General features: G+C 52.1%; 11 protein-coding genes across 30 annotated transcripts; 4 read left to right on the top strand and 7 right to left on the bottom strand.

The window, feature by feature from the left end:
• Positions 1-49654: 49654 nt before the first annotated feature.
• CFAP157 (cilia and flagella associated protein 157) lies at positions 49655-58404 on the top strand. Of its 2 annotated transcripts, XM_012524121.4 has the most exons (9): positions 49655-49860; positions 52020-52291; positions 52969-53122; positions 53600-53867; positions 54627-54757; positions 55017-55167; positions 55479-55648; positions 55804-55990; positions 56281-58404. In XM_012524121.4, exons 1-9 carry the CDS (start codon positions 49691-49693, stop codon positions 56350-56352), a joined length of 1575 nt encoding a protein of 524 aa, XP_012379575.1. In that variant the 5' UTR covers positions 49655-49690; the 3' UTR covers positions 56353-58404. The 2 variants fall into 2 exon arrangements, with proteins under 2 accessions (XP_012379575.1, XP_012379574.1); XM_012524120.4 differs by lacking the exon at positions 56281-58404 and having other exon boundaries at positions 55804-56068.
• On the bottom strand, positions 53359-58066 carry PTRH1 (peptidyl-tRNA hydrolase 1 homolog). The gene is made up of 5 exons (XM_004455625.4): positions 57951-58066; positions 57338-57557; positions 57011-57110; positions 56821-56866; positions 53359-56729 (listed from the first exon to the last, which is right to left on the bottom strand). Exons 1-5 carry the CDS (start codon positions 58044-58046, stop codon positions 56547-56549), a joined length of 645 nt encoding a protein of 214 aa, XP_004455682.1. The 5' UTR covers positions 58047-58066; the 3' UTR covers positions 53359-56546.
• A 166-nt stretch (positions 58405-58570) lies between the features above and the next one.
• Positions 58571-73679, top strand: TTC16 (tetratricopeptide repeat domain 16). The gene is made up of 14 exons (XM_058301351.2): positions 58571-58588; positions 59323-59495; positions 59742-59832; positions 60012-60155; positions 61934-62034; positions 62123-62252; positions 64545-64759; positions 65406-65650; positions 66986-67127; positions 68449-68614; positions 69104-69246; positions 69396-69561; positions 71005-71092; positions 72065-73679. Exons 1-14 carry the CDS (start codon positions 58571-58573, stop codon positions 73489-73491), a joined length of 3249 nt encoding a protein of 1082 aa, XP_058157334.1. The 3' UTR covers positions 73492-73679.
• TOR2A (torsin family 2 member A) lies at positions 73617-77564 on the bottom strand. 2 transcript variants are annotated; one of them, XM_058302873.2, is made up of 5 exons: positions 77317-77564; positions 76440-76705; positions 75517-75692; positions 74723-74850; positions 73617-74419 (listed from the first exon to the last, which is right to left on the bottom strand). In XM_058302873.2, the coding sequence occupies exons 1-5, from the start codon at positions 77465-77467 to the stop codon at positions 74175-74177; spliced, it is 966 nt and encodes a 321-aa protein (XP_058158856.1). In that variant the 5' UTR covers positions 77468-77564; the 3' UTR covers positions 73617-74174. The 2 variants fall into 2 exon arrangements, with proteins under 2 accessions (XP_058158856.1, XP_023443752.1); XM_023587984.3 differs by lacking the exon at positions 77317-77564 and adding an exon at positions 77188-77310.
• A 4142-nt stretch (positions 77565-81706) lies between these two features.
• SH2D3C (SH2 domain containing 3C) lies at positions 81707-111209 on the bottom strand. Of its 3 annotated transcripts, XM_004455618.5 has the most exons (12): positions 111064-111209; positions 108601-109075; positions 98437-98476; positions 91848-91976; positions 90212-90666; positions 88369-88493; positions 86506-87041; positions 85396-85511; positions 84709-84880; positions 83866-83977; positions 83312-83518; positions 81707-82336 (listed from the first exon to the last, which is right to left on the bottom strand). In XM_004455618.5, exons 1-12 carry the CDS (start codon positions 111098-111100, stop codon positions 82161-82163), a joined length of 2580 nt encoding a protein of 859 aa, XP_004455675.1. In that variant the 5' UTR covers positions 111101-111209; the 3' UTR covers positions 81707-82160. The 3 variants fall into 3 exon arrangements, with proteins under 3 accessions (XP_004455675.1, XP_004455676.1, XP_058158855.1); XM_004455619.4 differs by lacking the exons at positions 108601-109075; positions 111064-111209 and adding an exon at positions 106791-106945; XM_058302872.1 differs by lacking the exons at positions 98437-98476; positions 108601-109075; positions 111064-111209 and adding an exon at positions 95349-95639.
• Positions 111210-116956: 5747 nt separating this feature from the next.
• Positions 116957-122719, top strand: CDK9 (cyclin dependent kinase 9). Its single transcript, XM_004455617.5, has 7 exons — positions 116957-117600; positions 118065-118146; positions 118869-118959; positions 119330-119496; positions 119610-119781; positions 119939-120087; positions 120601-122719. Exons 1-7 carry the CDS (start codon positions 117164-117166, stop codon positions 120964-120966), a joined length of 1464 nt encoding a protein of 487 aa, XP_004455674.2. The 5' UTR covers positions 116957-117163; the 3' UTR covers positions 120967-122719.
• A 4370-nt stretch (positions 122720-127089) lies between these two features.
• Positions 127090-145139, top strand: FPGS (folylpolyglutamate synthase). Of its 6 annotated transcripts, none has more exons than XM_004455612.5 (15): positions 127090-127171; positions 137750-137878; positions 137991-138044; positions 138127-138191; positions 139550-139664; positions 139816-139893; positions 140027-140088; positions 140193-140295; positions 140578-140655; positions 140890-141037; positions 141144-141233; positions 142026-142176; positions 142333-142408; positions 143286-143352; positions 144237-145139. In XM_004455612.5, exons 1-15 carry the CDS (start codon positions 127151-127153, stop codon positions 144644-144646), a joined length of 1647 nt encoding a protein of 548 aa, XP_004455669.1. In that variant the 5' UTR covers positions 127090-127150; the 3' UTR covers positions 144647-145139. The 6 variants fall into 6 exon arrangements, with proteins under 6 accessions (XP_004455669.1, XP_004455667.1, XP_012379570.1 ...); XM_004455610.4 differs by lacking the exon at positions 127090-127171 and adding an exon at positions 127243-127469; XM_004455609.5 differs by lacking the exon at positions 127090-127171 and adding an exon at positions 127495-136624.
• Positions 145140-145722: 583 nt separating this feature from the next.
• Positions 145723-177639, bottom strand: ENG (endoglin). Its single transcript, XM_058302870.1, has 16 exons — positions 177239-177639; positions 169423-169574; positions 158632-158772; positions 156004-156169; positions 155466-155510; positions 155171-155336; positions 154830-154956; positions 153836-154010; positions 153449-153591; positions 150490-150627; positions 150219-150257; positions 149523-149639; positions 148950-149198; positions 147884-147938; positions 146683-146784; positions 145723-146556 (listed from the first exon to the last, which is right to left on the bottom strand). Exons 1-16 carry the CDS (start codon positions 177303-177305, stop codon positions 146432-146434), a joined length of 2007 nt encoding a protein of 668 aa, XP_058158853.1. The 5' UTR covers positions 177306-177639; the 3' UTR covers positions 145723-146431.
• Positions 177640-188569: 10930 nt separating this feature from the next.
• On the bottom strand, positions 188570-197396 carry AK1 (adenylate kinase 1). Of its 4 annotated transcripts, none has more exons than XM_004453052.5 (7): positions 197273-197396; positions 194674-194712; positions 193038-193073; positions 192737-192900; positions 191907-192023; positions 189116-189307; positions 188570-188812 (listed from the first exon to the last, which is right to left on the bottom strand). In XM_004453052.5, the coding sequence occupies exons 2-7, from the start codon at positions 194678-194680 to the stop codon at positions 188744-188746; spliced, it is 585 nt and encodes a 194-aa protein (XP_004453109.1). In that variant the 5' UTR covers positions 194681-194712; positions 197273-197396; the 3' UTR covers positions 188570-188743. The 4 variants fall into 4 exon arrangements, with proteins under 4 accessions (XP_004453109.1, XP_004453112.1, XP_004453111.1 ...); XM_004453055.5 differs by lacking the exon at positions 197273-197396 and adding an exon at positions 196098-196119; XM_004453054.5 differs by lacking the exon at positions 197273-197396 and adding an exon at positions 196083-196104.
• Positions 197397-201724: 4328 nt separating this feature from the next.
• On the bottom strand, positions 201725-215024 carry ST6GALNAC6 (ST6 N-acetylgalactosaminide alpha-2,6-sialyltransferase 6). 6 transcript variants are annotated; one of them, XM_058302864.2, is made up of 7 exons: positions 214899-215024; positions 213766-213820; positions 212081-212171; positions 210058-210237; positions 207782-208188; positions 203838-203945; positions 201725-203212 (listed from the first exon to the last, which is right to left on the bottom strand). In XM_058302864.2, the coding sequence occupies exons 2-7, from the start codon at positions 213789-213791 to the stop codon at positions 203023-203025; spliced, it is 1002 nt and encodes a 333-aa protein (XP_058158847.1). In that variant the 5' UTR covers positions 213792-213820; positions 214899-215024; the 3' UTR covers positions 201725-203022. The 6 variants fall into 6 exon arrangements, with proteins under 6 accessions (XP_058158847.1, XP_071073077.1, XP_058158848.1 ...); XM_071216976.1 differs by having other exon boundaries at positions 213636-213820; positions 214899-214999; XM_058302862.2 differs by having other exon boundaries at positions 202793-203208.
• A 922-nt stretch (positions 215025-215946) lies between these two features.
• ST6GALNAC4 (ST6 N-acetylgalactosaminide alpha-2,6-sialyltransferase 4) lies at positions 215947-238182 on the bottom strand. 3 transcript variants are annotated; one of them, XM_058302866.1, is made up of 7 exons: positions 238005-238182; positions 237510-237599; positions 236402-236569; positions 235580-235765; positions 223970-224382; positions 222185-222292; positions 215947-220664 (listed from the first exon to the last, which is right to left on the bottom strand). In XM_058302866.1, the coding sequence occupies exons 2-7, from the start codon at positions 237519-237521 to the stop codon at positions 220475-220477; spliced, it is 1077 nt and encodes a 358-aa protein (XP_058158849.1). In that variant the 5' UTR covers positions 237522-237599; positions 238005-238182; the 3' UTR covers positions 215947-220474. The 3 variants fall into 3 exon arrangements, with proteins under 3 accessions (XP_058158849.1, XP_058158852.1, XP_058158851.1); XM_058302869.1 differs by lacking the exon at positions 236402-236569; XM_058302868.2 differs by lacking the exon at positions 236402-236569 and having other exon boundaries at positions 237510-237668; positions 238005-238132.
• Between the last annotated feature and the right edge of the window lie 24246 nt (positions 238183-262428).

Genomic DNA, 262428 nt, shown 5'->3' with positions numbered 1-262428 from the left:
AAAGTATTGTTTCCCATTGACTGGGCATTTGGTACCCTCATCAAAAATCAATTAGGAGGAAATGGATTTGGCTCAAAGGATAGAGCGTCCACCTACCACATGGGAGGTCCAGGGTTCAAACCCAGAGCCTCCTGACCCAGGTGATGAGTTGGCCCACACGCAGTGCTGATGCACGCAAGGAGTTCTGTGCCACGCGGGGGTGTCCCCTGCGTAGGGGAGCCCCACGCACAAGGAATGCACTGCATAAGGAGAGCCACCCAGCACGAAAAAAGTGTGCAGCCTGCCCAGGAGTGGCGCCGCACATACAGAGAGCTGATGCAGCAAGATGACACAACAAAAAGAGACACAGATTCCCGGTGCTGCTTACAAGAATTCAAGTGGACACAGAACAACACACAGCAAATGGACACAGAGCAGACAACTGAGGGGGTGGGGGGGAAGGGAGAGAAATAAATAAAAAATAAATCTTTAAAAAAAATCAATTAGGGAGACTTACAGGAGGATGGCAGACTAGAAAGACACGGACTCTATTCTCCACCAGAAAAATAGCTAGAGGACAGGCTGAAACGACCTGGAAAAAAATCTTCTAGGATTTAGGAAACCAGGGGAAGGCTGGACTGCCCAGGAGAGAGAGGTACAAAGGAAAAGAATTGCGATGTCAAAATTGGAGTTAAAATGACAGCTACTACTGCAGACATTCTCCTCCACATTAAAGACACTTTTGAATTCTCAGGCCTCTGGGTCAGTGGCTACAGACAAAGGGGGCCCCAGGGACTCACCTCCCCAGGAAAGGGGAGAGAGAGGGACACAGCCTAAGGCTGACTCAGCTTTCCTTTTCTTTTTTTTAATAAATTGATGTATATTTATATTTTATATAAATGGAATCATACAATATGTTACACAATATATTTAGTCATAGTAGCACAATCATACTGACTCAGACTTTGACCACGAATTTGGTCTGCTGTGTCCCACGAGCCCTTCCAGGCCGAGTGGGACTGCACTACAAGAACCAGCTCAGGACTAAAGAGAGGGGAGACTAAGGGATCCAGCCCTCTCAATCTCCCTCTCTACTAACTAGGCCTGATTGTTGAGGATGCAGAGGGAGTGGAATTATTTCCTACCTGGGAAAAGGGAGGAGGCTGCCAGCAAGGTTTGGAGAACTTTCTCTAAGAAAGTTTGACTTAAGAAGGCTCTTAACCTCCAGGCAGGAACCTATATCATATTGATACAGCCTGTGTCTAGTAAATGCCCGCCAACCAGGCATTGAACTGGAAGGGCTGCCAAAGTGCACCATCTGCTGGCAGACCAAGGAAGTGCATGTGAGGAAATTAAAAGTAAATAAAGTGCCTTCCAGCTGATGGTCAACTAGGAAGACACAGGACTCTTCTCCTCCAGAAAAAGAGTTAGAGGACAGGCTGAAACAGCCCAGAAAGAGATCTTCTAGGATTTTGGACACCAGGTGAAGACTGGACACCACCCAGAGGAGAGAGGGAAAAAGGAGGGTAATCACGGAGGAGGATGACAGAACAGTGACTTGAAACCAGCAGCTGCTGCTGGCACCCTCCCTCACACTGAAGATACTAGAATGCTCAGTCCTCTGGGCCTGCGACTACAGACAAAGGGGGTTCCAATGATCCACCGCCCCAGGAAAGGGAAGAAAGAGGGACACAGCCTAAGGCTGACTCAGCTTCTGACCCACAGATTTGGTCTGCTGTGTCCCATGAGCCCATCTGGGCCAGGTGGGCTGAACCATTATTCACCTTGGGAGCCTGCAAGGGGCTAAAGATATATGTCGTCGTTGTCCCCCCCCCCCCCCCCCCAATCTTCTTCTCTACTAAATGGGACTGATTGTTGAGGACTCAAAGGGGAGTGGAATTCTTTCCTACCTGGAAAAGGGAGGGGGCTGCCAGAGAGGGCTGGAGAACTGTCCCTGAGAAAGTTTGAATTACAAGGCTCTTAGCCCTCAGGCAAGAAGCTCTATCACACTGATCCCTTCTGCACTGCAACAAACACATGCCCACCAGGGAGTGAACAGAGAGGACTGCCAAAGTGTGCCATCTGCTGCCAACCAAGGAAGTGCATGTGAGAAAATTAAAAATAAGTAAGAAGGGCTTTTTCCAGCCTCTATAGCCTCCTCCCCAAGGCCCTAGGAAGCAGGTCTGCAACCCATTACTGGGTCCAGGGCCCAGTTTTGAACAACTAGCAGGGGCAATCCTAATGATCCAGGTTGAATGAACCAAGAATCAAAGAACAATGGTAACACATAGCCTCCTGCTACTAAATCCCTACAAAAAAGAAGGAAATTGAATATCTGAGTATACTACATCCTAATCAAATGCCTAGATATCAGCAAAAAATTACAAGCCATAAGAAAATGGATGGCATGGCCCAAGAAAAGGAATGTATCAAAGCCCCAAAAGAGATGGAGGATTTGAGAGAATTAGTGAGATGCACACAAATTTCCAAAATCAAATGAAGGAGTTGAAAGACAATATGACTAAAGGGATAAGCAATATCAAGAAGATATTGCATGAGCACAAAAAGAATTTGAAATCCTGAACAGAAAAGTAAAAGAACTTATGGGAATTAAAGACACAATAGGTGAAATCAAAAGCATATTAGAAAAAAAAACACATTAGAGGCAAACAACAACAGACTTGAAATGAAAGAAGAAAGAACAAGTGATACCAAAGAGAAAACAGCTGAAATTGAAGAGAGAAAAGAAAAGAGAAAGAAAAGAATGGAAAAAAAGAGCAGGGGCTTGAGAGTTGAATGACAACATGAAACACAACTGCATAGGTGTCATGGGAGTTCCAGAAGGAGAAGAGAAGGGAAAAGGTGCAGAAAGTGAGGGCAAGCATGCAAAAGTTTGGTTCTCAGAACTGGCCGCCTCTGAGGTCTGAGGCACGAAATACGCCTCCCTTGGTTGGCCCCTCGGGACGAGGTATGCACCTACGCCTCCCCGAAGAGGAAACTCACGCAAGCCCCTTCACACCGCCTCCGTCTGGGCCTATCTCAGGGCCTCCTACCTCGTAAAGACACGCCTGCTCTCTTCCACCTGTCAGCGAGCTATCCAGCTCAGCCCTCTCAAATTTAAGCTCTCCCTAGTAACTACTGACCAGCCTAGTAGACGAGTTCTGCTTCTATGCCCTTATAAGGTAACAACAGCTAATCTAGCCTATCAGAACCCAATCACCCTCCACCAATCCCCTCTCTTCATACTCTATAAAACTGCTTGTACTTCCTCAATAAAGTAGACCTGCGCCATCCGCCTCATCTCTGCAGTTGTCCTTCGAGTCACTGTGCGTCCTCTCACGCCTGTGCCTCCCCACCCCGAGCCCCCTGTCTAGAGAAGCGGGGGCTCCTCACCTCAGAAAGAATATTTGAGGAAATAATAGCAGAAAATTTCCCAACTCTCATGGGATTTCTTCATGGAAGAAATGAACTTACATGTCCAAGAAGCACACCATACCCCAATTAGAATAAATCTGAATAAACCTACCCAAGACACCTACTACTCAGAATGTCAAATGTCAAAGATTAAGAGAAATTCTCAGCAGCAATGTACAAGCAAATCACCATCTACAAGGGGCACCCAGTAAGACTTAGTGTGGATTTCTCATCAGAAACCATGGAGGTGAGAAACAGTGGTATGATACAATTAGGATACTGAGAGATAAAAACTGCCAGCTGAGAATTCTTTATCCAGCAAAATTGTACTTCAAATATGAAGGTGAGTATAAAATATTCACAAACAGAAACTAAGAGAGTTCATAAAAAAGAATCCATCTTTGCAGGAAATATTAAAGGAAGTCTTAGAACCTGAAATAAAAAGATAGGAGGCCTGGAGGAGAGTATAGAAGAAAGAGTAGCAAAAGGGATAACCAAAAGAGTAAAAAGACAGACAAAAATAAATTTTGACATCTGAAAACCAAAGAATAAAATGGTGGAAGTAAATAAGGTATTTACAATAATATCATTGAATGTGAATGGCTTAAACTCCCCAATCAAAAGATACAGGCTGGGGGTGGGATGGGGGACTTCTTACATTTTTTTAATGTAACATTAAAAAAATAATAAGTAAAATTAAAATTAAAAAAGATACAGGTTGACAGAATGGATAAAAAACACGAGATATCCATAAGCTGCTTACAAGAAACTCACCTTAGACCCAATGGTACAAACCATCTATAAGGAAAGGTTGGAAAAAGATATTCCATACAGAAGTTACCAAAAAAGAGCAGGCATAGCTATACTAATATCAGACAAAACAGACTTTAAGTGAAAAAAGAGTTATAAGAGACACAGAAGGCCATTATATATTAATAAAAGGGGCAATCTACCAGGAAGATATAACAGTCATAAATATCTATGAACCGGGAAGCAGATTTAGCTCAACAGATAGTGTCTGCCTACCACATGGGAGATCCAGGGTTCAAACCCAGGGCCTCCTGACCCATGTGGTGAGTTGGCCCATGTGTAGTGCTGATGCGTGCAATGAGTGACGTGCCACACAGGGGTGTCCCCTGCATAGGGGAGCCCCATGTGCAAGGAGTGCACCCTATAAGGAGAGCCCCTGTGCGAAAAAAGTGCAGCCTGCCCAGGAGTGATGCCGCACACTTGGAGAGCTGATGCAGCAAGATGAAGCAACAAAAAGAGACACAGATTCCCGGTGCCACTGACAAGAATACAGGTGGACACAGAAGAACACATAGTGAATGGACACAGAGAGCAGAAAACTAGGAGGGCAGGGGGAGAGAAATTTTTTTTAAATCTTAAAAAAAAAATTTGTGCACCTAACCAGGGTGCCCCAAAATACATGAGACAAACTCTGGCAAAGCTGAAGGGAAAAATGGACATCTCTACAATAATTGTTGTAGACAACACCCCACCCACATCATTAGTTAGAACTAGACAGATCAACAAGGTAACAGAGAACTTGAACAATATGATAAAATGAGTTAGATCTAAAAGACATCTACAGAGTGCTGCATCCAAACTTAGCGGGTTATACATTCTTCTCAAGTGTCCATGGCTCTTTCTCCAGGATAGACCACATGCTATGGCACAATGAAGCTCTCAATAAATATAAAAAGATTTAAATTACCCAAAGCACCTTCTCAGATCATAGTGGAATGAAATTGGAAATAAATAATAGACAGGAAAAAAGTAAAATAGCAAAAAGTGTGGAGGCTAAACAACACACTTCTAAATAATCAGTGGGTCAAAGAAGAAATTGCAAGTGAAATCAGTAAATATATTGAGACAAATGAAAATGAGAACACATGGGATACAGTTAAGGCAGTCTTGAAAGGGAAATTTATAACCCTAAATACCTGTATTAAAATAGAAGAAAGAGCTAAACTCAAAGATTTAAGTGAACAACTAAAGAAACTAGAAAAAGAACAGAAAACCAATCCCAAAGCAAGAAGAAGGAAAAATATAATAAAGATTAGAGCAGAAATAAATGAAATTGAGAACAAACAAACAAACAAAAAACAATAGAGAAAATCAACAAAACCAAAAACTGGCTCTTTGAGAAGATCAATAAAATTGATAAACCCCTAGCTAGACTAACAAAGAAAAAAAGAGAGAAGATATAAAGAAATACAATCAGAAATGAAATAGGGAAGTTATGACTGACCCCACAGAAATAAAAAGGATCATAAGGGAATATTATGAGAAATTGTATGCCAACAAAATAGACAACCTAGATAAAATGACAAATTCCTAGAAATACACAAACAACCTACACTGATGCTACAAGAAATACAAGTATTTAACAAATCAATCACATTTAAATTGATTTAATCCATCCTCAAAAATCTCCCAACAAAGATTTGGGTAGTCTAGGGATATAAATTTCAATAGAAAGAAAGCCAGAAAAGAATCTAGGGACTGAAAAACAGTAACCCTAGAGGTGGATGAGAATTGCAGTTGGTGGGACAGATGCAAGAGTGTCCTTCTGTGAGCTAGAGCGGATGTACATTACTATTGCAGGGTGGTAGGAATGTGGAGAAGACCTGTGGACTGTGGTTAACAGCAATACTGTAATATTCTTGCATCAATGCCAAAGATGTACTGTCTTGTTAATGGGGGATATGGAAAAAGTGTGCCAAATGTACACAGTGGATGATGGCTGGTGGTAATAGTCTAATGATATTATCTCATAATCTGCAACAAATATTCCATCATGTGTGGTGTCTTGGTGAAGTGTATTGTATGGGAATTCTACACATGTGCAGGATTGTTTTGCAAGTTCACAAACTTTGTAATAAAAATATATTTAAAATATATTTTTAAAATAATAGGGGAAAGCAGATGTGGCTCATCAGATAGTGTCTGCCTACTGTATAGGAAGTCCAAGGGTTCAATACCCAGGGCCTCCTGGCTCATGTAGTGAGCTGGCTTATGCACAGTGCTGCTGTGCACAAGGAGGCACAAGGAGTGCCTGCCCCACCCCCCATGCAAGGAGTGGCCTCTGTGCAAGGAGAGCTGCCCTGTGCCAAACCACAGCCCGCCCAGGAGTGGTGCCGCACACAGAGAGCTGATGCAGCAAAATGATGCAACAAAAAGAGACACAGAACCCCAGTGCTCCCTGATGAGAATACAAGTGGACACAAAAGAACTCACAGCAAATGGACACAGAGAGCAGACAACGGGGCTGTGGGGTGGGGGAAGGAAGGGGAGAGAAATAAATAAATAAATCTTAAAAAAAAATAATAGGATGGTTTGGGTGAAAATACACCAAATGTAAGATATGGACCATAGTTAATAGTAATACTTTGATATATTTCTGTGTATTTTATAACAAATGTTTCAGAACAATGCAAGGTGGTGGTGAGGTGATGTGCAGTACCCCTGTATGACATTATGCATGTTTATTTTGTAAGTTCACAACTTTTGCTATACACTTACTTTTTTTTCTTTTAAGATTTATTTTATTTACTTATTTGCCCCCACCCTCTCATTGTTTGCACTTGCTGTGTCTGTTCATCTTCCCTGTTTCCTTAGGAGGCACCAGGCACCAAACCTGGGAACTCCAATGCCAGAAAAGGCATTCAACAAATCCAACATCCTTTCTTGATAAAAACAATTCAAAAGATAGGAATAGAAGGAAAATTCCTCAATATGATAAAGGGCATATATGAAAAACCCACAGTCAACATCATACTCAGTGGGGAAAGGTTGAAAGCTTTCCCACTAAGATTAGGAACAAGACAAGGATGCCCACTGTTATCTTTGTTATTCAAAATTGTACTAGAAGTTCTAGCTAGAGCAATCAGACAAGAAAAAAGATTAAAAGCATCCAAATAGGAAAAGAGGAAGTAAAACTCTCACTATTTGCAGATGACATGATCCTACATTAAGAAAATTCTGAAGCATCAATGACAAAGCTACTTGAGGTAATAAATGAGTTCATCAAAGTGGTTGGATATAAGATCAACGTGAAAAAATCAGTAAAGTTTTTTTATACACTAGTATAGAACAATCTGAGATGGAAATCAGGGGGAAAATTCCATTTACAATAGCAGCAAAAAGTCTCAATTACCTCAGAATCAATTTAACCAAAGAAGTATAGGACCTATATGCAGAAAACTACAAAACAATGCAAAATGAATCAGTGAAGACCTAAACAAATGGAAAGGCATTCCATGTTCATGGATTGGAAGACTAAATATCATGAAGATGTCAATCCTACTCAAACTAATTTATAGATTCAATACAATACCAATAAAAATTCCAACAGCCTACTTTACAGAAATATAAAAGGCAATTACCAAATTCATTTGGAAGGGAAAATGCACCCAAATAGCCAAAAAGCATTCTAAAAAGGAAAACTGACATGGGAGGAATTTCACTGCTTGACTTTGAAACATATTACAAAGCTACAATGGTGAAAACAGCATGGTACTGGCATGAAGATAGACATATTGATCAGTGGAATAGTACTGAGAGACCAGAAATAAACCCTCATCTCTACAACCAACTGGTTTTTGACAAATGTACCAAATCCATGTTAACTGGATAAAATGATCTCTTCAACAAATGGTGGGAAGTGGACTTGGCCCAATGGGTGGGGCATCTGCCTACCACATGGGAGGTCTGCAGGTCAAACCCTGGGCCTCCTTGACCCAGGGTGTGGAGCTGGCCCATGCGCAGTGCTGATGCACACAAGGAGTGCCCTGCCACACAGGGGTGTCCCCCGCGTAGGGGAGTCTCACCTGCAAAGAGTGCGCTCTGTAAGGAAAGCCGTCCAGCCTGAAAGAAAGTGCAGCCTGCTCAAGAATGGCTCTGCACACATGGAGAGCTGACACAACAAGATGACCCACAGAAAGAAACACAGATTCCCATTGCCACTGATAAGGATAGAAATGGTCACAGAAGAACACACAGTGAATGGACACAGAGAGCAGACAACTGGTGGGGGGAAGGGGAGAGAAATAAATAAAAAATAAATCTTAAAAAAATACAAAAACAAGAACAAAAACAAATGGTGCAATCACCGATCACTTGAGCCACCTCCACCCCCTGCTTTGCTGCATCCCTAATCATGTTTTTTTCCTTGAGTCATCTTGTTGTATCCTTTTTTTTAAAATTTTGGTTCTTTATTTTTATTTTTTTGTATTTTTGTTTGTTGTTGCATCATCTTGTTGCATCATCCCACCATGCCAGCTCACTGTCTTCATCAGGAGGCACCAGGAACCAAACTAGGGACCTCCCATGTGGTAGGTGGGAGCCCAATCACTTGAGCCATATCCATTTCCCCACTTACTGTTTATGTATGTTCATGTATGAATGATATACTTCAATTTTTAAAAAATAGGAAAAAAATGAGAAAAAAAATTTTTTTAAATACTCCCAACAGAGAAAAATCCAGGACCAGATGGCTTCACAGGTGAATTCTACCAAGCACTTTGAAAATAATTAGCACCGGTCCTGTTTAAACTGTTTCAAAAAATTGAAGAGGAAAAATTACCCAACACATTTTATGAAGCCAATGTCACCCTAATACCAAAGCCAGATAAAGACACTGTAAGAAAAACTTACAGACCAATCTCTGTAATGAATGAAGGTGCAAAAATTCTCAAAAAAGTACTTGCAAATTGAGACCAACAGAATATCAAAAGATGTATACATCACAATCAAGTGGGATTTATTTCTGATATGTAAGGCTCGGTGAACTGATATACCAAAAGAATGAAAGAGGGCCCCTATCTCACTCCCTATACAAGAACCAACTCAAAATTGATCAAAGACCTAAATATAAAAGCCAGAACTGTTGTGGGAAACTGGCTTACCTGTTCCTTATTGTAAATGTTACACCTGTTCTATTGTAGATGTTGCAGTTGTTCCCTATTAGAGATGATGTTGCAGTTCTGATAGCAAACAGCTGTTTGGTAGTTTCCAATAAATATGAGGTGGAAACTATGGTTGAGGCTCTCAGTTCCAGAAGCTGTGAGTTCCTGGTCCCATCTTTATCTCCTCTCTCGTGTCTCTCTCTCTGTCCCTTTATTTTATAAAGTTTTGCATTGCCTTCTCTTCGAGCCAGCCTATTGTGAGCTGATTGCAGCAACTGGTGCCCAACGCGGGGCTTGAAAGGAAGAAGGCTCACAGCAACTGGCACCCAAAAAGGGACTCTAAGGGAAGATGGATCTCCTCGAGTGAAATTAAAGTGGATGTAACAGACAGAGCCCCGAGTGGTTTGGAAAGACTTCCAAGTCCTCGAGGGTTTGCTTATATTTCCCCAGGAGACAGAGAATGTCCTTTGTGGGTACCAGCTCTTCTGATAAAGCCATACCATGAATGCCAAGAGAGGATGAAAGTTCCTGTGGAACCCAGAACTTCCAATCATGCAGACGGAGAGACAGATGCTGGAAACTGCATGGCTGGGTCTCATTCTGAAGACTAGAATGACTTTACATCAAAGTATCTAAACTACAGAACTTGTTCAAGCATGGCATCATAAAGCAAGTATGACTTGGGGACAGAAAGAGATTAAGAAGGAAACTGAGAGGAGGAAAAGAGGAAAAGAAATGTTAAATTATAAAAGGAAGCAATGAAGAAATTCTATTTATTTTCTTTTAAATGTTACATTAAAAAAATATGAAGTCCCCATATAACCCCCACCCCACCCACGCCACCCCTCCCACATCAACAAACTCTTCCATCATTGTGGCACACCCACTGCACCCGACGAATACATTCTGGAGAACCACTGCAGCACATGGACCGTGGTCCACATTGTAGTCCCCACTCTTCCCCAGTCCAGCCAGTGGGTCAGGACAGAACACACAACATCCAGCATCCATCCCTGCAACACCACCTAGGACAATTCCAAATCCTGAAAATGCCCCCACACCATATCTCTTCTTCCCTTTCCTGACTATCAGCAGACACTGTGACCACCCTCTCCACATCACTACAACAATTTCTTCCCTTACTAATCACAATAGTTCCCCAGCAGAACACCAATAAGTCCACTCTAATCCATACTCTATTCCTCCATCTTGTGGACCTGGGATGTCTATGTCCAGTCCCCCTCTACATCAAGAGGGGGTTTAGATTCCACATAGGTGATGGATGCAATTCTCCTGCTTGCAGCTATAGGCACTCTTGGCTTCCTGGTGTGGTGGTTGACCCTCTTCACCTCCCTGTCAGCTGACCAGGGTAAGTCCAAGAAACCCGAGGGTGGGAGCTGCAAGTCTACTGAGGGCCAGGGCCTGACTGTCACATGGACAATTCAGAGATTCAGGTCTCCTGAGCATACACCAACCCAAACGCCAACCACAGGTCTGGTAAAAGTAACAGAAGAGGCATGTGTAGAAAGGTTATATCTGAGTCCAATTCCATCACACTCAGGAACACCAAAGTAGGGCCAACTGACATGGCCCTGAACTCCAGAGCCATCTGCCTTGACCATAGAACCTGTGGGTCACTGCAGCCCTCAGGAGAACCAGCACCTGGGTTTCCATCTACCTTGGCTGTCTCTGGTACCCTGATGAGGCATGCATAAGCATCACCCCCTGATGACCTCCCAACTCTTTTTTGGAGACTCATTGTCATATAAACTCATTTGTCCTTTCCATTTCCCCCTTTTATTGAAGGCCAAAATGCAGTTTTTAACACCTGATATCACAAGTAGGCTAAGATATTCTGCTGATCTGAGTTGACCTCTTTGTTCATGGTCTTTTTGTAGTTACATCATCAGCTGGTGCTTGGTAATAATCCCTCAGTGCCAGGGAGGCTAATCCCCGGGAGTCATGTCCCATGCTGAGGGAAAGATAATGCATCTACCTGCTGAGTTTGGCTTAGAGCGTGGCCACATTTGAGCAACATGGAGGCTCTCAGGAGATAACTCTTAGGCACCCACAGCTATAGGCCTAGTTCATATTTCAGGCACACAGGCTCATAATCAGAGCCATCAATATCAAGGGCTCATCATTGGACCATCCATCTTTATTGGTTTTTGCCATTGCATTTGGGGGATTGTTGTTGTTCCATTGGGGAATGTGATAGAGCTCCCCTGGTCAGGAATTCAGCACTCTCTCATATGTCATTTCCAACTGAAACCACTATGAAAATATCCAAACCTTTCTATGTACCCTGTATACGTAGGGTATATGTATACAGGGTACATAGCCTCAACAATGCAAGTTGTTGGTGGAGGGTATGAGACCCCTGTATAATGTTATGCATGTTTTCTTCTACTGTACACTTATTGTTTATGTATGTTCATATATAAATGATATAAAAATATATCCCTGGCCTCTCCCTTATTTTTGAAAAACAGTCTCACAAGATACAAAATTCTTGATTGGCAATTGTTTGCTTTCGGCACTTTAAATATTTATTCCCAATACCTTCTTGCCTCCACGGTTTCTGATGAGAAATCAGCATTTAATCTTTTTTTTTTAAAGAATTATTTATTTATTCTATCCCCCTCCCCCATCCGCCATTGTCACCTCTCTGTATCCATTTGCTGTGTGTTCTTCTGTGTCTGTTTGTCTTCTCTTTCCAGGGCACCGAGAGGCGTTCAATCTCTTGCACCACTTTAGCATCCTGGTCTGCTGTGTCTCTAATTGTCTCTCCTATATATCTCTTTTTTTTTCATTCATTTTTTGGCGGGTTTTTATTGAGAATTGTATACAGCAGCTGCTAAAAAGAATGCAAAAGAAGTATTTCAATTCAATTATAAACTCCAGAGGTGTGAGATGGTATTTTATATGACATATCCATACAGATCACTTAAAAAACAGTGAAAACAATACAATACAATATACTCTGGACTCAGAAGAGTGGAAAATACACAGGAGCTAGAATAATCAGAGGTGTGTGTTTTTCATTTTTTAAATAGGGATGATTCAGATAGAGAAGAATGGAAAAGCATGTCTGTTGGGGAAAGAGCATGTGTAGTATAGGTGTGTGTAGTGTGGAGGGTTTATGTGTAGTCTATTTATTTTTCAAATTTACTGAAGTATATCACTCACACACATAAACATACATAAACAATAAGTGTATAGGAATAGTTGTGAACTTACAAAACAAACATACATAGCATCATACAGGACTCTCATAACTCACACTACCACCAATACCTTGCATTGTTGTTAAACATTTTAAACTAATGATTAAAGAGCATTGCCAAAATATTACTACTAACCAAAGTATTTTCCCCCAACCCACCCTATTATTATTTTTATGCCATTTATATATGAACATACATAAACAATAAGTGTACAGTAAAAAAAAACATGCATAACATTATACAGGGGTCCCATACCCTCCACCAACAACTTGCATTGTCATGAAATACTTGTTATAGATTATGAAGGAAAATTGTCAAAATCTTACTACTAATTATAGTCCCTATCTTACATCTGGTGTATTTTTTCCCCCAATCCACCCTATTATTATTATTTAAATATATTTTTTTATGGCAGAAGTTGTAAACTTATAAATCAATCATGCACATGTGCAGAATTCCCAAACAACATTCAGCTATCAACACACCACACTGTGATGGAACATTTGCTACAGATAAGATAATATCATCTGATCGTTACCATGTCCATAGTATGCATTTGGCACACATTTTCCATACTGCCCCATTATCAACAGTGTACATCTTTGGCATTGATGCAAGCATATTACATTAGTACTGCTAACCACAGCGCATAGATCACTCCAGTTGTATTTTTCCCATGCTTCCCCACATTCCCACCACCCTGCAGTAGTGATGTACATTTGCTCTAGCTCACAAAGGACACTCTTGCATCTGTACCATCAACCACAATTCTCATCCACCTCTTGGTTTACTGTGCTATTTAGTTCCTAGATTATTCTCTAGCATTCTGTCAATTGGCATTTACATACCTAGACTGCCATTTTCAGCCACATCCCCATTTATAAACTAGCTGTTACTCACTATTTGTTACCATCCATCCACTCTATACATTTCCACACTTTTACATTAAAGCTAATTAAAACTTCTACATGTATTAAACATCAGCAGTCCATCTCAGTCCTCCTCATCTCCTTTAAGAATCCACTGCCTATCACCAGGCTTGAAGATATTTTCCTACAATTTCTTCTAGAAGTTTTATGGTTCTTGCTTTTATATTTAGGTTTTTGATCCATTTTGAGTTAATTTTCTTATAAGGTGTGAGATAGGGGTCCTCTTTTCTTCTTTGGGCTATGGATATCCAGTTCTTTCAACATCATTTGTTGAAAGGACTGTTCTGCCCAAGCTGTGTGGGTTTGACAGGCTAGTCAAAGGTCACTTGACCATACATGTGAGGGTCTGTTTCTGACCATAAATTTGGTGCCATTGGTCTATGTATCTGTCTTTATGCCAGTACCATGCTGTTTTTACCACTATAGCTAGGTAATATAATTTAAAGTATAAGATGAGAGTTCACTTTTCCTTTTTAAGATGATTCTGGCTATTCAAGACCCCTTACCCTTTCAAATAAATTTGATAATTGTGTTTTCAATTTTTTAAAAGAAATGCTAGTGGAATTTTTATTGGGATTGCATTGAATCTGTATATCAATTTGAGTAGAATTGACATCTTTATGATATTTAGTCTTCCAATCCATGAGCGTGGAATGTTCTTCCAATTACTTAGGTCTTTTTAAAACTTCTTTTAACATTGAGTTGCAGTTTTCTGAATACAAGTGCTTTATATTGTTGGTTAAATTGATTCCTATTTGAGTTTTATCTGTTATATTTTATTTTCCCCACTTTTTTGATATTTTTGGTTATTTCTATTGATAAAATCTTCATTTCTAGACTCTCTTCCAGGCCTTTCTCTCCTGTCCTTTCTTTTCAGGCTCTAGCCCACCCTTTAGCATTTCCTGAAAATCTGGTCTCTTGCTTAGAAATTCTCTCAGTTTCTGTTTATCTGTGAATATTCTAATCTTGGCATCATTTTTGAAAGACAATCATGCCAGATATAAGATTCTTGGCTGGAAGTTTTTCTCTTTAGTATGTTAAATAATCAGACCAATGTTTTCTTGCCTCCATGGTTTCTGGTGAGAAATCAGCACTTAATCTTATTGGGTATCCCTTATATGTTATGCATTGCTTTTCGCTTGCTATTCTCAGAATTCTCTCTTCATCTTTGGCATTTGACATTCTGATTAGTATGTGTTTCAGAGTTGATCTATTCAGATTTTTTTCAGTGGGAGTAAGTTGTGCTTCTTGGACATGGATATCTATGTCCTTCAATAGGGTTGGGAAATTTTCTACCATTTTCTTCAAATATTCCTTCTGCCCCTTTTCCCTTCTCTTCTCCTTCTGGGACACCCCTGACACATATGTTTGCATGTCTTTTGCTGTCTTTAAGTTCACTAAGATCTTGTTCAATTTTTTCCATTCTTTTTTTCATCTGTTCTTTTGTATGTTCACTTTCGGAGGCCATTTCTTCAAGCTCACCAATCCTTTCTTCTGCCTCCTCAAGTCTGCCATTATATGATTCCAATGTTTTTTAAATTTCATTTATTGCACCTTTCATTCCCATAAGAGCTGCTATTTTTCTATGTAGGCTTTCAAATTCTTTGTGCTCATCCAATGTCTTCTTTTTTAAAAATTTTTTTTATTCATTTTTTAAAAATATTACCCTAAAAAAACATGAGGTCACATTCAACCCCACCACTCCACCCACAGCAACACTCTCTCCCATCATCATGACATATCCATTGCATTTGGTAAGTATATCTCTGGGCATCACTGCACCTCATGGTCAATGGTCCACATCATAGCCCATACTCTCCCATGTTCCATCCAGTGGGCCCTGGGAGGATCTACAATGTCCGGGAATTGTCCCTGAAGCACCACCCAGGACAACTCCAAGTCCCGAAAACACCTCCACATCTCATCTCTTCCTCCCATTCCCCGCATCCAGCAGCCACCATGGCCACTTTTCCCACACCAATGCCACATTTTTTCTGTGGACCTTGGATTGGTTGTGTCCATTGCACATCTATGTCAAGAGGAGGCTTAGATTCCACATGGATACTGGATGCAATCCTCCTGCTTTCAGTTGTAGGCACTCTAGGCTCCATGGTGTGGTGGTTGACATTCTTCAAATCCATGTTAGCTGAGTGGGGTAAGTCCAATAAATCAGAGTGTAGGAGTTGAAGTCTGTTGAGGCTCAGGGCCTGGTTATCATATTGTCAGTTCAGAGATTCAAATCCCCTAAATATATCTTAAACCCCAGCACCAACTACAATTCCAGTAAAGTAACATGAAAGTCTTGTGAAAAGAGATCCCATCTGTGTCCAGCTCCATCACGCAGAAACACCAGCTCCAAAGAAGGGCCAACTGACATGGCAGTGAACCACATCTGCCATGACCATAGAACCTGTGGGTCTCTTTAGCCCTCAAAAGAACCAATACCTGGGGTTGTATCTACTTTATCTGTCTCTGAGACTCTGCTCAGGTGTGCATAAGGGCAATCCTTCTGACATCCTCCAGACTCTTTTTTAGAGACTCATAGCCATATAAACTCATTTCTCCTTTCCATTTCCCCCTTACATTAGGTCAAACAGCATTTTAAACTCCTGTTATTATATGTAGACAGGGATATTCTGCTGGTCCATGTTGAACCTTTAATTCAAGGTCATTTTCTAGTTGCATCATCAGCTGGTACTTGGTAGTGATTCCTCGGTGCCAGGGAGGCTCATCCCTGGGTGTCATGTCCCACGCTGGGGGGAATGCATTGCATTTACGTGCTGAGTTTGGCTTCGAGACTGGCCACATTTTAGTAACATAAAGGCTGTCAGGAGGAAACTCCTAGGCACAGTGCTGCTCTAGGCCTTGTTCTTATTTCGGGTGTATAGGCTCAAAAGCATAGTCATTAGTATCAGGGGCTCACTATTGGACACTCATTCCTTCCTGGTCCTTACTGTTGCACCTGGGGGACTGCCGCTACTCCCCTAGGGACCACGACAGAGCACCCCCAGCCAATGTCTTCTTAATATCCTTAATCTCTTTAGCCATCTCATTGAATTTATTAGGCAGATTTGTTAGAACATCTATGATTAGTTGTCTCAACTTCTTTATGTCATCTGGAGGCTTATCTTGTTCCTTTAACTGGGCCATAGCTTCCTGTTTCTTGGTGTGGATTGTAATATTTTGTTGATGTCTTGGCATCTGGCTTACTAGAGTATTTATTCTGGGTGCAATTTTTCTCTTTAATTTAGGACTTCCTGCCCTTTCTCCCTTGCTAGTTGTGCAGTAAGAGCCATGGATGTAGTTGGTGCTATAAACTGTGGAGGCTCAAGCTGCCCTCATTGCCTCAGAGACCAATGAAGCTTCTCCCAACTTTCTCTTTTGCCAGGGGTAGGACAGAGTCACAACTATGTGGAATAATCCAAGTTGTGCAGGCCTAGACTGTAGTTGCCCAGAGAGACTAATTAGGCTACAGCCCTTTCTCCCCTGCCTGGGGCAGGGATGGAGCTGCAGGTATGGGCAGCAATCTGTGCAGTGAGGGTCCAAGATGATGGCAGTTTCCCCAGTAGACGTCTGATTATTCAGTCTGTGCCAGCCAAAGGTACCTGCAGTTACCTGGATAGGCTGTTGCAGGGCTCACCAGCCTCCTGCAGAGGTGGGACTGAAGCCTAGGCTAGGGCTGTAGGTCAATCTCTGTGAAAGAAACCAGTTTCTACTGTCACTGTGATTTTTGGTCCTGGCTTCCCCTCAAGCTGGGGATGGAGTAAAAATGGCAGCTCCTGGCCTCTTTCTGACTTGGACAGATTCACACCCTAGCTGTTCCTAGGGTTATACCTTAGCCAGCCAAGTCTACTAATCAGTAGCCAAAATCAGTGGCCAACCATCTCCTCCTCCCCTGTTTTTGGGAAATGGAACTTCCAATTCCAGCATAGAATAGCTCCTGGGGCAGCTTGCACTGCCAAAGTAGGACAATCACTGGCCTCTACAGCTTGGTGGTAATTTCCTGGCACAGGTCTCCCCAGTTTCCTTCCTCCCAGGAGTGGGGCTGGGGCTTAGGCTAGACCCATAATCTGATCTGGATGGAAAGAAACCAGTCCCTACCAGCACTGTGATTTTCAGTCCACCCCACTTACCCTCATGCCAGGTGTGGAGTTAAGATGGTGGCTATTGGCCTCTTTCTAATTCGGACAGGCTCAAACTTTAGCTGTTCTCAGCATTATATTTTAGCCCGCTGAATTTACTCATCAGTAACTGAAGTTGGTGCCCTACTGTCTCTTCCTCCCCCATTTTTGGGAAGTGGAGCTTTCAATTCCAGCTGTGGAACAGCTCCTGAGTCATCTTATGCCTCCAGTGGAGGAAGGGCACTGGCCTCTGTGGCGTGAACCACTTTACTTATGAATCTTCTCTGCAGATGGGTAGTCTCCTCCTACCAGTCCTTTAAGGATTGGCAGGATGCTCTTCTGGTCTCCTGGAGCCCCCAACCAAGTGCTTCAGCTAGGTCCAGATAGCTCTGGGTGTTTACTAACTGCCCTGAAGTAGAAGCTGGATCTAGGAGCTCCTTATTCCACTGCCATTTTGCTGGTTGTTCTCTGTGTCTCTTTTTGTTACATCATCTTGCTGCATCAGCTCTCCACTCAGGCCAGCTTGCCACGCAGGCCAGCACTCTAGGTGGGCCAGCTCTCCATGTTAGCCAGCTCACTGCGTGGGCCAGCTTTCCTTCACCAGGAGACCCCAGAAATCGAACTCTGGACTTCCCATATGGTAGAAGGGAGCCCAATTGCTTGAGCTACATCAGCTTGGGATTCCCTTGTGCATGACATGTTGCTTTTCTCTTGCAGCTTTCATAATTTTCTCCTTGTCACTTGCCATTTGGCTATCATATCACATGTCTTGGTATGTTTCTCTTGGAGTTTACCCTTGTTGGTGTTTGTTGAGATTCTTGAATATGCATATTCATGTCTTCTGTTAAATTTGGGAACTTGTGTGCCATTATATCTGAACATTGCTTCTGCCCCCTTCTCTTTTTCTTCTTCTGGTACTCCATAATGTGTATATTGGTATGCTTGATGGTATCCCATAGGTCTCTTAAGCTCTTTTCACTTTTTAAAACTTTTTTCTTTCCACTTCTCAGCCTGAAATTTTTCAGTTATCTTGTCTTCAAGTTCATTTATTCCATTTTCTACCAGCTGCAATCTGCTATTGGAAGCATCAGGGGAATTTTCTCATTTTAGTTATTGTGGTTTTCAACTCTAGTGTTTCTGTTTGGTTCCTCTTCATAATTTCTATCTTTTTGTTGAGATTCTCATCTTATACATTCATTGTTTTCCTGATATGGTTTTCTTTATCTCCTTGAGCATAATGAGGATCATTTTTTTAGTCTTTGTCTGTTATTTCCAAGGACTGGTCTTCTTCATTAATAGTTTCTGTATTTTTATCTTGTTCCTTTGGATGAAGCATCATTTCCCTTTCTTTGTCTTGCATTCTTTTGTTTTTTCACCATGCATTTTAATATTTTAAAGCATTAACTCTGGTATTTAGTTCCTGAACTATGTTTGTATCCACCTGGTGATATGATAGAGATTTCCTTAAGTGCCAGGAGGTAATAACAAACAAACAAACAAACAAATGCAAGAAATACTTTTCATAGTCTTTTCAAATTGACCTTGCATTAGCCGTCCTATCAAGAAGACCAACCTGAGGTGAATGTGAAGTGCAGGGTCCTCTCTGTCTTTTCTGAGCCTGTATCTTGTCCTGGGCTTTTGCTTTCCTCCATTTATAGGAATTTGAATGCTTCCTCTACTCCCCATGAAATATATTTTCTCCCCTTCCCTGGTGCTCTGTTTTATGACTTAGAACAGATAATCCTTTGCTCCAAGCCACTTTTACTTAATTGTGTCTTACACCATTTTATCCATCCACAAGCTGCTTCTGCCTGCAGGGAGGGGCAGTTCTGGGAGGGCAAGTCAGAGACAAGTTTCTTGGTTCAGTCCTTCAGGCTGCCACCTGATAGACTGGCAGGGACATAGATGCACCCCAGTATGTGCACAGGCGACACTCTACACCCTCTGAAACAGGACCCACAATGGGAGCACCTGTTGGCTCCCCACTGCATTGAGAAGGGGTTAGGGAAGCATCCATCAAGTGTGCCATGAGTTTCTCCTACTGTTTCATTTTCTTTTTAAAAATTTATTGAAGTATATCACTTATACATAAACATACATTTAAACTAAGTGTATAGTAGTAGTTGTGAACATATAAAGCAAATATACTTAACATTAAATGGGCTGTCACACCTCACCCTACCACCAATACCTTACATTGTTGTGAAACATTTTTAACTAATGATTAAAGAGCATCCTCAAAATATTACTACTAACCAAAGTATCTCACATTTGGTGTATTTTCCCCCCAGTCCCTCTATTATTTTTTATATCATTTATACATGAAGATACATAAACAATAAGTGTATAGTAAAAGTTGTGAATTTACAAAGCAAGCATGCATAACATCATACAGGGGTCCCATATATCACCCCACCACCAACATATTGCATTGTCATGAGACATTTGTTACAAATCATATAAGAATATCATGAAAATCTTACTACTAACTATAGTTCTTATCTTACATTTGGTGTACTTTTCCCCAAACTATCCTATTATTTTTTAAATATACTTTTATTACAAAGTTTTTGAACTTACAAAACAATTGTGCAAATGTACAGAATTCCTATACAACAACCCTCTATCAACACACCATACCATGGTGGAACATTTGTTACAGGTTTTCAGATAATATCATCAGACTATTACCAGGTCCATAGTGTACATCTGGGACACTTTTTCCATATTCCTTGTATTAGTCAGCCAAAGGGGTGCTGATGCAAAATACCAGAAATTGGTTGTTTTTTATAAAGGGTATTTATTTGGGGTAGGAGTTTACAGTTACCAGGCCATAAAGCATAAGTTACTTCCCTCACCAAAGTCTACTTCCAGTGTTGGAGCAAGATGGGCTGCCAATGTCTGTGAGGGTTCAGGCTTCCTGGGTTCCTCTGGGTTCAGCTCCTCTTCAGAAGTTCAGCTCTGGACTATGAGCCTCTCTAGACTTTGCCTCTCTCCACAAGGTTAGCTGTAGACTATCAGGTGAACAGCTCCGCCTCTCTCCCTGGGGTTTCTGCCATGTCTAAGGAACCGTCTCTTCCTCTGTGTTCTTCTCCTGGCTCAGGTCCTCTCTTCCTGGGGCTTGCTTCTCTTTCCTCTGTGTGCTTCCTTCCTGGGGCTCCAGCTTAAGACTTCAGCATCAAACTCCAACACCAAAACCCTCCACTCATCCAAACCTCCAACCTCAACATCAAAAGCCCTCAACTCTGTCCTTTGTCATGTCTTTTATCTGTGAGTCCCCACTCACCAAGGTGTGGGGATTCAATGCCCTAAAGACATGGCCCAATCAAAACCCTAATTATAACTTAATCATGCCAAGGTACAGACCAGATTACAAACATAATCCAATATCTATTTTTGGAATTCATAACCATACCAAACTGCTACACCCCTCCATTATCAACACAGTACATCTTTGGCACAGATACATAAATATTACATTACTGTTAACCACAGTCCATAAGTTGTATTTTCCCCATGCTTCTCCACCACCACCCAGCAATAGTGACATACATCTGCTCCAGCTCACAAAGGACATGCTTGAATCTGTACCATCAATCACAATTCTCATCAACCTCTGGGTTTACTGTTATTCAGGTCCTAGATTATTCTCTAGCTGTCTTTCTTCAATTGGCATTTACATCCCTAGACTACCTTTTCCAGCCACATTCCCATTTATGGGAATTTACTCATTATGATGTGTTACCATCAACTCTATACATTTTCACACTTTTGCAGTAAAGTTAATTAAAACTTTTACAAACATTAAACATCAGTAGTCCATCTCAGTCCTCCTCTTATCTCCTTTAAAAATTCACCACCTACCACAGGTCTTGAAGATGTTTTCCTACATTTTCTTCTAGAATCTTTATGTTTCTTGCTTTTATATATAGGTTTTTGATCCCTTTTAAGTTAATTTTCTTATAAGGTGGGAGATATGGGTCCTCTTTCTTTCTTTTGGCTACGTATATCCAGTTCTCCCAGCATTACTTGTTGAATGGACTGTTCTGCCTGAACTGGGGGAGAGGGGGTTGACAGGCTTCTCAAAATCACTTGTCCATAACTGTGAGGGTCTATTTCTAAATCATCAATTTGGTTCCATTGATATATATGTCTGTCTTTATTCCAGTACCATGCTGCTTTTACCAATGTAGCTAGGTAATATGATTTTTTTTTTAAGATTTATTTATTTATTTAATTTCCCCCCCTCCCCTGGTTGTCTGTTCTTGGTGTCTATTTGCTGCGTCTTGTTTCTTTGTCCGCTTCTGTTGTCGTCAGCGGCACGGGAAGTGTGGGCGGCGCCATTCCTGGGCAGGCTGCACTTTCTTTTCAAGCTGGGCGGCTTTCCTCAAGGGCGCACTCCTTGCGCGTGGGGCTCCCCCACGCGGGGGACACCCTTGCGTGGCACGGCACTCCTTGCGTGCATCAGCACTGCACATGGCCAGCTCCACACGGGTCAAGGAGGCCCGGGGCTTGAACCACGGACCTCCCATGTGGTAGACAGACGCCCTAACCACTGGGCCAAAGTCCGTTTCCCGGTAATATGATTTAAAGTCTGGAAGAGTCCTCCAACTTTGCTTTTCCTTTTTAAGATGTTTCTGGCTATTCAGGACCACTAACCCCTCAAAATAAATTTGATAATTGTGTTTTCCATTTATTTTTTTAAATGCTGGTGGAATTTTTATTGGGATTGTCTTGAATCTGTGTATCAATTTGGGTAGGGTTGACATATTAATGATATTTAGTCTTCCAATCCATGAGCATGGAATGCTCTTCCAATTATTTAGGTCTTTTAAAATTTCTTTTAACAATGAGTTGTAGTTTTCTGAATACAAGTGCTTTACATCATTGGTTAAGTTTATTCTTAAATATTTGATTCTTTAAGTTGCTATTGTAAATGGAATTTTCCCCCTGACTTCCTCCTCAGATTGTGCATTACCACCATCTTTTAAAACCTATTTCATCTGATATAATTATAGCTACTCTTCTGGCTTTTTTTTTTTTTTTTTTTACTGCATGCATGGAATGTCTTTTTCCAGCCTTTCACTTTCAATCTGTTGGTATCCTTGGGTCTAAGATGAGTCTCTTGCAGACAGCATATAGGTGGCTCATATTTTCATATCAATTCTGCCAGTCTCTGCCTTTTCATTGGGGAGTTTAATCCATTAATATTCAATGTTATAATTGTAAAGGCAGTTATTTCACCCATTTTTATTTTTGGGTTTTATCTGTCATGTTTTCTTTTCACCACTCTTTTGAGACTTTTAGTTACTTTTACTGATGAAATCTTCATTTCTAGACTCTCTTCCAAGCCTCTCTCTCCTATCTTTTCATTTTAGATTGTAGCACACTCTTTAGTATTTCCTGCAAAGCTTGTCTCTTGGTTACAAAGTCTCTCAGTTTCTATTTATCTGTGAGTATTCTAAATTCACCCTCATTTTTGAAAGTCAATCTTGCTGGACATAAGATTCTTGGCTGGAAATTTTTCTTTTGTAGTATCTTAAATACATCATACCACCATCTTCTTGCCTCCATTGTTTTTGATGAGAAATCAGCACTTAATCTTATTGGGTATCCCTTATATGTTATGTATTGCTTTTCTCTTACTGCTCTCAGAAGTCTCTCTTTGTCTTTGGCATTTGTCATTCTGAATAGTATGTGTCTCAGTGTTGGTCTATTTGGATTTATTCAGATGGGAGTATATTGTGCTTCTTGGACAGGGATACCTATGTCCTTCAATAGGGTTGGGAAATTTTCTACCATTATTTCTTCAAATATTCAAATATTCTTTCTGCCCCTTTTCCCTTCTCTTCTCCTTCTGGGACACCCATAACACGTATGTTGCACATCTCTTGCTGTTGTTTAGTTCCCTGAGAACTTGTTCAATTTTTTCCATTCTTTTCTTCATCTGTTCTTTTGTATGTTTGCTTTTGTAGGCCATTTCTTCAGACACCAGTCATTTCTTCTACCTCCTCAAATCTGCTGTTATATGATTCTGGTGTATTTTTTTTAAAGATTTATTTATTTCTCCCCCACCCCGTTGTCTGCTCTCTGTGTCCATTCACTGTGTGTTCTTCTGTGTCTGCTTGTATTCTCATTAGACAGTTCCAGGAACTGATCCTGGGACTTCTGGAGTGGGAGAGAGGTGATTACTCTCTTGTGCCAGCTCAGCTCCCTGTTCTGCTATGTCTTCTTTTTTTTCTCCTCTGTGTCTCTTGTTGCATCATCTTGCTGCGTCTCCACGTCAGCAGGCACTCCTGCATGGGGTGGCATTCCTGCGTGGGGCGGCATTCCCACATGGGGCGGCACCATATGTGGGACAGCTAGCTGCACGGGCCAGCTTGTCCTCACCAGGAAGCCCTGGGCATCGAACTCTGGACCTCCTATATGGTAGATGGGAGCCCAACTTGTACAGCCACATCCGTTTCCTGAGTGTATTTTTAATTTCATTTGTTGCACCTTTCATTTTGGTAAGATCTACTATTTTTCTATGTATGTGTTCAAATTCTTCTTTGTGCTCATCCAATGTCTCTCTTTTTTTTTTTTTTTAACATTTTCCTCTCCCCCTGCACCATGCTATTTTTGCTATCTGTGTCCATTTGCTGCATAATCCTCTGTATCTATTTCTCTTTTTGTCTTTTCTTCTTCTCTAGGATTCCCAGGGTTCAATCCTGGGGACCTCTGATGTGGAGAGAGTTTCCCTGTCACCTACACCCCTCAGTTCCTGGTCTCTGCTGCACTTCACCTTGACTCTCCCCTTCATCTCTCTTTTGTTGCATCTTCATCTTGCTGCATGGTTCACTTGCACGGGCACTGGCTCACTGTGTGAGCACTCAGCTTGCCATGCTGGTACTTGCACAGGCACTTGGTTCACCACACAGGCACTCTCATAGACACTCGGCTCACCATGTGGGCACTTGGCTCACCATATGGGCACTAGCTTGCCATGCAGGAATGCTTTCTCTTCTTCTTTTTCACCAGGAGTCCCCAGGGATTAAACCTGGGACCTCCCATATGGTAGAAAGCAGCTGTATCACTTGAGCCACATCTACTTCCCCCAATGTCTTCTGAATATCCTTTATCTCTTTAGCCATCTGTGGAAGTTTGATATGATTCATGAATTCCAAAAATAGATGTTGGATTATGTTTGTAAACTAGCCTGTACCTGGGCATGATTAAATTATGATTAGGGCTTTGATTGGGCCATATCAGTAGGGTGTTGAGTCCCTGCCCCTTGGTGTGTGGGGACTCACAGATAAAAGACATGGGAAAGGACAGAGTTGGAGTTTTGATGTTGGAGTTTTGAGCTGGAGCCAGGGAAATAAGCACACAGAATTGCAGAACAGCTGAGCCCTGAAAGAATCAAGCCCTGGGGAGAAACACAGAGCCAGTCACCTGATAGTCTACAGTTGACCTTGTAGAGAAAACAGAGAAGCTGAGCCTGGAGAGAAATGGAGCCCCAGTAAGAGAGGAACCCAGGAAGCCTGAACCCTGGCAGACATGGGCAGCCATCTTGCTCCAACATGTGGCAATAGATTGGGTGAAGGAAGTAACTTTTACCTTATAGCCTAGTGACTGTAAGCTTCTATGCCAAATAACTACCCTTTATAAAAGCCAACAGATTTCTGGTATTTTTGCATTAGCACCCCTTTGGCTGACTAATACACCATCTCATTGAATTTTTTAAGGAGATTTGTTTGAACATCTATGATTAGTTGTCTCAACTCCTTTATGTCATCTGGAGACTCGTGTTTTTCCTTTAACTGGGCCATAGCTTCCTATTTCTTGGTGTGGATTGTAATTTTTTGTTGGTGTCTTGGCATCTGGCTTGCTAGAATATTTATTCTGGGTGCAGTCTCTCTTTAGCTTAGGGCTTTCTTGCCCTTTTTCCCTTGCTGGTTGTGTAGTAGGAGCCAAGGATGTAGTTGATATTGTAAGCTGTGGAGGCTCAAGCTGCCCTCATTGTCCCAGAGACTGATGAAGCTTCTCTCCTTTGCCAGGGATAGGGACAGAGCCACAGCCATGTGTAATAATCCAAATCATGCAGGCCTAGACCGTAGTTGCCCAGAGAGATTGATGAAGCTTCATGCCCCTTTCTCCCTTGCCTGGGGCAGGGATGGAGCTGCAGGTGTGGGCAGCAATCTATGCCGTGCAGGTCCAAAATGACCACAATTGCCCCAGTAGTCTTCTGACTATTCCGTTTGTACTGGCTGAATATATCTGCAGTTACCTGGAGAGGCTGGTGCAGGGCCCACCAGTTTCCTCCCTGCTGGAGTTTGGGCTGAAGCCTAGGCTAGAGCTGCAGGCCAGCATGAGTGAAAGAAGCCAGTCCCTACCTTCACTGTGATTTTCAGTCAGCCTGGCTTCCCTTCATGCCCAGTGCAGAGTCAAAATGGTGGCTACTGGTCTCTTTTCAAATTGGACAGGTTCAAACTTTAGCTGTCCTTAGTGAAGCAGGCTAGTAAAATACAGAGTCAATAGATGGATCTAGAACCTGGCAAAAGTCCATGTGGACATCAGTAACCCACAAGATTCTGCTATCCAGAACAAAGACTGCTTCTGGGAGCAAGGAAAAACCCCGGATATTCCCCAAGGACTTTATCACTGGGTCCCCACAGGGGGATTGATTGGTGGGGTGATCAATCAAAACAGCAAACAGCTGGAACTCCTCCCCTGCCATTAGCAAAGGGGTGGAATAATTAATAGTTTATAAAGCAAACTGCGAGGACTGAGCACGCGTGCACTGTACTCTCTTGCCTCTGGACCTATTCCTGCCCTCTGTGTGCTGCTCTTGCCATTTTTCCTCTACCATGTGGCCACACATGTAAACCCAGGGGTTCATAACCTATAATGGGGAATTGTAATCTGTAAATCAGCCCTCTTTATCCTTTTCAGCTCCTTCTTCTCTACCTGGGACCCCTGCTCTGTTGTTTTCTCCGATTTCTCTTCCTTCCCTACCTGAATAAATTACTGACCTAACTCACCAGATGTGCTCTTGAAATTCATTTTTCCAGCATAGTCAAAGAACCTAAAAGAAATACAGTAATATATTTGGCGAGCCAGCCAGGAGTTTATTGGTGAGTGAAACTACGACCTGTAGCTTGTTTAATGCCTTCCTTTGGTTCTGTATTTTAAATGGGTTCACCTACGAACTCCTAAAGGTCATAATCCCAGGAAAGAAGGGGCCAGAGTTTGGGAATTATCTGTGTCCATGCAGCATGCTCAGGCTTATGAAATCTGACCCCAGCCAGGATGGCTGGGTCATAGGGCAATGGCTTAAATCATGGCCCTGCCGAGAGAGAGGTCCCCCAGGAGAGCACTGGGCCCTGCAAAGCTTTTTCAAGTGATTTTAGCAGCCAGAGTCTTTGTCCTTGGTCCTTTCTGCCATTGCCTTCTCCAGCCCTCTTCCGTCAGAGGCAGTATGGCAATGGCAGAAAGCACTGGGGACTTACCCCTCCCACTTGGTCCACGACTTTGCAAGCAGCTTTCCTGTCTGAACACACCCAGCTACCTGGGGAATTAAGTAGGAAGGCAGTGGGCAGAGCCAAGATGGATGCCCTGGGAGTTCCCTTCCCCAGGGGTGTCACGGGCCAGGATAACCTTGCAATTTCTAACCTTTACCCATGTTTTACCATCCCTACTTCTTGAATTTCTCTTTACAGGCTTGTGTTAGAATGCCTTGGTCTGTTTTGAAAACTGTGAAAATGAAAAGTGCCTTTGTCTAGCAAGGAAGCTATTATCCCAGGGCCCCAAAGCTATTAGCTAGAGCAATTGATCATTAATCACTTAATGGCCTTTTAATGACTGGTTTAACTGGGAAACTGAGACAGTAAAGTCATAGAACTAAGACTGCATCTAAAATTTCTGGAAGGATAGGAAAAAGAAGAACCATTCAGCTTTACAGCTTCAGGTTGAAATCTAGTCAGCCAGTTTCCCAAATCCAGGAGTGCCCCAGGAATGCCCGGTGGCAGGGGCTCTATGATTCCCTGGGGTGGCAGGAATCAGAGAGCAGCCAAACATTTCCTGAGATTTAACTCAGAAACTTCTGTTTGGGTCAGTTGGTCTCGGACCCTGGAAAGTAGGGGTGCTGAGAACCAGAGCAGGACACTGAATGGCTCCCATTCCTTGGGCCTATCCATTCAGAAAGCAGCCAAATATCTCCTGGGACAGACATCTCAGGTGCTTTGATTTGGGGCCACTGCTCAGGCCTCCCACAAAGTTGGCTCGGGCTTGTTAATCTGATATCCAGAATCAGATACCCCCAAGACCTACCCACAAGGGTGCTTATGGGCCAGTTAAGCCCTGAAAATAGAAATTCTCAGGATGCTGAGACAGGTCTTCAGCTCCAAATTATGTGGAATGGTGAACTTTAGTCAGACTAGGACTCTGGGACACCAGAACGGTCAACTAAAGAGTGTTTCTTTATTCTTCCTAGAATAATGGGCTCCGTCTCTAGCCTACCAGCAAACTCCCCATAGGAGACTCTTAGGAATCAGGAAATTCTGCCTATTGCTGGTCCACATGCCACAGTATAGCCAAGAGCAGCCTCTGTATAGAACCCGGAATTCCAGTTAAACCAGTGTAAGAAAAAAGAACAGATAAATCTGAGGCTCAGAAACCTCATGTCATGTCTCCTTAAAGAAATGAGGAAATAAACCTCAAGCTTCTCAGTTTAAACTCAATTGTGCCTATAAAAGGTGTGAATAGTGATCAAGATAAAAAAAACCTCATATGCCATCAATTAAGATCAAAGAGTTTCTTGAAATGCTAAAGGTATAAAATTCTCTCTTCTGTTTTTTTTTTTTAAGATTTATATTTATTTATTTAATTCCCCTCCCCTCCCCCAGTTGTCTGTTTTCTGTGTCTTTTTGCTGCGTCTTGTTTCTTTGTCCGCTTCTGTTATCAGCAGCACAGGAAGTGTGGGCGGGGAAGTGCGGGCGGCGCCATTCTTCGGCAGGCTGCTCCCTCCTTTGCGCTGGGCGGCTCTCCTTAGGGGTGCACTCCTTGCACGTGGGGCTCCCCTACGTGGGGGACACCCCTGTGTGGCAGGGCACTCCTTGTGCGCATCAGCACTGCGCATGGGCCAGCTCCACATGGGTCAAGGAGGCCCAGGGCTTGAACCGCGGGCCTCCCATGTGGTAGACGGACGCCCTAACCACTGGGCCAAAGTCCGTTTCCCTCTCTTCTGTTTTAATTTGAGCATAACCATGTGTTCAACTTTAAAATCTATCTAACTTTGTCAGTTTGCCTGTGCCTAGGAAATCAGATTTAGGGTTCACCTGTTAAAATTGGATAACGGTGAAAGGTAATCTGAAAATGAGTCTTTGAGGGTCAATACTGTCTTGCTAGTGGATTTAATGTATAAATCACAAGTGGAATGTATTTAATTGCTAGAAAAGCAAAGAAACTTCACAAAATTGTTACTAATAAAATTCTTGTGGCTTAGTTAATAAAGGTACCCAATTCACCTTAAGGTAAAAACTTACTAGAAACTGTAACTCAAAGGTAAGATTATTTATAAATACCTTCATATTATAAAACAGCAAAAGAATAAAATTGATTATAACTGGGTGGATTTTGCCTGAACCTACTATTGTAAGTGTAATTTCTAAACTGACCTTACCTTCATTTATGGTCACTTCAAGCCTAGCCTCACCCCTTGCCTTTATGGTCATTTCATAACAGCTTCTGTCCCTATAGCTCAGGGGAAAGCAAACTTGAGACATCCCTGTCTCCTGTCCTACTAGTATTAGGAACCCTGCTTTCCCTTATGGTTCCAAGTGTGAACTAAATTGCTGCCTGGTGGAATTCTTCACCCTTGGGGTTGAATGTCCACTCTTCCAGTCCGGCGGCTGCTGGAGTTCTTTTATTTCCGAGGACTGGGAAGTGAAGGAGGCCTCCTGCCTTGACTGTCTGGGTTCCTAAAAGTTCCTAAAAGTGGCAATTCATGAGGGAAACCAGTTTCCCTGAGGCTTCACTGAATATACATAGAATTAGTCTTGCTCATCCAAAGTCTTCTAAAGTCAAAGTAAAATATAAAGTTCTGAAGCAAAGGAAAATTGCATTAAAGCATTGGGGACATTTTGGTTATAAGCCATTAGTTAAGAAACAAAATTCTTGTGCAAAACTGCACAGTCATAGTGCAAATTAAAGAAAAAGGCTCCCAGGAGATCTTTCAAATGTTGTTTTACAGTTAAACTTGTTTTGTAAAAAAATGAAAGTTTTAAGTAACTAAGTTGTGTTTCCTTGTCAAACTATTCATGTGTGCCAATTTGCTTAATATATATCTTCATATTTCGGGATGATAATATCAAATTAACAAATAATTCTTAAAAGAGCTCTATACAAATTGTTAAAAATTAAATATGTAGCTTCATATGTGAAGAATATTCCTAGAGCCCAAATTAGGCTAAAACAGTTTATTTAGCTTTGGTGTTATCTCTTTGGTTTATAAAGTACCAAGTTAATAAATTAACATTATATGTATTAAATATTTAAAATGATGAAAATTCTAGGTTCATATCTAATGAAATTAAGCTAAAGAAATGTAGGGCTGCCCTCTCTTAAATGCATAAAGTAAATTCCATTGGTTGCTAATTTAATCTAAGATAAGTTAACCAGTCTGTGTGATTGTGGTCAATTATAAAGAGTTTGTGAAAGCATCTTCCAAACTGAAACATTTAAATGGCTCTAGTTCTAGGAAGCCATTATTCACTAGAAACCTAGATATTGATATTAATGGCAAAAAGTAATTTCATAGCAATGAAACCTGTCTGAAAGTCACCTCAATGTGCATATTCAAGAGTTGATAATGAAAGCTACCTTGATTCCATTGGGAATCTTCAGTTTTCATTTTAAAAATGGAAAAGGTAGTTTTTCCTCTACTGCTAAAGTAAAATACTTGCTAATTAACATCTTCATGGTAAAAGTGTAAAAGTAAAAAGCAAAGTACTAAAAAGGTAAGTTCATTTGATATGTAACACATTGCATTGGAAATGCTTAAAAAGGTATATAAATATACACTTAAACAATCATTATATCATACAATAAATTACAGGAGAAATCAGTAAATATCAAGAAAATATCAAGAGACAAATGAAAATGAGAACATAACTTATCAAAACCTATGGAATGCAGTGAAGGCAGTTCTAAGGGGGAAATTAATAGCAATAAATGCCTACAGTAAAAAAGGCAGAAAGAATTAAAATAAAGGACTAACCGCACACCTGGAAGAACTAGACTGAGAAAAGCAAAGCACACCCAAAGCATACTGATGGAAGAACAGCCAGAATTAGCAGCTAAGTAGAACAGGGGAACAGAGATTGAGAGGAGAGGAATTTCCTTGTTTTTCTGCTTTTTGTTTATTATTATTGAAATAATGAAAAATGTTGTAATAATGAATGAAGGGATGAAAGTACATCTATGTGATTATACCGAATATCATTGATTTGTACATTTTGGATAAATTGATTATTTTATTAATATAAAAAAATATATTTTTCATTTTTTAAATCAAAAAAAAAAAAAAAGTATATAAAAACCAAGAAATAGACTTCAGCATTGTCAAACTCTCTTGTGCATTCAAACCAAGCTTTCATACATTGCAGGTTGCCTCTCCATATGAGTTATTGGCTAGGTTGGTCACTGACCCCTAAAATAATAAATTGTATCTACTACATCTCTGGTTGTGCTCCTGATGTTGATGGAAACTACGTTGCAATTTCAAACTCCTGCAGTAGCCAACGATGGCTCAATGGCTCAGTACAGCCAATGTACAATGAATATCACCTCCAAACTGGCACTGTTTCATAATGCCAAAGAGTGCTATGCACCAGGCCAGTGAAATACTGGAAACTACTTTCCTGTCTCTCCCTAGGGTCAATGGTACTGTGACTTACATACCAAGTGGAGCCATGATCCCCAGAGCACATGAGTAGAACTTAAACACAATTGGCATTATGGCCTGTTCCCATGGAGAGATAACATGTAAAGTAATGCAAACCTGAAACTTAAACCTATTAATTACAGCTCAAAGAGAAACTGATGCATTCAGTAGCACATTAATTAGTAATAAGTGCTGTACCTATATCCTATTCTAAATATATGCTTGATAATTATAGTGATATCTTTTCCAGATCATATGCAAAAGAACATTGAATATGTTAAAAGTTCTGGTAAACTTCATTCTCTAAGTAGTTAATAAATGTGTTTAACCCAGGTCTCCCTCCTAGCCCTTATTCCAGAACCCGTCCCACCCATACCCTGGAAAGGACTAGCAGATCCGCATGCCATCTGTATTAGTCAGCCAAAGGGGTGCTGATGCAAAATACCAGAAGTTGGTTGGTTTTTATGAAGGGTATTTGTTTGGGGTAGGAGCTTACAGATACCAGGCCAAAGTCTATTTGGAGCAAGATGGCTGCCGATGTCTACAGGGGTTCAGGCTTCCTGGGTGCCTATGTTCCTGAGGCTTGCTTTACTCTGGCTTCAAGGTTCCTTCCTTCCTGGGACTGGTTTCTCTTCCCTCTGTGTGCTGACTCCCCAGGGCTCCAGTTTAAGTCTTCAGCATCAAACTCCAAAATCAAAACAACAACATTAAATGGCCTCAACTCTGTTCTCCACCATGCCTTTTATCCGTGAGTCCCCACCCCTAATCATAACTCAATCATGCCCAGGTTCAGATCACATTACAAGCACCATCCAATATTTCTTTTTGGAATTCATCAATTATATTAAACTGCTACACCATCCTGTCAGGGCTAAGTGTTTTCCCACGAGAAGGGAAACAGCAAACAAGGTGGCTAGGACCCATTTCAACTTAGCCCCTTTGAAATGGTCCATGGACAGTCTTTCCTTACCCAGGACCTGAAAATCAAGTTCTGTTCAAAGCTTGGCAAGAAAACAAGCCTCACCAAAATGTAAGGAACTTCACTCTGTAGTTCTGATCATTCCCACAGCTATTAAAGTAAAAAAATGTCCAGCTTGCTGCATTTGTCCCAAGTGAAGCCAGCTGCCCAAGAAAATGCCAGCTCACCAAAATCACCTGATGGAATGTACAAATGCCAGTCATTGGATGGCCTCAAAAACCCCTACAAGAGAAAAAGCTAAGCAGCATCTTTGTCAAAGTCAACTGTCCCCTCTAACTACCCAAATGCCTATTGCTAGGGAAAGGGCAAACCAGACATCCCTTTAAAAAACCTTGTCTGTTTTCATCTCCTGTACCTTAACTAAAAAGGGCAATGTTTCTTCCCATAAAAATATTCATTCCCACCAACTTTGGGAAAATGCAGCCTTTGCAGGCACCTGGCCTCTTCTACTTCTGTGGTCCAGTGTCCTCTTAATGGGACCATATATTCTCAAAATTCTAATTAAATTTATTTCTTCCAGGATCAACATCTTGTTAGCCATATGGGTACTTCATCCAGCTACATACAGGATGCCAGATCCATCTTCCTCCAATCGAGATAGAATAACAGCGTTTTACACCTTGTCAGGTAGGGCCTACAGGCCCTAACCAGCAGGAAGTAGCTACAGAAGAAAGATCATCTCCCTTCAGCACCCCTTTCAGATTAAAGGTGTAAAACTCTCTGAGGGGGGAATGAAGCAGGCTAGTAAGATAAGGAATCAATACATGGATCTGGAACCTGGCAAAAAGTCCATGCGGACATCAGTAACCCCCAAGATGGCTGCTGGAAGATCCCCTCCCCCAAGATTCTGTTATCCAGAACAAAGACTTCCTCTGGGAGCCAGGAGAAGCCCGGATATTCCCCAAGGACTTTATTATTGGGTCCTCACCAGGGAATTGATAGGTGGGGTGATCAATCAAAACAGCAAACAGCTGAAACTCCTCCCCTGCCTTTAGCAGAGGGGTGGAATAATTAATAGTTTATAAAGCATGGAGCATGCGCGTGGTCTATTCTCTTGCCTCTGGATCTGTTCCCGCCCTCTGTGTGCCGCTCTCACTATTTTCCCTCTGCTTTGTGGCCACACAAGTAAACCTGGGGATTTGTAACCTATAATGGGGAATTGTAGTCTGTAAATCAGCCCCCTTTATCCCTTTTCAGCTCCTTCCTCTCTGCTTGGGACCCCTGCTCTGTTATTTTCTCCCATTTCTCTTCCCTCCCTACCTGAATAAATTACTGGCCTAACTCACCCAACGTGCTCTTCAAATTCATTTCTCCAGCATAGTCAAAGAACCTAAATGAAATCCGGTAACATTAGGGTTATACTTTAGCCAGCCAAATTGACTAATCAGTAGCTAAAGTTGTTGCCCAACCATCTCTTCCTTCCTTGTGTTTGGGAAATGGAGCTTCCAATTCCAGCCACAGAATAGCTCCAGAGGTGGCTGGCGCTGTCAGAGAAGGATGAGCACCAGCCTCTGTGGCATGGCCTGTATGTTCCCGGAGATGCTGACACAGCATCCTCCCTGCCCAAGGTGGGGCTGGGGCTTAGGCTAGAGCTGCGATCAGAACTGGATGGAAAGAAGCCAGTCTCTATGAGCACTGTGATTTTCAGTCCTGCCTGCTTCCCCTTGTGTCAGGGGCAGAGTTAAAATTGTGGCTACTGGCTCCTTTCTGACTTGGACAGGTTCAAATTTTAGCTATTCTTAGGATTATACTTTAGCCCGCTGAATTTACTCATCAGTAGCTGAAGTTGGTGCCCAACCATCTCTTCCTCCCCTAATTTTGAGAAGTTGAGCTTCCAATTCCAGTCGTAGAATAGCCCCTGAGGCAGTTTATGCCTCCAGTAGAGGATGGGCACTGACCTCCGTGGCATGGAGCGCTCTACTTATGAATCTTCCCTACAGATGGGTAGTCTCCTCCTTCCATCCCTTCAAGGATGTTGCAGGATGCTCTTCTGGTCTCCTGGAGCCCCCAAACAGGTGCTTTAGATAGCTCTGGGTAATTACTACCTGCCCTGCAGCACAAGCTGACTCCAGGAGCTCTTTACTCTGCCATCCTCTTGCTGGTTGTCTTCTCCTACTGTTTTTAAAGCTGTGTTTCCTTGATTTGGCCCTCACCCAGTTACTGTAACCCTTGAACTGTTTCCTGGAGTTTTGAGAGAGATGGCTGTGACAGTTTGAAGTTTTTGTGAACCCCAGAAAAGATTATGTTCTTGGAACTAACCCACTCCTGTGGGTTAGATTCATTTAAGAGACATTTTTTTTTAAAGATTTATTTATTTATTTCTCTCCCCTTCTCCGCCCTCCCCACCGCCCCGGTTGTCTGTTCTCTGTGTCTATTTGCTGCGTCTTCTTTGTCCGCTTCTGTTGTTGTCAGTGGCACAGGAATCTGTGTTTCTTTTCGTTGCGTCATCTTGTTGTGTCAGCTCTCCATGTGTGCAGCACTATTCCTGGGCAGGCTGCACTTTATTTCGCGCTAGGCGGCTCTCCTTACGGGCGCGTGGGGCTCCCCTACGCGGGGGACACCCTGGGGGGCACGGCACTCCTAGCACGCATCAGCACTGCGCCTGGGCCAGCTCCACACGAGTCAAGGAGGCCCGGGGTTTGAACCGCAGACCTCCCATATGATAGACAGATGCCCTATCCACTGGGCCAAGTCCACTTCCCATTTAAGGGCCATTTTGATAAGATCACTTTTCATTAGGGTCTTTGATTGGACTACATCAGTGAGGCATGACCCAGGTTGGGTCTCAGTCCTCTTGCTGGAGTCTTATATAAATGGAGAACTGAAAACAGAAACACATGGAGAAAGCGAGCTTCCATTTTTCACCCTGCCATGTGAGAGAGGACTCCAGGATAGTCTACAGCCTCAGAAAGAGAGAGAAACCCTGACAGGCTGAAAGAAACGCTAGAGGGTAGAATCAGCTAAGCACAGAGACACAGAAAGAGGCCCGTGAGAGGCTCAAAGAGACAAGCCACCAGAAGGAGAGGGGAAAGGGGAACCATGTGCCTGATTGCCCACAGCTGAGCTCGGGGAGAAAGGAAACCACAGGTGGAGCAGCCAGAGGCTGACATGACTAGACCGGAAGGAGATGTGAATGTCTCCGTGTGCCTTGCCACATGGAAGAAGCCCATGGCATCTTCGCTGAGGCCTTGAGTTGGACATTTTTGTGGCCTCAGAACTGTAAGCTTTTACCCTAATAAATTCTAATTGTAAAAGTCAACCTATCTCTAGTATTTTGCTCCCAGCAGCTTTAGCAAATTAAAACAGCTTTGCCAGTTTTTGCTGGTTCTTCCAAGATTCCTCAGGGAAAAGGGACCCTGGAGCATCTTATGCTGCCTTCTTGGGAGACTGGAGCCTCAATCTATTTTTTTTTTAAGATTTATTTTTATTTATTTCTTTCCCCTTCCCCCTCCCCCAGTTGTCTGCCTTCTGTGTTCATTCACTGTGTGTTCTTCTGTGTCCACTTGTATTCTTGTCAGTGGCACAGGAATCTGTCTCTTTTTTGTTGCATCATCTTGCTGTGTCAGTTCTCCGTGTGTGCGGCGCCATTCCTGGGCAGGCTGGACTTTCTTTCATGCTGGGCAGCTCTCCTTATGGGGCGCACCCCTTGTGCGTGGGGCTCCCCTACACCAGGAACACCCCTGAGGGGCATGGCACTCTTTGAGCGCATCAGCACTGCGCGTGGGCCAGTTCATCACACGGGTCAAGGAAGTCCTGGGTTTGAACTCTGAACCTCCCATTTGGTAGGCAGACACTCTATCCATTGGGCCAAGTCCGCTTCCCCAATGGTTTCTGATGAGAAATTGGCACTTACTCTTATTGAGTCTCCCTTATATGAGACATATTGCTTCTCTCTCTCTCTCTTTTTTTTTTTTTAATATTGCTTCTCTCTTGATGGCCTTCAGGATTCTCTCTTTATCTTTGGAATTTGACAGTTGATTATAAAGTGCCATAGTATGGGTCTATTTCAGTTTATCTTGTTCTGAATTTGTTGAGAATCTTGAATGTGTATATTCAAATCTTTTGTTAAATTTGGGAAGTTTTCAGCCATTATTTCTTTGAATATCTTCACTGCCTCTTTTGCTCTTTCTTTTCCTTCCAGAACTCCCACATGCATACATCTGAAGGCTTGATGGTGTAAAAAGAAATATAACAAAATAGGCTTACTATGGCCAAGAGATTTAAAATAGAGTCAGGAGATATTTTTAGGCAAATATCAGTCAGATATCACAAACTGCCAAAATATGCAAAATCTTAAGCAACAATGTTCCTCAAAACCCCAAGGACGCCATACCTTTATGGAATATGGGTGTGTTCGTGTTGTCATAGGGTGTTTCCTCAGTGGATGGAGACCCATGCAATAACCAACAAAATATTAAACTCCCATCCCAGGGAGTCCTGCTACTTTCTCAAACAGAGTGGCAAAAATCTCTGGAGTATATAGGTAGTACCTATTAAAAGAAAACAAAAGAAAACAGACAAATATGCCAAGCTTTCGATAAAAATGCTTGTATTTATGAACCTCATTCCTATAAAAATTGAAACTTGGCCTAATAATAGTTAATGCCTAAGAGTTACCTCCTGAAATCCTCCTTGGTATACAAATGTGGTCTCTCTCTAAGCCAAACTCAGCAAGTAAATTCTCTACCTTACCCCCGACGTGGGACTTGACCCCTGGGGATGATCCCTCTCTGGCACCAAGGGATTATTACCAAACACCAACCAGCGATGGATTTGGAAAAAGACTTTGACCAAAAGGGGGAACATTAAATGCAAAAGGGTTTTTATGACTAAGAGATTTCAAAGTGAGTTGGAAGTTCATATGGGAGGTTACACTTCCGCCTGTTTCAGGCAGATCTCACTGACAGTAAACAAAGCCTCCAAAAGGGGTGCTCCTGAGGGGTCTAGAGACATCTGGACACTATAGCAAGGAACACAACCCCACGTAATCAGCACCCTATCAGTGGACCTTATCTTGGACTATATGATCATCTATTTCCCAAATATAATAGAATTAGACTTATTTATAATTCCCCTACCCAAGATTCTGCTACCCCATTTATTTGAACTTACAATTAGCATTATACCTATTAAATATACGTACAAGAGACTTAAATCTTCTGTCTGTTCATAGAAGTCCTGAATCTCAGCAGAGCTGTCCCCAGCACCTACCCTCCAGTTCATTGCATTCTCCCAGGACAACTAACAAAATGATGATGAGGGATAACCCCATCCCTAAAAAAAGTATCTACAACTGCAAGCAAAACAGTTCCTCCTATCTGCCCCATAATATCTAAACCCTCTCTCAGTCTGAAGTGGAGCAGACATCATCACTCCAAATTCTTCAAGATTGAAGACTAAACAAACATAAGGAGGGCATGCATCCCAGTGGGGACATTGAAACCCTAAATTCTGCTGAGACTTTACCAGATAAACCTGGAATGGTCTACTCTGAGGAGACAGCCACCAGCCTCCTCCTTGCCCTGAGGAGAAGATCACCCATTGTCAAGCCTGCCATCACCCAACCTCCAGCCTGCCCGAAAGATTCCCCACCACCACCCAGTCCTGAGGAGACAATCACCCGACCTCCACCCTGCCCTGAGGGTTCTGCCTTCCAGCCCCCACCAGAAGAGATTACCCATCTGAAGAGATTAATCCTGTCTCACCAGGTGAAACTGCAAGGAAATGCCCTGAAGTAATTGGCTTATAAGTCATATCTAGTGCTTCTCCTTACCCATCCCCACACCCCCTTCTCTTCCAGACCTTTACCTATATTAAAGGCACAAGGACCCCCCAAAGGTGAAGTACAAGTGTGATCCATGAGGAAGTGCACTATACTCCAAACAAACTACATGAGTTTTCAAATTTATATAGACAGAAATCTGGGGAATAAGTGTGGGAATGGATACTAAGGGTATGGGGTAATGGAGGAAGGAATATAAAGTTGAATCGGACTGAATTTATTGATATGGGCCCACTAAGCAGAGATTCTGGGTTCAGAACACCTTGGAGTTCGAGGAGTTGGAAAGGGCTCTAACAGTTTGTTGGGGTGGCTGACTGAAACATGGACTAAAAGATGGCCTGCGATGCCTGACGTCAAAATGCCAGATTTACCTTGGTATGCTGTAGATGAGGGGGTCCAAAGGCTTAGAGAGGTGGGAATGCTAGAGAAGTTTCACCATTTAAGACCTGCCTTCCCACCCCAGGAATGTCCAGAGGACATAACTTTCACCACGACTGTGAAGAATAAATTTGTGAGACTAACTCCCTCTTCCCTGAAGAGCTCTGGGATTGTTCTTCTCTGTAGTTCAGATATTACTGTGGGAACTGCTGTCACAGAACTAGGATCCTTTAAACACTATGGGGATGATCAGACCCGGGCTGGCAAAAGCCAAGCAGCAACACTTAATCGCCAAAGTCAAGGTGGGTGCAGCTACCAGTGAAAGGCAGACTCAAAACAGCAATCAAAGGAGTCTGAATCACATATACCAATGGTGTAGGCTAATAGATCATGGAGTACCTAGAAGTAAAATAATGGACAGTCTACTAAACTCCTGCTTGATCTGCATAAGCAGACGAGTTCTAGGTCAAGTGACCAAAACCCTAACTTGAATTACAGAAACAGTCACAGCCTCTTAATCAGTTCCCAGACTTGAGACAGTTTACAGACCCAGAGTCCCTTGAACTAGGGGAAGACCAGGTCCCCATGGAGAAGAATCCTGTTACATTGCCAAAAATTTATACTGTTAATCTTCCCCCCAACTTTCTCCAAAGAGACCTAAGGCCTTTTATCAGGGTAATTGTACATTGGGGAGAAAGGAAATTATCAGACATTTTGCAGATTTTAGAACTGACTCAGAAGTGACATTAATTCCAGGCAACCCAAAACATCAAGTGGTCCACCAGCCAAAGAAGGGGGTCATAGAAGTCAAGTGATCAATGGAGTTTTAGCTCAGGTCCATCTCAGTGGGTCCAGTGGGTCTCTGGAACCGTTCTGTGGTTATTTCCCCAGTTCCAGAACACATAGTTGGAGTAGACATACTCAGCAACTGGCAGAATTCCCACATTGGTTCCTTGACTTATGGAGTGAGGGCTATTATGGTAGGAAAGGCCAAGTGGAAGCCACTAGAACTGCCCTACCTAGCAAAATAGTAAATCAAAAGCAATACTGGGGGAAATGGATGTGGTTCAACCAATTGGGCTCCCATTTACCATATAGGAGGTCCAGGGTTCGATGTCCAGGGCCTCCTGGTGAGGGCAAGCTGGCCCACGCAGTGAGCTGGCCCACACGGAGTGCCAGCCCACACAGGAATGCGGCCCACACAGGAGTACCACTTTGCATGGGAATGCTGCCCCTGAGGGAAAGTCATCTGGCACAGTAGTGCCAGCTGATGCAGAGAGCTGGCACAGCAAGATGATGCAACAAGAGACACAGAGGAGAGAAAAAAGAAGACGTAGGGAAACAGACTTTGGCCCAGTGGTTAGGGCGTCCGTCTACCACATGGGAGGTCCACGGTTCAAGCCCCGGGCCTCCTTGACCCATGTGGAGCTGGCCCATGTGCAGTGCTGATGTGTGCAAGGAGTACCCTGCCACGTAGGGGAGCCCCACGCGCAAGGAGTGCACCCATAAGGAGAGCCACCCAGCGCGAAGGAGGGAGCAGCCTGCCGAGGAATGGCGCTGCCCACACTTCCCGTGCCGCTGACGACAACAGAAGCGGACAAAGAAACAAGACGCAACAAAGAGACACAGAGAACAGACAACCAGGGGAGGGGAGGGGAATTAAATAAATAAAAATAAATCTTTAAAAAAAAAAAAAAAAGAAGAAGACGTAGCAGAACAGGGACCTGAGGTGGCACAAGAGGGTAATTACCTCTCCCACTTCGGAATGTCCCAGGATCAGTTCCTGGAGCTGCCTAATGAGAATACAAGCAGACACAGAACACAGTGAATGGACACAGAGAACAGACAATGGAGGTGGGGGGAATAAATAAATAAATAAAATAAATCTTTAAAAAAAAAAGCAATACTGTGTGAAGCAGGTGTAGCTCAGAGGTTGAGCAAGCACACATGCAGGAGGTCCAAGGTTCAAACCCCAGTACCTTCTTAGGAAAAAAAAAAGAAAAAAGGCTAAGCAATATCAGATTCCTGGATGGATTGCAGAGATCAGTGCCACCATCAAGGTTTTGAAGGATGCAGGGGTGCTGATTCCCACCACATCCCCATTCAACTCTCTGGCCTGCGCAGAAAACAGATAGGTCTAGGAGGATGACAGTGGATTATCATAAATTTAACCCAGTGGTGACTCCAATTGCAGCTGCTGTTCCAGATGTGATATCATTGCTTGAGCAAATCGAACATTCCCTAGTGCCTGGTATGCAGCTATTGATCTGGAAAATGTTTTTTTTTCTCTCTCAATTGCCATTAGTATGGACCACTAGAAACAGTTTGCTTTCAGCTGGCAAGGCCAGCAATTATACCTTCACTGTCCTGCCTCAGGAGTATATCAACTCTCCCACCCTATGTCATAATATTGTCTGCCAAAGGGATCTTGATTGTCTCCCTCTCCCACAAGACAACACACTGGTTCATTATATTGATAATGTCATGCTGATTGGATCTAGTGATCAAGAAGAAGCAACTACTCTAGACTTATTTGGAAGGTATTTGCATGAAAGAGGATGGGAGATAGATCCAACAAAAATACAGGAGACTTCCACCTTGGTGAAATTTTTAGGTGTCCAGTGGTGTGGGGCATGTTGAGATATCCCTTCTAAAGTGAAGGATAAGCTGTTGTACCTGGCCCTTCCTATGACCAAAAGAGAGACATAACATTTAGTTAGGGGAAACAGTCTTGGCCCAGTGGTTAGGGTGTCAGTCTACCACATGGGAGGTCCGCGGTTCAAACCCCGGGGGTCTCCTTGACGCGTGTGGAGCTGGCCCATGCGCAGTGCTGATGCACGCAAGGAGTGCCCCCCCCACACAGGAGTGCCCCCCACACACAGGGGTGTCCCCCGCGTAGGGGAGCCCCACGCGCAAGGAGTGCGCCGTAAGGAGAGCCGCCCAGCGCGAAAGAAAGTGTAGACTGCCCAGGAATGGCGCTGCCCACACTTCCCGTGCCGCTGACGACAACAGAAGCGGACAAAGAAACAAGACGCAGCAAACAGACACAGAGAACAGACAACTGGGGGCGGGGGGTGGGAATTAAAATAAATAAATAAATATTTTTTAAAAAATTAAAAAATAAAAAAATAATAATAGTATTAAAAAAAAAAACATTTAGTTAGCCTCTTCAGATTTTGGAGACAACGCATTTCTCATTTGGTTGTGCTACTCTGGCCCATTTACCAAGTGACCAGAAAACCTGCTAGTTTTGAGTGGAACAGGAAGAGGCTTTACAACATGTCCAGTCTGCTGTGCAAGCTGCACTACCATGTGGGCCATACGATTCAGCAGATCCAATGGTACTGGAAGCTGCAAGTGTCAAATGAGACACTGTCTGGAGGCTTTGCAGATCCCTATAGGAGAATCACAATGCAGACCCTTAGGATTTTGGAGCAAAGCCCTGCCAATGTCTGCAGATAACTACTCTCCTTTTGAGAAACAGCTGTTGGCCCACTACTAGGCCTTAGTAGAGACTGAATGCTTAACCATGCTTAACCATGGTAACCAAGTTACCATGAAACCTGAGTGGCCTATCATGAGCCAGTTGTTGTCTGACCCACCAAATCATAAAGATGGGTGTGAACAGAAGCACTCCATTATAAAGCAGAAGTGGTATATACAAGATAAGGCTCAAGCAGGTCCTGAGGGCACAAGCAAGTTACATGGGGAAGTGGCCTAAATGCCCATGGTCACCACCCCTGCCATGGCACCTTTCAGCCCACAGCTATGGCCTCTTGGGGGGGGCTTACAATCAGTTGACTGAGAAGGAGAAAACTCAGGCCTGGTTTACAGATGGTTTTGCATGATATGAAGGTACCACCTGAAAGTGGACATCATCAACATTGCAGCCCCTTTCTGGAATGTCTCTGAAGGACAGTAGTGAGGGGAAATCCTCCCAGGTGCAGAATTTTGAGCACTGCACCTGGCTGTTCATTTTGTTTGAAAGGAGAAATGCCTAAAGGTATGTTTGTATACTGGTTCATGGGCTGTGGCAATGGTTTGGCTGGATGGTCAGGGACTTGGAAGGAACATGATTGGAAAAATTGGTGACAAAGAGGTCTAAGGAAGAGGTATGTGGATACACATTTCTGAGATGGAAAAAACATGAAAATATTTGTGTACCACATGAATGCTTACCAGAGGGTGACTTCAACAGAAGAAGATTTTAATAACCAAGTGGATAAGATGACCCACTCTGTGGATAGTAGTCAGCCTCTTTCTCCAGCTATTCTTGTCATTGCCTAATGGGCTCATAAACAAAGTGACCATGGTGGTAGAAATGGAGGTTATGCATGGGCTCAGCAGCATGGACTTCCCCTCACCAAGGCCAGTCTGACTACAGCCACTGCTGAGAGCCTAATCTGCTAGGAGTGATCCACACTCAGCCCCTGATTAGGCTCCATTCCCCGAGGTGATCAGCCTGCTACCTGGTGGCAGGTTGATAACATGGGACCACTTCCATCATGGAAGGGGTAGTAATTTCTTTTAACTGGAATAGACAGATACTTCAGATATGGGTTTAACTTCCCTGCACACCATGCTTTTTCCAAAACTACCATCCATGGACTTACTGAAAGTCTTTTCTACCACCAGAGTATTCCACACAGCATTGTCTCTGATCAAGGAATCCTCTTCACAGCAAACGATGTGTGGGAATGTACATGTGCTTATGGAACTCACTGGTCTTACCATATTTCCTATAATCCTGAAGCAGGTGGATTGATAGAATGGTGGAATGGGTCTTTTGAAGACTCAATTATGGTGCCAACTAGGTGGCAATACTGTGCAGGGCTGGGACAATGTTCTCCAGGAGACTGTGTATGCTCTAAGTCAGCATCCAGTCTATGGTGCTGTTTCTCTCATAGCCAGGATAAATGGGTCCAGGAATCAAGGGGTAGAAATGGGAAGTGGAACTACTCACTACTACCCCTAGTGATCCATCAGGAAAAATTTTGCTTCCTGTCCCTGCAAGTTTAGGCTCTACTGGTCTACAGGTCTTGGTTCCAAAAGGAGGAGTGTTTCCACCAAGGAACACAACAATGACTCCATTAAACTTGAAGTTAAGATGGCTACCTGGCCACTTTGGGCTCCTCATGCCTCTGAAATCAACAGGCAAAGAAGAGAGTTACTGTACTGGCTACAGTGACTGGTCCTGACTATCAAGGGGAAATAGGACTGTATCTATACAGTGGAGGTAGAAAAGAGTTTGCCTGAAATACAGGGGCTCCCCTAGGGCTTCTCTTAGTACTACCATGCCCTGTGATTAAAATCAATGGAAAATTGTAGCAACTAAATCCAGGCAAGACTAACCATGGCCCAGAATCTTTAGGAGTGAAGGTTTGGGTCATCCTACCAGGCAAAGAACCACCGCCAGCTGAGGTGCTTGCTAAGGGTAAAGGGAACATGGAATGGTAGTGGAAGAAGGTAGTGATAAATATGAATTTTGACCATGTGACCAGGACTGTAGCCGGCATGAACATTTCTTCCTTGTTTTGTTATGAGTATATTTGTATATGTACATAAAATGAATATCTGTTTTCTTCCTTATTCTTTCCCTTTACCATTTGACATAAGTTGTATTAGTTTCATGTCATAGAATTTAAGGATGTCAACTTTAAGAGTGAATATTACCCACTCTACTCTAGGGGACTTACTGCATTTTTGGTTGTACATAGGACAGTTGAATATTGTAGGCAGAAAAATAAATACATATGCCTGTTATTATTTTTTTTTTGTTTTTGTTTTTGTTTTGTTTTTAGGAGGTCCCAGGGATTGAACTCAGGACCTCATATATGGAAAGCTGACACTCAACCACTTGAGCTACATCTTCTCCCCTATTATTGTTTTTATTTAGAGACTAAGTATGGTCTAAGATGATGTGGATAACTGCCAGGTTGGCAAAAGGTGGACTGGGAAGGTTAGGTTAATGAGTCAACGCAGTCAGGTAATGGTGCCCTGTAGTTTGGTCAAGCAAGTCCCAGGTTAATTGAAATACAAAGGCATTTCATGGACTTTAATCATCTGTGAATTGAGATGGCTTAAATGGCTGGTTACATCTGCAATCAACTGGGGAGACTGCCATCAGCAATAAGTGATCCAATCAGCTGAAAGCCTTAAAAGGAGAAGTGATTTCAGCATTTAGAGAGAGAATTCCCATCTCTATTTCAGATAGCAGCATCTCCTGGGGAATTCAACAAGGACCTTCATAGGAGTCCCTGGAATTTGGACTTGTGCATCCCCATGGTCATATGAGACAATTTCATAAAATCTCATGCTATTACAGGTATCGCCTGTCTGTTTGGTTTCCCTAGAGAACCTGGACTAATACACAGGTCCAATCTGCTATTGAACCCCTCTAGGGAATTTAAGATTGCTGTTTCTGTGGTCTTCAGCTTTGTTGGGTTCCTTTTCATAATTTCTGTTTCTCTATTGATATTCTCTTTGTGTTCATCTATCATTTTTTAATTTCCTTTAGTGTTTTGTCCGTGTTTTCCTTTAGCTCTCTGAACATATTTAGAAACTTTAAAAAATACATATTTATGTGGTAGGTCCCAGGTCTGGTCCCCATTGTTGATGGTTCTATAAGGAAAGGGTTAAGTTTAGCTTTCACATGAAGGAGATGTGGAATCGTGGAAAACAGAAACTAAAATCAGCCTCATGGTTTATTACATCAGTTATCTACATCCTAATAGGGGAACTAGCTAAAACCAGCCCTGAAGTTAACAGAAGAAGGGGGAAAGGCTCTAATGGCTCTAGCACCAAATTTGAAAGTGGCATCAAGTTTGAAAGGCGCCAGATGTCACAGGAGGAAACAGTAGGTGACACATCATTACATGACAGAACCAGATTGACTGCCAGCAAGCTGCCTCCAGAACACTACAGACTTCAGAGCAAGTATGACCTGCTGATATCTTTTGCTTCCCAAATTATGAGATTTCTAGCCTCCCAAACTATGAGACAATAAGCCAACCAGTTTGTGGCACTGTGTTACATTATAGAAGCCCTGGAAAACTAAAACAGTTTTTAATACTGGAAAGTGGGGTGCTGCTATAACAAATACCTAAAAATGTAAAAGTGATTTTAGAATTGGATAATGGCTAAAGGCTGGAAGAATTTTATGGTGCTTGATAGAAAAAGCCTAAATTGTTTTGAAGAGACTGTTGATAGAGATATGGACATTAAAGGGCTCAGAAAAGAAAAAAATGAGGAAAGGTGTTGAGAAAGTTTCTATCATCTTAGAGAAACATGTATCATCATGAACAGAATGTTGTTTGAAATGTGGTCATTAAAGGTGCTTCCAGTGAAGTCTTAGAAGGGAATGGTGAACAGTGTTACTGGAAACTGGAAGAAAAGCAATACTTTTATAAAGTGGCAGAGAAATTGCTGAAATAGTGTTGATGTTGAATGGAAGAATCAACTTGCGAAGGATGAACTTGCAAAGGATGAACTTGGATATTTAGCTGAGGAGATTTCCAAGCAAAATGTGGAACATATAGTCTGATTTATCCTTGCTGCTTATAATTAATGTGAGAGGAAAAAGGTAAATTAATGACTGAACTATTAAGCAAAAAAGAACCAGCACTTGATAATTTGGAAAACTCTCAGCCTTTCCATATAGTGTACTCTAAGACTAGGGCCAAAGGTGGCCTTAACAGGGTTCTCCACGAGTTCCTGGGAGGTGAGTATACAGAAAACAGGGTGCCATGCAAGAGTGTGGTTGAACGACTTTACTAAAGAGATTAGGCATATAACTCATGGATCCATTCAATCAGCCATCTCAGAGTAAGTCAGAAATGGAAATGCAGTTATCCAGAAAGGATCTGTAAATCCTTTTGTCTGTTGGTTTGGACTCCCTTCCCTTAAATTACATGGAATACTGACAAGGTTTTTTTGAATTCTATATGAGCAGAAACACTGCTAGCTTGGACTGAAAAGGATGGAAATATTATGAAATGAAGAAAGAATGACAGCAACAGCAATACCATAGAAGTAGAGGTCTGAGACAAAGAGATCTTCTTGGGCTAAGCGATAGGAGCTGCCACCCTTGCATTCAGAAAGAGCATGGACACCACCCTGCTGATTGGAGAGGGTGGGACCAAATTTCCAGTGTTTGGGGAGAGCATGGCTAACTTGGAAAAGATGGGGAAGCTTTTCCAGCAAGCCTGGAGGACAAAGCATGAAACAACAGACAACTTTCAGACCTTGGCATCTAATGGAGTTCACCCTGCTCGGTTTTCACTTTCTTGCAACACTTGACCCCTGTTTTCCTTCCAACGCCTTCCCTCTGGAATGGAAATGTCTGTCCTACCATTGCATTTTGGAAGCAAATAACTTGCTTTCTCGGTTTCACAGGTTTCACAGAGGGAGAAGGATTTTGCCCCAGGACAGACCATGCCTATAACTGATTTTGATGAAATTTTGGACTTAGCACTGTTAACTGAAATGGCTTAAGGCTTTTTGAGGATGTTGGGATGGGGTGAATGCATTTTGCATGAGAGAAGAAAATGTCTTTTTGGGGTCCAGAGGGTGGAATGTTGGGGACTGAATCATGTCCCCCACAAGATATGTTCAAGCCCTAACTCCTGGTCCTGGGGTATGAACTCATTGGTAAATAGGATGATCTCTGACAATCCTAATAAGATGAAGATAAGTGAATTAAATTGCATCTTATTGAAAAAAAAAAAGTTTGAAAGGCGGCACCAACTCCTTACATGGGTAAAAATCCAGGGGGGAGAGACTCACGTGGGTTAGTAAGATCTCTCAGATAGGCTGTACCCTCTGGAGTACCCAGCCAATGGGGAAACAGGGGAGGGATCTGCCTACCAGGCTCAGGGAATAAATTCTGCAGCATCCTGCCCTGTGGCGCGCCAGCCATTTTACTCAGGTTGCAGCCCGTTCTTGCAAGATCATGAATAAATTCTTTTCTTCTTCACAATTGGGTGAGCATTTATTCTCTTACAGGTACAGCTTTCTTTCTAACAGTTCCTAATGCTTTAATCTCCTTTGCCTGGGCCTTTGCTTCCTGCTTCTTTGTATGTTTTGTAAACTTTTGTTGCAACCTGGACATTTTGATATTTTAATGTGTTATCACTGGAATTTAGACTCCCAAGTGTCTGTTCCTCAAGTTTTATCCAGCTAGGGTTATGAAAGGATAGAGTTTTCCTCAAATGTCAGGAGCAAACAAAACAAAAAAAGGAAAAGAAAACATCTTGCAGATTGACTTGTGCAAATGCTCTCCTTTAGTGCATAGCCATACAACGGGTTGCATGAGAAAAATTCCAGGCCAAAGCTTAGGGTCCTCTCTGCCCTTTTCTCAGCATGTGTTTTGAGTGGGGCAAGGGCTTGTGGCCCTAGAAATCCCCCCATTTACAGTACTCTGTTACAAATGTCTCATTTTCCCTAGGGAACAGTTTCCTCATTGTCCCAGGGACTGTACAGTTTGTCCTACAGCCAGTAATCCGTTGCCCCAGGCTCTCCCACAACATGCTATAGGAGAGTTCTGGGAGCTGCCTTCCACAAACCCGCAAATTCTGGGATAGTGAGCCACTCAGGCCACCACCAGACAGACCGGGCCAGACATCCATGCCCCCAGCATGTGCACGACAGCCATTCTGTTCACTCTAGAGTCAGGACCAGGGATTCACCCTGGAAGGTGGGTGGGTTCCTCCCCAAACCGAGGAGATGGGGGGAGGGGCCAACCAGAGTCCCATGAAATCCCATAGCTTTTAAAAAGCCTTTTTTTTTTTTTAAATAATAATTCAGCACATGCCCTGTAACTGCAGATCTGTTTTCTAGAGTCCTGAGAAAGATGTCTGCCAGTTCTTTCAGGTTGTTTGAAGTTTCTGTGGGGGTATGGAGGCTTGAAGTATCTCACTCAGCCATCTTGATGGGGTCTTGAGTCCACTTTTAACTACTGCCCCAATTGTGATTCCAGCCCCTTGCCATCCCCCAAAGTCTCTTCATGCCCCTTCCCCAAAGATCCTATGGTTCACAAGATCTAGCCCCTTAAACTAACCACATCTGTTGAGATAAAAACGAGCTTCCCCTTATCTAGTCATCAGACTTTCAGGGCAGAGTCATAGCCATCTATTGCTACGTGCCAATACTGGGACAAGAGAGGTGAAGAGGACCTGGCTGCTGTCCCGGGGGGCACCTGGGCTGGTGGCAGACACAGCAGGCACCGTCGTGGCCAGCAATGAGATTGGGGCTGGGAGACAGGAGCATAGAGGAGCCAGAGCCTGGTTGGGGCACATGCTGACAGCCAGGGCATCTGCCCCTGGACAGCTCCCCGTCCCCCACCTGCTGCCATCCTAGCCCAAAGCTACCCAGCAGGCCTTCGTTTACCCATAGTCAGTGTTAAGCAGTTGGACCACTTCACCAACATTTGGGAAAAACAGAACCAGTCTCCGGACAGGGATTGCTGGGTCTTGGGACCCCAACATGGGAGTCTCTGATATAAACTATCTGCTTCTTACCAGAGCACTCCCCGTACCTGCTTTGGGTAAAGCTGAGAGAATGATTTTCTAAGTGGCTGCATTACCAAAAGTTAACAAGATGGCCTCAGAGGCCTTGGGGAGGGCTCCTTGGCCTGGGGGACCAGGTGGCTCTCTTCTTCTGGTCTGAATGGCTATGGGGAAGTCCCCCTTCCTCTCTGAGCCTCCATCTTCTGATCTGCACAAAAGGGCTAGACAATAATTGCTAGCATCCTGACCAGCTGTAATAGTCCAGCTCTCTCATTTCCACTTTGGGGGAAGGAAAGATCTCCCCAGACCTGAAAAAACTGCCCCAAGAGCCAAGCATCCTAGAGAATCCCTGGTCATGGACACCTGGCGTAGGGGCTCTAGGATGCTGTCTGCCCTGGAGAGGGAGGCTGGCCAGGAGTAGGTTAGTGTCGCTTTAAAGCCAGCCTCACTTCCTCAGTTTGTTGCTGTGTATGGAATCAACTTCCTTAGCAACCACCTGACCTCTTAAAGGGGCCCCATGAGCAGTGTTTGGCACCAGCCATGGCTCCCAAAAAGAAGGCTGGCAAGGGGGTCAAGGAGCCTGAAGTCAAGAAGAAGAAAGGCGGGAAGAAAGATCCCAACTTAGCCAAGTCCATGGAAGTACTTATCGATGAAGAGACGCGGGAGTTCTACCACATCCAGATCCGAGACCTGGAGGACAGGCTGGCCCGGTGGGTGGGTGGCGGGAGGGCAGAGAGGCTGGTGCTGCCTTGGCAGTGCCAGGAGCTGATGGGGTCAGGGGTTCCACTCAGAGGTGACCGCTGTGCAGGCTTGGCTCTGCCAGGCTTCCCTAGGTCTGTTTTCTGGCTTCCCATGTCAGGTCCAGTCCCCCCTCCCAGCCTCAGTTTCCCCAAAGGCAACTTTGGGAGACTCTGAGTTTTTGAGGGAAAATTAATTCCCCAGACAAGTTCCCCTCTCCCCCTGCCTCGCTCCCGCCGTGTAGGAGCATGCACTTGATAAATCGGAAGAGTTTAACCAGTGAGATGAATTGGAAATGGGCATCCTGGCACAGGTGTAAACTCTGTCTTCCTCCTTCCACACTCTGGATCCCCTTACTACCCCGGGGATTCACACATTGCCAGTGGCGGCACGTTGTGCTGGCTTACCCAGTTGCTGAGCTCCGTTGTTTCTCCACTCTCAGCCTCAGTATCCCCAAATGTAAGTGAGGAAAGTTGATCCTCCTTCGTGACCTGTGACTTTTTGTCCTAGATCAGGTTTTGTGTGCAGTATGGGTGGTGGGGTGGAATCTTCTCCTTAACTCTTCATTCAGAGACATGTTCACTTGCCTATCGTTTATCTTCCTTCTTTTATTTTTTTATTTTAATTTTTTAATTTATTTTTTTTATTATTGATTCTGTAAAAATATTACATTAAAAAAATATATGAGGACCCATTCAACCCCACCACCCCCAACGAGGTTCCTCCTGGTGCTGACGTACTAGCACCAGCCCCTTTGGTGATGCGTAGACAGCAGTTCTTCCCCAGATGCTGCTGCAGATAACCACAGCTAATTTGGCTGAACATTTTGTGTGTGCCAGGCGAGCGCCATGCGAGCGCTCATGCATCCTCATGATGATCCCACGAGAGAGGTCCTGAAACCATCCCCATTACCAAGACAGGGACTGGGGCTCGGATAGAAGTCACCCCCAGGAAGAGGAGGCACCAGGCTTAGGCCCTGGCCTCCCTGGCTCCCCTATGCCAGCTGCCTCCTCAATGAACTGCAGGCTCATCACACAGCATCAGGCCATTTCCTTGCTCCGAAGCAGGGCCATTCATCTCCATCCCCCTACAGCACACTCGGATGCAGTAGCCACTTAAACAGATGTTGGATGAGTAAATTATGAAATAAAACATCTTTCCAAATTACTTCTAGCAATTATTCCATTGAAAATCAGTACACTGACTATGTGATGGTCTTAACAATTCACAAACTTCCTTTGAACTGAGACACAAGATGGAATGTATTTGGGAAATATGCATTTGCCAGTTATTGCCGAGCCCTTTGCCAGCCCTGAGACTACAGAAGTGCAGGCAGTAAGGTGTCTGCCAGGTGGAGGAACCATCATGTCATGGGGTCTCAAATGTTCAATGGGTCAAGGGCCATCCTAGAGGAGGGCACCAAAGAGAGGGCCACAGTGGCTCAGGGCAACACTAGGGTTCACTCAATGGACAAGAGTAAGGAAGACAGATATGCAGGCAGAAGGGACCACAGGTGCTAAGGTTTGAGGTTGGGAAGCGCCAAAAGTGTTGGAGGAGGAGGGCTGAAGAGCTGGCGATCATGGCAGTAGACATGGTGGTTTGCCTTGGCTTTGGGGTAAGATTGACTTGGGTTCAAGTTGTGATTTTGCCACTTACTAACTAGGGTTCCTTCACCTCTCTGAACCTCAGTTTCCTCATCTGTAAAATAGGCATGATCATCATTGTACCTGCTTTCTTATGGGTAGTTGTGAGGATTCAGTAAGTATACACTGAGCCCCTCCTACATACCAGACACTGTTCTAGGTGTTGGGGATGCAGCTGTGACCATAATAGATGGAGGTTCTGCCCTCATCGAGCTTACATTCTAGTGATGTAATGAATGTAAAGCACAGAGCACAGCACCTGGCACGCAGTAAGGGCACAATTAAGTGTTAGGTCTAGCCATGGCTGCTGTGTCAAGGGGCATGGTGGGAGATGAGGCTGCATTCAGGTCACAAGGAAACTTTGTGCCCTTTATGGAGAATCCAGGAGAGTGGGTTCAGCTGCACCCGGGGCCTGGCTTGCCTGGCCCCTCACCAGGGGCCACCGCCTCTACCTTGACCCCTGGACTTCTGCCCCCCCGCCGACCCAGGTACCAGCGGAAGTGGGATGAGCTGGTCGTTCAGGAGAAGTTGTTCCGCCAGGAGTTTGACCAGCTAGCCAACAACAAGAAAGAGATTGTGGCCTTCCTCAAACGCACCCTCAACCAGCGGGCGGATGAGATCGCTGACCTCAATGAGCAGCTCCAGAGCCTGCAGCTGGCCAAGGAAATGGAGAAGGATGCCTTTGAGGCACAGCTAGCCCAGGTGCGCCACGAGTTCCAGGAGACCAAGGACCAGCTCACCACGGAGAACATCATCCTTGGTGAGGGGGGTTGGCAGGGTGCGCCCGCAGGCACAAGCCACCAGGCAGGGAATCCAGGCCTCAACTCCCAGCCCTACCGCTGACTATCTCTGTGGCCTTGGGCGAGCACTTCTCTTTGACCCTGGCTTTTCTCACCTGAGAAGTGGGACTATTATGTCTACGTTGAGTAACAGCAGCTTACATGCTGCTTGGCACACATTATCTCCCTTAACTGGGCCAGCAATTCTATGAGGCAGGAAATCTTATCACCTCCATCTACAAGATGAGGAAGTACCTCAAAAAAGGTGAAGGGTCTTGCTCAAGGTCACCCAGCTGGCAAGGTTTGTTGTGAGACTCAAATGACACTGTGAGTGCCTGGCTGGGAGAAAGTGTTCAATTCAGTGGCAGCTGTCGCTCATTTTAATGAGAAGAGAGTAGGGGAGTGTGAGACCGCCTGGTAGGAGGAGGTGGAGCCTGAAGGGGGCGTCGTAAGGTTACTGGAACGGAGGGAGGACACCCCAGACCAAGGCAATACAGGTGGGAAAGGCGTGGGGACAGGCTTCCCTGGCTCAGGCAGCGTAGGGAGGACAAGAGGACTTGGAGGAAAGGGCAGGATCCGAAGGCCCTGGGCCGCCCCCACCGGGGCCTCCCCCTTCCGTTGCTACCCCTCACCAGGCCTTGTACCCTGCGGTGGGCAGGGGGGAAGCTGGCAGCCCTGGAGGAGTTCCGGCTGCAGAAAGAGGAGCTCACGGACAAGTTCATGACGCTGGAGGACCAGCTGCGAAAGCAGGAGAGCGACTATAAGGACTACGTGTACAACCTGGAGAAGAAGTCGGTGCTGGACAAGGACAGGTAGCCGGGGCGTCCTCGGCGGGCAGGGCAGGCCTGGGGCTGGGCTGACGCCCTGCTGGGGCCTTCGGAAGCCCCTCACCGGGTCCAAGTGCATCCCAGCCTTGACTCTAATGGGATGAGACTAGACCACCGGCTCCACCAAATCCCGCTTTATGGAGGCAGTGGGAAAAAATTAGGGTCCCCAGGTCCAGTCCTCACAGTGGCATTGGAGGACCTCTGGACTTCCACTTGTCATGTTTGTGATTTAAATTATATTTCTTTAATAAGTAACAACACATTGATTCGGTTCAAAATTCAAAAGGTACCAAAGGACTTGGTGAAAAACTCTCCTGTCCGTCGCCCCACCCTCTCCCGCGGGGAGCGCTGTTTCGCGGCTCGGCCAGCTGACTACTCTGGGGCCCCATGCGGAGATGGGAGAGCCCAGGATCTGCACCCACCCTGCCCGCTCCCTTTCTCCCTCCTGCCCATCCCGAATAGACTGAGGAAAGAGATCATCCAGCGCGTAAACATGGTGGCCAACGAGTTCCGCAAGATGGCCACGAACCAGATGTGGGATACGACAAAGCGGGCCATCCAGGAGAACCACAGCGTGACCCTGCAGCTGGCCAAGGTGTCCCGGCAAAGCATGGCGCTGCTGCAGGAGAACGAGCAGCTCAAGGGCACCCAGGACACGCTGTGCAGACAGCTGGAGCTGCTGGAGAACACCCACAAGGTCATGGCCAGGCACAGCAGAGGCCACCGGAAGGTGCGCCAGAGCCCTGCCCTCGGCCCTGCCCTCGGGCGCTGCGCGCACAGTCTGGCAGGGTGGGGCTGGGCTGGAGCCTAGTAATGGCGCAGGCAGCGGTGGGGGGAGGGGCCTCCTGGTGGGGTTCCGGCAGGCTGGGCCCAGCTATTCCTTCCTTCCTTCTTTCCTCCCCTTCCTCCCTTCCCTCCCTCTCTCCCTCTCCCCCTGCCCCTGCCCCATTGTCTGCTCTGAGCCCATTCACTGTGTGTTCTTCTGTGTCCACTTGGATTCTTGTCAGCGACACTGGGATGTGTCTCTTTGGGCAGGCTGTGCTTTCTTCGCGCAGGGCGGCTCTCCTTACAGGATGCACTCCTGGTGCATGGGGCTCCCCTACACAGGGGCACCCCTGCGTGGCAGGGCACTCCTTGCGTGCATCGGCACTGCGCATGGGCCAGCTCATCACACGGGTCAGGAGGCCCTGGGTTTGAACCCTGGACCTCCCATGTGGTAGGCGGACGCCCTATCCATTCAGCCAAATCCGCCTCCCTCTCTACTTGCTTTAAAGCTCCCAGGTTGAGGTTGAGCCCACCCCCAGGGAGCTTGGGCCTTTGCCCAGCTGCTGTCCCAAGGTAGTGCTGGTTCCCCCAGTGGGTTATTTCCTCTCGCAGGGCTTCAGCTGGCATCTGGGCACAGGGGCAAGGAGCCCAGCTGGGCTGGGGGAGCAGGGCCGGCTGAAGGCCAGTGGTGGCCCCACGGCTTGGCCACCTGCCATACCCGCAGGTCATCCTCATGCTGACCGAGAAGTGCCGTGAGCAGCAGCAAGACACAGTGGAGACTGAGCAGCTGCGCCTTCTGCTAAGCCACCTGGAGCAGCGCTTCCTGCAGCTGCAGACGGACAACCAGACACTGAGGTGGGCACAGAGGGGACGAGCCGCGGAAGCAGGCAGGGGCCAAGCACGAACCCAGTCCCTTGTTTGCCACATGAAATGGGTCGGTGACTTCCTCTGTCTAGAGGGGCCTCGAGGCTGTGCCTGTCAAACAGCCTGAGGCCTGGGGTTGGATGAGGGCCCCTGTGGGCTGGAGGGAAATGGTAGGGCTCATGTCCCAAGTGACATCGGCCTCAGCCTGGGGAGGGGGGAAGGCAGCTGACTCATCCCATCCTGGGCCCAGGGACCAGAAAGAACAGCTGGACCTGCAGCTGGAGCAGCAGCACACCAAGGTGCAGCAGCTGCAGCAGGAGCTGACCAAAGAACACAAGGTTCAGGCTGCCCTGGTGACAGCCGTGACCCAGGCCTCCTCCTTCCTACAGGACATCCTGCAGGTAAGCAGGAAGTGGGTAACAGGCGGGCCAAGAAGCTGCTGAGAGAATAGCCTGGGAGCTCTTGGAAGAGGCTGGGCTGGTGCCAGGGTCAGGGGGCCCCTGTCCCCTGAGATTCCTAGCAAATCCACCCTTTTCTGCTTCTGGACATCAAAGATCCCTTCGAGGTCTCAAAGGAGCTGGGTTCCCTCTCCGAGTCCCTGGAAGGCCTTGGGACTGGAGAACGTGTGTCCCACCACAGCCAGGGAACACTCTGGGAACGTGGGCACTGGGGCTGAGGGTGCCTGCGGGCCCACGCCTGCCCCTCCTGGCAGATGCAACCAGATGAACAGGAGGACGACGGCCTCGATGTGGTGTTCCAGCTGCAGCACAAGGAAATGCTGCAGCAACTGCTGGCCATGCTCAGCTCAGCCATCGTTCTGAGCCCCCCGGTGGCTGTGTGTCCCCACCAGGAGACCCAGTTCTACAGAGCCCCCAAGGACAGGTGAGCAAGTGGCCTCACAGGGGGCAGCTGTGGGAGGCAGGGTGGAGGTGCTGTCTCCGGCCAATCCTGGGCCAGAAGCCTGGCTCCCCAAAGCCTCACTGAGCCTCAGCCTCATCTGTGAAATGGAGGTGACGACACCAGCCCCTTCCCCACAGCCAACCCATCATCCAACAGCCCAAGATGGGGACTCTGCTGCAACAGCTGTCAGGCATCGCACCCTACCAGCTGGGGGACCTGGGCCTGGTGCCACGCCGGGCTCACATCCCGCCCAACCCGCAGGACCTCAGGCTGCTCTCACACTCTACCCGCATGGGAACCCTCCAGGCACACAGCAGTACTAAGGTGAGGATGTCAGGGGCGCCGGGGCCAGCAAGGTGGCAGCTGGCCCTGGTGCAAATCAGGGCCACACTGCAGCTGTGAGGCCTCTGGGATAAGGCTGGACCTCTCTGAGCCTCCATTTCCCCATCTGTAAAATGGGCTGAAGAGAAGTGTGGCGAGGCCTCAGTGGGGAAAGGGATGCCCACTGCCCCGGGAGGGGGCTCGCTGGATGCTTTCCCCTCCCCACAAGAAGCAGAAGAGTGGGATCCCCTGAGGAGGCCTCCCTTTCCAAGCCTGCATCTTTCATCTTACAGATCCATGCCTCCAGGTCTCCAAAAAGGCTCAAAAAGTTCAGTCTTCCTGAAGTTGTCCTGCATCCCAAGTAGGACAAAGAGGAATCCCCTGCTCCAGAAATGGATCGTTGTGGCCACAGTCCCCCTTTTATTCCAGAGGCAGCCTGGGGCAGCCCAGAGGAAAAGAGTTGTATAAAGAGTACATTCCACGGGCTGGCGTGGGGACTCTTTGGACGCGGCTGGGCACGTGGGCACTGCAGTCGGGCTGGCGGCAGCGTCCACTGGCATCATGGGACCAATATGGGCCTCTGGCTTCGTGCACGGATGTGGTCCAGCAGCAGGTCAGTGGCACGCTCCAGTAACGGAGGCAGCAGCTCCTTCTCAGCGGGGGAGAAGCAGCCCAGCACGTGAGCCTCTACCATGCCACGGTGTGTCGGGCGCCCGATGCCCACCCGCAGCCGTGGCATTGCCTGTGGGGGAGACAGAAGGGCCAAGGGAGCTTTGCGTGGTGGGGCCCGTGCTGGCCCGCCCACCCCAGCGCAGGATGCGGGGCAGACTTACATCCGAGTTGAGGCAGGTAATGCAGGAACGGACTCCATTGTGACCCCTTCAAAGGATATGAGAGGGACGGTTAGTACCTCCCTAGGGCAACGCCCTTCCCCCTCTCTCCCTGGCCAGCACTCCCACCCCCACCCCTACTCTTACACCAAGTGGGAGGCCGGCTTCCTATCCCCCACCCCAAGGGCCTCACCTGGCACTGCCCCCCAGCTTCAGAGCCAGTTTCCCCAAGGGCTTGTCCAGCTCATCGTGCACCAGGTAGACCTCCTCAGCAGTCAGCCCGAACAGCTCGGCTTGGCACAGGGAAACAGTGGCCCTGGTTACTACTGGATCTGCCCAGTAGGGGCCGTGCCAGGAACCACAGACTCTCAGGTTCCTGAAGGAAGGGTGGAAACTAACCCCACTTGCCATAGAAAGAACTGCGGCTCTCTAAGCACCCAACTAAGCGGCACGGGGAGGTCGAAAGGCAGGTCTGCCCCTTTCTGGCCCCAACGCCCCAACCCCCGGTGCCCTCACTCACCGGCCTGGGCCACGCTGCGCCCGTTGACGTTCATGAGCCGCCGCGGCCGGAGCAGGATCACTTGATCATCTCCGAGAGGGGCCAGGGCAAGGTCGGCGGCGCAGCGCGGGTCGCGCGCCCAGCTCTCCGCCACCCCCAGCCGCCGCGCCAGCTGCCCCAGCACCGCCATGCCCACGCTGTGCCGCGTGCCGGGCAGTCCGGGGTTCCCCAGGCCGGCCACCTGCGGGCGGTAGCGGGGAAACTGAGGCAGCACAGCTCTCGCCACCACTGATCTCACAGCGCCTCCTGGGGTCCAAGGCCGGGGGAGAACCGAGAGCAAGGGCCGGAGAGGGGAAGGGGTCTAAGTAAGATCACGGCACAGAACCTCCCTGGGACTCAAAAAGGCCGAGTGGAAACAGGCAGCTCTCGCGTGGGGCGAGGAAGTGCCTGGCGCAGGAGCGGAATCGCAGGAAGTTTGGAGCCGGTCGTGGTTTTGGACCCATTTTCCAGAGAGGAAAACGGAGACAAGGAACGTGGGGGCTTGCTTTGCCCGGAGACAACGGCAGACTTGGAGCTAGGCCCAGGAGCTCCCACGCGGCCGCCCGGCCCCTCCCCACGCATGGACCCCACTCACCAGCCACCGCCTCCCCGCGGCCCGAGGCCCCGAAGGGCACCGGCTCATGGCGCGACTCAGGCCCAGCCCGGCCCGCAGGAGGCCGCGCGGCCGCATGCTGCTCCAGCCCGGCCCGGGCCCCGCCCCCCGACGTCACCCGGGCCGCGGCCAATCGCGACCGCCCTCTCTGCAGGGGCGGCCGCCAGCGTCCAATCCCACGCCGGCCATGCCTTTGAAGGGCGGAAGCGGCCGGGCGGGGGCCTCGCGGGGAGTCCCCGCACATTCCGGGGTGCGGCGTCACCTCGGCCCCATGGAGCTTGTTGTGGAGCTGGCGGAGCCCTTGCTTAACTTCCCGCTTGGGGCGGGGGCCTTGTCGCCGCCGCTATGGCCTTGTCAGTTTGCCCGCGGAAACCGGGCAAGTCCTTTCTTTTATTTAGGCCTCAGCCTTGCAGTCTAATAAAAGTTTTCTAAACTCTTTCCGACTCGGCCTCCGGATTCCGGGGGCGGGGCCGGGGCCGGAGGGGCGGAGCCTGTGGGCGTCCTGGAGATGGTGCCTAGCAACGGCGGAGGGGCGGGCCGCGAGGGGAAGGGGGCCGTGAGGGAGTCCGCCCAGCCCCTGAGGTCCCCTTGAACGGGGCATCATGACTGACTCCAGCGAGGTGCGGGCTGGGGAGAAAGCTAAAGCAAAGGCCAGGGTGGAAGAGACCTAGACTGGGTTCGCAGGAAAGATTTTAAGTACAGGAGAGGCAGGGTCGCTTGTGCATTTCAGGACAGAAAGTGACTGTACTGAAAACAGAGGGCCCTGGCCATGAGGCAAGAAGGCGGGTTGGGCCGGGGCAGGCGTACAGGCAGAGGTGGCATTGGCCTGAGGGGAGGACGAGAGAAGGGAGAGCTGAGAAGTTTTTAGGAAGTGGGACTGGCAGGACTTGAGGACTGATGGGACATAGTTTCCTGGGGTGGCTGGCAGGGAAGCTATCTTCACTGAAGTGGGAGAGCTGGGAGCAGGAGTCAGGTGAGGTAGTCAATTTGAGTGCGCAGGTCCCACAGGATGTCCAAGGGGCTGCTTGGGGCGGGGCCTGAGCTGGAGACAGGGAGCTTTGGGTGTTGGCAGATGACAGAACTGAGTAGGACTAGGAGAGCAGAGGGCGCTGTGAGCCTGGGGGCCCTGCAGGAAGATGGAGAGAGGGAGGCTTGCCCCAAGCGTGAGAAGAGAGTGGAGGTTGCAGCATCCCTAAGAATAGGGCCAGAGTGCCCCAGACCCTCGATCCCGACCCCTACCAGGCCTCAATTCACCCTTCTTCACCCCATAAAACTCTTGGCGAGAGTGTGTGAGTCAGGTGGGGGCCCAGCCATCCCTGAAGCCTGCTCCAGCCTTGCTGTCGCTTGGCTCCAGGATCCTCTGAAACAAGACCAGGCCTGCTCACAGCACATCTCAAAGCCACGGGTGATCCCAGTCCCAAAGGGAACCCTGCAGCGCATCTTTGGGACCAGCCAGGTGTTCCAGGGCTTCGAAGAACCCCAACAAAAGCCCAAGGAGTTAACAGTGCCCCTCAAAGTCAGGGAGTAGTGAGTGACTACCTTGCCCCAGAACCCCAGGTCCCTGCCCTGCCCAAGCAGTGATGTGCTGTGTAAGCCCTGGGGCAGTGAACTCATCCCAGCCGATAAGGGGCTGCTGGCCTGGGCGGGCCTCAGGAATGCCAACCTGCCCTCCCTGGGTCACTGCCTGCCCCTCCTGCTTCTCCACCCAACCTCCCCTGGGCTTGGTCCAAAGTCAGGACCAGCCTCTCTACCTGGACTCCTCACCCCCCATAGCTACTTCCAAGGCCAGAAGAGCTTGGAGAGACAGGACTGGGAGATGGCTGTGCTGTTCTTCTCCCGCGCACTCCACCTGGACCCCAACCTGGTGAGGGGAGGGCCTGGGCGGGCACGGGCAGTTGCTGGCACATGCGCCCCTTGCGTCCACATGCCCGGCCTCCCCTCTCAGAGTCCCCATGTCCCTGCTGGTAACTGGGATGCAGAGGGGCATGCCCCGGAGGGGCAGACTGTGGGGCAGGGACAGCAGGCCGGGTCCCTCCCCCTCAGGTAGACTTCTATGCCTTGCGGGCCGAGGCCTACATCCAGCTCTGTGACTTCTCCTCAGCTGCCCAGAACCTGCGAAGGGCCCACTCCTTCCAGCCGGAAAACACCAAGTACCTGGAGCGGCTCACCTTGGTGCTTTACCTACAGGTGCCCGGAGCGGCAGGTCCCCTCCCTGCCCCCCCCACCCCCCCACCTCTCAGCTAGGCCCCGCTGGCTCTCTCCCTCCAGCTGTGGGGTGTTGGTCTTGCTCCTGGGACCAGCTCTGTCTCCATGGAACCTCCTCATCCTGTGTCTGTGTCCTACCAGCCGACACTCCCAGGACCTCTCCCACTTCCTGAGGTGGTTAATTGGCAGGGCTGGGTAAAGTTTTACTATCTTGTCCAACAGGCTATGGGAAATGACCTACTCTGCACTGCCCAGTATGGGAACCATTGGCCACATGTACCACTGAGCCCTTGAAATGTGAACGATTGACTGAGGAACAGAATTTTTTTCATTTCATTGAATTCTTTTTTTAGGGACCAGGGCCAGGGATTGAATCCAGCGCCTCATGTGTGGGAAGCCAGTGCTCAACCACTGAGTCACATCGGCTTCCCTGAGTTGGTCTTTTCGGTTGTTTTGCTTGTGGTTTGTTTTTCGTTTTTTCAGGAGTCACTGGAAACCAAACCCAGGACCTCCCATGTGGGAGGCAGGTACTCAGCTGCTTGAGCCACATCCACTCCCCTCATTGAATCTTTTTTTTAAAAAGGTTTATTTATTTATCCCCCCCTTCCCCTCCTCCTTTCCTACGTTTTTGTTGTCTATGTTGTCTTCTCTTCTCATTTTCTCTCCTCTGGGATTCATCGGGATTTGATCCTGGAGACCTCTGAGGGGGAGAGAGGTTCCCTATCAATTGTGCCACCTCAGTTTCTGGTTTCTGTTGTGCTTCATCTTGACTGGCCCCTTGTCTCTCTAAATGATGCATCCTCATTTTGTTGCATGACTCACTTGCACAGGGCACTGGCTAACCATGCGGACCCTGGCACGGGCACTGGCTAGCCACAGGGGCATGCTTTCTCTTCTTTTTCACCAGGAGGCCCCAGGGACGAAGCCAGGTCCTCCCACATGGTAGGCAGAAGCTCTATCCCTTGAGCCACATCCGCTTCCCCTCACTGAATCTTAATTCAGTGCAATTTAAAATTATTAGCCACATGAAGCTGGTAGCTATCGCATGGGACAGCCTGCCTCTACGGTCTAGAGGCTGTAAATGCTAAAGAGGTCAGAGTGCACCCCATTTGTAATCCAAAATAAAAACAGTATTAAATCATAAAGCACCAACAAAGGCCCAATTTTTTTTGTTGTGACAAATTTGATGTCTTTTTAAAAAATGTCCCTTATCCAGTTCTTAGTCTTTTGTGGCTCTGAGTCCCGCACTGCTGCCTCCTGTGTGCCCTTGGGGAAGTTCCTTCATTTAAAAGGGGGATGATAGATAGTGCCCAACACAGCTCCAGCCAGGCTGGAGTCTGTCATTTCTAGCTCTGCTGTCCTCATCTCATCTCCTGTTTTTCCTCCCTCTCTGTTTCCGTGTCTCTGCGATGGTACCTCTCACCTTTGGTGCATTTCTCACTGTCTCTCCCCGTCTCTCCTCAGTTCTTCCTCACACTCCACCTGTCGCTGTCCTTCTGACTCTGTGTCTCCTGTCACCTCTGCCCAGCTCTCTCTCTCTCTCCCCTATCTCTCTCTGTCGATGTCTTGCCATCTCTCCCCACATCAAAAGATTTTCTCCTGGTCATTTGTCCTTCTCCCCTTCCTCCTCAATGCTGCCCCCAACTGGTGGGCATGGCTGGGCCAGGCTGAGCCCAACAGAAGTGATGGCCACACTGTTTTTTATAAATTAAAAAATAAATCTTAAAAAAAAATAAAAGTGACAGCCGCCTGTGCCCCAGGGCCAGTGCCTGTTGGAGCAGTGCGCCTACGTGGATGCCCTGCACGTCTTCTCGCAAGCCTCCAAACTTCAACCCAAGAAATCCTGCTTCCAGTACCGGTGGTGAGTGCCTGGCCCACGGCCTCGCCCACCCTTCCCACCCCGCCTCGCTCTCCGGGGACGACAGCGCACCCTCTGCCCCCTCCCTCAGCATGGCTTGCCTCCTGGCCCTCGAACGCTACCACGACTGCCTCTTGCTCATCGCTAAGGAGCTGAAGCAGGGCACGAGCAATGCCGATATCTACATCCTCCAGGCCAGGCTCCACAACTTCCTAGAGAAGGTAGAAGGGGGTGGGCAGGGCAGGCGCATGGCCCTCGCCTCTGCCTGTGAGCCCCGAGCGTGCCCCGGGGCGGCAGGAGGCTGCTGGGCTGCCAGCTGGCCCAGAGGGCACATCCCCACGGTGTGAGGGGACCCTGTCCTCCCTGGACAGTGGACAGTGGCCCCCGGCCGGCTCTGACCACCCAGTCAGGCTGTTGCTCAGCCCTGGCTCTGGGCCAAGCTGAGCCCTGAGAAACGACAAGGTAAGAGGCAAACGCCATCCCTGCCATCATGGAGCTCACAGGCCAGGGGAAAAGGCCCTGAGCAGGCAATGACACAGGGGACCCCCAAGGAGCCCTGGATAAGGGCAGACACAGGAGCCCTCCTCCTGCCTTCCTTGCCTCCTTCTTTTCTTCCTCATCGGCCACAGTAAGCATTTGCTAAGCACCCTCCACTGGCCAGGCCTGGGCTGGGCATGGAGACGGTACAGGGGATCCTTGGAGGTGAGGGAGACTCGGGGTCCTGGAGGGGGGGTGAGGTGGGAACCGCAGTTGTGCCCGGGCATCCAGTCACCTGAAAGGCTGACAGGACTGCAGGTCACACGGGGACTTGGAACCCAGGTGCACCCTGCCTTCTTCCTGAGGCGGCCAGAGCCTCAAAGGGCAGTGGGCTTCCAAAAGAGCCCCCGGCTGCCACTGACAGTGAATGGATGGGGCAATACTGGGCCCCGGGAGCCACCCCGCGGAAGAGAAGGGGGTGGGGAGGGCAGAATGCTTTGAGGGTGTTGAGCAGGGGACAAGCACCACAGTCCTTTAGAAGTCAGGGTCAGAGACTGACTGCGTGTGGGATAAGAGAGGGGTTCGAGAGCAATGGTTTTCTGGGTTGGCCGGGGTGGATGGGAGCCAAGACACTCAGCTGAGGGGGAGCAGCAGATGTGGGCCCGATGGGGTGCGGTTGACCTCAGTTCACCAGGTGGGGGCGTCCTGGGGCTGGCTGGAAAGGTGAGCCTGCCTTTCAGGAGGGAGCCGCCCCAAGGTGGAGGGCCTCTGCTGAGGGCGGGGTTTCTGCGTCCCACAGGTGAGTCAACCCAAGAGCCTCTGCCGAAGGTTTGAGACTAGTCATTATACAAGAATTCCTGGTGGTCACTCGTTTAGCTGCTGGGCCTCCTGGGCCCTGGCTGCGAGTAGAGTAGGCCCTTTGCTAAGCACTTTACCCAAGTTCATCTTTTTTTTTTTTTAAAGATTTATTTTTATTTATTTAATTCCCCTCCCCTCCCCCGGTTGTCTGTTTTCTGTGTCTTTTTGCTGCTTCTTGTTTCTTTGTCCGCTTCTGTTGTCGTCAGAGGCACGGGAAGTGTGGGCGGCGCCATTCCTGGGCAGGCTGCTCCCTCCTTCACGCTGGGCGGCTTTCCTTACGGGTGCACTCCTTGCGCGTGGGGCTCCCCTATGCGGGGGACACCCCTGCATGGCAGGGCACTCCTGGCGCGCATCAGCACTGCGCATGGGCCAGCTCCACACGGGTCAAGGAGGCCCGGGGTTTGAACCGCGGACCTCCCATGTGGTAGACGGACGCCCTAACCACTGGGCCAAAGTCCGTTTCCCCCAAGTTCATCTTTAGGACTCGCATAACCCTTTGAAGGAAATCCTACCCCTGTCCTCTTTTCACCGTAAACCAACTCGGGAAGTGGGAGAGGCCCGCAGGGCTTGGGTGACTTGCCCGGGGACACAGTCAGTTCTCGGTGGTGCTGGCCCTGGACCCATGGCTGCCACAGAAGCCCTGCTCCAAGGTTTTGCCTTCTTTCCCCTTCCGCTCACACCGGGTACCACGCTGTTTTCTTCACTCACCCTTCAACCAGTTCCCCTGCAGCGCCCAGGGCGGTTGCTGAAACTGTCGGGTGACTGACTGGCTTGCACACCCAGTGGAGGTATTTGCCTGGGGATGTTTTCTCATCATACCTAGGCTAAACCTTGGTCAGAGCTGTCTTGGGTTTAAGTGAGGAGGGTGTACAGGAGAGGACAGTGAGGACATGGCAGTCCCCAAGGAGGTGGCATCTGCAGTCCCAATCTGGCAGAAATCACCAAGGCTGAGCAGGGACCTGGCTTGCCCAAGGACACACCTGAAAGGTGCCAGCAGGCATAAGGCCTGGGTGGGATTTTCCCACAATGCTCCCCTGCATTGAGTCTGAAAAGGGTCAACAGAGATGTGGGGGCACTGAGGAGGGGTGGGGAGCTGACCTGCCTGAGAGCCGGCAGGGCAGAGTTCAGCTGGGCCTGCCTCCCCCATGCCATCTCCACCCCCCACATCCCCGCCATAGCCCAGCCTCTGCTACCGGGACCTGCACAGCGCTTTGCTGCTGGAGCCAAAGCACCCACAGGCCAGGGTGCTGCTCAAGACGATGGTGAACCAGGCCCAGAAGGTGCGCCAAGATGCCGGGGTCCTGGCTGTGCAGGGCCACCTGCAGCAGGCGCTGCAGTGCATCAACTGCGCCATCGAGAACAACCCTCTGGACCCCAGCCTCTTCCTCTTCCGGTACTGGGTAGAGAGGGGCTGGTCTTGGGCTCCAGGCCCTGCCCTGCCATGAACGTGCTGTGTGCTCTCAGAAGAGCCCAAGGCCTTCCTGGGCTCAGTTTCCCCATCTGGTCTCTAATAATCTTGCCCTACTTCTCTTTGGGGTCAAGACATCATGGGAGGTGATCTCTGCTACTGCCCTGCAGGAGAGGCAGCCATCAGCTTCCCAGATAACCCGGGAATCCTAGAACCCCTGGTCAGCTGAGAAGTTCACTCCCAGAGGCTCAGCCCAACTCACTGGACAAAGTTGGGGTTTGAATTCCAGCCCTTCCAGGATCTTCCTGTGTGATTCAGGGCAATCTGACCTCTCTGAGCCTGGGTTTTCCCATCTAAACAATGTACGAAAACAATGCACGGTGTATATAAAGCAGTTAGCATAATGACCAGCACACACCTGGCTCCCAAAAAGAAGGAGGCTATTTTTGAGAAAAGTTTATTTGCCAGTGATTAGCAAGTTACGTGAGCGTTTGCTCTAGGGTCAGCCCACAGGCCAAACCACCTCCAGGAGTCAGGAGGCCCAGAGCGGGCCGTAGCTTGCCAGGCCACTTGCCGGCTGGCGGAGGTGCTCGGGCCCTCATGTCCCCCGCCTGCCGTCCCCTCCCCGCAGGGGCACCATGTACCGACGGCTCCGGGAGTTTGCTGGAGCCATGGAAGACCTCTTGAAGGCGCTGGACATGGCCCCCGAGAGCCAGGAGGACATGGTGCTGCAGGCACAGCGCCAGCTGCTGCTGGCCTACAACGACTTCGCTGTGCACTGCTACATGCAGGGCGCCTACCAGGAGAGCGTGCTGCTGCTCAACAAGGCCCTCAAGGACGAGCAGCAGGAGAAAGGCCTCTACATCAACCGCGGCGGTGAGCGGGGGCCGGGGCAGGCGAGCCCCTTGGCAGGTTAAGGCCAGTCTTGGCACCGGAGGTCCTTGGGGCTCTCGCTATTTCTCAGGCCTGATACCCAGCTGCTCCCTTTCACGAGCTTGCAAAATCCAGGCCGTTGCATCCCCTGCAGCTTTGCCAAGGCTGTGCCTCTCTTTGGAATAGCCTGTCTTCCAGCCCAGCCCAGCCCCTCTGATGGCAGGACCAGGTCCCAGGTAGCTTGGGCCTGCCAGAGGCCTCAGCACAGCACACAGCCAGCGCTTAGAAAACCTTCTGGTCCTAGCTCTGCCATTGCCTCAAGTTTGACCTTGGACAAGTCCTTTGCCCTCTGCAGTCCTGTTTTCCCTTTCTTAAAATGGGCTTAACAGTATATATTCATTCAGAGACATTCATTTACTGACTGCCTTAGTATCTTACTGTGATACTAAGCAGCAGTGCTAATGGCTAACACTGATGGCAAGTTTTCACCAGAGACACTGCGCCACCTCAAGGAAATGACTTTACACTGGAATGTAAGGGGTGGCATAGGGGTCTCCCAAACTCTCGAGCTCAGCAGATCAGCTTTACCTAAAGCCTTCCAGGGGTGCAGGCCCAAGGGCCTCTAAGCCCTGCCACCCTCAACAACCTCTTCCCATTCCCCGCTGCCTCTTCCTCTCCGCTCTCCAGCCATGCAGACACCTCGCCTGTGTCCTGCCTTCCTGCCTCAGCCCTTCGCACACTCAGTTATTTCTGCTCAGGAAGGCCCCTTTACCATCACCCCATACCTGGCTCACCCCTACTCACCATTCAGGGTCCAAATGAAAAGCCACTTCCTTGGGGAAGCCCTCCCTGCTGTGTATCCTGCCCCCTAACCCAAATCCCACTCCTTATCCTCTTCCTTTGGTGCAGTTATGCTTGTTGTAATTATGGGGTTTTGGGTGATTATTGCTTAGTTATTTCTCTCGCCCACTAGATGGTGAGATCCTTGCAGTAGGGCTTAGGTGTCTCTAGCTCCCAGTTGTGCCCCCAGCACGCTCATTTAGTTAAAAGATGGATGGTGGATGGGAGAGAGGGCGGGGAAGGAAGCAGAAGAAATGAATGACTGTGTCCCAGGATGCTCTTTGGGAAATGGTGCCTTTCACAAATGGACCAGTCTCTTCAAAATGCTCAGAATCAGGCAGCGGGACAAGATCCCTGCAAAACCTCTTGAGGAGGCCATGACACCCAGCTGTATTATCAGCCAGCAGTCTCTGGCCTGGCCCTTGGGGAAGCAGGTAGGGCTAGGGCTCCTGGGCACTGGGGGTTGAGGGCCCACCCGGCCCCACCCCTGGGCCCCAGATTGCTTCTTCCAGCTGGGCAACCTTGCATTTGCTGAGGCGGACTACCAGCAGGCGCTGGCGCTGAGCCCGCGGGACCAGGGCGCCAACTTCCGCATGGGCCTCCTGCAGGAGAAGATGGGCCTCTGCGAGCAGAGGCGCAGGTGTGGCCTGGCCTTCCACAACTCCAGTGGGTGCGGTGAGGCAGGGTGGGGCGAGGCGGGGGAGGGGACCTGAGGGCTTGGGCCTGGCCTGAAGACACCTGCTGGGATCCCAGCTGAAGCATCTCCCAATTATGTCTCCTACACATAGATTTTATTTCCCAAGGTTTCACTAAAAATATTTTACTTTTTTCCCAGTTATTATAGTAATATACGCTTCTTATTAAAGATATATAACTCAGAACATGAAAGTTCTTTCTACCTATTTCCAAATCCCCTGCCTGCCAAGATAAGTTTGGTAAAGATCCCTGAAGACTTTTTCCTCTGCATATATTAACAATAATCATTTTACAAAAGTGGGAGCATGCTAAACTAGTCTTTGGATTTTTTAAAAAAAAACTTTATATGGTATTATACCTAGGCCTGCCTCCTCTTTTACTATTTGTCTAGCATTCCATTCTATGGATGTACAATTGATTTCTTTAGACAGTTCTCTACTGATGAATATTCGGACTGTTTGCAGGTTTTTTTTTTATTATTAGTAATGCTGTAACGATCATCTAGGGCTTACATTTTCATGTATCCATATTAATAATGCTGAGGTTAGATTGCTGGAAATAAAATTGTTGGGTTAAAGAGTGTGAACACTTGACATTTTTTTGGATATATTTTTCCCTTAGAGGAGTTGTGTACATTTAACATTTTAATAGGTAATATTAAATGTTTTCTGTAAACAACAAACCCCCAAGAAAAGCAAAGCCTGGATTTCCCCAAACCTCTCTTTCAGAGTATTAATGACCTCTTCGACTCTGCTAACCTAATAGGCAAGAAATGTACTCGCGGTTGATTTAATTTGCATGCTTAAATTGTTAGTGCAGCCCAGTATCATTTACGTATTTACTGACCATGTGGCCTGCCTAAGTCTTTACCCACGTAAAAAAAATGGTTATGAGTCCTTTTAGGCCAGGAAAATCTATCTATTGTTTGCCACAGGTGTCAATGTCATTTCCCATTTATTGCTTTTCTTTGTGGTGCTTTTGCTACTCAACTCGAATTTGACTGTAGTCAGAGTAGTCAGTTTTTCATTTTTAGTTGCTGGGTATATGACATTCTCAGAAAGGCCTTCTCTGCTCCAAGATCATAAAAATACTCCCATGTCATGGTTTCATAGTAGCCTTTCCTCTTGGGTCCATCAAGAGCTTAGCTGGTGGAAGGAGAGCAGGGACCTGCCTGGGACCTAAACCCCTCCCTGGGACCCAGAAGACTGCCATTCCCCCCCAGGTGGCCCAGTTCACAGTAGCCTGGGGACTGCTTTGTCCTGCAGGCAGTTCCAGAAGGCAGAGAACCACTTCTCGGTGGCCATCCAGCACGACCCCCAGAAGGCCCAGTACTACTTGCACAGGGCCAAGAGCCGGCAGATGCTGCAGAACTTTTTTGGGGCCCGCCAGGATGTCGCCACTGTCCTGCTTCTGGATCCCAAGCAATCAAAGGTGGGTTCCTGCTGGACCAGGAGGGTGGGTTCCAGAATAAATACCCCTGGCCACATAAAGATACTTCCTATTCTAAAAGAAAATAGTTTGATAATAAAAGCAGGAGCTATTAATAATAATAGGGGCTATTGTTTGAGCACCACCTTTCAAGACAGGTAATATTACCACTCCCAATCTACGGATGAGGAAAGTAAGACTCAGAGAAGGCACTTTCCTTGTCCCAGGTCACACAGTTTAGAGGTCCAACTCTTGTTCGGCTCTAGAACAAGCAGTGGGATTCACAGGCTACTTCCTGAAGCAGTTGCTTTCTTATGGTCTCCTGCTAGTTTTGGGGCAAAGGGTCTAGCTCTTTGCAAATAGCAATTTGCAGCTCCCCTCCCCCTTCAGGCCTGAGAAGGGCCAAGATGGAGTCTGTGAGGACAGGGTGGCAGCACCCCAGCTGCCCCTGCTCTGACCCTCCATGGCTCTGCTCCCCTCCTTTCCTGGCAGCTGCTCCCACTGATGAGCAATCTCTTCCCGGGCATGTCAGTGGAGGACGTGCTCGACAGCCAGGTGGCCCACCTGGCCAAGCTGCAGCTGGAGCGGGTGGTGGAGAGCATCCGGCAGTCCAGCATCCCACAAGGCATGCTGAGGTGAGCTCCCCAAGCAGGGCCCACAGGCCAGGGGTGGGGTGTGACTGGGAATGGCTGGGGCTCAAGTCTCCGCAGACCGCTGTGGAGTCCCTGGAGATGGCAGGGTGAGTAAGGGAAACTGACGGGCAGCTGGGGCCATGGCTTGGCAGGCTGCTCAGGGAGCAGGAATTACACCGCCAGAAGGAGCACACGTGGAAGCTGGAGAAACCTTGGTTTGAGACCACCGAGGAGCTAGAGGCCACACCCCACGCCCTACAGCCTGTGCAGGAAAGACCAGAGGAAGAGGCTGAGGCCCCTGAGGAAGAGAAGGGACAGGTGAGTGGGAGTGGGCCACAGAGGCTGAGAGCCTCAGGGTCCAGGCCGAGGGGACAGGCCGCGGAGAGGCTGGCTTCCAGGCCTGGCCCTGTCACCTCTCAGCTGTGAGATGGGGCTGGTAACAGCAAGGGGGCCCCTGGGGAAGGGAGCATGAGGGCATGGGCCCCCCCCGAGAGAGGACTTCGCGCACCTGGCCCACCAGTCACCTTCACAGCTCTGCTGGGCGCCCAGACACTTGTGCCAGAATTCTTAAGTTCATTTCTAAACACTTTAGACACAATGAATTCTCACAAACTGGACATATCAAGACACCATTCTCCAGATCAAGAAAGGGACTTCCCCAGAAGGCGTCCCCGGGCCCCACGCCACCCTGTAAGGCTGACCACTGTCCTGATGCCTAATGGAAGGGGCGAGATTTGCCTGTTCTTCCTATAAATGGACAAATACAGTCTACCTTTTTGTCCCTGGCACCTTTCATTAGACACGTTTGTGAGATTCATCCAAGTTGTTGCATGAGCGACATTCCCCATCCCCATGGCTCCAGAGGATTCCGTGGTGTGGAAACCCCACAGCTTATGTATCGTTTCCCTGCTGAGAGACAGCAAGTACATCTAGACTAGAAGGAAACTTCACATCACTGAAGCCAGTGGAATACCAGCATCCCTTGCCACAAATGGAAAATGCTAGCCACACATTTTTCTAGCTCACAAAGACATACAACTTTTATCTGTGTAGCCTCAGAATCATCGTGAGCTCCCGGGCTCAGGGTGAGCTTGAGCTGACGCCTACAGAGTACAATCAGAGCTGGCACAAGTGTGTGTTAGTGCCCTGTAGTCACCGTGCAGCCCTCAGTGCCTGCAGGAGAGAACGCTGGCAGAGGCGACAGCAGCCAAGAGCCTGGCTGAGGAGTCCAGCAGACCTGGATTCCAACTCCAGCTTCTCTATTTCTTAGCTGAGTGGCCCTGGGCAAGTGGCTTGAGTGCTCAGAGCCTTGGTTTCCTCGTCTGTGGAATGGCAATGGTAGTTGCTCCTGCCTAAGTACGGTAGGAGGATGGAATGGAATAAGACATCTAAAGCACGTAGACACACCTCAGTTCCTCCCTAACCACCACGGCAAAGCACTTTACAGTTTACAGAAGCCTGCCCCATCCTGGGTATGAGTAGGAAATCGAATTTTCATTTTGCAGATGGGGAAACTGAGGCCCAAGCAGCCCCTTGAGCCCTGCATTTCTCACAGTACCATGCCCATCTTGCCTGGCCACTCTCCCTTCCTGTCCAGTCTTAGCCCTAACCTTGCCTCGGAGGAGCTCCAACCTCCTCGGAACAACTCTGGAAAGTCCCAGGGCCTTCTGCTTTCCAGAGCTGGGGCTGCCGGGGCTGCCGGGGCTGCCGGCCCAGGGACCTCCCAGGGCCTGCAACTGCCCAACCTGTCTCCTGCTACAGGAGCAGAAACCGGAGCCCATCCCTGCCAAGGTGACGTCCCTGTCCGATAGCTATGTCGACCAGGCCTCCTCAGGCTCCACCTTGGACTGTAAGTCCCCAGTGCCCTTGCCCCGGAGTGGACCAAAGCAGCCTAAGGGGGAGAGCTCAGAGATCAGACTGACTTGGGTGTGACCTTGGGCAAGTGACTATAACATGGAGCAATAATTCCCAGTTTTGGGGGTCGTGGTGAGGACTCAGTGAGATGCCACCCAGCAGAGCCTGGGATGCTGAGTCTCACCACGAAGTTTTGCAGAGTGGCTGCCAGGTCCACCCTCATTCCCCTCTCAGGCCTGTTCCCTTTTCTCTCTGCCCTGCTGGCCCGTCCCTGAAATAAGCACACAGTCCAGTGCTTGTCCAAGGGGCTTTTATCCCCTACTCTGCCAGGCACACCAGAAGGGACAAAGTAAAAAAAGCATGTATGTGGTTCCAAATGAAGTCCCAAACACTGAAGTGAGCAGTTCACGGCAGGGCTGGGAGTATGACTACTCCACTCCTTCCTTCCAGGCACTGCAATGCAACAAGCGCCCTGAGGCCCCCAGCCAGGCCTGAGCCAAGCACTGGTCACAGGGACTCCTTGCCCAGGAGTTCCTTGATGTACAGTGAGAGGAGAAGTCCAGAGGGCTAGGAGGGCTTTGAATCCCCTCTGGGTGGAGTCACGGAGGGCTTCCAGGACCTGAAGGAAGAGTGGGGCTTAGCCAGATGTGGGAAGGGTTGGACAAGGGGAGACCCATAGGTAGATGGTTAGAGCTGGAGAACAGAGGGCAAGGGGCAGCCAGCAGAGGAGGGGCCGGAGGCTGGGCAGATAGGGCCTGGGGTCCTTGTAGCCACTACAGGCTCAGGCTGCAAGCGGGGGGTCAGCTGGAGTGCTCGGGCAGGCCTTCCTTTGGTCAGGCAAAGCTGCAGCAGTCTAGGGCAAGATGAGGCCTGGAAGCCCCCTTTTTCTCAAGCTGTACAGGGAAAGCAGGGCAGGCCTTGACCTCTGGAAGGAGGCCTGATAGGTGCTCTTGGCACACCCTTCCAGTCAGGGTCACATCCATCTCAGAGACGGAGTCATCCACTATCTGCCAGGAATACAGGAGCACCTCAGCCAGTGCGGTGACGCTCTCCACCTCCTCACTGCTGAAGACGCTCTCCTCAGACTCTGAAATCAATGGCCCAAGCCAGGGGCAGATCCGCACCAAGACAGAGGCTGCTGGGGACCAGAGTCAGGGCTCCAGCAAGACCAAGGCTGCTCAGGGCCCACGACAGCGACTCAGGGCCAAGTCTACCAGGAGCCAGAGACAGGGGCCCAGAAAAGCTACCTACACCCAGGGCTGGAGCTCGGGACTGAACCGAAGTTCAAGTAAGACCAAGGTTTTCTGTGACTTAAGGCAGAGTTCTAGCAAAGCTGAGACTGCCCAGGGCTTGGGCCAGAGGCCTGGCAAGACTGAGACTCCCCAGGACCAGAGCCAGAGGCCCAGTAAGGCCAAGGCTGTCCAAAGCAGGAACAACAGGCCCAGCAAGGACGAGGCTACCCAGGGCCGGAGCAGGAGACTGAGCCGAAGTCTCAGTAAGGCCAAGGTTTTTTGTGACTCAGGTCAGAGCTCTAGCAAAGCTGAGACTGCCCAGGGCTTGGGCCAGAGGCCCAGCAAGCCTGAGACTGCCCTGGGCTTAGGCCAGAGGCCCAGCAAGCCTGAGACTGCTCAGGGCTTAGGCCAGAGGCCCAGCAAGCCTGAGACTGCCCAGGGCTTGGACCAGAGGCCCAGCAAGCCTGAGACTGCCCAGGGCTTGGACCAGAGGCCCAGCAAGCCTGAGACTGCCCCGGACCAGAGCCAAGAGTCCAGGAAGGCCAAGGTTGATCAGAGCAGGAACCACAAGCCCAGCAAGGATGAGGCTTCCCAGGGCCAGAGCAGGAGACAGAGCCGAAGTTTCAGCAAGGTCAAAGTTTCCTATGATGCAAGTCAGAGCTCCAGCAAGATGGAGGCTACCCAGGGCCCAAGCCATAGGCCCAGCAAGGCCAAGTTTTCCCTGGACCAGAGCCAGAGGTCCAGTGTGGCTGAAGCTGCCCTTGGAAGGAGCCAGAGGCCTAGCAAGTCTGATAATGCCCAAGGCTGGAGCTGGGAACAAAGCCAAAGTTCCAGCAAGACCAAAGCTACCCAAGTCTCCACCTGGAGGCCCAGTAAGACAGAGGCTTTTTGTGACCCAAGCCAGAGGTCCAATAAGATCAAGGACACTGAGAGCCCAAGCCAGAGCCAGAGCCAGGGCCAGAGCCAGAGCCAAAGACCCAACAAGATCGAGGCCACCTGGGGCCTAAGGCAGAATTCCCGAAGGACTGAGTCTACTAGGAACTTGAGTTTGAGCCCCAGCAAGCCTGAAGCTGACCAGAGCTGGAGCCAGAGCACAAGCCAAAGTCCCGGCAAAACCGAGGCCATGCATGGCCACCGCCCCAGCAGGTCTGATGCTCTCTAAAGGGGCGACTGAGCCCCTCAATACCTGCAGAGGGAGAGATTTGACACACACACATGCTGGCACCCCCGCCACCCAGTAAAGCTGCCTCCTCCTAGAGCAATCAGAAACCTCAGCCAACATTCCTCTGGTCCCATGGCTAAGTTTATTTCGCTTGTTCTCTTCTTTTACAAAATTAAAAACTTTTAAAACCAAATCCAAATACCAGCCTGAGACCCTTCATCCGTGGGGACTGAGAAGTCCCAGCCTGGTTCCGTGATACTGAAACACAGGGATTGTGCTGGAGGGTTGGGGAGTATGGCATCAGAGAAGAGGTCTAGGGAAAATCGACCCAGGAAGGAAAGAATCCTTCTGTGTGGCCATGAGCCACAGTCCCTGAGTTGCAATTCATATTTTGAGAAGGCTCCAGCTAGAGGGGTGATCAAAGCTTGATGAGGCTCTGGGTGACCTGGGGTTTCCCTGGGGAGGGCAGCAGAGGCCAGGATGCCCTCAAACCAGTTAAGTGGCCAGGGCCTGTTCTGGCCTCCGTCCTGTGGCCTGGACAACACCTGTCCTCTTCTTTACTCTCGGTGCTCTGGGTCCTGTTCTCCGGGAGGTGTAGGACAAGGGCCCCTCTGCCAGAGGCCCCAAAGCTTTCCTAGATGGCCTGGCCAGGTGGGGGAGGGCAAGGATGTCACCCAGGAGAGTCAGAGGAAGAAGGTGATTCGGGAGGCCACGGTCTTGCAGCCATTGGAGGAAAAGAGCCGCTCATCCTCAGGAAAGAAGGTGGTGCTGTCCAGCACAGCCTGGATGACCTCATCCCGTGGCTCCAGGCCCAGCTGGGCCAGCTCGTTGAGCACGCAGTGCCGCACATGGTGACGCTGAAGTGGGAGGAAGGGCACCACGACATCCAGGAGGCGTTCCTCCATGATGCCCGAGCGCCAGAAGCCATCTGTAGGAAGGGGTGGATGAGGAGAAGGTCCTGTGCCTCAGAGCCAGGGAGAAGCCCAGACTCCCCACCCTCCAGAGGGCAGTGGAGGTATGATGCCGTCCTCAATCCTTTCAGTCACCTTCTAAGGGTATGGCTCAGAGAAGGTTGTAAGACTTGCCCAAGGCCAAAGAGCCAGGAGCACCAAAGCCTGGGCTCTGAACTCCTAGACCACAGGGCAGAGCATCAGATGTCTGGAGATGCCTGGCCCACCCCGGGCAGTCCCACCCGGTGGGTCTGGGTATGAAGCCCCAGGGCCAAACTCACGGTGCGGGTTGTCCAGCACAGCCCGGGAGATGGCCGGCTCGAGCTCCTGCAGACGGATCTCTTCGCGGTCCCGGCGGCTGCGCCATGCCTCCAGCACCACCTGATTGATCTGCTCACCACCAGTATTGCTAAAATCACGGGGACCCAGGTAAGAATCACACAGGACTAGCGGGGGCCAGAATTTGGTTCTCACTACCCTGGGGCCACCTGAACATGAACTGAGCCTGGCGGCCCTGCTCAGTGCTAGCAGGCGCGCATTCCACAGGACCCACTTCCCCTCTCCAGATCTTGTATCCGCAGCCATGATCCCTGTAATTCACCTACATGTACCTTGCACCTTACAGTTTACAACCCACTTTTCTGTCCCGTAACTGACTTCCCCTCACCCAACCTCTAGGAGGACAGCAGGGCAATAATATTGGCCCTGTTGTTCAGAGAGGTGAAGTAATTTGCCTGAGGAAACACAGCTCAGACCCTTGAAGCTGGGATTAGCACAGTATCCTGCTTTTGCCAGGCCTGTATCCTCCCAGCTACAAAAGAGGGGAAACTCTGACCCAATAGGGCTTCCTCACCAAGAAGTGGCAAGGACCAAAGACTGAGCCCAGAATGTGCTTTAAGAACACCAAAGGGGAAGTCAGCACCATGAATGACTGTTACTAGCAAGAGTGGGAGGGTACTTGGGGAGGCCCAGCTGGTCCCATGGGTAATCTGCTGTGGGACCACAGGCCAAAACTGAATGCTGGGACCTCTGAGAAGTGTCCCCCCATTGCGCCCACGGCAAAGCCCGGGCCCACCTGATGAAGATGAAGATAGCTTTGCGATAATTGGTCCCGTATACAACCCAGGAGGAGCCCAGGAAAGGCTGCAGGACCTCCATCAGGCCTGGGGGCAGCTTGTCCATCTCATCGAAGAGGAAGAGGGAGCGGCCGCAGGCAGTGAGGTTCCCCTGCACCCAACTCTTAAGATCTTTCTGCCAGGGAAAGGTAGGAGTTCAAGTTCAAGGGGAGCTTCTCCCCTAACCACAGGACTTCACCCCAAGCCAAGAATGATCTCCTTCCCAAAAAGCTGTGGTCTCCCAGGGAGCACCAACCCCTTGATGGGACTGATGGCAAAGCTGTGGACCAGATCGAGGCAAGGACTTGCTCACGTTGACACAGAGAGCCAGCAGGAGAACAGGACTCAAACCAGGCCCCCCACCATCCTATCCAGGGCTCCCCTGATACCCACTGCTTCCATAAAAAGAGGAGGCTCCTTTCTGCTCCCTGACCCTTCCCAACAAGGTTAACAGCTGAAACAGATCAGCCTGGGAATAACACTGCAACCACAGCCACAATAGTAGTAGCAAGAGGTAATATTCACTGAGTTCTTACTCCAGTCATGAACTGAGGTTAAGTGCTTGACAGGGAGAGAAAATGCAGACTGTCTAGCAAACTAAGTGCTCAAAAAATGATACCTGCAATTATATAATCACGTGTCTCTCACAACAACCCTGGCAGGGAGGCACCATTTTAGCCCACCAGGAATCAAAAGGGAGAACTCCCTGCAAGGTAAAATGGCACCTTCCCAAGTCCTGTTCAGAATGAGTCCTGAGGGCCAAGGCTCCAACTGCTTGTGTGGCATGGGGTCAGTGGTTCCCTTCCTTGGGTTCAGGACTCACTCCCTAGGGCTGTCACCCCACGGTGGGGGAAAACGGTGGTCTAAGACGTTCCCAGCGTACCTTGTAGCGCTCAGTGTGGCTGGGGTGGGGGAAGTGGATGGTGGGGGAAAAGTGGTGCACATGGGGGCTGCGGAGACCACCCCGGAAGAGGTAGTGTGCCAGCAGGGAGCTGACATAGGACTTGCCGGTGCCTGTCCAGCCATGCAGGGAGAGGACCAGGGGCTTGGTCGGGTTGGGATCCTCGATGAAGGCCTTCAGTGCTTTCACCACCAGCACCCTGGCCAGATGCTGGCCTGCCAGGTGCTGGGCCAGGTCACACTCCAGACCTAGGGCCACAGAAGCACAGTGTCAGAGCTGGGGAACACAATCCCTACCAAGGAGGTTCAAAGGGGGAAGATGTGCCTGGAATCTGGTCTAGGGATCCCTGTGTTCTGGGATTTCTACAAGTGGCCTGTGGAAAGGCACTGGGGCCCTTGAGGCCTCTGACTGCAGGAACTACCCTCAGGTTGACTCAACTCGGCAGCGCCCCACCCCCAGGTGGTCTTCCAGATTACACTCAGCCCTGAATGAGGGCAAGCTGTCGCCAGGATCTACCCCAGATTCCTGCCATCCCCAAGACAGGCTTCTCCCTTGACCGCCAGTTCATTGTGTGGAGGCCTCAAACCTCTCCCTAAGGACTCTGCTGTCAAAGGCTCTATTTCAGCAGGGCCCTATTTGGGGTCCAACAGGCACCCCCAAACCCTCGCCCCAAACCCCGTGGCCCAGGCTGTCACGCTCCCGCAACGCCGGGCCCACTTCCGGCTCTGACCATCCGGGGCCCGGGGGTTCCACCCCTCGGTTCTTCCCTTCAGGTCCACGGCTTCCCGAACCCAACTCCGGGATCCGACAGCTCCCGCGTCAGCCTGCCACTCCGCTTCAGGGTCCCGCGACTCCTCACCCTGGAAGTCCGGCCGGAAGTCGCACTCGCAGAAGATGCCGAAGTTGCAGTGAAGCGAAGCCAGATCCCAGGCGGCGGTGGCGGCCGAGACCAGCCCGAGCAGCCCGAGAAGCGAGCCCCAAGGCTGGCGGCTGCACTTTGCAGCCGCCATCCCAATGAGGCCCGGGCTAGTGCGAGACCACCAACCGCCTCTCCCGCGAACTACAACCTCCAGCGTGCACCGCGCTGTGGCACACTCGCCTGCTGCCTACAACTCCCGGCTCACCGTTCGCCCACTTATCCCGCTTCCGGACTGGAAGACGGCCTCCAGGGGGAGCCCGCGAGCGGTCCAATCAGGGGCAGCGGGCCTCGTTTCCATGGCCACAGTAGCTAGGTGACCGGCCTAGTAGCTCAAAAAGAGTAAATAAAGGATTATGACCACAGGAGTGACTGTAACAATAATAGCAAAAACTTGTGAGGCACTTTACACTTTGCAAAGCGCCTTTTCTTTTTTTTTTTAATCGTTTTTTTAATTTATTTTTTAATTGTTTTTTTTTTTTGGAAGATACAAAGATCACAAAAAATGTACATTAAAAAATATAACCCCCAGATATTGGTTCCTTTGAGGGCTAAAGAGACCCATGGGAGTTATGGTCATGGCCGATGGGGTTAACTACCAGGTCAGATGGCCCCTCTTTGGAAATGGTGTTTATGTGTGATGAATCTGGACTCAGATGGGATCTTCCTTCATAAGACTTTCATGCTAATGTGCTGGAGGTGCAGTTAATGTTGGGGTTTAAGATATATTTAGGGGATTTGAATCTCTGGACTGGCAAGGTGATAGCCAGGTCCTGAGCCTCAACAGACTCCAGCACCTACAATCTGATTTATTGGACTTACCACACTCAGCTAAGATGGAGTTGAAGAAGGACAACCACCACACCATGGAGCCTAGAGTGATTACAACTGAAAGTGGGAGGATTGCATCCAGCATCCAGGTGGAATCTGAGCCTCCTCTTGACATAGAGGTGCAATGGACACAACCAATCCAATGTCCACATAGAAGAGGTGGCATTGGATTGGGAAAAGTGGACATGGTGGCTGATGGGTATGGGGAAAGGCAGGAAGAGATGAGAGGTGGAGGCGTCTTTGGGACATGGAGCTGCCCTGGATGGTGCTTCAGAGGCAATCACCGGACATTTTAAATCCTCACAGGGCCCACTGGATGGAATGGAGGAGAGTATGGGCCATGATGTGGACGATTGACTATGAGGTGCAGAGGTGCCCAAAGGTGTACCTACCAAATCCAATGGATGTGTCATGATGATGGGAACGAGTGTTGCTGGGGGGGGGAGAGGTGGGGTGGGGGGGGTGGGGTTGAATGGGACCTCACATATATATTTTTAATGTAATATTATTATAAAGTCAATAAAAAAAATTAAAAAAAAAAAAAGAAAAAAAAAGAAAATGACCCTGAATAAAAGGTTCAACTCGGACCAGCAAAAATATATATATATATATAAGAGGGAAACGGATGTGGCTCAACAGATAGAGCGTTGGTCTACCATATGGAAGGTCCAGGGTTTGATCCCCAGGGCCTCCTGACCCATGTGGTAAGCTGGCCCACGGGCAGTGCTGCGGCTGGCAAGGAGTGCGGTGCCATGCAGGGGCGCCCCCGTGTAGGGGTGCCCCACGTGCAAGGAGTGTGCCCGTTAAGAAGAGCCATCCCGTGTGAAAAATATATATATTAGAGGTTCCCATATACCCCACACCCACCCCACCCCACTCCTCCCACATCAACAACCTCTTTCATCTTGTACATCAACAACCTCTTTCATCTTGTGGCACAGTCATTGCATTTGGTGAATACATTTTGGAGCACTGCTGCACCTCATGGATAATAGTTTACATAATAGTTTACACTCTCCCCCAGTCCATTCAGTGGATTATGGCAGGATAAATAATGTCCAGCACCTGTCCCTGCAATATCATTTAGGACAACTCCAAGTCCCGAAAATGCCCCCACATCACATCTCTTTTTCCCTCTCTCTGCCCTCAGCAACTACCATGGACACTTTCTCCACATCAATGCTACAATTTCTTCCGTTACTAGTCACAATAGTTCTATAGTAGAATACCAGTAAGTCCACTCTAATCCATCCTGTAGACCCTGGGATGGTGATGTCCACTCCACCTCTAAATTGAGAGGGGGCTTAGATCCCACATGGATGTGATTCTCCTGCTTGCAGTTGTAGGCACTCTTGGCTCCCTGGTGTGGTGGTTGACCATCTTTACCTCCCTCTTAGCTGACCTGAGTAAGACCAACGAACCAGAGAGTAGGAGTTGTAATTCTGCTAAGGCTCAGGGCCCAGCTGGCACATGGACAGTCCAGAGATTCAAGTCTCCTGAGTATACGTCAACCCCAGTGCCAACCACAGGTTCAGTATAAGTAACAGAAGAGGCATGTGTAGCAAGGTCACAACTGAGTCCAACTCCAACACACTCAGGAACACAAATTCCAAAGAAGGGCCCACTGACAAGGCACTGAACTCCAGAGCCATCTGCCCTGACCGTAGAACCTGTGTGTCTCTGTAGCCCTCAGGAGCACCAATACCTGGGGTTGTATCTACTTTGGCTGTCTCTGGGACCCTGCTGAGGCGTGCATAAGTGTGACCCCTCTGATGACCTCCTGACTCTTCTTTTTTTTTTTAAAGATTGATTTATTTCTCTCTCCTTACCCCCTTCCCTGCCCCCCCCCCCACTGTCTGCTGTTGTGTCCATTTGCTGTGTGCTCTTCTGTGTCCACTTGTATTCTCATCAGGCAGCACTGGGGATCTGTGTCTTTTTGTTGTGTCATCTTACTGTGTCAGCTCTCCATGTGAGTGGCACCACTCCTGGGTGGGCTGCAGTTCCACACAGGGGGGCTCTCCTTGCATGGGGGTCACTCCTTGCATGGGGGCACCCTTAGACGGGGGCATCCCTGCATGGGCCGGCACTCCTTGAGCACAGCAGCACTGCACGTGGGCCAGCTCACCACAAGAGCCAGGAGGCCCTGGGTATCAAACCATTGGACCTCCTATATGGTAGGCAGATGCTCTATCTGTTGAGCCACATCTGCTTCCCCCAACTCTTTTTTGAAGACTCTTAGCCATATAAACTCATTTGTCTTTACCATTTCCCCCTTTTATACAAGGTATTTTTCTAGTTGCATCACCAGTTAGTGGTTGGTACTAATCCCTTGGTGCCAGGGAGGCTCATCCCCAGGGGTCAGGTCCAACACTGGGGCGGGGGGGGGGGGGGGAGGTAATGCATTTACATGCTGAATTTCGCTTAGAGAGTGTGCAAAGTGCCTTTTCCATGCTACTTTTTCTTTTTCATGATGAGTGCTGATAGCTTTTGGTGAGCACATACCATGCGCCATTACTGTCAGGTGCCTTATATATCTTAAAATATGATAATAGTACCTGCCATGTAGAGAAATAGTGCTATTTTAATGAGATACATGCACAAAAAGCAATCTGGTTTAGAATTAATCAATAAATGATCAGGTATGAAACATGATTGTCCCTTGCCTAGCAGCTACTGTACACTAAGTGTTTTAACATCAATCCTAGGAGATAGGTTGTCATGGTTCCTCACTTTACTGAGGACATTGAACCTCTTATCAAAGATTACCCAGTGGCAGAACGAAACCCAAGCCTGGCTGCCACCAAAGATCAAACGTACTGTTATCCGACCTCTCTTGGTCAAAGAATTCAGAAGGCAAAGGACCTCAGACATTTCAGATTCAGTGAACCGGCTCTCCAGTCCTTCAGTTTGACACAGAATTGCATTGGTCCATGTTGCCTATCTCCTGTACCCATCAGAGTGAGGCAGCCAATACAGCTGCCTTCCTGGTGCCTCAGAGATCTCCCTCCCCGCACGACCCCACGAAGACTTCTGAGGCCACAGTTCAAAGACTGGAAAGACATTAGGGATTCTCCTACTGAAAAGAGCAAAGGAAAGGACTCCAGTAGCACTCCCAAGCCTTCCCTGCTCTGCGAGCCTTCTCCCTCCAGTCCTTGTTCTTCCAGAGGGGACTTGGACTCCTGGATTCCAGTGAACCCTTCCACTCCAGATGTCTCAGGTCCTTGGTGATGTGTTTGCAGAAACTATTGAGAGGCGGGGAATGAAGGGGGCAGGGCAGGCCAACATCTCTCCCACTGGCTTGGAATGAGCCATTTTTCTCTTTCACTGGTTTGTAAGCTCCTAGAGGGCAGGGACTGGGTGTTAGTACTAGCTGTACCCCTGGGTCCTGGCATAATCTGGAATGTCCCGGGAGCTAAATAAATATTTGTTGAATGGATTTTTCCACCATTTGTTTAAGAAAACTCCTTCCTTCCACCCCCGGGTGACCCCTGAGAGACAGAAGAAAGAGTCATAAAAGTTTATTATACGAAAGAATGTGGCTTCTGTACATCTATTTACAGAACAGACAAACTTATTTACAGCAAGACGGAGGCCTTGGTGGCGGTGGTGGGAGGAGTGAGGCTGGAGATGAGTCTCACAGCATTGCAGGAGAGTGAGGAGGCGTGAAGAGCCTCCCATGGCCCAAAGACAAGGAACCTTAGCAGGAAGGGAGAAGCAGAAACTGGTATGAGGAACAGGGGTTCCGGTTCTTTCCAAAGGGAGCCTCGGTGAGCGTGTAACAGGTGGACTGGAGCCCACAGTCCATGCAGGACCCTGGAGGTGCAAGGGAGATCCTGGAGTTGAACCCAGAACATTCTTGGGCTGATCACAGTGTCCCTGGGGTGCTCTGGGGAAAGGTCTGGGCCCCTCTGCCCCCGATACTGTCCGTAGCTGCAGAGGGGAGAGATCCCTGCAGGTCACAGCTCACTGGAGCGGATGGCAGGTTCCAGTTTGTGGGACAGGGCAGTGAGGACCTTGTCGAATGTCTCGTAGCGCCGGGCCTGGCTGCTGCTGGCGCCCTGGCTGCCCCAGAGAAGGCGCATCTGGAACTCGGTGCTGAATACCTCCAGGAGCTCTGGCCGGGCCTGGAACCCTGTGGCGGGCGGGGCACAGGGGTCAGGGGATCGCCCACAGGCTGGGGAGGCCGAAGCGCCCACCTTGAGCCACCACATCCCTCAGGGCCCCACCTGGGATCCAAGAAGGTTTGTTGAATGAACAAACATCACCATACAGTTTAGTAAGTAGTCTTTGTCCTACTATTTACAACATATAAGTTTAAAATGACTGAAAGATTAAATACCATGCTAATTTTTTTTTGAGATCTTGGGTGATTTTGTTTGTTTTATTTTTGTATGAGTTCCATTTTTATTTTCTCTAGGAAACATAAATATATTTTGTAAGTAAATGTAAATTTGTTTTTCCTTCCTGGAAAAGGAAAGGGCAGGAAGTACATATACCAGAATGTTCTCAACATTTACCCCTGGATAATTAGACTGTGGGTGATTTTTAAAATCATGTTTTTGCTCAGTTCTACAGTGAACTTTCATGACATAAATAAAATAATGCCTAAAACAATACAAGTTAGACTATCTGAAGCCACGTGGTCTCTCTACGGTCCTTTCAAGAGGGGGAGTTGTACTTTTCCACTAGGCTGTGATCTACTTGAAGGCAGGGATGTCTGTCTTGGCCTCAGGCCCCAGGCCAAGGGCCTTGCAGACAACCTTACAAGGTAGGCTTGTTCAGATGCCCATTTCATAGACAAGGAAAGTGAGGCTTAGAGAAGCTGAGCCACCAGCTTAGGTGCTCTTTGAATCATTTGTGTCCCTCTACACCCACGCTTGGCGGGTATTAACAGCCGCTCATTGAACTAATCAGTGAGTGAAGAGAAAGGATGAGAAAAAGCAGATGGGGAGACAGGGCAGGAAAGAGAGGGATGGTGAAATGTGGGTGGACACTCAGAGAACCAGGGAGCAGCAAGGGAGGTGGAGAGAGGCCCGGCCCAAAAGGACCAGGGATTGTCTTCCCCTGCCCCCTCCTAGCCCCTGCCAGATGCTGTCCAGTCACTCACCCTGCAACTTGACCTCGGCATTCGTGTGGTACAGGCCTCCGTGGTGTGCCACCGTGCGGGCAGCCTCCAGGTGGGCCAGCACCACCTCCACGCCATGCTCCGTGCTGCCCCAGGGCTCGGGGCCCTCGGCGGGGGCGGAGTCACACTCCAGCAGCGTGATGAGCGGCAGTACATGAGGAAAGGTAGTGTTGCTCAGTGGTGGGCCTTCTGCGGGGGTGGGGGAGGGATAGCAGGCGCTTAAAGACCCTCGATGGGGAAGGAGGCACCAGGGCTTCAACAACTCCTGGGACAAACTCATCCCTACAAATTCCCAAACCCAAATACAAATTCCAACTGAACCCACAGCCCCGGCAGGTCACAGCAGCCTTAGCCCAACCCCGAGGGCTCAACCTGGACCCCAATTTCTGTAAATATTTGCCAGGTGAAGGAAGTGAGCTCAGGGAGATTAGCTTGCACAGGTCTCAGGCAAGTCCTCATCCCAATTGGAAGGGCCTTTGCTGACCCAGAGAGAGCTGGAACCTGCTCAAGTTCACACAGCAAGTTAGGGAAGGTACCTTTGCCCTCATTGAGGCTCTTGAGAAACGGCTTGAGCTTTTTCTCGTACAGGATGGCACCTTCTGTGTGTCGCTGCCGCAGGGTCACCCATGTCTGCTCCAGCCGGGCAATCTGGGGGAAACCAGTTTGTGAGCCAGGGAAGAGGCCTGCAGGGGCCACCGCCACAGGCAACCCTGCTGGGGGAAACCCAGCAGTGCTCACCATTCCTGCACAGTGCTGGCTGCTTTGCACATCTCTCTTGTAAAGCTCTTGCAACAACCCATTTTAAAGAAAGAGACTAATGCTCAGATTAAACAAGTGGCAGAGCTGGGAGCTGAACCTGGGCACCGCCTCTGGGACCCTGTTGTTACTATGTTAGGCAGAGGAGCAGCAGTGTAGGGTAGGTAAGGCTCTGGCTCTGAAATCAGACAGACCTGCTTGGAATCTTACTTTCAGCCTCTGACAGTGAGACCTTCGGCAATTATTGCTCTGTCTCAATTTCTTGGTATGTAAAACAGGGGACAATAAAGACATCTACCTCATAAGGTTGCTTGGAGGAATCAGGGCTCGTAAATTGCTTAGCATAGCAGCTGGCACTAAATGACAGCCATTTTATTTTTATTAGTCAAACCCTTATAATGCTCCTCACTCTTTTTACAAGGGGAGGAACAGGTCCCGAGAAGGGAAAGAGCTTGGTCATCATCTCGGAGCAGGTCAGCGGTTGGAGAACTTAGGTCTCCCTGTTACCCTTTCACCACGGCTGCCTAGAACATCACAGAGTTCTTTCTTATTCGATAAACGGCCATCCCGAAGGAAGGTACCCCAGAGCTGTTCGAAACCGTCCACCGCGGGCCCCTCGGTACCTGGGCCATGTCCAGGGCGCCCATGACCGCCGCGAAGCTGAACATGTTGCCCATGGTCCCCCGCAGCTCGGCCGCCAGCTGGATGGTCTTGTGCAGCAGCGCCGCCCGCTCCTCGGCGGAGCCCGTGCAGCCCAGGATGTCCACCGCCAGCATGATGGACATGGTGTGGAACCTGTCGGGGGCGGCCGAGTCAGCGGGGAGGCAGGCGAGGGCTGAGCGCCTGCCTCTGCGGGTCCTGAGGCGCCCGAGGGCGGAGCGCAGAACCACAGCGGGAGGCGGGGGTGGGGGCGGGGCCGGGAGGCGGGGCTTTTGATTGGTCAGTAGGAGTCGGGGGCGGGGCCAGAGCCCCTGGGCGCCAGGCTGAGGGGAGGATGGGCGGCGCTCAGCAGGCGGAGCCGTTTAGAGAATGAACCCAGAGCCGCTAGAACTGCGGGCGGGGTCAAGGCTGGTGGTCTGGTCAAGGGGATGCAAACAGTGAATCGAGAGAAAAAAGCTTTCATCCTTGGGAAACCGGGGTTGTTTGGAGCTGGCTATTGAGAAATTGTGATTGGTCGGTGGGGTTTGGGGGCGTGGCCCAACCCCTGGGAGCCTGGCTGAGACTCCGTGATTGGCCGCCCGGCCACAGCAGAAGGCGTGAGGTAGCCCCGAGGGTGGCAGGCGGCTCCCGGGAGCTGAGGCTTGCCTCACCTTTCCAACAGGTCTAGTCGTAGCTGCCGGCCGTGGGGAAGGGTGAGCAGCTCCATGCCCCAGCGGACTCCCATCAGGGTCTGCATCTCCTTGGTAACGCCCAGTATCCTAGCAACCTGCAAGGACGCCCAGAGGGCTGATTAATTTCCTGTCAGGGTTGGCTCAAGCCATCTGGGAGTCGGAGAGCTTTATTCCGGAGGGCAGCCTGGCTGGGGGGACGGGTTTGAATCCTAGCCTCTGACACGAAGCAAGTGATTTTACTTCTCTGAGTGAGTCTCAGTCTCCCCATCTGTGAAGTGGGGGTGGAGGTTGAAGGTAGTGAAGACGGGCTGGTTGACTCAATGGGAAAATACCCAGAGATGCTTGGCCCTTTAAATATTCAATTAAGGTCAAGGATAGGAAACCCTTATTCCAGAGGGCAAATCTGAGACTTGGGGAAGGAAAGGGCTTGTCCAAGGCCACACTGGGCATAGAGCCCAGGGTTCCTCCCTTCCCGCCCAGCACTCTTTATGGAGCAATAACTCTGCCCTGTGTCTTTTCTTGCTTCCTGGGCTCTGGGACCAGTGCAACCAGGTGATCAGTGCCCCTACAGTACAAAGGGAGAAATTGAGGCACAGAGAGTTGAGGTCCTTGGATGATTTAAGATTCACACAAAGCAAGGGCCCAGTAATCGGCAATTTAGTGCCAAGGTAATGATTTTTGCTTATTTTTCCACTAGGGGGCGTGCGACAGAGGGTCAGGGCCTTTCATAGTCCGTGGACCAGCCTTGCCACTTTCACCAGGCTCACTCTGCCACACAAGGCAAGAGCCCCAAAGTACCTGGGGAAGGCGGACACCACTGAGTTTCAGGACTGTCCAGTTCCAGTGCCAAAGTGACATCTGGAGGAAGCAAGAAAATCGTATTTGCTTTACAAAGGAGAAAACAGAGATTCAGAGAGAAAACAAATAGCCCAGAGTCACATAGCAGATGAAGGACAGCCATGAAACTAGAATCCAGGCCCATTCTTCATACTCAGGGAATCTAGAGGCCAGACCCTCCCCACCCTGACCCTTATCTCAAGGCCAGACGACAGAGGTGCTGCCCCTGCTCCAGCATGCCTCAGCACCTACCAGGCAGTCAACCTTGGTGACGTGTCGGGCCAGAGTCCGGGCATCCACGTCTGCCAGGAGTTCCTTGACCTTGCGCAGGAGGCCCACCTCCAGCGGCCGGTTGTCCTTGGGGATCAGCAGTGACTGGAAGGTGGCTGGATTGAAGGAAGAGGTGGCTTCCACAATGGGGACAGTGAAGGTCCTGCCCCAGTCCCCCTCAATGGCCCCATTTTCTGACAGTTCCTTTAGCCTCTCCCCATAGCTCCTAGCCTGCCGGCTGGAGGCCTCAGCTGCTGCCCACTCACGGCTGCCACGGATGGGAGGCTGGAGCTGGCAGTAATGACCAGAGTCTGGGTCACTGTAGCTGCTAAGTGATGGTGATGGGGAGGCCTTGCAGAGGCTGTGGGAGGGGCTGACGTGAGAGCCCTTGTCCGAATCCCCAGAGTGCTTTGGGGTATTTCCGGGGCAGAGTTGGGGCTCGCTGGAGCGGCGGGTGACAGGGGAGGCAGGCAGTGCCGTGGCAGAGGGAGCTCCAGGGACGGCATGGACGCGGGTTACTGCAGAGAGACAGAAGGACAGGACTGGTTACCATGGTTCCTCACCCAGAGATGTTGCCCCCAGCGCCCTCCCAAAGGACAGGCTCCACCCCACAAGGGTCATGCTCTACCTCTCCACCCTGCATAGAGGCAAGGCCCAGTAGATCCTGGCAAACAGCCCAGCCTTCAGTGATACTCTCAAATTATCTGGACTCCAAGAGTTTGTATGCTCCAGTTCTAAGGTTGCTGCAGCCCTGGGGAGCCACAACTGCCTAGAGAAGCTTCCAGTGATTCAGAAAAACTAAGCATTTGCTGAAGTTCAGTGGGCCATATGGAATTATTTTTCAATGGATTAATAATACCGATTTCCTGAATACACATTATATTCCAGGAGCTGGCTACATGCTAGAGATACATTGATCAACAAAAGCAAAACCATCACGAAAAACTAGAGATGACATTTATTGTGCTCTTACTGCCTGCAAGATACTGCTTTGCACATGAGTCCCTTTGATTGTCTCAACATCCCTGTGAAATAAGTAATTTTATGATCCTCATTCTATACATGAGAACACCAAGGCTCAGAGAGGTGAACTGACCTATCCAAGGTTACACAGGAGCAAGTGGTGGAGCTGGGATTTAAAATCAAGTTCCAAGTCCCGACCTCTGGGCTTCTTTACCAACCTGGCACTTCCCGAGGCAAAGGTTCCTCCTGGGGCTGCCCCTTTCTCACAGCCCTTGGCCCACCATGTGACCAGTATGGTCAGTTGAAGAATTTCCCCCCAGAAAAGAACTAGTGGCATAAATGAACTAGTTTCTACAATAGAAATGTTCTCTGTGTTTTAAAAAAGCCTGACATAAACAAACAAACAAACAAACAAACAAATAAATAAATAAAAATTAAAAAGCCTGACTAGCCTGGTTTGAGATGGCCATTTGGAACCAGGGATGCACTACGTCACCCCAGCCCAGCCCATGGCAGGGCCACCCAGCACAGAACCCTGCCTAAGCTTGGCCAATGGGGCCAAGTATGTTTGCATGAGCGCACTTCACCAGGTCCAGCAATACACTGGGCCCCTACCAGATTTTGCTGCATTCTAGAGTTGCACAGGAAACCCACTTCATGCACAGTGTCTAGCACCTGATAGGGCACCTGGTAGTAGAATTACTGACATTGGTAAGAGTCCCCTAGCAGGCTTTTAGTGTAAATTCTTGTAGGCATTGCTCTATGGCAGAACACAAATAATCACACGTGGGTTACCAGAAGTCATCAAAGACAGATGGACAGCACACACCCGCACACACAGTCATCCCACCTGAACCCTCCTCCCCCTTCCCTGGGCCATACCGGTGCTGTAGGCGGGGGAGCTGGGGCTCTCAGAGATGGGGGACATGGGCGAGTGCAGGTCTGGGATCTGGTCCATGCTGAGGGCACAGTTGCGGATGGATTCCCGGGGGTGGGGCAGCGATGCGCTGTGGAGAAGACACCTTCATGAGCAGGGGGCCTTGAGACCAGGTCCTCGGTCAGCCTCGGGGGCCCCCACCTCTGTCCCTACCCTAGATCCCCTGAACTTTAGAGCCAGAAAGGCCTGGGGGATTATTTCAATCTCCCATTTGAAAAACAAAAAACAAAAACAACTGAGGCCCAAAAGAGGAAGGGTTTCACAAAGCACAGCAGAAGCAGAGCTGGGACCCAGACCCCTGACATCCCAGCAGGACTTGTGCTAGCACATCAGTCTCTGCTTTCACTCACCTGGTTTCTGTTAAGTAGCCCCCACGTTACCCTGCTCTCTTTCTCCACCCCTTTCCAGGATTCCTCTCCCACCACACTAAGACCAGCCCAAGAGGACCAGGCCTGAGAGTGCCTGGCTGAGCCTGGGCTCCTAAGGCTCCCCTGTGCCTGCTGCCCCCAAAAGGAGTAGGGCCTGGGAAGAGGGTGTAGACCAGAACCCCGACTAGCCCACACGGTGCCTTTGTGCAAGTTAGTAAAGGGCAGCCGCCCCCAGGGCAGACATGGGCCCTCACTAGTGCCCGCAGCTTGGTGAGCAGAGGGTGGGCTGGTTTTCAGCTCCCATCTGCTCCCAGGGCCAGGAGCCCTAATGCAGCCCACAGCCTCCAGAGCTGTTCCTGTTCCCTTCCCTAGGAACCTTCTCCAACTTGGAGAACTGTCTGGGGAGAGGGACCAGCAGGAAGGGAAGCCCAAGGGAGCCAGCTTGGCTGGCCTGGCACCTCCTTGCTCCCACATCATGCTCGGGATGCCTCGGGCACACCTGGCTTTTGGTTCCCGGCACCATCACAGCTGCTGGTTCCAAAACAGGGAGCCCAAGTGGCGGCTGCCTGCAGAGTGCCAATCCAGCAAGCCCAGGGAGATGGGGCCATGTGGGCCTATCCAAGTGCTGGTGGCACAGGTTACTGGGTCTCTGTGCAAACAGGTGAGGAGGCCACAGCAATTAGGGGCACAGACTTTGGAGTCCATGGACCTGGGTTTGAACTTTGACCCTACCACTCAAGCAAGTGTCTTCTCCCCTTTAAGCCTGTTTCCTCGTCTATAAAGTGGGGGTTTGGCCAGGACTCACCTCTCAGGGGGAAGTGGAAGTAGATGAGATCACTTGTGGAGAGTGCTCAGCTTGGGACCAGGTACACAGTAGGGCCTTGGTAATGTTTTCTGAGCTGTGGCTTTACCTGGGTCTGGCGCTTGGTCTCACCAAGCCCAGAGGCAACCGGGCATCCTTAAAATGTTGTTGAGAACATTCCATTCTCTACGTTTCTAAATACTGCTTTGATGCCCACCCTGGCCTGGATGGATGATGTGGGGAGGGGCAATAGGGCCTAGACCCCCTCCTCAGGACAGAGCAGCACCCAGGGTTTCCCCGAGGCCAGAGAGGACTGCTTGAACGAGGGCTCTTAGGAACAGGAGGTCGGGGGGAGGAGAGGTGGTGGCAGGGCCAAGGCACACAGCTAGCTGGTGGCAGAGCTGGGCCTGCGACCTGGGTCTGACTCCCTACAAACCCTGCACTCCTTCTGGACTTCCACAAAGCTCTACCTGACCTTCCTCCTGCTCTTCCCTCCGAGAGGATAATTTCACCCCAGTTCAGTGTGGACTGGGCCTCCCCTTTCTTACCAGCCCTCTCATTACCGGCAGCCTCACGGACAAACAGAGGGAAGGGGGCCTCATTTGGGCTCTGGCTCACCTGGTGGGGCAGCCATCGCTGCGGGTGACCTTGTCGGCAGTGAGCCCATCAGTCATGGTGACACTACGCCGTTTCATGTGGCTGCCCTTGGGGCCTGAGGGGCTGGCTGGGCTGGCGGCTTTGCCACTGCCCTGGCCCAGGCCATAGGTGGCCTCGAGGTAGCGCAGCGGGAAGGTGCGGTTGACCGGGCAGTAGATGATGGCGCCGCTCTGCTCCGACACCGCCTTGCGGCTCCCCACATGGTAGCGCACGAGGGCGGGCACATGGTCGAAGCTCTCCTGCTCGAACAGGTACTGGATATGCGTGTAGCTCTCGCCCGCCTTCACCACCACCTTGTTGATCTTGAAGTGCAGGGCCTGGTTGCGCCAGCGGCATGTGAGCACATAGTCACCAAGGCTGGTGAGTGAGTCCCGGATGAGGAAGTCGCCATTGCGCTGTACCAGGGTCTCTGAGACCTGCAGGAGGCACCATCAGGCTGGAGGAGGATGGGGGCAGGGGAGGACCAGAATCCCAGAGTCTGGAGGACATGGTGACAGGATTGGGGGGCACTAAGGCCAGGCCCAGAGTACAGTGGGCACAGCAAACAGAGCCCCCTGAATCTTGGGGGGTGGACACAATGGCTTAGACTCAGAAGGGGCACCTCAGTTAGGGGTCCAGGATCTCGGGCACAGAGGTTCAGGAACAGGAAGACATTAATAGGCTGGAGTGGAGGACCTGGGCCTGGGTCTAGGGGCTCAGGGGGGTCTGGGTGATCAAAGACTCAAACCTCAGACCTATCCCTTCTCAGAGTTCCTCTTGGGCAGAATGAATTCCAAATCCTCATTTCTCCAAACACCCAAAGCTCCAGCACATCCCTGGACCTTTTCACCCGCTCTCTGCCTAGAGCACCCATCCCATCCTGCCCACCTGGTGAGCTCCTGTCCATCACCCAAAGACCTCCCTCCCCTGTGCTGCCTTCCCCAAGTCCCTCCAGGAGACCAAGGTGCTCTCTCTGCCCGGGGTCCCCCCTCGGGGCCCACCACATTGCTGCTGGGCACTCCTTTCCTGTTCTTCTCACACTGGGCTCTGACTCCCTGCTTGTCAGCCCCCACCCTGCACCACCAGCCTTCAAAGGAAGCTACCACGTCTTTCATTGCTGTGTCCTGGTACCCCAGCCTGGCACAGAGTTGGCACTTGACAAAGATTTATAGCATGAACGAAAGAGGAAGTGGGTGACTCATCAGCCATGTTTGTGCCTTGTGAAGTCATCTCAGCCCAGAAACTCAACTTTGCCAAATCTGAGTAGGCCAAGGACTGATACTAACCAAACACATGAGTGGCTGTTGTATAGACCAGTAACAATAACAATAACAAAGTCCAACATTCATTGAGCTACTGGGTGTCAGACATGACGTTTTTATTTCATTTACTTCTCACAACAACCCCTGGAGGTAGATACTATTATTATCATCCCCATTTTATAGATGAGAAAACTGAGGCTCAGAGGTGGAGTGACTTGCTCACATAGTTAGTAAATGGCAGAACTAGATTTCATGCCAGTCTGCTCTAATTGGACCCACTAAGCAACAGGCTAGAGCCTCTCTGGTGGCCAGGGCCAGTGGGTAGAAGGGTCTAGGCCAGCTTGAGGCCTGCTCACCTCTCGGGGGATGCGGCCATGGTACCAGGCATGGCTGCGGAGATCTGTGCTGCTGAGTTTGAGCTCCTCCTCCAACTCCTTGTGCAGTTTCTCTGGGGATGAGTCCAAGATGTACTTCTCCTTGGAGAACTGGGCAGGAGATAGCAAGAGTTGGCACCCAGTCAAAAGCTCCATTCCTCTTACCTTCCCGACCTCCTCACCCACCCATCCAGGTGAACTCCTTAAATACTGGGACTCTGGGAACACTGAGGCACAGAAAAGCCCTCACCTACTTGGGAGCTCGCCAGGACCCTGCACTCCTGGGTTCATATTCCCATTGCAGTAAATAAACCTCAATTAATTCCACCAAACAGGGTACACCACATACAAGGCCCCATGATATGTGCCAGAGGTAGATTCAGCAATAAATAAATCTAGGCCCTGTCTTCAAGGAAGCCCCCAGTGTAAGCTGGGGGTGGGGTGGGGGGAAGAAGCGATGTCAGCATCTGAGCAGACTACGGTCAGCACCACAGTGCTGGACAGCGGCAGAGAAGGGCTGGCTTGCTTTAGAGCATTGCTTTTAAGCCTAGATGAGGTGGAGGGGTCAGGAAAGGGTTCATGGAGGAGGTATCAACAACAAAACACTATGCACCAGGGCCACCGAGGTGGAAGCTGATCTTGAATGTGAGGGGTGGGCGGGGGGGGGGGAAGATTTCTACAGTTGGATCTGGGGTGCAAGGCAACAGGTATCCCAGGCAAAGTCGTGAGCCCCAAAGATGGCTCAGCCTGGGCCAATCCCCCCACCCTGGATGACCTCAGGACAGATAAAGATGGCCAGAAGGCAGAACAGAACTAAAGGGCCTGGTTTCAGCCCAGATAACAGTCTCTCTTGGACCCGCTGTTTCCCCAAGTCTGAGGGTCCTCTGGTCCACTCCATGTCCTCATACCTTTCACAGAGTTCAGATCCTAATGCTGCAGTTCCATTCTCCACCCTTCTGCTCCCACACTGCCTCAGTTTATTCCAATCTACACTGCTCCCCAGGCACCATGATTCTCAGTTTCAGAGATATCCAGAATCTCTGACTCTATTCATTCAACAACATTTACTAAGCCTCCACTTGGGACCAGGTTCTGTGCCAGGGGCCAGAACCCAGAGGACAAGTGGTCCCTGCCCTGGGTGAACCCATGTGCAGGAGCAGGACAGACACTGACAAACAATTTCAGGTTTGTAGTGTTCAAAGATGCACAGAGAGCTCTGGAAACAGATGAGAGCCCCCTGCCTCAAACACCCACACCTGGTCAGGGGCAGAGTGAGGGAGGGTTTCCACTGGGTCCTGAAGGAAAATTGGATGAATCAAGCAAAAGGACCAGGATGGGGAGGGCAAGCAGGCAGGGGGACAGGGAAAAGTTTGTGGGATGAGAATGGCAAAGTCAGGGCCCCGTGGCTAGAGCCAAGAATGGGCTGGGCGGGGGGGGGGGGAGGAGAAAGAGTGAGAAGACTCAAAGAGGCTGGGGGGTGGCAGGGGCAGGTGTGGCAGGGCTCTGTGGCTGCCTTGGGGAGCTGGAGTTTACCCAGAGGGTCAAAGTAGAGCCACAGGAGATTATTTTAAGTGTTGGTACAGGATTCGATCTGCTGCATGGAGAGTGGCCTAGTGTTTTCCAGGCAATGGCAGGGTAGGGCAGGAGGATAGGGAATGGGGGGAGGGGTTTTAGAGGGAGGTTGATGGGATGTGGAGGAAGAGGGAGGAGGAGTTCAAGAGGACTCCCAGGTTGAGATCCTGGAAGGACAATGGGACAAGCTTGGCAGTGGGCATGTGAAAATTTGGGCTATCAAGGGCCGGCAGGGCTCTGGGGACAGATGAAGGGTGGGGGTGTACAGGTGCTCAGGGAGAGGCAGGGCCTGGGATTCTGCTCATCCTTGGCCCGTGGTGGAAACTGATACCCAAGAGGACAGGGAGGCCCAGGGCTGCGCTGAGGTTTGGGCCTTCTCAGATAGCTACACTTCTCCTATTTTGGGAGTCCCTGGCCTCCCAAACCCCTCACCTCTCACCCATTCCTCCTCGCACCCACACCAAGCCTGTGGGAAGGAAGAGTGGGGGTCACACGGAAGAGAGGAGCCAGTATCCCAGGTTTGGGGGGTTCTTCTTGACAAAGAGCATACAGTTGAAACCGCCACCCCCTTCCCTCCCCCCTCCCCCCAGTTCCATGACTAGGGGCTAGAGGGATATGAGGCAGAGAAGAGGATATGAGGAAGAACCCAGCTCCAAGACTGCCCTGGGCGACCTTGATCCAGTCACTTTCCCTCTCTGCGCCTGGTAGCTACCTCTGTAAAAGGGGATGGGGGAGAGACGGGTGCCTCTTCTCCAGTACTAACCTACAGTCAGTGAGGATTTGGTCCCCAAGCTGGTCCTCCCACTCCACCCTCCAGCCTCCAGTGCGCATTTGTCAGAGCAGGTCTCGGAGGGGAGAGAATCCTAAGGGTCCTGTGCCCTCCTCACCCTCGGTCAGGGGTCCCCAGCTCCCACGAGTGGAGCTCGGGAAGGGGGTGGGGGACGAGTGGGCTGGGGCGCGAATGCAGCATCCCTGCGCTCGGAGAGCTGCAATTGGCCAGAGATGATCTCACCGCCTCCCGGCCTGCGCGCGCCTGATTGGCCGGCGCCGGGATGCTGCGCTCCGCCGGCGGGGCCGTCATTCAGGCGGGCTCGGAGCGTGTGCGTGTGTGTGAGCTTGCGGGAGCTCAGAGGTGACGCGCCCGGCGTCCTCCGGGGGGCTCGGGAAGCCAAAGCGCAGAGACCCCCGGTCAGGGTCTTAACCCCGTTCCACCGGCCGGCGCCCAGCAACCCGCTTCTAATCCTCCTCAGCATCCCAACCCCAAGCAAAGCCGTCCCCAGAGGGTACTCCGCAGAGAGGCGGGGTCCGGGTCCTCCCCTCCACCCCCTTCCTTTTAACCCTTTCACCGCCACGGTGCCGTCCCGCACTGCCCGGCCAGCTGGCCTGGGAGACCCGCGCCTCAGGCGTGGCCCAAGCCACCTGGAGGGCAGAAGGTTGGCGGGCGCTCTATCCCCAGCTCTGGCCCCCGCAGCATCCGCTCAGCTTCCTGCGCCTCGTTCAGCCTTCAGACCCCAGCCCAGCACCCCCGGTACAATGGGGAGCAGGGTGCCCCGGTCAGCCGCAGGGGCCGAAGTGCTCGCTGGAGGACCGGCAGGGCGCCGGGGACCCCCTTTCCCTGCACCCAAGCCTCAGCTCAGCTCCCTCCTGCGGAGCAGGCAGGACCGGAGCAGCATCCCCAGCGTCCCCGCGTCCCGGGAGTGCCAGCTGGACCCTCACCCCGCGGAGCGCCGGGGCGGCCAGAGGTGAGACGGGGACGACCCCGCCCCCTCCCCAGCCCTCGGCCCGCCGCCCCTGCCTGGCGGGACCCTGCGGGACCCCGCGGGGCTGCGGCTGCCCGGCTGGCGGGTCCCGGGCGGAGCGGTCGGGGGTCCCAGCCCGGAGCGCCCGGCGGGGGCCGAGCCGCCCCCTCACCTGCACCTGCACGAAGGAGCCGCGGTAGAAGCAGCAGGCGGCGGCCGACAGGGCGCTCCACAGGCTGCAACGCTCTGTCATGGTGGGGCCGGGCGGCCGGGACGGCGCGGGGGTCGGGCGGACGGCGGGGCAGGGGTGCGGGAGCAAGCCGGCTGGGCACCGGCTGCGCGTGCCTCTCGGCGGCGCGATTACCTCATCGCCTTGTCGGGGGAGGAGCGGGGAGGCGGGGCGGGGAGACCCCACCCTCCAGCCGGCCAGGGGAGGGGAGGGGGCCATTGTTCCTCCCTCTGCCCGCCCCCCGCTCCCCGCCCCTCGCCCCCAGCGCTCCAGCCCCGCGCGTCCGGGCTGCCCCGTGGCGGCGCGGTGCGGTGGGGAGGCGCTGCCGAGGGGGGCGTATGGGGGGCTGCGGGACGGGGTGGGGTGGGGGTCCCTGGGCCGGCGTGTGTTCTTGCCTCTTGCGCTCGCCAATCTCCTCACTTACCCGGGAGCGGGCAGAGACTTTGAATTATATCATATCCAAAGCTGGAAAAAATCCCTGTGTTTGATCAAATCCTTTGTGGCCTCAGGAAGTCCCCCAGTGCCTAGTTTTTCTCATGCCTGATTTGGAATCAAGGACTCTCTGCTGGAAATCTCGGGACCATCCTCTGAGACTGGGGGGACAGAGCCCACGCAGCTCAATGGGTTAAGGCCCACCAGGGGTCCACTCGCGGCTTCTCCCAGTGCAGAGGGTAGTGCCCTACCCTCACCCCAGCAGCCACTTTCTTGGATCCTCTATTTACCTATCTGGAAAACGCTAATACCTGCACTGATCTCACAGAACCCTTGGGAGTATGGACGTGTAAGTTGCCAGGTAGGAAGTAAGCGCTCAATAAATGCACGCTATTATTTTCGGGCTTAGTGTCTTTGAATCTGGACTTTTGGTTCTAGAATCATAGGCTCTGGCCCCGGCTCTGCATTAGTCAGACCTGGGTTCAACTCTTTCCAACAGGCTGTGTGACTTCAGGCAGGTGCATCCACTTCTCTGGGCCTCAGTCTTTTTTTATTGATTGGTTTGTTTTCTGTAAATGCATCTGAAGTTCTGAGCATAGAGCTGGGATTTTATGGTCTTGGAATTTCAGAATCCTTGCCTTAGAATCAAAGCCTTCACATGACAGTCTGAGAACACTAGAGTTCTGGATGCTGACTCTTCAAAGATGAGCACCTCAGGGCAGGAATGGACTCTTGGAAATTGGCAGTTGATTTCAACCCCTTCCTCCCCGCTCCCGGGTCTGGGGCTTGAAGCTAAAACTAACATCCCTTTGACTTCATCCATTGAGGGATTATTTGAATCAGTTCCAGTTAGCAGGAGTTGTTTCTTTTATATTCAAATAAAAACTACATTTTAAAACCCAATGAATGAAAGAAAAAACTGCAATGCTAACAATCCTCACAGGAATCTCACTAGCATCAGTGATGGGGAGCTCACTACCTTACCAGGCAGCTGGGGTTAGTGGTGCTTGAAATACGGCCCCTGCGCCTTCTACCACCGGCTTTGATGCTGGTTCTCCCCGAGGTCTCCTTCCCCCAACAGTGTAAGGACTCTGCACAAGGAGCCAGGGCCTGCCAACTCTCTGCAGCTGCACGGGCCCACCCAGCTTGCTTTCTGTCTTTGCCCACACCCCTGCCTCTGCCTGGAGCACCCTCCTGTCCATCTTTGCTTATCCTCGTCTCCTTTCCAGCTCTTCACCCAGGGATTTTTGTGATTGTTCCTGGTCAGTTGCAATGGCTGGGTTTCAATGCCCCCTCCTCCAGAAAGCCTTCCCTGATCTTCTCCTTTCCAGCTCCTCAACTTAAAGTCATCCCCTTCCTCTAGAGCTTCCACAGCTTCTTACCTGTGCCTTTTGTAAAGCGGGGAGGTGGGTGGATAGGGAGGGATTTGAACACCTCTTACCCTGCCTCATTACTAGTCATACGTAGTTTTAAGGCAGCATCTCAGGGTGATGGAATGAAGCGAGGGTAGGAGGCAGGCCAGCATGACCTGTGTCAGGCGCCCCTCATCTTCTGGGCACAGGCTGACCTGGCCCACCTGACTCTGAGTCTGAGGTACCACTATTAGCTCTGCTTCATAAAGGCAAAAATTCAGGCTCAAAGAGGTGACACACACACCCAGACTCACACCACACCTAAATGGCTGATAGATCTGAGGGGGAAATTTTGTTCTGTTGGATTGCAAAACACAAGCCCAAACCACTGGGTGGTATTTTTCCTGGTCCCTGCACAGAGGGGGAGCCTTTTGAATGTAGGGCCTAGTGCTCCTTGCCCTCTGCAGTATGCTCAATGCTCAGCATGAGGCCTGGCTCAGATTGGGTGCTCCTGGTGGTAGAAGGCCAAAGATTTTGTCCATGGTCTTGGCATCAGGTAAATTGAATTGCAATCCCAGCTCTGCCCTGTAGTAGCCGTCTGACTTTGGATAAGTCACTTCTCTGAGCCTCAAACTTCCCATCCGAAAAAAGGCAATGCCCAGTGGTAATGGCGGAGAAGTCAATGTCATCACTCACATGGCAAGCTCAAGATTGTCTTTCCTCCAGTATTCAGGAGCCAGAGCAGGTAGGCACTCAAAATGTGATTTAGTACTATTGTTACCAATATTTCCAAACTGCATTTTCAACATTTCCAGTGCCCAGGACAAATCCTGGTTTGATAAATGTGAACTGCATTCTTTATCTATTGATGAAAACTAAGACATACCTTCCTGCTCCCAGCTCCCAGCTCCCAGCATATCGTTGTTGCTTAAAGACTAAGTGGGCTTTGAGGACCCACCTGTGGGCACTCTTGGCACCCTGTCCATTTGGAAGGTAGGTGGCGTCTGGTGGTAATAAACATTGGGATGCCTTGAGTTGGGGGCTAGGAGAAAATGATCACAGGAGTGGGGAGAAGGCACTGAGGATGGAACTAGACCTCGAATGCTTCTCTCTCCTCCCGGGAACAGACATTGAGGTCTAGTCCTAAATAAAGCCCAGAAAAGGGAGCGCCCTGCCCTTCGTGGAGCAGGCTCTCAGCCCTCCAGAGCCCCCCGACCACCTCCTACCCCCAGCCCAGCTCCTCCTACCTTAACATAGTCCCCACCGGCCTCCAGCTCTCCAGCAGCCCTGGAAGGAAAGAAGAGATTTGATTATTTCTGGCCCTCCCTGCTCCCCAGCTGCCAGCCTCTGCCCACCTGCCCAGGGCCAGCCCCTGGTCCTCAGGGCCCCAGAGGGCTCATCCCAAAGGCACTGCAGCTGACAGCGCGCGCTCATTGGAGTCTGCTGGTGTGGGGGTGGTCTCAGGCTTCTCCACCCTCCAGCTATGCAACTCTGGACAAGTCACAGCCTGGAAATCAGGATAAATGACAGCCTCTGCCTCATCGGGTTGCTGAAGGGCTCAAGGAGCCAAGGAATGTTACACTCTGAACATGGTGCCTGCTTCCTGAACCACTTTCTTCGCCCAGCTTCAGGACACTCCCTGGTTCTCTCCCTCCCTTCGTGGCTCCTCCTCCTCCCCCTAACTCTAATGCGGAGGGCCCCAGCCTCCTCTCCTCCTGCCCAGCACAAAGTGACCCCCTCAAGCGGCACCCAGCACATGGCAGAGCCACCACTGGCTGGACTTGGGGTGACTGGGATGGGCCTGGCGTGGCCAAGGGCCATGTTTTCCCAGGGTGCAGAACAAATACCATCTGTCTCCACATGGGCTTCTCTGAACCACCTCACCAAGTCCATGATCTTACATGCCATCCCTACTCTGATGACACTGATTTCTATCTGCAGCCTGGACCTGGCCCTTCAGCATCAGACTCATAAATCAACTGCCTCCTTGGCAGTTGTCCCCTTGGATGTCTGTAGGTATCTAGGATGTATCATATCCAAAGCAGAAATATTGTCCTCTCTATCTTGTGCCCCAACTACACATGCTGTCTTCCCCAACTCAGTTGATGTCAGCTTCATCCTTCCGGTTGCTCTGGCCAAAACCTTGCCGTCATCCGAGCCTGCTCTCTTTCCCTCACACTCCACACCCAATCCACCAGGAAATCCTGCTTCTCTACTTTCAAAATAGATCCTGATCACTTCTCTCTGTGCATTAAGCCTGCCCCATTGGACGACCCTCATCTCTCCCATGGAGCACACAGCAGCCTTCTGGCCAGCCTTCCAGGGTCTGCTTTCACACCCACTGTCAGCTGCCACTCTGTGGCTAGATGGCACCTAAGCAGAGAGGAGCAGATGTAGCTCAAGTGATTGAATGCCTGCTTCCCATGTACAAGGTCCCAGGTTCAATCCTGGTACCTTCTGGAAAAAAAACAAAAACAAACCTAAAAGCTAAGCAGATCATGGCACACCCTCCAGGGGCTTCCATCTCTCTAAACAATATCTAAACCACTCTCCTTTGCCTGTGAATGGCTGACCATGGAATTTATCACCCAAACAAGAATTTTATTCCCCTGTTACAGTAAAGAGGATGCCATTATTATGCCAAAACCAAAGGCATAAACCGGGTGATATGTTCCCTGACCTGTGAGGCCCTGTGTGGCCTAGTCCTCAACTGCCTGCCTCTCCAATAGCCCAGCCTGTCTCCTTCCACACTGGCCTTTTTGCCAAGCTCATTCCTGCCACAGGGCCTTTGCATTCGCTGTGTCCTCTGCCTGGAATGCTCTTCCTTCAGATCTCACCCCCTCCCCTCATTTTATTCAGGGCTCTGCTTCAGTGTCACCTCCTCAGAGACTCCTTCCCTGACTGCCCTACTTAAAATAGCCCCGTCCCCCTTCATTCCTGTCTCCAAACCCTGCTTTCTTTTCCTTATAGCACCTATCCCTGCCTGAAATGACCATTTCGCACATATTTGATTACTGTTAACTACCTGAAGACTCTGTGCGGGCATTGAACCCTTAGCACAGTGCCTTGCATATAGTTAGGAGCTCAACAAATATTGCTTAAACAAATGCATTATAGCAAACACTCAATATTAACTACTAACGTTATTATTAATTCTGTCCAGGATGGCCCCCCGTTCTCTGGCCAAATCAGGCCACAGTCTTCCCATTTGCAACATGGAGGTGGGGAGGTCGAATATTGGAGAACTACTTTTTCAAATACAGATGTCCAATATTTAAAACAAAAGAAAGCTGAGCTTAAAAAAATAAAGGTATTTGTGGTGGGATGATGTATGGGAGCCCTGCATGAGTTATGCACATTTATTTTCTAAGTTTACAACTTTTACTATATACTTATTGTTTATGATGTTCATATATGAACGATATACTTCAATAAATTGTTTTTAAAATGAAAAGCGAAACAAAACAAAAAAGGTGGGTAGGTATGTGCTCCAGGGCCGAATCCACGCTGGGTTCTGCCTAGCTCCTGAGCTGGGGTTCCTCCTCAAGGAGCTCCTCTGTCCTGACAGTCTCGGTTTTTTGCTGCTAACCTTGCCTCCTGGAAAGCCCTTCCGGACTTGCAGCCACAGTGCAGTGCCTCGAGCAGCCGCCCGGCTCTAGTAGGCTGTCATTTGGGTTCTCCGTAGCCAGCAGCAGGCTGGGGGCTCTCTCCCCTACCCCTCCACCCACCCTTCCCGGGTGGTGTCCCATCCCAGTGTTTCCGGCCATTCAGGCCCGGAAATCCTCCCACTGCTGGGAACAAATTGGCCGGGACACTGGGATCGCCCCAGAGCTTCCTCCTGCTTCCTGTCTACTTCCCCTTGGGCTCTGGGGCAGTAGCGGAGCCTTGGGGGGGGGCCACACCAGGGACTCGCCGGGGCGAAGTGGCCAGAGCTCAGAAGGCCCACGCCCGGGAGGCTAAGGGCCTTGGGTCTCACTCGAGTTCCACTGCTTCACCCTGCCATCCCACAACCCTGTGAGGTTTCCAAGATATAACACAGCCATGTCTGCTTACAAGCTACAGCCATCCCTCTCCCGGACTAGTGTCACCACTTGTCACTGGCCTCCCTATCTCCATCTGTGTCGCCTGCAACCTGTATTTCCCCCCTGAATCCACAGCAGCCTTGTTAAAATAAAAGTCAGATCACAACTTTCTACTCAAAACCTACTGCAGTGGCCGCCAATTCCACAGAGTGTAAGAACCAACGTTGTCATAACAGCCCTGCCCTCACTACCTCTTTACTCCACATCCGACTACGCTCCCCCTCCCACTGCTCCAGCCAAGCCTGGCGACTTGCTCTACTTCCCCCCACCACAGGCTCTTTGTACTTTCTGTTCCCTCAGCCTGGAATACTATTCCTCCAGACATCTGCTGGGTTCCTTCCCCTCCTTCCTGGCCGCCCCATCTGACAGTGCGACCTGAACACTCCCCATCTCCCTTCCCCGCCTTAGTGCTTCACCTGACATACCATGGACTTTATCTCACGATGACTATCTCCTTCCCTGGAACATCAGTTCCACAAGGGCAGGGATGTATGTCTGTGCCCAGAAGGGTGACCGGGCACACAAGAGGCACCCAGTAAATATCTTTTGGATGAATGAATGAACGAATGCCACAGGGATCCCCTGCAGCCCTGAGGACCGCCTAGCCCTCCTGGCTCAGCCGTCCCTCCCTTCTCCCCTTGCTCTTGCACTCTAAGCTTGCACTTTCTCCAAAGAGCTCCGCTCCCTCAAGCCCCAGGGCCTTTGCACACACTGTTGCCTCTGCTGGGACCTTTCTCCCTTTGACTAGGGTAATCCCTGCTCAGCGTCTAGATCTCAGTTTGCTCGGAGATTTTTAGAATACTTCCCTCCCACTGTCATGATCAAATCCAGGAATTAAAACATTCATTTCTGAAAACTCAGCTCCTCCATTAATCAATTTATTCATGCCTTACTTTCTGGACTTAGAAGGCACTCCCCCTCCAATATTAACAGTAAAATCAATTAATAAGAAATAGTTATGATTGAGCTAAATCAGACCCATTCATCAGCTGCATTAATTATTTAAATAACCAAACTCTCTAATTGTCTATAGTAACTGATTTGTTCTGATAACTGATACCACTTATTGCAAACATTAGCTTAATTAATTGGATTAATGAGCAGTAATTAGAACCTATTATCCTTCCTTTCCCCACTGCCTGTTTACATCTGAACTTCACTTTCAGGGCCCCCATCCTGGCCCTGAAGGAAGGCCAGGCTTGCCCCAGGAATCCTGGAGAGAGTATGGAGGCAGGCTGCCCTCCTCTTCCTCCGTGGCACTCCCTCACGAGATCTAGCCTCGTCTTGTGCTGAGACCTGCTACCTGGCTGCCCGCTCTCTGCTTCCCAGTTTGCTCCCCTGGCCCTCGGAGCCTGGTCATACAGTCTTGTGGGGAGACTTCCCCAACTAGGGGCAGCAGAGTACTAAAAAGCCCTGCTCCCTGCTTCTCAGCTCTCCCCCTCCTTCTGTCCCCTCCCTGCTTCCCACATCGGAGGCTCACTTCCTTATCTGTCAAGTGGGCACATTGTAACTCTGTCCCTAGAGGGCTGTAAGGAGCTTACGAGAAGGAGGGGTGCAAGATTCCCTAGGCAAAGTGCCCTGGTCCTTGTGGGGCTCTGCTCGCTGCCCTCATCCCTAAGCATGGACATTTCCCATCCTGCCCTCCGGAGGCTTAAGTTTCGTTCCCTCCACTCAGACCTACAGCGGAAAAGCAGCAGGCTTCTACTCTGTGCTCCTTAGTCCTTAAAGGCCCTGGGCAAGGCAAGTTGGGGAGTCCTGTGTCTCTTGAACAACCAGCCATGGGGCTTGTGAGATTCCCTGCGGGAAGGCTCTTGACCTTAGCCCCTGCCCTCTCCCAAGCCCTCTAAGATGAGCCGTCATTGTCCTGGAGACAGCCCTGCTCCTTCTCCAACATTCTGCGCCCTTGGTCTTCCTGACTGGGTGAGCTGTCCAGCAGGAGCTCCAGAAATGGCATCAGCCCTGTGAGAAGGCAGGTGGGAGCCATTCTTCCTAGGGCAGACTGAGACTCAGAACTTGCTGAAGAAAAGCAAAAGGGGACGAGCATTTATTGAGGCCGACTGAAGGCCTGTGGTCTCGAAGCCTCACTTTACAGGAAGAAAACAGCTGCTCAGGCTAGAACCAGGTTCACCTGATGTAAAATCTCCACACTCTCTTCCTTGCACAGAGCAGCCTCTCCTGGAAAATGCAGACCACTCCTGGACAGAGATGGGGAGAAGCTGTGGAGGGGAGGGTGAAGAAAAATGATATTTCAACCAGACCAGGAGCCCAGAACCAATGTCAGGAAGAGGCAACGGGGGGTGGATAGAGAAAAGATCCTCTGCAGCTCTGGAGAGGGCCCTTGCTGGGAGCAGGAAATTGTGAGCCTCTGGACAAGTGCCCCTCGCTAGACTTCAGCTCCCTCTTCTGTAATATCAACATGGCAAAAATAGTGTGAGCAGCTCTGCCTACTGGGACTTCCTTGCACCAAGCCCAGGATGCATGCTCCAGCTACATCTTATCCCGTCCTCACAGCGACCCTGTGAAGAAGGTGCTATCCTTCTTTATTTTCAGCTGGGGAAACAGATTCAGAGAAGGGAAGGGACTTGCTTGAGGTTGTACAGTCAGTCAGTCGGCCCCTAAGATGCAGCCGTATCTGACCCCTGTGCCCTGTCCCACTCAGCCCTCACCCTTAATCCCGCAAACAGGGCCCCCTGAGGGTCTGGGGGTGGGGGTGACTCCAGCTGAGGGGGAGGGGGACATCCCATCCTTTCCAAGCCAGCCCAGTTCCCACAGCCAGAGGCGTCCAGGGGTCTCGAGGACTGTGAGAAAATCTCCGCAGGAAATGAGAGCCAGCAGCAGCTGGGCCCCTTCGGAAGACAAGGACCAGCCGCCCCGAGCCTGAGGAGGCTGAACAGGCTGGGCCCACCACAGCCCCCACCCCCCGTGGGTAATCACTACCAGATGCCCAGCAGCTGACGTCACCTACGGGGCCGAGAGGGTCGTGGGACTCTGGGGAGAGCTGGGAATTCTTGGACCAGAACCAACATTCCAAAAGGAAATGGAGAGGTGGGGGGAGCCTCTTGGCCTGTTCTCCATGTCTGGCACCAGGGCCGGGGCAGAGGCAACACAGGGCGCCCCTTCTCCAAGTCGCAGAGAGTCTCTTGGGGGTGGGAGGCCTGGGTCTCTGAGCAGGAGGCAAAGGACACTCGGGTGAGATGCCTTGGAGTGAAACAGAACAGCGTCCAGATCCTTCTACAAGGAGAGATCCTCGTCACACTGAAGTCAGAGAAGGGCCCTCCTCTGTTCAAGGCCAGCAAGGGTTCCCGCCTCACTGGGTCAAAGCCAGCCCCGTGCTGACCTTCCAGGCCCTACCTTATCCCAACCCATTTCCTCTCTGGCCTCAACTGCCACCAACCCTGCCCTTCACTCCAGCTATCTCTGCTATTCCTCAGACATGCCCGGGATGCCTCCGCCTCAGGGCCTTTGCATATGCTCTTCCCTTGGCCTGGCACACTCTTCCTCAGATAGCAAGAGAGTTTTTTCCTCATGTCCTTTGTTCAAACATCACTTTCTCACTCAGAATTTTTTCCTGGCTACACCTTCCTAAATTGCCACCACCAGTTGTCCCCAGACGCACACACCACACAACCAATTCCCCCACTTAATTCTGATTTTTCCCCGTGGCCCTTTTCCCTTCTAATTGATTCTACAACTCGTATCTTGCTTCTCAGGGACTGGGAGCTCCATGAAGGCAGAGGTTTTGTCTGCTTTGCTCACTGCTTTCTCCCCAGAGCCCACAACAGTGCCTGAACACAGTCGCATCTCGGCATATGTTAAAATGAATAAAATCCTAACTCACTAACTTTCTGATCTGGGGCAAGTTGTTAACCTTGCAAAGCCTCCATGTCTTCATCTCTAAAACTGGGTTCCTATTACTTCCTTTCCAGGGGCTTGCAGGGAGTCATTTGAAATAACAAGAAAAGCATGAGGTGTTTACATGCTGGAGGGGAAATGTAGCCTAGTGGTTAAGGGCTTAGGCTTGGGAGTTGGTCAGGTCTGGGATCAAATCTGAGCTCTGCCACTTAATTGCTCTGCGATAACAGCAAAATCCCTTTGCCTCTCTGAGCCTCAGTTTTCTCAGTGGTAAAATGGAGAGAATAGAGGCTCCTACCTCACAGGTGCTGACAGGGACCGAGTGGTACGCAGTGCTAACAGGTGCTGCAGATCACAATCACCCCTGGGGCAGCCCCTGGCCTGCTGATTCCTATAAGGACACTTGAGGGCCTCCCTTCCCCTTCTGGGCCTTGGTTTTCTCTGTAATGCGGACTGAAGGGAGAGGGCGTCAGGGGCTCTCTGAGACCCACCATTACCCTGGAGAAGGCTGAGGGACTGCGGATGCTTGGGGATGGGCTCGGGGGTGGGGCTAGGCTGGAGCCCTCCTTTTTGGGAGCTAAAGGCCCTCCATCCTCTATGCTGGTCACCCCCCCCCCTTCCTCTTCCTCCTCATCCCCCATGACCTCCGCAGGGAGCAGGGCACCAGGAAACTCCTGCAGCCTCACATCTTCCTCTTCCTTCCTCCTGCTCCAGGTGCATTGGCCTCTAGGGAGGGGGGAGGGGCAGGGCAGCACCCCCAGCTTGGGCAGTTCTCTAAGCAGCTACTAGGCCGATACTTTGGGACCCTCAGGAAAGGGGCGCCCAGGCTTTCTCAGAAGCTTTTCTTCAAATGCCCTCTTCCCCAAACTGGATGGATCCTCAGAGACCATCTCGGGCCTGTCCAGGCTGCTGGGGAGACTGAGGCCCAGGGTGGGACAGGGCTAGCCTGAGTTAACATAGCTGAGGCAGGTCTCCTGGCCTCAGGATTGAGGTTCAGGGCCTCTTGGAAGTAATGCTGAGCAGTCCCTGGTCCCCTCTCTGGCCTGGCGGACAAGCAGGACCCTGGGTCCTGGGCTCAGGGCCCTGAGCGCCAGGAGGGAGCTCAGTCTGGTCTGCTAACCCCACCACCCTCAGGACCCCTGGACACTCAGGGCGATGGGGCCGGTAGAGTATCTCCATTTCCCGGGTGAGCTCAGATCAGGCCTGAAGCTGGAGGGAATGCCAGGATCGCCGAGGGCCTCTGCTCCGTGGGGAGGAAGACTTAGGCAGGGTCCTAAGCCTGGCATTCTCAAGGTTTCTCAAGACCACCCTTCTCAGAGGCCCTGCCTCTGCTGGCGGGCAGGGTTGTCGAAGGTTAAGAGCACGGGCCAGGAGGTCCGAACTAGACCCTGGCTCTGACTTTTACTAGCTGTGTCAAACCCGGCAAGCCAGCCCCCTGTTCCTCCTGTGTAAAACGAGGATGATGTTGAGTCAATGAGCGGATGCCCGATGTGAGCCGGCGCAGGGTGGGGAGGCGGACAGAGTTACACTCCAGGAAAAGCTGGCTTGGAAAAGTCTCTGATGTTAAACTCGCACCCGGTTTGGTTAGCGGCCCCAGGTTTCGCAGAACTGCCCCTCCGACCTGCCCTGCCCCCGCCGCGCACCCCAGGTCCGGCCTGGTCACTCACCCTCGGGGTCCCACCGCGGGGCACCTCCGGCCCACTGTAGTCATGGTTCCCTCGCGGTCGCAGCGTGCAGCCCGGCCAGCTCGTCAGGCCGGCGACTCCGCCTTTCTCTGGCCACAGGGCCGCGGAGAGCCGGGCAGGGCTCCGGGGCGGGGCCTGCCTTGAGGACACGCCCCCGAGGCCCGCCCCCGCGCCCTCTGCCCAATCCTGCCCCATCTCCCGCCCCCACCCCGCCTGGGAGGGCCACGCCCAGGAACGCCCCCCACCGCCCGCCTGGCTCCGCCCGCTCTTCCAGAAGTCGGCGCCGGGAGCCGGAAGGCCACGCCCCAGGACCCGCCCCTGGCCTCGCCCCGCCCCGCTCCGACGCCGGGTTCCCCAAAGTCCGCGGGGCGGGCGCGGAAAGGCCACGCCCCGGCACGCCGCCCCGCCCCGCTCCCGCGAGCAGGCGGCGTCCCCCGGTGGGAAGAGGTCAGACCTCGGGGTCCTTCAGGGCCTCCCCTCCCGCGTCGGGAACCAGCAGGTCCTATCCCTGGGACTTGCTGCTCCACGCCCAGATGAGGCCACACTTAGGAGGGGATGGCAGGAGAAGCGAGCCTGGGGCAGCCAGGGATGGTGGAAAAGGATTCGTTTTCTTAATCATAATCGTAAGCTGTCCCATTTATTGAGCATTTTCGGTGTGCCAGGAACTGTTTGCACGCACGTTATCCTTGCATCCCCGCCGCACCTCTATGCGGTAGGTACTGTTGTGCTCATTTTTCAAATGAGGAAACAGAGACTCAGAGGGGAGCAGACTTGTCCAAGGTCACATGGTCGGTAAGAGGCAGAGTCGACTGGATTCACTCTCCAGCTTTACAGGGTTCTCCTCCCCACCGAGCGGGGATGTAGCCTCGATGAAAGCCCAGCACACAGAACCATGGTGTCCAGGGAAAGGCCACTCAAGAAAGGTTCCAGAACTGGCCCTACAGTTTTGCTTAGCTGTTCGTGTTTTCTTCCTCTTTATTTCAAAAGGCACATCTGACAAGTGGGGTTTAAACAAAGGGTCTGTGGATTGAGAAGCTAGGAACTCCTTTGGTTAGGGGAGGGGGTCTCCCAAGGGCATGGGCTAAACAACCCTAGGGCTTAGAAGGTGACAGGTGCAGTGTGGGAGATGAGCATGGGGCCACTGGAGGCAGGCAGACTGCTCAGATCCCAGCTCTGACCTTGGCTGAGGCTCAGGGTCCCCATCCATAAGGTGATAGTAGAATCTTCTAGAGGGTTTTTAGTGAGATAACATCTACTCTGACTCCCAGTGAAAATGCTCAATACGTGGAAGCTATTGTCATATCACCTCTATTGGTATTTTTTGCATGAACTCACTCACCCTATAACCAAGCTAAGTTGACAAATGGTTTTCTAGACCAGGCAGGGCGGTGTTGTCTAGTAGATCTAAAGGTGTTGACTCAGATATGGGGACCCAGGGCAGGGATGCACTGTCCTGGGTCAGGGCCCAACCTGTGCTGGAGGCCTCCTAGGCCTTTGCAGTGAGGTGGACCTCAGTTCAAATGCTAGGTGTGCAGCCTGGGACAAATGACTCCCCTCCCTGAGTCTCAGTTTCCTCCTCCAGCCTGTGGAGATCACAACAGTATTGCCTCACTGAGGTTTTGAGGATTAATTACAAGTGAAAGACTTAGCACAGTACCTGGTCCGTGGTAGGCGCTGGGTTAATGTGTAGGGTAGCCTGGGAGATGGGGTCCACCCTGGGGCTAAACTGGCAGGAGGGGGGAGACCCTGTTTCAGCAGGTCCTGTGCTCACGCGCCCCTGGTGGACACCTACCTTTCTGGGGGCACATCCCTGGGACTGGTCTCCTTCGCCAAGTCTGCCCTGGGGACGTCAGGCTTTCTCATGGGGTCCAGCTCCACAGCTGAAGGGTTGGGCCCCACTGCTGGGCTGTCCTCCAGGGGGGCGTTGGCCTCCCCCACCTCCTTGGCTGCTTGCGAGCCTGGGGGGTCAGGCAGGTCTCGGGACGCCAGGTGGGTGTCAGGGCCCACCTCCTGCGTCCCCTGGCTGTCCTGTCGGCCCCGCGCCCTCTTGCTGTTGGGGCGGGGCATGGTGCCCATGTGGCTGTACATGTCGCTGGAGCGCGCATAAGCTGGGGGGCTCTTGGGGACCGTCACCATGTCATCCTGCGTGGCCTCGAAGGTGTCAGGTTCCAGATGGGGCCTGATGCTGACGGGGGCTGAGGATCTTCGCAGAGTGAAAGTCCGAGGGAGGTTGGAGAGACTCCCCAGGCCCTTGAACTTGAAGAACTCTGGTGGAGGGGTGGGGAATGGCGTGAATGACAATGCCAGCAGCAATTACAATAACAGTAGAAAAGACCTGCAGTTCCACTCACTGAGGGCCCAAGGAGGGTGGGGCTTCATGACACCTCTCTAATTGCTATCACTCCCAGAACGTGGTGTAACTCCACGGCTTTGTAGTCACAGGGCCCCAGGCTGGAGTCCCTGGGACTCTTCCACATCCTTGCTGTGTGCTCCTAGGCAAGCCACTTGATCTCTCTGAGCCCCATTCTCCACCACAGTAAAACAGGAATTATACTACTTACCTCCTATGGGCAGTGGGAGGATTGAAGAAAAGTATGTAAATAATATGCTTAGCAGGGTGCTTGGCACACAGAATATCCTCAATAAGGAGTAGCAAAGATAATTATGATGATGACGATGGTGCTAATTATTACAGTGACTGCCTCTACATTTCTCACGTATGCTGTGTGCTTTACCTCACTGAATTCTCAGCACAACTCAGTGAACACAAGTTCAGTTCCCTATTTTCCAGATGAGGAAAATGAGATTCAGAGCAGTGAAATTAACTGCCCAAGATCATGCAGCTAATACGGGGCAGGGGTGGGGGCGCAGGACCCTCTGCGCACCTGGGGTGGGGATGAACCGAGAAGGGGGTGTCGGGAGCCTGAGGGTCTCGCCTGTGGTTTTCTCCTTCCTGTCAGCTGAGCCCACATTCCTGACTCAGGCAGCAGTGCTCGGGTGATACCATCTCCTCACTTCCGCAGGGGTGTGAGTTCCTTCCTCCCTGCCCCCAGACATGGGACTGTCCCCCCTGGCGGCCACCACCATCCGACTACCCTACCTCCCCAAGGTGAGCAAGGGGGGAAAACCCTGGCATTTTGCACTTCCTCAGCCTCCTCTGCCTCCCCTGGTCCTCACAACCACGTTGGGATATAGGTAGACTGCCCCCATTTGACAGGGGAAGGAAAAAACGAGGCCCAGAGAGGGAAGGGGCTTGTCCAGGGTCACACAGCAAGGTAATGGCTGAGCCTAGACGAGGGGCCAGGGCTCTGGACTCCTGGGCTAGTGCTCTGTGGCTTCCCTCCTCCCTGCTCGCTGCCGCCGGGCCTTAGCCTCTGCCTCTTGAGAAATGCTATCAGAAAATGCTGATGCTGTGCACTCAGGCAGGGGCGCCGAGGGGCAGACATTGTGCCAATGGCCAGAGGGAGGACCGAAAACTGCCTCCTCCTCCAGCACTTGTTTTGTCTCTTGGCCACCAGAGGTCTGAAGACAATAGTGGGGGTAGGGAGGGAAACCAAGGCCCAGAGCCCAGGGTGCTGGATCCAGCCTGCTCTGTGGCCCACTATGATCTCAGGCCCTCTCTGGGCCTCACTGTTCCCATCTGTGGAATGGAGCCATAATCCTGGCCCTGTGCACCACTTCCTCACCTCCCACCCCATGCTCTCAGATCAAAGGAATCAGAGGATCGTGGATGCTCAATGGGCCCAGGAGGAAGGACCAGCCCCGGAAGCAGGGGGAAGAGTGGGTGTGGCCCCTCACCCAAGAGGTGGGCTCTTTCCCCACCGAGGTGCTGGGTCCTAGCCTCGTGGCTGGTGGAGCATGGGACAGCATCCCACGGTGCACCCCTCCCAGTAACCCCTAACCTGGGATCCTGAATGGACCCAGAACTAGGGGAGAGGCACGGGGTCTTCCCCTGCCCACTCTGAGGTCAGAGCCAGAGTCAGACCGAGAGGCAGGGTGAGGCAAGGCAGGGAAACAGAGGCGGGCAAAGGGAGAAGCACAGAGAGGGAGAGCCAAACTGGTACTGGAGTGATGGTGATGTGGGGACTTGGAAGCAGTGACCTCCAGAGAGACAGAGATGGACAGAAAGAGAAACAAAAGCAAGGGGAAGTGATTAAAAAACAAAACCCCCAAAAAAAAACCTGATGCAAAGAGAGAGAGGCCGCGACGGGCAGATAAAGGGTGCATGGCGGCAGAGGGGCAGCCCCACACTCACTGAACTTTCTGCTGGCTTTCCTGGGCGCCTCCGTCATCGTGGTGAACTGTGCAGAGTCCCCCGCCAGCTGGCAAGTGACTGCTCCCCGCTCTGGACATCAAGACTGAAGTGCCTCCCCACCTCCCCTTCCCCTTTCTCGAGCCCTCTCACTCGCTTCCTCTGTGTATTTTTAAACCAGTGAAACTCCCACAGCCCCACCCTCCTCACCCTCTCCGCGGGGGGCGGGAGCTGGGGCCTCCCCCAGCCCTGGCCCCTGTGGGCCGCCTCTTGGCCTCCGCAGCAGGGGCAGGGGGGAGACTGCAAGCCCGTGGGACCTGGAAGGTCTGGGGAACAAACCACAGGCTCTGGGAACAGAGCCCAGTGGACTCAGGGCTGCGGGGGGGTGGGGCTGCCAACAGCTGTCAGGGGTCTGGCCAGCAGGATGGGAGGTGCGGGAGTCAGGCGTGTGTGCCTGCCTCGGGCCTGCAGGGATGGGCTACCCAGTGGGCAGGAGGTGCTGTGGTTAGGCCTGTGAGCTCTGGGGCCACCCACACACCCAAGTTCAACTCTTGGCTGGCCACTTGGTCACTCTGTGGTCTTGGGCTGGGAATTTACCTCCTGGAGCCTCAGTTTCCTCCCTGTGAGCAGGGGGCACCTCAGTGCTTGGGGGCAGAGCCTGGCATAGAATTGATGCCCAACAAGGCATATTATTATTTTTACTTATTTTCAAGCTAGCAGGGACTGGTGAATATTTATTCACCACACCGATTGTACAGAGATGGGGGGAACTGAGGCACAGACAGGCAGAGGGATTGCCCAGGTCACACTGTGGGTTGGTGGCACACAAGGTCAAGAGCTTCAAAGCTCAGCTTTCTGTGCTGCTGACAAGTTTCTTTAGCCTCTGAAGCCTCAGTCACTGAATATCTAGAATGGGGACAAGTGCAAGGCATGCAGTCCACCCACGGAGGTGCTGGTCTTGTTTTACGCTTGGCAGCTGGGGCTGTGAGAGGAGTCCCAGGTCAGAGGGCACTGATTCCCTCATCCTCCACAGAAATAATGACTGATCGTATAGTGAGTGAATAAAACTGCTTTTAAAAATGCCACATGCCAAAAAATAGTAAGTAATGATGATGACTAGTATCTCTGATCACTTACTATATTCCAGCCATAGGGCTCCGGTCTTCTGCCCTAAGAGGTATATGATATTGCTGTCGTCCCCATTCTACAGATGTGGAAACAGGCTCCAAAAGATCATGTCCCCTGTCCAAAGCCCCATAGCCTGAGCTGAAGCTGACAGCCCCCACCTGCCATGTCCACGGCCTCCCCTCGCCCCTGGCAGCTGGGCGATGGGCCTGGTTGCGGGAAGGGCAGAACCTTCTTGATGGTGGGGGGGGAACCTGAGGCCCCAAGAGGACAGGAGCCGCAGCAAAGGCTAAGGCAGCTGGCTTCGCTCAGCTGGATGGGACCAGCTATCAGCTCACCTGAAAGGACAGGGTGTCAGGGCCATGGATTTGGGAGATGGGGGTGACTGCCCCAGCTGCTTCCCCCCAGTGCTGATAATGTGCCAGGCCCAAGGCTGGAAGCCTCCACAGTCACCCAGTTAAATCTGTTCCACAGGCTGCTGAGGCAGATCCTGCTATCTGCCCCCTGGTACAGATACTCAGTTGTCCTAATTCCCAGGCCAGTGCCCCTCCCCATCTCTGAGTTGTCAGAAGAGGGAGAGGGGCCCACAGCCTGACAGGAGCTTCAAGGAAGGCAGAGGGTAAATCCCTTGGCTCCTCTTCCCAGGGGCAGCTGCAGCATAACTTGGGCTCACTGCCGGGGCTGTACTATCAACCAGTGCTGGCTTCCCGGCCCAGCTCTGATCCCATCTTGCTGTGTGAGCCTACACAAGAGACTTGACCTCTCTGGGCCTCAGTTTCCTCATCTGTGAAATGGGGTCCCAACAGCCCCCATCACCTGGGGTTGTTAGGAGGACTAAAGGCTGGCCCGCGGCGGGCCTTGGCAAGCACTGGCCGTTGTTGCTGAGGGATGCGGGAATTCAGGCAATGGGCCGGCTGGCGTGGGCCGGGAAAACCCTGGCGGACAGAAGGCATGACGTGAGACCCAGGAGTCCCGGCCACAGCGTGGACGTGGGGCTGGCTGGGGCCCGCGGCCGCGGCAGAGGCGCCTTGTCAGCGCGGAGCCCGGCCCTGCCGTTGGCCTGGGCGCCAAGACAGTTGCCGACAACCCTGGGAGAATGAATGGGGCTCAGTGTGGCGGCTCTGCTGAGCTCAGAGCCCCCTTTGTGCGGCCTTGAGTAGCCGTTGGGAGCTCAGCTGGGGACCTGCTGGAGGGTGGCTGTCCCACAGGCCCTTCTCCAGCCTGCACTGGAGACCAGCCCGGCCCAGCCGGCGCTCCGCAGCCCTCCACACTAGTGCTTTCCTGCCTGCAGGCCTTTGCCTAGGCTGGAGCCACGCCTGAATGCCGCTGTAGCTGCCATTGGCTCAGTCTTTCGCATCCGTCCAGCCCCCTGAATGCCCCCAATAACCTGGCTCTGATTCCTGTCCCCCACTCTTGGCCCCTCTTCCCCTGTCTATGACCCAAGTGCCGGCAGCTTGGCCAGGTGCAATCAGGGATTCGAGGCCTTAAATATCATAGTCAAAGTCATCAGGCTCAGGCAAACCTGAGTTCAGTGCCCACCTGCGTGACCTTGGGCAAGTTACATCACCATTCTGAGCCTCCTTTTCCCATCAGTAAGATGGAGCAAATACAACATCTCTCACATGATCTCATGACAGTGGAATAAAAAACATTTACACCAAGATTATCATTCTTATTACATTCACTTTTGTCTTATTTGCATGTTCCAAACAGACCTTAAGCTTCCTGGGAGAGGGATGGGCCTTGCCTATGCCTGCTCTTTCGTAGGTGCTCAATAGATGCTTTTTCCTGGGTTGACCCCATTGACTGGTAATGGGGGACATGTAGGATGATGGTTAATAATCCTGGGCTTTGAGAGAAGACACCTGGTTTGGATTCCAACTCCATTGCTTTTCTGGCTGTGTGGCCTTGGGCAGGCTGCTTCACCTCTCTGAGCCTATTTTCTCATCTATAACCTGGGCCCTATTATCACACCTCTTAAGAGGGGTATTATAAAGTTTCAGGAGGTGGATGGATGCCTGTCAACACAGGGCCAGGCACAGAGTTAGTGCCAACCAGAGTAGGCAGAATGTCCAAGGTGTGACAGGGCTGTGGGCACCACATGGCTATTTTCTCCCCTGTATCCCCCTACCTGATGACCCCCTGTCTCTAGATGCGCCAGCTGCCAAGAGCAGCCTCCCTAGGAGCCTGTTTTCTCCTTCCCCTCCATACCACCCCTACCCTGTTCCTGCTCAAGGGTGGGACCCAGGGCCCAGGCCAAGGTCCAACAGCTAACCAGCGGCTCCCTTTCCTGCTCCGCGGGCCAGTGTCCCTGATAAACGGGTAGCAGGACCACAGCTGCCAGGGCCTGGTCAGACGGGCACTCCGCAGACATTTCCTGAGTACCAGCCACATGCCCGACCAGGCCAGCTGAGTGGATTCAGGCAAAGCAGGAAACATTTCCCTCGAGCCAGCCAAACAGAAGTCCAAGTCTAGAAATTGTTCCTGCCTGGGACCCAATTTCTTCTCGCCTCCACCTGGGTTTTGCCAGCCCTGGTGATGTCGGGCCCCAAACCTGGGCAGCTTTCTCAAGGGCCCCCCATGGCCCCTGCCTGCCTTCCTCCTCCAGGCAGGACCCGAGGCCCTGAAGGGAAGTGATTGGTGGATGTTCGCGTTCAGGCCACAGGTGGCGGGTTAGAAGTGACAACACCACCGGAACCTCTACCGAAGCCTCTGCCCACAGGAAGTGACTTAGGGGAGGGCTCGTGGGAAACAGGCAGCCGGCGCCGGCCTGAGGGTCTGACAGTGGAAGCCGCCAGACCCAAGACAGATCCCCTGATGCTACTCTGCCCTCCCGCACCTCCCATTGGGCATCCAGGCCCCGTCCTGTGCCCTAGCTCTGCTCCCAGCCCAGGTGGGAAGAGCCCTGACATAGGTGAAGGCTTGCCTTTATGCCAGACAGACCGGGCTCTAATGCCAGCCTGGCCACTGACCAGCTATTGGACCCTGGCCAGGTGATGTCACTTCCGAGACTCAGTGCCCTTATTTTTACACTGGACTTGACAACAGTACCCACCTCGTAAGATTCAGTGAGGATTGAGATAATAGGTATAGGATTTGGTCCATTTTCCCTCAATAAATGGTAATTACTATAATTATTCTCTTCCTCTCTGCACCCCCTTCCCACAATTTAGCCTGCTTTCTAATAGTGTGCCCAAGAAGCTGACCCCAGTACACTCTTCGGCACATCACTTGACTGCTGAAAATTCTCCCTAGCTCCACACTGCCCTCAGGACGGGGCAGCCTGCTCCTCAGCCTGGAACAGGGTCTCTAGGGACACCAGGAACTCCAAACCCATTGCTGCTTTCTCTTATGAGGGGGCCTCAAGGCCAGGTAGTGGAATAAGAGCTGGGAAGCCACCCGAAGGCTTCCTGCAGGCAGAGAAGGTACAGTGGGGAGTGGGGAGGGGAGATCAGGGAGCATGGCCCTGAAGGCAGGAAGGCTTGGGGAATTCATAAGAGACCCACGAGGCCACAGACTGGGGGAGGGGGCTAAGCTAGATAGAGCCTTAAATGGCACATGCAGGATTTTCCAGAAGACAGTTGGAGGGCTTGAGGAAGGCAGGAAATATATGCAGACTTCACTTCAGAATAATCTGGTGGGGTTTTGAGAGGGGAACAGAAGAAGAGTGTGGCGTGGCAAGGACTCCAGATCCCTCAGCAGAGGGCTGGGAAGATGGGGCAGATTGAAGAGGTGCGGAGGAGGTAGAAAGAAACAGCTTTGCTGGGGGCTGGTTCTTGGGCAGAGCTGGAGGAAGAATCGGGGGACTCCTAGAGCCAGAAAGAGACCAGGGAAATGCTGAAGGCATAGGTGGGATTGGAAATGGGGGAGGGGACGTAGGACCCCGGAAGGAGAGGTAAGTGAATGGGGGGCTTGGCGCCTGGCAGACTGTAAACAGTGTGAGTCACAAGGATCCTCTTCAGGTTCAGAAAGACCCCAGCTTTGCCACTGTGTGACCTTTGGCAAATGACCTCACCTCTTTGAGCCTAAATGGCCTCTGAAAAATGGTTCCGTGATCCTGAATATGTGCTGTTGTCAAGATTCAGTGGAGCACCCGGTACTTCCTGAGCGCTCAGGTATGCTCAGTCATGTTAGCTATTTTTGTGAACACCGTCCCGTGCTCAATTGGCTTTGGCGCAGCACGGCGGGGTGGGAGTTGCTGGGGACTCATCCCTGTCTCCCAGAGAGCTGGGGGAGGGGGGGTGCTGTCCAGATAGGAAGGCCCGGCTGTTGCTCGCTCACCGCCTCCGGTGTCACCACGCCCCCTAGCGGCCATCGGTTGCCATGTCAACGGCGGGTGGAGGGGGCCTGGGGAGGCGGCAGAGGGGGTTGTTCTCTTTCCCAAGGCCGGAGACCGCTCCCTTGGCGCCTCCCGCCTTCGCCTCTAGGGGGGCACTCAGAGCCGGGGAGGAAAGGGCTCCCCGAGGCAGCCGGCAGGAGGTGGGGGGTAAACTGAGGCACGCGGAGGGGCGTTCCACGGCCAGGTGTTGCGCGCGGGGCCCCACCTCCGAAGACGGGGGAGGGGCCGCAGGCGGTGACGCGCCGAGGGCGGCCGGCAGACAGCGGGCGGGCGGGCGGCGACAGCGGCGGCAGCGGCAGGTGCGGCCGCGGAAGGTGGGAGGGAGGAGGGAGGGGGCGGGAGGAGGGGGAAGGGAGGGCGAGGCCCCGGGCACCTCCCCCTTTATAACGCGCCCCTTCCCGGGCTCTCGGGCCGCCTCCTCGTCGGCTCTTCCCGTCTCGTCCCCTCGCCCGGCCGCCCCGGGCCCGGGCCCGGCCAGGGAGACCCCAGGCCGCGGCTCGGGGGCCGCTCCCCCGCCCGCCGCCCCGCGCAGCCCGGCGGAGGCGGCGCCGGCGGAGGAGGAGGAGCAGGGCACTGCGGCTGGCCCCGGATCGGGCGCCAGAGAGACAGCGGCTTCGGCAGCAGCGGCGACCCGAGCCGATGCAGCGGGACGCACCGCCCCGAGCTCCAGCCTCGGCGCCCCGGCTCCCCGCGCCCCCGATCGGAGCCGCCGCGGGCACTGGCGGCGGCGGAGGCGGGGGCAGCGGCGGCGGCGGCGGCGGCGCCTCTGCAGCTCCGGCTCCCCCTGGCCTCCCGGGAACTACAAGTCCCAGGGGGCCTGGCGGCGGGCGGCGGGCGGAAGAGGCGGGGTCGGCGCCGCGAGGCCGGAAGTGGCCGTGGAGGCGGAAGTGGCGCGGCCGCGGAGGAGCTTGGAGCGCGGCAGCGGGACCTGGGGCGGGAGTGGCGGCGGCTACTGGAGGCGGCGGCGGCGCGCTGGAGGCGGCGATGGCAAAGCACTACGACTCAGTGGAGTGCCCCTTTTGTGATGAGGTGACCAAATATGAGAAGCTCGCCAAGATCGGTCAAGGCACTTTTGGGTAAGATGGGCCCCGAGGGGTCAAGGGCCCCGGGCCTGCAACCTTCGGGGCCGAGTCGGGGCCGGAATCCAGGCCCCAGGTGGTTGGGAAGCCGCCGAGCCCCGGACTTGTCCTCCAGTCTCCCAAGACCGTACCGCAGTCCGCCGGGACTTGACTGAGCCGGCTAGCAGGGAGGAGCCTGAGGCCTCTGGTGGGGGACGGGGAGGGATTGCAGAGAGGGGCCCCTGAGGGAAACGGGATCTCTCCGACCGTCGACGCCTAGTGAGGAGGAGGGGCCGAAGGAAGGAAGCCGAGAGGCTTAGAGAAAGACTATAGAAACTGGGTGGTGGAGTGGCCAGGTGCTCCATGTCCTGGGCCCTGCCTGGGGGTACCTCTTACTCTTCTCGCTTTACTCGAGTGGGGGACGGGCGGGCCCTGCGGAAATCGCCTGATGAGCCCTCTTGGGTCTCCCTCTCGGCCTGCAGGGAAGTGTTTAAGGCCAAGCATCGCAAGACCGGCAAGAAGGTGGCCCTGAAGAAGGTGCTGATGGAGAACGAGAAGGAGGGGGTGAGTACAGGTTAGGTGGGCAGGCCTGCCCGCTCCACTCTGCACCGGGTTGGTTTTCCATCCCGCTTTTTATGGGACTCTAGTGTTGAAATTCAGTTTACGTGCAGAAATTTGGAAATTGCCACATTCCAGGGAACTTGGCCTCCAAATTAAATATTTTAATTCAATGTTGTGAAACTTGACGTTTTATTGCTGCTTAAACATGGTTAGAGCCAGGAAAGGGAGCCTTTAATATCTTTCTCTTTAGTGTGTAACTTTGGTTAATGTAAAAAATACATCCACGTGGCCTTAAAAGGTGAATTCTACTCAAGAAAAGGAGCAGCCACTTATACCACTCCCTCTTAACTCTAATCCAAGTCCCCAGTAATTCATTTCTTAGCAATGAAATTTTTAAATAGTAATTTACTTTTCCTACCACACAACAAGGGAAACACAAGAAAAGAACTAAAGTTGGAAGGCAAAATGAAGTTAAGGAGGATTTAGGGACTGATGGTAAAATGTTTATGCTAAATATCTGCTTAGCAGTTCATTGTCTCAAACCAGCTTCTTGAAATGTACATAAACTTACTTAACAGATAAGGGATCCGAGGAAACCTATTTCAGAGCCCATTTTCTTACTTGTCTCTCAAATTGAGATCCTTAGAACAGACTCTAGGGCCAATTCCTTGGTCTTCAACCCCTTCACTCACTTTTGATCCCCTACTGTCCTTTTCCCCACCCAGTTTCCCATCACAGCCTTAAGAGAAATCAAAATTCTCCAGCTTCTAAAACATGAGAACGTGGTCAATTTGATTGAAATCTGTCGAACGAAAGGTAAGTTGATTGGATCTTGTCCCTCATTTTCAGATGGAGAAAATACAGCATATAGAATAGAGCTTTGGTTGCAAAGTTGGAACCGAATACTCTAAATGGTTTCTTAACCCAGACCTAATACTAGTAATGACTGCTTTCCCTGGTCCTCTTTCATTGTACCGATGTTTCTCCAGGGCCTGCCACAGCACGGGGCCCAGAGGAGGCACTCAGTAAATAGTGAAGGAACAAACAAATGCATGCTGGAGGGCATGGGTGGTCCATAGGTTGGAGGGGAGTAGGGGCTGGTTGTGGGAACTTGGTTCCTTATGGGGTTTTTGATTCTTATTCTTCCCTTTATTCCATCCTACCCCATTCGTTCTTGCTGCGTCAGCTTCCCCCTATAACCGCTGCAAAGGCAGTATATACCTGGTGTTCGACTTCTGTGAGCATGATCTTGCTGGGCTGTTGAGTAACGTCTTAGTGAAGTTCACGCTGTCTGAGATCAAGAAGGTCATGCAGATGCTGCTCAATGGTCTCTACTACATCCACAGGAACAAGGTGGGCACTAGAGTGGGGAAGGAGAGTCTAAGCCTTGGTCTGGCCTTTGCTCCCACTCTGGATGGGTGTGGCCAAAGGACTCCAAGGGACCCACACCCCTGCCCTTCCCACAGATCCTGCACAGGGACATGAAGGCAGCTAATGTGCTCATCACCCGTGACGGGGTCCTGAAGCTGGCAGACTTTGGGCTGGCTCGGGCCTTTAGTCTGGCCAAGAATAGCCAGCCCAACCGCTATACCAACCGTGTGGTCACGCTCTGGTACCGGCCCCCGGAGCTGTTGCTCGGTGAGGACCCCCGAGCGGGCAGAGGGGGGCAGGGGCTGGGTACCCACCTGGCCCCAAACCTCAACTGCCAGGGTTTTCTGAGCCATCGGCCCCGGGGTGCTGCGTCTCAGGAGGCCCTAAGGCTCAAAGGACCCTCCTGATGTGCTCTTCTTCCCAGGAGAGCGGGACTACGGCCCCCCCATTGACCTGTGGGGTGCTGGGTGCATCATGGCAGAGATGTGGACCCGCAGCCCTATCATGCAGGGCAACACGGAGCAGCACCAGCTCGCCCTCATCAGCCAGCTTTGTGGCTCCATCACCCCTGAGGTATGTGTGCAAGCTGCCCGGGACCCTGGTCCCCACAGGTTACAGAGACCCAGAGTCTCCTTGGCATGGGAGGAGTGGGGAATGGAATAGCAGAAATCCCTTCCCAGGAGAGTCGGCCAGCAGGGAAAGGTCTGCTCTTAGGAGCCACCACGGCCTGTCACCAGTTAGTTCTGTGGCCTTGGCTAAGTCGTTTGAACCAGTCATCTCAGAGTTGATTTTCTCTTCTATGGAACAGAAGTAGTGCCTGTCTCAGGGCTGACACATATTCAAGGTGATTTGTATAAAGGGCTTGGCATTTGGTGTGTGCTAAGTACACGGTAGCCATTGCTGCCGTTACCATTGGAGAGATTGCGTTTTTTCCCCAAGATGGAAGGTGGTTTGGGAGTATCTTGAATAGAGAAGATGTTTTAGTCCCTTTAGGTGCACTGAAAGTATAAACAAACAACAGACGAGCCATGCACACCCTGAACTAACTCCATCCTCTCTTGTCACCCCCCTCCCTCGTCCCTTCAGGTGTGGCCCAATGTGGACAAGTATGAGCTGTTTGAGAAGCTGGAGCTGCCCAAGGGTCAGAAGCGGAAGGTGAAGGACAGGCTGAAGGCCTACGTGCGTGACCCCTATGCGCTGGACCTCATCGACAAGTTGCTGGTGCTGGATCCTGCGCAGCGCATCGACAGCGATGACGCCCTCAACCATGACTTCTTCTGGTCAGACCCCATGCCCTCAGACCTCAAGGGCATGCTCTCCACCCACCTGACATCCATGTTTGAGTACCTGGCACCACCTCGCCGGAAGGGTAGCCAGATCACCCAGCAGTCCACCAACCAGAGCCGCAACCCTGCCACCACCAACCAGACAGAATTTGAGCGAGTCTTCTGAGGGCCAGCTGCCACTGCTTTTCATTAAGGCCGTTGTTTGATTTGTTCTTCTGTTATGTGACTTGCATTGCGGACATTACGGGGCATTTGAGTTTTTTTCTCTAGTGCACATTTTATTTAATTCCCTCCCTGGGCATTGGGAACATCCAGCTGAGAGGACTGGAGTGAAGCGTTGGCTGAAAGCCCAGGAGGGCACTGGGGCTGTCTCACTGTTCCCTGATCTTCTGGATGGTGCCCAGAGGGCCTTCATTTCCCGTAGGACAGGAATATGGATGGGAGGAGAGGCTCATCCCACCAGTGACTTTTTAAGAGTTCCCAGCATGATGTGGTGGGGACAGGACAGGTCCTTCACCTATTTCCTGACCCTCATCTCAGGATGAGAAGCCTAATTGAGGGTCACGGCCAGCCTCAGGAATGGGCTGCTCTTTGGCTTAGCCCTCAAAGCGCTGGGGCTGGCAAAAACTTGGTTTCTTAATAGAAGAATTTTATTGTGTTTCTTTTGTTTACCTGTTTGGAGACATTTCCTGTATGCAGTTTGGTCAGTTACAATTAAAAGGTTTTTTTTTTTTTTTTTCAGTAAGTGCTTGTGTACTCTGTTCCGCATTCAGACACCAAGCTCTTAGCCTGTGGCCAGTAGACCCTGACAGTTGAAATTTGTTGAGTCACTGGACGCCTTGATTCTTTTTTTTGTCCCAGATTATGTTCCTTTACGTAACATGGACTTGCGTATTTTTGTTTTTTTCTCTTGGGTACTTCCAAAACACTCCCCAAAGGTAGGTAGGGTGAGGACCTCTTGGCTCAGTCTCAGGAGTGGCAAGACTGATGACGAAAGAGCTGGAGAGGACTGCTGCCTCTGCGGTGGTCACCCTGGTGGGCACAGTCTCCTGTGACTGGCAGACATGTATGTGTCTGAACTTGACTCGAGCCCATGGAGACCACAGAAAGGTGGTAAAACGGGAATGAACAATCTTTAACTTAAAGATCCCTTAGGCTGTTGGGTGGCAGAGGGGTCTGGGGGAGGCAAGAGAGAAACTGGATGAGTTGAAGGATCTAAGGAATTTGGGGGGAGGGGAGAAGTGACTGGAAGAGGTCAGGATTTACAGGGGTTTGGGGAGGTGGAAGTAGCTCGGACATGGGTGGGGGCATGCAGGAGAGACGACAGAGTGAGGGTATGATGAGAGCTCAGAGCCGGGACCCTCTGAGGAGCAGCGTGTTCTGGGCGGTACCTCTCCTGGGAGCCTGAAGTTGGGGGCAGGCATGTTTGAGGTGAAGGTCTCTACGTCTGTCACAGGAGGGGGCCTCTTAAAGGAGGGCTCAGAGGGAAGGTTGGCAACACCTAAACTTGTTGAAACGCCCTGATCACAACTTCACAGAAGGCCACTGAAAGTAAGAAACTTACTTACTTACTTGTAGTGAGCAAGTAAATCGAAATTAAAACAATAGTGAGAGGGAGGTTGTTAGTGTGGGAGGAATGGGGTGGGGGAGTAAGGGGTATACAGGAACCTCACATTTTTTAAGTGTAACTTTTTGTGATGTATATATCTTCAAAAAAATAAAATTTACAAAGATGTGGGTGTGGGAAGTAGGTTATATGGGGACCTATTTTTTTTATGTTTTTTAATGTAACATTCCTTGTGAGCTATTAACTTAAAAAGTAAAAAAAAAGCAATCTAGGAATACTATAAAATCCCTGACAGACTGTCTAAAAATAAAATTTTGTGTATGTAAAAATTAAATAAATAAATAAAACAATATTGAGGTGTCTGAATTCCTGTCAAGTTGGAAGGTTTTGAATGGCAGATACCTGATGTCGAAAAACTCATGGAGCTAGCTTAATTGTTAAAAATACGTATTTTTTCTCCAAAGGTTCTCTAAAATGTTGACATTCCTTGACCCAGCAATTCCGCTTAAAGTAATAATCTTATGGGTAATTGTACAATAGGATTATCTCATTGAATCCTCGCTACAACTCTGATAGTTTCATTCTTTCATTCTACAGATGTTTATCAAGGGTCAAATCTATTCTCAGCCCTATGGAACTCACATTCTAGTAGGTTCAAACTAGCCTGATGGGGTAAGTTCTACAGAAAACAAAGTGTAACAAGAGGAAAAACGAGTGGGGGCATCAGGGTGATGGAGAGAAATGCCAGGACGGTGAGAGGCTTGGGGGTGGGGAGTGGGCACAGGTGCCAAGGCTCGACTAGAAAGACTGGTGAGATTTGTGCGGAGGAGAGGGAACATGGTCTGATGTTGGAGAAGATGACAATGATTCCACCTTGAGGAATACTAAGGAAGCAAGGCTGGGGCAGTATTACTTCAGGGCTGTTGGAATAATCCAGGTTTGAGATGATGGTGGCTTGGACCAAGCTGGTGGTGACCAAGGTGGTGAGGAGTGATTGGGTTTATGGATAGAGTATGAGGGTCTAGTGACAGGATTTACTTTCCAATTGGATGTGAGGCGTGAATGAAAAAGGAATCGAGTCTTAGGCTTTGGGGGGAGAAGGACAGCCACGGACAGCAGGCTGCAGGAGCAGCAAGCTGGCGATAAGGGTTGTTTGACATACTAAGTTTGAGATGGACATCCAGATTGAGTTGGCAGCTGCATACTGGACTCTAGCTCAAGGCCCAAAGTTTCGGCTTGCACACAAACCTTTGGGAGTTGCCAGCATGGTGGTTTTTATTTTTATTTATTTTTAAAATTTATTTCTCTCCCCTTCCCCCCCCCCCCTCCAGTTGAATGCTCTCTGTGTCTATTCGCTGTGTGTTCTTCTGTGACCACTTCTGTCCTTATCAGCGGCACCGGGAATCTGTGTCCCTTTTTGTTGCGTCATCTTGTTGTGTCAGCTCTCCGTGTGACAGCTGGGCAGACTGCACTTTCTTTCATGCTGGGTGGCTCTCCTTACGGGGCACACTCCTTGCACGTGGGGCTTCCCTACACGGGGGACACCCCTGCGTGGCAGGGCACTCCTTGAGCGCATCAGTGCTGCACATGGGCCAGCTCCACACAGGTCTAGGAGGCCCGGGGTTTGAACGGCGGACCTCCCATGTGGTAGGCAGACGCCCTATCCATTGGGCCAAGTCCGCTTCCCAGCATGGTGGTTTTTAAAGCCCTTCGGTAGTATATTTACATCAGAAGAGGGTGAAAGCAATGAGAGCTCCAGTATTTAGACATCGTCAAGGGGAATGGATGTGGCTCAAGCAGTTGAGTGCCTGATACCCACGTGGGAGGTCCCAGCCTCAATCCCTGGTGCCTCTTAAAACCAAACAACCAGAAAACATGAAAAAACCAACTCAGGGGAGTCAGTGTAGCTCAGTGGTTGAGCACTGGCTTCCCACATACCAAGTCCTGGATTCAATTCTCAACCCCAGTACTTAAAATAAAAATAGACATCATCAAGGAATTGAGAGGAACAGGTGAAGTAAAAAGAGACCAGAGAAGAGTGCGTTCTAGAAGAAAGGTATAGAGATCATTTGTGGGAGGAGGGCGTGATCAAGTGCTGCTTACGGGTCCAAAAAAGACTAATGGATAATTGGTTTAGCCATGCTGAGGTCAGGGGAGACCTGACAAGAACCGTTTGGGTGGAGTGGTGGCAGTTAAACCCTGATGGAGAAAGAGGAGGGTCAGAAGAGAACGGGAGGAATTCAGGCTTTTTCTCCCAGGCAGATCATTCTGACCATACAAGTTTGTGTCTACAAGTTACAAAGATAACTACCATGTTAATCAAATATCTAAAATTGCTTTTGACTATTTTTAAAAATATGGTTGTAACTCTGTTGCATTAACTTACTTTCTCAAGTAATTGAATATACTTTATTACTTGGGCTTTTCAAAACTCTTCCCTTACCCACTTTTTTTTTTTTTAGGAGGTACCAGGGTTGAACCCAGGACCTCATACATGTGAAGTGCACACTCAACCACTGAACTGCACCTGTTCCACTACCCACTACTTTAAATGAGGCATTTATAAACAGTGTTCAATTTTGTATTAAAAGAATTAGATTGACCTCTCCTATTGAAGGTCATTGCATCCATACAGTTTTATGCTGCTGTAAAAGAAAAAAAACAACCAGGAGAATGTCTGCTTAGGGCTGCAGGCTTGTGAGGGAATGGGGAGTGATGGCTAACAGGTATGGGGTTTCCTTTTGGGGGAAAGAAAATGTTCAAAAATTAGATTGTCATAGCTGCACAGCTCTGTGAGTATACTAAGCTCCACTCGATTGTGTACTTGAAGTGATATGTGAATTATATCTCAATAAAACTGTTAGAACAGGAAGAAAGGAACTGATGACAAAAGTTAGAGGTATTTTGCTCTAAAGGAAGATGTGGGGGATCAAATCTTTTATTTTCTAAGACAAATTACATGGCCTCCTGGGATTGCCCTAGTAGAGAGGGAACATGTTTTTATCTCTTGTACGGAAGAAGAAATGGGTGCAGAGAAGTCCAGTCGTGTGCGCAAGCCAGGTGGCCAGGCGATGTTCAGCGGCCACACAGGGCTATGACCGCTCAGGGCAGACCCTGATCTGTTCACTGCCACATCGACCGTGTGCAGCCACGAGTGGGCAGCCCTGCATGTGGAAAAGCTGGGAAAGGCTGAGCAGCACTTCCCATACTTTAATGCACGTGGCAATCCATGACTCCCTAGGTCTGGTGGGGCAGTTCTAAGGAGTCAGCAGGTGGTGCTGAAGCTGCTGGCTGGCTGGTGCACAGCCCTGCAGAGATAGGCTGGGCGGCCATCAAAAAGGATGTAGAATGTTATTAAAAAAAAAAAAAAAAGATTTACTTATTTTTAAAGTTTCTCTCCCCTTTCCCCACCCCCCAGTTGTCTGCTCTCTGTGTGCATTCGCTGTGTGTTCTTCTGTGACTGCTTCTACCCTTATCAGTGGCACCGGGAATCTGTTTCTTTTTGTTGCGTCATCTTGCTGCATCAGCTCTCCATGTGTGCATGCCATTCCTGGGCAGGCTGAAATTTCTTTTACGCTGGGCGGCTCTCCTTATGGGGCGCATTCCTTGCGCGTGGGGCTCCCCTACGCGGGGGACACCCCTGCATGGCAGGGCACTCCTTGCGCGCATCAGCACTGCGCATGGGCCAGCTGCACACGGGTCAAGGAGGCCCGGGGTTTGAACCTTGGACCTCCCATGTGGTAGGCGGACGCCCTAACCACTGGGCCAAGTCTGCTTCCCTAGAACGTTCTTGATACAATGGGTGGGAAGAGTGGGTTACAAAACGCATACAGGCTGAGCTCATTTCTGTAAGAAAAACTGAAAGAAGCACACTAAGACATCAGTCATGGGTGTTTTGGATGGTTATATCCTTTATTCTTCTCTGTATTTTCTTATATTTCTTTAATTAATATTTTAACTTATGCAACTAAACAATAGTTTAAAACAACCCAAGCAAGCCCTCGAGCCGGGAGCTTCTGCCTCTGAGTGAGCGCACGTGTGGCACACACGTGTGCACACACGTCCTCCCACAGTCCACACCCGGGAGGAACCCGGCACTAGCAGGGCAGGTGTGAATGGGTTCTGGTCCCTCTTCATCCTCAAACCTGGGTGGGACGTGGGCATCACCCCCATCTGTGAAGGGAGGAGTGTGGCCTGGCACAAAAGCGCCCAGAGGCAGGGCCTGGTCTGGGCTTTTACCAGGTCCTGCAGGAGAGACTCAGAAGCCGGGGAGCGAGCGAGTGAGTCAGCTAACGAGTAAACGGGTGATTGATCAAGGAGACTGTTGAGGCAGAAGGGCCTTTACCACCTTGTTTGGACATCCGGCTTCACATGCCCTGGCTTCCTTTGGACCGGATGGGTTGGTGAGACAAGGGCTCTCCCCAGCAGGCTCAGACTCCTTAGGTCAAGGGGGCTCCGTGTGTTCTGCCCTGCGGGGATCCCAGCCTGGCAGGGTGAGGGCAAAACGGGCCGTAACCGTCGGACCGTACGGGAGGGGGGTGATAAGGAGGGCTGGAAGGCAGGCCCGATAGAGCCAGCCCCATCTCAGCAGGAAGCCCGGCCCCAACGACTGGAAGTCTCCCGAACGCCACCCCCTTCTCCCCCTCGCCCCCACCCCTGGCCTGCCCGCTCACCTCTAACCTCTGCCCAGTTGTTATTTAACTTGCGGGAGAGATTCTGACCAGTCCCGCCCTCCAGAAACCTGGCAGGAAGGTCAAAGAGAAATCCCTGGACGGAGCCCAGGATGAGTGTAAGAACCTATCAGGTAAGCCCTTCCTCCCCGCAGACCCCTGGGAACTGCCCCCCACCTGCCCTCCCCTCCCAGGCCCAGCCTCGGCCTGCAGTGCCAGCTGAGGCCTTGGCAGAACTGGCTTGGCAGAGGTGCCTGTCCCTATGAGTCACGACACGTACCACCGTGGAGGGGAGCAGGAAGCTGGGGGATGAAAAGGGCCCGGACCTTGGCCACCACCTGGTCAGCGGCTGAGAAGTTCAGGTGGGAAGCAAGCATGGAGCAGCAGGGCCCGTCCCCGCAGCCTCTCTGGGCTAAAACTGCCTCCTTCCAGGTAGGAGAATGAGTGACCTTCAGCGGGTGACCTCTACGCCTCCGTTCCTTTCCCCTTTTGTGCAGGTAAATAATCCCTCGGTGATGCGAAGGGCACCAGCAGGGATAACCCCGCACCTCTGCAGGGGCCCCAAGGAAAATGCTTTGTCATCCAGGAGGCTCCAGGTGGCTCAAGGGACCCTGCTGGCCTCCCAGCTCCACCCCCGGTCCTGCTAGAAGCGCCACAGAAACCCCCACCGCAGCGGGGTTTGGGAAATTCTTGAGGAGGGGTCTTGAGCGGTGAACCTTGAATCTCCATAGCAAGCGTGGGGGGTGCAGCAGTGGATTTCCTCTGCTTTATAACTCTCGGGGCTGCTCCGTGAGGACGGGTCATTAGCCCAGCGAGAGAGGAGCGCTGGGTTCACGTCCCAACACCAGGACACAGTGGCGTAGCCTGGCCCAGCCTGGGAGCTTCCTCCTCTGTAGACTGGGGAGGAGGGGACAGATCCCCCTCCCTCCCACGACTGCAGTCAGAGGCCCTGGCCGCGGGTGACAAGGCTGCAGCTCACCCAGGCTGTGCAGTGCCGTCCCCCCACCCCAAGCCCTCCAGATGGACGAGACCTGCCACAACAGAGGAGCGCAGCCCCAGATCAGCAGGGCCTGGGGGCAGTGAGGCTCCTCTGAGGTCATCTAGAGTGCCTCACTTTAGAGACCAGGACCCCAGACACTTGCCCAGGGCCACGCTGTGGGTCATTTTCAAAGCCAGACTGCCTCCCCTCACCAGGGGGAGAGAACCAAGGGCAGCCACCCCCATCTCCAACCCAGGTCTGGGGCTGTTGGCATTTTACAGGTCCCCTGCCTGGCAGCCCAGCCTCTCTGAAATAAATCCCGGCTCGAGCCAGAGGCCTTTGATTCCACGACCTCAGCCACCTCACAGGGCACAGGCGGGCAAGGGGCAGGGCCTGGGAATGGCGTCACAAACTCCTGTAAAGGACCTGAAACAAGGACCTGAAACAAGGGGGCAGCCTGCGTGGAACACAGATCCAGCACCCCTCACCCCCACTCAGCACGGTTCACCCCAGTGACAGGTAGCCTGGAGACTCCCCTGAAAAACGGGGCTCAGAACAGAACCTTCCTCGCAGGGTGAGTGGGAGGATGAAATGAGCAAAGCTCTCCATACAGTGCCAACGTCTGGCAAGAACTCACGTTAACTATTATTTAAGGAAACCCGAGTTTCAAGTGTAAAACGTCAGTCGGGGCTTCCAAGCTTAATCAGAGTGGGCTTGTGACATCGTCAGCAAAATCCTATCATCAATATCTGAATGTTTATCTTTGTCATATACACATGCATGAAATCGGTCGCCACTGAAACGGAAGGGAGCCAGGTTTGAGTCCTTGCTCCGCCACTTGCTAGCTGGTGACCTCAGCAGGTCCTCGATTTCCTCACCTATAAAACAGGGGTGATGGCACCAGCTCCTCCTTCATAGGGCTCGCCCCAGCATCGGGCTGGAAAGACACTGCTCTCAGGCTCGAGCACGCAAGGCCAGCTCAGGGCACTCAGGCCCCTCCAGGAGAGGCAGGGCTCACAACAGGGTTTCATGGCCTGGCCCACCCCAGCCCCTTGCCACGGGCCTGACACCCTCTGAAGACCCCCCTTGCCTCGAGTGGGGAGCCTGGGGAGCCAGGCTCAGTTCCAGGCCAGTCCTGGCCCTGCTGGCCTTCTGCTGGGTCTCAGTGTCCCCAACTGCTGAATAGGAGGAATCGGTTAATTTCTCCCCCAATGACATCTGTTCACAAGAGAAAAAAATGCAGACGACAAATAAGAAAAAGGAAGAGAAAGCTCACTTCTGCCTCACTGCCCAGAGCTGATCACAGTTACCTTTTAGGGAATAACTTCTAAGCTGTTCTCTGAATTATAAATTATAATTATTTGAACAAAAATGGGATCGCACTGTCTATACTGTCTCATCAACGGATTTGTTGCTTTAACAGTCTTTTTATATTGTAATTCATATCCCTGTTTTTTGTTTGTTTGTTTGTTTAGGAGGTACTGGGGATTGAACCCAGGACCTCATACAGGGGAAGCAGGCACTCAACCACTTGAGCTACATCCACTCCCCTCCCTCATTTTAAAAAATGTATTTATTTTGAATGCTAATGCAACCACATGGTTCAAAATTCGAAAGGTACAAAAAGGTGTGTGGTGACAAGAATGGGGCAAGACTGTAACTCTTGAGCAGATACCTGGACGAGGCCAGGAGCCCGCCATGAGAGCTGTGGCGAAAGAGGGTTCCAGGCAGAGGAAGCAGCCAGTGCAAAGGCCCGAGGCTCTGTATGATTTGCCTCTGTGACCTTGGGCTGGTTGTGAAACCACTCTGTACCTCGTCTTCCCAGCACTCCAAGGGCTGTTGTGAGAATTAAACAAATGCACATGAGGCTTCTAGAACAAGCTAAGTGCTCACTGAATGTGGGACTTTAGCCAAGGTGGGCATGAATGGGCCTGGTATGCCTGAGGATGAGCGAGAAGGCCAGAAGGTCAGAGGTCAGACTACAAGGGACCTTGTAGGTTGCTGTCAAGAGTTTGGATTTCATCCAAAGTACAAGAGCGTCCTCTGGAACATCTGATTTGCTTTAAAATGATGGCAAATGGCTGTAGGGGCTAAGGGGAGGAGCCCCAAGGATCCTCTCCGGTAGACCTAGGGGTGGCCTTGGAAGAGGATGGAGCAAGGGGAGTGGCTTCTGGAAAGTCTGTGGGGTAAAGTGGATAGGCCTTGTGGTTGGACGGAGCTTGGCGATGCGGGAGAAGGGAACTCAGGATAAGGCCTAGCTTTTGGGTGGAGGGGGCAGCATTTCCTGTGCTGGAAGGCCTGGGGAGGAGCAGATTCGGGGGGAGACTCAAGAGAGCACACACTGTAGACAGGACAGTTTTTGATGCCTTGTGGACATCCGAGGGAAATGCCAGGCCTTCGGATACTCCGGTCTGTAGCTCAGCAAAGAGGGCCAGGCTGGAGAAGGACATTTGGAGGTGAGATATCACCAGAGCTGAGAATGCAGGAAGCTACCTTGGAGAGAGAGGCATGAGCCTTGGGCTCAGTGGGGAGAAGGCACCCCCAACAAGGAAGGAGGAGAGCCGGAGCTTGAGCGTTCCTGATGGAGCGCGAGGAGGAAGGAGGAGAGCCGGAGCTTGAGCGTTCCTGATGGAGCGCGAGGAGGAAGGAGGAGAGCCGGAGCTTGAGCGTTCCTGATGGAGCGCGAGGAGGAAGGAGGAGAGCCGGAGCTTGAGCGTTCCTGATGGAGCGCGAGGAGGAAGGAGGAGAGCCGGAGCTTGAGCGTTCCTGATGGAGCGCGAGGAGGAAGGGGCTCAGGAAGGAGGCAGCCACCTGCCGCAGGACAGGGAACACAGCAAGTAGGGATCCAAGGCAGAACCCATTGTTTCCTTGGTCATTTTTAGAAGAGTATTTACAAAGTCAGAGGGAGGCTGATTTAAGGTCCAATTGCCTTCTCCTGAAACCAAATCCATTAACACCCTCGCAGCCAGAAGCAGGGTGAGGATCGGGAGTCGCCATCAGAAGCGCGCCCCTTCCTGAATGCTAGGCTTCTGCACAAACCTGCCACCCAGTTTAAAGCTTAACCCTGCCCTGGTCTCTACAGAACTCCAGTGCACCCCTCCCCAGGCCAGGCTTTCTGAGTTGTGGCCTTTGGAGAGTCTTGCTCTCATCAAGAAACCCCTAGATATCTCCAGAAAGAATGAGCTCATTTTAACCCTTGCCCTACTGAGGAGACAGAAGGTCAGAGAGGGGAAATGATTTCCCCAAGGTCACACAGCAGACTGAGCCAGGGTGACCAGACAGATGGTGTTGAGAAATAAAAGCAGACTTGGCAGTCAGCAAATCTGGGTTTGAATCTTGGCTCTGCCACGAACCAGCTGTGTCACCCTGGGTGAGTTGCTTAACCTCTCTGAACCTCCATTTCTCCACCTGTAAACTGGGGATAATCTCTAATTCACATGACTCTCATGAGAATGAAAAGAGATTGTACATGCCACGCCCAGGTATAAGTGCTTCGTAAATGTTAGCTAAAAATAACCCACCCAGAAAAGCACAGGGAAGGGTGTTTCAGGCAGAGGCAAATGTGAGCAAACACTTGGAGGTGGGAGAAGCCACGCCCGGACCCTTGCTGGCTGGCTGGGCCCAGGCCCCAAGGTGGCGGGGGGCGGGGGGGGTGAGTGGTGGGCAGGGCCAGGCCATGGCGGGCTTGGGGCGTTACTGGTCCCCGGGGCACCCCCTTGCGCGGGAGCCCTGGTTGTCTCTGTCTTTCTCTGGGTCTCGCCTCCTGCCTCTACCGCAAAGAGGGTGGCTCTGACCAGCGTTTGCAAATGGGTAGATATCTTTGTGAATTTCCTTTTTAACTTCCTCTCACTCACTGGACTGGAAACTCGACCCACAGGACCTTGTCATCTGTTTCCCACGGTGGGTCCCTGGCACTCAGCCAAGGATCTGCACAGAGACAATTTCTCACCGGATGGATAGATGGATGGATGGATGGATGGATGGGCGGATGGATAGATGGATGAGCGGATGGATGGATGGATGGATGGATGGGTGGATGGAAGGACGGATGGGCAGATGACCTTCTTTTCCTTTGGGAAGGTGGAGGTAAAAGGAGGCTCCCCCGCTCCCTTCGGCCTCCCCGGGCCCCCTCGCTCACCCCCTCTGCACACACCTGCAGATCTGCCTCAAGTGGCCCACTCACAGGTCACTCTGCCCTTTGGAGCTCTTTACTGTCCTTTTGCTTTTCTTTTCTCTCCAGGCAATGGCTTTGTTTCTACTGCTCTTCCTGAAACAATAGAGGGAACACTTTCATGGTGGTACCAAGAGGCCAAGAGTGGTTCTCTCTAGGTGGTGCAGCGACCATGCCTTTGATTTTCTTCTTTACACTTTTTCTCTCTTTTCTTCTGTGACCATCTGTGGTTTTACAAATAAGAAGGGGTGATATAGAAGATGTGCACAAACAGTAAAGGAAACAAAAATGGCTATTAAACCTAAGAAAGAGCACTCAGCTGCCCCCCCCAATAAAATAAATAATAATACTCTGAGCATCTATTTCCCCCCCACCAGATTGCAAGGATCAAGGTCTGATAACAGTCTGTGTTGGTGTTACAGATGGGTTGGAGTCCTACCCTCCAGTCTTGTGAATGCAAACCTATGGGCAAACAGGATCAGCGAAGGTGTTACCAGCTAACCCAAGGCCGTGTGGATTAGGGTGGGCTCTAATCCACCAAGACGGGGTGTCCTTTGAAGGAGAGGGAATTTTGGATGCGGTAGTAGAAGACAGAAAGAGATGACAGCCATGTGAGGAAAGCAGAGGTTGAGTTATGCCAAGGAATGCCACAGATACCGGCCAGCCATTGCCAGATTCTCTAGGCTTCAGAGGGAGCATGTCCCCGTGACACCTTGATTCAGAGGCCCGGCCTGCAGAGCTGGGAGACAACACTTCTGTTGTTTTAAGCTACTCAGGTTCTGGTCACTATGGCAGCCCCAGGAAACTAAGGCAGGCAGTGAGGATTGAGAGGAAACAGGCTGGCATGTACACTGTGGGGTGGTGGTGGTGGTGGAGGAAAGGGTCACCTGCAGGACAGTGTGGCAATACAGATGAACATTTCCAAGCAAATCACCTTTGACCCAGCAATCGCACTTCTTGGAATTTATCCATCAGATCTACCCACACGCGGAAGAAATGATAAGGGTGAAATGTCACCCATGGCTGCATTGCTCAGAATGACAAAATATTGGAAACAACCTAAACATCTGTCAGTAGGAGACTGGCTGGTCAAATGCACAATATATATCATGCCATGGAGTATGACGCAGCTCTGGAGAAAATAAACTAGTCAATGGGGTGGCTCTTGTGTCCTGGCACAGTCTAGAATGAGCTCTAGGATATGGAGTTATGTGGAATAGCTCTGTGCAGAATTGTGTCTAGCCTTTTGTGCGTATAACGGAAATAATTATATATTTGTATTTGTTTGTAAATGCATAAAATACCTCTGGAAAGACCACAAGAAACTGATAACATCGATTACTTTTGGGAAGGTGAATTAGGGGGCTGAGACCTGGGGCAGAAGGAAGTTTTTTCACCACACACCTTTTTGCACCTTTAAATATTCGAATGATATGATGTATTATCCATCCACAAATATTAGAATTTAAAAACAAAAAGCCATGAAAAGTTTTAAGGAAAAGGAAGAGAAATTTATTTTAGCCTCCCCCCCGCCCCAAGAACACAAGAAGACAAACTTCACAGAGTCACTGACTATGAAAATTGTCTTTGGAGACCATGGAGTTTAGCCTTTTATTGGGCAAACAGGAGGGAAAATAGAGGCTCAGGGGCCATGTGATCTGCCCAAGGCCCTGGGATGACCTTGCCAAGGCTCCGGCCACCACTTATACATTTCCTATGATGACACCACTGGGATTCCTGAGATTTTTTTGTGTATCTTGATCTCCACATCTATAAATTTATTTCTGTTTCCAAGCTGGAGCTGAGGGCTCCAGCTCAACAAGCCAATTTGTCAGAACTGTAAATCTACGCCACAGGTCAGAAGGGAGAAATTATAAGGACTTCTTTGCTTTGGGAAATCAGTTAGGATTCAGAGATGTAGACGACGAGGGTTTCCCACCTTATCCCAAGGTGGGACTCTGTCCCTGGGATCTAATTCTTGGAGGCATGGCCTAGAGTTCCAATCTTCCCTCTTACAGATGAATCAGCTGAGGCCACTGACAGCAGATCTAGAAAATATACTTATCATACAGAGGACAGAACCGAAGGGTAATATCTGTGAGACATAAAATACTTTTGTAACTGGCAAGAAGGGGATGAGGAGACATTAGAAAAATGCTCCCAAGAATGAACAAGGCAGTTCATGGAAATAAGTATACAGAAAGATGCTCAAGCTCCCTGCAGCCGGGAAGCGCAGAGTAACAATGGCATGGCACTGTGCAGCCATGTTCTGGAGGACATTCTGGGAAAGGGGTGCTCTCCTCACCCAAGGCTGGTAGCATGTGGACTTTACAGTGTTGGGGAAAGCAATGAAACACCAGGGAGACCCAGCCCTCCCGCTCCATGTGACCTATCCCACAGAAATGAAAGCATGCGGTGAGACTTCTGAAGGCAGAGTGGATGCCCTTCAGCAGGGGATGGCAGGATACCCTGTGGCATCACCACTCCTCCACTCCTCAGAAGGGTGTGCAGCAGCCCACAGACACTGAATTAGCACTCTGGGGGGTGGGGGGTGGGTGGGCAGGAAGGCAGTCACAGAGGCTTCCAGTGAAGGGCTCAGGGGCCAGACGGCCTGGGTTCGAGTCCTGATTTTGTCACTTGGGCAAGGGCCTTCATTCCTTTGTTGCCTTATCTGTGAAACATGGAAGATGATAACTACTAGTGCCTGTTTCATAGTGCTGTTGGGGGGATTAAATGATTTATTTGTACAAAGTGTTTACAATGGTGTTGGGTCCAGAAGAGGTGCTTCTTAAGTCTTTGCTAAGAAAATGTCTTGGAGGTATCCCTGTAAGGTTTTTGTTGAGTGAGAAAGTTTCATCCTCTACATTGACAAGATCCTATAGATGTCTAGGTGTCTATGATTTCATGAGCATAGAAAAATACAGGATATATATTGCCTTTCAACAAGGCAGGTGGTAGGAGTAGGAGAGAGTAAGCACAAGAAAAACATTTAAAGCTTCTTTATAATCACTTTTATACATTTATTAAATTATATACATGTATATATATATGGAAAACGTTTTAATGATGCCCTCCCCCCAAAAACAGAGGGAAAAAAGAAACTAAAAAGGAAACCAAAAGAGGAAGGACCCACTCTCTCTCCTGTGTGGGCCGGGGGTTCCCCAGAAAAGCAGGATTCCCAACAATGAAAGGATTTTCCCAACATGTCACTTGCTTATTTCAAAATCAATCTGATAAATATTTATTCCAAAGTTTCAAGGAAAGAGGTAGTGACATATGAAATCCCGTCAGTCTTTTGAAGGATTACTTTTTTTGTTGTTGGGCCTCTGTTTCTTCATCTGTAAAAAGGGAAGCACTATGTTATTTTTTCGGGGTAGCAGTGGGGTCCAAGAAGGTAATAGATGGGGAAAAGTTCTGAAAACTCCAGGCAAACCCCCATCAGTCACCCGATTGAGGCAGATTACTGCCCCACCCCCAGGTGGCACCTCTGAATCCATTCTCCACACAACAACCAGAGAGATCTACCAAAGCACAAATCTGATCTCACAATTCCTCCTTAAAACCATTTTACTGCCTGCCAGATTTAATCCAGATTCCTTATGAGGCTACTGGGTTTGGCTGGATTGGACCTCTGGGGCAACCAGGCCCAACCAGGCCAAAGCAGGGTCCCCTCCAGGTGCCTAGTTCTCTCCCTCGTCAATCTCTTGCTTTGCCCACCTGGTTCCCTCCCTTTATCTGGAAACTTCTCCCTCCAGGCCACCACGCTGACTCCCCAGATGCTGCAGACCTAAGCAGGAATGTCACTTCCTCCAGGAAGCCTTCCCAGGCTTCCCAATAATACTGCCTGGGTTTGGGGGCAGAGGTAGAATCCCCGCTGCCTGCGGTCTCTGCGTTGAGCAGTGACATCCCCGGGGGCTGAAATTCGATGATCCCTAACCAAGGACCCCGCGGCCCTGTCATTCTATGCCAGCTTGTTGCCGGTTCCGGCTTGGAGCAGAGGCTGAGGGCTGCCGGCTGGGATAAGCTATTTTGAGGGGTGCGGACGAACGGAGTGCGAGTCCCTCTAACCGAGAGGCGGCCCTCGAGGGCGTGCCCCTCATCAACATGGGCGCGGCCCCTCCCTGGGGCCTGCCCCTCATAAGGATGGCGGCGGGCGGAAGGCCCAGGATGCTCATTGGTGCGGGAGGGGAGCTCGGGCCGCGCTGATTGGTGGAGGGCGGGGGCACGTCAGGCGGGGGCGGGCCGAGCCAAGCCGCGCGTCCTCAGCGCAGCCTAGCGCGTGGCCTCTAGGCAGGTACTATGACTTGGGCCGTGTGCCAAGTGCACGCGGCGCGGGGCCTGGCGGCCGTTTCTCTACGCGGGACAACCACCAGGGTCGGGGCGCGGCGAGGGTTGAGCGTGCGCCCGGCGCCGCAGGAGCCCAGCATGGAATATCAGGTATCCGGCGGTCCCGGCGGGCAGTCGTGCGAGCACACCCGGCCGAGCCTGAGCCACCAGCATCCGGGCTCCAAGGGCCGAGCGCTGATAGAGGACCAGGAGGATCCGGGGGCGGGGGGGCTGGGGGGCGAGGACGTGCTGGAGTCCGGGCTGGGGGACGGGAATCAGGAAGTTGGGCCTAGCCACCGGATCTGGGAATTCCTAGGCTGAGGGGTGGGGCATTAGAGTGGACAAGGACCGCAACTGATGGGGTCAGGTGGTCTGGGGACTCGCTGGGGTGGTGCAGTTCCAGTGACCTCAGAATCTGAACCCTCTTGGAGGTGTGTATGTGTAGGGGGGTGGGAGTGGGGGTGGAGGAGGGGCAGTAGTCCAGACTTGAAGGATCCAAGAAGTATAGATCTGGAGGTGGAGTCTCCTGGATTCAAGGGACTGGGGAGCCAAGTGCTGGAATTGAGGGGGGTGGATACCAGAAATCAGGCAAACAATTTTTGCAGGCGTGACATCCCCGGCTAGTTGCTAGAAACCAGAGCCTGAGGCCTGAGGGGAAATAAACAGCCCCCTCAGCCCCACCCCAGCGCTGGCCTCCTGAGCCTATGCCTACTTGTCTTCCTGGCTGGGTGCCCAGGCATACCGTTTTTGTTTTTGTTTTGTTTTGTTTTTCCTTTCGCCCTCTGGGCCTCCCTTCCCCATCTGGTTGTTTCAGGTAGCTCTTTACCCGGTCAGAATTGGGAACCCCAGGGTCCTCAGGGTTGAGTGTGGAAGCTTCCAGAAATTCCAGAACTCTACCTCAGCCTTCTGCAGTTCTGGCCCCCACACCAGTCTGTTGGGAGGAGTTGAGGGGAAAGGGCCTAGGGATGAAAGCTGGGAAACCTGAAGAGGAAGCAAGCTTAGCCCCATTAGTCAGTTAAGCCACTTGCTTTTCCTAGCAGTCCCTGGGTGGGGCTGAGCTGCCCCAGGCTCCTATTTCTGCCTGAGCTGGGAAGATGCCAATCCTCTTTCTGTTACCTAACCTCTCTGCTGGGGCAACGGGCTGGCACAGAAGGCCTGGCCGCTGTGTGCTGTGTGCTCTGTCTCTATGAACTGCTAGTGAGCGTTAACCTGCTACCTGGGGACTGTGGTTGCCAGGATGCCGTGCGCACGCTCAACACGCTGCAGACCAATGCTGGCTACATAGAGCAGGCGAAGCGCAGGAAGGGTGACCCGCAGGCACAGCTGGAAGCCATGGTGCTGTACCTGGCACGGAGTGGGCTGCAGGTAAGTAGGGGTGGCGTAGGCAAGACCTGCGGACAGCCCCACCACTGCCACCACCACTGTCAGTCCCTTGGCTCTTTTCAGCCACGGGACACACCTTGTCTGTCTGTCCCAGGTGGAGGACTTAGACAGGCTGAACATCATCCATGTCACTGGGACCAAGGGAAAGGTGAGGATGGGGCCCGGGGGTAAAGTATCCACTCAGTAGGGTGGGGTGGGGCCTTCCCACATAAGACCTTTCCTCGTCCTAGGGCTCCACATGTGCCTTCACTGAGCGGATCCTCCGAAGCTATGGTCTGAAGACAGGATTCTTTAGGTACTGAGGTGTGGACGGCTGTGGCATCTCCTAGCTCTCCAGGGGGCGGTGGAATCTTCCAACACCTCATGGCCAGACATGCCCAGGAGCTCAGTATTTATTCATTCAACAAACATTGTCAGCAGTTACCATATTGGCCCAAGTATATAGTAGTAGTCCTTACTTTTGATAATGAAAAAAATTGGGAAAGAGAATGGTAAATTGAATGTACAATGTGAATACGTAGCTGGAATAGTCAGGTGTTTTTTTATTTATTTAAATTTCATATACTTTTTTTCTTTTTGTTTCTTTCTCTTTAATATTTACTAGTTAGGATATCTTTGCAGGAAGGAGCAGAAAACCTGGCTTATAAGGGCCTCAACAGTAAGGGTAGTTTGAGGTGTCCATGGCAAGGCTCTCAGAGGTGAGCAGCAGAAGCCACCAGCTCTCCAGCCTCAGATGTGGCCCTGCCCTTGGGGCAGCACCTCCTTGCTGCCGCTCAGGAATCTAGACTCACACAGGAGGATCCACGGGTAGAACCTGAGCCGCTCCTGCCTGTGTGGTACATGCCTCTCCTCAGCCAGCCACTGTCAGGATTTGCTCCTTGGGTTGGGGCATTTAAGAGTTTCGCTTCCTTTTATCAATTCCACTGGGTGACCTCTGTAAGCATCTGAAATGAGCCATCTAGGTCACTTGAGGCCAACGAGTCTTCCCAAACAGTTCCTTGCTCAAAATAAGCAAACAGAGACAGGGGCCTGTAATACGAGAGGGTCTGCGAGGACTCAAATATAAGTCAGCAGTCTGTCTTCTCAAATAACTTTCCGGGTGAAAACCCTTACCTCTAACTTGGGCCCCTGTGGCCTTGCAGATGCGGCGCAACGTGGAGGGCCTGAAAGAAAGGCAGCATTACGGGGACAGATGTTAGCAGCGATTGTCGCCTTGTGATGGGGAAAGCACGGGGAGCTGTTGGAGCCCAGAACACGTGCCTAGCCAGCCTGAGGGGTCAGGGGAGGTTTTCTGGAGGAAGGACCATTTTAGTTGGGGCCTGTGGAGTGAGTAGGAGTGAGGCAGATGAAGAGGGGAAGCAGGGACAAAGGCCTGGGGCTAGAAGGGGGTGGAGCGGGGCTGGGGCACGGGGAGCTAGCCGAGGGACCTGAGAGGTGAGGCACTGGGGCCGGTAGCTTCAGGCCCAGCAGGGACTTGGAGGCCCTGGTCAGGAGCTGGGGCTCTCTTGAGGACTATGGGGAACCACAGAAGGGTTTTCAACACAGGAGTGATGTGGTCAGATCTGGGTTTCCAAAAGACAGGTCTAACCGCAGGGCGCAGGAAGGCCTGGCGGGTTGGGAAGGGTGTCCCAATGACCCCGGATCTCCCGGCAGCTCTCCCCACCTGGTGCAGGTGCGTGAGCGGATCCGCATCAATGGGCAGCCCATCAGCCCTGAGCTCTTCACCAAGCACTTCTGGTGCCTCTACCACCGACTGAAGGAGACCAAGGTGCCCCCCGCAGGAGGACTGGTGGCTGGGTGGGGCAGAGAGCACTGGAGTAGGTGGATAGACCCAGAGGGCCCTGCACGTCCCAGCACCCTACCTCCCTGGAGTGGGGGCTCTGGGGGCTCTAGGGCCCTGACGTCTTCCTGTGCCACAGGATGGCAGCTGTGCCTCCATGCCTGCCTATTTCCGCTTCCTCACGCTCATGGCCTTCCACGTCTTTCTCCAGGAGAAGGTGGGTGCCTGCTCTCCAGAACGCTGTGTCTGAGGCCTGGGGGAGGGGAAGCTCAGCAGACAGGGCTGCTCCTTCCTCCCACGGGGCAGCTGGGTACCCCTGTGCCCCCATCACGCTCTCTGGTCTTCTGCAGGTGGACCTGGCGGTGGTGGAAGTGGGCATCGGCGGGGCTTATGACTGCACCAACATCATCAGGTGAGGGCAGCCACCGGGGGTGAGGGGTGAAGCCCCGAAGCCCAGGTCTCCCCTGCTGCCTGGCGGCTTGGGGTGGGGGCGTCATGGCCCTCTTGTTCCCACAGGAAGCCTGTGGTGTGTGGGGTCACCTCTCTTGGCATCGACCACACCAGCCTTCTGGGGGACACGGTGGAGAAGATTGCATGGCAGAAAGGGGGCATCTTTAAGGTGACCGGGCAGGGGGAGGGGAGGGGCGTGGAAGGCTTGGAGGCTCAGAGAAGCGGGCCTGGGGAGGCACTTGTGTCCTAGGCATCAGCAGCCTCTGGGTTCTTGTCCCAGCTCCACTGTGTGACTGGAGCAAGTTGAGTCCCCCAACATGAGGGGTGAGGTCTTCCCATAGACCTCTGGGGGCAGCTAAGTGGGCAGTCCACACCTAAGGATGTGGGGGCCAGAGTTGGGAGGGTGGAGGACCCTGGCCGTCCCTGCCTCACTCTCCCTGGCTCCCTGCAGCACGGCGTCCCTGCCTTTACCGTGCCCCAGCCCGACAGCCCCCTGGCAGTGCTGAGGGAACGCGCCCAGCAAATCTCAGTGAGTCTGATTGGAACGGGGTGCCCAGGAGTCGCTTCATCCTTTCTGGCCTCGGTCGGCTCATCTGTGCAGTGAGGGAGCTGGGCCAGCTGCTTGTCGAGCTGGAACACATCTCACTTCTGGGAGTGGGGCTTGGTCGAAAAGATGGGAGGGCCAGCAGGGGTCCGGGAGGGCTGCCTGGCCAAGGTGGCAGTGGCAGCTCTCCTGGCCAGCTGCTGCCCATCCCCTCTACAGTGTCCCCTCTACCTGTGCCCACCGCTGGAAGCCCTGGAGGAAGGGGGGCCGCCGCTGACTCTGGGCCTCAAGGGAGACCACCAGCGGTCCAACGCTGCCTTGGCCTTGCAGCTGGCCCGCTGCTGGCTGCAGTGGCAGGACCACCAGGGTGAGTGGGTGGGTAGGTGGACAGGCAGGGGCCCATGGAGCCTGTCTCTGGGAGTCCTGAGCACACCCAGTCTCAAGCAGCCCTCCTCCCTCCCCTGCCCCCACAGGCATCGGAGAGCTGACGGCTTCCAGGCTTAGCCTCCCACGGCAGCTGCCCCTGGCGCCCGTGTTCCAGCCCACGTCCCACATGCGTTTCGGTGAGCTGGGGCTTTCCTGCCCAGCCAGGATCACCATGCATCTTTGTGTTTCCTGAGGGTTGTTGTTTTTTTTTTTTGTTTTTTTTTTGTTTTTTTTTGGTTACTAGCTTGAAGGGTGGGTAAAGCTAAGCTGATAGCCAAGAGAAAGGGTTCTGAAGTCAGGAAGTCTCCTTGACCTTGTTCATGAAATCTCTGAGCCTCAGTTTCCTTACCTGCCAAAAGAGATGATAGGACCCACTGCAAGGGCTGTTGTGAGGTGACACTGCGAAGGTGCTGAGCTCAGTCTTAGGATAAAGTCCTTGGCCAGTGGTAGTTGCTTTCATTGTCTTTATTATTAAGACCATGAGATTTCCGAGAATGGTGACATTGTCATCTGCTTCTTGCCTCCCCTAAAGCTTTATTACATAATAGGCACTCCTGGCTGTTTAACTCCTTCATATGGTTCCAGTAGGCCTACTGTGTGCCAGCACCTGGGTCAGGGGTTAGAGAAAGTCCTGGGGCCAGCCTGGTCTCGTTCACACCCGAGCCCCACCTCTCAGCTCTCTGCGCTAAAGGCCCTGGGGCTGTGAAATGGAAGCGATACGGGACAGCCCCTCCTCTCAGGGTTGCCTGGAAGATTCCCCCAGTTCCTCAGGCAGCTGCCGAGCTCTGCGGCTTTGATGATTACCAGATGCTCCGAGCGCTCGGGAAGCCAGAGTGCTGTGGGCGGGGCGGGCGCGCTCCCTGGTGGGGGCGTGGGAAGTCTTCCTCCCGGGGCGGCTGAAGCCTGCCTTGCCTTCCTCCCTCACCCAGGGCTTCGGGACACCGAGTGGCTGGGCCGGAATCAGGTGCTGCGGCGCGGGCCCCTCACCTGGTACCTGGACGGGGCGCACACCGCCAGCAGCGTGCAGGCCTGCGTGCGCTGGTTCCGCCAGGCGCTGCGGGGCCGCGAGCGGCCGAGCCAGTGAGCGCCGGGCGGGGCGGGGCGGGGCGGGCCGGAAACGGGCCCGGGGTCGTGGCGGGGCCAGCCAGGGGGGCGGGTCCTGCGGGGAAGGGGCGGGGCGGGGGGGGTCCGCGGCTGCTGGCGCCGCCCTCTGACCCCTCCCTGCCCCGCCCGCAGCGGGCGGGAGGTGCGTGTCCTGCTCTTCAACGCCACGGGGGACCGGGACCCCGCTGCCCTGCTGAAGCTGCTGCAGGTGAGGGGCCGCCTGGGGGCGGGGGGCGGGCAGCCTGGGCTCTGCCCTCACTCTGGCCGGGTGACCCCGGGTGAGTGCCCGCAGCCCTTAGCCTCGATTTCTTCAACTGAACAGTGGAGGGGTACCTATCCTCCCGTACCCCGCCTGGATTGGATTGAGGGTTAAATGTAGAAGCTCGAGGCACACGGGGCAGTCTAGTCATAGGTCACTGCCCTCACTCCCGGGGGTCAGACTAAGCCCAGGGTTAAAGTGCCAGGTGGTGCTTAAAGGCTCTGGATTCGGCTCACCAGGCCCCGTTAACCTCTAGCGGATGACCCTGGACAAGGAGAGCATCTCCCTGAGCCTGTTTGCCTCTCCCTAACACAGGATTGCTAAGGATCCTGTTTCTCAGGTTTGGCCTGAGGAGTCACTGGGCTAGAAAGCTTGCAAAGGTCCTTTCCTGCTCTGGGAAACTGAGGCATCCCTAAGCTGTCAGGGCTGACGGGATCCCTATGGATCATCACTCCCATTTCACAGGCTCGGAGGCTGAGGTCGTTCTCATCTGGCAGCTCTGCCGTCAGCGCAGACAAAGCCTTCTCCCCAACCTGGGATTTTTGCTCTCTGGCTGGGTTACCTTGAGAAGTGCCCGACCTCTCCGCTCTGCCTCCTGAGTTTGCTGTCCAGGTCTCAGGCCAGGCAGGGTACGCGGAGGGAGATGGAGGGGTCATCAAGGAACAGAAGTGCTGTGGCTGGGCTTACGCATTTCAGCTGTGGCTCGGGGCTGGGGGACGTCTCCAGAGGTGGGGACACGTGTGAGTTCAGGAGGACTGTGTGGAAGTTGGGGTGGGGAGTGTCCTCTCAGGGCACTGATAACAGGTCTAACGCCTTGGCCTTCCAGCCCTGCCAGTTTGACTATGCCGTCTTCTGCCCCAACATGACAGAGGTGTCATCCACGGACAATGCAGGTGAGAGGTGACAGGCATGGTCCCTGGGGGTGGGCAGGGCGCTGATGGCCCTGGACTGCTCTCTTGGTGACAGTGGGGGCTCCTCAGGGGAACTGGAGGTCTGGTAGATGGGGTAGAGGGTAGGTTTTTTTCTTCTAATTGTATAAATACTCTGGTGCATTTTGAATTTTGTGCCTTGTGGTTGCAAATACTAAAAATAAAATAATAGGGAGAAAACATTTTTCAAAGTACAGGTTAAAACCCACTAATGATCCTTGAAAGTGATTTAGTGGGTCTCAACCAGCATTTTTTAATTTTAAAAATGAAATAAACTAGAAAATATCAGTGTATATTCTTTTAAAGGTAGTACTATTTCATGAAGATTTTGTTCTAAACATTATACATATAAACATATGTGAGTACTGGGTTGTGATGTAAAATGTGTTTTTTTACTGTGGGTTACGGTCAAAAAAGTTTGAGTTAGTGTTATGTAAAACACAGATCCCCAGGCCCAATTAGACTGGGAAGAGTCCAGGGGTCTGCCCTCAACCAGCATGCCTGGAGGTACTTATGCTCAGCTGGGATGGACCCCAGCTGCCTGTCAACTTGACAGATGGAAGTAATGAGGCCAGGAGAGAGTAGTAGTGCTCAGCGGGCAAAAGGCCCAGCTTTGGAGATAAACCGCCTGGCTCTCTGCCTCCTCACCAGCTCCGGGACTTGGGGCAAGATGCTGAACCTTGCTGAGCCTCAGTTTCCTCAGTGTCTGTCGGGAGCAAGTCTGGGGGGGGCGGGCGGTCTGTTGAGGTGATGCACATAAAGGGCCTGGCACAGAGCAGGTGCTGCCAATGTACCTGCCCCCCACTTTCACCCTGCTCACCCACGTGCTTAACTCCTGTGCCCTGCAGACCAGCAGAACTTCACGGTGACACTGGACCAGGTGCTGCTCCGCTGTCTCACACACCAGCAGCACTGGAGCCGCCTGGCCGAGGAGCAGGCCTGCCCGGCCCCCTGGACGCCCCCCAGCCCGGAGCCCGAAGGGCCTGCATCCCTGCTGCTGGCGCCCCACCGGGCCCACACTCACAGCACCGGCTCCCTCGTCTTCAGCTGCATCTCCCACGCCTTACAGTGGATCAGCCAAGGCCGGGACCCTGTCTTTCAGCCACCCGGACCCCCACAGGACTTCCTTGCCCACCCCGTGATAGGCAGCGGGGCCAGGGTACTCCGTGAGGCTGCTGCCACCCACGTGCTGGTCACGGGCAGCCTGCATCTGGTGGGCGGCGTCCTGAAGCTGCTGGAGCCCTCCCTGTCCCAGTAGCCGAGGTGGCGGGGCTGGCAGTGGGGCCTTCCCACACCTGCCCTGCATTGGCTCCACGAACTCCTGTCCTAGGTGCCTTTTGATTTCTGCTTTTCTGATGCTGTCAAGATTGGCCCAGGAACCCAGGCTCTGGGCGGTATAAGAGGGACTCGGGGGTGGAAGGCTGGGAGAGGATGTCCCTGGTCCCTGAGCCTGAGGTGCCCTTTCCATGCCTTGACCTCTGCCCCCAGTTCTCCCACTGCTGTGGTGTGCCTGGGGCCCCAGCCCGTCTCCCCTCTCACCCTGCCTGCCTCTGGCTCAGGCCCAGCCTGTCGTGTGAGCCGCCTGCCAGGCCTAGGGTCCTGCCGGGTGCTGGCTGGTAGATTTTCTCCTCCCACTGCCTTCTGGGAAAGCAGGGGTTCCTGCCTGGGCACCCTCAGCACAGAGGGTGGCCAGAGAAAATTAAAGCTTTAATTATTATTTTTTGAAATAAATGGTCGTACTTTTGACTAAATTCCTTGACCTCTAGCTCCCTCAGCAGCCAAAAGGGGGCTGCAGCTGGTACAGGGCCTGGATCGTGTAGGAGCCCGGGCCGTGTGGCTCTGAGCCTCACTTGGCCTGTCCGGTCGTGAGAAGAGCATGTGAACGTCAGCTGAGTACGTCCTACATGCCACGTTCTGCTGTGCAGACCTTATTGCAAAGACCTTGTGATCGAGGAATTATACCCATTCTACAGATGATGGGCCTGCCTGTGGCCACTCAGCCAGTAAGTGGCAGGTCTAGAATTTGAACCCAGAGCCATTGAGAGCCTGTGTTCAGACTCCAGAGTGAGAATGTGGGCAGGAGCTTCTGCTTTTTGGTTTCGTACAGCCCCAGTCCCAGAGGTTTGCTTCCAAGGGAGTGCATGGCAGAGATGGGCTGGATTTAAGTTCAAAACTGCTGCAGCCTGGCCGCCTCCTACTGTTGAGGCCACCCGGCTGGCCCCATCGGCGCTGGGACAAAGGCAGTCCTGTTCTGTGCCCTTAGCCCTGCCTGTAGCTTCATGCCTACCCCCTGCTTCAGGTGCCACCCCCAGCCCAGCCCAGCCCAGCCAGTGCTGGTTTTCAGGTCTGATTTATTGGTGGCGAGTATACAGGGTGCACCTGGGGCAGGCAGCCAGGCCACTTCCCACGTGCCTGCCTGATGGGCTGGGAGGGGGTCTCCGTGAGGCAGTTGCAGGGAAGAGCTAGCCCCCGACACATGCCAGCTTTTGAGCTTCCAGGCTTGGCACTCCTAGGCTTCTGCTTTCCCTGCCAAAGCTCTGACAGTCCAGGTATGAAGGCTGCTGGGACCAGTTCCAGGTGGCCCTGGCCTGGACCCCCTGCTTTTCCCACGGAAGAAGTGCTGTCGGGCTTGGTGGGCCGGGCCGAGTCTGGTTCGTTTGCTTACATCCCACCTAGCCCGGTTCAGTGAGTGTTGGATCCAAGTTAAAATGACAGGGGACTTGGGGTCCTACAACAATGTGGACATAAAGGGCAGTGGTCTCTTTGTGGTCCTGGGCAGCCATGCCCAGACCCACTGGGTTTGAAGGTTCTGTAGGGTGGAGTTGGGGGGCTCCCAAGGTGTTCCAAGCCGGTGTCCCCGCTGGCAGCAGGCCTCTGAGGGAGGCAGGAGGGTCAGGTGCAGAGAGCACGGTCCATCTGGGTCAAGTGGAGGGGCTGGGGTCCTGGGGTGAGTCCTTGGCCACTGGTCCCCAGCTGGTGGTGGCTCAGTCTCTCCCGCTGGGCGAGGGCTGGCTGGGAGGCCCCCGGGGATCCGGGCCGCATGCTACGCCATGCTGCTGGTGGAGCAGGGGGTGCTCTGGGTGCTCCCGATGCTGTGGTTGGTGCTACTGCTCTCTGAGGAGGCCGGGGCAGCCACTGCCACCACGGGCTCCCGCTTGCTGGGGGGACCTGGGGTCAGGGGTAGGGGCGGATGTCAGGGCCCTGGCCAGGGGTCCCCCCACCCAGAGGCTTCACTGGGTTCCCTCCGGGGTGGAGGGGCCCTGAGCGCTCACCGCGGGAGCCTGGGATACTCACGTGTGTGGGAGTAAATGTACCAAAGCGCGGCGGTGAGCAGGGCCCCGATGAGGAAGGCGCCGAAGGTGATGCCCAGCACGGCGGGCAGGACGAGGACTTTGCCTTTGCAAACAAGGGAGGGCCAGCTGCAGTCAGCGCTGCCACCTCCTCCCTGCCTCTGGCCTTGACCCCCTATACTGTGCTGGCCAGGAGCAGAGGCTTTGGTGCCAGTTCCAGCTCAGCCAAAAAACCCTGACTTCTCTGAACCTCAGTCTCTTCATCCAGCAAATGGGCTTATTACAACCCATGCCCAGCAGGAAAGTGTGATTGCTATAACTGTCCACCCAGAGGGCCAAGCCAGGTCTTCTGTGCCCTACATCTGCCTCCCCAAGCTTATGGAGATTTTTTAGGGAGGCTTGAGGGTATCATGTGAGTAAAGAGTGAGTAGGGTCTGGGAGTCCAGAGACTGTCCTGCTCTGCTGTGTGGCCTTAGGCCAGTCCCTGCCCCTCTCTGAACCCTATACCTCAGGGATGCGCCAGAGCACCTCCAAGGGCTCCTGAGCGCTGCTCTTGGGTTGTTCTAGGCCTCACTCCTCCTACACTCCCAACTCCTGTGTGACTGTGGGCCAAGCAGCCTTGCATTCTACGTCCAAACTCCCATCTTTGCAATGGAGTGATTAGCCCTGCTCTGCTGGTCCTCGGCTAGGGCCTGGGGACTCCATCCTGGCCTGGATGGGGTGGCGTAGAGGCAGGCTTCCCCTGTCTCTGCCCCAGAGTCGGTGACTTCCGGCTTGATAGCTGGAGGACACTGGGCTAAAGGGGCCCCACCCCTCCACAGTGGGGACCGGCCATGCTGCCCCTCCACTGCCGGGAAGGGAGAGGCGCCCTGCTCCTGAGCACCCCTCCTTCAGGCAAGGCCAGCACCATCCCCATCCAGGGATGGGATTCCAGGAGGCCCCAGCCGCCAAGCAAGGCCAGCCACGGGATCAAGAAGAGCACGGGGCGGCGGCCAGAGGTCTGGGGCACAGTGTCTCCATCCAAAAGCTGCTGCTGTGGATCCAACCCCGCTTCAGGCTGCTGGGGTCCTGGGGACCCTCCCCACCCCAAGTCTGCTCTTGCTGAGGCCCTCCCTACATGGTGCCTAGATCCCATCTCAGAGCAGTCCCTCATGCCCCGCTCTGACCTCGGCCCTGGGAAGCCAGGGGACCCAGAGGGAACTCACCAGATAGGTCAGGGCTGACGATGTTCAGGGGCATGGAGACCGTCCTGTCCATTTTCTGGGGGAAGAGAAGTGTGGTAAGTGGCACAGCCTTTGGGAGGTCAGTTCCAGTCTCACTGGCTCTGCGACCCTGGCTTGTCACGCCCACCTCGGAGCCTTGGGTTTGAATCCCATCTCCACCACTTTCTAGCTGGGAGCCTCTGGGCAAGGCCTGGGAGATCTGTTGTAGGGGCATCTGGTTGGCAATCATTGCGCTGCCTTTGTAATGTTTTCTGTGAGTTCCTGGGAAGCCCCCAACTCCCATGAGTAATTTGGGCCCCTGCCTCCATTACCTTGTGAATGCCTTAGAATGATGAGCCAGGTGAGCCCAGAGTCCCAGACTCACTGTGGGTGGAGGGAGAAGCCCCCTCAGGAATGGCCCCAAAGCCTTCTCTAGCTTCATACAACCAGAGAGGATTTTAATCCTGCAAGGGCCTGGGGGGTGACCATGTGTGTGAGTCCAGGGCTGAGTGCCGAAGAATGGGGATACACGGAATGGTGAAGTGTAGTGGCCAGTAAATGCAGAAAACCAGAATTTTGTGTTTGTCTTAACCCTCTTCCCCAAGGGCTCCTGTTTATTGAGATTATACTGGTGATATACTACATGGAATTATCAGTTGATGGATGGATGATTGGATGGGATGGTGGGAAAGTGATGAGTAGATGACTAGGATGGTGGAAGGATCGTGGGTGGATGACCGGCTTGGATGGCAGGAACGTGGCTGGCTGGCTGGATGGGACAGGGGGTAGATGGCTAACTAGATGGATAACTGAGTAGAAGCATGGATGGGTGACAGACGAATGAGTGGAAGGATAAATAGACGTATGGGTAGCTGTATATCCTACCAATGCCCAAGACAGAGCACTCCCATCAGAAAGCTTTGGGGTGGCAGAAAGAAGCCACAAACGTGACTGTGGCTCTGCCCCTCTCCAGCTGATCCTACATCTTCCTGGACCGCCATGTCTCTGCCTGGAAAGCCCAGACCCAGAAGCCACCCTTGACGCTGGCCTTGGCCCGGGCCCCACTCACCAGGGACCGGGTCCTGGAATGCAGAGCTATGGTGCAGCTGAGGGTGCCAGTTGTGGGCCTGGGCACCATGTAGCTGTGGAGAAGGAAACTGAAGCGCGGGTCACCATCAGGGCTTGGGGACAGCAAGCTCACACAGCTGCCCTTGGCTTCCTGGCCCTGGATGAGTTCCACGGTGTCCTCAGACCCTAAATCCAGGTGGCAGCTGTCTAGCTGGAGCGTGAATTCGGGGATCGATGGGGTCATGCTCACCTGCATGGGCGGGTAAAGGGGGACAAGACACAGGCAGTTACTCTTAACCCTCCACCCCAGTAAGCAAGAATGAAGAGTTCCCACCCCTGAGGCCTAAATGGTGGAAGGAAATGCATGGGCCTGCTTGGCGCAAACAAGAAAGAGAAGGTGACGTTCCTATCAGCACCCATGAGCTCAGCCTCTTCTCTCTGTCGCCTCCCCCATGTTCCCAAGCTGGCATGTCCCAAGCTTCCTCTGGGAAGTACAATTCCCACCTCTGTACTGATGGTGAAAAGAAACCCCGGGAACTGGTCGGCCCGAGGTGCGATGGGGCGAGCGCGGTACCTGCACGAAGCCCTGCTGCTCCGGCTCGATGGTGTCGGTGGCCTGGAGGAAGTGCGAGCTGAGGTAGAGGCCCAGCTGGAAGGAGAGTCTTTCCATGTCGATGCAGTGCACTTTTTTCTGTTGGGGAACAGGAGGGGGTCTGGGAGTCAGCCAGCTAGGAAGGTGTGGGGTGGGGGTGGGAGGCAGGAGTCACGGCCCAGACAGGCAACAGGGGTCCCAGCAGGTGGGTCCTGTGATGGTGCATCGCAGAGCCTGAGCCCCACGGAAGGGAGGGGGGCAACACCAGGGGGCCCCGGGGCTTGCCCATCCCACCCCAGCACCTACTGACCCTCACTCTCAACTTTAAAAATAAAATTTACACTAATAATCATCAAGAATTCATTCTGTGTCAGGCCTGTGTGAAGTGCTTCCCAGGTGCCACCTCACTGACTACTCAAAATCGCCCTCATGGAGACGGATCCTCTCTTATGCCACTGTTTACAGATGATGACATTTGGGCTCAGAAAGCTTAAGAGATTTTGCCCAAGGCCACACAGCCAGAACCCTATCACTGGAGACGAAGGCCCACGGGAGACACACGGCTTGCCAGGGTCAGGGCCCGACCCCTGAGGCCTGCTCCCTTCCAGGCCGGGGAGGAGCTCCAGCCCAGACAGCAGCCTTGACCAATGTGTTAGCACGGGGACTGTCCCATCTCACCCGCTGCGGTGATGCACTTGACAGGAAGTTGATGACCACCTGTGGGGAAAGAGCCGAGGAGCTGGTGAGAGCTTGCAGGGACCGCAGGGGATACCCCACCCAACACACCCATTTTATGGATGGGGAGACTGAGCCAGCCAATGACTGACCTTGTCCTACCAAGCCCCATGCCCTGCTCTCCCACACATCCCTCAGCCTGCAGGATCAGGAAGAGCCACCTGGAGAGGTACCAACTAAGCGGACCCCAGTACCTTTCCTGACCCAGTCTTACCTCGTTGCTGATCACATTTTCCGTCACTTCTGTGCCACACTTGGAGTAGGTGCTACGCAGAACAAATTGGCCATTGCTGTCCTCAGCCTGGCAGCTGGGGTCCCAGAAGGTCAGTCCTGTGATGGTGCACTGCAGAGCCTGGGCACAGTGGGGGAGGGGCAACACCAGGAGACACTGGGCTCCCCAGGGCCTAGCCACACCCCAGCACCAAAACCGACCATAACCCGGGTCCCAAATCTCAGCCGTTCCTCTATTCCTCTCCATTTTTGTTAAGTTCCATCATCCTATGCAACTTCACTTCCCCCAAACATGGAGCAATACTGATTTCTCATTGTTCAGACCCTTTTCTTTCTGTGTTTTCTTCTATATGGATGTATGCACTTAAGAGAAAGCAAGCAGGCTTGTGTTCTATTTTTCACAAATGGCCTCATGCTCGCCCTCACTCTGCAACTTAGTTTTCTCACTCAACGATAAAATTGTATACATCTTTCTATGCCTGTATTTATAGATTCACCACATTCTTTTTAACTGCAGCATAGTGTTTCAAAGATTGATGGATTGTAACTTATTCATTCAGGCCTCTACCCACGGACACTGAGGTTTCCAACTGTCTGCTCCTACAAATGATACGACAGAGACCATCCTTTTGCAATAGGTAGGAGTTTCTCTAAGGTGGTGGAATTTCTGGGTCATAAGGCAAAATGCACAAGGTAAATTTTAATGGTAAATCATAAGGACTCTTGTCAAATTGCCGTCCAGTGGGCTGTATCCAGACCTGAACTCCCACTGGCACTGTATGAAGCTTCCATGCTCCCTAGCTCTTGCCAAGGGGTCATTTTTCTCTCTTGCCTACTTCCGAACACTCCAAGGACTAGCCAATTTACCTAAGAGAACTTCAAATTTCAAGCGAGGAAGCATTTGAACAGAAACTGGAGAGCTCTGAAAAGGCTGTCAACAAAATACAGAAACAGGGAGTGCCAGTCCCATGGGGTGGGGCAGTGCCAGCCACGGCTCATGGATGCCCCACCCTGCCTTCTCCACCTTGGTTGGACCTGCGAAGGCAGGGAGGAGGAGGAGGTGGGAAGCAGAGAGGTGCTCCCCCAGATCCCAAAAAGCTCTTCCGTGGACTTAACCACAGAGTGTGTATGTGTGTGTGTTTAAGTGTCATTTTTTTAAATCCCTGAGAGAACGTGGATGATCTATCCAAGCTCTGGGAGAGAGATTTCTTACCTCGGAAAGGTCAAAAGAAATCATGAAGAGAAAGATCGGCAGCTAGGATGGCCTATCATTTTAAAACATCCCAAAAGTTAAAATCACTGTGACTAAAAAATAAGGATGATGGATAAAGGGCCCAAACATTGTTTTTTTTTTTAATGTAAAAAGCTTATAAAAGTCATCAAGGAAAATACCAAGCCCCAGTGTTCAAGAGGCTGTAGGTGGTGATCCGTCACAAGGAGCCATGCCCGTGCTCCTCACTCCTCATCAAAAGAGGAATGGAGGGTGGCGGGCTTGGCCCAGTGGTTAGGGCGTCCGTCTACCACATGGGAGGGCCGCGTTTCAAAGCCCGGGCCTCCTTGACCCGTGTGCAGCTGGCCCACGCGCAGTGCCGATGCGCGCAAGGAGTGCCCTGCCACGCAGGGGTGTCCCCCGCATAGGGGAGCCCCACGTGCAAGGAGTGCGCCCCGTAAGGAGAGCCACCCAGCGCGAAAGAAAGTGCAGCCTGCCCAGGAATGGCGCCGCACAAACGGAGACCTGACACAACAAGATGACGCAAGAAAAAGAAACACAGATTCCCGTGCCGCTGACAACAACAGAATCGGACAAAGAAGACGCAGCAAATAGACATAGAGAACAGACAACTGGGGTGGGGGGAGAAGAGGAGAGAAAATAAATAAATAAATCTTTAAAAAAAATTAAAAAAAGAGGAATGAAGTACCACCCTTCACTTTCCACATTGACAAAGGTTTTTTTAAAACAGTTGTCTGGAGGGAGAGAAGTAGTTGAAGGGTTCTCATAAATCGGCAATGAAAATTTGAGCCAACATTAGGAAAGGAGGTTGGCAACATGTATCCAGACCTCCAGAATGTTCGCTCCTTTTTTTTTTTTTTTAAATATTTATTTATTATTATTATTTTTAATTACATTAAAAAAATATATGTTCGCTCCTTTTGATGCAGCAATTCCACCAATGTGGAAATAATCCTAAGTAAAGTTTCAGGTACAATGACATTTTACAAAATTGGAAACAACCTAAAAGTCTAACAAGCGAAGAGAAGTTAATTATGGCATGTCAATATGATGGAAAAGTATGTGCTTATTAAACATGATATTAAGTACCTACGGCAAAGTTCTAAAAATACGATAAGTGAATATAGCAGAGACAAACGAGTATATCTGCTATGATTACACTCATTTAAGAAATACACAGAGAAGACTTTCCAGAAGGAAACACACCAAAATATTGGTAACCATTGCCTTTGGGATAGGAGATTGTGTTTTTTTTTCCTTTTATAATTTTTACACATTTTTTAAAAAGCCTGTGCTATTTTAATAACAAATAGACCTTATTCTTCAATCTGGCAAAGATCTTATTATGTAGTTATTCTGATAAATGCCTGCCCATGGGGAGTGGATGTCGCTCAAGTGGTTGAGTGCCTGCTTCCCGTGTATGAGGTCCTGGGTTTGATCTCTGGTACCTCCTTAAAAAAAAAAAAGCCTCCCAGCTCAGCCAGCAGTTAAGATTAGTAATAGTGACTATTTAGTGTTGGAATCACTGATCACTTACTGGGCGCCACACCTGACTGTGCGGAGTGCTGTGGTAGGAACCATCACCAATACCATTTTACAAGTGGGGAAACTGAGGCCTGTAGTGAGGGCGTGACTTGCGCCCGTCCCTGGGCTGGTGGAGGAACCAGCTGCCCGTGCCCACCTCTTCAGGCTGGGGCAGGGGCTTCCTTACCGAGACGATCTCTTTCTTGACCACCACAGTCATGACGTCATTGGCGCACGTGGGCTGGATCAGAGACAGGAGCAGCACCGGGCTGCACCTGTCCTTGGGAGGGGTGGTCTGGACCGGTGCGGGTGAGGTCTGCGGCCCACTGCCTGTGGGAAGCAGAGACGGGCGGGCAGACAGTCACTGACCACCCACGAGGCACTGAGCCCTTCTGCAGTTAGCTATTCTCATCGTCCCCATGTTACAGATGAGGGCAATGGGGCTCAGAGAGGCTGGTGGGACTTGGCCCAGGTCACACAGCAGGGTGGTGGTGCTTCACCCAGGGTGTGGCAACTGATCCAAGGGAAGGTCTAGGTGAGGGAGAGGCAGGAGAAGGGCAGGCTGGGTGCTCACCACAGCTGGGGGCCCGCAGTGAGACGACGCTGACCAGAGGGAGCTCCACAAAGGATGCCACGACGCTGGCATTGAGCCTCTGGGCCTCTCCCAGCAGGCCTTGGGGCGTATCTGGGAGCACAAAGCCACGGATGTTCTTCTCGGGAAAGATCTTGAAGGAGTATTCACCAGTGGTCTAGTGGCGAGGAGAGAGGCAGAGCAGGGAGTCATAGCTACAGTCAGGGTGCCAGGGCACCCACGAGCCTGCCGGGGGCATGTCAGGGCTCAGCCTTGCTCTCTCCTTCGTGTCTTCTGCTGTTTCCTCTGCCGGGGGCACCTTTGTCCTCACCTACCAACTCCTGTTTGTCCGTCTACTCAGTCTGGGGAGTCCCTTCTCCTGGGAACCATCCCTGACGCTGTGGGCTGATCCCCCAGGAAGGGGGATCCAGGGAGGTTTCCTGGAGGAGGTGACCTCTGGGAACCGGTCTGAAGGAAGAATAGGTGATGGACAGAGAAAGTGCATTGGGGCTGAAGGATCATCAGGCGTGAATGTTCCGGGCTGGGGTGCCGCCTCAAGGAAGGTGCATGACGGTGGTGGACAGGGCCTTGAAAGCGGAGGAAAGGGTTTGGGTTTTCTTCTCCAGGGGCTCTGCCCTTCCCCGGGCAGAGCAAGACTCACCCAGATGGTAGCAGGACATTGTGAATGCAATTAACAGCACTGAATTATGTATTTGAATATGGTTAAAAGGGGAAAGTTTTAGGTTGTACAAATATTACTAGAATAAAAAAGTCCATGGAACTGCTCAACACAAACCATGAACCGTAAATTAAACCAGGGACAAAAGTTAATAAAGCAATGATAAAAATGTGCTTTCATCAATTGTAACAAATGGACCAAGGTATACCAATAGGGTGGTATATGAGAATCCTGTATTTTATGAATGTCTGTTCTGTAAAGTCACAGCTTCTCTGATAAACAGAACAGAACACAATACAATACAATACAATGGCTCACCCAAATCTGCATATTGTGATTGGCGTCGATGAGCCAGGACACGTGGGGTGGGCCCTGCAGGATGAGGACGGCGTCCGGGTCCCCCCACGTGCAGCTCAGCTCCACCTTCACGGTCACTGTCCTGGGCCTGTGACCAGACAGGAGGCGGCGTCAGCGGGCGCGACCAGGGCTGGGCAGCGGGTGCTCTTCCCCGGCCGGGGCGGGTCCGCGGGACTGGGGGGTGGGGCGGGGCTGAGGCTTGGGGGTGGTTTAATTAGGAGAGGGGTCTGACGGAGGCCGGGTTTCACTGGGGGCCCCCGGGCCAGGGTCGAGGGGTCCGGCTCGGGGCGCGGCGCCCTTACCGGGTGTCGGCACCGGGCAGGACTCTCAGGATGTGCGCCTCCTTGTGGCCGGCCACGCCGTCCAAGCGGCAGCCCCGGACCGAGGCCGGGGCTCGCGGCTGCCATTCCAGGGTGCGGCCCATGTCCAGGTGGGCTTCGGGCAGGCAGATGGGCGGGGGCCTCGGGGCTGAGGAGACAAGCGCCACCTCAGTCGCCTCTCCCTGCAATCTGGCAGGGTGCGACCGGGCAGGGTGGAGCTGCAGTGGGGGTGGAGTCGGGGGAGGACCTGGATTCAAATCTTCCCTCAACCACTTACCTGCTGAGTGACCCTGGGCAAGTCCCCGGGCTTCTGTTTCCTCATCTGTCAACACAGGGTTAATATTTAGGGATGGCACACGTTAGGGCTGCAGCATGCCACTACATCACCCCATTTTTATTTTTCCTCTAGCATTTATCATGACCTGAAATCATAGAATTTATTTACCTGTGGACATACTTAATGTCATCTTCCCCACACTCTGTCAGCTCCAAAAGGGCAGAGCCTGGGTATGTCCCCAGAGTCCCCAAGTGCCTAGCCCAGAGCTGGACACATAGTAGGTACACAATAAGTAATATGAAGGAGCTGTTTCTGTATTACAAAGGAAAAAACTGGCAAAAAGCAGCAGCTTCGCACAGTTCAATATTTGATGAAGGAACAATTACTGTCCCAATAGAGCACTGACTTGCTGGGGTCCTGGGGCAGATCACACCCCCCTTTTGGAGACTTAGTGTCCACATCTGAGTTGTGGACCAGGGGAGCTCAGATGCCTCCAGAGCTGAGTTCTGAGCCCAGAGGAGCTGCCGGGGAAGCTGACCTTGGCCCAGGCGGAGAAGGATGCTGCGGGGATCGGCCAGCTCGGCGGCAGAGGCGATCGGGCCCTTCGCGGCTGCCCAGTCGAGCAGCTGGCTCTTGGTGGTCAAGGACGGCAGCTGTGTGATGTTGACTCCTGGGGCCTCTTGGAAGAAGACCAGGCTGGGGTTCTGGGGAGACACGAGGAGGCTCAGGGCGCTGTTCCCAGGCCCGAGTCCTGCCTGCCCTTGTGGGAGGTAAGGAGGTGATTTGGCGCTGCAGCCCGGGTGGGCGAGAGCAGGAGGCCAGGGCTGAGAACGCTGAGGCTGGGGACCTGACTAGCGCCCTCTCCTGCCCACACCTGCCCAGGCGGCTGAATGAACACTCATCCACGTTCATCCACCTGCGCAAGCATCACCCGGGCACCCCTCCACAGCTGTCCTCTTTCACCCCCTATTTGACGACGTCATGTGGCTAATGGCTGCTTCCCGCCACGCTCTGAAGGTCTGTGAGGGGCAGCGTCTGCCTTGTCCAGCTCTGCATGTGCTGGACACACCGTGGCACTGAGGAATATTTGTCTGGGCCCAGCGCTGGGGATCCTGACATGTTTGCTTCACCCTGATGTCTGCTACGTGGTGGGTGCTCCTTGCATATTGGAAGGAAAAGAGGGAGGAAGGGAGGAAGGAAGAAATGAATGAATGAAAGACTGACAGAGTTGGTCTCTGCCCCGCAGGATCTTACTTCCCAGAATCTAGACCTGCATCAATTAGTTTGAAACAATAGAAGACAGGATATTATTTAATAAGAAACAAAGGAGCAAGACAGGTCCCCTTAGATGAACAGGGATGGGGATTCTGGGTGGCTTTGGAACCTCACAGACGCCACTGCTCCTGTGCCAAGAGAGACCCTGGTGGGCTGGGGAAAGGAAACAGAGAGGACTTCCTAGAGGAGGTGCTCAGAAGAAGCTGAAGGATTCTGAGGAAGCTACTCGGGCCACCGATAGAAAATGGGTTTCTTTGTGTTCCATCTCCAAAAACCAGGGGCCTTGAGCTAAAGCATCTGCAGCATCAGGGCTTGAGGCTAGACACTAAGGAGGACTGTCTCCCTAGAATGGAACACCCCACCTCCTCTGCAGGAGTTTAGCAAGGGTACGGAGTGATGATCACCTCAGGTGAGGAAGTCAGCCCCAGATGTGGGGAGGGCTGGAGCAGTGGTTTCGAGCGGGGGCCTAAGGGGGCTGAAGGGGTTGCCCAGCGAGGCCCTTCACTCCTCTCAGTCTCAGGGTGATAGACTGTAATGGGATATAACAGGGATTAAAGGGCACGCTCTGCGTCAGCGGCCTGTGCAGGGCCCAGACAGCCCAAGCGCACCTCCGCCTGCTTGTCTGCGCGGCCGCCACCGTGCGCGTCCGGGCTCCGGGGGCGCGGGCGGGCCCCGGGGGTCCCGGCTCAGGAAGCTGCGGCCGCGGCTGTAGCCGCTCCGCCGTGCCACTGCCCCCTCCCGGGTATCTTGCGTCGGGGAGGAAGGCGCGGCCCAGGCAGCCGGCGGCTGTGCGATCTTCCGGCCCGCGGGCGCGTTTCATGTTCCCTGCGTCATCCAGTCGGGCGCCCGCCCAGGGCCCGGCAGGGAGGAGGGGAAGCGAGTGGGTGCAAGGGGAGGAGGAGCCGCTGGGCTCCAGGCTGTGCCGGAGGGCTCTGTCCAGCCCGCCCTCGGCCCTCCCCTCCGGACTGGAGTTGGCCTGCGCCCTCCCTCCTGGGGGCTGTCGGGCTGACCGCCTCCGTCTCTGCTGTCAGTCTGGATTTGTCATCCCTGCCGGACTTGTCTCCGCCTCCCTTCCCGGCCCTGGCCCCAGGTCTGCCTGGTGTCCCCACCTGTCTCCCTGCGGGTCTCTGGACCACCCTCTGTGGGTTTCCACTTTATTTTCCTATCTCCCTCGGCGTGGTTGTCTTGCTCCACCACTCCCACCCTCACCCTGCCCAGGCCTCTGGCTCTCTCCCCTCTCACCCTCTGTTCTCTGGCTGGAAACAACAGCTGGTCACATCTGGGGACCCAACAGAGTGCCCTCCCAAGGCCTTCCATGTGGAGGAGGCAGAACTGGCAGAGCCCTCTGCCGCCGGATGTGTCCAGCACTTTTCACACTTGTGGTCCCTGCCCCCCCCCCCCCAGTGTAGGCCAAGTTCATCAGAGCAAATCTGGCAAAACGTAAATAACAAAGTCAAAAATCTCTCCCAGTCCCAATTCCTAGCTGTAACTACGGCTTACGTGCTGCTAGGCTCCCTCACGGCCCTTTTACTCTGTATGTAACTCTTTTCAAATATACGTCTTGTAACTTTTTTAAAGACAGTGACAAGATTATTTCCTGGAATGTCATTGTGTCCAGTTCTATCACTGGACCGATGGGCAAACTGAGGCTAAGAGACAGGGTGGGAGGCGGCCAGGGTGGCACGTGGCCTGTCTCCAGCCTCCTGGTCTGGATTCTGAACCCCAGGGCCTGCTGGCATTGGGGTGTCTCTGGCCAGGCCCTGCCTCGTAAATAATGTCAGAATGAAAAGGAGAAGCAGGGACCTGGGGCGGGAGATTCTGGCCCCCAGAGATGGGCACCCCTCCTGGGGTGGGGGGGTGCCTCATCCAGGGCTGGGGGTGACACACTCACGTAGGCCAGATGGAGCGGGACCCCCGGGGCCTGCAGTCGCAGGAAGATGTTCTTGTTTGTGCTGAGGACCAGGAGCAGCTCTTGGGGCCGGAGGCCACTTCGTTCGGACGCCTGAAGGGTCAGCTCCAGCTCTGACAAGTCCTGGTGGGGGCAAGGGCGAGACACACAGACTGGTCAGATTCTCACGGGCTGTGCCAGCCGGAGGGGCTGGGGACGCCTTCACCGGTGGCTTCCACAGTAGCCCTCAGGACACTCCCTGACTGTCTTGTCCACCCCGTCTGCCCAGGGTCCAGCACGTGCCTGGTCTTCAGGAGGGACTCAGGAAGTAGTCACTGAATAAATGAGTGAGGTTTGTCTCAGCAAATCCAAACAGACAGAAAAATGGGAGGAGCCTGAACTTCATCCAATGGTCCATCGAGGTTTATTATTTTATCGAGTGCCTGATCCGTAGGGGCCTGCAAGTACCTGTGTGCCTCAGACAGTGCCTGTGCCTTTTCTCTGTCCCTGTGCAGAGCACCGAGGCAGCATCTGCTCCTCCATGACCCACGCTCCGTCTCGGGCTGCCCCTGGACGACTCTCTTTCCAGTGAAATGAAGCACTCACGATTGCTCTGTTCTGTGTTCCCATGTGCCTTGTACTAAAATGCTCGCATTTTTGTTGGTATAACACTACTATTTCGATGTTTTCTCAAAATCTGAAGTTGAAATTGTTTATGTCCTAGGTTGTACCCACTGCATTAAAATTGCTGTATGTGGGGAACGGATGTGGCTCAGTTGATGGAGCATCCGCCTACCATATAGGAGGTCCAGGGTTCAGTGCCCAGGGCCTCCTGACCCATGTGGTGAGCTGGCCTGTGCAGTGCTGCCATGTGCAAGGAGTGCCCTGCCACACAGGGGTGTCCCCTGCATGGGTGTCCCACGCACAAGGAGTGTACCCTGCAAGGAGAGCCACCCCATGATGAAGAAAACACAGCCTGCCCAGGAGTGGTGCTGCACACACGCAGCAAGATGGCACAACAAAAGACAGATTCCTGGTGCTGCTTGACAAGAATGCAAGCAGACAGAAGAACACACAGCAAATTGACATAGAGAGCAGACAATGTGGAGGGGGGAGCGAGAAGGGGAGAGAAATAAATAAAAAATAAAACCTTTAAAAAAAAAAGATGTATGTGGGGAGCGGATGTGGCTCAAGCCATTGAGCGCCTGCCTCCCACACGGGAGGTCCCAGGTTGGGTTCCCGGTGCCTCCTAAAAACAAAACAAAACAACAAGCAAAACAAACAAAATAACCAACTCAGGGGAGCTAATGTGGCTCAGCGGTTGAGCTCCGACTTCCCACGTATGAGGCCCCGGGTTCAATTCCCAGCCCCTGGTACCTAAACAAAAAAAAAGGTGTATGTGTTTAGAATGTTTTCATAATAGAGATGATGATGATAATGAAACTTAACACCTCCATAGCATTTACGACATGCGAGGCACTGTTCTCCGTGCTTTCCACATTAACTCATTTCATCCTCACAACAGCCCTCGGAGGTTCATCTATTATTATGCTCCCAGATGAGGAAACTGGGGCACAGATCGCACATCAAGTCAGTGTGGCCTGGGATTTGAACCCAGACAGGCCTCTGTTTTTAATCATGTATGTATGTCCCTGCTCCATTTTCTATACCTCTTTTATTCCCCCAGAGGAAAAGATGACAGTCCACAAGGCGAAGCTTCTTTGAAAAAAACAAGGCCCCTGCTCTGCTCCCTCGCTGAGCTAGTGGAGGGTGTACAGGTTAGCCCCGAGCCTGGGATGGAATCAGGCTCAGAACCTGCAGCACAGGCTCCTGAGGACAAGGACAAAGGGTAAGGCTTTACTGAAACACAAATCCCAGCTTCTCTCAAGCAAAAGCCTGAAGTTCCTACAAAAGAAACCAAAAGTTGGCTCCCCTCTCCCCCAATCTCAAAGGTACCAAAAAGGAGAGGGAATTTAAAAATGAAGACACTAGTGGAAATTTTTTGATTTAGCTTCTAATCATCTAGCCATTTCCCCAACTGATGTCATAGAGCCAGAGACAGCATTCCAGCCTCTGGAAAACTCTGCCCAGAAATGTTTCCGTTACTCAGTAATGACACCATAATCGCTCTTTGTTTTTAAGTTTGCTCTTTTAAAAAAAAAGAGCAAATAATTTTTTTTTGGAAGTACCGGGGCTGGGGTTTGAGTCCAGGACCTCATGTGTGTGAAGCCAGCACTCAACCACAGAGTCATATCTGCTCCTCTCAGTTGGCGTTTTCATTTGTTTTCTTGTTTTTTGTTTGTTTGTTTTTTAGGAGGTATCAGGGCTCGTATCAGCACCTTCCATGTGGGAAGCAGGCGCTCAACTGCTTGAGCCACATCCGCTTCCCAAATAATATTATTTTATTTTCAATGTTTCACAAATAATTTTTTTCATTTTAATGTACTATTAAAGTTGGCTGTTTACTTATTAGTTTCTTTGCTTTTCTTTTTTTCTCTTTTTGTTTGGCTATTTTTAAACCAGCTATTTTTTATTTTTTTGCTAATTTATATCAGAATGATAAGATATGTTTAAAATTTATGTTTGTGTAAGTTCCCTTTTTTTGGTTAATGTTTTTTAATTACGTTTGAAACTTTTCATTTTCAAATTGTCTTGTTTCACTAATTTTTAAAATTATGCACTCCAAACACTTTAAAAGTATAAATCTTGGATTTAGTACTGGTGTTTTGGTAAATATAAAATAAAGATCTAAATGTCAGAACTAACATTTTGTTCCAGGATCGTGATCACTACTTGGGATTAACTGGAGCAAAGTGAGGTCCACCTCGTGGTGTCTGGAAAGACCCCGGCAGAGCCAATCTGCCACAATCTTTGAGAATGGATTGGCTCCAGCTCCTGATCATATGTTAAAAGAAAAAAATCGAATATGGTTGCACAACTCTGTGTACATACTAAAAGCCACCCAGCTGTGCTCACTTGAAGTGGGTGAATTTTATCTCAATAAAGCTGTTCAGAAAACAGCTGAATATTGGTAATTTCACATGGTTCAACCTGGCCCTGTGCTGAGCACATGATCTCACTGATGCAGCAGCAGGTATTCTCCAATTTTACAGATGCGGAAATGGAGGGACCCTGCCGAAGGACCTGCTGCTGGTGAGCAGTGAAGTCAGGACCCAGGGCACACCTGCCCTCTGCCAGAGTGGAGCCCTAGCCGCTGGGCCTCTGGGCAGCTCACCTGGAACGTGCTCTGCCTCTCTGCCTCGCCTCTCTCCCAGACGCAGGTCTGACCCTGCAGTTGTCAAGCCCCATCTACTTGTCCCCACCTGGAAGAGTAGACTGCGAGGTCCACACACAGCAAATGGACCGTCCCCGTGGCTGGCAGACGGCTACCAGGAGCTGCCTGCCGCAGGTTGCTGTGGACAAGGAAATCCGACCTGAGCCCCTCCGTGGAGACCCATAGACTGAGATCACTGCAGGAATCAATGTGGGCCCTGAGCTGGGAGAAAAATGTCCTGTGACTGATCCAGTCTTGCTGCTTCCCTGTCCCTTGGTGCCTCAGTTTCCCCATCTGTGAAATGGGGGTAGGACAGGATCTGCAACCAATGCCAGGTGGGGCTCTTGCAAAGGAAGTTAAAAAGGGGGAGAACATAAATCCACAAAATACCCTTGCACACCTATTAGGACAGCTAAAATCCCCAAACACTGACAATACCAAATGCCATTGAGGATCCAGAGCTACAGGAACTCTCACTCATTACTGAGGAGAATGAAAACTGGTATAGCCACCATGGAAGACAGTTGGCAGTTTCTTACAAAACGAAGCATAGACTTACTGTACAACCCCGCAATCATGCTCCTTGGTATTTACCCAAATGAGTTGAACACTTAGGTCTGTACAAAATCCTGCAGATGTTTATGGCAGCTTCCTAGTTGCCAAAGACTGGAAGCAACCAAGATGCCCTTCAAGAGCTGAACAGATAACCAGAGCAGGTTACAGCCATGCGGTGGGATATTACCCAGTGATAAAAAGAAATGAACTATCAAGCCACAAAACGACAGGGAGGAACCTAAAATGTATATTGCTAAGTGAAAGACGTCAGTCTGAAAAGGCTACACACTGTGATTCCATTATATGACGTTCAAGAAAATGCAAAACTAGAGAGTAAATAAAGAAGTGGTTGCCAGGCCCTCCAAGGGAGGGAGGGATGAACGGGAGGAGCCCAGGGCATTTTTAGGGTAGTGAAACTATTCTGTATGCCACTGTAAGAGAGGGTAAATGACATTACGCATTTGTCATAATCCGTAAAATTATACACACAAAAGTGAATGTCAGTGTATAGATAATAATAGTGTATAAACCAATATTGGCTCACCAATTGTAACAAATGTACCCCACTGATGCAAGGTGTTAAAAACAGGGGAAACTGGGGTGAGGGAACAGGAGGGCAGAGAGGCGGGGAGACGGTATATGGGAACTCTGCACTGTCTGTGCAGTTTTTCTATAAAGCCAAAACTGCTCTAAAAATTAAAGTCTATTTAGAAAAAAAAAAGTGGGGAGAGCAAGCAGAGGTCAGGGCCAGGTCATGACGGGGTGGGGGCTCAGGGAGTGGAGCTGGGGGATGTTTGTCATGACCCCCAGCTCTTGATCCAGAGCTTACCAAGCAAACACACCAGCCTGGTGGTGCCGAGTCTCTCCTTGTACAGTTGGGGTTGGGGCTGCGAAGGCCCAAAGGGGGCAGGAACCGGCCAGGCCCACATAGCCAGGGAGCGGCTTTAGCAGCTTGAGAGGATGGAAAACTTGGCTCTCTGGGCTCTCTGAGCTCCAGGGCCTAGCTGAAGGCCGGTGGTTACCAGAAAAACATCAGGGTTTCCACAGCAAACATTTCCATCCCCCCGGCCCTGACTCACTGACACAATCATTCACACGCAACCTTACTACCCTCTTCCCGCCAGACCCCGGGCCCAGAGGCAAAGCAGCTTGCTTGTGCCCTCCTCCCAAGCGCCCAGTCTTCTGAATGGGGATTCAGGAATGCTGGGAGCCTAGCAGAGGCGGGGAAGCCAGCGGGCCCTTGCCCCCCCACCCCAGCCAACCTGGCCTGGCGGGCCCCCTCCCTGGGCGGGTGGGCGGGAGGCGTGTTTCTATTTTTGTGCCAGTGTTCCAGAGATGCCATTGTTGGCCTAGCGGTCAGTGGCGGGAAGGGGGATTTCGGTGAGGAGGCCCTGAGCACTAGTAGCCACTTATAGAAAGCCGCTTCCAGCAATTCTTCTAGGAGTGGAGCCTTGGGGCTGCCTCCAGCTCCCACCCTCCCTGGACCAGACTGGAGCTGGCCAAACGGGAGCCACGATCCCTCCATCCACCCCAGCAGACCTGGTTGGCACATACAGTCAGGATGGCAGGAGAAGAGGGTCAAAGCCAGACTGACCTGAATTCAAATCCGGGCTCAGCCGGTAATCCTGTGACCCTGGGCAGTCACTTCCCCTCTCTGGGCCTTGCTTTCCTGCTCTGCAAAATGGGCAGAACAAGATGCCCAGTTCACAGAATCGAGAGGATTCGGTGAGATTCTGCCTGCAAAGTGGGCGCTCCAGTGCCCAGCTAAATATGCAGAAGTACCTTAGGCTTTTCATTACCTCCAACTCCCTCCTTGACCACTCATCCAGGCAAGCGCTGTTGGCATTTAGGGCAGCGCCAGTTGGCATTAGAGTTGGGCAGCAGTTAGCTCAGATTTTAACCAGGACACATCTCAGCCACACCACACTGTGGCATCCCCTCTGTGGGCCTCAGTCTCCCCGAGTGTGCAGGGAGGAGTCATGCTCAGTGATGTTCTAGAATTTCGTGGCCCCTGGACTCTAACCTGTCACCTGGCGGTCGACGTGTTTGGTCCCATGTCTTAGCTTCCTGCCAGGTGACAACAGGGTAGACTACCAGATGCCCCCCTCCAGCCAAGGGCCCCTGGTCCCTACGGCCCCCCTCGTGGTCAGCCCATGCCCACCCTGGCTCCCCAGCTCCCTTGCCCATCTCGGAGAGGGCAGCACTGGGCCAGCCTGAGACTTCTGTGTTCCCAGAGGGGCTGGGGGAGGCATAACGGTCCTCCAGCAGCTTGGCTGAGAGCAAAACTAAAGCCCCAACAAGCAGACATGAGTGGTGACACCACAGATCCTTCTGGGGTGGCCCATTGGCAAGTGCTTACAGGCGCATCCGTTCCCTCCTTTGTCCCATCTGCCCTTCTCCCATTATCCATCCATCCATTCAGTCAGCAAATGTGTATTCCCAGCTGACCCTGAGCCGGACCCTGAGGACCCAGCGGAGAGTGAGACACGAACCCTGCCCGACCTGTCTGACCCCCATTTGTGCCCCTCTCCAGGCCTCTTTTCGCAAGGCCTGGGGCAGGAACACAGATGGCAGCCCCTGGCACCCGCCCGCCCCTCCTTCTCCACCCTGATGCTGACCGCACGGTCAGGACCCTCAGGCTCACACACTGGGCAGCCCAGCCTACCTGCCCAAGCTCTGCCATGCCCACCCCACAAACACCCACCCTGACCACCCTTCGGGGCAAGGGATGCTCACACCAGCAGTGCCGTCCCCTTCTAGAGGATGGAACCAGGAAGAGCCTCAGGCAGCCCTGGGAGGAGGCTCAGGGCCATTTGGGCAGCATTCTGGGGTCTTGGGTGCCTGGAGCGTGGTCTAGAAGGGGAGGGGTGCAGCTCCGGGTGGGCACAGCCCCTTGGCCTCATGGACTCCCACCCTGGAAGAGGGCCAGAAAGGGGTCACTAAGCGGGGGGCCCAGGGAAGGGGAGCCCCTTGCACAGGTCTGGGGGCTGCACTGCCGTCCACTGCCTCTTGCAGCCTCCCAGGGCAGTCTGGGCACCCAGGGTCCTTCCCGGTGCCTCGCTGGCCTTCCTGGTCGGGAGTGAGTCAGTCCGAGGGCCTGGCAGGTTCTGTCTGCTTGGGGCTGGGTGGGGCGTTCTTGGGCTCCCCCGATTTTCCCTAAGAGGGAGGTGAATCAGCGGCTACCCCAGCTCTGCCCTGGCCCGGCTGCCCAGGGGTTTGTTAGGAGGACGGAAGATTGGAGCAGCCAGGCTGACGGGAATCGCTGAGACACCAGCAGTTTCCTGTCTCCGCAGGTCAGGATGTGACCCTGGCCTCCTCCTGGAATCCGGGCTCCAGCTTGCCCTTCGGGGACCTGGCGAGATAGAGCCCCTGCCCAGCAGCCCCCTCATTTGTCTGCGATCCTCCCCCAACACACACACTGAACCTCTCTTGCCCAAGGCTCTTGGCCGCCACAGCTCATCTGCCACCCACCCACAGGAAATCTGAGGCTTCTGAGGTCACGCAGGGATGGATGGGAAAGCCGTTTCTCCACTGCCAGGGCCTGCAGAAGGCGGCCACAGGTCAGGAGGAGCTAGGCTGGGAGCTGGGACAGCCACCCTCCTCCCCGCGGCAGCTGCCAGCCCGTGCTTCTTGCCGCTAGGCCTTTGCCCATGCAGTGCCGTCTCCTGGAACGCCTTTGCCCCCTTCTTTGTCTGCCTGGATCCTGGGAGCCTTTCCCCGATGTCCCTTGCCTCCATGTTCGGTGGTCCTTCTCCGTGGACCCGCGAATCCCCTGCACGTCCTCCCCCAAATGGCTGCTTCCGTCACTCCCCAGCAGGGCTGCCGATGCCCGCGTCTGTCCCGCTCTGTTCTGGAAGGGGTTCGAGGCAGGGCCCCAGGTCTGCCTTTTCTCTGCATCCTCAGTACCTGTGTCCTGTACCCAACACAGGCTGGAGATACCTGACCAGGGCTGGGAGGGCGTCTGGCTGTGGGGACTGCCTGGGGGACGAAGTCACCTCCCAGGGAAGCCAAGCCTTCCTCAGGGGACAGAACAATAGGAACTGGCAGGAGCGAGGGCTCAGCCCTGGGGGAGGGCGGCCAGGGGCACCCAGGAGAGACCCAGCTCCGTCCTGCGCAGCCATCCATCAGGGGGTCAGCGTCCCAGGCTGGGCCTCCCTGTCCCCTCGGAAGGTGGGTTTGTGATCCCTGCCTCATCCTCTGTGTAGTGATCATCTTTGAGGATGGAATTCGTTGACAGGTGTGAAGCTGCTCTTTAAACTGCATCATGCCTGGCAAAATGAGGGTACTTGCAGGTGAGGCCTGGAGTCCAGAGAGGAGAAGGAACAGCCACAGCCACTGCCACAGCTCCCGCACCGCGGGCTGTCGCTCTGGACTCTCCGTACCCGGGCTGCCCCATCTCACTGGAGCCTCACGACAGCCCTGTGTGGTCGGTACTAGTATCAACTCCGTTTTTCCCAGATGTAAACTGAGGCTCAGAGAGGGATTGCCCAAGGCGATACACCCAGTCCAGGGTGGGAGCCCAAACTCAAATAGAGGGCTGGTTGGCTCCAGAGCCTGTGTTGATAACCCTGTGTCAAGGTCACAGCAGCGCATGCTTGCAGGCGTGCATTCGTACTTCACAGATTCTACAATCAAGATTCTCCGTGACTCTAAGGCAAGTCCCTGAGCCCAACAAACGTGTATCCATTGGAGAGAGGGGAGGAGGTGCCCCCTCTGTGCCCCAGGTGCTGTTCAAGGTGCCAGCCAGTGTCAGTTTCCAGAAACCCAGCTCCCTCCTCCGCCTCCTCCAATGAATGTTCCTGACAGCCCTGGAGCTTGAAGCAAGCTCCTTAAAATTTGGGCGCCATGTGGACTGAGTTTCCTGAAAGAGGCAGAAGGGTGATAGGGAAATTCTGTTACCGTGTGTGCTGGGATCCTCGGACTATGCCACGTTCACAGTGATGTCAAATAGGGGGCACCCCAGCCTGCCCTGCTTAAAACCCACCAATGACTGTCCATTGCCCACGTGCTCCTTTACACGACCACGGGGCCTTTCCCATCTTTCCAGTCCCACCCCATCGTGGGCTGTAAGCTCCTGCCACAGCCAACCGCCTGCTGTCCCCAGCCGTGCCCGCTCCCCTGCCTCTGCTCTTCCCCACCCCCTCCTCCACTCGGTGAGCTCCTGGCCCTCCTTGGCTGCCTAATCCGGGAGCAGCTGGGCTGGCCCTGCCCTGTGCTCCCAAAACGTACCTACCCCCTGGCTCCTGGCTGTCTACACTCCATCCCCCCTAGAATGGGCGCCTGCCGGGGGCAGGGACTTTGCCTTTCTCTGAGGCTGGCCCAGCTGCTGTGGGATTAGGGTGGGGGGTTCCCAGTCACCCAGAGGAGGTAGAAGAACCTGAACATCAGAACAAACGAAATGGGGAGGCGGCTTTGGCTCAACTGATAGAGTGTCCGCCTATCATGTGGGAGGTCCAGGGTTCAAACCCAGGGCCTCCTGATCCATGTGGTGAGCTGGCCCATACACAGTGCTGATTTTTGTGCAAGGAGTGCCCTGCCACGCAGGGGTGTCCATTGCATAGGGGAGTCCCATGCGCAAGGAGTGCACCCTGCAAGGAGAGCCGCCCAGCGTGAAAAAAGCATAGCCTGCCCAGGAGTGGCACCGCACACACAGAGAGCTGATACAGCAAGATGATGCAACAAGCTGACGCAGCAAGATGATGCAACAACAAGAGACACAGATTCCTGGTGCTGCTGACAAGAACACAAGCAGACATAGAGGGACACACAGTGAATGGACACAGAAAGCAGACAATGGGGGGAGGGGGAAGGGGAGAGAAATAAAAAAATCTAAAAAAAAAAAGAATGAACAAAATGGACTTGCAGGGGGAAGCCTTCTTTTTCAAATCATTACCAAATTTGAAAAAAAACACAATGCCTTTGAAGACCATATAGTGCGTTTGGTGCTATTTGTGGTTTGGGGATTATCGAGGCCCACTGTCCTCATGGCAGGCGGGGCGGTGGGGAGCAAGGACCCTGGTACTGGTGGTCTGGGCACCTTCTCATCCCCGCACAAATGCAGGACAGTTTAACAGTTTTGGGGGTACGTTGACCACAAGTTCAGGTTGAGCCAACACTTGTTATCAGGACCTAAGGCCACATCAGTCAAGGATGGCCTCCAGCCTGGGAGGGCCAGACCCCTCCTGAACCCTGCCATCCACTGGGGAGCCTGGTGACAGGCTGGCTCTAGGGTCCCTGAGGATCTGGTGTGAACTCTGGCCTTGGGCATGTCACTTTACCTCTTTGGGCCGGGCTCAGTTTCCTCCTCTGAAAAGTGGGGGTAATAGCAGATCCTGCAGGTGGGCCCTGGGGAGGCTTAGCATGTGAAAGACGCTTAACCCAGCCCCAGCCACCTAGCAGGCCCAGCGCAGAAGCGGCACACAGGAAACACTCAGGAAAGGTAGTGTTGTTGAGAGGGACTTAGGCGACCTGCTGGGGACCTCGGGGGGGGCTCTCCTGGGGAAGAATAGCCTCTGAGGCTGTCACCGCTGCCTTCAGATCTTGGAAGGGCTGCCCTTGCAGGGTCACGGATGCTCAAACGGGGACATTCCAGGGAGGAAGATCTGGGTCAAGTGAGGGCAGCACTTTCTCAGCAGGGAGCCTGGAGCGGTGTCCTCTGAGACGCAGTGACTGCTTCTCACTGGAGGAGCTTGAGGACCTACTCACCTGCTACACTCTGCCAAACCTCCTTCCCACCCCACTCTTTTCCACTCGGTCACCAGCCAAATCCAGCTCTTCCCACTGGCATCATGTGGCGGCACCCGGAAGAGCGCTCTGACCCCAGATGCCAGCTCCTGTGGCCCTTGTGGGAGGCCCATGCCATCCTCTTGGCAGAGCCCTGCTGAGGACTCAGCCCGTTGCCCCAGGGCCACCTACCGGGAAGGTTCCCTTCACTCCATCAGCCTTGGGCTTTCCTGGGCACTCACCCTCGAGAATTCCAGAAAGAGGACGCGGACTTCAAGAGTGGTGTTGGGCGGCTGGGCCACGCAGCCCTCGGAGACCTGGCTCGTGGTGTATGTCACCTCACCCCGCTCGGGGTCCACAGGCTGTAGGTCACAATCGACCGTTTCTGCAAGACCTGTTGGGAAAGCACAGCCGGCAAGAGGACCAGGTAAGAATGATGGGGCGGCCTCCTGGGTGCTGGGCAGGGGCTGAGGGCTTTACTGTGTCTTCACAGCTGCTCTCTGAGGTGGGCATCATCATATCCACTCCATAGATGAAGAAACTGAGGCTCAGAGAGGAAAGACTCTTACCCAAGGTCACACTGCTAGTATGGGTAGGGTTACCCAATAAAAACCAGGATGCCCAGTTAAATTTGAATTTCAGATCAACAGAGGATCTTTCCTTTAGCATACACATGCCCGCATATTGAATGGAACGGAGGTATACGAAAACAAATATCCATTTTTTTTCTGAAATTAAAACTTAACCAGGTGTCTTGCACTGTTGTTAGCTAAATCTGGCAACTCCAGCTTGGTGGCAAGGCTCACAGGAGATCCCAAGCCTTAAGGCTTGGTTCCCGCCAAAGAAGGTGGGAGCAGAGGCCGGGAAACAAAGCTTCGCCTCCTGTGCCTAGAGGAGACCAGAAGAACGGCCCTGTGGTCCGAAGAGAGTTGAGTGTTTCCTGGCCCCAAGGGACAGGGAGAACCAAAAGGGCAGCCCAGGTTGGGAGGGAAGCTGCCTGCAGAGTAGGCCACGGAGCCTGCCCCTGGGCCGGGAGATGCGAGTCCTGAGGGAAGGGAATGGAATTTCACTCTGACCCGGCAGAGAGGGAAGAGGAAATGAGGCCCCTACACCTAGTCCTAAGGAATGTGCTAGGGAAAGGGGGGGCTCCGGAGGAGGGAAGGAGGAGAGAAGGGGAGACTGTTTGGAAGTTTGTGTCTCCATCTTGTCGCGCTCACTTCCTGTTTTCTTGGAGATCAAAGATGGGCGCGGAGGGACTGGCCGCACGTCCAGCTGACGCCAGCTCAGGGGAGGGGGGCTGGGAGGTTTCTTCTGAACCCCAGACTTCCTTTTGTCCAACTCGGTCCCCACCTCCACCTTTCCACAGCCTCGTTGGGCTCAGGGCCACCCAGAGATCAGAGAAGGTCATACGATGGCCACTAATTGCCATGGCAACCCCACCCCTAACTCTGTCCTGGGGAGGATAAGATCAGGACGAGGACATTTGGCCTCCACGGGAGCCCAGGGTTTATAAGCTCCTGCCCTGACCCTGTCCTGGATGTGCCAGGGACTCAACAGCTTGCCCAGGCAACATGGCTCTGTGGTTACCAGAAAGGTTGCTAGAGCCAGGCGGACCTCGGTTTGAATCTCAGGCCCAGCGATTGCTAGGGGTGTGACTTTGGTGTATGATTTCACTTCTTTGGGCCTCAGTTTCCTCATCTGTGAAATGACAATAAGAATAAACCCATCTCAGAGAGTGGTGGGAGGATTCCGTGACACAGGGCAGATGGCAGTTCTTAAAATTCTTTTACTGACGCCTGTCATTGTAGAATTGACTGGCTAAGGGGCGGGGTGGAGAGGTGGGACTGGGGTGGGAAGCCTCCACTTCTTAGGCTGAGGAGAGGGACCTTAGTGGGGCGGCCACTGATGTCCCCAGGCTGGCTGACTCCCTCGCTGGGGATCATTGCCTACAGTGTCATTCCTTCTAGCCCACCAACCCACTCAGTTCTCCCCCCCTCTTCCTTTCGCTGCCAGCGAACAGTCTCCTTGGCTGTTAACTAGCCCAGCCTCTCCTCTACAGATGGGGAGACTGAGGCCTGGCGGCCAGGAGAGTCACACAGCACGTGGCCAGCGGGGCTGGGCCTTGCACCCCCCCACACACACGACCAGGGTCTGGCCTGCAGATTAGCCCAGCGTCTCCCTCCTTCCCTGTGAACTTTCCCTGCCGCCTCCCCAGACTTCCAGGAACCCCAGTTCCTCCCGGATCACTGGGGCCACCTCCTCCATGCCGTCAGCGCCAGCGGGAGAGGCCACAGGCCTGGCCATTATGTAAGGATCAGATAACAGGCTAGACTGGGAGATCAGATAAGAGGTCCATTTATTTTGGGGCCTTTTCGAATCCTGGCCACCCCCACCCCGCAGACGAGAATGGGGAGACAGGAGGGAGCGTGACGCCCGGGCCTGTCTCCCGGAGCCGGAGGCGGGCCCAGACGGAGCTGAAAACAATCCCCTGGCACCAAGGGAAACACGGGGACCTCTCGGGACCCAGGTCAGAGGAGGTGGCTCTGGGGGCCTTAGGTGTCCAGGGCCCCAGCGAGAGACCCCGGAGCCTCCTCGCCGCCGCTGGCCCCTGCCTCCTCCTCCCCCACCCACGGGCTGCCTCTGGTCACACGGCCACCTCTGGGGCTTTCCAAATGAGCCCCCCACCTCAGCACTTGGGAAGCCACAGAGGCCGTGGTCTAGAGAAGTGGCTCTGGAACCAGATGGCCTGAGTTAAATCCCAATTCTGCCTCTTCGAAGGTGGCTACTTTGGGTGGTAGTCTAACCTCTCCAAGCCTCAGTTTCCCCAACTAGAAATACAAAATAATAATAATAAACAAAAGCTTCCATCATGTCACTGGGAGCCAGGTACTGTTTTGAGTCTTTGCATGAGTTAACTCATATGATCCTCATAGCAGCCTTCAGAGGTGGGTGCTGTTATACCCATTTTACACACAAGGATCACGGATCAGGCAGGGTAATTAATTTGCCCCAGGTTACCCAGCTACTACACAACAGGGGCTGGACTTGAACCCAGGCGCTCCAGCTCCAGAACCCAGCACCCGCTTCCCAGGGTGTCAGTTTGAGGAGATACCCATGTAAAGCGCCCGGTGCCCAGTCAGGGCTCTGTCACAGCATCTGTGATTGTTCTTTCATGACACCAGGCCAGATGCTTTCTGACAAGTGTCTTTTCTGCTGAAAAGGCTGCCACCTGGTCACACTTTGCTCCTTTTAGGATCTAGGTACAACCTCACAGAACTTTCAGGTTCCAGAGCAAACTCTTCCCCTAGACCCGGCCACCAGAGAGACCTCAGCACTCCTCTGCTCTGGCATCTCCCATGGCTCCCCAGTGCCTGCAGGGCCAAGTCTACACACTGCAACCTAGAGTGGAGTTAAAAAGTGCAGTCTTGGGGGTCTGGCAGATGCTAAATTTCCAGACCCTGATTCTGCCACTTCCTGTTACATGCCTTACTGATATTAATTGCAAAATGAGGCTCATGATAACCATGATACCTTCCTCGTCGAATTGGTGAGAATATCAGTAGGATAACACATGCACATTGCTAAGCTGGCTCCCGACCCATGGGCTTGCTTGGCAACTGGCACCTGTTGTCATGATTATGTCCAATCAATGGGGACATGCTGGGCTGTCCCCCGCAAATATACCCTGCTCCTACCACCGCCATTCCCTTTCCCAGAGCAGTGGTATTCCTTCACTTGACCACTTGGTCAACCTTCATTCATCCTTCAAAACCCTGTTCAAAAAATCCCTCCACCAGAACCAATCTCTTTCCTCTCAGGGACATTGGTACTGGATGTGCTTCTAGAACCACACATGCCCAAGTGTGTGGCTTTTATGTGTCTGGGTGTCTGCCTCCTCTAGCAGACAGGGAGCTTTTCCAGGACAGGGAGATTCCAGATCGCTTCCCAGTCCAGGGCACAGAACAGACACTTGTGGAATTGGCTTGCCGGACCTGGCTCTAACTTGCTGGATAACCTATGTCAAGTCCTTCCACCACTCTGGGCCTCAGTTTCCCCATGGGAACAGTGGGACTGGGAAGGAATGGATAAGAGCTGCTCCAAGCTCCACTGGGTGTCTAAAGTTCTGAGATTCTGCCAGGGGATGGAAGCAGGAAGAGAGGGCAAGGCACTGATGGGGCTGCCGTGGGTAGGGGCAGGGTCATCTCTCCTGTGGCAGTGCTGTGCAGTGGTTGGGGCCAGGGCTGTTGATCCCAGATGCCCATTTCTGGGCTGTGCTACTCAGGAAGATTCCTTTGCCTGCCTGGACCCTCATCTGTAAAACAGGGATAATAGGAGTTGCTGACCTCACAGGGCTTTTGTGAGGATTAAACCTGAGAGGACATGTAACTTGTCCAGAGCAGCGGCTGGCACACAGTGAGCTCTAAATAGAGGCCAGCAGTTACACTGACCTGTTCACCCCCCAGCCCCCTGCTACACTCGGGTCCTAAAGCCAGCTCAGTCCCTAGATGCGGGTCCTCTTCAGTCTCCAGAGCTCGCCCCCCAAGCCCGGGCTGGAGCTGGGCAGGGGCCCAGAGCGAGGGACACCAGCTCTCCCAGTCTGCCAGAGGTCTGGGCCCCAGGCTAGGGTAGGGAAAATAGGCTGGGTTTGGGTTCAAATCTGAACCCACCACTTGTCCCAAGCCTCAGTTTCCTCATGCATAGACTGGGAACAAAGGCAAGGAACCAGTACAGCACCTGATGCTCGAGACCCTGGGGAGGTGGCTCCCTCGTGCCCTTCGTGTCCCCTCAGCCGCTCTTAGCATCCCAGATCTCCCCTCAGGCTCTTGAGCAAATGGACCAGGGCTGTCCTGAGAGGCCCCAGCCCAGACCCAGCTGCAGCCCTGAGTAGATCAAGTCTCTCTTCTTCTGGGCCTTAGTGTCACTGTCGCCCTGGCTAAGGTGAGGGAGAAGTTTTAAAGCCATGCTCCCGCTGACCCCAGGGAGCCACCCTCTCCTGGCTCACCCAGCCCTTCTCCAGTCTCTTTTTCCTCCTGGCAAAGGAGCAGCTGCCCCCACCTGCAGCCTCTGAGCCAAGGCGCTATCTAGTTCTGTGTCTCTCCCTCCCCCACCCCCGCACGAGTCCTAGACGTCCCGAAGGCGGCTGTCATCACGGAAGCTCCAAGCCACACTCCTGCCCGTCTCCAGCAAACGGTCACCAACACACAGGAAGTACTCTTCAATCCCAGCCACCTAACATGGGCCACAAGCCCCAGTACCCCCACTTCTGGGACTCTATCCAAAGAAAAGAATACAAAATGCGGGAAAAGGTGCATTTACCAAAAACAAGCACTGAGGTGGTATTTATAACCAGCACACAAGGGGGAACAAACTGAATTTTCAACAACAGGGGATTCATTAAGTAAACGATGGCACACTTGAAGGAGAGGAATATTCTGGTACCACAATGGGATGATTATGGGGTCCATCTGACGGCATAGGATCTTCTGGGACGGAAGGGTATGCAAGACACCCAAATGTCATCCCCCTGGATTGAAAAGACCTGAAAAAGCTAGACAAAAGCTAGAAGGCAATCCACCAACATGCTAACAGCGTCTCTGTTAAAAAGGGCTCTGGGAGCTAATACTTCCCCCTCCATCTACTTTCTTTGAGGGAGGAGCTGAGGCAACCATGTGGGTAAATTGCTTTTTAAAAAAACTTGCTCTTGAAGAAAATTTCAACGTAACAGAAAAAATGTGGCTTAGAAAGTGAAAGTCCTAGAGAGAAATCCCTATATTGGAGAAGAGTAATGCGGGGTACACAGCAAGTTTTCTCTCTGCATATTGTGTGTATTACTACTTTATTATCACAGAAATGGAAACATCGTTTGCGCACCTCACAGCGTGTTGCAGGCATCTGCCCACAGCAGTCTACACGGAGGCCTGTCTTTTTCTTGGTGGGGCTGCATAGTATGCCTCTGCGTAATAATTTATTTAACAGGTCCTCTGCTGGTGGACATCTAGGTGGTTTCCACTTCTTGGTGTTTTTTTACAGGTACCTACAGATCACACATCTTTAGAGAGTTGGGTCAGTATCTACATCGGGCTTGAGGTTGGAATTTCTGGGTCCAAGGGCCACATATAGTTAGGATTTTGAGAGATGCTGCCAAGTTGGACTCCCAGAAATCTGGACCCATTTTTGGACCTGTTTTTGGACCCGTTCTCCTCCCTGTCAGCATGAATGAGGGTGCCTGGGCCACCCCCACCCCTACCCAGCCATGGAAAGACGGGCTGCTGGCTGCTCGAGCTCTGTGCCCTGCACCCTGCTCAGGCCCTCTCTGCCCTAGATGGGCCTCGGTTTCCCAGGCTGTAAATGAGGTGCGCTGGGTGGCGTGTAATGCCCTTGAATCCACGGTGTGCTGGACCCAGCTCATACCTGCTCACGAGAGTTGGTTGATACATTTTCAGGAGTTTTGTGAACCAGTTGTCAGACACAGCCATTATTTCAAAGTAACTTACATAAACTTACAATTCTATACATTCTATTAAAAGCAGAGGTCATAAATACTGAAACGCCTCACCCCCTAGATAATGTACTCCGTCTTGCTATTATCCCTGCTCTTGGGGTTACCTACACCTGGCGCATCGGCGTGGTGGCAGCACCGCGTGACGGCGAGCGGCTGCGCGGCTGCCCGGCTCTGGGTTTAGAGAGGTGCCCACTGAAATCAGCCGTGGGGGAGTGTTCACCCCACAGAGACCCACAGACACTGCGAATCGGGTCCCCACTCTCCTTTCCTCGATCCCCCAGCACATCGCCACCTCGATCCCGTCAAACCAGACGCCACACATTCGCGGGGGTCTTTCTCCAAGGAGCAAGTGGAAGAGGGTGTTATCACAGCCAGAAATGGAAGAGAGGACGGGCAGGGAGAGGCGAGGTGGTCTAGAGGCGCCGCCGAGCGCGGGGCGGGGATCTGCCCCAGCGCCTGAACTTGGGCAGGACAGAGCCTCGGCTGCCTTTCCTGTAAAATGGGCTTGGTGATGACAGCCGAGCTGCAGGGTGACTGCGAGCCACGTCAGGAGGGGTGGCGGTCTAATCCCCACTGAGTCACTTAACGTCTCTAAGACTCAGTTTCCCATCTGTTGTGGGGGCGGTGGTAGGAGGGTACAGACCAAGGGTGGGAAAACTGTAAATGCTGCGGGGTGGGGCGAGGTGGGAGGGTGGTCACTGCTGCTGCTGTCCCCGTCCCCGCCTGCCCCCTCTTGCCCTCCACACCCCGTGTCTAGGGGCAGGGCACAGCAGTGGCACAGTGGGTGGCATGGGGGCCGGGGTCCCCTCGTCGGGACCCTCCTTGGTCAGTTTCAGAAGCTTGCAGGGCCAGGCCCCCTGGAAGAGTCCCCGGGCCGAGGCGCTCCCGCAGGTCCCCAGCCGGCAGAGAAGGGGTGGGGAGGGGGGAGGCTCCTTCCACGACAGACCTGAGGGCAGGTGGAAGCACCGTCCATTCTGCAGATGGGAAAACCGGGGCTCAGGGACATGACAGCAGCTCCCCAAGATCCCACAGGGTCTGGAGGGAAGTGGAGATTTGAACCCGGGTCTGATTCCAGAGCCCGTGCTCTAAACACAAAGGCCCAGGGCCACCAGCGCACACAGCTTCTTTCCGCATGGCTCCTTGCGGGGGGGGGGGGGGGGGGGGGGGGGAACTCAAGGCCTGGAGGGCAGGGGACGCTCCCGGGGCCGCGCGGCTGGGTGGTGGGGATGCCAGGTTAAGGCCCCGGGCTTCCTGGGGAGAACTGGATATGACTGGGAGCGCAGAGGCCAGCAGGGTTCAGGTGACCAACCCGTCCCGGTTTGAGTGAGACTTTTCAGCTCAAAGTCCTGCGTCTGTGAACCAGCAACCCGGGATGACTGGTCACCCCTGTGGCTGCCACCTCTGGATGTCCGGAGCCCCCACCTCACCCCAGAAGAGTCATCAGCCTGGTTCCCCCAGGCTTGAGGCCAGGGCACTCAGGGCCCGGGTTCCAGGTTTGCCAGGCACTGGCCCTCTCTGGGCCTCAGTCTCCCCACCCCAGGTCCCCAGACACCTACTTGTGGGATTGAGGCTGCAGAGGGCCAGCAGGAGGCCAAGGGCCAGGGGATGGGTGTCCCGGACCATGCTGTCCGCTCAGGAGTCTGTGCGCTGGGCCTTATCCGGTGTCCAGGGGCAGGGCTGCGGGTGGGCGCGGGGGCCGGCGTGGGCTCGCGCGGGGACCCGAGGGGAGCAGGCGGCCGGAGCGACGGCGTCCCTGCTCCAGCCTTCTGCGGGGACGGCCGAGGGGTCAGGAGAAGCGGGCAGGGGGGCGCAGGGCCCGGCTTGGGGTCCGCCGCCAGCCGAGGGGGGCCCAGGGAGGGGGCGCTGGGCTCCCGTGGACGGCAGCGCTGGCGGTTCGCGTGGACACGGATGGAGCCTGAGGTCTGACTGTCGGCAGCGGGGAGCTCCCAGCTCATCCAGCCCGGCGGGGAGGCAGGAAATGCGCTTCCTTAGAGAAGGGGCCGGGCCAGGCCGCCTGCCAGACGGTTAGAGGAAGTGCCACAGGCTTTGTCGCTGGGTGGGGGGCCTGGGTGGGGGTCGGGGGGGTGGGAGGGCCTGGGCTGGCCAGTGGGGATGCAGCTGGCAGCTCCCAGGGCCCAGATGAAAACAATCACCCTAACAGCCCACCAAGGGGCCTTTCCCGGCAGCTGGGGCTAAGACGGTCCTGTGGGACTCACCGCCCCAGGAACTCCGTGTTCCCATTTTGCAGATGAGGAGGCAGAGGTCTGACGAGGAGAGAGCCTTGCAGAAGAAGATGGTGGGGTTGGGATTCAAACCAGTGCTCTTTGGGCTCCAAAACTGGCTCACATACCCGTGACACTGAACTGTGGTGCCCTTGTTCTGCAGGCAGGGAAACTGAGGCACAGAATGAGGAAGGAACACGCACACATTGTCATAGCAAGTCATGTGAATCTGGGGTCTCTGAACCCAGAGAGGGCAGTTTTGCCCAGGGCCACAGACCTTGCATCTGTCCCCTCCATGAGCAGAAAATCTTCCAGGGACAAAGGACAGCCCCAAATGAAGGAGGGGCAGACCTTTAATGGCACTTCTGAACGCACATGGCCCTGTTCTGCTCCCTCTAAGCTGTGAGACCTTAGGCAAGTCACCTACACCCTCTGTCACCCTGCTTGTGTCTTCCAAACCAGGCGCCAGGCTGAGATTTCCAAGAGGCACCACAGCGGGGGACACTGACCCCCTCCCCCCTGGAAGCATCCCGTCAGTTCACCCGGACTGGGAGAGAATCCCAGAACTCGGGAGGAGAGCAGCCTGGTCCAGGGCTGGGGGTGGGGGTGGGCAGCATATTCATTCTGCAAACAGGAAGCACCTACTATGTGCCCAACATGACACTAGTCAGGGGTAGCACCCAGGGTCAGGGTCAAGGGAGCTTAGAAGAGGAAGTTGGAGCTTCCTGGAGAAGGTGGCATTTCGACCTGACCTTTGAAGGACTGGGGGAGTTTGGGGGAGTAAAAGAGAGGGAGGAGGACGTGCCAGGCAGGGGGAGCAACCTGAGCAAAGGCACGGAGGCAGGATGTGGTCAGACCACCAGGGGACAGGCAGGGCTGTGTGGGGGCCAGTTAGCCCGGAGAGGAAGCCTCCAGCCCTGCTCTGGGAGGGCCTTGAACGCCAGAACTTTCTCCTGAAGGTCATGGGGGGTCATGGGAGGTTCTGGAGAAGGAGGACGCCAGCAGAGCTGGAGCCGGAGAAGGCGAGTCTTGGCATGTGCTGGCAACACCCGGAGGGGAGATGGAATCATTCTCCCTATCTCTGTCCTGGCTCCCAGATGGGGACGTGGTGACCCAGGCAGCAGGGAGAAAGCTGGAGTCCTGGGTGCCTCTGGAGTGAGGTGCTGGCCCAGGATCAGAGGCCTGGCCCCTCCACGCCTTCCAGCCTTCATTGGCCCGTTCCAGTGGCCAGAGCAGGCCATGTGTTTGTCTCTGTGGGAGCTGATATACGAGCGGGAAGGACGGGTGGGGCTCCTTGGGTGGGGATTGGGGGAAGGGTCAGCGCACCCCGCTCTGCGGCTGCCTGGCCAGTTCCTGCCCCCGGGCACGGGCATGGAGTCAAGGCGGGCCAGGACGGCGGTGATGGGAGAGGGGGCTCCCTGTCTTTCCCTACAGCCATGGAGAAGGGGAGGCGGGTACAGGAGGCGAGGGCGGCTTCGGCGGGGAGGCGGCTGGCTGTGCGGTTCCTCCAGGCTCCAGGCCAGCGTCTGTGCCCTGGGGACAGTTCACCCAGCACCCAAGGGCTGCACGCGGCACCAGGCCCCGCCCTAGGCGGTCACCTTATCAGCTCGGAATCCTCACAGCCACACTGCCAGGTCCGTGCCGTTACATCCCCATCTTGCAGGGGAGGCACCCCGGGCTCCCGGAGGCTGAAGTGACTTCCCAACATCCGCAGCTGGAAGGCGGTGACCCGGGGCTGCCCGGCTCCCAGCTCGATACCACCGCCGGAGCTGACCTTGGAGTGGGCGCCTCAGCGTCACCGGGACAGTGGGTGTCACAGGGTGGGGAAACTATTGTCCCGAGTGGGCGTTGGGGGCACCCAGGGTGGTGACAGCCATAGGAGGCTCTTCCAAAACTTCCTCCCTTTCCTTGCGCCCCCCATGCTGAACAATCCATCCCCATCCATGCTAAAAACAAGACCGATTGGATTCTTCAGAAAGCAGGAGGTACTCCAGGGGGATACAAGGAAGGACTTGTAGAAAACCCCAGGGAGAGAAAAACCTTACAGGCATCCAGAGAGGGCCCAGATCCCTGATCCCAGAGTCATCACAGAGGAAGGAAAGATGAGAGCATGGGGCAGAGTGGGGGACAGAGGGAGGCCCCTCGCGGCTCCTGCGGTGCCCTGTGCTTCCCCATCACTCTGCACCCGTGTGGGGTTGGCTCCGTTTGTCTCTCTCCACTTGGCGAGAAGCCCCACAAGCCTTTTTTATTTTTTTTTAGAGAAGTTGTGGGTTTACAGAGCAAACATGCGTAAAATACAGAATTCCTATATACCACTCCTATTATTAACACATTGCGTTGGTGTGGTACGTTTGTTACAACTGACGATAGCACATATTATAATTGAACAATTAACCATAATCCATGGCTTAACTGTTTGTGTAGTGCAGTTCCATGGATTTTTTAAAAAATATTTTCTTCTAATACTATATATACCACCCAACAAAAGATTCAGCACCCTTAATTATGTTCAGTGTTGAGCTACTATTCCCACCATCCACTACCAAAACATTTCCATTTCAAATTGGAACTTTGCACAGTTTAAGCCTTAACTCCCTATTCCCTATCCCACATCATCCCCAACCCCCCATATTCAAATTCTATGAATTTTCTTATTCTAATTATTTCATATTAGTGAGATCATACAATATTTCTCCTTTCGTGTTGGCTTATTTCACTCAACATGATATCTTCAAGATTCATCCATATTGTCCCCTATATCAGGACCTGATTCCTTTTTACAGCTGAATAATATTCCATTGTGTGTATATACCACATTTTGTTTATTCATTCACTGGGTGATGGATACATGGGTTGCTTCCATCTTTTGGCAATTGTGAATAATGCTGCTATGAACATTGGTGTGCAGATGTCTGTTTGAGTCCCTGCTTTCTGTTCCTTTGTACATATACCTAGAAGTGTGATTGCCCTTGCGGTAATTCTACACTTAACTTTCTGAGAGCAGCCAAGCTGTCTTCCCACTAGCAATGAATGAGTGTTCTTTTTCTCTGCATCCTCTCCAACACTAGAAATGTTTTGTTTTTTAAATAGTAGCCATTAGAGTGGGTGTGAAATGGTAACTCACTGTGGTTTTGATTTGCATTTCCCTGATGGCTAAAGATGGTGAGCATCTTTTACATGTGCTTTTTGGCCTTTGTATATCTTCTTTGGTGAGATGTCTATTCAAGTCTTTTGTCCATTTTTCAATTGGGTGGTTTGTCTTTTTTGTGGTTATGTTGAAGGATTTTTAAAATATATTCTGGATATTAAACCTTTATCGGGGGAAGGAGATGTGGTTCAAGCGATTAGGCTCCCGCCTACCACATGGGAGGTCCCAGGTTCGATTCTTGATGCCTTCTACAGAAGATGAGCAGGACAGCAAGCTGATGTGACAGGCGGTGCACTGAGTGATGCAACAAGGTGATGCAACAAGAGACACAAAGAGGAAACGCCATGAGAGACACGACAAAGCAGGGAATGGAGGTGGCTCATGCGATTGAGCGCCGCTCTCCCACGTGGAAGGTTCCAGGTGTGGTTCCTGGTGCCTCCTGAAGGGAAAATGAGCAGACACAGAGAGCACACAACGAACCGACACAGAGAGCACAAACAACGAGGGGGGTGGGGATAAATAAACAAAATAAATCTTTAAAAAAAACAACAAAACTTTGTTGGAAATGTGGTCTCCATCCCTCCACTTAAGGCCTCGGCCCGCTGGATGCCCTCTCCGCACAGCCTTCTCTGGCTCTGGAAACGGCTCTGCTCCTCGCCCCACCAGGCCAAGGGTGGTCACGGCCCGCTGCTGCTAGCCCGGGGATTCTGCAGTGTCCCTTGTGGTTTCCCTACTCCCTGCCCACACCTGTGTCAACAGACCCTTTATTAAACTCTCCTCGAATTATCCCATTTGAGCGTGCCATCTGTTTCCTGCTGGCACTCTGACTTGATGCAGATGTTTTCAGGTACTGCCTGTCCACACGCCAAAGGGGCACGTGGCCGGTGACCAGACCCCTGTGTCTCCGCTCCACTCTCGGCAGATGCACGGTCCCGCTCCTTCCTCCTGGCTGGCTGGGAAGGCCGGGACTGCAGGAAGGGACGGAGCACGTCTACCCTGGCAGCCGGCCACTGGAGGAATTTCAGCAGCCTCCAGGGACCCCCAGGCGGCTGTCTGTCTCCAGCACCGGCCTGAAGCCAGGGGCCACCGAGGACAACGGGCCCAGACGCACATGGTGGAGGGAAGGAGAGCCCTGGACAGGAATCAGAGCACCCGGGCTCTGCCTGGCTCTGGCTGGGCAGCCTCAGAAAAGACCTTTTCAGTTTCTGGGCCTCAGTTTCTTGGTCTGCACAGTGGGAGGGCGGCCTGCTGGCCTGGAGGAGTTGGAAAGGCCTAGATAAGACCTGAAGTCACTCTGCCGCCCGCATGCTTGCCCAGCCCTGAGCCACCTCACAGGAACTGTAACAAGCAGAGTCGTCATTCCCCATTTTACAACAAACTAAGGCTCAGGAGGGCAAGGCCCACGGGCTGAGAGGCAGAGGAGAATCAGATCCAGGCCTGTCTCTCTTCCCGTGGCTTCCAGAACGCCCCATCCTGGTATCCCTGCCCCCTGCCAGTCGCCCCTTACCTGTCTCCTGGTGGATTCTTCCCAGGTTTGATCCTGCGGCCCCTTCCCGCCTCGCTTCGCCACACTCCCACGTCAGGTTTTCTCAAAGCTTCGCAAGCAAGGCAGCCCAGCACGAGCCCTTGGACTCGGGCTCTAATAAAGGAAACAAGCACTTTGTAAAGCTTTATGCGTCCTTATAATGCGCTGTGGCACTCCAGTGACATCTGTCCCTTTCCATTGTCTTCGAAATACCAATCACAAGCCACTCCATTGATTTCATTAACCATTCATGCGTCTGGGCCATAAAATATAAGATCCTGGATGCTTGCTACTCAAAAGGTGGTCTTGACAACTCTTGGGACCTTGTTAGAAATGCAGATTCCCAGACCTGCTGAAATGGAATTTGCATATTATCAGGGTCCCCAGGGTATCTGTGTGCACACTAGTTTGAGAAGAGCTGTACTAGGAAGTACCGTCTATCTACTGACAATTCCCACATCTTATCTCTAGTCATAACCCTTCCCCCAGCCTTCAGACCCCTAGATGCTTACCAGGCATCTCAGACTTCACACGTCCAAAACCAGTTCCATTCTTTCTCTGCAAACTGCCCCTGCAGTTTCCCCTACACTGTCCCTCCATCTCAGATGGTGGCAGCTCCCTCCTTCTGTTGGTCAAGCCTTGGGGTTGACCTTGACTCTTTCTCTCGCACCCCACAAGAACCCACCAGCAAACCTTAGCTTCTTCAAGGTCCCAGGGTATGTGGAAACTTACCAACCCACGGCTAGCCCCTTAGTTCAAACCACCAGCCTATTTTCTCTGGAATGTTGTGGTAACCTCCTCACTGGTCTCTCCTTGCTTGCTTCCACCCTTGCTTCCCCCCATTCTCCACACTGCAAAGGGATCCTGGTAGAGCTACGTCAGATTCCCTCCCTCTCTGCTCACTGCTCTCCCCTGGCAGCCACGTCATCCAGAGCAAAAGCCAAAGCCCCTCAAATGACAGACGAGGCTCCACGGCCCTCTCCAGCCTCGCCTCCTGTCATTCTCCCCCTGTTCACTCCACCCCAGCCGTGTTGGCTTTCTTGCTGTCCCTTGAACGTGCCAGACACCTGCCTACCTCAGGGTCTTTGCACTGGCTGTTTGCGCTCCCTTAAACTCTTCCCCTCTAGATAGCCACAGGGCTTCTCCCTTTTCCTTTAAGTCTGCTGTTTGATCAGTGAGACTTTCCTTTACCATCACATTTAAAATAATCCCCTCCCTCCACCAGCAGTGTGTCCTCTGGGTATGTATCTGACACACCATGTGGTGTTTGTTTATTTTGTCTGTCTCTAGGACCCGAGCTTCGTGAGGACAAGGCCCTCGCTTTGTTCACTGCTGAATCTCCAAGTCCCCTAGAAAAGTGTCTGGCCTGTAGTAGATGTTCAGTAAATGCTTGTGGAACAAATGAATGCGCTCAGCCACTGGGCGCCCCAGAGTGGGGCTTCACAGTTCATGAGTGAGTCCCCAGGGTGTGGGTGCCAGGAGCATTCCGAGTGCAGGGACAGGGTCCCTAAAGAAGAGGAACGATGCTCCACGGCCCTGGGCAGTCACGGGTGCCGGTGGCCCCGCCGGATTCCACTCTGTTCTGGAGGAGCAGGGTCTCTCCAAGTCTCCCTCTCTTTCCCAAAGGAAGGGGCCCTGGGCCCTGGCTGCCCCCAAATCCTAGGCGATGTGGGCTTTCCTGCTGAAACCTGCTGCCCAAGGTCTGAGGAAGCCATGAAGAACCTCTGATTTGTAAAGGTTTTGAGTTCAGAGAAGGGGAAACTGAGACCCAAGACAGGGAGGGACTCATCCGGCACCCTACCAGCGCTGGTGGGCGGCGCAGGCACGGGCCCCTGCACCAGAACCTCAGGGAGGGGCGGAACAAGGCGGGGCAGGTGAGGCTCTAGCACTGTGCCCCTGCCCGGCTGTGTGACCTGGGGCAAGCCACACAACCTCTCTGGGCCTGCTTCCCTAGCAAGGAAGACCTGGGCTCTCAGGCCGCGCATGTCCAGTCGGTCTCCTGGCCCCCCACCCCTCCGAGCCCCCGCATCGTGGAGCCGCCAGGCCTTCCTGTTTACTCGCAGCCCCTCTCGCGGCTGGGAGGCGGCAGCTTGGCCTCCTCTGCTCCCTGCTTCCTTCCTCTCCCACTTCAGTGCCTCCGGCCCCGGCCCTCGGGGCCACCCAGGCCAAGTCATGGGGGCTCAGTCCAGAGGGGCATCTGAGGCCATCTCCCACCCCTCCACCCCCCGTGGGGCCGTCCCCGAGAGCACGCCCTCTCCGAGGCCCTGATAGAGGCACTGATCCCGCAGGTGGCCGGGAAAGCCCAGCACCCTGAAACAAGCCGCTGCCCGGCAGGTCCCGAGAGACCAGGAGGGTGTGACCGGATGGACGGGCTCGGATCCAAAGCCCCGCCCCGCGCGCCTCTGCGCCCGCCGGTGGGGGTGGGCCACAGGCTGACCCTAGAGGTGGCCCCACACCTTTCCGTCCTCTCCACTCCTCCCCGCCCCCTGGACTCCCGCCGCCTCTGGCTCCCCCTGCCCTGCCTCGGCAGAGCAGCCGTGGGGGCTCTCGGGGAGGTGCCCACAAGAGCCGGGGACTCAGCACCCAAGCCAGACCGGCTGAATCCGAGGGGACCTTTCAACAAGACCTCAGGAGGTGTGCCTGACCCTTAGGGCCGGGCGCGCTGCAGACCTGACTGTCCCACCAGGTTTTCAAACCTTCCAGGAACAACGCCTCCTCTGTAGTCTTGCCCCACATGCTTAACTTGAATCCATGAAGCCTTTCCAACTGGTTTCCAGCTTCCTAGGGATTCGGGGATGGACGAGCAAGGAAAGCGACACCACGAGGAAGCCGCAGGCCAATCTGGAAGGAGGCGTTTCCTGCTGGCCGCCTGCCCCTCCACAGGCCAGTGCGATGACGGGAGGGGCTGTTCTAGATTAAAAGCGATTTGACAGACACCGCAACCAAGCGTAGCGTGTGGCCCTGGAGTGCATCTTGGTGTGAGCAAACCAGCGGAGAGACACACTTTGGGGACGACTGGGAAAATTTGCATGTGGACTGACTTTTAGTTATTATGGTATTAGAGTCACTGAACCCCTGAGTTGTGGTTATATAGGGAAATGCCCTTATTTTTTAGAGTCAGGCTGAAGTATAGAGGAATGAACTTTCTTCGTTTCTTTACTATTCTTTGTACTAATTTGTAATTTACAAATACTTTGGCAGAAGAAAAAAATTAAGTGTGGAAAATTGAAAATTAACAACTGCTACATGCCAAGGACAGAGATGGACATTCATTAAACTATTTTCTCCAGTTTTCAGTTTGTTTGAAATTTTTCATTAAAAACAAAAGCAAAACTCTAAGTCTCTCACTATCCTCAGGAGAAACGCCACATACTTGGGCCAATGTTTAAGGCCTGGCAACTCTGACCCCTACCACCTGCCAGGCTTGTCCCCAGTTTGCTTTTCAGTCCCCTTGAGATCTCAGCCCTCCCCATACCAAGCAGGCCCTCTCCACCTCTGAGGCTCTGCCTAGCTGTTCCCTCTACCCTTCCATGCTGTGTCAACATGAACTCCTAGATATCTGCAAAGCCCCACTTGAGTGACAGCCCAAGGAACCTCCTACCTGCCAGGGACTCCTCTGAGCAGTGTGCACTGAGCCACCAGACCTGGTCTCAGCTAGTAGGTCCACTGGGGATTTGTGAACACGGGTCCCCCACCCCTCTTGCAAGGAGCCACATCATAGGGGGTCAGAGGGCCACCAGGAAATATTTGCTGAATGAATAAGTGTGCATGAAGGAAATTCTCAAAAAAAGTTTATGGTAGCAAGGGTGGGGTGGCGATTTACTGGAGCTTTTAAGCTTTTGGTGTTCCTCAAGTGTTTATCAAAGAAAGCTCATATTTATTTTGTTTTTTTAAGATTTATTTTTTATTTATTTCTCTCCCCTTCTTCCCCCCACCCCTGCCCCATTGTCTGCTCTCTGTGTCCATTCGTTGTGTGTTCTTCTGTGTCCACTCGCATTCTTGTCCGCAGCACTGGGAATGTGTGTCTTTTCGTTGTGTCATCTTGCTCCATCAGTTCTCTGTGCATGCAGTGCCACTCCTGGGCAGGCTGCGCTTCTTATGCATGGAGAGGCTCTCCTTACGGGGCGCACTCCTTGCACATGGGGCTCCCCCACGCGGGGGACACCCCTGTGTGGCAGGGCACTCCTTGCGCACATCAGCACTGCGCATGGGCCAGCTCCACACGGGTCAGGAGCCCAGGGTTTGAACGCTGGGCCTCCCATGTGGTAGGCAGACGCTCCATCAGTTGAGCCAAATCTGCTTCCCGAGGAGGTTTATATTTAAACAAATAAATTGATTCTGTGGTGAGTAGTTTGGGTCAGCTTAGGTTTTCATAAACTGGGACCTGCCTGAATTAATAAAATTATAATAAATATTAAGATAATATTAACCATTTGCCAGGTGGATTTCTCTTGCTCTTTATCATCTTTGGCATGTTTTTCCACTCATCCTCTCACTGACTGTCAGACCCCATGAGGTAGAAATAGTGTGTGTGAATGTGTGTGTGAGAGAGTATGTGAGGGAAAGCATGTGTGTGTGTGTGTGTGTGTGTGTGTGTAAAAGAGAGAGAGAGGGAGGGAGGGAAGGAGGGAGTTAGGCCATTCTGCCAGTTGCATCGTCACGAGCGAGAGGAGAGAGGCAGCGAGCTGGGACCCCTGAGCTTGCTGCTCACCCCCCACCCAGGCTGATGGGAGGAACGGGAGCCCAGCTGCAGCGCAGGTGGGAGCGCCCTCCCCCGCAGCCCCCGGGACGATGGCTCTCCTGGTCTGGTGGAGCACGACCCTCCCCACGATGACCGCCTTCGTCTAGCTCCCCTGACCTGTCATTTATTTCATGTTCTTCCAAGAGACACACCTCTTGTAACTCAAATTTATTTTAAAGGAAACTCTAAATCACTAATGCAAATGGAAAACCAGCCCCACCTGCCATAGATAGATGGGGACAGAAAATGGGCACGATCACCCCCAAACGGCGAGATTTCCTTCCAGCCGGGGTGTGGCTGCCGCGGGCCGGGCCGGGCCTCTGCTCTCGGCTTTACAGGGAGGCCGGTGGGCTGGAGAGGACTCGGGGACTCGTGGGCGCCAAATGGAGCCTTTCTCCATGACGGGGTCCAAGAGTGAAAGAGAAGAGCGCGGGGCACGTCGTTCTCCCGGGGCATGTGGGCCTCCCCTGCCCCCAAATATCTCCGGTCCCCCACACTGCGGGACAGGCTGCTCGAGCCCTCAGTGCCCACAGGGTGTGTCAGCCTGCCAACTGCCAGCTTATCTCCTGTGCTCAGTACGTCCTCACGCCAACCTTGAGGAGCGGCCAGGGGGGGCACTGAGCCCCTTCTACAGATTTGGAAATGCGCTCAGAGAGGGCCTGTCGGGGCCTGTCCAGGGCCACCCAGAGGAGGTCCTGCAGGCCTCGCTGGCTCGAGAGGCTGCGCCTGCCCTCACAGCCCCGCTCGGTCAGGACGCCCTTCTCAGGCCCCAGAGCCTCCTGCACCCGGGGTAACTGGCGGGCAATTCGTGGCCCTCTTAGCCTCCTGAGGTGTGTTGTCCCCACCACCCAGGAAGCGCCGGGGAGGGGCCGGCAGGGGGGACCCGCTGACCTTGCAGCCCTCTACAACCCGGCAGGGGTTGGCCCAGATTAACTGCTCAGGAATAAAGGATGAGGGAAAACACACTCAGAGCCATGAGGGTCCAGGTCCAAGGTCACACAGCGAGGACACAGAGACGCCCAGTCTGCCTGACCACACGTTCCCGAGAGCAAGGACCTTGCCTCTTGGCCCCTGCCAGGCCCCAGGCCTCGCACAGCCTGGGACCCGGGGTCTCTGGAAGGGGTGGCTGGCTCAGGCGGGCTGAGGGGTCCTGGAAGGAAAGGGAGGACGAGGTGCTGGGGGCGCAAAGCTGGGGCGAATGAATCATGGGTCGACTCTGATTGGAAACAAAGAAAAAGGAGTACAAGCAAATGTCCTTGGAAATTCCTTTAGTGCTCCGCTGTCCATGAAAACAGGATAAAGTAGCTTCCTCTGTCTGTGCTCCAGCCGGGTGGGGTGGAGGCGCTGGGTTCAGGCCAGGGCCGCCTGCGATCACAAGAGGGCTGGGGGCGGGGCTCTGGCCTGGGGAAGGGGCCCCAGGCGCAGCTACTTCAGGGCGTCCAGATGGGTGCAGACCTGGGAGAAGACACTGTCCACGGAGCCTTCAGCATTGACCTGCGGGGGAGACGTGCCGTGAGGGGCCGGCCGCTTGGGAGGGCTTCCGACAGCCCCACGCAGGGGAGGGCTGGGTGGGCCCTGCCAAGGCACAGGGAGGGACAGACTGACCTCCCCAGTGGAGGCCAGGCCTGGCTCCCCAAGTCCAGCCATAGTGGATGGCACCTTCTATTGAGTAGAAGTAGGTGGGGAAACCGAGGCTCAGAGAGGGTGGCTGGCCCAAGGTCACACAGCAAGCTGAGACAGAGCAGGGCAAGAACCCTTGTTTCCTGGGGCTCCCCTCGGGCCCAGGGGTGGGCGCACCTTGCGCACGATGCCGCGTTTCTCGTAGAAGGCGATGACGGGTTCTGTGGCCTTGTAGTATGTTTCCAGTCGCTTCTTGATGGTCTCCTCGTTGTCATCCACACGCCCACTGGTCTCCCCTCGCTTCAGGAGCCGCTGGGTCATGGTCTCGGCGCCTGCGTCCACATACAGCAGCAGTGTGGGCTGTCCGATCTGCAGGCAGAGGGCCACGTCACGGGGGCCCCAATCCTGCCCCCCAGGCCATCTCCTCCCCATCTTCCCACCTCTGAGGCCCACTCGGACCTTCAAACCCTTCTCCAAGGCAGCCTAGAACCAATCTGCCCTGCCACTCCCCCGCTCAGAGTTCTTCCATGGCTCCCCAGTTGCCTCCAAGAGAGTTGGAATTCTTGACCTGGCTTACAAGGGTTCACATGGTTGGACCCCGTGCTCCCCACCTCATCCCATGCCATTTGCCCCTTTGGTCTCCTTGTTTCAGACACACTGGCTTTCTGTCTGTTCTAGGCTCTCGCCTTCCCATGCCTGGACTTGGCTCGTGCTGTCCCCTCTGCCAGGAGCTCTTACCCTCAAAGTCCTTCTGAACCCACTCACCTCGAATAGCCCCCCTCCTGCAGCTTTCAGCTTCACTTCTTCAGGGCAGCCCGCCCACCCAGCCCCCCATGACATGCTCTTCCAGCCCCCTTTATTTTGCCCTCCAGGATGTCGCACGAAGGCCTCTGGATATTTATTTAATGCCCCTCTCCCCAGCGAGGCCGTAAGCCGCTCAGGCCATGGCGGCTCAGCAAAGGGATGAGAGAAGAGTGAAGGGGTGCTACCGCGGCCTCAGGCCTGGGGACAGGATGCCCACACGCCCACCCCCTCCCCGAGAGCCTCTGACTTTTCAGCTGGGCCTGGCAAGCACAAGGCAGGCCTTCGGTTTCAGACTGATATGGACTCCAGCCTCGCTTGCCTCTGCCACTTGGCAGCTGTGTGACCTTGGGCAAGTCACGTGCCCTCACTGGGCTTCAGTTTTCTTGGTTGTAAAAGTGTCTAATACTTGACCCCACAGGGAGGGCAGCTCCCGCCAGGCTCTGACCCAAGACCTCACCAGCGACCCCCGACAGCCTCTCAGGTGCTCCCATCTTACAGGTGAAAGGGAGTGGCAAAGGCCGGGCCCAGTACGACCCCCAGGCCACCTGCTCAGCGTCCTCCACCAGCTGCTGCGCTCCCCCACAACACAGCCGCGGCCTCTGACGCCGCTGAGTCTCCAGCGCCCTTTGCAGCAGGCTCCTTCTGCAGCCGGGACAGCTGGCCTCGGGCCGGCAGGGGTGGGCCACGGTGAGCTCTAGCTGAGCGTCCTGCTCGCAGGCCCGGCTGGAGTTCTGGCCGGGGGGCTGTTTCCCGGCCAGAAGAGTGGGCATCAAGCCTGGGGAGTCAGCGCTGGGCACCGCCGCCCCCTGGAGGGCTCGGGCCCCTTAGCCAGGGCGAGCAAACCCCACCCCCAGGGCTGCCCTTCCTCCACCAGAGAGGCCCTGGCGCCCCCTGCTGTCCAGAGCCAAGAAGACCGGCTGCCTGCACGCCAGAGGCAGCGACGGACAGGAGCGGGTCCTGCGCTCAGCCCACCACCCTCAGCAGTGCCCACCAGAGCCTCTGGATATGGGGACTTCCCGGAGGCAGGCCCTGAAGCTCGGAGGTGACATCACAAGCTGGTGAGTGTGGGCCAGGACAGGGGTCCTCCAGGACCACAGCCTCCTCTGAAGGAAGCCCAGGTAGAGCATCTGAGGCCCAGGGCAGGGCAGATGTTTTCTTGAGGTCACACAGCCATGAAAACCCAGTCCCCTGCCACAGAACGAGGCTCAAAGCCACGGAGGCCCAAGGTCGGCCCAGCCTCGTGGGGAGTGGGGACTGTGTAGGGTCAGGGGACCATAGCCCACTGAGAAGCCCCCCCGAGGCCTGGCAGGAGCCCTCTGCCAGGAAGCCCTCCCTGATTCCTTCCCCCATCCTGCTGACCTCTTCCTCCTAGGCCTGAGCAGCCTCACCTGTTTCCCCCATACAGCCTTGAGACAGCAGAGGTGCAGTGTGTGCATGAGAGTGTGTGCCCATGTCTGTGTGCGTGCCGCACCTGTGTACCTGCGTGAGCCTGAGCTCTACGCATGCACACACGCTGTGAGCACGGGCGCAGCGGGCCTGTGTGTAAGTGGACACGTGCTTGTGTGCATGTGTGTGCCTGGAGGGGGTCTCCCCTCTGTGGAAGGTTTCCCCAGCGGGCACCCGTCCCGGGAAGCTCAGCACCATCAGCCTCAAGGCCTGCTCTTCCCAGCCAGGCTCCCCAAGCTCCCTGGGAGGAGCCTGGACCCCCCTCCCTGGCATTCAAGGCCTCCAGCCAGGCCTGGACCTTCCTCCACCACATGAGCCCTGGGCGCCCCACCCCGCACATTCTGTCTTACGTACACAGGCCTTACCCTCCTTAATCTGTCTCTCCCCATTTTGCAGATGGGGAGACTGAGGCTCAGAGAGGCAGAATGACAGGTCCAAGGTCTTAAGTGGCTGAGGTGGAACCTAGGCCGAGGTCTGTGAACGCCCTAGCCTGGTGCTTCCCCTTCCTCTGGGCCTCTTCTTCCAGGAAGTCTTCTCTGACTTCCCGTCCTACCCAGGCCAAACCTCTGCCTCCCCTCCACACACTCTGGAATCCATCTCTCTCTCTTTCTCTCTGCCCAGCCCTCCCAGAACTCTCTCTGTCCTCCACAGCAGCCTCTGCCTGGCTGCCCCACATCGCAGCTCCCCGAGGGTTGGTGCGCTCAGGCGGATGCCTTACCCTCCGCTCAAACTCCTCTCCCTGCTGGACTTCCCGGGGGTAGCCGTCGATCAGGAAGCCTTTGGAAATATCTACTTTGGCCACCATGGCGTCTCGGAGCATGTCCAACACTGTCTCCTGGGGGTGCATAAAAAGGAGGGCGCTGGGTTCCTCCTCTCCACCCCTCCTCTGGGCCTTTGCTGGTGCTGGCCCCACCACCTGAAGGCCCTCTCCCTCTCCGGGAAGTCTTCTTGAACTGTGAAGACCTGGATTCATTGATTGATCGAGTCATTCATTCTTTCACTCAACATTTAACGAGTCCCTCCTCCCAGCCAGGCCCTGTCCTGGACCCTGCTGTGAATGAGACAGTGCCCTCAGGAAACTCAGCCTTGTGAAGGGACAGCTACACAGAGGGCTGATCAATTTCCAAGCATGACACAGGCTGTGTGGAAACGTAGGGGGCCACTGCAGTATACTATGGAGGGGGTATCTTGGCCCAAATCTGAGGAGTCAGGGGGGAGGTCTGAACGCTGGGGAGGAGAGAACATTCCAGGCAGGAAGAAGTTTGGTGAGTTTCAGAGTCAGAAAGGCCAGGGTGGCTAGGGGGAGAGAGCGAGGGGAGGGTGGGCAGGGTGAGGCTGGAGGGGATGGCACGGCAGGGGCCTGCAGGGGCCAGGAGGGTCTTGGGAGCTTACGGAAGGACCTTCCTGCCGAGAGCAATTGGGAGCCACAGGAGGGTGCAGAGCCAGGGGGGGACTTGGTCAGCCTTGCCAGTGCATCATGGGCTTTGTTGGCTGAGGCCCACTCAGGACCACCTCCCCCCTCCCCCTACCCCACCGGAACCCACTCACCAGTGGCACAAGCTGCCCCTTCTCCATGATTTCCGACAGCATCTTGCCCCGCGCTGAGCCTGAGCTGACCTCGGCCCGCAGGAGGTCCCCCGTGGAGAGGTGGGTGTAGCCATACTTCTGGACGATCTTCTCACACTGGGTGCCCTTCCCCGAGCCAGGCCCACCTGCAAGCATCCACTCACTCGGTGCCGAGGCACAGGCCCCGGGCGCCCCCCAACTGGGGCAGGGGGGCCAGAGCTCCCACCAGCGCCAGCTCCTCCTGCCCCGCGGCCCTGCTGCCTCCCGCCTGCCTTCCACTCACCCACCACAAAGATGATCTTGGTTTTTTTCAGCTTCTCTGTGGGAGAGAAAAGGGGAGCACAGCTCAGTCACTCTCTTGACAAACAGCCAGAGACACCTCTCGAGTACCAGGCCCAGTGCTGGGCCCCAGGCCCCAACGACAGACACAGCTCAGGCTCCTGTCGGGAGGCAGACAAATTACAGCCCAGAGTGAGCAGCGATGGGGCGGGGAAGGCTCGGAGACCGGGATTCGGGGCGAGGGACGGGCAAAGGCAGAGGCTAGAGGCCAGGGCCTGGCAGGACAGGCCGTGAGGCTGGCCCCAAGGGGCTTGGGTGCAAGCCCCGTGGCCTCTCCCCGTGGGTGGCTGGACTTCAGGGGCAGGGTCACCTCTAGCCTTGGAGTCTTCCTTAAAGCGGGGATCCGTCGTCGAGCAGCAGGCCCCCATGTCCCGTTCTGCTGTGTCCCCAGCCTTTCCCCTGCCAGGCCCTGGCCCTGCCCATCGCCTGCCTTCCAGGGGCGGCACTAATGTGGACTTGGCAACCGCAACTTACGTTGCTATGGAGACGGTTGCCAAGGAGGAGGCCTGTGGTGGGCATGTGGAACCCTTGCCCGGAGAGGAAGGCGAATTTACGTTCCAACCTCGGTGTCGCCAGCCCTTAGGAGTGAGCAAGACCGCTGCCCCACTTAACGAGGGAAATGGAGGCCTTGAGGGCAGGACCTGCTGATGGGGGTAGCGGATCCGCGAACGGAACCCAGGCCTCTCTTCCCAGGCTGCCTGTCCAAGATTTCTGAAGCCTGGGAATTAGAAGCTGGCTGTGTCCCACCTTGCTGTGTGACCTGGGAAAGAAGTTCCTGGCCCTCTCTGGTTCTCTGCCCCTGCCGCAATGAGGGGGTGAGCCTGGCAGCTCCCGGGGCCCTCCAGCTGAGTTGTGGTTCCTGGGGGGGGGGCCGGCAGAAGAGCGACTCCTGCTCTGGGCTCCCTTGTCTCAGGGGGTGGAAGGAGGACAGCACCCCAGGGGTGGTGGATTTCCAGAGCCCCGGGGGGTGGAAGGGTGAGCGCTGGCTTCAGGCAGCAGCCAAGCCCACTGAGCTCCTCCAAGAGCCGCCCAGGCCGAGGCCCGGTGCCAGGGCTGGGATGGGCGGTGCTGCTGGCGGCCAGGGCGGGCCCAGCTTGGGCTCTGCCCGCCCCACGTTTCCCTCCAGATCCCGGCCCAGAAGAGCCGGGAGGCCCAAGACATCCTCCAGGTGGATGGTGGGGAAACTGAGTCCCAGAAGAGGGCAGGAACTGGCCTAGTTCTCATTAGACTCCTCGGTTTGCACACCTGGGGTCCGCACAGGACAGGTCACCCCTCCCCAGTCCCACCCTCCCTGGGAAGAGGCAAGGACTCCGAGCTCTATAAATAAATACCAACACAGGAGGTGAGCCGTGGGGCCCTCAGGGGGCTCAGGGAGGCCTCGTCTCTTCTAAACTTAATCTTGGAGCAGGCGCCTACGGGCCTCAAGAGGATGCTGGAGGCCCCCGGCCGTGCTCCCCCATCCCTGGCAACCCCAGAGCCTCCTCCAACCCCTCCCAGAACGTGTCCCTGAGAGCGGGCCTCCTGGACAGGTGGGCTGCGGAGCCCAGACGGCCGGCAGGACAGGGGAAGAGCCCGCGTACCTTCCATCGCGCCCAGGTCCAGGGGGCCGGGTCAGCACTCTGCAAGACAGGGGCGCAGGCGGGGCGGGTGAGGATCCGCTCCCCCCCACCGCCGCTTCTGCCGGGCCAGGCGCCCAGGGTGGCAGGGTGGGCCCCAGGCCGCCACCAGCTCTGCGGGCAGAGGGAGTGGCCGGGGGCCCCGGAGGGCCCAGGAGGCAGGAGACCTTGGGAGAGTCGCTCTTCCGCTCTGGGTTCCTCACCTGTCACCGAGGGCAGCAGGGACCGCCCACCTGCCCTGTCCGCACGGCCGGCCGTGGCAAGGCCAGCAAGGGCGGCACGGAGGGGCTCTCAGCCTCAGCTGCAGCTGCTGAGCCGCTCCCCTCGTAACTCCTGGAAACTGGGCGTGGGCCAGCGTCACCCGGGAACCCTGACAACCCTCCCCAGGGCCAGGAGGCGGGGCAGGGCGGCGCCCGTCACTGTCTGTCTGGAACGGATGTCCTCCTCTGGAAGGGGTTTGGAAGGAGGACTGTCCCGAGCCTCCCACCTGGACAGGGATCTCTGCGGCCCTCAAGGTGACACCGCCCCAGTGTCTCACTGGTGGGCAGGGCCGCCTGCTCTGCCCCGCTCTGCCCGTTGAAGACCCGGCCCCGCCGACACCCTCCCCCTTCCCTCAAAGCAACGTCAATCACTCCTTCCACACGCATCCCTGGAGGGACCGCCCTCCGCCCCTCCTTCCCACCAGTGGCTTCAGAATCAGTCTGGGGCCTTTGGCCTCCTCTCGCTCCCCACCCACAAGCCCTCCCCAGGGGCACCAGCAGCCATCAGGTTTCCCTTGGCCTCGACCCTTGACCCTCGACCCTTGACCCTCAAGTCCGACCAGCATCCTCCTCCTGGGACCTCCGACCCAGGCCTTTCACTTTGGGCTTCAGACTCCAAGGACCCCCATCTCTCCCCAGCCCCGCATGTCCACGGCCCCCAAACAGGCACGTGGCAAACCTACAGGTCCCTCAGGCACTGAACAGCCCCTCCTGCGTCCCCAGTTCTGTGCCCTGATGACTAAGCCGGAGACCCCAGGTCAGTGTGGACACGTCCCTCATACCCCACGTCCGCCCCGCACCCCGAGGGCAGACCTCCAGTTCTCTGCTCAGTGCCACTTCCCTGTTCCAAGAAGGAGCAAGGGGCTGCGAGCCTCCCTGCCGCCAGCCCCTACCCGCAATCCCCCCGAAGTCTCTGACAAGCCTCTGCCCAGCTCACTCGCCTCCTTAGAACCCCGACTGGGTCCCCCTCGGCTCTCAGGATAAAGCCTGGGCCACTTAACGCAGCTGCCAGGCCCCCTTGGCCTGCTTGGAACAGCCTTGCCTACTGCGATTTCACGCTGCGAACGCCCCTCAGTGCTGCCATTGTCCCCAAAGCCCACGATGCTCAGGCACCTTTGCCCAACTCACGGACGTGTCACCCCCTTCAGGAGCTGCTCCGGGGCCGGGCGCCTAGTACGACCTTAAACAGCTGTGCTGACTGTGCCCGCTCATCGAGGGGCAGGAATTAGAGACGCTTTTCCTGCTGAGTGTGCTGAAGGAGGGGTAGAGCTGCCAAGAGCCCCCGAGCAGCTGGCCAGGGACGGCCTGCAGCGGCGCCCCGAAGAGCGGCCTAGACCCCACCCTGCCCCCTCCCGGTAACCTAAGCCCCTCGGTCTCCTGGCACCTACCACTTCCTTGGCCCAAAATTACTTGGGTCATGAGGGAGCTTCACCAAGTCCAGGGGGCCAGGGTGGGGTTGGATTACAGGCTTAGCACCCAGGCCTTATAAGGCCCACGGGTCGGGGCCCCAGCAACTCCTAGTAAGACCAGTGGTCTGCCGAGCGCCTGGGAGCTGAGGCCCAGAGGGACAGTGACCTAATCCATCCCAAAGCAGGGCCGGGCAAGGCCCGGGTCTCCCAGCTCCTGTCCCATGGCCAGCCTGCCCAGGGGTTGGTGACAGACTTGTGTACAAACCCCAACTCCATCACTCAGCTGTGTGACCTTGAGCAGCGGGTGACCCCTCTCTGGCCTGCACCAAGGCCCCTTGCCTGCTACCGCTGAAGAGTCCAGAGTGGGTAGCTGAGCAGTGCTACAGGAAGGGCCTGTGCGTGGGCCCCAGGGCTCCTGCAGAGCCCCTGCCCTTCCAGGGGTGTGGGCAGGAGGTCAAACAGCCAGGGGACTTCCTGTCCCCCCAACACTCAAAGTCATATGACAGGGCGGCCCCTCCAGGCACACAGGCTGCCCCTGCCCAGGTCCTTTGGGGGCAGGGAGCCAGGCCACCGTCCTGCCTCCGGGGGTCCCAGTTGGGACGTGCCAAGGGCAGGAATCTGGAGTCCCTGGAGCACCAGTCAGGACAAAGGGGTGACTGTCTAGGAGCCTGGGAGGGGCTGCAACACGCACACACACGCATCCCGGGACCTGTGGCTATAGCTGTGCAAATACGCACAGATCACAGCTATGGATACAAACACAGACACAAAAACCCAAGGATACCCTGGCACTCACAAACGCACCCGCACCTCCTCCCCTCAGGTGCGCCTCCCCCACTCTCCTCAAGGGCGCCCACGCACACACGCACAGACACGTACACGGCACACACTGACCTGGGGGAGGGGTGCGGGTGGGCGCCAGGGGCCAGTGTGTGCCCTGCCCGTCTTCCGCTGGCCGCCTGCAAAGGCGACTATTTATAAGGCTGTCAGCGCGCGGCATGCCGGGAGCCAGCGCTCCGCGATGGCAGGGAGGGAGGGAGAGCGAGCAGACAGGGAAGGGAGGGGGACTGGACCTGAGAGGAGCCCTGCTGGGAGGCCAGAGCAAGCCTGCCCCCCACCCCCCACCGTGCACCCCAGGTGGCTGCGCCTGCACACGTGCACTTCTCTCTAGACTGCGGAGGGTTTCCCATCCCTCTCTCCCATAGGACAGCTGGGGAAGGTGAGGCCAGAGAGGAGAGGCTTTTTGCACAAGATGCCATAGCGACTTAGTGGCAGAAAGAGGCCAAAACCGGGGGTCGGGGAATAGAGCTGTGGACGCTGGGGCGTTTGCCAGCCAGACCCATCCCCCAGCCCCGCCTCAGGTTCTTCCCAGAGGCCCCTGAGTGACGAGCCGCCAGGAAGGGGCCTGTGAGCTCCCTGGGACCCCAAGCACTCACGTGTACACCTTTTCCTGGTTGGCGCCTGGAATCGAATCGCAGAGAAGCAGCCCCGCCCCTAGGGAGCGCCTCTCCAAGCTGCCAGCCAGGTGAGAGCTAGGATGGGGGGTGTTCAGAACGCTGTGGGTGCAAATGGGGTTTGAGTAATCCTGATGAAAAGGAACAGCTCCCATTAAGTGGGCACTCTGTGTGCCAGGAGCTGGGTGGAGCACTGCGCTTACTCCATGTCTGTAACTCCTTGAACAGAGGGGAGTCAAGTGAGGTTCAGAGACCTAAAATAGGTTGCTTGAGGTTCCCAGGTTCATACTATCATCCATGCTTATCTAGCATTTTGCACTGAGGCTGGCACACGGTAGTAGATGGGCAATAAATGTAGCAGGGCAGGGATGGGAGCTCACGCCCTTGACCATATTACGTCCTTGATGGCAGCAGCTCCAAATGGCAGGGGGAGTTAAATGTGGAGTTTATCTCGTAGGCCCTAGGGAGCCAAGCATGGTGTTTGAGCAGTCGAGTGAGACTGCCTTAGGAGGGCCGTGTCTTAGCAACAGCAGCAGCCAGGACACCAGGAGGCCCGGGTCCAGTCCCAGCGCTGCCACCTGTGATGTCAGAGAAGAGCCTTACTTCTTGGGAACTGAGCTGTCCCATCTTGGGGACAGGGGGCATGGAGTAGTAGGGATTGGAGGTTCTGCGTTCCAAGTTGTTTGAAAGGCTCTGTCAAAAGCTCTTGGGGGTGGGGGGTGAGTGTGCCCTGGCACAACCTTTGGGGAAGGCAAATTGATGATGTAAATGAAACGTTTTAATGTGTCCTTCAACCCCACAATTCTACTTTTAGGGAACCATTTCAGGGAAACACATGTGGGTATAAAATGTGCAGAAAATGGTTCTCTAGTGCCACCAGAGGACTGCCTGGTGGGAGGGATGGTGGCAGAACCGGTGGGGGAGTCAGAGGGAACCACTCTGCCTTTGGCGTGAGAAAGGAAGCCGGAGGTCAGTGTGGCTGGTGGGACAAGAGGCCACGGACACGCAGTGGCAAGGAATGGGCAAAACGCCCTCCTATGCTGGTCTGATCCCACCTGCGTGAAGGTAATCCTATCCATGCAGGTTTAGGACAGAGGTGTGGGGTGTAAAATCCATCCCAAGAGGCACATTTCTGAAATCAAGTTGTCTTATAATCATTGGCATCTCAAGAGTATGAAATGAAGCAGAACTGGAAGGAAGGGAGGCGTAAACATATGGAGGTGGGACTTTCACTTCTTTAAGGCTCCTCAGGCTTTTCTTTCTCCCTCCTTCCTTCCTTCCTCCCTCCTTCCCTCCTTCTTTCTTTCAATACAAAAGGTATCTACTGCTTTGTGTTAAGTACCTTATTCTAATTACTTCATTTGCATGTGACCTATGGATTTTCCACCAATGCCAGGATAATAAAGTTTCAGGACTTTTATCCCAGCTAAAACCTAAAGAAAAAAAAAAAGAAAAGACGGGGCAGAGGAGGTGTAGCTCAATGGTTGAGCACCTGCTTAGCACAATGTCCCAGTTGATTCCCCAGTAACTCCATAAAAAAATAAAATTAAAAAAAAAAAAGGAGGAGGAAAATAGGAAGGAAGGCAGGATATTACACGCAGGAAAAATCTGCAAGATTCTACCCTAGACTGTTAACAACAGGGACTAAGACTGGGTGATGCCCTCTCTATTTTATATCATTTGTTCTGCTTATTTTATAACGTCGATTTTCAAAAACATCTAAAAACATACAAAAATGAAAGCAATTTTTTACAACATTGAAAACATTCTGGTTAAGGAAAGAATTCTGAGACTTGAAAACAAGCCAGCATCGGCGGATGCTTCTGGCGCTGCCTCCCTCTGAGGCTCGTGGCATCCACAGGGTCAGGAATGTAGGACTGCCCCTGCGGGGGCGGAACCACGGAGCATCTGCAGGAAGCAGCTGGACGGGGAACCCCCGAGCAGGCCCTCGGCGGAGCCGCGGCTTCGGAAAGCAGACGTGGGGTTTGCAGCTGAGGGGAAGTGCAGGGGCAGATGGCCCCTGCCCCTAGCCCGTGAGGAGTGGGGCAGGGGGTATAAGGGACCTTCCTCACAGAGGTGAGGGAGGACGTGGACTCACAGGGGTGTCTGGGAGGGTGATACAGCAGGGGTGCAGGTACCAAGGAAGGTGCAGAAGGGCCTTGATCGCCCCAGAGGAGGTGGAGGTGGGTTTTGGTCCCGGCCACAGTGCGGAGCCAGCGAAGGTTTCAGAGCAAGGAGGGCTTAGATGAAGTGGGCTTGCTTCAGGTAGATGGTTTTGGCAATGAGCGGACCAGTCTCCACTGAGTACCACCTGAGCAGGGGAGTTTGAGGATTTGGAGACTAGGCCCCAGTCCGCCTTTCCACAGAATCCTCCACCAAAGTCCCACCTCCCAGTGCTAAGTGAATTTTCCCAGCATCCTCCCTGGAAAGTGAGTCCTTCTGATACATTCCTCTCAACCTCCCCTTCATGCCCATCGGTGGGGAGATAGAAGAGCCAAGGCATTCTGGGAGAAAGGAGACTACCTAGAAACCCCTGCTTGGACCCAAATTCCCAAAGTCTGCATGGGGTTAGAAGTATGCCATATTCCCAGATCCCATACCCACGGGCGCTTCAGGCTCCCATGTGAAGCAGCAAGGAGGCCCTGTCCCTCCTGCCTGCACCCCCCACCGCCACCGTTACTGCTTGGTCTGCCCCTGGGCCCTGAGCCAAGCAACCTCCCAGCTTCCCTGGGCTGGCATGTGTGGCCTTTTGCCATCTGGCCCCAAGTGGTCTCATCTCCCACTGTTCCTTCCCACTGCGGCCAAACTGGCTTTGCTGACTCCTGAGAGAGGTGGTGCTCCCGCCGCCAGGCTGTGCTCCACCACCAGGCTGTGCTCTGCCACCCCTCCCACCTGACATTCCCTCCTCAGTGGCACCCAACGACTACTTCCATGTGTATGTGACCTGCCCGACAAAGCCAGGTGCCGTTCTCACACCTCCCCGCTCTGCTGGCCCACCATCCCCGCCGGCCCGCGCCCGGGGAGAGCTCCCTTTCCCCTTCCCCAGAGGCCCCTGGCAGACCCGGGCTCTGTGCCTGCCCTTGTCTCACACAGTCCCCTTTGTTAGGCCTCTACTCCCAAGAGCATCTTATCTGCCTGAACAGGTTGTTATCTCCTGGGGTCACGGCTTCCCTTCCACTTGCCAAACCAGAGGAAACCAAGGTTTTTGCTGGGAGGGGCCAAGGCAGAGCTCTGGCGACCGCCTCACCTCCCCAGCACCCAGGCTGGCGGCCCCGCCCACTGCCTGCCCCTGGGCCTGCATCCCCAGGCCCCCTGCATTCCGGGTGCTGCTGAGCCCAGAGCCCGCCGCCCTCCTCCGCGCTCAGGCTTCTGGCAGCCTCCAGTTCCTCCCCAGCTGCCTTCCCTTGAAGGATTTCATCGCCCACCCCCAACCATGCACTGCAGGGAAGCTCTTCCAAAAGCAGGCCTCTGCATAACTCTTCTTTCAGGCCTCAGGAGCCACCTTTCCAAAAGTCCTCGCAGCACCCCGTTTCATTGTCCTCACAGCCCTTTCAACCCTTGGCAGGGACCTCACGGATGCAGAGCTCCCCCATGGGGCCTCTCGCCCTCCCGTCAGTGTCTGCCTAAATGAGTGAGGCCCTGACAGCTGAAGTGCTTGCGCAGGAAGAGGCAGGGAAGGAGGCAGGGGGGCTGACTCCAGAAGTCCACGCCTGTGCGCCACCCCCCAGGCCCAGCCCCCGGAGCTGCCAGGTCTCAGCCCATGCTGCAAAGCCCGCGGACTCTGGTCAGCTGAAAAAGCAGAAGTCCTACTTCCTGGGCACTGTCATAAGGAGGCCCTCCGCGCTGGGCCAGGGAGAGCTGAGCTTTACCGGGAAGACACAAGAAACCAAGCCAGAGCTTAGGTGCATTTATTTGTACAAATCATTACAAAACCCAGTATGGGGCAGTCGCTGGCACCCTCGCCCCCACCCCAATGTGCAATGGCCCACTGCGGGCCTTCACTTCTGCCTAACCCTTCCCACTCCACAGCCTCCTCCAGGAAACCCTCTGAGTCCCTTCCAGATTCTGGAGGAGCAGGGAGCAAATTCATTGAAACCCCACAATAAAGTGCCTGATCTAGAGCAAGGGGACATGGTCCCAGCCCCCTGGAGTCATCCAAAGTCCAGCTAAGTGGAGACCCTTGGAGCCCCCACTGGTTCCACACATAGAGTTCTACATGAAATCTAGCTGGGCTGGGGTCCCCACGCCCACCCCACCCCAACATTTTCAGTCCAAGGGCCCAGGCCAGGCTTCTCCAACAAGTGGAAAAGCCTCACTGCTGGATGGTAGAAAAGAAGTCCTGGCCCTTTAAGAGCCAAGCTAATGGCAGCTGGGCCAAGAGGACTAAGAGAATAGCTTAAGATTTGTCACATTCCTGTCAAGTCCCCCAAATCCTGGGGGAGTTTGCACAAAGATACCCTCAAGTGTTTCAGAAGGAGATGGGGCAGGGAATCCCAGGCCCCTAAGGGCACGAGCTCCCGGGCGGGAATGGGGCGGGCAGCAGGATCTGGTCTTCTGGAGGGCAGATCCTAGGGTGGTAGGTGAGAGAGGTGGGGAGGGGTCTCCAGCTCCACAGGAGAACCCAACACAGACAGAACGGCCCCTCTGAGCAGAGCCAAGACCTGCACCTGGGCGCCCTGCTCAGGGATCTCCTCACAGCCTCCACTATCCCACAATTCTCTGGCCCAGCCTCCAGAAAGCTCCCCACCTGGGAACAACCTCTCTGGCGCTGGGAGATGCGGGAGCCGTGCACAGTTCCCAGCTCCTTAGGACGTGACCCCACTGTCCCAGCCAAGTGGGGAGTGAGGTGGGGTCCATCCCGGGGGCTCTGAACTAAGGCCTCATGGGAAAGGGCACATCCTTAGCCTCAGACTGACTCAGAAATTCCCCTGTACCCTGATTGACTGTGCTCAAACCCTGACTGATCGGGAAACAACTGACACGCGGTTAACCGCATAGAATCCCAAATCCCTGATTGGCCAAGAGATAGCCCCAGCCCTGATTGGCTGGAAACCACCCCCGCCTTGGCCCTGATTGGCCGGGAGACACTCCGGCAGGCCTCAATGGGCCAGGAGCTGCTCCGTGATTGAGTGGCTGGGCTGTGAGCCCCTCTCCCTGTGTCCCTCGTGAGGTCCCCACAGGCAGGGCGGCCTAGGTCCAGGAAGGGTGGGAGAAGGTGATACTGTACAGCTGGGCCCAGGACGAGAAGACCCTCTTCTCGGTGATGAAGCGGTGGTGGTTGCCTTTGCGGCTGTGCTCGTTCTGGATGTAGGTGACACACTCGTCCGGCCCCTTGGGTTCATAGTAGTGGTAGGGCATGCGCTGCAGGCGGGGCCGCTGGCTGGGGCAGAGCAGACGGAGCGTAGGGCGGGGGGGGGGGCACCAGCAGGGCCTTGCCTGGGGTGGGACCAGGTCCTTCCAGGAGGACCTGTTGTAGGACCTCAGCGGGGCAAGTCCCTGCCCCTCCCTGGGCCTCAGTTCCTCCATCTCTTTCGTAGGGAAGGGTGGGCACGGTTTGTGATCCCCAAACTGTTTTTTGAATGCAGTGCAACCTTTTCCTTCCCCAAGAGGGCAGCAGTGTAGGGGAGTAGTGAGGCCCCACCTCTTAATGCTTTTTAGGCCACACAACCTCCTCCTCTGTTTTTCTCACTTATGAAATGGGGAGACTAACAGTACCTACCCCTTAAGGTGGTTGTGAGGAGTAGATGAGGTGATAAATGTCACCTTGCATGACACATGGTCAGCACTCAGTGAAGAGATGTCACCCAGTGTGTTTTTCATATGATGGTGATGATAAATTGTGGCTGAGCTTGAGGGAGAGGCCCCTGAGTTACCTCTAAGGAGCTTAGATCTCTATAGAGGACCATCTGAATGCATGAAATAAAGGTCCTGAAGGCACCCCCAGCTCCATCCCACAGCCACTGGCTGGGCATTGTCCTGGAAAGACACTAGATAGGAGAACTCACCTGCAGTAATCAGGGGGGACCATGCCGTAGACGTGCACGTGGTCACACAGCTCCACCGCAATCACCATGGTGAACCAGCCTGTGCTCAACCAGGAGTGGGACTTCTCCCTGAAGGCAGAGAAGGGTCACTGATGAGAAGGCAGGCAGGCAAGGGCGGGGAACAGCGAAGGAGAACTGGCTCACTTACATGGAATGTCCTGGAATTCCTCCTACCCACCCATCAGGGCCCTCCCCCACTCGTTACTCCCAGTCCAGCCCTCCGGTGGGAGCAAAGCATGCTGACAGAGGACTTGTCTGGTCAGAGCTGAGGGGCATGGAAGACAGTTTCTCTAAGGGAAAGAGTAAGAACAGGGCGTGCTAGGAGTAACCTCTCCCGGGAGACTGGTCAGTTAGGCAGACTGGGAGTGACCAGGCCCACAGAGCATTCTAGAAGCAGCTGTGTCCTTAAAGCAAAGAATGCTAGGAGCAAAATCCCACAGGGAGACTAATCAAAGAAGGGCATGCTGGCAGTGACCCCAGTTCACGGCAAGGCACTGAAGAAGGAGCCAAGACCCTCCAGTTGTGCTGTCCATTACAGCAACTACATCAGCCCCTAGTCACACGTGGCTACGGAGCACTGGACATGGGGTTGAGATGAGCTATAACGGTAAAATAACGCTGGACTTCAAAGACCTAGTACGAAATAAAGAATGGAAAGTATGTCATTGGTAGTTTGTGTGTTTTTTTTTCTCCATTGATAGCTTTTTATATTGATTATATAAATCAATATAAGAACTTAAAATATTTTGGATATATTGGGTTGAAGGTGGTTCTTTGAAAAGTTGAAAAAAAATTAAAGGTAAATCTCTTGGCAAGACTGGCAAAGAAGGAAGATACAAATGACCAATATCAGGAATGAAAGAGGGGCTATCACCATAGACTCTCTAGAGATTTAAAGGATAATAAGAAAATACCATAAACAACTGCATAAGAAAATTTGACAACTTAGATGAAATAGGCGAATTTCTTAAAAACCACAAACTATCAAAATTCACCCAAGATAAAACAGATAACCTAAATATCCTGTAACTATTAATGTTAAAGAAATTGAATTCATAGTTAAAAACCTTCTGGCAAAAAAAACACAAAACCTCTCCAGGCCAAGATGATTTCACTGGCCAATTCTACCAAACATTTAAAGAAGAAATAACACCAATTCTACATATAATTCTCCAGAAAATCGAGGAGGGAACATTGAATTTCCCAATTCATTTCTGAGGCCAACATTACACTGATACCAAAACCAGACGAAGACAGTAAAGGAAAACAAAAAACAAAAAAAACCCTACAGAACACTGTCTCTCAAGACAGGGATGCAAAAATCCTCAGCAAAATATTAGAAAACCAAATATAGCAATATATAAAAAGAACACATCATAACCCTAAGGGTTTATTCTGGGTTGACACAATATTAAGAAATTAGTCAGTATACAATATTCTTTCATAATTTGAAACAAACATCTCATGACAATGCAAGGTGTTGGTGGAGGGTTGAGGTATGGGACCCCTGTATGATGTTATGCATGTGTGCTTCGTAAATTCCCAACTTTTACTATACACTTAATTGTTTATGTATGTCCATCTATAAATGATATAAAGATAATAATAATAAGGTTGGTTGGGGGAAAATACTTTGGTTAGTAGTAATATTTTGACAACGCTCTTTAATCATTAGTTAAAAAGGTTTAATAACAATGTAAGCATTGGTGGTAGGGTGAGTTATGAGAGTCCTGTATGATGTTACATATGTTTGTTTTATAAGTTCAAAACTATTATTATACACTTATTGTTTATGTATGAGTAATATATTTCAATAAATTAATTTTAAAATTAGTATAATTCACTGTTAATAGAATTAACATGATCAAATATCAAGACAAAAAGACATTTGATAAAATTTAATCAACAGTCATGATAAAAACTCTTAGCAAGCCAGGAAGAGAAGGGAAATTCCTGTACCAGATAAACGGCAGCTACAAAAACCCTACAGTAATACAGAGTGAACCCTAATGTTAACTATGGACTATAGTTAAGAATGTAATTATAATAGGGGAAGCTGCTGTGTTCAAACAATTGTGCTCCTGTTTACCATATGGAAGACCCGGGTTTGATCCCCGGGAAAGACTGGGAGGAAAAAAAAAAGAAAAAAAGCGTGTTATGGGGAAGCAGATTTGGCCCAGTGGTTAGGGCGTCCATTTACCACATGGGAGGTCCGCAGTTCAAACCCCGGGCCTCCTTGACCTGTGTGGAGCTGGCCCATGTGCAGTGCTGATGTACGCAATGAGTGCCCTGCCACGCAGGGGTGTCCCCTGCATAGGGGAGCCCCACGCGCAAGGAGTGCGCCCCATAAGAGGCGCCAACCAGAGGGAAAGAAAGTGCAGCCTGTCTAAGAATGGCGCCGCCCACATGGAGAGCTGACACAACAAGATGATGCAACAAAAAGAAACACAGATTCCAGGTGCTGCTGACAACAACAGAAGCGGACAAAGAAGACAACGCTGCAAATAGACACAGAGAACAGACAATGGGGGCTGGGGCGGGGGAGGGGAGCGATAAATAAATGAATGAATCTTTAAAAAAAAAAGCGTATTATGGCAAAAAGATGATGACACAACCAGATAGGGAAAAAAAATAGTACTTGTTTGTCCACTTTAGCAAAAGTTACACTAATGCAAAATGTTAATAAAGAAAATTCTGTGCACTAATTGTACTTTCTGTATGATTTTTCTATAAATCTACAACTGCTCTAATTTGAAAAAGGACGTATTAAGTTAAAAAAAAAAAAAAACTCACAACAAACACATTCAGTGGCAAAAGACTGAATACGTTCACCCTAATATTGGGAACAAAGCAAATTTGCCTATTCTTACCACTTCCGGTACAATGTAAGATTGTACTGGAAATCCTAGCCGGTGCAATAGGCAAGAAAAAGAAATAAAAGGCATGCAGCTTGGAAAGGAAGAAATAAAACTGTTTTCATTTGCAAATAATATGATTGTGTCTACAGAAAATCCCAAATAAGAATCAATCTTATTTCTATAAACTAGCAATGAACTGGGAACCAAAATAAAATTTTTAAAAAATACCATTAAAATAGCTCCAAATTTTTAAATATTTAACTATAAATCTAACAAAACATGTACAGGATCTTATGCTGTACATATTGGGTGAAATAAAATATATTAAAATTAATTTCATCAGTTTCTTTTTACTTTTTTAATGTGGCTACTATAAAAATTTAAATTACATATATGGCTTGCATTGTATTACTAGTGGACAGCAGTGCCCTAGACTAAGGTACAACACTGGAGAGCTTTCCTAGGAAGAGTAGTCAGAGCAGGGCATGCTGGGAATAAATAGTAAATCTTCAGAATAAGAAGTCCGGGGGCAACTGTGTGCTTCAAGCAAGACATGCTGGGAAGAGCCAAGATTATAGATTACGCACACTATGGGGAGTTCTCCTAGAAAGCTGCTAAGGGTGACTTTGTAACCTTAGAGCAGAGCATGCTGGGAGCCCTTGTTCCCTCAGAGCAAGGCATTCTGGGCAGAAAGCTCTCCAGAGGCTTAGAGAAAGGCATGCTGGGTACCGATTTGCTTTCAGAGTAAGACTTGCTGAAAGGATGCTTTTCTGTAGAGACTCATCAAGACAGGGGCATGCTAACCCTCAAAGCAAAGCACGCTGGGAGGAAGCCCTCCTGAGGAGACAAGGCACACATAACACATTGAAAATGAACCATGCTAAAACCGGAAATAGAGAACTCGCCTAGGAAACCCGATGAAAGTGTGGCAAGAAGGGGCGACCACACCCTCAGAGCAGGGCATGCTGGATGCAACAGGCCCTCTGAATGGGGCATGCAGACAGGGAGCTCAGGGCTGGCCAGAGGGGGCAGGCGGGAGACTGGTACCTGTCCTTGCCCGTCTCACCCCGGAAGAGGTCGTCAAATTGGCGCATGCGGGCGGGAGAGACGGCGTAGGCCTCCATGTTGGGGAATGCCAGGCCTGCCCGCTGGATGACATGCACAAGGCTGCCCTGGGGCCTCTGCATCTTGCTCGGGGGGCCCCAGAAGATGAACACGGTCTCAGGGGTCCGGTTGACAAACTCCTGGGGCCTCCGCAGCACGCGGAATACGCTGGAGTGGGCTACCACACGGAAGGTGGTCTTGTTGCCCACGTCAGCTGAGTAGCCCGTGGTGGGTGCGTCGTTCATGCGGATGGTACATTCGGCCCGCTCGATCTCGGGGCCCAGCTTGGTGCCCAGCAGGTGGCTGGAGCTGGTGACAATCACACACTGGTGGCACCGGGAGGGCAGCGTCTAGGGGTCAAGGAGAGGCGATACTGTCACAGGCGGTCCATGCCGGGCCCTGTGCTCTGAACATCCAGGCCTCCAGGAGCCGGGATTATTATGCCCATTTGAAAGACAGGGAAACAGCAGCGCACTCAGCCGGCATTCAACACATATTTATAGCAAGCTGGCTCACGGGCAGGCATCGGGAACAGCAACGAAGGAAACGGAACCAGCCCCGACCCTCAAGAAGCTCACAGCGGGGAGACAGACTGGGAACAACTGAAAGAACAAATAATTCCAGGTAGAGACATGCTAAGAAGAAAAGAAAGCAGGGCAGAACATCAACTTTAAAACAGTCATCTGGGGAGGCCTCTCTGCGCTGAGACCTCAAGGATGGAAAGGGGCCACAGAGGGAAAAGTAAGCGGGACAGGAGGAACAGCAAGTATGAAGGCTCCCAGGTAGGAACGAATGGCACATGTTGAAAACCAAAAGAAGGCCACCGGGTTGGGACAGGGTAAACAAGCAGAATGGGAGAGTCATGCAGGGTGTCCCCGAGATCACAGCAGAGGCGCGCAGAGGATTTGAACCCAGGTCCATGTGAATACACACTGCTAGTCTCAGCTTCAGCCCCAGCTCCCAAACAGGACATCTTCCCAAATTCACCCATGACATTTCCACATCACCCACTCGTTTTGAAGGAAAAGGTGTGATGGCCACTCTGGGCCTCTGTTTCCCACTGGTGAAATGAATGGGTTGAAACCATTTGCTCCTTGGGGCCTATGTCCTGCCCACAGAATTCCCTCTCACCCTTCAAGTTTCAGCTCCCATGCCACTTTCTCCAGGCGGCCTTCCCTGAGGCTTCCCTCCAAGAGCCAGCAACATGGTACAGGTACCTCGACTGACAGCTTTTCCAGCTTTCTTGAGCTCTAGTTTTCTTGCCTCCGCTATCAGGGAGGAAGGAGCTACAAGCCACTGCTGTAACCCAAGCACACAGCTGTTACACATTCTCCTTTGTTTATTCCTCTTTCACAGATTCTTAGGGTGGAAGACGTCTCACTTAGATACTCAACTGCTTCAAGGCTAATTGTTTTCTCCCTGACTCCAGATAAAACAGCGGGGGCTTGGAGGCCTACAGGGCCCAACCTCAGAAACACAATCAGAGTTTCACAGCCACCCAAGACAGACAGCCCCAGGGAGAGACTTCTGGCTCTCTACACAGCTGCAGCTCGGCCATATAAGCAATGGGAAAACTAAGGCAAGAGACTGTCTCCAGGGTCTGAGGGAGCATTCCAGCAAGGGGCAGCCCTGAGGCTGTGGAAAGAGCATGGCTACGGTCTCAAATTTGAGTCCAACTGTAGCTCTCTCCTCCACCGCTGTGTGGCCTTGGAACAGTGACTTCTCCTCTCTGGGCCTTGGTTTCTTCATTTGTCCAAGGGAGTAATAATGCTGACCTCACAGGGTTGGTCTGAGGATTACTGGTGACCAGTGCCTGGCACACAGCAGGCACTGGAGAAAGGGCACCCGTTATTATTACTGTTTTTGTGTTGTCAAGTACTCAAGTGCTCTGTTCCCAAGTCTCTTGTGGATCCCCCAGCAGACAGAGGTCAGTGAAAATCAGGGACATCTTTCCAATGCATTCCTAATCAGATGGCAGGAAATCAGTGCTTGGGGTGGGACCCTGGAGAAAACTGAGGCCCAGAGAGGGAAAGGGCATTTATCTAAAGTCACACAGCAAGCAAGGGGCTGAAGTCACCAGAAGCCAGGGCCTCTAACTCTCAGGGTCCACCTTTTCCTTTAAGAGGGATGAGGGTGGCAAAGAGAAGAGGTGGAGAAGAAGGGTGCAGTGAGAGTGGCCAGTGGGGTGAAGCAGCCCCCAGGAAGCCAGCTGGTCCTACCTTGTTGCCGAGAATGGGGATGTAGCCGTTAGAGAGGCTCCACTTCTTGAGATTGACGGGCCGGCGGCTTCGGCCCCGCAGGGAGCCGTAATGGAAGACCTCGTTGGCGCTGTTGGAGCTGTAGAGGATGAGGATGGTGATGAGGGCAAGGAGGATCACGAACACGGCTGACCGCTGCTCCTGGGGAGAGGAGAGGCCAGTGTGGGCCCAGCCACGTGGCAGGCTCAGCGCCCCACCTCCCTGCTGCCTACCAAGCCTGGCAGCTCCAGCTCCGCATTCCCAGGCCAGTTCAGACCCTCCCTCCTCCAGGCAGGCCTCCTCCAGCCTCCTGAGCACTCCCTAACACAGCACTGATCGCATGGCCTTCAAGCGGCCAGCCTCGACACACCATGAACTCTGAGCCCGGCATGGGGTCAGCCTCGTCCCTCATACCCCAGCACCCAGAGTGGGGCCCGGCACACAGAAGGCTCTCAAGGGGAGTGTGCTGGAATGGGACACGGGTGTCAGAAGGACCTCTCCAGCTGTAGCTGGGAGGATGCCTGGAGTCATGTAGGACATCCAAGTGAGGGGCTCTAGGTCTCCCCTAAATAGTAACCGGTGGGGTGTTCTGATGAGGAATTGGGATTGTGTATAGGTGGTATACCAGCATGCGGCTGCAGGGTTCAGAAAGCAGGTGGCAGCCACGGCATCCACCAGGATTTATGTGGCCATGCAGCTGGGTGAGACGTGGTAGGCCTGGCCCCTGGTGCTGAGCCCCCTGCTGATTATCCATTTATTGCCTCTCTGCTCCTAATTCATCCATTTTGCCTGCTCTGTGAAAGTAGATCTGGGCCCACCTGGCAAGAGCTTTGTGAGCAGAGGGGCTAGAGGGATGCAGCAGGAGGAAAGGATTTTGCTTCCTGGCTCAGGTGGGCTCACTAGGCAGGCTCTTGCAGCGCACGTGGCTTCTGCAGTTCCTGCAGTGCCAGCAGCAGCCGGCCCCGCTCAGCATGCCCCCCACCCCTGCACCATCCAGGCAGTTTGGCAGCATTGATCGCAGCTTCTCCAGGGCTCAGCTCCTACTGGGCACAGGGGCGGCCAGCAGCACCCTGAGGCCAGCAGCTTTCCCTCCCTTGGGCAGTTTTGTTTCAGCATGCCTCCAAGTGAGACCCCTTCCCATGATCAGCCTTCCCCACACCCCAGAGGGCAGGTTTCTGACAACAGCCCCCAGCGCAGCACCTCAACAAGTTCTCTGCCACTGGTGAGCCTCAGCCACACACTCTCCAACAAGGTCTTGATCAGCCCTGGCAGGACGGAGGGGCGCGCTTCCTTCAGTGCTCTATCTTAGCCCCGGGGGGGGGTGGCTGCTCCTTACATCTGGTACTCCTTGGAGTTCCCAAAGTCGTTACTCCAATCCCCTGTTATAGTTAGTGATTTTTTATATCAAGTTTTCCCTGTTCAAATTACTGAGTGGTTTCTCTCTCCAGATTTGACTCAGACTGATAACCTCAGGCTTAGCCGGGGCTGCAGTAGGACCTGAGGAAGGGGTGTACAAGGCCTGGCACACAGTGGGTGAGGAGGGGAGGAGGGGGAAGGGAGGAGGGGAGGAGGGGGAAGGGAGGAGAGGGGAGGGGAGCGGAGGGACATAATCTTGACACCCTCAGGATGATGCTCACAACATCGCATCATCTTTGGCTCTGACCGCTGTCCCCTCTCCCAGCCCCCTACTCACTTGCCCCTCCTAGCCCTGTCCCCCACACAGCACCCCACATCAAAGTCTCCTCGGTCAGTCCCTCACCCCAGCAGGATCAAGCCTAGGGGGAGAGAGGTGGACCAGGGCCCAGGCAGAAGCAGGAGCTTGCCCAGGGCCACCCGGCAGCTCAGGGGTTGAAGCAGGGCTCACACCTGGCTCTCCCAGTATCTGCTGCTCCTTGGCAGGGCAGGAAGACTAGTGGTGGCCTGGGTCCAAGGCAGGTCCAAAGAGCCCCTTTCACAGAGGGAAGTGGAAGGCTCAGGTGGGGACGGGAAGTGGAGGGGGACTTACTTTGTTGCTACTCATCTCTCTCCGGCGTCTACTGAGGGGTGGGGGCCGACGTCCTGCAGGTAGCCCAGGGGGCAGGGGTGTGGATTCACACCTGCAAGCCACCAGAAGAGGTTATGGCCTGGGTGCCATTCCCTGGATCCACATGGCCAAGGCTACACCCCACGACCACCAATCCCCACCAGATGTCCTATGCACTCAGAGCCTTCCGCCTCAGGGCTGTACCCATTTTGTAGACGGAGACACTGAGGCCCAGAGAGAGCAAAGACCTGGCTGAGGTCATACAACCAGGTGGAGGCAGAGCCCCATCTCTCTCCCACTTTCCTCCCTGAACAGGGGCTTCCCCTTGCCCAGGCTCTCCCAGGCAGCTGGGAGGCCTACGGCTGGCTCCCCTGCTGGGCGATCTGCCCCCAACCCAGCAGGAACCCCGGTCAGACCCCTGCTCTAAACGCTCCATGGCTCCCTGTGGCTTCAGAATAAAGCAGTGCTCTTGGTAGGTCCCCAAACTCCAGGGCTCTCACCCCTCAGGACTTGCATGAACGCCCGTGCAGAGCTAAGCCTGGGGCCTCATCTGGATGCTGGCCTCTCCTCCTGGCCCAGGGCTCTCTGCCCCAGCACATTTCCCACTGTACCTCCAGCACCCACAGGGATATGCCCCGCAAGGGACTGCTGAGGGTATGGACTGGGTCTGAGAGCCCCGGTCCTGGCCCAAGCTCCATCTGTAACTAGCTGGTGACCCATGCAGGTCCCTTGATTCCCTGGTGGTTATCACTGCAGGGTGGAAAACCTCAGTGAGACAAGGCAGCTTGGGACCACCCTTCCTTCCTGCACCAGCCCCAGAGGCCTCCGCCCAGCCCTGCTCTTCACTCCCCAAACGGCCTCCCGCAGGACCAGCTCCTCTCCAGATCTCAGTTTCCCCACCTGTAAGAAGGGAATAAGGAGGTGGGTCCAGCCTACCTCTAGGATTCAAGGCCAGAGGATAGTAAGACTGGTAGAGTGGGCAGATGGGGAGACTGGGACCCAGGGGGAGCCCCCCAGCTGTGTCCCATCTCCAGAGACCTCTCAGCTTCCGCCACTATCTTCGCCTTCTGACCTAACTGCTGTTTACTCCTGGACAACCCAGAATAAACAGAGAATCTCGGGCCAGATGGCACTACCCCACCACTCCTGATTGGTTAGGTCCTGGCCCTGCCCACCGCCCACACTCCACTTCTCCCGGAGGCCGGATTTCTCTAAGGTCGGCCCTCACAACCAGCCCAGGAGGTCTTGCGAGAGACTCCCTGACAACCCCACATTACGGATCAAGAAACTGAGTCTCATCAGAAGGAAGGAGCAGCTAGACCCTGGACTCACAGCCTGTCAGGCAAAACCCGGGGCCAGATCTCCAGGGTCACTCCCATCAGCCCTGAAGCCTTTGGCACTCAAGGTCCTCATTGGGCCACACTTTCTGAGCTGAGTCTGCTTCTCACTAAACTCTGCTGTGGATGTCCCACGCTCCAAACACTAGAGCGCTCCAGTTCCCAGCCCTCCCTCCCCCCCGCCCCCGCCCCTTTCCCACCTTTGCCTGAGCAGTGCCCTCAGCCAGGACCACTGTCCCCCTGGTCAGCCCCGTCACAGTCCTGCTCTGAGAAGGCCATGGTCAGTACAGCATCTCAGGCGTCAGTGCAAATCCCGGTTTCACCACTTACTGGCTGGGGGGCCTCGGGCAAGCCATGTGATCTCTCTGAGCCTCAATTTCCTCATCTGTGAAATGGGAATAAGAGTAGATAATTCACCGGTTTGTTGGAAGGATTCCAGCAGATGTGCAAGGGAAGCACAGGATTTGAAAGGGTTCAATCAGTGCCATCCACTCGTAGTCTTCTGGTTCAAGGCTGGCCTCTCTGGAATTTACCAGCACACACACATACCTGGCCCGCTGTCCCAGTGACTTCCCTCTAATATCCAGGAATATGTGCTGGAACCCGGATAAGCACCACACCCTCCCTGAATACTGGAGGCAATGCTTGGAGGTAGAGGCTCTTAGTCCCCATTTCACAGGTGAAGAGACTGAGGTTCAGAGAGGCAAGTGCCTTGCGGGGGCCTGCCAGAGAGGCACAGACCGTCCAGCTCGGGGGCTGAGACTGACGGGGTCTCCCTCACGGGTCCCCAGAGCTGGAACGGGCCAGAGGCCACGGAGTACGCGCCCAGCAAGGGCACCGGGGTGCAGGCCTGTTGGGGAGTGACTTGCTCAGGCTGGGGGGGTGGCAGCCCAGGGCGCCGGGCTGAGGAGGGTGGAGTCAGCCCCAAGGCCCGCACGCTGCGAGGCTGAGCCCGCGGGCTGAGGGGGGGGGCATACCCTGCCCACGGGGGCGCTGCCTCTCCCGGCCCGGGGAGTCCTCCTGAAGGGCCCGGGCGCCCCCACGAGCCGTGTGGGAGGAGGGCTCCAGGGAGAGGGGGGAGGGGAGGCTCGGAATTCCGAGGTGCTGGGAAGCCTGGAGCCCCCGATCCACAGGAGGGGGTCACCCCGCGCCCCCGCCGGCGCCGGCTCCCTCCCGCGCAGGCGGGGATCCCTGGCCCCGGCTGGATGAGAGGGGGAGGCAGGGCGGCGGCCGGGTCCCTGGCTTTAACGGGGAAACCAGCGACAGGGCGCCCTGCCAACCCGGTCACGGCCCCTGAGCGCGACGACGGGACTCTCCGGGCGCTATTACCAAAGGCAAGTGGGTTTGGGGGATCCCCGGGGCCCCGCGCATCAATCCCCATCCCCAGCGGCCCCGACCCCCCACTCCTCGAGCACAAGTAGCCCCCTTCTCCCGCCACCCGCGCCCGTGCAGCGGCCGCTCACCTCCCCCGGGGAGCGCTTGGCCCCCCGCGGCCCCCGAGCCCCCTCACATGGCGCCGGGAGCCCCGAGCCCGGGTCCGCGCTCCGCAGGCCGCCCAGGCCCCGCCGCAGCCCCTGTCCGCCGGGTCCTAGCGCCGCCGTCACAATCCCGGTCCAGGCCTGAGAGGGGGCGGAGCCTCTTGGGGCGGCGGGTGGCTCCGCCCCTGGGCGGTGCCAGGGGGTAAGGGTGAGGGCTGGCGGCCTGCGTCCTGGGCAGCGTAGGCATAAGGATCAGTTACCCTGACGAACCCATAGTAATAACGAAAAGATAGCCTTTTGGAGCCCTGTAGGTGGGTCAGGCCAGTTGGATCTCACTGAACTGTCACTACCACCCGCATCCAGAGCACGCTGCGTTTGGAATCAGAGATTCTCCCCGACTACCCCACCCAGGGCCTCCGCTCCCCGTCCTGGGCTCTGCACCCATTGGTCCCTCGTTCAGGGGTTCACCCAGGCCCTATTGGTCAGTACAGCCCTGCTGGCGCCACTGGACAGTATGTGTTGACATTTACCTGTCATCATCCCTGCCCTTGGACCCTCCACTCTGCGAGTGGAACCTGCAGAAATGCCGCCAGGCTGCGCAGCCACCGGGGTTGGGAGTGTGGCTCAGGGCAGCCTGCTGGCTGCAAGGCCACCTCTTGCCACCTGCTGGCTGGGCAGCTTTGGCACATTACTTACTCTTTCACTGCCTCTGGAAAATGGGGAGAAGAGCAACCTCACGGGGCTGTAAGGATTACAAATGTTACTTCTGTTCATTATCCAGTCTTCATTACCTTATTTATGTGAAGTCATTAAAGGGGACTGGTTAAATAAACAAAGGCATGTCCCTGCAAGTGCATGAGAAAGCTGTTAAAGTTACCAGATGATGTGGAAGGTAGTACATCATAATATTAACAGCAGCAAAAGTATTCAAATATGGCTAAAGGGAAATTTTAGTTTGTATATACATTACTAAAATAGTTTTTTAAATGATCATGTAGAACAATACGCACTGACAGGAAAAGACATCCAGATATTTAAGTGAAGGAAAGTTTAAAAACTGCATCTAGTATGAACACTTTGGAAAAGTTGTATAATTGCACAGCTCTGCATTCCACTCCTGGATATAAACACTGGAGAAATTCTTGCAAATATATAATACAATGTTCATAGCAGAATTGCTTGAAATAATACAAAACTGGAAACAGTCCAAATACCCATCAACAGAAGAATGGTTTTTTGGTTGTTGTTTTTTTAACACTGCGGTACTTTCACCTGCTGGAATACCACACAGCAGGGGAAAATAAGTAAGCTCTAATTACATTACATGGATACATCTTAAGACATGAGGAGTGAAAATGGCAAGTTCAAAAGACAAAACTGCATAAGCTACTGTTTAAGCATACGGGGGAAACCCTGCCCCCAGTCAGAGAGAGGAGATATAGTGATCAAACTGTTCCAAGCACAAGTCGAGAACACAGTTATCCCAGCAGGGAAGGCAGGGTATGGAAAGGGGGTTGGAGGCAGAAAGATGGGGTAGGGTGCAAATTTCTAGTGATCTGGTTGTTAAGAGGGCCATGAGTTCAAGAGGTTCATATTACCTGTACGTTTTAAGAGACATACAGTCTTTTCCGTGTTTTACAGTATTTAGAAAGGGGGAATTCCTGCAGACATGGATTTAGCCCAAAGGGTCAGGTGGGGCAGGAGAAAGGCCTTCCTGGCGGAAGGGACAGCTGGAGCAAAGGTCTGGGAGCGGCAGAGGGCAATGGGTAGGAGGCTTCAGGTCCCCAGGGCCTTGAATTCCAGTGCGCAAGGCTGGGACCTGGGGTGGAGGTAGAGGGGTTTGGAAGTTACTTTTTAATTATTGCAGGCATACAAAAAAACAGTAGACGATAAACCCCTAGGAGGCTACCATCCAGTTTTAAGAAAAAAACATGGATAAACATGGATATAAATCTGAAAAAAAAAAAAAAAAAAATATATATATATATATAAAGGGGAAAAGGAGGAATGATAAGAATAAGATAGTGTTTGCCTACCCGAATGATGAAAGTGATTATTTATGAAATGATGAGATTATGGGCTGCTCTTTTTCTTTTGGCTTACTGTATTTTCCAAGATTTTTAAGGCAACAAAAAAACTTACTTTAAATTTTTATTTAATAAATAACATTTTAAAATTAATCAAAATGTTAACTTGTTTATAAAAAATGAACCATGTATATAGCATGATTCCTTTGTTTGTTTTTAAAAAATACAATTCTCTAGGCATGTATGCTTGCAAATGCACACAAAAGTTGTCTGGAAGAATCCACAGGGAACTATCGGCAGTAATTTCCCCTGGAGACCAGAGTTGGGACAGGAAGGGTAAATGAACACAGCCTTCACTTCTTGCTTTATAAACTTTCAGGTTGTTTGCATTGTGCTAATTTGGTAATTTAACTCTTGTTTTTAATTAAAACAAAAGTCAGCAGGCCCCCAGGAAGGCTCCAATCAGGCAATCGCAGCCCCCAAAGTAGCTGAGTGTTCCTGCCCCCCCACCCCAGCCTCCCATTTCCTGAACCTCAGCACCATTCCCACGCAGGGGTCTCCTGATCCTGCCCAAGGGGCCTAGGATGGAAAACCAGCAAGGGGGGGAGGGCAGGGCGGCCAGGTGGGAAGCCTGGTGGACTTAGCTGGTGGGAGGCATCCTGCCCCAGGCCCTCCTCCCTGACCCTGGTTAGGGACCCGGATTCCGGAAATGAGGGCAATTAGCCCAGCTCCTGGACCAAATCCGGACCTGGAGCTCCGCACTCAGGCCTGCCGGTGTCCCACCCCAGGCTTGCGCCAGGAGGCTCTGCTTTGGGGCTCCAAGCACCCGTAACCACTTGACCTTAGTAATTGTAACAAGAAGGAACATCTGTTGGACACTTACTCCCATGCTACGAGCTTTTCAAATTTTAAATAAAATAAAGCAGCCATCAACCTTGGGCAATGCAGATAAGAAACACCTGTTGATAAATCGGTGTTGGTCCAGGAGAGCTTATCAGATTGGATCAGCACATCACGCTCATCAGTGGCCGAGCTGGGCCACTGCACAATCCAGGCTGCCCCACACCCACACCCCAATGCTCAGGGACAGGTGGCTGTGGTCAACCACCACAGCACGCCCTGTCCCTTCCCGGGGCTGGCCCCCTCAATGCAGAGCCCTGACCTCCGTGGTCTGCTGGGCCCTTCCTGCCCCAGGGGTGGAGGACCTGGGCGTGATCACCCTTTCTGATCCTCAGCAAACCTTCTTTGCATTGCTATGGTTCTTTCTTTCCATGGGGTCCTGGCAAGAAGCCTCAGAGACTTCACCTGCTATCCTAGCTGCCAATTCATAGAAATTGAAACCAAGGCCCAGAGAGGCGACATGACCTGCCCAAGCCTCTGGGGGTCCTGGGCAGAGCTGGGACTGGGAGCCAGGCCTGGGAACTCCTGTCTCTCCCCCTCTGGGCACAGAAGGAGCCTGAGGGAGGGGCCTCTGGAGAAGTAAGGCCAGTGAGAGCAAACAAGTGAGGGCCTGTATACAGTAGGTGCCCTGTAAGCGCATGCTCCCAAGGCCTGGGTCCCGGCGGAGGTGCCGGTGCAAGCTAAAGCAGGAAGACCCTGACTCTCCATGGACTGAAGCTGGAAGGGTCACATCCGCCCAGGGGAAATCCCAGGCCTGCACGCCAGCCTTGGGCCAGGCCAGGTGGGGCTCAGGGACCACGGGACATCTGCCCACCTCTCCCAGCCCAGGGAGAGTAGGTGTGAGGGTGAATATCCAGCTCCCAGCCTTGCCAAGGCCCCTCCTAAGGAAAAGCCCCTTCAGACACCTCCCGGTTTGAGGGTCACCTGGCTTCCCCTCTGGCCTCTGGTCCCCATGGGTGGAGACAATAGGGTGGGTGTCCAGCAGGCCTGCTGAAGGAGCAAAGGACGTGGACAGGGAACCAGGCCGAGGGGCTGCCCATCCAGGTGACCCCCCTCAGGGCCGGGCATGAGGTTTCTGCCCCCCACTCACTTGACAGCGGCTGCAGGGCCAGCAGTGGCAAAGGAGAGGGGTCCTTGGCTTCTTCTAGGGCAGAGCCCCGTGCAGACCTCAGAGCCGTGGCTGGGCCCGTCAGGGGTCACCTTCATCTGGCCAGAGAAAGCGCCTGGTTGGATCATCCTGGCTCGGTTACACGGGCCAATCCAGCAATAAACATCCCACCCAGGGGCAGGGCTAGGACCGAGGCGCCTCTTTGTGTTGGGTCCAGGGGCCAGGCCGGCACCTCCCAGGGGACGGAGGAGGAAGAGGCGGCCTTCCAGGAGGCCAAGGAAGAAGCTGTCATCAGGGAGGCAGCTGACGTCACCACCAAGTCAGGGCAGGCAGGGCCAGTGGAGGGAGGGCGACCCCATTTAAAACACTGGCTCCCCCAGGTCACATGTCGGTGGACCCTAAGCTCTGGGGACAGGCACTTTACATGTGCATCTCACTGAATTCATAAATCCCATGAGGTAAGCGGCATCTCAATATATATATTATATATAATTATCTATCTAATCTATCAATCATCTACCTAGCTATCTGTCTATTTTTAGGTGGTATCAGGGATTGAACCTAGGACCTCATACATGGGAAGAAGGCACTCAACCACTGAGTTGCATCCACACTCCTTAGTAATATATTTTATCGATGAGGAAACTTGGGCCCAGAGATGGGTACTGACTGACCAGGGTCCTAAAGCAGGAAGGAAGCACAGACTGAGACCAGGTCTGACGCGAGAGACCTTCCCACTTGTGCCTGACCGCCCACATGGGCTCTCCTCCCAGTGGGGGCACAGAGGGGTTAGCTTCCTGGGCCAAGTGCAGCCAAGAGGCCAGCCCCTCCAGAAGGTTCCTTGACTTGGTGGGTGCCACAGTGGGAGGCTCTCAGGGAAGAAACACGCAGGTGTGCTGAACGCACCAAAGCCTGGGTGGCCGCGCAGGCCTGGGGAAGGGCCACAAGCCTCAGCCTGCCTGCCAAGTAACAGGTTCTGGAATTGTGGCACGGAGGGAACCGCCAGGCACATGTGCACACTGGAGACAGGCGGCCAGAAAACAAGTTTACCCGTACACTCCTGAGATGGCCCCTTTTGCCCAGTGAACCCCGAGCTCTTGGCTGCCCCAACCAGGGCAACCAGCCTGGGAAGTGTGGCACCCAGGGCGAATGAGGGGAAGACAGAATGACCAGGGCTGGTACGAGGTCGATGCTGGTGAACGGGGTGCCATCAGCTCTGGGCACGAAGTCCACTTGGCAAACCTGGAAGTGGAATGAACCCCCAAAGGAAGATTCAGACTGCTCGGGGAGCAGCAGTGGGGAGGAGGGTGCAGAGGTCGCCGTGGCCCCCTCAGCGCCCCTTCAAGTCATAAGGCCCAAGATGGCTCCAAGTGTCCCCACACAAGTGCACCCAGAAAAGGGTCACCTGTGCCTCGGGATTCAGGCAAGAAGCAGGATCCATAAAGCAAATGTTTCTGGTGGGGTGTGGTAGCCTCAGATGGAATGAGACCGTGATGGTACAGCAGCCGGCCACTGGGCGACAGGGGCTACTCGGCCCTCCAGGATGGGTGGGCAAACACGATGGGCCTCTTCTTGGCCCAGCGGGAGAAGACGGCCTTCTCGGTGATGAAGCGGTGGGCGCTGCGGGGCGCCCGCTCGTGCGCCAGGTACATCTGACACTCGTCCAACCGGCCCTTCTCAAAGTAGTGGTAAGGCACTGAGGGATGGCTCTTCTCTCTGGAGGTGGAGAACCAGGTTGGCGTGAGGCAGGTGTGGGGCACGGAACCCTCTCACCTCCCACCAGGGCCTGCCCCTGACCACAACTACCCCTCAACAGGTACCCACAGGCCCACGGAGCCCACACCTGGACCCAGGCTGTGGAGGAGCAGGGCAGCCCGGGAAGAGTATAGCCTGTGGATCCAAAAGGCCAGGGTTCGAGGCCCAGCTCTGCCTCCTGCAAGCTGGGCAAGAGATGTGCCCCTGGGGAGCCTCGACAGCCCATGTGCAAATGGGGGTGGTGCCATCCATCGTTCAGGATGAGTGGACACGTCAAAAAAAAGGACTGCAGGGAAGGGGACTTGGCCCAATGGATAGGGCATTCGCCTAGCACATGGGAGGTCCGTGGTTCAAACCCCGGGCCTCCTGGACCCATGTGGAGCTGGCCCATGCGCAGTGCTGATGCGCGCAAGGAGTGCCGTGCCACGCAGGGGTGTCCCCCGCGTAGGGGAGGCCCCATGCACAAAGAGTGCACCCCGTAAGGAAAGCCGCCCAGCTCAAAAGAAAGTGCAGCCTGCCCAGGAATGGCACCGCACACACGGAGAACTGACACAACAAGATGACGCAACAAAAAGAAACACAGATTCCCAGTGCCGCTGATAAGGACAGAGGCCGTCACAGAAGAACACACAGCCAATGGACACAGAGAGCAGACAACTGGGGTGGGGGGAGAGAAATAAAATTTTTTAAAAATCTTAAAAAAAAAAAAAAAGGACTGCAAAGTGCTCTGGGCTCATATGGAAGGGCACCCCTCCTTCTCATTCCCTGGGACACCCAGCTGCCAGCCCACACCCCCACCTGCCACCAGCGCCATTTACGCCAGCGGCCTGGCCAAGCACCCCAGCAGAGGGCACAGAGGCTCCCGCCATCACACCCACAGGCACCACAGACGAGTTCCTAAGAGAACTGAGGGTGCAAACTGCCTCGGCACTTGCTAGTTATAATACTGAAGTGTACTAACAGAACTGTTACAAAATAATAATGTAACTATTTCTGAACTTGATGATACAGTGTTGAAACATATGGAAAAGAGCAATGACTTAAATGTAATAGATATATAATAAGCGATGTACACTGATACCTCCATACCCACATAGGCCCCAGGGCTGTGTTTAAGTACTTTCGTGGATTATTCTCTCTCTAAATGTTTCAACGACCTCCTGAGGAAGGTGCTGTTATTTTTCCTACTTTACAGATGAGGAAGTCAAGGCCCCGGGAGGGAGGCGGCACGACCCGCCAAGGCGGCACAGCCTGCACTTGGCAGAGCTGGGGCTGGTGCCAGGTCTGCTTCAGCGGTTGAGCCCTTTCCCGCTGGCCCGCGCCTCGGCCACCCACTGTGAAGCCCCTGGGCTGCTGAACCCAGCCCCCTAGCTCCTCTGGCTTGAGGCCTGGGAGTGCGGCCCCCCGTCCTCACCAGCCTCCCCTCAAAGGGCAGCCCGGGAACCCCCGCTCCTGCCGGCCCGCGGCCTGGCTGGCCTGACCTGCAGTAGCTGTCGCTGACCATTCCGTAGACCACGATCTCCTCGCACAGCTCCAGGGCAAGGATCATGGTGAACCAGCCGGTGCTGAGAAAGGAGCCCGACTGCCTCCTGCACGGTGGGGAGGGCACAGTTAGTACGCTCCCTCCCCAGCACCCAGCAAGTGGCTGCACGGCGACCCTAAAGCCTCAGCTCTCTCAAGGCACAGCACTTGTTACTCCCCCAGCTGAGGGCCCTGGAGGAGGCTGGGGAGGGGGTGGCCTGAACCAGCCCCAGGCTGGCAGCCGGCCAGAGACAGAGCTGGAGGCACAGCCAGGTCTGTCCAGTCCTCACCAGCCTGCAGGGCTTAGGCCAAGCTGCTCCTGGAGGGCTCGGGCAAGCCCCCCGGAGGCTCCGCTGCGAAGGGACCAGGCTTGGGCTTGGTGTGACAGTGGGAGGCAGCTGAGCACAGTGGCTAAAAGAGGGGGTAAGCTGCAGTGTCCAGAGTCAAACAGTCCTCAGTTGAGCCCCAAATCTGCTGTGGGATATCAGATTTGCCCATTAACCTCTGTGCTCCGGCAGCCTTCTGTGAAATGGGGATAATTACAGGTCCTACTTCATGAGGCGGCTCATTCATTCAAACCAAACTGAGCACTCCCAGGCCCTGGGCTGACCCTGAACCTGCCAGACCTGGTGCTTCAGTCTTGTAAGGAGACAAATATATAAACAAGAGAATGTCAGGAGGAACAACTGCTATGAGGACAAGAACACAAGATAATGGGATAAAGAATGTCAGGGCGGGATGAGCTCCTTCACACAAGGTGATCAGGGAGGGCTTCTCTGAGGAGGTGGCATTTCATCCAGACCTGAAGGGCAAGAAGGAACAAGCCATGGACAGACCTAGGGGGAAGAACATTCCAGGGAGAGGGAACAGCAAGTGGGAACAACTGGGGACATCAGAGAAACCTGGGACGGCTGGGGTGGCTGGACCAGAGTGAGTTAAGGGGAGATGAGGTCACAGAAGCAGGCAGGGACTAGATCATACAATGCCTGTCGGCCACAGGAAGGGAGGAGGCGGGCAGTCTAGGCTTTATTCTCTGTATGATGAGAAGTTGCTGCAGGCTTGAGGTAGGTGACTGATGGGATCCAAATCCCAGGAGGAGCTCAGACTGCAGGGGCAAGGCAGGCGGCAGGGAGGCTAGCCAGGGGGCTGCTGCAAGGGCGGAAGAGGCTGATGGCTGGGGTCGGGGTGGCGCCCGTGAGCATGGAGGGGAGATTCAAGAGCCGGCAGGATTCTGGATGTGGCAGGTGATGAAACGAGGGCGGTCAGGGCCACAGCCCAAGGTTGGGGCTGGAACACTGAAGACTGGCAGCTGTCTATTTCCTGAGCTGGGCAGGCCAGGGCAGGAGCAGGTGTGTGGAGGAGGGTGGGCTGAGTGAGTGCTCTTTAGGGCGAGGCACCAGGTGCCACCTTGAACGCAGAGCGCTTCACCAGTGCCTGGTGCACGAGGAAGATGGAGAGGGCTGCCACCCCAACTTTCTTAGCTGGAAGGGAATTCAGAGACCACTTCAGATCTCAGACCATTCCCTCCCAAGCGGGGCGCTCCTGACACCTGCCCATGCTGGCCGCTGCAGCCCCGTCGCCTGCTCGCTGGCCTAATGATTCTGTATCTGCGTGACAAATCGCGGGGAGAGCAGGACTGCCCGTGCCTCCGTCACTGCGGACCCCCTGACGGAGCAGACCCCGGTGCTCCTCAAGAAGCCAGGGCCCCCCGGCGCCAGGCAGACCCCTGGAGGCCCCAGGCTCACCGGTTCTTGCCTGTCTCGTCCTGGAAGACCTGGTCACAGTACGCCATCATGCGCTCGGTGAAGGTGTACACCTGCAGGCCCGGGTACATTTGGGTGAGCTGCAGCAGCGTGCGGTAGGTGCGGCCACCGAGCGCCCGGTCCATATGCCTGCCCTGGCCCCACACCAGGTAGAGCGTGTCCCGGGCCTGCTGGAAATAGTGTGAGTAATTGCGGAGCAACAGCGGCACGCTCGTGTGCGAGATCACGCGCAGGGTGCTGCGCCGGCCCACGTCCTTCTCGAAGCCCACCGTGGGCGCCTGGTTCATGCGCAGCACGCACTCGGCGTCGTCGATCTCGGCACCCAGGCCGGAGCCCAGCATCTGGCCGGAGCTGGACACCACGGCGCAGCTGCGGCACGGTTCACGGACAAGCGGCTACAGGGGGAGGTGGAGGGAGAGAGAGAGGCATGGGCACAGAGCTTCCACCGGGCGGCTCCTCCACCCAGGAACACCTGTGATTTCACTGAATCCCCATGATAGCTCTCAGGACTGTTATCAACCCATTTTGCAGAGAGGATACTGAGGCTGGGCAGGTAAAGTGGTTTTCCTCGGGGCACAGCCACACAGGCAGCAGGCTCTGATGTCACATCCAGAACCCTAAGCTCCCTCACCAGCTATGTCCGTGGCCCTTGTCCCTGTGGCTGTCTTTGGGAGCTGATGCTGAGGCCCTGGCAGTTCCTGCATCGCAGGTTCCTTATGACGGTTATGTGAGCAAATCGTTGTAAAGCACTTAGAGCAGTGCCTACCACAGACTGGGCGTCATAAAAACGTTTGTTAAATAAACATGAACCTCAGCTCTTCAGAACCACCTAGAGAGGCCTACTTCTTGGGCCCAAGCTCTAATCACACTGTGCCCAGTACATAAGCAAAAGCAGGGTCTGGCTGAATCTTGGCTCATAGCTGTGTGGCCTTGAGCAAGTCACTTTGCCTCTGATTTTCAATTCCCTCACCTGGAAAATAGGAATGAAAACAGTTTTGAATTGACCCATTTGTGAAGATTTAATTAAAATGCCTGGATAGGGGGACTTCCAGGAAGATGGAGAATTAGAGGGGCAGAGGGATCACTTCTCTCCCAGAAAAAATAGCTAGAGGACAGGCAGACTGTCTGGAGGGCTGCTCTGGGGCTCAGGACACCAGGGGAAGGCGAGAAACCTCCCAGAAGAGAGAGGGATGAAAGAAAGGAGTCTCCGCTGGCTGAAGAACCCTGTGAGTAGGGCTGCAAAAGCAGCAGCGGGTACCCACCCCACCACCTACGGAGCAAACAGCAGTGTATGGACTGCAACAGCTGTGGACTGCAGTGGCTGCCGACTGAGGGGGTTGCAGGGGTCCCCTTCCAGGAAAGGGGAGAGGGAGGGACAAAGGCTACAGCAAATTCAGATTTTGGCCAGTGAACATGGTCTGCTGCACGGGAGGGATCTCACACTTCCCGGACAGGTGGGGCTGTGACATAGTCTACCTGGAGAACAGGCAGGGAGCTAACGATAAGCTGCCTTCTCACACACCCTCCCTACTGGTTGTAGGATGCTGAAGAGGCAGAGGGAGGGTGGTGTGGCCAGCCAAGGACGGAGAACACCCTCTGAGAAAGCTTGGGAGGCTTGGCCCGCCTGAGGATATTGCTTCTGCTCAATCTACCCGCCTGAGGAGTTACACTGAAAGCATTTCCCCCTCGCACGTGGGGTCAGATCCAAGAGGTCTGCCCAAAAGTGCAATCTGCTGGTCAGACCAGAAAAGTGCACAAAAAAGAAAATAATGACGAATAAATAAAAGAGGCAAAGGTGCCTTCACTGCTACCCTCTCCAAGGTCCCTGGACTTTGGCCTGCACTCCTTTACTGGGTCCTTAGCTCTGGTTTGAGCAGTTAGAGGCGATCCTAAACATCTAGAACAAGTTGAAGCAAGAGTCGAGGGACAGTGGTAGCACACAGCTACCTAACATTAAATCCCTAAGCAAGAGAGAGAAACTGAACATCAGAATAAACTCAGCACTAGAATGAGATGCCTAGACATCAGCAAAAAATTACAAGGAAGACATGACTCAGGCAAAGAGACAAATCAAAGCTCCAGATGAGACACAGTACTTGAAACAGTTAATCAGTGAGGTCACAAAAATCACCTAAATCAAATCATAGAGCTGAAGGACAACATTGCTAAAGAAATAAAAGACATTAAGAAAAATTTGAAATCTTGGATAGAAAAATAACAAAACTTACAGGAATGAAAGACACAATAAGTAAGATTACAAATACAATAGAGGGAAGCGGATTTGGCTCAACTGATAGAGCATCCACCTACCATACAGGAGGTCCTGGGTTCAAACCCAGGGCCTCCTGACCCACGTGGTGAGCGGGCCCATGCACAGTGCTGATGTGCACAAGGAGTGCCGTGCCACACAGGGGTGTCCCCCACGTAGGGGAGCCCCACGTGCAAGGAGCGTGCCCCACAAGGAAAGCCGCCCCATTCGAAAAAAGCGAAGCCTGCCCACGACTGGTGCTGCACACATGGAGAGTTGACACAGCAAGATGACACAACAAAAAAAGACATAGGTTCCTGGTGCCGCTGACAAGAATCCAAGCGGACACAGAGGAACACACAGCGAATGGACACAGAGAGCAGACTATGGGGGGAGGGAGAAGGGAGAGAAATAAATTAAAAAATAAATCTAAAAAAAAAAACTCAAAAAAATACAATAGAGGTACAAAACAGCAGATTTGAAATCACAGAAGAAAGAATCAGTGATATACAGGAAAAAGCAAATGAAATTGAAGAGAAGGAAAAACAAAGAGAAAAGAATGGAGAAAATTGAGCAGGGGCTCAAGGAATTGAATAGTAACACAGAGCGCCAAAAGACATGTTATAGGGATTCCAGAAGAAGACAAGAGGGGGAAAGGGCAGAAAGAGTATTTGAGGAAATAATGGCCAAAAATTTCCCAAAACCATGAAAGACATGAATATATGTGTCCGGGAAGCCTAGTTTACTCCAATTAAAATAAATCCAAATTGACCTACCCAAAGATGCATAATACACAGAATGCCAAAGACAAAGAGAAAATTCTGAAAGCAGCAAGAGAAAAGCAAAACATCCCATACAAGGGAAGCCTAATAAGGCTTAGAGTGGATTTCTCTTCAAAAACCAAGAAGGGGAGGAGGCAGTGATAGGATATAATTATGGTACTGAAAGAAAAAAACTGCCAGTCAAGAATTATCTGGCAGAACTGTCATTCAAATATGATGGTGAGCTTAAAATAGCAACAGATAAACAGAAACTAAGAGTTCAAAAACAAGAATCCTGTCCTGCAAGAAACACTAAGGGGAGTTCTGCAGCCAGAAAAGAGAAGAGAAGAGAGGGAGGGTTAGAGGAAACTGGAGAAGTAAAAAGTATCAGAAAGGGTAACCAAAAAGGTAAAAAGATGGACAAAAATAAGATGACATATGAAAGCCAAAGGATAAAACAGCTGAAGTGAGCAGTGCCTTTACAGTAGTAACAGTGAATGTTAATGGATTAAACTCCCCAACTGAAAGCCACAGGCTGACAGAATGGATAAGGAAACTCGGGCCATCCATATGCTGTCTGCTGGAGACTCACCTTAGACCCAACAATGCAAACAGACTGAAAGTCAAAGGTTGGAAAAAGATATTTCACGCAAATAGTAACCGAAAGAGAGCAGGGGTAGCTGTACTGGTGTCAGACAAAGCAGGTGTCAAATGAAAAAGAGTGTTAAGAGGGAAGCAGATGTGGCTAAGGCTCCCACCGACCACATGGGAGGCTGCTGATTCAGATCCTGGTGCCTCCTAAAGAAGACAGCGAGCTGACGCAACAAGATGACACAACAAGAGATACAAGAGGAAAAACAGTGAGAGACACGACAAAACATGGAGTAGAGGTGGCTCAAGTGATTAGACACCTCCCTCCCACATCAGAGGTCCTGGATTCAGCTCTTGGTGCTCCCTAAAGAAACAAGGAAGATGAACAGACATAGCAAGTGCAAACAACGAGTCATGAGAGATGCAGAAGGCCATTATATATTAATAAAAGGAACACTCCACCAGGAAGATATAACGTCATAAATATCTATGCACCTAACCAGGGTGCCCCAAAATACATGAGGTAAACTGGTAAAGTGGAAAGGACAAATGGATGTCTCTACAATCATAGTTGGAGATTTCAACACACCACTCGCAACAATACATAGAACAACTACACAGAACATCAACAAGGAAACAGAAAACGTGAACAATATGATAAATGACCTAGCCCTGACAGATAAATACTGAACACTGCATCCCAAATCAGCAGATTATACATTCTTCTCAAGTGCTCATGGGTCTTTCTCCAGGATAGACCACATGTTGGTCCACAACACAGCTCTCAATAAATAGAAGAATTTTGTGTGATCTATGTATCTTAAAAAAAAAAAAAAAAGACAAAAAATAAATTTAAAAAAAGAAAAGAAAAAAATAAATACAAGAAAATTGAAATTGTACAAAGCACCTTCTCTGATCAAAATGGACTAAAGCTAGAAAACAATAATAGGTGGGAAAAGGGGAAAATTTGCAAATATATGAGGCTAAACAGCACATTCAAACAATCAGTAGGTCAAAGAAGAAATTGCAAATAGATTTGGTGGATATCTCAAGACGAATAAAAACAAAAGCACAGGCTATCAAAACATATAGGATACAGAGAAGGCAGTGCTGAGAAGGAGATTTATAGCCCTAAATGCCTATATTAAAAAAGAAGAGCTAAAATCAAATAAGTAATGAACTGAAGAAACTAGAAAAAGAACAGCAAACCAGTTCCAAAGCAAGCAGAAAGAAAGAAATAACAAAGATTAGAGCAGAAATAAATGAAATTGAGAACAAAAAAACAAAGAGAAAATCAACAAAACTAAAAGCTGGTTTTTTGAAAAATTCAATAAAATCAACAAAGCCTTACCAAGACTACCAAAAAAAAAAAGAGAGAGAGAGAGAGATAAGACACAAATAAATAAAATCAGGAATGAAAGGGGGACCATTACAACTAACCTCATAGAAATAAAAAGGATCATAAGAGGATACTATAAGATGTCAACAAGAAAATAAGAGCATAAAAGGAGATAATGAGAAACTGCCAACAAATTAGATAACCTAGATAAAATGGACAAATGCCTAGAAATGCACAACCTACATTGACTCTACAAGAAATACAGGGACTCAACAAAACAATCACAAGCAAAGAGACTGAATCAGTCACCAAAATCTTCCAACAAAGGAAGTCCAGGACCAGATGGCTTCTCAGGTGAATTCTAACAAATATTTCAAGAATTAATAACAATCCTGTTTAAACTCTTCCAAAAAAAACTGAAAAGGAGAGAAAACTACCAAACACATTTTTGAAACGATTATCCTAATACCAAAACCAGATAAAGATACTACAAGGAAAGAAAATTACAGACCAATCTCTCTAATGAACATAGATGCAAAAATTCTCAACAAAATACTTGCAAATCTAACCTAACAGCATACAGAAACAATTATACATCATGATGAAGTGGGTTTTATTCCTGGAATGCAAGGGTGGTTCAACATAAGAAAATCAATAAACATAAGACACCAAGTTAACAAATCAAAGGGAAAAAACCACATGAGCATCTCAATTGATGCAGAAAGGTCATTTGACAAAAACCAGCATCCTTTCTTGATAAAAAAAACTTCAAAAGATAGGTACAGGGGAGTGGATGCAGCTCACGTGGTTGAGCTACCACCTCCCACATGGGAGGTCCTGGGTTCAGTTACCGGTGCCTCCTGAGAAAACAAAAATGAACAACAAGCAAAACAAACAAAAAAATCAACTCAGGGAAGCTGATATGGCTCTATGGTTGAGCGCCAGCTTTCCACATACAAGGTCCGGGGTTCAATCCCAGGCCCCTGGTACCTCAAAAAAGAAAGATAGGTATAGAAGGAAAGTTCGTCAACATGATAAAGGGCATATATGAAAATCTCTCAGCCAACATTGTACCCAATGGGGAGAGGCTGAAAGCTTTCCTTCTAAGATCAGGCACAAGACAAGGATGCCGTGCCCAGTGTTACCACTGTTATTTAACATTTGTGCTAGAAGTTCTAGCTGGAGCAATTAGGCAAGAAAAAGGAATAAAAAAGCATCCAAATTAGAAAAGAGGAAGTAAATCTCTCACTAGTTGCAGATAACATGATCCTGTATTTAAATAATTCTGAAATGTCTGCTACAAAGCTACTCGAGCTCATAAACAAGTTGAGCAAAGTGGCAGGATATGAGATCAACATGCAAAAATGTTTCTGTACACTAGTACTGAACAATCTGAGGAGGAAATCAGGGGAAAAAATACATTTTATAATAGCAACAAAAAGACTCAGATATCTAGGAAACAATTTAAATATGCAGAAAACTACAAAACAATGTTTAAAGAAATCAAAGCAGCTTTAAACAAATAGAAAGATGATCTGTGTTCATGGATTGGAAGACTAAATATTGTGAAGATGTCAATCTTACCCAAACTGATAAATAGATTTAATTCAATACCAATCAAAATTCCATCAGCCTACTTTACAGAAATAGAAAAGGCAATTACCAAATTCATTTGGAAGAGAAAGTGCACCTGAGTAGCCAAAGCATTCTAAAAGAGTGATGTGGGAGGACTTTTTCTGACTGACCTTGAAAAATATTACAAAGCTATGGAGGTCAAAACAGCATGGTATTGGCATAAATAGACACATTGATCAGTGCCAAGGAATGCAGAATTCAGAAATAAACCCTCACCTCTACGGCCAAATGGTTTTTGACAAACCTACCAAGTCCATGTGTGACAGTTTGAGATTATTTATGAATCCCAAAAAGAGAAAGATTATGTTTGTAAGCTAATGTATTCTGGGTATGATTCCCTTTGATTATATTGGATTCAGTTGAGGGGTCCTTGATTAAATTACCTATTAAGATTAGGGCTTTGATTCAACCATATCAGTAAGGTATGACTCAGGTTGAGTCCCCGCCGCCTTGGTGAGCTACATAAATGGACACCCATTCAGGAAGACAGACAGGAAGAGAGAGAGCGCTGTCATTTTGATCCTGGGGCCCTGGGGAAAGATGAGCAATTTGCCTGATAGTCTGCAGCTTATATTGAAAGCCCAGAAGGACACCTGCCCTATGCCAGCCTACAACTGAGATCTGGAAGAAGCTGGGCCCATGGAGCCTAAAGAGGGAGAGGAAGCCCAGGGAGGAGAGATCAGGCAGAGACCAGCGACCATCCTGCTTCAACACGTGGCAACTGACTTTGGTGAGAAAGCAGCCTTGAGCTGGACTCTTTAGGGCCTTGAAACTGTAAGCTTTTACCCCAAATAAACTCTCTTTGTAAAAGCCAACAGATTTCTGGTACTTTGCATCAGCATCCCTTCGGCAGACTAATACACCATGTTAACAAACAAAGCAGTACAAGCTGTGAACTTACAAAACAAACAAGCACACCATCATACAGGGCTGGAAGACAGGTTATCCATAACCAAAAGAATGAAAGAAATCCCCTGTCTCACTCCCTACACAAGAATCACTCAAAATGGATCAAAGACTTAAATATAAAAGCCAGGACCATAAAACGACTAGAAGAAAATGTAGGGAAACACCTTAAAGAACTTGTGGTAGGCGGTGGTTTCTCGGACTTTACACCCAAAGCAAGTGCAACAAAAGGAAAAATAGATAAATGGGACCTCCTCAAAATTAAACACTTTTGCACTTCAAAGGACTGTCAAAAGGGTGAAAAGGCAGCCAACTCAATGGGAGAAAATATTTGGAAATCACATATCCAAGAAGGATTTAATATCCATGATATAAAAAGAGATGCTACAACTCAACAAACAAAAAGACAAACGATCTGATTAAAAATTGGGCAGGGAGTGGATGTGGCTCAAGTGGCTGAGCACCTGCCTTCCACAGAAGACGTCCTGGGTTCAGTTTCTGGTACCTCCTAAAGAAAAAAAGCAAAACAAACCAATTCAGAGAAGTCGAGTGGCTCAGTGGTTGAACACGGGCTTCCCACCGAGGTTGGGTTCAAACCCCAGCACCTCAAAAAAAAAAAAAAAAAAAAAAAGACTTGAAAAGAGGAAATAAAAATGGTGAAATAACACATGAAAAATGTTCAACATCACTAGCAATTAGGGAAATGCAAATCAAAGCTACAATGAGATATCATTTCACACCTACTAGAACGGCCACTATTAAAAAACAGAGAACTACAAGTGTTGGAGAGGATGTGGAGAGATAGGAACATTTATTCACTGTTGGTGGGAACGTAGACTGGTATAGCCACTGTGGAAGACTGTTTGGCAGTTCCTAAAGAAGGTGAATATAGATTTGCCATGTGACCCGGCAATACCACTACTGGATATCTACCCAGAAGAACTGAGAGCACTGACACAAACAGACATCTGCACACTGATGTTCATAGCAGCATTATTCACAATTGCCAAAAGATGGAAACAACCCAGGTGTCCAATGAATGGAAAAACAAACTGTGGTGCACTCACACAATGGAATATTATTCAGCTGTAGGAAGAAATTAAGTTGTGAAGCATATGACAATGTAGACGAACCTGGAGGACATTTTGTTGAGTAAAGCAAGCCAGACACAAAAGGACAATTATTGTATGACTTCACATTATGAACTAAATATAATGAGCAAACTCATGGAGTTAATAGATAGAATATCAGTCACCAGAGAAAAGAATGCAGTTATAGAATGGAAAGCTGAGGTTTAATCTGTACAGGACTGATAAAAAGTTGTTCGTAAATGTTTGGAAATTTGAAAATGAACAGAAGTGGTGAAAGCACATCATAGGATTTGTAATTAACATTAATATGGGTATGATAGTGGTTTGGTGTTTTTTTTTTGAGTAATGACAATGCTCTAATATTGATTAAAGTGATGAATGCACAACTCGGTGATTATATCAAACACCACTGATTGTAGACTTAGATAAATTGTATTTATGAACAAAAAAATAATAGGGTGGTATAGCAGTTCGGTATTGTTTGTGAATTCCAAAAATAGATATTGGATTGTTTGTAAATTGGTCTGTTCCCCTGGGCATATTCGATTATATTGGATTCAGAGGTTTCACTCTTACTTGATTAAATTGTGATTAAGGATTTGATCGGACCACATCAGTAAGACATTGAGTCCCCACACGCCCCTGGTGGGTGGTGACTCACAGAGAAAACAACATGGCAGAGGAGACAGTTGTAGAGTTTTGTATGCTGGAACCACAGGAAGTAAACACACAGGAGAAGAACACAGAGGAACAGAGATGGCTCCACAGACATAGCAGAGGCGCCGGGAAGACAGACAGCCCCGTAGTCTACAGCTGACTTTGTGGAGAGAACAGAGCAGCTGAGCCCAGAGAGAAACAAGCCCGGGAGAGACAAGACTTATTCCAGCCTGCAGCTGATATTGGAAGAAGCTGGGACCATGGAGCCTTAAGAGGAAGAGGAAGGCTGGACCCTTGCAGACATGAGCAGTCATCTCACTCCAACACATGGCAAGAGACTTTGGTGGGGAAAGTAACTTATGCTTTATGGCCTAGTAACTGTAAGCGTCTATCCCAAATGAATCTCTTTATAAATGCCAACGGATTTCTGGTACAGTGCATCAGCACCCTTTTAGCTAATACAGGTGGGTTGGGGGAAAATACACCAAATATAAACTATGGACTATAGTTAGTAATAATTCTTTGACTATGTTTTCATGATTTGTTACAAATGTTTCACAAGAATTCAAGGAGTCTGTGGTGGGGTGATGCACGGGAGCCCTGTATGATGTCATGCATGTTTGTTTTGTTAAGTTCACAACGTATATGATTCACTTATTATTTATGTATGTTCATGTATGAATGATATACTTCAATAAACTGTTTCAAAAATGAAAAAAAAAGCCTAGACGATGACCAGCGCAGACTCTGGGCCACGAAGGGTCCTACCCCACTGCGCTATCTTCTCAGAGGCAGAAGCTGAGTCACCAAGCCTGCAAATATTCACTGGGCTGACCAGCAGGGCCCCAGAGGGGGAGCTGCCTCCCACGGCAGGCCTGTGTGCGCTCCCGGAGGCCCTGCAAAGGACGCGGACACGTGGCCTCCAGTCCACAGAAGACAGGCTGCCACGTCCCGCTCAGTGCCACGATGTTGGTTTAAGGACTTGCAGGCTCGTTTCCCAGGCCCAGCAAGAACAAGACGGCCTCACTGCGCCCTCGGTTTGGGCCTGTCCTGAAGATCGGGAGTCCCCACCCGCCCCTGGGAGGTATTCTGCTTGTACCACAAGATCTGCCAACGGGTTTCTTAACTGACAATTTACAAAATTGGTGTTTTTGAGGAAGCAGATGTGCCTAAAGTGGTTGAGTGCCAGCTTCCCACAGACAGGGTCCCGGGTTCAATCCCTGGCCCCAGTTCCTAAAAAAAAAAAAAAAATTATTGGTGTTTTTGACATTCAAAACACCAGCTTTGAATATCCAGCTTGGAAAAAAAAACCAGGATCACATCACCCTGGGCCCACAGTCCCCTAGGGCTCCACGTGGCTGAAATAAGCATCGGCTGTCACTAAGGTAGATAGGGCAGTGTGCACCCAGCCCAATGGTCACTGGTCCCACCTGACCAAGCCTGTGGGGCCTACGGGTTTGCACCCCCAGTTGTTTTTATTTCTTCCTCCAATATTTATACAGCACTTGTTCTGAACACTGAATGTGAGTTACCAGGCTGAATCTCCACAGCAATCCAGAGGCAGGGATAGTAATGATCATCTTTCCAGATAAGGAGGCAACTGAGGAAGGAGGAGCCAAAATAGGTCTCCTCCAAGCCAGGGTCCCACACGCCTCCCCCTGTGATAGGGGATGCTTAGCTGAGAATCTACATAAGAATCCCACCACGTGGGGCCACTGAAATCAGGGTAAGGGGTGGAAAGTGCCCCACATGAGACCAGGCAGAGCAAGCACGGGGTGGGGGGCTCCATGGGGCAGGGGTCACAGGTGCCCTGTCACCCCATGTTCCAGTGTCTTCGCCGTCCCCATGAGACGGGAAGCTCTGGGGTCAAACACAACTTTTATCTATGTCGTCCCGCTGTCCCCAACAGCTGTCAGCCCAAAGCTGAACATATCACAGGTGCCCGACACACACTTGTTGAACAAATGGATAATGTGTGGATGGATTAATCTAAAGAGGTGGATGTATCACACTGTGATGTGATTATGTCTGTCTCCCCCGCTGGACTGGGAGCTCCAGGCAGGCAGCAACCCATCTGACTCACCTTTTTATCCCCAGCACCCAGCTCTGAGAGGCCAGGCCATATCTTCTGAATTTTAAAAAAACATTTTCTCCTAGAACTTGAGGCCCAGAGAGGTGAAGTGACTGGCCAAGGTCACAGAGCTGCTGAGCAGAGGCTCCAGTCCTGAGGTTCAGGTGTACCTGGCTCAAGCCCAGCTCTCACTACCCCACCAGAGAGCTGGAGGATGGGGGGGGGGGGCGGGGGTGTGTGTGTTCTGGCAGCCTTGTTAGGCCTGCCCCCAACACTTTGCCCAGCAATCTTACCTTCCCATCTGGCACGCTGCTATATCCACTGAAGTGCAGGGGTCCCGGCACGGTGGGCCTGGAGCCAGTGGAGAGGTGGGGGTTCAGACAGGTGGCCAGGCAGAAGGGCAGGCAGGCCCAGACACACAGCAGGATGTAGCCAGCGGAGAAGACCAAGGAGCACAGGATGAGGAGCAGGAGCCGACCCTGGAGGAGAGAGCAGTCAGGGTTTTGGGGGGGGGGGGGGGGGGAAGGGTCTCAGGCTCCTAGAAGTCTCTGCAGGAGCTGGACTCCAGGCTTATGGGTCCAGAACCCAGCAGCTACCAGAACAGCAGCATCTACAACCTGTTTCTCAGACATTATCCTGGCTCTCCAGGCTCTGGGTAAACAAGACCCTAGAGATAACCTCTATAGCTATCCATATTTTCCAGACGTTGCTCAAGTCATACAGAAAAGAAGAGCTAAGGCAGGGCTCAAATCCAGCAAATCCAGGCTTCAAAGCCCATACTTTTTTTTTTTCAGGAAGCACCGAAGATTGAACCCAGGACCTTGTACACGGGAAGCAGGTACTCAACCACTGAGCTACATTCGCTCCCCAGTGAGAGTTCGTTTTTTTCATTTGTTTGTTGCTTTGTTTTTAGGAGGTACTGGGGATCAAACCCAGGACTTGATACGTGGAAAGCAGGTGCTCAATCACTTGAGCTACATCCACTTCCCAAAAACCCATACTCTTAACCAGAAGCCTGGGTGTGCTGTGTAGCCTTGGGATGGACTCTCGTCTCCTCTGGGCCTGTTTTCTCCTCTATACAATGGGGACCGATAATCCCCATAGTAGAGACTTACTCTCCGGATGGCCATCAAAGTGTGCTGTATGCTGTGAAGTGCTACCGCACGAGGACAGGACAGTGGCATGTCAGAAGGGCTACCAGTCCCTTCACCTCCCGGATGCAGGCTGCACCCCCTCGGCTCCGTTACTGTTCCCCTAGCCGATCTCCTGATCTGGGTCAGCCTCTGGGTGAGTAAGGAGGATACCACAGGGGAAAGCGTCATTCAAGAAATGGTTTCAGTAATTGCCAAGCTGCTGCTCAGACGCTCCTGCTTCCAGAAACCATGTGCCAAAGGCCGTTTGAACCAGGCAGCCCTCCTGGCGCAGGCCCGGGCCTTGCCTGGGGCTAGTCCTGCTGGGAGACTTGAGGAACACCCCCCACCAACCCTGCGAGGGGGAGCCCCCTGCTGGGGGATGGGACCCTAGGTCTGCCGCCATGTGCTGGGCCCCCTGTGCCTCTCTGGAGTCTAATTTTCTCTCAACCTGCCCAAGGCTCAGGTCCCTAGACCACCCCTCAGAAACCACCTAGCAGTGGCTGGTGCTCTTTGAAAATCAGTGGTAGGAAAACAGCCCCCACCCTAGAGGCACATCCTGCCAGAGGCCCACCCTTTTCTACCCACAAGCCATATCAGCTTCTAAAATAAGCCTCTTCTCTGCGGCCAGTTGTGTGCGGGAGGGGCACAGCATCTAAGGCCTCAGAGCCTGCTTGACACTTGCTTAGGCAGGAGGAGAGGACACCACACATACCAGGACCCCCTCCCACCCCCACCAGGGGCTCCTGAGCGATGATGGGAGCAGCTGCCAGTGCTGAACTGTCACCATATTCCACTTTCAGGAGGTTGCCTCACCGCGTGACCTCGAGGATGCTCGCATGAGGTGGGCACCATTATCTCCATTTTAAAGGGGGAGGGTGGGGTACTGACACCAGAGAGGGGATGCCACTTGGCCCCGGGCCACACAGCCTGCCAGGTGAGAGTAGGACTTGGAGCCAATCTGCCCTTCTCCTCTGCTCAGGAGCAGTGAAGCCAGAAGTGACATTCAGTCCTGGGGTGAGAGAGGTGACTGAAGCAGCTCTGCTGGAAGGCAGCCCCAAACCCCGTTAGCCCCCCTCCTTCTGCCACTTACCGGAGTCTTCATGCTGCTGTCGCCGCCTCTTACAAGCCAGATGTCTGCAGCCTCCAGAGATCCGGCTGGGAAAGGGTGGTAGCTGGGCACCTGCCAAGACCCAGATACTCAGGGCTGGGGGTGGGGGAGGGCAGGCCGGGTCCAAGACCGTGGAGGAAACTAGGGGAGACAGGCCGGGGCTGAGGAAGATGGCGCCTGGGAACCAAACGCCTTGGAGCCCCCAAACACGGTCCTCAAGGAGCCTGGATCGGTGACCTCTAGGAGACCTCCCGCCAGCACAATCCCCATGGTGCAGATGGGGGGGGCGGGGGTGAAGGGAAGGAAGGACGAGCCTTCGGCCCCGGGTCACTCATCGGGTCCGGTGCAAGCAGGCCAGGAGCCAGGACCCCCACCCCATCCCTTCTACCCCGCACCCGAGCAGGGAGGCGTGGGGCGGGGCGGGACGTGGGCTTCCTCCCTACACGTCCCAGGCCCCTTCCGCGGACCGGCGCTAACCAGGCGGGCAGGCTGGGACGCGCCGGCTGGGGACGGTCCTCTTCTCGGAGCTCCATGGCCCCGAGGGCTGGGCGGACCAGCGTGGAGACCCGACCCGGGAACGGCGGCGGCGCGGCGGCCGCAGCCCCTGCTCGCGGGAGGCCCGAGCTGCGCCGCCCGGGGCGGGGGCGGGGCCTGCGCGGCCGGGGCGGGGACTTCCGAGTCGGGGGCGGGGCCTGCGCGGCCGGGGCGGGGACTTCCGAGTCGGGGGCGGGGCCTGCGCGGCCGGGGCGGGGACTTCCGAGTCGGGGGCGGGGCCTGCGCGGCCGGGGCGGGGACTTCCGAGTCGGGGGCGGGGCGTGCGAGGCCCGCGGCGAGGCCCCGGGGCTGGGGCGGGGCCTGCGAGCCGCTTCCCGAGCCGCAGCGGCGGGCGGGGTCTGAGCTGCGCAAAGCTGGCTAGTCCGGGTCTCGGTTCTCCAGGGGTTCTCCCAGGTTCCTTCTGGGGCCTTCGCAGGGAAGACCTGGCGGGGTTGGAGCCACGGCTTCTAAACTGTTTGGGGGTCGGGACTCGAGCTCCCCAGCTCTGAAATTGGGGGATGGCTAGGGAAATGAAGCGGGAACTTCGCCTCGAGCGGTCCTAAACTCCAGCTGGTAGGGGTGCCAGATTTAACAAAATCACCGGATGCCCAGTTAAATGTGAATTTCAGTAGTTGTAATTAAGTACATTTAAATGAATTATAATTCAATTTATTAGCTGTTTAACTGGGTGTCCTGTATTTTCTCATCAGGGTGTGACCTTCGGCTGAGCCTCCGCTTTTCCCTCTGTAAAGTGGGGTTAATGTCACAGTATCTTCCCGTGCCGCTGACGACAACAGAAGCGGACAAAGAAACAAGACGCAGCAAATAGACACCAAGAACAGACAACCAGGGGAGGGGGGGAAATTAAATAAATAAATAAATCTTTAAAAAAAAAAAAAAATGTCACAGTATCAGCGTCCTGATGAAGTCCTGCAGGGGCAGTTCACAGTGGAGCCAGGATTCGAACCCTGGCCAGTCGCACTTAAGAGTCAGAGTTCTTACCATTTCCCAAATACCTTTTTTGGCCAGAGTCCCAAGTACAAATATTACCCCAGACCACGGCCCCCGGCAGATGTTGAAATGTGTCACATATGAAGGCTCAAATAGAGTCCCTCAGGGATCTCGAATTCAAATGCCTTTGGGGACCAGCTAATGGCAGAAAGGATTGGAGGGGGGCAGATGTGGGGCAATGGGGTGAAGTGAAGAGCACACTCCCTCTGTAAAAGCTTTTTAAACTAAATGTTGCATAGGCTGGGCAAGCTCATCGGACCATTCCGGCCACAGCCCCTTCCCTCTGCAGGGGCCTGGCCTGGGAAATCAGCCAGGATCCATTCACATCTGATCCAATCATCTATTCTGGCTCCGTTTTTAACTCCATTTACCTTTTTCTCAGACACTTGGATATGGGCAAGTGTGCCCACAGGACAGCTATCTGTGCCCTGTTCAGCAACCATTCAAGGTTTCCCTCCCCAGGTCCAAAGCCACCTCTCTGTGCCTGGCTCCCAGGCTTCCGCACCTCTTCCCATTCTGTGTAACGGGGAGGGCACTGCGGAAGCGATCAGGGAGCCCAGGTCAGTCTCTCTGAGGCCCCTCACTTACAAAGGCAAGGCATACAGTGGCCCAGCTGGCCTTCCCACCCACCCCACTCCAAGTCCTTGTCTTCAAGTTTCTGGCCACCTAGACCAGAGATTGTTCCACGGACCCCTTTGCCAATCAGATGTAAACCACAGACCCTTTCTGAGAATGTAATGGCACGTTTTATGACACTCAACATCGGCATGTCTTTAAATTAAATTTTAAGATTATTCAAAATTACTTTTTACAACTTTCCCATAATTCTAATACCTGATAACCTAACATGGTTCAACATCTATTCAAACAGTCATTTTTGGCAAACTTTTAGAAATTTGAGTTTCCCTATGGTGCATAAAATTGACATTTCTATGAGGGTAGGGCTGGTTGGGATTATGAGCCATGGAAACTGGGGAACCTGGAGGGGCCTTCCAGGTATCCTGGTTCCCCAGACAAAAGGATTTACTTTACTATTGATCCCCTGAGGAATGGCTGCTGATGAGACACCTAATCCCGTATCTAGAGTCTTGGCTAAGCGCAGAGTTCTACATTCTTCCCTTGAGCGTTGGGCTACAGGCACCTCAGAGGTTTTATTCATTCCTACTAGTTGGACGCGTGTCCCCAGAGTACGAAGTAAATCCCGTCCCAGTAAGTGGGTGGGGCATTCAGGGACAATTAAAAATTGGTGGCTTACAATTAAGTCTCCAGTTTGGCAGAGGTGAGATTCAATAAAAGATCTCATTTTAGCTTTATCGTCAAGACCCACTGCTGGACAGGTTGGGGGGAGGTGAGTTTGGAGGGACAGGTCAGAACTGGATAGGAGGCCCCCCGTATCCATTAAAAACTCAGTCTCTACCTGCCACGGTCACCTGGGGCTCCTCTAGTTGGATGTTCCACGGAGTTGTCCAGGGAGCCGCTTTTTGCCCCCAGCCCCCTTAGTCCTCCCCTGGCTGTGCGCTGTACGCGCCCCCTTCAGGATTCTGTGCGCTCCCAAGCCCAATGGCCTGTTTTCCTTGTTTCCCTGCACGGGGGCAGGGCCAGGGGGGCGGGGGGGACTCCGTACGGGGTTGCGATGGTTTAGGGCAGCCTTTCTTCCAGTGACCAAGCTCTCCACAGGCGAAGCAGGATCTCGATGTTGTGGAGCCTCAGCCGTGACCCTGAGGCAGCCGGCTGCCGCCCTTGGCGACTGCAAGTAGCTGAGCCTTCTGTCTCTCTCTCCTTACCTTTGACTCCTCGACCGCCTTGTCAGGGTTGATGAAGATGGATAAAACTAGTTTCAAAAGAGAATTCAGGGAAGTGGATTCCTGGTGCCCCTAACAAACGGACACAGAAGAACACACAGCAAATGGACGCAGAGAGCAGATAACTGGAGGGGGGAAGGGGAGAGAAATAAATAAATCTTTAAAAAATAATAATAGTAAAAATAAATAAAAGAGAATTCATTGGGATTTTGGATCCTAGTGCTAGCTTTGAGTTTCCCTCTAATATCTGGAGCTGACTGACGGATAAAATTGGCTTTTAACATAATTTGTCCCTCTGGTGAGTCTGGATTACTTTAGGTATATGTTCTCATAGTTTCCACTAGCCTCCCTTGGAACAGGGCAGAGTTTTCCTTTTCTTCCTGGGTTATTTCCTGCAGGTTATTATAGTATACCGACGTGATGATTCATTTTTTCTATCCCTCTAATACAAATGCTGTCATATGGTCTCTTTTCTTTATGTCTGCTCATCGCCTTTGGTAGTTCAAGTTAGGATCAGTCTCTGGAACTGCCACAACCCCTACAGCGTGTTGCTGGGGCTCTTGAGCCACCATCTTATTGGCATGTCCTGGGCCTCCCCCAAATGCAGCGCTCTCCGTCAGGGGTCTAGCACGTGGTTAGGATAACGTACACATCTCCCCACGTTAGCTCAAAACTTAGGGTTAACCGCTGGAATTCCTTGGTAAATTTAGCTGGGACCTCTGAAAAGAGCCCCATTTTTCCCCTACATTGAGCTAAGTCTGTCAGGGAGAAGGGAACATGGCCTCTAATTGTTCCTGTGTCTCCATTCGCTGCTTCCCCTATTAGGTGGAGGCCGTTCTTGGGTGTCCTAGTAGGGTGGAAAGATGCTCTGCTCCCAGTGACTGCCACTGGGCTGGCTATGGGCACACTGGACAGGGGCGTGGAGGCCAGAGGAGGACAGAGCTGAAGAGGGGGTCACCTGAGATATCACTCTCCTTCTCAGGTTCTCTCTTCTCCGGGAATGGGTTCACTTCCCGAGCATAACACAACCTGCAAGACCCATTTAAACTCGTGTCCTGATACAGAGCTATAAAGAGTTGGACGCATGGAATCTCTGACTGCTTCCCTTCCCTTTTACAGGAAGTCTGACTGTAACCGATTTTGTCCAGGTTCTTGACTATGCTGCAGAAATAAACTTCAAGAGCACGTCAGGTTAGTTAGGCCAGTAATTTATTAAGGTAGGGAGGGAAGAGAAATGGGAAAAAAAAATAACAAATCATGGTCCCAGGTAGAGAGGAAGGGACTGAAAAGTGATAAAGCAGGCTGATTTACAGACTACAATTTCCCATTATAGATTACAAATCCCTGGGTTATGTGCGTTTATGTGGTGATTAATAAAGCCAGAATAAGGGTCCACGGGCAAGAGAGAGCAAGCTCAGCCTTTGTGCTTGCTTTTTATTTTATTTTATTTTATTATTTTTATTTATTCCCCCCCTTGCAGCTTATTCCATTCTTTGCTGTCTTCCATTCTTCTCTGTGTCCATTCGCTGGACTTTTTTTTTTTCTGTATCTACTTGTCTCCCTTTGTTGCGTCATCTTGCGTCATCTTGCTGCGCCAGCTCTCCACGGGGTACAGACCAGCTTGCCTTCACGATATGGTAGATGGGAGCCCAACTGATTGAGCCGCAGCCGCTTCCCTGTGCTTGCTCTTTAAACCAGCAATTATTCCACCCCTTTGCTAAGGGCAGGGGAGGAGTCCAGATGTTTGCTGTTTTGAGTTGTCCCACCCATCAATCCCCCAGGATGGCCCAATAATAAGGCCCCTGGAGAATATCTGGGGCTTCTCCTGGCTGCCAGAGGAAATCTTGTTCTGAACTGGATTTCTCACGGAAGTCTTCAGCAGCTATCTTGGGGTTATTGATGTCCATGTGGACTTCATGTCAGGTTCCAGACCCATCTATTGATTCATTTTATTAGCCTGTTTCACAACTTCAAAATAGGGTCATAATTTAGAGTGCCATTAACAGGCCATTTGTGGCCATTTTCAAGGCTATACTGTGGCGATTGGTGTTGCAGAAGATTGGTTTCTCTTTCTTCAATACCTCTCTGGGCAGGGTTGTCCAGTTCTCGAGAATACACCCCAGTGAGGAGTGTGCTGGTATGCTAGAGGACACACCCATTATTCTAAGAGAAAAAAGAAGCTGTTGGAGAAAAACTGGGACACGGAGACAGATATGATCACAGACAGAGAATGTATTGAGAAGCTCTCCCAGCGAAGGGGGTCTGAAGAACAGACTTCAGTCCCACCAGCATGGTGGGGGTCTGAAGAGAGACTTCAGCCCACTTCTGGAAGGGGGGATTTGAATTTATGCAGAACTTTCCTAGGTGGGGAAATGATAGTCAGTGGGAGGGGGTTGAGGGTTGAGGGAGGTGCAGGGGCCAATAGGAAGCCCTAGAGGTAAAAATTTTCCCTTGTGTGGCTAGAGGGAAGTGGGTTAGGGAGTTAGGTTTTCTTGGAATGCTGGAGGAGTGGATGTTTCTTTGATCTATAAGGATTAAAGGGTTTCTTTATCTCCTTTTGATATGCAGGTACTGAAGATTTTCATCTTCCTCTGATTTGCAGATAGTGAACATTCTGTCTCCCTTTACCCCGGTTTCTTTGTTTAACCTGTGGGGAAGTGCTGTGCCCGTAGGCTTATGCGGAAGGGGGTTAGCCTTTCCCCACTGCTTCTCAGGGGAAACTGAGCTACAGCTTGTTCATTATCGCAAACCTTTAACATTCCTAAGTCTTTGTTTATAATATATATGTATTTATATATAATATATATATATACCTGGGTATTGGGGTATACGGTACTAGGCAGGATGGGAGGGTGAGGGGATTTGGGGCATTGGCTCGATCTGGCTATTTCCTGCTGTCAAGGGGCAGAGAAAAGAAGTTCCCTTCCATCCTGCACAGCGAGCTGTGGTTTCAGGTCCCACAGGGGTTGATATTATTGTTCACGCAGCAGAAAGACGCCATTTATGTATTCCTGGGTTGTTGACTGTACTATTCGGTGTATGAAATGGACTAGAAGCTGTAAGAGACAGGGACCAAAAAGCAGCAGCAGCAATACTATTAGTAATGGTGTTATAATGGGTAAAAGGATTGATTTTAGGGGTGAGGAGAAAAAAGAGAGAAATGAGGTAGCCATGTTGATTTCTGTAGCTGTTGTCTTGGGCCCTCTGAATGATTCTATGGGTTTTTTTTTTTTTTTAAGACTTTAAGATTTTTTTCTACCTGACCAGTTCTGTTAATGTAAAACAAGTTGCATTTATGATTGCACAGGTGCTTAGTACATCCTGTTGGATTAGGGACAGGGGTGGGGGCTTGGGGTTATCTGTTATCTGTTACTGGGGCAGGGGGAACCTAAAATTCCCAACTCTTTTTGATATGGTTGGGTGGAGAGGTTCGGCATTGAGATATTTTGGCTTCTGGCTGGGTAGCTGGCACTATATTTTCACAGCAGGAGATCATATACATGATAATGGGTGACATCCTAGACGGCTGTCTGGATAAACTGAGTTATTGCCTGGAAGATGTGTGGGGCTGCTAATAGGAGGAGAATGAGAGTTATAATTGTGATAGGATAGGAATTAACCAGGAAATTTAGGGGTGAGCTCTGAGATTATTGCCTCCAGAAGTCTGAAGAGAAGGGAAAATAAATTATACATTCAGCATTAAACAAAGGCATTAATGGGGAAGCAGACTTGGCCCAGTGGTTAGGGCGTCCGTCTACCACTTGGGAGGTTTGCGGTTCAAACCCCGGGCCTCCTCGACCCGTGTGGAGCTGGCCTCCTTGACCCGGGTAGAGCTGGCCACTCGCAGTGCTGATGCGCACAAGGAGTGCAGTGCCACGCAAGGGTGTCCCCGCGTAGGGGAGCCCCACGTGCAAGGAGTGTGCCCTGTAAGGTGAGCCGCCCAGCGCGAAAGAAAGTGCAGCCTGCCCAGGAATGGCGCCCCACACACGGAGAGCTGACACAACAAGATGATGCAAGCAAAAGAAACACAGATTCCCGTGCCGCTGACAACAACAGAAGCAAAGAAGAACTTGCAGCAAATGGACACAGAGAACAGACAACCAGCGGGGGGGGGGAATAAATAAAAATAAAATCTCAAAAAAACAACAAAAAAACCAAAGGCATTAATGGTTGACAGTGAAATTACCTCTTTGATGGACTTATACACATAGAGTTTTACCTGGAATAGGAGACTTTAGATAATTAACTATGGTTTCATAACAGTGTTTTTGAGTGATTTTTCGTGGATTTAAGATTCCCAACCAGCATAGCTGCATAGACCAGTTATGGTGATCAAAATGGCCACCTTTTTTCCCAGTTTATATAGTTTGGAGCATCAGGCAACAACAAATTATTATTACTTCCCTCTTTGGGCTTGGAGAGCTGGCACTTTAACTTGTAATTTAGACTTAGTCCGTTGTTGTAAGGATTCGGTTACAAGATTACAAGAGTCCGGCAGTGTTTGCAGCACTGAAAGCATACCTCGCCCCTTCTGGGAGAGGGAGGGGACCGATGTAAGCCAGTTGCCATCGTGCTCCTGGAGTCTGTGCTCGGCCAGTATGTCTCACCCAGTGAGGTCATTGTCACCGTCATTGGAGTGAGCACGATGGACACTCATGGGTGAGGTTCCTGAGCTGCTGGTGAGTGGCAGGCGATCGGAACTGCTGGCCTAGGCACCACAAGGTCTGCTATCCACGATATTTGCTTTTTCGGTGGAGCCACTCTGCTGCTTTTTAGGTTTCAATGGTATGGCTCTGGATTTTCGTGAGGGCATCTGCCTTAACAGTTCCAAGAGAGAGGTTAAGAGGAGGGGGCAGGGACATGATAGACAGTTACCTGTCACTGCTGGCAGGCATTCCAGATGATTTTCCACAGATTTCTCTTCTCCACAGAGGGCAGCTCACAACTGGTCATTGTTCTTGTTTTGTACTTTGGTTTCTTCTTGCAATTGTGACTAAAACTTAAGTGGTATTTGTTTAGAAAGTTGCCTTTGCCACAAACCCCACCCCAAGCCAATATTGGTCCTGGCTACATCCAATTAACAGGGCAGGTTAAGATCCACCCCCTTACTGTTTGAGCCTGTGTTATTGTTTTAAAAGCAGCCTGAGGGTGGAGGGGTGGGGAAGTGGACTTGGCCCAGTGGTTAGGGCATCCGTCTACCACATGGTTGGTTCACAGTTCAAATCCCGGGCCTCCTTGACCCCTATAGAGCTGGCTCATGTGCAGTGCTGATGCGCGCAAGGAGTGCCCTGCCACGCAGGGGTGTCCCCCGCGTAGGGGAGCCCCACGCGCAAGGAGTGTGCCCCGTAAGGAGAGCCGCCCAGCGCAAAAGAAAGTGCAGCCTGCCCAGGAATGGCGCCACACACACAGAGAGCTGACACAACAAGATGATGCAACAAAATGAAACACAGATTCCCGTGCTGCTGACAACAACAGAAGCGGACAAAGAAGAAGATGCAGCACATAGACACAGAGAACAGACAACCGGGGCGGGTGGGGGTGGGCAAAGGGGAGAGAAATAAATAAATAAATCTTAAAAAAAAGAAAAGAAAAGCAGGCTGGAGGGGGCGGGGCTCTCATTTCCATGCAAAACTTTCTCTGATTAACACATATAATGATATTAATATCTGAGTTAAGTGAGGGATGAAGGGTTTTTAGTATCCCAATAATGTGAGAAAACATTATACTTTATCAGTTATAACAGAGGGTACAGTTTTTTGTTTTACTTAACTAAACACCATTTAAGAATGAGATAGACAGTCAGGACTTTGTAGCTTGTTCTAATTGTTTACCTACCTCAGGTTTTTAAGATAAACCAGTTGTTTTATTTTAGGACAAAATTATTATCTTTTTTCCTAACAATAAAACACATTTTGTACACTCTACAAACATCAGTTACTAAAATGATTTTGGAAACTGTCTCATACAATTGTCATGATTACATTAATTAGCAGGTATTTTATTTTAGCAGTGCAGGAAAAACTACTTTCCACATTATTTTATGAAAACTTAAGATTTCCAGTGGAATTAAGATTATTTTTTCCTTATTACCACTGTAATATGTAGATTGAGGTGGCTTCTAATCATCAATTCAGTTTCTGTTTAATAATGATTTTTGTGATTAGCCATTTGAATATTTCAGTTTAAGCAATGCTTTTACAAACATTTATAACTATTTATAACTGCAGAGTATAGTACTTCTTTTCAAGACAAACTCCGCTTTCACAGAACACATTCCCTTACTCAATGCTACCACAATGCTTTTTACAACATGCCATATGCATTCAAGTTTTGTCTTACATATTTCCATTGATTTTATGAAAACCAGCCACCTTATCTTAGAACAAAATGCATTTTCTTGAACAAACTTATTAAATTTCTGTCAGCACTCCTACAAACTTTTCACTTATTTTAATATCTTACATTTTATTCTGTGAAGAAAAATTAACTTCATTTTAATTTAGACAAGAACCATTTATTAGGAATTAATATTACCATCCGGAGGTATTAAAATATACACTGGCACTGAAAAAACAAACACAAAAAGAGTAATGACACACAGAACCACAAAGTTTATTAATTTGACTCATAATTCATACTCCTTTGGTATGGTTATTATTTTTTAAACATCTTCCCAGTACAGGCCTCTAATATTCCTGGCCATTGAATTTTTTTTTTATAACCCTTCCCCCTCCCCCGTGGCTTTTTGTGTGCTGTCTGCTCTCTGTGTCCATTCGCTGTGTGTTCTTCTGTGTCTGTATTTATTTATTTATTTTTTTTTTTAAAGATTTATTTTTATTTATTTAATTCCCCTCCCCTCCCCCTGTTGTCTGTTTTCTGTGTCTTTTTGCTGCGTCTTGTTTCTTTGTCCGCTTCTGTTGTCGTCAGCGGCACGGGAAGTGTGGGCGGCGCCATTCCTCGGCAGGCTGCTCCCTCCTTCGCGCTGGGCGGCTCTCCTTATGGGTGCACTCCTTGCGCGTGGGGCTCCCCTACGCGGGGGACACCCCTGCGTGGCAGGGCACTCCTTGCGCGCATCAGCACTGCACGTGGGCCAGCTCCACACGGGTCAAGGAGGCCCGGGGCTTGAACCGCGGACCTCCCATGTGGTAGACAGACAACCTAACCACTGGGCCAAAGTCCGTTTCCCTGTATTTATTTTTTATTTCTCCTCCCCCCTTGCGGGCAAGCCTGCCTTCACAAGGAGGCCCCGGGACACAAACCGAGGGCCTCCCATGTGGTAGACAGGAGCCCAGCTGATTGAGCCACAGCCACTTCCCATATGGCTATTTTCACTGATTTCAAAATTTCATTTTTTGGAATTAGTGTTGAGTAATATGCAAACTTGTTTTTGGAAACACGTTTACTAGTAATCAGTAACAGGAATATTTGAGCACGATAAATGCAGTTAAACTTTAACAGTTTAGATAGACAAATATTTAGCACATATATTTTGGATTATTGCCTTTTAGGAATATGTTTAGATTTAGGAGTCAGCTGAAAGCTTACTTATAAGAGGTGAGCAATTGTAGGTTAAGGAAGGTTATTAGGGACAGCTGGGTATTGGTAAATTGGGAGGGATCTGAGAAGGTGTTTGATTTGGAAGTGATAAGATTGAGAAGGGAATGTACTTTCTGCCTTGGTCACTTCCTGGAGAGGGAGGACAGGAGCTGGGGAAGGAGCTGGAGAGCGGGGAGTTGGGCTTGAGAGTGGGTGGTGGGTGGGGAGAAGGGAGTGGGTTCACAGGGAGATGAGGGGGCACTGGAGAAGGATGGAGTAAGTTGGTGTGCTGAAGGGACATGCAGCAGTGGAGGAGGGTTGTGATCGGAGAGAGCCTAGCTGGAGGAAGGGCTTTCTGTGTACGGAAGGCAAGGAGGAGAGGGGAGGGGAGCTCCAGCTTCGGCGTTGGTATGAAGAGGGGAGAAAGTTGGGGTGTGTATTAGTCAGCCAAAGGGGTGCTGATGCAAAACACCAGAAATCTGCCAGGCGTTATAAAGGGTATTTATTTGGGGTAGGAGCTTACCGATATCAGGCCATAAAGCCTAAGTTACTTCCCTCACCAAAGTCTATTTCCACACGTTGGAGCAAGATGGCTGCTGACACCTGTGAGGGTTCAGGCTTCCTAAGTTCCTCTGGGCTCAGCTCCTCTGTTTCCTCCACAAGGTCAGCTGTAGACTATCAGGCGAATGCCTCTGTCTCTTTCCCCGGGGCTCTAGGTTAAGATTTCAGCATTAAACTCCAACATCAAAACTCTAACATCAGAAACCCTCAACTCTGTTCTTTGCCATGCCTTTTATCACCTTTTAACACCCTGATCATAACTCAGTCATACCCAGGTACAGATCAGATTACAAGCATAATCCAATATCTATTTTTGGAATTCATAAACGTATCAAACTGCTTCATTCCTCCCTCTGAATTCCAAAAAGACAGCACAATATTTGAAAAAATCTTAAATCAGTAACAATGCAAGTACTAAATCATATCACAATCAATTTAAAGAAATAAAGTTTGTCTTGGGGCAAAGTCCTGTCTGCTATAGACCTCTGAAACTTACAAAACAATTTATCTGTTTCCAATACACAAAGGGACAGACATAGGATAAACATTTTCATTACAATAAGGAGAAATTGGGAGGGAAACATGAGTCACGGTTGTTTCTCTACAGTTCAGTAAACCTGCAGGGCAGAGATATTCTTCAAATGATGATTTCTTCTCCTTGGTGCCTTATGGGAACCCACCCTCTCGGCTGTGGTCAGTTCCAACAAGCCTGGGCACACAGCAGGGACACAGAGGGGTCCCACGCTCTGGAACTCATCCTCGGCCCAAGATTATGTCTGTGGGGGTGCATAGGGGAACCCATTTTAAATGATAACCCAAAGAGGGCATTAAAAAGGCTGTAATTTGTAGACTCACTCACCAGTCCTCACAGGGATTAAAGAAGATTACCTGCTTCTGGGTGGCTCACCAGTATATGTTGCTGGATATCCTCTAGGTTCTTGGCTGTGTTACATAAAAGAATTTATGAACATGCCAGTCTAATTAAGCCAGTAGTTTATTAAGGAAATGAGAGAAGGGGAGAAAATAACAGATTACAGTTTCTCAGGTATATCTGCAGGCTGGTCAAGGCAGAGAAGGAGAAAAAAAGATGATTTAACTTCTGCGCTTTTTAAAAAAAATCGTTAATTATTCCCCCCACCTGCTAAGGTTTGGGGGCGGGATCCCAGTTGTTTGCTGTTTTTGATCGATTACCCCACCTGTCAATTCCCCCGGTGGGGTTCCGTGATCGTGGTTCCTCCAGCAGCTTTGGGGGGAGGAGGGGGTTCTTTCTCTCAGAGGGTTTCCAGGTGGGATTCCAGGGCCTCAGGTTTCACAGCTGTGGCTTTCTGCCATGTCCCAGATTTGTCTTTTCATTCTCTAAACTAGCCTGCCTCAATAAAACCCTCTCTGCCATCCTTACCAAGCTTTTTGCAGGCAGTTAGCCACTGCACTCAGAACACGCTACAGCAAAGTAAAAAGCATACCAAGTCCACGCTATACTGTGTATTATTTAATAAATACATCACACCCGCACCAACATGTCCCCACAAGAATAGTGTTTTTTGGAATTTTCGATTCAAGCTCATGGACTCCTGGAAATCAAGGGGTCCGTGGGCCACTGGTTAAGAACCCCTGTCCTAGACCCAGCCCAAAAGAGGGCAACGTGAGAAGTCCCCATGGATTCATTCATCACTCTTCTCTGGAGAGGAAACTCCCTTCTTGCTAGGGCCACACAAAGGCAGGGGCATACCCAAATGGCCTGGAGTCCCGGAGCAGTGACCGTCGTATGGAACTGAAACTAGGAAGTCCTACAGTCCCCATGAAGCTCCTCGGTTTCATTTTGGCAAAAACCCACAATCTGCAAGGCCCTTCGTGGTCTGGCCCTGGTCTCCCTCTCGGTCGTTCTCGGTCCACCCTCGTCCCCCTTCTGACCCCCCAAGCATGCCAGGCTCATTCCCACCTCAGGACGTTTACAGTCACTGTGTCCTCTTACCTGGATCTGGCAGCTCAAATGCCATCTCAGAAAGGCCCTCGCCAGCCACCGTATCCAACACTACAACCCGTTTTCGTTTGCCAAAGGCTGCCAAGGCAATATACTGAAGCAGTGGGGATTTATTAACTTAGCAGCTTACAGCTCCGAGGCTGAGAACATGCCCAAATAAAGGCTTCATCAGGCAATGCTGTTGACGGAGAGGGTTCTTATTTTATTGCAGGAAGGAATTCAAGAACTGAACTAGGCAAAAGACGGTTTATTGAACAGTGCTAAAGGAAGGAAAGCTGGAGCAAGTGGGTGGGCGGTGTGCTGAGAAGCACACAGGTAGCCTCGAGCAGAGAGCTACCTCGAGGACTTGTGAGTTGACTCTTATAAGTCCTTGGGCAAGCGGGGGTTACTAAATAAATTAAGCTATTGTTTGTGTAAATTTAGGCTTCTTTTTCTTGCAAGCTGTTGTCATTCCGTGAAATCGCCAAATCGGTTGTCATTGTCAGCTGCTGGTCCTTCCACATGTAGGGGTCTCTAATACGAGACTCACCACCTGCCTCAGGTCTCTTGATAAGTGACTTTCCACCCACCCCAGGTTTCTAAATGCACAACTCTCCTCCTGCCCCAGGCTCCCGATTCTCCTACCTCAATCCCCACTTCTCTGATGCGCAACCCAAAATCTTTTGGGAAAGAAGTGCAGTGGAGGGCTCGTTGTCTGTAACTGCTTCCTGCTGACGGGGCCTGCAGTCCCACCTACTCCGAGTGGCACTCAGAGATGTCTCTGGTACTGGGTCATTTGGGGCATGGGATAAAAGGGGTTTCTGGTGGTGGGGGGTTGAAGAAGGGCATATCCCTGGACCAGCAGGAGATGATCTTATACTGCCTGGATCTGCCCCGAAAAAAGAACTGAAGACACTGTAGGATGTAAGGGGCAAAGGTCAATGTAAGGAGTATTAAGCCTAGGGAAATTAAGAGTAGTACAAGAAATGACCAAATAGTTGGCCATGAAAAGCCAGAGAGGGACCCCGGGTGTTCAGCCACCTCCTTGAAGCAGATGACTTGATCTGTTAGACTTCATTTAGGATCTGATGACTGGTTGATACTAAAACAACATTCTTCCTTGAGGAATATACATGCCCCTCCCTGAGCGGCAGTTAGCAAATCCAGGGCTCGGGCATTTTGAAGGACTGCAGCGCTAGGGAATCTGCGTGCTGATTTAACCGTAAGAAGCTCTTGGCTGTGGGTTGGAGCCCTTGTGCAAGTTCCCTGGAGAGGTATAATGGCATGTATGGCTGGCAGTGCACTCCCCACCCCCTCCGGCTCCCACTAATGAGGTAAAGAAGGGAATAAGGACTGGAAGAGGAACCCTCTTCTGGGGTACTGGAAGGCGTGATAGGCGGGGAGAGGGATGGACTATGAACCGTAGATGAAGTTTATTTCTGGCCTTAGGAAGACTAAGGAGCGCAGCCCCACTCAGCCTGGAGGGTTGGCTATGCAGAGGTCCTGCAGAGAAAGAACAGGACTTCTCTTGCCTCCAAAGTAGTGGAGAAGGAGATGGTGGCAATATGGCCGCAAACTACTATAAAGCAACCAGCTGGCTGGTTTCCCTGTCCCTGCCCCCAAGTGGATTTACCTGTTTGGTGCTAGAAGCCAAATTCTGGACAGGGCCATTCTAGTTGCAGTGACAGGGGCGAGACAGGCTGTTATTCCAAGTGCCAATGTGTTGCCCTCTTTCTCAAATAGGAGGGTCCCTAGTCTCCCCTCCCCTGCACTTTCCTGGTGGTAATTAAATATAGCATTAGTTTGAGTCAAGCAATAGGTCATGAGTGAGGAATGGACAGCCATATGGTGAAAGCGGAATTTTAGGCCAAGAGGCGGTTCTGAAACTAAGTAGGGCAATGGGCAATGTTAAATAAGTTTCCTGGGCCATTTTAGCTAAGATTTTCTTAAGTGTTTGATTCGCCTTCTCAACTTTGCCTGACTTGAGGGTCACCGAGCACTATGTAAAACGTATTTGATATCCAAGGCTTTACTCAGAGCTTTCGTGATTTGTGAGGTGAAAGCTGACCCATTGTCACTCTGTAGTGATTTCAGGAGGCCAAACCTGGGGGTAATTTCTTTTAACAGAACCTTTGCTACTTCTTGAGCTCTTTCTGTTCTACCCATCCAATGAAGGTGTCCACCATGCACCATGACTAGAAGGAACTTATGTCCTTGGTGCAGAAGCATTTATGTAAAATCAGTTTACCAGCCCTTCCCTGGATACATTTCCTGCCATTGAATAGGTTTATTAAGGTGGGCTTCTTGTGCAGGACTCCCTGGTGTGGATTATTTAGTAGGCAAGTTGGGTTTGTAAAAGGTTTGAGGAGGCAACCAGAGTTTCTAGTTCTGCAAGATAGGCATCCTGCCCCCGATGATTTGTTCAGTGATATTGGCTTGGAAATTTCCAAAAATTTTCCAAGTAAAGATTTGGGGTAACCAAATCTTTTGCTCTTTTACATACCATCCTAATGACTGGCGCTCAAATCCCAGTTATAGGCTGACTCGTGGTCCTCTGAGCTGAATTGGGGATTTTCAGGTAGAGAGGGAATCTCTGGAATAAGGTTAAGTAATCTGGCTCAGGCTAAAAGCTTCCTGGTAAATGAGTTAGCAGTTACCCATTCCTGTGTGTTTTCCCTCCACTTCCACTGAACAAGTGGACAAGTGTGATTTTTTCAGTAGCTCTCCATGCCACTTGTATTAGTCGGTCAAAGGAGTGCTGATGTAAAATACTAGAAATTGGTTGGTTTTTATAAAGGGTATTTGTTTGGGGTAGGAGCTTACAGATACCAGGCCATAAAGCATAAGTTACTTCCCTCACCACAGTCTATTTTCACGTGTTGGAGCAAGATGGCTGCTGACATCTGCGAGGGTTCAGGCTTCTTCGATTCCACCCTTCCAGGGTCTTGCTTCTCTCTGGGTTCAGGGCTCTGGAATCTCTTCCCAGGGCTTGCTTCTTCCTGGGCTCAGAGTTCCTCTCTTCCTGGGTCTTGTTTCCCTTTCCTCTGTGAGCTTACTTCCCGGGGCTCCAGCTTAAGGTTTCAGCATCAAACTCTTAACATCAAAAAACCCTCAACTCTGTCCTTGGCCATGCCTTTTATCTGTGAGCTCCCACCCACCAAGTGGTGGGGAGTCAATGCCCTAATGACACGGCCCAGTCAAAGCCCAGATCATAACTTACTCCCAGGTACAGACCAGATTACAAACATAATCCAATATATAGTTTTGGATTTCATAACCATATCAAACGGCTACACCATTTGACCTGCTAGTTTGTTGCTCAATGCTATGGTGCTGTTTCCTTTCTGATGCACCTTACAAGGAGTGATAGCTACTTTAGAGGGTAGGGCTAAGGCTTCTATGAGATGTTTTATTTCCTTGCTATGTTTAATGGGGGATCCATCTGAAGTAAGGAATTCCCTTTCCCTCCATATGCCTGCGTGAGCATGCACTACCCGGAAAGCACACTTAGACTCAGTATAGGTATTACAGATTTTTCTTTTGTGAGCTCTAGGGCCCTGGTGAGGGCTATGAGCTCAGCCTTTTGGGTTGATATCCCTGTGGGTAGGGGTTTAGCTTCTATGGTCCCCTAGAGAGAGACTACAGCATATCTTGCAATTCTAGCTCCAAATTTGTGAATGAAGCTACTCCTATCTGTAAACCACTCATTTTCAGGGAATTTTGGGCAAGTTAGCCCTTGCCCCATCAGAAAAATTTAAGACCCTTTAACAGTCATGGCTTAACGGTTCCCCTGAAGGGTCAGGCAACAGGGTAGCTGGGTTTAGAACAAAGCAGGGCTTTATTGTGAGACATGGGTTTTCCAGGAGTCTTATTTGAAATTTAAGAATTCATGTGGGGGAGAGGCAGTGGGGCCCTTTGGTTTCTAGAAGCTCTTGCAGCTGATGGGGCGTGTACATGGTGAGTGATGATCTCCAAGTAAATTTGGAAGCTTACCTGACTAGGAGGCATGGAGGCCAACCTTGAGCCGCCTGGTCCAAATTCTTAGAGAAATAGACAATGGGTTGGGGGTATCCCCAATGAACTGGACCAGGACACCCAGGGCTACTCGAGTCTCTTGGTGATAAATAGAGCGAAAGACTTTTGGACATTTGGTAGTCCTAGGGTTGGTGGGTTGGTCATAGCTGTTTTTAGATCAGAGAATGCTCTTAGTTTTGCTCCTCCTAGGTCTAGATTATCAGGTTTCTTATTCTTAAGGGCTTCGTACAGTAGTTCTGCAATTTCCCTGAACCTACCCGGGAGTCCAGATGTGGCAGTAGTGATTCCAAGGAACGTGCTGAGTGCCTTCTTGTTAGAGGGAGGGGGAATCTCCAATACGCTTGTGTCCTGCCAGTGGTGCTAGACCACATGGCGGGAGTTAACTGGAATCCCAAGAATTCCACTTTTTGAATGAGAATATTAATTTAACTTTGTTTGTAATAACAAAAAATTGGAAACAACCCAAATGTTCATCAACAGTAGGATGGAGGGAAACGGACTTTGGCCCAGTGGTTAGGGCGTCCGTCTACCATATGGGAGGTCCGCGGTTCAATCCCCGGGCCTCCTTGACCCGTGTGGAGCTGGCCATGCGCAGTGCTGATGCGCGCAAGGAGTGCCGTGCCACGCAAGGGTGTCCCCTGTGTGGGGGAGCCCCACGTGCAAGGAGTGCGCCCGTGAGGAAAGCTGCCCAGCGTGAAAAGAAAGAGCAGCCTGCCCAGGAATGGCGCCGCCCACACTTCCCGTGCCGCTGACAACAACAGAAGCGGACAAAGAAACAAGACGCAGCAAATAGACACCAAGAACAGACAACCAGGGGAGGGGGGGAGTTAAATAAATAAATAAATCTTTAAAAAACAAAAAACAAAAAACAGTAGGATGGATAAATACTTTCTAGTGTATTTGTATGGTGGAAAAATAGTATAGAGCAGTGAAAATCATTCATCTATGGCTATATGACCTTCTTGGGTGGGACTTGATAGCCCAGATCACAGAAAAAGTTCAAAGGGATGACTGTGTGGGCATATGAATCTTCTGCTGAAGGACTACAAATTTAGAGTTCTCCCCCAGGTAAATCTAATTGTTGCAGGTCCAATGTCAGGGTATTTCCAAATAAGTAAGGGCTATCTCAAAATCCCTGAAGCAAGACAGTCCATTCAGTTGCTGTGTGGGGCTGTCTGGCCATTGGAAGGTAGATAGGAGCTGGCTGTTTTTATGAATTGGACACTGAAGAAAAGCATCCTTCAGGATCAAAATTGTGAACCACAGTGTGACTGCTGGTATGTGGTTAAGGGTGGTGCATGGGTTGGACACCACTGGATGTACTGGATAAACTAATGAGTTTTAGCCCTTAAGTCCTGGACTACCCGGGAGATGCCATCCGGTTTCCAGACCGGGAGGACTGGGGTGTCACAAGGTGAGTGGCAAGGCTTTAAGATGCCGGCTTTCAAGTACTTTTTAATGAGAGGTTTTAGCCCTTCAATGGCTTGAGGCTTAAGCGGATATTGTTCTGTCTGAGGGAATGGTTCCTGTAATGGGTATTTTATTTGAATTGGGGATCTATGAGTTATTTTTGTTTTTTGTTTTTCCTTTTGTTTATTCTTTTTTTTTTTGTCTTTATTTATTTTTGTTAATGTTATCTATGAGTTATTACCCGTGGTTGGGAGGTGTCCCAAATCGCAGGATTGAATTCTGATTCCAGTAAAGGGGTTTGGGGGGAGAGCTGCTGGGCAACTGACCATAACAAAAGGTCTGTGAGGTCTGGGACTAGTTATATTGATGAGTTAAGCCACCACATAGTGTCCCTTCCTAATAGCGGTGTGGGGCCCCTTGGCTCCAACAAGAACTCACGGCAGAATATTTGCCCCTGAAAGACGCACAGCAATTGTGGGCTGAAATACTGGATTCTTGGTTGCCCTTCAACTCCTAGGGTTCTGCACAAACTTCCCAAAGGTGTTCCTAAATTCAGTTAAGACAGAGTAAGTTGCTCCAGTAGCTAAGAAAGAAATAACCTTACCTGCCCCCTCAAGGTTTACCCGCGGTTCCTCCAGTGATATCCGAATGGGCTGGACTGGAGCAGGGGAGGCCCTGGGGCATCTTCCGTGTTTTCCATGTCCACTAGGGCCATGGCTTGAGGGACCATGACCCTGCCTCTCTGGGCAGGCCCCCGATCCTGAGCCACCCATGGGCAATTGCACACCCCGGGTCCCAGGTGCTGACATCTGGGGCAAGGTGTCGGGGGCAGTTCCCCTGCTGCCCCCGTTTGAGGGGCGCGCAGCACCGTCCCTCCGCCAGCGCCCTGGTTGCCTGCACTGGGAACCGTCAGGGGTACTCAGGCGAGCAGGGTGGGAGGGGTATTGAACACTGAAAAGGCAGAGCCTGAGAGCTCATTGGTAGGGGACTGGGGACCCAAAGCTAGTGCTTGCAGTTTTCTCCTGATATCCAGAGCTGACTGGCTGATAAAATGGGTGTTCAGAACAAGTTTTCCCTCGGCCGACTGGGGTCCATGTTGTCGTAAGGCTTGGGGGCCTCCACTAATCTGCCTTGAGACTGTGCTGGATTTTCTTTTTCTCCCTGGGTAATTTCTTTAAGTTTATTAAAGTTAACGGGGGAGGGGGGGGGAGAAGAAGAGGAAGGGGTAAAAATAAATAAATAATAAAGCTAATTGGTTTGACTATGCCCTTTTCCATCCATTTAATTAAACAGGTTAACATATAGTCTCGTCCTCTGAGGTCTCCCCTTGTCTGTTAGTCCCAGCTGGGGTTCTGCGTAGGGATGGCAATCTCCCCCCTGGCTGAGCTCGGGGTTGGTTTCTAGCCATACTGTCAGCATGTTTTCTGCCCTCTGCCCATATTTGGGCCTTTTCCTCAGAGGTGCAAGATGCAGAGAGAATTGCCTGAATATCTTGCCAAAAGGTCATACAAGAAGGTCGGGGGTGGGGTGTGGCAGACTTGGCCCAGTGGTTAGGGCGTCCGTCTACCACATGGGAGGTCCGCGGTTCAAACCCCGGGCCTCCTTGACCCGTGTGCAGCTGGCCCATGCGCAGTGCTGATGTGTGCAAGGAGTGCCCTGCCATGCAGGGGTGTCCCCCGCGTAGGGGAGCCCCACCAGCAAGGAGTGCGCCCCATAAAGAGAGCCGCCCAGCATGAAAGTGCAGCCTGCCCAGGAATGGCGCTGCACACGGAGAGCTGACACAAGATGAAGCAACAAAAAGAAACACAGATTCCTGTGCCGCTGACAACAACAGAAGTGGACAAAGAAGACAACGTAGCAAATAGATACAATGAACAGACAACTGGGGGTGGGGGAAGGGGAGAGAAATAAATACAAAAAATAATTTTTTTTTTTAAATCTAAAAAAAAAAATACCAGTTAGGAAGGTTTTCAGAGGACCCCACCAAGTTTGTAGAGGAATTTGTTCCTCTGATCTTTTTTTTTAAAAGATTTATTTATTTATTTATTTATTTATTTATTTATTTCTCTCCCCTTCCCCCCACCCCACCCTGGTTGTCTGTTCTCTGTGTCCATTTGCTGCGTGTTGTTTTTTGTCTGCTTTTGTTGTTGTCAACGGCACAGGAATGTGTCTCTTTTACTTGCATCATCTTGCTGTGTCAGCTCTCCGTGTGTGCGGTGCCCAGGCTGCACTTTCTTTCGCACTGGGCAGCTCTCCTTACGGGGCGCACTCCTTGCACATGGGGCTCCCCTATGTGGGGACACCCCTGCGTGGCAGGGCACTCCTTGCGCGCATCAGCACTGTGCATGGGCCAGCTCCACACGGGTCAAGGAGGCCCGGGGTTTGAACCGCGGACCTCCCATGTGGCAGACGGACGCCCTAACCACTGGGCCAAGTTCGCTTCCCCCTAACTGGTATTTACACTTGTCCAGGTCTGCCAGGGTGAAGGGGCCGTGAAGCTCAAGAGCTCCCCCTTCCCTGTTTGCTACCTCCTGGAGTTGACAAAGTGGAGCAGAAGGGGTGTAGGAAGTGCTACTTTGGGTATGGTGAGGAGAGGTTAAGGGATCATCAGGGGAAGCAGACTTGGCCCAGTGGTTAGGGCATCCGTCTACCACATGGGAGGTCCGCGGTTCAAACCCCAGGCCTCCTTGACCCGTGTGCAGCTGGCCCATGCGCAGTGCTGATGTGCACAAGGAGCGCCCTGCCACGCAGGGGTGTCCATGTAGGGGAGCCCCATGAGCAAGGAGTGCGCCCCATAAGGAGAGCCGCCCAGCGCGAAAGAAAGTGCAGCCTGCCCAGGAATGGTGCCGCACACACGGAGAGCTGACACAACAAGATGACGCAACAAAAAGAAACACAGATTCCCATGCCACTGACAACAACAGAAGTGGACAAAGAAGAACCCACAGCAAATAACACAGAGAGCAGACAACGGGGGTTGGGGGGGAAGGGGAGAGAAATAAATAAAAAATATTTTAAAAAAAAGGGGGGGGGGGATCATCGGTATTTCCAGGAAGATGACAGACTAGAAAGACACAGGACTCACTTCTCTCCCAGAAAAAATAGCTAGAGGACAAGCAGAAATGGCCTGGGAAAAAAATCTAGGGTTTAGGACACCAGGGGAAGGCTGGACATTGACCAGAGGAGATAGAGACAAAAGAAAATAATCCAATGGCAAAACTTTGAGTTAAAAGTGGCACCTGGGAAGCGGATGGGCTCCAGTCAACCATACGGGAGGTCCAGGGTTCAATTCCTAGGGCCTCCTGGTGAAGGTGAGCTGACTCATACAGCGAGCTGGCCCAAGTGGAGAGCTGGCACAGCAAGATGATGCAACAAAAGAGACACAGAGGAGAGACAACAAGAGAAACAGCAGACCAGGGAGCTGAGGTGGCACAAGAGACTGAGCGCCTCTCTCCCACTCTGGTCCCAGGATCAGTTCTCAGTGCTGTCTATAGAGAAGACAAGCAAACAGAAGAACACACAGTGAATGGACACAGAAAGCAGTCAACCGGGAAGCGGACTTGGCCCAATGGATAGGGCATCTGCCTACCACATGGGAGGTCTGCGGTTCAAACCCTGGGCCTCCTTGACCCATGTGGAGCTGGCCCATGTGCAGTGCTGATGTGTGCAAGGAGATCCCTGCCACGCAGGGGTGTCCCCCGCATAAGGGAGCTCCACGCGCAACGTGTGTGCCCCTTAAGGGGAGCCGCCCAGCGTGAAAGAAAGTGCAGCCTGCCCAGGAATGGAGCCGCACACACGGAGAGCTGACACAGCAAGATGACACAACAAAAAGAAACACAGATTCCCGGTGCTGCTGATAAGGATAGACATGGTCACAGAAGAACATGCAGTGAATGGACACAGAGAGCAGACAACTGAGGGGAGGGGAAGATGAGAGAAATAAAAAAAAAAAGAAAGCAGTCAATGGGGGGAGGGAAGGGGAGGTAGAAATACATAAATAAATAAATCTTTAGGGGAAAAAAAAGTGGCTGCTACTGCCAGCACCCTCTTCCATACTAAAGACACTTTTGAATACTCAGGCCTCTGGGCCCAGAGGCTACAGAACAAGGGGGCCCCAAGGATCCACCTCCCCAGGAAAGGGGAGAGAGAAGGACACAGCCTAAGGCTGACTCAGCTTTTGACGCACAAACTTGGTCTTTCATTCTTTTCTGTGTTCTCTCCTCCAATTTCAGTTGCATTTTCCTCTACATCACTGAATCTTTCTTCCATGATTTCAAATCTGCTGTTGTGTGCCTCTATTGTATTTTTAATCTCACTTATTGTGTTTTTCATTCCCATAAGCTCTGTTATTTTTCTATACAAGATTTCAAATTTTTCTTTGTGCTCACCCAGTGTCTTATTTTTTTTTAAATTTATTTTATTTATTTCCCCCCTCCTGTTGTTTATGCTCACTGTCTGCTCTCTGTGTCCATTTGCTGTGTGCTCTCTGTGTCTGCTCTTCTCCTCTTTAGGAGGCACCAGGAAACTAACCCGGGACCTTCCATGTGGGTGAATGGTACTCAGTTGTTTGAGCCACCTCCACTCCCTGCTATATTGTGTCTCTCACTGTGTTTCTTCTTTGTGTCTCTTTGTTGTGTCATCTTGTTGCATCAAATCACCATGCCAGCTTGCTGTCTCGCTCATCTTCTCCAGGAAGCGCTGAGAACCAAACCCCAGACCTCCCATTTGGTCCGTGGGAACTCAGTAGCTTGAGCCACATCTGCTTCCCCCATTGTCTTCTTTTTTAAAGATTTATTTTTTATTTATTTCTCTCCCCTTCCCCCATCCCCCCAGTTGTCTGCTCTCTGTGTCCATTCACTGCGTGTTCTTCTGTGACCGCTTCTATCCTTATCAACAGCACCAGGAATCTGTGTTTCTTTTTGTTGCGTCATCTTGCTGTGTCAGCTCTCTGTGTGGGTGGCACCATTCCTGGGCAGGCTGCACTTTCTTTCATGCTGGGCGGCTCTCCTTATAGGGCGCACTCCTTGCGTGTGGGACACCCCTGCACGGCAGGGCACTCCTTGTGCGCATCAGCACTGTGCGTGGGCCAGCTCCATACGGGTCAAGGAAGCCCGGGGTTTGAACTGCAGACCTCCCATGTGGTAGGGCCAAGCCCACTTCCCCCCATTGTCTTCTTAATGTTTTTTATTTCTTTAGTCATGTTGTCCTTCAACTCCATGATTTGATTTAGGTGATTTATATGAACCTCATTGATTAGCTGTTTCTAGTCCTGTGTCTAGTCCTGTATCTTCCTTTTTCCTTGTATGGCTTGTAATTTTTTTCTGATGTCTAGTCATCTGATTCTGACGCTGAGTTTACTCAGATGTTCAGTTTCATTTTCTTGCCTAGGGATTTAGTGTTCAGTAGTTGTGTGCTACCACTATTCTTCGCCTCCAGGTTGAACTTGTTTTAGATATTTAGGATTGCCTCTATTTACTCAAATCAGGGCTAAGGACCCAGTAATGGGGCACAAGCCAGTTTCCATGGACCCTGGAGAGAACGGCAGTAAAGGCACCTGCTTGCCTTATTTATTTATTTCCTTTTTCATGCTCTTTTCTCGTCTGGCCCTCAGATGGTGCTCTTTGGCAGACCTCTTAGCTCTGACCCCAGGTGCTGGGGCGGGGGTGGGGGGTGGAGGTGGGGGGTGGAGGTGGGGAACGCAGTCAGTGTAACTCCTTGGATGAGTGCAGTGCAGAAGCAATGTCCTCAGGGCTGGCAAGCCTCACACACTTTCTCAGAGGCTGTTCTCCACACTTGCCCTCCCTCTGCCTCTTCAGCCACCAGACAGGGCAGTAAGCAGCATGTCTGAGAAGGGGAATTATCTTAGCTTCCTGCCTGCTCTCAGGACAAACAATGTTGCAGTCCCACCCTTCCTGGAAGTGTGAGATCCCTTTAGTGCAGGGGACCAAGTTCCCAGGCCAAGATCTGGAATTGCTGTAGGCTGTGTCTCCCACTCCCCTTTCTTGGGGAGGAGGACCCCTGCAACCCCCTCAGTCCGCAGCCACTGCAGGCC

This window comes from Dasypus novemcinctus, chromosome 8 (genome assembly GCF_030445035.2).
Source record: "Dasypus novemcinctus isolate mDasNov1 chromosome 8, mDasNov1.1.hap2, whole genome shotgun sequence".
Classification (NCBI taxonomy): Eukaryota; Metazoa; Chordata; class Mammalia; order Cingulata; family Dasypodidae; genus Dasypus; species Dasypus novemcinctus.
The sequence above is the reverse complement of the archived record's forward strand: the minus strand, read 5'-3'. Positions and strand labels throughout refer to the sequence as shown.

Coding starts and splice junctions, on each gene's coding strand:
- CFAP157 (XM_012524120.4), top strand. CDS start 49,691: ATGGCTCCCAAAAAGAAGGCTGGCAAGGGGGTCAAGGAGCCTGAAGTC. Junction 54,758..55,016: donor ACGGACAACCAGACACTGAG/GTGGGCACAGAG, acceptor TCCTGGGCCCAG/GGACCAGAAAGAACAGCTGG. Junction 55,168..55,478: donor TCCTACAGGACATCCTGCAG/GTAAGCAGGAAG, acceptor CCCTCCTGGCAG/ATGCAACCAGATGAACAGGA.
- PTRH1 (XM_004455625.4), bottom strand. CDS start 58,046: ATGCGGCCGCGCGGCCTCCTGCGGGCCGGGCTGGGCCTGAGTCGCGCC. Junction 57,111..57,337: donor GCGCAGCGTGGCCCAGGCCG/GTGAGTGAGGGC, acceptor CCCTGTGCCAAG/CCGAGCTGTTCGGGCTGACT. Junction 56,867..57,010: donor AAGCTGGGGGGCAGTGCCAG/GTGAGGCCCTTG, acceptor TATCCTTTGAAG/GGGTCACAATGGAGTCCGTT.
- TTC16 (XM_058301351.2), top strand. Junction 60,156..61,933: donor CCTTGGTGCTTTACCTACAG/GTGCCCGGAGCG, acceptor CCTGTGCCCCAG/GGCCAGTGCCTGTTGGAGCA. Junction 67,128..68,448: donor CTCTGCGAGCAGAGGCGCAG/GTGTGGCCTGGC, acceptor TTTGTCCTGCAG/GCAGTTCCAGAAGGCAGAGA.
- TOR2A (XM_058302873.2), bottom strand. CDS start 77,467: ATGGCGGCTGCAAAGTGCAGCCGCCAGCCTTGGGGCTCGCTTCTCGGG. Junction 76,706..77,316: donor CTTCCGGCCGGACTTCCAGG/GTGAGGAGTCGC, acceptor CTGTGGCCCTAG/GTCTGGAGTGTGACCTGGCC. Junction 74,851..75,516: donor GCTATCTTCATCTTCATCAG/GTGGGCCCGGGC, acceptor CCGTGATTTTAG/CAATACTGGTGGTGAGCAGA.
- SH2D3C (XM_004455618.5), bottom strand. CDS start 111,100: ATGACGGAGGCGCCCAGGAAAGCCAGCAGAAAGTTCA. Junction 90,667..91,847: donor ATGGCCGCATCCCCCGAGAG/GTGAGCAGGCCT, acceptor TGCCTCCTGCAG/GTCTCAGAGACCCTGGTACA. Junction 83,519..83,865: donor GAGCCTCAATGAGGGCAAAG/GTACCTTCCCTA, acceptor CCACCCCCGCAG/AAGGCCCACCACTGAGCAAC.
- CDK9 (XM_004455617.5), top strand. CDS start 117,164: ATGCAGCGGGACGCACCGCCCCGAGCTCCAGCCTCGGCGCCCCGGCTC. Junction 118,960..119,329: donor TGAAATCTGTCGAACGAAAG/GTAAGTTGATTG, acceptor TTGCTGCGTCAG/CTTCCCCCTATAACCGCTGC. Junction 120,088..120,600: donor GTGGCTCCATCACCCCTGAG/GTATGTGTGCAA, acceptor TCGTCCCTTCAG/GTGTGGCCCAATGTGGACAA.
- FPGS (XM_004455609.5), top strand. CDS start 136,487: ATGACTTGGGCCGTGTGCCAAGTGCACGCGGCGCGGGGCCTGGCGGCC. Junction 140,089..140,192: donor GACTGCACCAACATCATCAG/GTGAGGGCAGCC, acceptor TTGTTCCCACAG/GAAGCCTGTGGTGTGTGGGG. Junction 142,409..143,285: donor CCCTGCTGAAGCTGCTGCAG/GTGAGGGGCCGC, acceptor TTGGCCTTCCAG/CCCTGCCAGTTTGACTATGC.
- ENG (XM_058302870.1), bottom strand. CDS start 177,305: ATGGTCCGGGACACCCATCCCCTGGCCCTTGGCCTCCTGCTGGCCCTC. Junction 169,575..177,238: donor CTGCAGCCTCAATCCCACAA/GTAGGTGTCTGG, acceptor CTTTCCCAACAG/GTCTTGCAGAAACGGTCGAT. Junction 155,511..156,003: donor CCTTCTCCGCCTGGGCCAAG/GTCAGCTTCCCC, acceptor CTGTGTTGACAG/ATGAGGAAACAGAAGCCCGG.
- AK1 (XM_004453052.5), bottom strand. Junction 192,901..193,037: donor CAAGATCATCTTTGTGGTGG/GTGAGTGGAAGG, acceptor GGATGCTTGCAG/GTGGGCCTGGCTCGGGGAAG. Junction 188,813..189,115: donor AACGCGGCATCGTGCGCAAG/GTGCGCCCACCC, acceptor TCTCCCCCGCAG/GTCAATGCTGAAGGCTCCGT.
- ST6GALNAC6 (XM_058302862.2), bottom strand. CDS start 213,791: ATGGCTTGCCCGAGGCCCCCCAGCCA. Junction 210,238..212,080: donor GAGAGATGAGTAGCAACAAA/GTAAGTCCCCCT, acceptor TCCTCTCCCCAG/GAGCAGCGGTCAGCCGTGTT. Junction 203,209..203,837: donor GTCCCCCCTGATTACTGCAG/GTGAGTTCTCCT, acceptor TGCCCCAGCCAG/CGGCCCCGCCTGCAGCGCAT.
- ST6GALNAC4 (XM_058302866.1), bottom strand. Junction 235,766..236,401: donor CTTTGATGGCCATCCGGAGA/GTAAGTCTCTAC, acceptor TCTCTCCTCCAG/GGTCGGCTCCTGCTCCTCAT. Junction 222,293..223,969: donor GACGAGACAGGCAAGAACCG/GTGAGCCTGGGG, acceptor CCCACCGTGCAG/GAGGCAGTCGGGCTCCTTTC.